Here is a 288,358-nt window from a genome sequence, read left to right as displayed (position 1 = left end):
GTTCTTACTTCTCTCTTCCTTTAGATATGGTTCTCCCTGCCTCCTCCTCCCTCACCCCAGGCAGAAAGGGGCCAACTGAGGGCCCTATGACTCAGGCACAGGGTGGGGGAGGATGTTTTGGATGCCGCTGTGCTGACGCTTGTGCCCTCTGTTCTTACATCCTCCTTAATTTACTGCCTGAGGAGGGGGCCAGGACTCTAGAGAGGGGATTAGATGGTCCACACTGATCTAAGGCAACAGCTGCTGGGCTGGCGGCCCGAGGAGTGAGGAGTGAGCGGGGCAGGCGGGGCGGGGGTGGGGTGGGGTGGTGGTGGTTGGTAGGCTCATGCCTCCACCAGGGCCGGAAGGGAACCAGGCCAGGCGGGCATCCGGATGGGGCCCCAAGGGTGAGGCTGGCTCTGAAGAAAACTGCCTGTGTCTAAGGGATAGGTCTGCAAGGCTTGTCTGGCCAGTAAGACCATGTCCAACAGTTATAATGAGGATCTGGGGCTATGTGATCAACTATCTTGTTCACTTTCTGGAGAAAATTAAGAAGTGTTTTCTTAGTTTCCTGCCACCTGGAAAGGATAGGATTGATCCTAGGGACATCTCATCAAGTCCTAAACTGCTATATAATTATGTGAGATATTCTCTAAAGTCAAGCCTATTCTCATATCTATTGGAGCAATACCTGAAATCATTGCAGCACTATATTTTCTCTCTTATCATCCACTTACTTGATCCTAACAAGGCAGTGGAAAACCAGGGAACAGCAGTTGCACTGACATATGGGGAAACTGAGACCCACAGAAGTTTAATACCTTGCCCCAGGTCATGATAATCTAGTGGCAGTTAGACTCCAGTACTGGCAACTTAATCAGTTTTCCTCTAAAATGCCAGAGCATACATGTTGACATTTAGTTTTGCAGACTGTCAGCTCTTCTTCCCCTAGTCCAGTTGATTTTCAAACTGTTCTCCAAACTGGTTCCAGTCTGCAGGGGGAAAGGTTAAATCTGCTAGTGTAGCCTATAATTCCAAGTTATAGCCTTGTCTAATTAAAAATAACATGGGACCATACATATGAATTCTTGAAACAATCAGTATGCCTTTATAGATATGGTTTTCTCATCTGTATAATGGACATTCGGGAGAGCTTGAAAACCTAGTAAAGTCTCTTGGTCTTAACTAGTCAAAGAACAAGAAGGCAAGACTTTGGGAATCATTAAGAAGTAAAAATTTAAATTCTGAAGTCAATGTCTGGGATCAAATAATCTCTCCTACTTCTGATTATTTCTTCTTCTCTTTGAATTCAATGTAGTCACTTCTATAGATGACTGATACTAACACCTATCATTTATGGTTCCTAGGAGGACAAAACAAGACAATATATTATAAAAGCTATGCACTGTTTTGACACACAGTAAGTTACAAATAAACATAAAAAGAGCAAGAACAGGGGCCGGAGTGGTGGCATAAGTGGTAGGGCATTTGCCTTGCTTGTGCTAACCATGGTTCAATACCCCAGGATCCCATATGATCCCCCAATGTCTTTTACTTTTTTAATTTAAATAATTTATTTAAAAATGTATCACGTTGTTGACATAACTGATCATAATACATTTGTTTTGGGTGACAGAAACAAAGTTATTAAGAGATAGAAAGAAAGAGAACTAAAAGAAAAATGAAAGAAGGGGAGAGAATTTATTAGCAGTTATATTTGTGAAACTTCTTGTATCAGTTATGAAGTCATTATTGCAATAGCCAAAGATTTAGTATGCTCCCATTTTTTTCCAGGGGCAATTTCTGAGCACATAGCCAGGAGTAACCCCTAAGTGTCACTGTCACTGGGTGTGTCCCCCCCAAAAAATAAAAAAACCCAAGAACAGTAGCAATTGTATTGTTACTTTTTGCTTGGAGGCACATGTAGCTATTAAGTTTGTGCTAAGCAATTCAGTGGCTAGCTTAGGGTGGTGTTTCTTCTGACTTACCAGTTAGGATCACTGTATTGGAGACTGATGTTTAACAAGGCTCCTAGGTGACCTCGAGGATCATCCTGAGGCTGATAATTACTATCTTAAAGGATATGCTTTGATAGTCAGATAATTGACATATCATTTGTTTATAGGTAAACAGGTGCTCAGTCATTTAATAGTTTAAACACGTTTCCCCATTGGTACTCCCACTACTAATTAACTCCTAACGAGACCTTCCTTCTCTGGGTCATGGGCAGGAATTCCCCACTGGGGGTTCCCAATTAATGAGGTTTATGTGGGCTTGGGGGGGACTTTGGGAAGTAGGCAGGACTAATTATACTCCAATACCCCCTCCCTTTCTACTCCCTCACCCTGGCCAAATCCTCAGCCTGTCCTTCATCAATCTTGTCCTGGCCTCCAGCTGGCTTGCATTAGCTCTGGTTTTCTAGCCCCCTATGGCTGCGACTGTAGCTGAGAGACTGAGCTCGTCCAGGCTGGATGGATCTGTCACCCGATCCTGGGTCTGTGCAGCAGCCAGTCCTGGAATCTGGGGCAACGTGATCCTGCCCTGTGGGAGCCCCTAGCCAAGCCACGGACGCCATGGTGGGGCTCAGAAAATCCTGCTTCTCCAGAGACCTAAGTCCCCAAGGATCACTTCCTAACTTGAAGAAAAGGAAACTGGGTATAGAGAAATGCAACATCTATTCACGGCCACACAACCTGTTGGTGGCTAGGACACCCCAAAGAATCCCGCCCAACTAGAGCACTGCTTTCTGCCCCAGTTCTTTTGCTGACTCCTTCTTGCAAAATTTCCCTGTAGACCTATTGCCTGTGTGGTGGGTGACAGATACAGAGCTTCCTCCCATCCCAAACATCCAAGGTGGGGGAAGTTAAGTGAAGCAAGGTTTTGAATAAAAGCACATGATCCTTTTAGCTGAGATTGAAGTCAAATTTCAGTCCATTTAGAGTTGGAAATTTGAGTAGTAGGTATGAAAATATGGGAGTAATTGAAATAGTCCAATAAATGAGACATTTTTAAATGTCTTCAAGATATGGCAACACTTTTAAAGTCACAGATGGTTGGGTTGATATATAGGATACTCACCTCCAGAATTTAAATTTGATTATTAAAACATTTACCCAAAGGCTTTGCTTCACCCAAAGGTATGGCAACCCAGTCCCTGAAACAGAAAAATTCAGAAGAGTTCTTGCCTTTTTTTTTTTTGACGCTTGTTCATAGCCTACCAGTTGTGACTGGAAACACAATGAAACTCACCTCCCCAGGAACAATTTTTAGTCTGAGAAGGAGGGATGGTAAAGAAGGTCTCCAACTGTTATCTGTCAGGTTGATACATCAGGGACACATACTCCGGGGATAATAACCTTCTAGACGTTTTAGCAGACTGTAACTTCCTTTGATTATAAACTCAAGGGCATATACCCTCATCTTTTCTATTTCTCTGATACCCTTTTTCTACTCCTAAATTTTGTTTTCTGGGGTCACTTCTAAGTAGACCACATCCCACCAAAGCCTTGCTTCATTTGCAGCTGCCAGAATGACCTAAAGCAAAATGGTGGCCTGTGCCTAAAAGGTATGTTTATTGGGAGCAGCATGACTTGTGTGTTTGTGTGAGAGGTGGAGACCTGGCTCATGGAGTAGGAAAGAATTTTAGACAGAAAGTCAACTCTGGACATAAGAGCTGGGACCTCCTTTTCATTTCTGAAAATCTGACACATAAAATATTCCCAGAGTTCTTGGTTTTTGTTTTTGTTTTTGTTTTTTGTTTTTGGGCCACACCTGGCGGTGCTCAGGGGTTACTCCTGGCTGTCTGCTCAGAAATAGCTCCTGGCAGGCACGGGGGACCATATGGGACACCAGGATTCGAACCAACCACCTTTGGTCCTGGATCGGCTGCTTGCAAAGCAAACGCTGCTGTGCTATCTCTCCAGGCCCGAGTTCTTGAAGTTTTTATATAAAGGGAAAGCATCACATTGGGATCCACAGTGATCTTTTCACCTCTGTGACTAGAGGTGTAATTGTCACTCAGTGTGATGTTTCAAGATGTGTGTGTGTGTGTGTGTGTGAGAGAGAGACAGAGAGAGAGAGAGAGAGAGAGACAGAGAGAGAGACAGAGACAGAGAGACAGAGAGAGACAGAGAAACAGAGAGAGACAGAGAGAGAGAGAAAGAGACTGAGACAAAGAGAGACAGAGCATCTCTGGAATTAGGTATGTCCTACTCTTGACACTATGTATGCTTCATCTTAGGAGATGGGTTCCCTGAGAAGTCTTAGGGGGTGAAGTGATCAGTGACTTCTGGTGATTTCAATGAATCAGTTTCATAGATCATAGAATCCAGAGCTTGCGCTTGGGAAGAGAAGAAAGGGTGATCTTTAACCTGGCAACATTTTGGCGCTGATATCCAGCCACAGCCTAAGCCTCTGTATAAGAATAACGAGGAATTTAACCAAGGGGGAAAATTGATTTAAATGCTTACAGAGAAACAGTAAGGCCTGACACTGTCTCCTCATTTGCACGAGGTGAGTCACTAAAACGGTTGACCTCATGGCTAATCTATGAACAAAGGCACACTGGCAGTGACTGCTGGCCAGGCAATGGCCACAGACTTATTTCCTGGAACGCTGGCGCCAGTCAGAGATGGAATGGCCTTATGCCATTAGAAGTTAAATGAACTCTCTAAGGAGCAAGTTCCTAGTTCTGAGGCCCTGATCTAGCTTGCCCCTTGATTGAAACTATTACAAAGTAATCACCTTTTGTCAGCCATGGATCGGCTAGTACCATCATCTATGCTTCATATAATATGAAGTCCTCATTGGTCAAGTGTACCATATACTCTTCAATAACCTTGTTCGCTGATCACAAGCTCACCATCCAGAACAAATCTGGTGAATTCTCATACATCTTCCGTCCAATTTTTATTTCCAGGAACTTATTTTGGTGGGGGTCCACATCTGGTGATGCTCAGGGGTTACTCCTGACTATGCGCCCAGAAATTGCTCCTGGCTTGGGGGATCATATGGGATGCCGGGGGATCAAACTGTGGTCTGGGATGCAAGGCAGATGCCTTACTGCTTGCACCACTGCTCCGGCTCCTCCCAGGCATATTTTTGTTAAGATCATCTGAATGTGTACTTATCACACGCATTCCGTTTTATTCTTTTTTTTTTTTTCCGTTTTATTCTTCTTCCTTGTTCCTTGGTGTGAAAAACAAAGATTTGGAGTTGCGTGGGATCTGTATTTGAGCTCCAGTTCTTTCACCTTTTAGCTTTATTTCAGTTAAGAAAATATCTAATGTTTGCACATTCTAATTGTAATAACCAAAGTCACTAAAGTTGAAAGTTCAAATTATGACTTTATTGTTTGGTGACTGAGTGATTCCAAATAGGTCACTTATGTTCTTAAAACCTCCCATTCCTCAACTATAAAATAGAGATATTGGTAGCACAAACTCCAAAGACTTGTGAAGATTGAGAAAAAATAAATATAAGTCACTTGGCACACTGTTCTTAATAAATGTTAGCTATTTCTCTGAAGCATTTAGAGCAGTGGTCCTCAAACTATGGCCCGTGGGCCACATATTATATTTGTATCTGTTTTGTTTCTTCATTGCAAAATAAGATATATGCAGTGTGCATAAGAATTTGTTCATAAGTTTTGTTTTTACTATAGTCAGACCCTCCAATGGTCTGAGGGATAGTGAACTGGCCCCCTATTTAAAAAGTTTGAGGACCCCTGATTTAGAGGGAAGGAATACACAGAACAATAATGATTCAGTCTTATCCTTAAGTGGCTAAGGGGGTCTGAGCAGTCAGTGTTCAGTAGGTGATGGTCAGTGATCTTATGATATTCCTCTCTTCCCAGGTGAGGATAGCCTCAGAGTCTACCTGAGAGACTGTGAGAAAATTCAAGGAGGAATGAAAGGAGAAAGAATGATGTTTTTAGACTAATGGTTCTGAGAGATACATTTAGTCAGAGATGTCACCAGAATTGGTTGTGCCCATTAAACATGTTAAAACATTTAGTGAGAGAAAGAACCCCTTATTATTATAGTATTCAAATACAGATTTTGAATTCACACATAGCTACTACAACATGACAATGAAATCTCAAGTGAACAAACAAGTGAAATCTCAAGTATTGACTCCATTTACACTAATACCCAACAATAGCACATTCCCCACCTCCAGCCTGACTTCTATTTCCATCATGGGAAAAGATGACGTCACTACTGCTAACCACCACTTATTGAAGAGTGGGGATCGGGTGGCATCAGAGGCATGTGAAATGCTCATGGTCCTCTTCAGTGCCTAGTCCTGCAGGATATCATCACTCTGGTTGTGGATGCTGTCACTGTCGCTCGTGTCATTGGATTGTGAGTCATTCTCCACAGTCACTTCAATATTGCTGATAAGTTCTTTTTTTATTAATATCTTTATTTAAACACCTTGATTACAAATACGATTATAGTTCAGTTTCAGTCATGTAAAGCTGATAAGTTCTTTTTAAAAAAATAAAAACCCTTCACCAGTGCAACATTCCCAATATCCCAAGTGTCCCTTCTCCCCACCCCACACTGGCCTACACTCTAGACAGGCTTTCTACTTCCCTCATTCAGTCACATTTTGTTATGATGGTTCTCAGTGTAATTATTTCTGTGACTGCACCTATCACTCTCTGTGGTGAGCTTCATGTCGTGAGCTGGACCCTCCATTTCTCCTCTATTTTGTCTCTGAGAATCATTACACAAATGTCTTTCATTTTTCTCAAAACCCATAGATGAGTGAGACCATTCTGTGTTTATCTCTCTACCTCTGACTTATTTCACTCAGCATAATAGATTCCATATACATCCATGTATAGGGAAATTTCATGACTTCATCTCTTCTGAAGGCTGCATAATATTCATTGTGTGTGTGTGTGTGTGTATATATATATATATATATATATATATATATATATATATATACTACAGTTTCTTTAGCCACTCATCTATTGAGGGGCATCTAGGCTGTTTCCAGAGCCTAGCTATTGTAAACAGCGCTGCAATGAATATAGGTGTGAGGAAGGGGGTTTTGTATTGTATTTTTTGTGTTTCTAGGATATATCCCTAGGAGTGGTATAGCTAGATCGTATGGGAGCTCAACTTCCAGCTTTTGGAGGAATCTCCATATCGCTTTCCACAAAGACTGGACTAGACAGCATTCCCACCAGCAGTGAATAAGAGTTCATTTCTCTCCAGCCAGCACTGCTTATTGCCATTCTTTGTGATGTGCGCCAATCTCTGTGATGTGAGATGGCACCTCATAGTTGTTTAGATTTGCATCTCCCTGATGATTAGTGATAAAGCTGATAAATTCTTTTTTTTTTTCCTTTTGGTTTTTGGGTCATACCCGGCAGCGCTCAGGGGTTACTCCTGGCTCTACGCTCAGAAATCACTCCTGGCAGGCTCGGGGGACCATATGGGATGCCGGGATTCGAACCACTGTCCTTCTGCATGCAAGGCAAACGCCTTACCTCCATGCTATCTCTCTGGCCCCAAAGCTGATAAATTCTTGACAATTGCCTTTTTTACCACTTCACTCCACCTTAAGACTGTTTGTCTTAAGACACTTTAAGCATCTTTAAAATACATCTTTAAACATTTAAACATTTTAAAACATCTTTAAAACATCTCCATACCTGTGAATACTGCTAACCATTTTCTCAGGCTCCACAAGATTATGTTACTGACTGAAATTATGACTCACAATTTATATACTCATCAGTTATTATTTTAAACAGTTAGAAGGGATATGTATGCTTTTTTGTATCTTGTTTAAGTGTAATTTTTAACATGTATATCCTTTATTGTATATTTTACTAAGAATTATAGTTTTTTTTCTTTTTTCTTTATATTAGCTAGCAAGAATTGCTTAGAAATTAGTACCCTTGGAATTTTTGTGTTACTTGTATGTTTAGATCATTAGAATTGTTTGGTGTGTTATTTTTTTCTTAGGCCCCAATAGTATTCTGTGGCACATTCTTTTGCATGGGCACATTATAATTGGAAAATATTAGATTCTAAGAGGAGTTTTATCTATTAGAGATGAGAACTCACTCATTTCTGGTTACAGGGGTTCTCCACTCTGAACAGTTGCCATAATAATTTGACTTGAGCTTTTATTGTTCTCAGCTTTGAGAAAAGTTATGGAGGGAGAGACTTCCTCTTACAGGACACTACTACAAAGGTGATGAAAAGTTTAAGTCATTTTCCGGCTCATCGGACTTGACCTTCACATCATTACTTCAGCTTAGCCTGGGCATTCCTGATGTGATGAGGAAACCATAAAGGCGGACTAGCCTAGAAACTTGAAGGGCATCTATAATGAGCTGCTTCACTGCAAAATGAAGAGATGCAACCAAGAGATGCTAAGAACGTCATGGCTTCATTAAGTGCTTCACCAACATCTTTAAGGACTGTAACCTGACAGTGAAGACCATATAGGAAGGGGCCACCCAGAGGCAAACCCTTCCTGGCACCTTGAAGAAAGACCTTAAAGTTAGACAAATTAATGTGCCTGAAGCCTGTAATTGGTCTATGGCAGGAGCTTTGTGGATAGGGACACCCTGTGTTTTTAGGCCAAAAGCTTTTGCTTCCTACTTTACAGCTGCACTTAAGCAACAAATTATGCTAAAATACTTTTGATTTTTAGAGTCATCCATCCTTCCCTTAGTAGCTTCCTTTCCATTCAAGTGTATTACCTTATGTTATCTCTTATTTCTGCATTTTTTTTCTATAAAGTCAAATAGGGGAAGATGTAGATTAATGGGACTGATCTGTTGCTACCTCACTCAGTAACCTTGTTACTCATTGGTTGAAATTGTTTTTGAATGTAGCACCTGGGATTGATGGTGAGAATACCTCCAGGAGCCAATTTTTCTCAGATTATATATTTGGATGAAGAGAAAGTCACCTTCTTATGATTTTGGATCTCCTTGGAGCTGGCTGCTTTCTAGGAGCTAAGTGTAAATGTGGGGGAACTCCTGAAAATATTTTTCTCTCTCCATGCACGTGTGTGTGAATTATTTTCCAGACCATCATCTGATTCCAGACCCATAGCTCTCTAGTGTTCTGGTGTTTGAACCTGAGGACTTAATTCAATACTAGCCCTACCCTCTTGCTATGTCTAGACTGGTAGCATAAAGTAACCTTCAACATCTGTAAATTTCAGAAACATCTATAGGACAATGGCTAATGGAAAATGTGCCTTTGCCTGGGGATTGGGATCTGATTGCCTTGAGATAAGAGGCCCCCTAGAGCAAGATGCTGCTAGAGAGGCCCCAAACTAGGGGTCCAAGTGGAAGTTGTCACTAATTCTCAGTGCATTAGCTTCTACAGAAGAATCCCCCAGAGCAGGACAAGAGGTCCTCGACCTGAAATAGTTACTAGGTATCTGACTAAATTGCTAGCACACACTGCCAAATATACAGGCAATGAGAGAAGATGGAACTCATATTATCAGGGAAGTTGAGCTCTACCTCTCAAGGGTGAATAGAAACTAAATAGCTCAGACCAAATGTCCCTCTCCTCTTGGAGCTCCTGTAGCACTCTGGGAGCAGAAAGGGAAGGGTGAAAGGACTGAAGTACCTTGAAGACCTAAGCAGCTACTACCAATACATTCACTCAGAGGCAGTTCTAGTATACCTAGAAGAGTTAGAGAGTGAGTCCCCATGCCCCTTTCAATTTATTTAGAGCCTTTGAACCAAGACCAAAATTTTGGAAAATATAAAGAAAAGTCTATTTTGTGGCTTCTTTGAATGGTGCTGCATATATTGCAATCCACTTACAACAGTGGCCCATGGCACTGTCCTAAAATGAGAGGGAAGACCAACTGTTTTAAATCATATTTCCTGTGTTGTAATGAAAACTCTCTTAGTTGAAAGGCTAATAGGCTGAACATTTTTGTCTCATCTGAACAAGAGCATATGATGGCTCTCTGATCTGCAGATTCTTTAGGGGAGAGGATTATGGTTTGTCATTTTTCATCCTGTAATTGATACACTAACTGCCTAGCAAGACCTGAGGTTCCAGAGAAGCACAGCTTTATTTGTGATCTTTCTCCAATCCCATTCAAAATGAGCATACACCCAGTGTGGCAGACAGATTGAAGGTGTCAAAGTGATTTTCAAGGGACCCTTTAGAGATTTTATTAATGCTGCTTGTGTAAAGTCATTAAGTGACAAACTGGCAGGCAAGGCTGCCTTTGCAGGGATGGTAACTACTCAACAATATAACCAAAGTGCCTGCTATTTGGTCTGCATTTATACAATTCCATTTTTTAAACTATTGCCAGAATGTTTTTCTCTCTGATTTAGAAATAATATAAGACTTTTTACAGAGCTCACTACAAGTGACAGTCAAACGGATCATCAAACATGCTCAAATGCTCAGCCTCTACCCAGGCTTGGCAGAATCACAGCACAAGTTTTGTAGCTTGTAGAAGTATGTCAAAGCCACAGAATATTATGATATTAATAAGAATTGCTTAATGGTGTGTGTGGGGGATGGAGAGACAGTAAAGCAGGTAGGGTGTTTGCTTGCACCTGGGTTTGATCTCCGGCATTCTATATGGTCCCCTGAACACTGACAGGAATAATTCTTAAATATAGAGACAGGAGTAACCCAAGCATTGCTGGTTGTGCCCCCCCCAAAAAAAAACAAAAAACAAATAAACAAAAATCCTCAACAAACAAAGAATTTCTTAATGGGCTAGAGAGAGTGTGAGGATTAAAGCACTTGCCTTTTATGCAGTAGAACTGGATTCAATCCCTGGCCCTATCAGAGTGATCCTTAAGCATAGAGCCAGGAGTAAGCCTGAGCATCCTGGAGTAGTCAAAAATCTAAAAAGGAAAAGAAAAAAATGTGTTGACTTTTTTTGTTTTTTTATTTGATTAAAAAGGTTTTTGTTTTAATTTACAAATTAGTGGAATGATTGAGATGTGTTAGACTTTTTACTGGGATATATTTTCCTTTCAGAAGGTCTTCTTTACCTTCACCATCATCATCATCATCATCATAATCATCATCATCATCTTCTTCTTCTTCTTCTTCTTCTTCTCCGTCTCCTCCTCCTCCTTCTTTCTTCTTTTTCTTTTTCTTCTTCCTCCTCTTCTTCCTCCTCCGCCTCCTCCTCCTCCTCCACCTTCTCCCTCTTCTTCTTGTAATTCCTCTTCCCTTTACTCTTCCTCCTCCTCTTTCTCTTTTTGGTTTTTGGGCCACACCCAGTGGTGCTCAGAGGTTACTTTCTGGATCTGTGTTCAGGAATCACTTCCGGTGAGCTCCGGGGACAATAAGGAATGCTGAGGATCAAATTCTGGTCAGCTATATGGAAGACAAATGCCTTACCCACTTTCCTATTGCTCTGGTCCCACAGAAGGGATTCTTATTCTTAGCATCTTCCAGGAGCACCCAGCCTGTGGTTCTATGGGCAAAGACACTTCCTTTTGAAAGTGTCCACACTTTAGAGGTAGGAACAACTCAGGCTGATGCTGTGGGAGTGAAGGGAGAACATAGCCACAGCTGGAAGGTCTTGGGGGGTAGAGAAGCATCTTTCTGAGGTGAACCCTAGGACTACCTGTTAAGGAACTTATCATCACTTTAAATTTTTTACTTTAATTTTTTTGGGGGACTCATACCTGGCTGAACTCAGGGATTGCTTTTGGCTCTGTGCTCAGGGATCATTCCTGGTGGTGCTTGGAGAATTGTGTATTGTGGCAGAGATGGAGTCAGGATTGACTACATTCAAGAAAAGTACCTTCCCCACTTTTCTATTGCTCAAGCTCTTTACTCTTTTCTTAGCTTTTTTATTAAAATGTAACATTATAAAAAATAAACCTGTAAGTGTGCAGCTTTTTGAACTTTCATAAGACAAGAACATGCTTAGTTTGCCCCAAAATAGAGAAACAGACCATGATCTTTTCTAGAATGTTCTTTAAGGATCATTCATGGTCACCTCAGCTCTCCCAAGATTTCTCCTTATTTCTCCCAAGATCTCTCCTGATTTCTAGAGTCACAGATTTGTGTTTATTTTATATAAAAACTTTTATTTAGAAAGCATCTCTGACTTCCAAGATAGTAAATAGAGTCACTGTACCAGCTACCCCCCAGTTAGATAAAATGACAGAACAATAGTGTGTGAGCAAAACCAGGAAACTGGTGTTGATACAATGGTAAAAACTCATCTATCGAACTCACTCAGCTTTCGTGTGTGTGTGTGTGTGTGTGTGTGTGTGTGTGTGTGTGTGTGTGTGTGTGTGGACTGCACCTGGGATCTCACACATTCGAGACAGGTGCTTTACCACTGAAGCCCACCTTCCTTTCAGTTTTCTCCCAGCAAGCCTCTCTCATTTATACCAGGTGAGGACAAGAGGATGGAGAAGGTCTGTTTCTTAGGTGGCATCATTTTTTTTTTTTTTTTTGGTTTTTGGGCCACACCCTGTGACGCTCAGGGGTTACTCCTGGCTATGCGCTCAGAAGTTGCTCCTGGCTTCTTGGGGGACCATATGGGACGCCGGGGAATCGAACCGCAGTCCGTCCTAGGCTAGCGCAGGCAAGGCAGGCACCTTACCTCCAGCGCCACCGCCCGGCCCAGGTGGCATCATTTGTATTAACCTCCAATCTTATGGTTTCCTTGAATCATCTGTTTCTTCCTGAGACCAGTTGTCACCACTACCAGTGCTAGAGAAACTTGTCAGGTGCATGCAGTTCTGAAGCAGGCATGAGGTGCAGAGACAAGAGCGAGGTGTGGCAGAGAGCCTGCTTCTGAGGATTAACTGACATGAATAATCTTAGAGAAATGAACCCTTCCCTGAGATTCCCGTAGATTCTCACATTGCTGGGTAATATCATTCCATCCTGTACCTAAAACTCAGTTCTCATACTCTCTAACTTATAAATGACATCAGTGACACATGTTTTGTAAGAAGTTCCAGGATGTTTTCCTGTTAGTGGCTTGCTTTGACCTTAAGGTTATCATTTCCAAGAGAATATCTGGGACTATGCCCATTTCTCTTTCTCACTTGTCCCAAGGAAACAATCCAAAATTCAGAAATAGCTCTGTGAACTAAGATGTTCCCCTCACTACTACTAGTACCATTAAAAACAGGGACTTTTCTTATATTTTCTTATTACCTGGAGGTAAGCAGACTGGTACTTATCACCCTAGATTTGGTAGAGAAAAACCTAATATTGACTTGATTTCATGATACAGTTGTGATGTTTGATATAGATTTCTTTAGTCATTCATTAAATTTTTTTGATCACTCATCATGCCCTGGCAAAAGACTATTAAAGATGATTCAGACACTATTTCTGCCCTCAAGAAGTTCACAGTTTAACCAAGAAAGCTGGCTAGGGACAGTGAAATGTGCCACAGAAGCCCAGAAGAGACAATCTTTCTTCTTAGGGGAAGATGTAAGGCTTTCTGCATGAGGGGGTCATCTGTGTTTTCCAGATAAGAGGCTGAGAAGGTCGTGAGAGCAAAGACACAAGAGAAGATAGTTCATTTGGGTTGTTGAATTGCTGTGGTTGACTTGCAGAGTGTATGGTTCTTGTATAGGCAGACTTTTAACAGTAGCCTTGGGATGAATATTAATGACTTGAGTGCTGGTGTCTTTGTGTGAGCTGCGTTTTGGTGAAGCAGGTGAAATGGAGTGGAAAAACAAGATAGGAATAGAAGAGTGATCAGGTGATGGTCAGAGGCTAGAGAAGGATAACAGTAGAAGTGGCATGGTCAGCTAGCTGACTGCTGTGAACAATTTTTCAGGAAAGAAGTCACTGGTTCTTGAATCAAAAGGTGGAGGAAAACTATTGCTGCTTTAGAGGTCAAATCAATAGACTCTAGGAACTGAAAAGTGAATTTTGATGGGAGTCAGATTTGTAACTTTGGCAACACTATAGATGATGAGTTCATTTGCTGAGATAAGAAGCTCAAGAGGAGTGATTGGGAGAAGATCGTGATTCTGTCTGGAAATTGTACTAATTGTAGTTATCTAGGGAATGCTATCAGGAGGCAGAGGCTTGGCTAATCAGGACACAGAGTCATTGGCTGGTCGTGCTGTGTTGGAATTTTTCAGTCTAGATTTCACATTTCAAAACTTTAAAAGAGGGACTGGAGAAATAGCTCAAAGGGCTAGGGTTTGATCTTAGACACTAAATGATCTAATATTCCTGGCTATGACCCCAAAAATCACAAAACAGAAGCTATTCCTAATTATCTAATGTAGGAAAATCATGAAATATTCAGTTCTTCTACTGGCAAGAAAAACTCACAGAGATGAACACAGTCATACATCTCACTCATTTGTGAGGTATAAAAAGAAACAAGATGGGGCCGATGAGATAGCATGGAGACAGGGCGTTTGCCTTGCATGCAGAAGGATGGTGGTTTGAATTCCAGCATCTCATGTGGTCCCTCAAGCCTGCCAGGAGAGATTTCTGAGTGTAGAGCCAGGACTAATCCCTGAGCGCTGCCGGGTGTAACCCCCCCAACCCCCCCCAAAAAACAAAAAACAAAAACAAACAAAAAAAGAAACAAGATAATATAGTAATAATTCCCAAAGACAAAAAAGACAAGGGCCAGAAGGACCAGTCCATGGAAATAAAGTGATATTCATGATATTCCTTCAATAACTACATTGTACACCACAGTATCTAAAAGGAAAATAGAGATAATAAAGATGGAGATATATTTTACTTGAATTTATTCTTTTTAAAAGTTCTTTCCTTCTGTATTTTGTTTCTTATCTCTATCTTTCAGTAAAAAGCTTTTAATATTTCTTGAAATGCAGCTTAATGGCAACAGATTCCCTCATGTTCTGATTTTTTTGGTTTGTTTTTGGGCCACACCCGGTGATGCTCAGGGGTTATTACTGGCTATGCGCTTTGAAATCACTCCTGGCTTGGAGGATCATATGGGATGCCGGGGAATGGAACAGCAGCCTGCCCTAGATTAGCACGGGCAAGGCAAATGTCCTACTACTTGTGCCACTGCTCTGGCCCTCATGTTCTGATTTTGAAAGTCCATTTCTCCTTTCTATTTGAAGGAAAATTTTACAGAAAACTTATTGTTTTTATGCTCTCTAAGGGTAAGCCAATATGACCTTCATATTTTTCCTCTGTTGGTTAAATATTTTGTTCCTCTGACATGTTTGGAAAAATTAAAAAAACTTATTATAGCAGCAGTATATTTTCTATTGAGACATATTATATGTTGAATGAATGGCAACAATATTATAGAAAGCATGAAGGGGAGATTAGTATTGTTTTATTAAAAGGGGAGTCATTGGTGACGGTGACGGGAAGAGTGCACTGGTGAAGGATAAGGATCAGGTTTACGTCATACAATGAACACGAACAATTTTGTAATCCCAGTTACAAAATTGCTTAAATAAAGCAATTAAAAGGAAAAAGAAAAAAGAAGAGAGAGTGAGAAAGAGAGGAGAGAAAAATGTCTGTCACAAAGGCAGGCAGGGGAAAGGGTGGGAGTAATGGGGGACTGTGGGTGTACCTATTTGAAACCCTGAAACCCACCCATTTCTGGGAGGGGTCTTGGGAACCGGATAGTAGGTGTAACCTTACCTGCGGGACCCTCCCATTCCTGGGAGGGGTCTTGGAAATGTTAGATAAGGCTTGGACCAAGGGAAGTCGGCCCTTTTGGCTCTTTGCCCTTTTTGCGCTGCTGTGCGTTCTGGCTTCTGGGTTTCTGTGTTCTGGTCTTTGACCAGCATGGAGCCCAAAGGGAAGATGGCTAACAGGAAATAAAATGCAGGGCTAGCAAAATATTGCTGTGCTTGAAAGGTTATGAATAGGCCACACACACGTGGTGGCTAGGGCTTGAATAAAGTTGTTGCTTCCTGACGCCTGACTGTGAGTGAGTGATTTCACCTGGGCCTGGGACTCGCCGACTGCATGGAGGTTGCAGAGCCACGTGGACGGGGATGGCACGGAGAGAAATCCACTGCCATCCAGCCTCATCGTTAATTATTTAATGCAACAGGGGACATTGGTGGCAGGAAGGAAATGTGCTCTGTTGAAGAGTGTTGTACATCATATGGTCAAAACGTAATCATGAACAACTTCGTAACTGTGGGGAAAACTGTATTATGAAAAACCTTGTAATTACAATGTTATAATAAAGTAATTGAAAAGGAAAGGCAATATACAGATAGTCTAAGCTAAGCTGAAATGATTGATCTTTAATTTCCTGGCTGAAGTGGCAGGTAGGGATGAGAGAGGGTGTCTGGGGGCAGAGTTGATGCAGTTTGGGAGCACAGGTAATGGCAGTTTGACACTGGTAGTAGGATTGGTGTTGAAATATTATATGCCTAAAACTCAACTACCAGTAACTTTGTAAACCATAGTTCTTAAAGTAAATAAAATACTATTTTAAAAAGTGAAACAATAACAAAACACAAAAAATTAAATCAAGCAACCAACCAAACAATAAAAATTCATAATGATTTTAGAAAAGGTGTGTGTGTGTGTGCGTGTGTGTGTGTGTGTGTGTGTGTGTGTGTGTGTGTTAGATTGAGAGAAAGGGAACAAGGATGCCACTGAGAGGAATTTCTATCTTTAAGAAAGGAAAAGCGGGGGCCGGAAAGATAACATGGAGGTAGGGTGTTTGCCTTGCATGCTGAAGGACAGTGGTTCGAATCCCGGCATCCCATGTGGTCCCCCGAGCCTGCCAGGAGCGATTTCTGAGCATAGAGCCAGGAGTAACCCCTGCGCATTGCTGGGTGTAACCCAAAAAGAAAAAAAAGAAAAGAAAGAAAGAAAAAGGGGAGTGAGTAGCCACAGGTAAAACCCCAAAAGAGAAGACAGATGCCTGGGCATTAAGAGGTGGTCCAAGAAGGAGAAAGTTTCTGGAAGAAAGACACTGGAAGGGTGTCTTAACAATGCTGAGAGGTTTGGTCAGTCATGAACTGAAGCAGATCCATGAACTATGGAGATGACATGGCTGGAGCTAGATCATTTCCTAAAGGGTGAGGGCTCAGGGGAGTAGGGCTTGATGAAGGGGAGGACAGTCAGTGGAGAACCTAATCAGGAAAAGAAGGAAAGAGTTGGGGCAGAGACTAGGCCCAGAGTGTGGTGTGTTTGATCTTTGGGATGAGTGTAAAGCATTGTAGTCACAATTCCTTGTCTACTAGCTCGTAAACATGCTGGCATTCAATATGAGAGCTCTCTCTCCTGCCCAGGTGAGAGATTTATGGTAGGAATGGCTTGCATCTAGGCAAATATCCATTCTTGTCCCCTTTCTCTGTGCATGCATGTTTGTAGGCATGCATGGACCCATGTTCAACATTGACCCTAGAAAGGAGCCATTGAAAAAGAGCCCTAGATATCCAACTACTCTGGAAATAGCTCTAAGCAGCCCTAAATTTGCTGCATCCTTTTCTCCAATTTGAAGATATGAACCTGTGGCAGGCTGTGGGCCATCAGAATCTGTCAGCGGCCCCTGAAAAATCTGCCCACCATCTGGGTCCTATCAGCCAAGGGAGCTTTTCCAACATTAATCTCCCATGAACTTGGGCCGGCTTTCATTTCAAAAGACTCCACTTATTTTTCTATCTTCTACAGCCCGTTATTTATACCCCACCCCCAAAACAGGACTTAAAATGATGCATCTCCCATTATTGGTTCCCCAACCCATCTGGGGCCAGAGAAGAAAGCTTTGAAATTGGAGCAAGTCTTGGGATAAGGAGGAAAGGATGCTGATGCAGCTAATAGTAGAGACTGAAGAAATAGTCAATGGAGCTCCCACATGAGGACTAGAGAATAGAGCCCAGCCGTGACACCCGCCAGGGGTCCTCAAACTTTTTAAACAGGGGGCCAGTTCACTGTCCCTCAGACCATTGGAGGGTCTGACTATAGTAAAAACAAAACTTATGAACGAATTCTTATGCACACTGCATATATCTTATTTTGCAATGAAGAAACAAACAGATACAAATACAATATGTGGCCCGCGGGCTATAGTTAGGTCCTAGAGGGTCTCCCATCCTTGCCTTCCCACCTTAATCTTCTACCAATTTTCCTTCCTTCCTTTCTTTTTTACCTCCCTCCCTCCCTCCTTCCTTCCTTCCTTCCTTCCTTCCTTCCTTCCTTCCTTCCTTTCTTCCTTCCTTCCTTCCTTCCTTCCTTCCTTCCTTTCTTTCTTTCTTTCTTTCTTTCTTCTTTCTTTCTTTCTTTCTTTCTTTCTCTTTCTTTCTTTCTTTCTTTCTTTCTTTCTTTCTTTCTTTCTTTCTTTCTTTCTTCTTTCTTTCTTTCTTTCTTTCTTTCTTTCTTTCTTTCTTTCTTTCTTTTCCCTCCCTCCATCCTTTTTCCTTCCTTTCTTACCTCCTTCCTTCCTTCCTTTTTCCTCCCTTTCTTACTTTTTCCTTCCTTTCTTACTTTTTCCTTCCTTCCTTCCCTCCTTCCTTCCTTCCTTCCTTCCCTCCCTCCTTCCTTCCTTCCTTCCTTCCCTCCCTCCCTCCTTCCTTCCTTCCTTCCTTCCTTCCTTCCTTCCTTCCTTCCTTCCTTCCTTCCTTCCTTCCTTCCTTCCTTCCTTCCTTCCTTCCTTTCCTTCCTTCCTTTTTTCCTTTTTTCTTTCCTTCCTACCTGTTTATGCCTTCCTATCCTTAATGCTCCACCTTGAAAACCATTTCCTTCCTCTCTTGGGTGTCTCATTAGTTCATTTTCTCATGGTCTTTCAGGGAGTGAGTCCTGGCAAAGGCAGCTCTATTATTTGCTTCCTGAAAGCTGAGGTTCCCAGGGCCATGAGCCAGGGGCTTTAGGAATTTTTTCTTTTATCTTTCTCTCTCCACATTTGTCATACAGTACAAGAGACCATTGCTAATGGCTGTGCCAAATGCAAAATAGGCTGCAAGCAGAATAGAAGTGTTTGATATATCTCAGACTTCAGGAATCCTGGAATGGGAGAGCTAGGAGAAACCTAGAGTCCAGTCCTGAAACCTAGAGTCCAGTCCAATGGCTATGCATGGAGGAATGCCACAGCCTAGACAGGAGAGTGAACATGGAGAGATGAAATGAGATCCTGAAAGTACAGCTTTTGCTTATGTATCTCTCTTACGTGCCTTCAGTTGCAATGATGAGCATTTTGTTGGTTCCAAGACTGAATTGGATTCATAGTCAGTAGGGGCCAGGATTATTCTGTGTTTGAAAACAGATCTGAATTTTACAGACTGAGATGAGATATAGGTCATAGCCAAGGTATAGGACCAGTCTTTAAGAAGATTGGAAGATGAAAGAAAGATAAGTTAATGAAGCCATTCATTTTTTAAATTTTTATTTTATTAAAATCATCATGAAGTACAAAGTAATTCATAATTTAATTTCAGCTATACAGTGAATCAGGATTATTCCCACCATCAGTGTCAAACTCCATCCACAATGACCCCAGAGTGCATCCTGTACCACCACGCATTGCCCCTGGCCTGCCAGTACAAAAGACCATTTAAGTTTAGATTGTTAGGTCTCTTGATGCTATTGTCCTTGACTTTGGCTTGGATATTTAGTTCTGTCCTTTTATTCTAATGGAACATTCTTAGTAGATTCTTGCTTGTGTGAATCAATCTTTCTTCTTTCTTTCTTTCTTTCTTTCTTTCTTTCTTTCTTTCTTTCTTTCTTTCTTTCTGTCTTTCTTTCTTTCTTTCTTTCTTTCTTTCTTTCTTTCTTTCTTTCTTTCTTTCTTTCTTCTCTTTCTCTTTCTTTCTTTCTTTTTTCTTTCTTTCTTTCTTTCTTGTTTTGTTTTGGGGCCACACCCGGCGTTGCTCAGGGGTTACTCCTGGCTGTCTGCTCAGAAATAGCTCCTGGCAGGCTCGGGGGACCATATGGGACACCGGGATTCGAACCAACCACCTTTGGTCCTGGATCGGTTGCTTGCAAGGCAAACACCGCTGTGCTATCTCTCCGGCCCTCTTTCTTTCTTTCTTTCTTTCTTTCTTTCTTTCTTTCTTTCTTTCTTTCTTTCTTTCTTTCTTCTTTCTTTCTTTCTTTCTTTCTTTCTTTTCTTTCTTTTTCTTTCTTTCTTTCTTTCTTTCTTTCTTTCTTTCTTTCTTTCTTTCTTTCTTTCTTCTTTCTTTCTTTCTTTCTTTCTTTCTTTCTTTTATTTTGGTGGGGTACAGGGTTCACTTCTGGATATATGCTCAGGAATCACTCCTGGAGAGCTTCAGGGACCATATGTACTGCTTGGAACTGAAGCCAGCTGTGTGTTGGCTATGTGCAAGGCAAGTGCCCTAGTTGCTGTACTATTGCACCTGCCGGGAATCTGTCTCTATTTGCATAAAGTCAAGGTTCATTTAGTACTAGAAGAGTACAGTATGGATCTGGCTGCATGTAGTGAAAAAAAAAAAAACAGTTCAAAATACACTAACCTGTATGAGCACCTATTAACTCATATAAGGTGAGGTTCCCAGGTGAGGGCTTCAGGTTTCTAGCTACTCTACCAAGCCATCAGACTTCAGGTTCTTTCTTGTTTCCAGTGTTGCCTTTCTCCATTCACTAGAAGGCTGCCTCCTTGTCAGGACAGTGCTTTCCATGGAGGATTTGTTTTCCTTTATTTGCTTTAACAGGAAGTAGAAAAATATCTCTCCCAAAGCTTGTAATGTAGGTCTACCCCAGCAACTTTGGGTTGCATGCCAGTCCCTTGATGAAGTTGCCAAGAGAGATGTGTGGCTTAATACAATACGGGGTTGGCAAACCACAGCTCATGGACCAAATTTTGCTCAGTCACCTGTTTGGGTTAGTGGCCACAAATAAATGATTATATGTCTTTAAAGATTAAATTAATTTTAACCACTAATAAACATGTATAATTCTTACATTTCTTTAAAGGCTCAAAAAGAATATTATTATCTATCTTCATAAGACAGTTTTTACACTTGTTCAACTGTTGGCTTAGATTAACCAGTATTTACCCTGGATGTTAAGAGATGAATCATTCTCTGAAGCCCATGACCAAGGCAGGGGACAATAAATGCTAAAGGCCAAATTGCTACTTCTCTTGGTAAGGGAGGTTAGCTGGTGGGCAGAAATGAAATTCTTCAGGAGCACCAATGCAAGAACATAAATCAGAGCTCATGAAATTAGGTCAGGCAATGCTAGGACATTCAGAAAACCAGAGCACCTCCATAACCTCTTATTCGATACCCAGATTTGTACTATTTTTTTCCTTGCTAGCTACCTGTCCTATATTCTCTTGTCTAAGTCATTGGCACAGGGAATTAGAGGTTCAGTTTACCAGGGTCACCCGCTGAATTGGCTTCTGGCTGACTCACAGTCTAATATTCACTCATGATCTTTACTCTCTAATCAGATTTTTTTGTTGTTGTTTTTGGTTTTGGTTTTGGTTTTTGGGCCACACCCTGGTGATGCTCAGGGGTTACTCCTGGCTATATGCTCAGAAATCGCTCCTGGCTATGGAGACCATATAGCCATACTTCCTAGGTTAGTGCAGGCAAGGCAGATAGTCTTACCCACTTGTGCCACCACTCCGGCCCCCTCTAATAGATTTTTTTTTGCCTTATATCTATTTTTATTTAATTCTAGTGTAAGGTGACACCTGGCTATCAACCCAAACAAAGATGTTCTCCCAACTTTCTCCTTCCTTAATCTCTTCCTTTGATATGTAAAAGCCCACGTGGATAACTAACAAATATGTTGTAATCATGGTGCTTAAATATATAAATATGTATATATATTTAAAAAAGTCAGTTTGGCTTGGCACTCAGAGATACCATCAGACCACAGACTGGTTCCATGGCTTTCTCCTCACTGATTTGGCTTATTATTTCTTCATCAACTACCCTGCCTTCTTTCAGGACCCGTCCACCTAAGGAGTTAGAAGTATAGGCATGTAGGGTGATCTCACAACTCACGGATTTTTTATTTTACATTCTAGCACCATGTTTTATAAAGCGTATCCATAGTTGAATTTTAGACATACAGTGTTCCCAGCTTTAAATCCCACTACTAGTGTCAACTTCCCTCTATCAGTAAGTATCCACAAGTTCCTTTTACCCCTCCTATCATGCCACCCTTAGTAGTTTTCAGTTAGTTATTCATTTATTCTATATACCATATATAAGTGTGATCATCCTGTGGTTTGTCTTCTTTTGGATTACTGCATTTAATGTAATTGCTTCCATTTTTTCTTCCATTTCTTATCCTACAAAAATTTCCTTTTTTTCTTATTTTTTTAAAATTTATTTTTATTATTTTATATTTTATTTAAATACCTTGACTACGTACATTGATTGTGTTTGGGTTTCAGTCATGTAAAGAACACCACCCATCACCAGTGCACACATTCCATCACCAATGTCCCCAAATCTTTCTCCTCTCCACCCAACCCCCACCTGTACTCTAGACAGGCTTTCTACTTTCTCTCATACATTCTCATTATTAGGATAGTTCAAAATGTAGTTTTATTTCTCTAACTAAAACTCATCCCTGTTTGTGGTGAGCTTCATTGAGGTGAGCTGTAACTTCCAAGCCCTTCTCTCGTTTTGTGTCTGAAAATTATTATTGCAAGGGATGTCTTTCATTTTTCTTAAAACCCATAGATGAGTGAGGACAATTCTGTGTTTTCTCTCTCTCTCTCTCTGACTTATTTCACTCAGCATAATAGATTCCATGTACATCACCTATATGAAAAATTTCATGACTTCATCTCTCCTGACAGCTTCATAATATTCCATTGTGTATATGTACCACAGTTTCTTTAGCCATTCGTCTGTTGAAGGGCATCTTGGGTTGTTTCCAGAGTCTTGCTATGGTAAATAGTGCTAGCAATAAATAAAGGTGTAAGGAAGGGATTTTGTATTGTATTTTGTGTGTTCCTAGGGTATATTCCTAGGAGTGGTATAAACTGGATCGTATGGGAGCTTGATTTCCAGTTTTTGGAGGAATCTCCATATCGCTTTTCATAAAGGTTGAACTAGATGGCATTCCTCCAGCAGTGGATAAGAGTTCCTTTCTCTCCACATCCCTGCCGAACACTATTTATTCTCTTTCTTTGTGATGTGTGCCAATGTCTGGTGGTGTGAGGTGGTACCTCATAGTTGTTTTGATTCTTTGTGCCAGAATTTTAGAGGGAAGGCTCTTAGTTTTTCTCCATTGAGGATAATATTTGCCATTGGCTTGTGGTAGGATGGCCTTACTCTATTGAAGAAAGGTTCCCTTTTTATTCCATCTTGCTCAGAGTTTTGATCAAGAGAATGGGTATTGGATCTTATCAAATGCTTTCTCTGCATCTATTGATATGATTATGTGATTTTTTTCTTTTTCTTTTTGTTGATGTTGTATATTATGTTGATAGATTTTATGGATGTTAAAACCATTCTTGCATTCCTGGGATGAAAACTACTTGATTGTAGTGGATGATGTTCTTAATGAGGGCATTGATCCTATTTGCCAGGATTTTGTTGAGGATCTTTGCATCTGCATTCATCAGCGATATTGGTCTGTAATTTTCTTTATTCGTAGCACTTCTGTCTGGTTTAGGTATCAAGGTGATGCTGGCTTCATAAAAGCTATTTGGAAGTGTTCCCGTTTTTTCGATTTCATGAAAGAGTCTTGCCAGGATTGGTAGTAGTTCCTCTTGAAAAGTTTGAAAGAATTCATTAGTGAATCCATCTGGGCCTGGGCTTTTGTTTTTGGGCAGATATTTAATTACCATTTTAATTTCATCAATAGTGATGGGGTGTTTAGATATGCTACATCCTCTTCCTTCAACCTGGAAGACTACAAGAGTCCAAGAATTTATCCATTTCTTCCAGGTTTTCATTTTTAGTGGCATAGAGTTTCTCAAAGCAGTTTCTGATTACCCTTTGAATCTCTGTCATATCAGTAGTGATCTCTCCTTTTTCATTCCTAATATGAGTTATCAAGTTTCTCTCTCTTTCTTTGTTAGTTTTGCCAGTGGTCTATCAATCTTGTTTATTTTTTCGAAGAACCAACTTCTGCTTTCGTTGATCTTTCGGATTATTTTTTTGGTTTCCACTTCGTTGATTTCTGCTCTCAGCTTTGTTATTTCCTTCTGTCTCCCTATTTTTGGGTCCTTTTGTTGAGCACTTTCTAATTCTATGAGCTGCATCATTAAGCTATTCAAGTGTTCCCGTTTTTTCGATTTCATGAAAGAGTCTTGCCAGGATTGGTAGTAGTTCCTCTTGAAAAGTTTGAAAGAATTCATTAGTGAATCCATCTGGGCCTGGGCTTTTGTTTTTGGGCAGATATTTAATTACCATTTTAATTTCATCAATAGTGATGGGGTGTTTAGATATGCTACATCCTCTTCATTCAACCTGGAAGACTACAAGAGTCCAAGAATTTATCCATTTCTTCCAGGTTTTCATTTTTAGTGGCATAGAGTTTCTCAAAGCAGTTTCTGATTACCCTTTGAATCTCTGCCATATCAGTAGTGATCTCTCCTTTTTCATTCCTAATATGAGTTATCAAGTTTCTCTCTCTTTCTTTGTTAGTTTTGCCAGTGGTCTATCAATCTTGTTTATTTTTTCGAAGAACCAACTTCTGCTTTCGTTGGTCTTTCGGATTATTTTTTTGGTTTCCACTTCGTTGATTTCTGCTCTCAGCTTTGTTATTTCCTTCTGTCTCCCTATTTTTGGGTCCTTTTGTTGAGCACTTTCTAATTCTATGAGCTGCATCATTAAGCTATTCAGGTAGGCCCCTTCTTCCTTCCTGATGTGTGCTTGCAAAGCTATAAATTTTCCTCTCAGTACTGCTTTTGCTGTGTTCCATAAGTTCTGATAGTTTGTGTCTTTATTATCATTTGTTTACAGGAAAGTTTTGATTTCCTCTTTGATTTTATCTTGGTCCTACTGGTTATTCAGTATGAGGCTGTTTAACTTCCAGGTGTTAAAGTTTTTCTTCTGTGTCCCTTTGGAATTCACATATAATTTCAGAACCTTGTGGTCAGCAAAGGTAGCCTGCAAAATTTCAATCTTCTTGATATTATGGAGGTATGCTTTATGTGCCAGCATTTAGTCTATCCTGGAGAATGTCCCATGTACATTGGAGAAAAATGTGTATCCAGGTTTTTGGGGAATGGAGTGTCCTATATATCTACTAGGCCTTTTTCTTCCATTTCTCTCCTCAGGTCTCGTATATTCTTGTTGGGTTTCAGTCTGGTTGACCTATCCAGTGTTGACAAAGCTGTGTTGAGGTCCTCCATAATTATTGTGTTGTTATTAATATTATTTTTCAGATTTGTTAACAATTATATTAAATATTTTGCTGGCCCCTCATTCGGTGCATATATGCTTAGGAGAGTGATTTCTTCCTGCTGTCCATCTTTGTCCCTTACAACTTTCCTGAGTATAAAGTTTGCATCATCTGATATTAGTATGGCCACTCCAGCTTTTTTATGGATGTTGTTTGCTTGGATAATTTTCCTCCAGCCTTTTATTTTGAGTCTATGTTTGTTCTGACTATTCAGGTGTGTTTCTTGTAAGCAGCAGAAGGTTGGATTGAGTTTTTTGATCCATTTAGCCACTCTGTGTCTCTTAACTGGTGCATTTAGTCCATTGACATTGAGAGAAAGAATTGTCCTGGGATTTAATGCCATCTTTATATCGAAATTTGGTGTGTCTTTTGGTCAGTCTTGTCTTAAATTAGGTCTTTTAGTTTTTCTCTTAAGACTGGTTTTGAGTCTGTAAAGTTTCTGAGCTGTTTTTTGTCTGTGAAACCATGTATTTTTCCGTCAAACCTAAAAATGAGTTTTGTTGGGTACAGTATTCTTGGCAAAATTTTTATTTCATTGAGTTTTGTCACTATGTCCCACCACTGCTTTCTGGCCTTGAGTGTTTCTGCTGACAGGTCTGCTGTAAATCTCAAGGATGTTCCCTTGAATGTAATTTTCCTTTTTGATCTTGCTGCTTTCAGAATTCTGTCTCTATCTGTGGGATTTGTCATTGTGACTAGGATGTGACTTGGGGTATTTTTTCTGGGGTCTCTTTTGGTTGGTACTCTTCGGGCATGCAGGATTTGATTGCATATGTCCTTTAGCTCCGGAAGTTTCTATTTAATGATGTTCTTGACCGTTGATTCTTCCTGGAAATATTCTTCCTGGGTCTCTGGGACTCCAATGATTCTTTAGCTGTTTCTGTTGAGCTTATCATAGACTTTTATTTTAATCTGTTCCCATTCCTTGACTAATTTTTCCATTGTTTGTTCATTTGCTTTAAGTTTTTTTCCAATCTCTCCTGCTGTATGGAGTTGTTATTTATCTCATCTTCCACAGCACCAATTCTATTTTCAGCTTCTGTTAGTCTGTTGGAGAGCATATCCATTTCGTCATTCAATTCGTTTACTGAGTTTTTCAGGCCTGTTATTTGACCTGTTATTTCAGTTTCGAGTTTTGTGACTTTGTTCTGTTCAACTCGATCCATGGTTTCTTGGAGTCGGTTGAGCATCTTCCATATTTCTTGTCTAAACTTCTTATCTGAGAGATTGGTTAGTTGGTTGGCTGTTTTCTGGTCATCATAATTGTCATCTTTATTCTCTATGTCTGATGCTGGCCTGCGTTGTTTCCCCATTGTCACACTTGTATTATGGGTTTTTCTATGTGTTGTGGTGCTATTCATTGGCTAAATGATGTGCGCGGCCACGCTCCTCTGACTCCACCCTTTCAGGGTGGGTCGACTTGCCTCCAAGGAAGGGGAACCCTCCGTGGATGAAGCCTCACACAGGATGAAATCTTAGGCCCAAGCACGCAGCAGAGAAGATAGTTCAGGGAGAAGTGCTAAGCTTCAGTGATCCAGCTCAGTTCTTAGTGTGATTTTTTCTTCTTGTTGCAGTGGAGTTATTTCCTTAGAAAGAATGCATGGCTGCGTAGGGAAGTTGAGAGGCCATGCTCTTCTGGAGCCTCTGGAAGAGTGAATTATCTTATAGCCGGTTTTCACTTTAGGAAGCAGTTCCTTGGCGTTCTGGCCCATGAATGAGCCTCTGGGAGAGCGAATTATCTTATAGCTGGTTTTCACTTTAGAAGCAATTCCTTGGTGTTCCAGCCCCTTGAATGAACCTCTGGGAGAGCGAATTATCTTATAGCCGGTTTTCAATTTAGGAAGCAGTTTCTTGGTGTTCTGGCCCCTTGAATGAGCCTCTGGAAAAGTGAATTTTCTGGGCCCATTTTGGCCCACACCCAAGAGGTTCAGGAGACAGGACATGAGACAAACACACACAGGTGGCACTCACAGTTTCTCACAGTCGGGCCCTACTGGGCCCGCATAGATTTTCAAGTTTCCTTTTTTTCAGTAAAGCTCCCAAGCAGTGATGAAGGGATTCTGGGATCTTCCCATTGATTTTCAACCAACCAGAATGGTGGTTCAATGTGAGGATATGGTCTGAGTCTGTGTTTCTTAAGCTCTGCAGTGCCAGGGAATACCCAACTATGCTGGTAGTGCTTGGAGGACTCCAAAGAATTTTCTTATTTTCTTTTTTTAATTAAATAATTTCTTTATTTAAAATTGTGATTACAAACATAATTGTAGTTGGGTTTCAGTCATAACAAGAACATTTCCCTTCACCATGCAACCTTCCCATCACCAATGCCCCCATTTCTTTTCTCCCCTATGCACTGCCTGTATTTGAGACAGGCTTTCTACATCCCTCACTCACTGACATGTTATGATAGTTCTCAACATAGTTATTCCTCTAACTGCACTCACCATTCTTTGGGTGAACTTCATATCTTAACCCCGTCCTTCTGGTCCTCATCTCTGGGAATTATTCAAATGATTTTAATTTTTCTTAAAACCCAGAGATGAGTGAGACTATTCTGTGTCTCTCCCTCTCCCTCTGTCTAATTTTACTCAGCATAATAGATTCCATGTACAGGAAAATTTTATGACTTCTTGTTTCCTGATGGCTGCATAATATTCCATTTTGTATTTAGCCATTCATCTGTTGAAGAGCATCTTGGTTGTTTTCAGAGTTTGTTGTTATAAAAAGTGCTGTGATGAATATAGGTGTGAGGAAGGTATTTTTGTATTGGAATTTTGTGTTCCTAGGGTTTACCCCTAGGAGTGGAATAGCTGGATCAAGTGGGAGCTCAGTTTCCAGTTTTTTGAGGAATCTCTATATTATTTCCATAAGGGCTGGACTGGACAGCATTCCCACCAGCAGTGAATGAGAATTTCTTTCTCCCCATATTCCCCCCAGCACTGATTGTTCTTGCTCTTTGTGATGTGTGCCAGTCTCTGTGGTGTGAGATGGTTCCTCATTGTTGTTTTGATTTGCATCTCCCTGATGATTAGTGATGTGGAGCATTTTTATGTGCCTTTTGGCCATTTGTCTTTCTTTCTTTCTTTCTTTCTTTTTCTTTCTTTCTTTCTTTCTTTCTTTCTTTCTTTCTTTCTTTCTTTCTTTCTTTCTTTCTTTCTTTCTTTCTTTCTTTCTTTCTTTCTTTCTTTCTTTCTTTCTTTCTTTCTTTCTTTCTTTCTTTCTTTCTTTCTTTCTTTCTTTCTTTCTTTCTTTCTTTCTTTCTTTCTTTCTTTTCTTTCTTTCTTTCTTTCTTTCTTTCTTTCCTTTCTTTCTTTTTCTTTTCTTTCTTTCCCACACCCGTTTGATGCTCGGGGATTACTTCTGGCTAAGCTCTCAGAAATTGCCCCTGGCTTGGGGAGACCATATGGGACGCGGGGGGGGGGGGGACAGAACCACGGACCTTCCTTGGTTAGCGCTTGCAAGGCAGACATCTTACCTCTAGCGCCACCTTGCCTGCCAGCCATTTGTATCTCTTCTTTGACAAAGTGTCTGTTCATTTCTTCTCCCCATTTTTTGATGGGGTCAGATTTTTTTCTTGTTAAGTTTTGTCAGTACCTTGTATATCTTTGATAATAGTCCCTTATCTGATGAATAGTGATGGGTGAGTAGTTGGGTGAATAGCTTCTATCATTTTGTGAGTGACTTCTGTATCCTAGGCATTATTTCCTTTGAGGTGTAGAAGCTTCTCAGCTTAACATAGTCCCATTTGTGAATCTCTGCTTCAACTTTTTTTTAAGAGTGCTTTTTCTTTTTTGACAATGTCTTTAGTTTCAATGTCCTGGAGTGTTTTTTATCTATGTGTTGTTCTATATACCTTATGGTTTCAGGTCTGATATCAAGGTCTTTAATTCATTTGCATTTGACTTTGGTGCATGGTGTTAGATGGAGGTCTGAGTTCATTTTCTTTTGCAAGTGACTGACCAGATGTGCCAACACGACTTGTTGAAGAGGCTTTCCTTGCTTCATTTTACGTTTCTTGCCCCTTTATCAAAAATTAATTGATTGTATATCTGGGAGCATTCTCTAAATAGTCTATTCTAATCCATTGATCTTAGGGTCTGTCTTTATTCCAATACCATGCTGTGTTAATAACTATTGCTTTGTAATACAATTTAAATTCTAGACAAAAGTAATGCCTCCCATATTATTTTTCCCAGAGTGCTCTAGCTATTCTTGAAAGTTTATTGTTCCAGATGAATTTCAGGAGTGGTTGATCCACTTCTTTGAAGAATTTTGTGGGTATCCTTAGAGGGATTGCATTAAATCTGTACAATGCTTTGAGGAGTATTGCCATTTTAATTATGTTAATCCTCCCAATCCATGAGCAGGGTATATGCCTCTGTTTCTATGTATCCTCTTTTCTTTATTTTTTCTTTTTTATAATATCTTTATTTAAACATCTTGATTACAAATATGATTGTGATTAGGTTTCAGTCATGTAAAGAACACCCCCTTCACCACCACCAATGTCCCAAGTCTCCTTCCATTGCACCCCACCCCCACCTGTACATTAGATAGGCTTTCCAGTACCCTTATTTATTCATATGTTTATGGTAGTTCTCAGTGTAGTTATTTCTATAAATACACTCACCACTATTTGTGGTGAGCTTCATGAAGTTAGCTGGAAGTTCCAGCCCTCCTCTTTTTGTCTCTGAGGATTGTTGCAAAAATGACTTCTATTTTTCTTAAAACCCATAGTTGAGTGAGACTATTCTGCGTCTATCTCTCTCCCTCTGACTTATTTCACTCAGCTGATAGATTTCATGTACATCCATGTATAGGAAAATTTCATGATATCATCTCTCCTGACGGCTGCATAATATTCCATTGTGTATATGTTCCACAGTTTCTTTAGCCATTCATCTGTTGAAGGGCATCTTGGTTGTTTCTAGAGCCTGGCTATTGTGAATAGTGCTGCAATAAATATAGGTGTGTGGAAGGGATTTTTGTATTGCATTCTTGTGTTCCTAGGGTATATCCCTAGGAGTGGTATAGCTGGGTCGAATGGAAGCTCAATTTACAGTTTTTGAGGAAATCTCCATATCGCTTTCCATAAAGGTTGGACTAGACGGCATTCCCACCAGCAGTGGATAAGAGTTCCTTTCTCTCCACATTCATGCCAGCACTGATTGTTCTCATTCTTTGTGATTTGTGCCAATTTCTGTGGTGTGAGATGGTATTTAATCGTTGCTTTGATTTGCATCTCCCTGATTACTAGTGATGTGGAGCATTTTTTCATGTGCCTTTTGGCCATTTGTATTTCTTCTTTTTTAAATCAAAGTGTCTGTTCATTTCTTCTCCCCATTTTTTGATGGGATTAGATTTTTTTTTCTTGTAAAGTTCTGTCAGTGTGCTGTATATTTTGGATATTAGCCCCTTATCTGATGCGTATTGGGTGAATAGTTTCTCCCACACGATGGATGGCTCTTGTATCCTTGAACACTATTTCTTTTGAGGTGCAGAAGTTTCTCAGCTTAATGTATTCCCATCTGTTTATCTCTGCTTCCACTTGTTTGGAAAGTGCAGTTTCCTCCTTGAAGATGCCTTTAATCTCAATGTCCTGGAGTGTTTTGCCTACGTGTTGTTCTATATACCTTATGCTATCATGTCTGATATCAAGGTCTTTAATCTATTTGAATTTTACCTTCATACATGTTGTTAACTGTGGGTCTATGTTCACTTGTTTGCAAGTGGCTAACAAGTTCTGCCAAACCACTTGTTGAAGAGGTTTTCCCTGCTCCACTTAAGATTTCTTGCTCCTTTGTCAAAGATTAGTTGATTGCATGTCTGGGGGACGGACATTCTCTGAGTACTCAAGCCTATTCCACTTATCTGAGGGTCTGTAATTATTCCAATACCATGCTGTTTTGATAACTATTGCTTTGTGGTACAATTTAAAGTTGGGGAAAGTAATGCCTCTCATACTCCTTTTCCCTAGGAGTGCTTTAGCTATTCTAGGGTGTTTATTGTTCTAAATGAACTTGATAAGTATTTGATCCACTTCTTTGAAGAATGTCATGGGTATCTTTAAAGGAATTGAATTAAATCTGTACAATGCTTTTGGAAGTATTGCCATTTTAATGGTGTTGATCATGCCAATTCATGAGTAGGTATGTGTTTCCATTTCCGTGTGTCCTCTCTTATTTCTTGGAGAAGGGCTTTATAGTTTTCATTGTATAGGTCCTTCATGTCTTTGGTTAAGTTGATGCCAAGATATTTGATTTGTGTGGCACTAATGTGAATAGGATTGCCTTCTTAAAGTCCATCTCTTCCCTATCATTATTGGTGTATAAAAGGTTATTGATTTCTGTGTGTTAATTTTGTAGCCTGCCACCTTGCTATATGAATCTATTGTTTCTAGAAGTTTTTGGTAGAGTCTTTAGGGTTTTCTAAGTAGAGTATCATGTCATTTGCAAACAGTGAGAGCTTGACTTCTTCCTTTCCTATCTAGATTCCCTTGATATCTTTTTCTTGCCTGTTGCTATAGCAAGTACATCCAGTACTATGTTGAAGAGAAGTGGTACCAGAATTTAGAGGAAAGGTTTTTAGTTTTTCTCCATTGAGAATAATATTTGCCATTGGCTTGTGATAGATAGCCTTAACTCTATTGAGAAAGGTTCCTTTCATTCCCATCTTGCTCAGAGTTTTGATCAAGAATGGGTGTTAGACCTTATCAAATGCTTTCTCTGCATCTATTGATATGATCATGTGATTTTTATTTTTCTTGTTATTGATGTTTTGTATTATGTTGATAGATTTATGGATATTAAACCATCCTTGCATTTCTGGGATGAAACCTACTTGATCGTAGTGTATGATCGTCTTGATGATGCATTGAATTCTATTTGCCAGGATTTTGTTGAAGATCTTTGCATCTGCATTCATCAGGAATATTGGTCTGTAATTTTCTTTTTTGGCAGCATCTCTGTCTGGTTTAGGTATCAAGGTGATGTTGGCTTCATAAAAACTGTTTGGGAGTGTTCCCATTTTTTTCAATTTCATGGAAGAACCTGGCTAGGATTGGTAGTAGCTCCTCTGGAAAGGTTTCAAAGAACTCATTAGTAAATCCATCTGGGTCTGGGCTTTTCTTTTTAGGCAGATGGTTGATTACAGTTTCAATTTCCTCAATAGTGATAGGGGTGTTTAGATATGCTACATCCTCCTTACTTAACCGTGGAAGATTATGTGTCAAAAATTTATCTATTTCTTCTAAGTTCTCATGTTTAGTAGCATAATGTTTCTCAAAGTAGTCTCCGATTACCCTTTGGATCTCTGCAATATCTGCCGTGATCTCCCCCTTTTCATTTCTAATACGGATTATCAGGTTTCTATCTATCTCTTTGTGAATTTTGCTAATGGTCTATCAATCTTGTTTATTTTTTCAAAAAAGCAACTTCTGCTTTCATTGATCTTTCAGATTTTTTTTGTTTTAATTTTATGAGCTGAGTCATTAAGTTATTCAGGTATGCTCCTTCTTCCTTCCTGATGTGTGCTTTGCAAAGCTATAAGTTTTCCTCTCAGGACCGTTTTTCTGTGTCCCATAGATTCTGGTAGTTTGTGTCTTTGTTATCATTTGTTTCCAGGAAAGTTTTTATTTCCTCTTTGATTTCATCTCGGACCCACTGGTTGTTCAGTAGCAAGCTGTTTAATTTCCAATTGTTTAAGTTTTTCTTTTGTGTCCTTTGTAGTTCACAACTAATTTTAGAGCCTTGTGGTCAGCAAAGGTAACCTGCAATATTTCTATCCTCATGATTTTATGGAGGTATGTTTTATGTGCCAGCATGTGGTTTATCCTGGATAATGACCTTGTGGTCAGCAAAGGTAACCTGCAATATTTCTATCCTCATGATTTTTTTTTTTTTTGGTTTTTGGGCCACACCCTGTGACGCTCAGGGATTACTCCTGGCTATGCGCTCAGAAGTTGCTCCTGGCTTCTTGGGGGACCATATGGGATGCCGGGGGATCGAACCGCGGTCCGTCCTAGGCTAGCGCAGGCAAGGCAGGCACCTTACCTCCAGCGCCACCGCCCGGCCCCTATCCTCATGATTTTATGGAGGTATGTTTTATGTGCCAGCATGTGGTTTATCCTGGATAATGACCCATGTACATTGGAGAATAATTTGTATTCAGATTTTTTGGAGTGGAGTGTCATACATATATACTAGTCCTCTTTCTTCCATTTCTCTTTTCAGGGCTATTGTATTTTTGTTGGGTTTCAGTCTGGTTAATCTATCAAGTGTTGACAGGACCGTGTTGAGGTCTCCCACAATTATTCTGTTGTTATTGATGTCTTCTTTCAGATTTGTCAATAATTGTATTAGGTAATTTGCTGGTCTCCCATTGGTGCATATATGTTTAATGGTCTAATTTCTTCTTGTTGTACTTATCCCTTGATTAGTACAAAGTGTCCATCTTTGTCCCTTACAACTTTTCTGAGTATAAAGTTGATGTCATCAGATATTAATATGGCCACCCCAGCTTTTTTAAGGATATTGTTTGCTTGGATGATTTTCCTCCAGCCTTTAATTTTGAGTCTATGCTTGTTCTGACTATTCAGATGTGTTTCTTGTAGGCACAGAAGGTTGGGTTCATCTTTTGATCCATTTTACTACTCTTTGTCTTTTTTTTTTTTTTTACTCTGTCTTTTAATTGGTAAATTTAGTCCATTGACATTGAGGGAGATAATTGTCATAGAATTTAATGTCATCTTTGTAGATAAGTTTGCTGTGTTTGTTGGTATCTCTTATCTTAAAGTAGACCTTTCAGTTTTTCTTTTAAGATTGGTTTTGCATCTATAAAGTTTCTGAGCTGTTGCTTATCCATGAAGCCATGTATCCTTCTTTCAAATCTGAACATGAGTCGGGCCGGGTTCAGTATTCTCGGTGAGGCATCCATTCCATTCAGTCTTGTCACAATATCCCACCAATGTCTTCTGGCCTTGAGAGTTTCTTGTGCCATATCTGCTGTAATTGTTATGGATGCTCCTTTGAATGTAATTTCTCTTTTTGATCTTGCTGCCTGCAGTGTTCTATCTCTATCTGTGGGATTTGTCATTGTAACTAGGATGTGTCTTGGGGTGTTTTACTTCAGGTCTCTTTTAGCTGGTACTCTTCAAGCTTGCAGGATTTGTTTGCATGCAGTCTTTAGCTCTGTGAGTTTTTCTGTAATGATGTTCTTGACTGTTGATTCTTCCTGGGGATTTTCGTTCTGGGTTTCTGGAACTCCAATGATTCTTATGTTGTTTCTGTTGAATTTATTGAGCATTTTTATTTTTCATCTGTTCACAATCTTTAAGTATTTTTCCATTGTATTTTTCATTTGCTTTAAGGTTCTTTTCTCTTCTGCTGTATGGAGGTATTATGCATTTTTATCTTACAGCTCACTGATTCTGTCTTTAGCTGCAGTTAATTCTATTGGAGAAGCTTTCCATAGTTTTTCATTTCCTCTACTGCGTTTTTCAGTCCTATTATTTCAGTTTTGAGTTTTCTGATTTCTATATTTGTGATATGTTCAGATCGATCTATACTTTGAGTTCTATGAACATCCTCCATATTTCTATTCTAAACTCCTTATCTGAAAGGTTAATTAGGGGGTTGGTATTTTTTTTGATCATCAGGGCTGCCATCTTCATTCTCTGTGCATTCTGTTGTCCTGAGTTGTTTCTCCATTGCCACTTGAAGTCTGAGTGCTTGAAGTATGATTCTTACTCTGTGTTGCGATGGGGTTCGTGTTCTATAAAAAGTGTGCTGCTGTGCCTTTTTTTTCCTTCCTGTGTTCTTCCTTGATTGTCACCAGGGAACAGGAAGTAGTTTCAGGTGTCTCTTTTTAAAAAGTCCCCTTTAATCCAAAGACAGGCAGGAATTAGCCCCCACTTTTGCAAGTGGAGGCACACTTACTTGAGGTTAGGCGCTGGAGAGATAATTTCGCTGTATTCTTCTTTGATTGTCACCTGAGATCAGGAAGTATTTCCAGGTGTTCCTTTTTATTTATTTTTTTTTTAGGTGTTCCTTTTTAAAAAGTCCATTTCTGCTTATTTTCTAGGGAGGCCTTCTGGAACCAGGTCTGTAGGCAATGTGTGTGCTTTTCATTTTTAACCCGTATACTCTATCTGATTATTCTCTGGATTCAAGGTTTATTTTGGGGGGGGCATACCCGGGGTGCTCAGGGGTTACTCCTGGATCTTAACTCAGAAATAGTTCCTGGCAGGCTTGGGGGACCATGTAGGATGCCCATGTCCATCCTTGGTTAGTGGGATGCAAGGCAAATGCCCTGTCCGTTGTGCTATTGCTCCAGTCCTGGATTCAAGTTTTTAACTCATCTTACTTTCTCAGTCTTATTGACATAGCAAAAAAATTTTTTTAAGTCAAAATCGTAGGAGTCCCAGTAATCCTAGAAATGACTAATAGTTTATAAATAGTAATAGTTTTTTGGAAAATAAAGACAGCTTAGGCTGGATTGCTACAATGTCTTAAAATAGAGTTATTAAATTGAATCATCTCAAGAAACACCTCCATAAACTGGGGTTAATGAGTATAACAGAAAAGATCTTACAATCCTAATTGCTATGCTCAGAGGAATTTGAGAGTTGATCATCTACATAAAATAATATATTACAGGGGGACTGAAAAAAATAATGTATTTCAGAGACAGGGTAGATTTTTTTTCTGAAACCCTTTTATACATATAAGAAAATTATATCTTCAGCTGCCTTTTCAATTTGGTTTGACCCATGCAACTGGTTTTTAGTCACTGAGCATTTGGAAAAGTAATGATGATACAATATATCCCTGGCTACGAACAATGATTTGTGATTGATTATCTATGCCTTTTCTTTTTTCTTTTGTGACAATGTGGAAATATTTTTTATTGTCATATCAGGAGGAACTGATATCATCTAGTTGTGTAGAAGACAAGGTTGCTAGTAAAGTTGCTATAATGCACAGAACCTACAATGTATGTCATATTACAGTTGAAAAATCCTGTAGTGGGTCCTATAATGAAACATTCTATATATAGTCAGTAACAGTGCTGATAGCTCAGTGGAACTGTACATTGCTGTTAAGGAGAATAAAGAAATCCAATTTAACAGTGATGTTTGGTGAAAAAAATATTCTAAAATATATGGTTAAATTTAACTTGCTATGCCTTTTCTTATCCCACCCTTTTTTTTTTTTGACAAAGCTGACAGCATACAGGGCTCTTCCCTGGCTCTGTGCTCAGAGATCACTCCTAGAGGTGTTGAAGTAACTAAATTCTGTACCAAGAATTGAACCAACAAGTGCCTTACTAGCTTCACTATGTCTCTGGTGCTCTTTCTTCCACTTCATGATGGATGGATGACATAACACAAAATATGAAGATGGGGTGTCAAATACATAAAGACCCAAGTCTCTGTATCACTTCTGACAGAAGGGCCTCCAAGGAGAATGACCCTATACATCAGGCTGTTGAAAAGGTAGTACAAGTGAGAAGGAGCTTTTTGGAATATTTCATTGCAATTTGGAAATTCCTGTCTCAATAGCACTTACAAATAATCCTATTTTAAGATGTATTATATTTTTATTGAAGTAATATGGTTTAAATAGTAATAATAACTATGCCTTAGGTGTAGAGTGCTGCTATATTACATCCATCACCAAAGTACTAACATTCCTTTCACACTGTTTGTAGACCCTTTCTTGTCTATTCCTTTCCATCTCTTCTCACCTAGTTTTATTGACAGCCTAATAGTTTCTTTTCATTGACCACTGTTTAGTCTCTTGCTTTGTTTCTTTATAGTATACAAATGAATGAGATCAATTAGTGTTTTTCTATCTCTTTCAGAAGAATTTGCTTAACAAGACACTATCCAAATTATAGTAAGATGCAAGTTTTAATCTTTTCTCTTTTTTTTGTTTTTTGTTTTTGGGCCACACCCGGCGTTGCTCAGGGGTTACTCCTGGCTGTCTGCTCAGAAATAGCTCCTGGCAGGCACGGGGGACCATATGGGACACCGGGATTCGAACCAACCACCTTTGGTCCTGGATTGGCTGCTTGCAAGGCAAACGCCGCTGTGCCATCTCTCCGGGCCCTAATCTTTTCTTATAGCTGAGTATTTCATTGTGTTACATACTATAATTTATCTACTCACCTGTTGTTTGGCACTTGGATTGCATCCAGTTAACTAGAACTGGAATTAACAATTGATGTACAGATATCTTTTCAAATTAATGTTCTTGGTATAGATAACAAGGTGTGGAATTACTGGAACATATAGTATCCCTATTTTCATTTTTAAAGAAGTCTCCATACCATTTTCCATAGAGACTCAAACACTTTAAATCCCATCCATTTTAAATATAGATCTCTCTCTCTCTCTCTCTCTCTCTCTCTCTCTCTATATATATATATATATATATATATATATATATATACATATGTATGTAATTTAACTTAAAGTCAAATTATTACCTCAAATTTTCTTGAAAGCTAAAGCCTGATTGGTAGAGGGAAAAATAATGGAAATTATGATGCATATTGAAGACAGACTAGGAGACTTAAATTTGAGGCCAAGAAATTCTCTCAAAAGACAGAAAGGTGAGCCAGAGAGATAGCAGAAGGACGACGGTTCGAATCCCGCCATCCCTTATGGTCTCCCTAGCCTGCCAGGAGCGATTTCTGAGCATAGAGCCAGGAGTAGCCCCTGAGCGCTGCCGGGTGTGACCCCCCCAAAAAAAAGACAGAAAGGTGAGAAAACCATAAATCAGGGGTCTCAAACTCAATTTATCTGGGGGCCGCAGAAGGCAAAGTCGGGGTGAGGCAGGGCCACATAAGGGATTTCACAAAAAAGCCCTCAAACGTCATTATTAACAGTTTTAATTATTTCTTCTGAACATGAATAGAACATTGAGTGAAGATCATGAATAGTTCTGAACATGGCATCTTTTGCCTATTCCTTGCTGCTTGAGACTTGATAGCGCTTCTTCTCACAAATCTGAACCACATTTGGCTTTAAAGAGAAAGCAGTTGAGACCCTCAGTATGGCTTGAAGATGATCATCATTAAGTCTAGACCTGTACTTTGACTTATTGAAGTTCAATGTGGAGAATAACTTTTCACACAAATATGTGCTACCAAAAAGTCACATGGTGAGCTTGAACATTCAGGAAAGCTCAGTGAAGCTGGGGGGAAATTCTCTCAAAAATTGCCCATGCATGTCTGCTTTTCCACTAATCTCCCTGAACTTGGTTTTGAGATCAGAGTTGCATTGCAGGTCAATGAGCTCCATTTGAAGCACAGGAGGGGCATCTTGCACATCAAAGGAAAAGGGGTCTACAAAAATTTGGAAAGTGGCTCTGTGCTTTTTTTTTTTTTTTTGTATTTCGGGCCACACCCCTTTGATGCTCAGGGGTTACTCCTGGCTAAGCTCTCAGAAATCGCCTCTGGCTTGGGGGGACCATATGGGATCGAACCACGGTCCTTCCTTGGCTAGTGCTTGCAAGGCAGACACCTTACCTCTAGCACCACCTTGCCGGCCCCAGATCTGTGCTTTTTGAAGTCTACAAATCTGTGATCAAATTCCTTCTCTAGCTTAAAAATAGCATCAACATATTTCTCACCACTGAATGGTATGCCTGCATCCACAAGTTCCTTGCATTCTGGGAAATGGCAAAGGTTTGTCTGAGAGAGCTGGGATTTCCATAACACAAGTTTTGTAAAGAATGCTCTCATGTTGTCATAGGCAGCACTGATAAGCTGCCCCAGGCCTTGTAACATCTTGTTTAGTACATTCAGCTTATGTGTGATGTCAACAAGAAAAGCTAAGTCCATGAACCATTTGTGATCACTCAACTCAGAAACAGCATTCCCATTCTTCTCCATGAAGGCTTTCACTTCTTCTATCAACTCAAAAAATCTTCTCAGGACATTTCCCCTGCTGAGCCAACATACCTCGGTGAAATAGAGCACATCTCCATATTCTGACTCCATTTCCTCTAAAAAAGCCCGGAACCTCCTGTGCTTTAACCCCTGGATTTGATTTGGTTGATGCATTTCACAACAACAGACATCACATTGTCACACGGCAGGCACTTACTGCAAAGGGCCTGCTGATGGATAATGCAGTGAAGAGCAATGGCCTTCTCTACACCCTCCTCTTCAAGTTTTTTTTGAACAAGTGCCATCAGTCCATTTTTCCTCCCTGTCATCGATGGCGCTCCAACAGACCTCTTCCATGGCAAACCTACATTCTCAATGGCATCACATAGATGCTGAAATATCTCATTAACGGTGCTCTGGCCATGCATTGGAATTATTGTGAGCAACTCCTCTGTCAATTCAAAATTGCAATCAACACCACAGACAGAAATTGTGAGCTGCGCAGTGTCTGTTATATCTGTGCCCTCGTCAAGAGCAACTGAGTATGCATCAAAACATTTGGCTTTCTCACACAATTGATGATGCCACTTGACATGTCAGAAATGTGCTCTGCCACAGTTTTGGCAGAAATGCAGATTTTGCTAAATTGACCTTTCTTTTCCGGACAGATAATATTTGCAGCCTGCAACATGCATTTTTTAACAAACTCTCCTTCTGTGAATGATTTCCCTGCCTTAGCAATCATCTCACTAACCATGTAACTAGCTTCGACTGATGCAACATTCTCTTTGGTTGCTTTCTTGAAGAAATCTTGTTGCCTCATTAGACATGCTTTAAGACTGGCAACCCGGTTGGCTCTCTCATTTCCTTGATATTTTGCACATTTTTCAGCATGTTTAGTTGAATAATGGCGTTTCAAGTTGTACTCCTTGTGCACTGCAACTTTCTCTGAGCAAATAAGACATGTGGGGATGCCCCTGTGCTCAACAAAGAAATACTGCATCTCCCACTTTTCCTGAATTTGTCTGTGCTCGTCATCAATCTTTCTCTTCACTGCAGGCTTTGATGAAGTCATGATGAAGGTATGACAAAATCTAATTCTGTAATAAACTTCTCTTCCTTCTCTCCCTTCTCTCCCTTAGGCCTCCGATAATGCAAGGGACATCGGGCAGGAGCAGCAGAAATGACGTCTGTGCTAGGCACAAAGTATTCATGATTATTCACTTACCGAATATTCGCAATAAAAAATCGCATTAGTAAGAAAAAAAATCGCAAAAAATCGCATTAAACATTTGCATACCCCAAATGAAACTGCTCAAGTATGCGAATGTTTAATGCGATTTTTTTCTTACTAATGCGATTTTTATTGCAATTATTCGGTAAGTGAATAATCGCAAATACTGCGATATTTGAAGGCTGGTTGTGGGCCACAAAATGTTGTACGGAGGGCCGCAAATGGCCCGCGGGCCACGAGTTTGAGACCCCTGCTCTAACGTGTTAGCTTAGGATGGACTGCACTTCAATCCACTGGCGTCTCATATGATCCCCCCCAAGCCAGGAACGATTTCTGAGCTCATAGCCAGGAGTAACCCCTGTGCGTTAATGGGTGTGATCCCCCAAAAAACAAAACAAAACAAAAATAAGGAGAAGAAATGAACAGACATTTTCTCAAAGAGGAAATGCAGATGGCCAAAGGAACATGGAAAAATGCTCCACATCACTAATCATCAGGGAGATGCAAATCAAAACAAGGTACCACTTCAATCCACAGAGACGGCACACGTCACAGATAAATAAGAACAATCCATGCTGTCAGGGATGTGGGGAGAAAGGAATTCTCATTCATTGCTGGTGAAATGCCATCTAGTCCAGCCTTTCTGAAAAACAATATGAACATCCCTCCAAAAAGTGGAAATTGAGCTCCCTTATGATCCCATATGGTCAGCAATACTACTTCTAGGAACCCAAACACAATACAGAAATGTCCTCAGCACTCCTATGTTCATTGCAGCACTATTTATAATAGTCAAAAATCTGGAAACAACTCAGGGGCCCAACAACAGATGAGTAACTAAAGAAACAGTGGTACATCTACACAACAAAATACTATGCAGCCATTAGCAAAAAATGAAGTCATGAAGTTTACTTATACATGGATGAACATGGACATTATAATGCTAAATGAAATGAGTCCAAGGGGGGAGGGATAGGCATAGAATAATCTCACTCACCCATGGGATATAAGAAAAATAAAACACAGTATAATATATAATAATATATAATATAATATAATAATATCCAGAGACAATAGAGATGAGCATCAGGAGAATCAGTCCATGCTACAAAGACTACAAAAAAGAGTGGAGAATGCAGTTAGAGTAGAGAAGTGTCTCTTATAAGTATGATAGATGGAACTGATCACTCTGGACAAGATTTGTGTGCTTAAAGTGGATAAAGTGGCATGGAAACCCCTCATTAACAATAGTGCAAACCACAATTTCAAAAAAGAAATGAGAGAGAGAGAAGTAAAATGCCTTCCCCAGAGGAAGATGGGAAAGGTTGGTGGGAAACTGGAGACATTGGAGGCAGTAAATATTCACTTTACTGAAAACCAGAGTGTCTAAAAGGAAAAAAGAAAGGGAGAATGTATGCCCCAGATACAATAAGGGGAGAAGCCGTCGGTGAGGGTGAGAGGGAAACTAGGGACACTGGTGATGGGAAATGTGCACTGGTGAAGGTTGTTGTACATTGTATGGCTATAATTTAATAATGAACTACTTTATTCATGGAAAAAACAACAACCTTGTAACCACAATATTTAAATAAACAAATAAAATATTTTTGTTCTTCTTTGTAGTCAGTATCACACTGGCCTGATAAAAATGGAGGCATTTTTTAAAAATTGAGACCAATGTGAATTACAAGTATTTTACAGTTATATTTAAGGTACATAGTGACAGTGGATTAGGGCAATTCCCACCACCATTGTTGACCTCCCTCCACCACTGTCCCCAGCAAAGTCCCCATCCCATACCTTCACTCTTAGCCCTCTGGACTGCTAATGTAACAAGTCCCTTTTGTGCATAGCTTCTTATAGTTTGGGTATGTTGATTCTATTGTCATTGACTTTTGGTTGGGTATTTTGGTCTTATCTTTTTTATTCCACTCAATGCTCATGAAACTGCTTTGCCTCTGGTACCATCCACTCTTTTCTTCTCAATTTGTAAGAAGGCACAGAAATATGAGACAGGGCCCAGAGAGATAGCACAGCGGCATTTGCCTTGCAAGCAGCCAATCCAGGACCAAAGGTGGTTGGTTCGAATCCCGGTGTCCCATATGGTCCCCCATGCCTGCCAGGAGCTATTTCTGAGCAGACAGCCAGGAGTAACCCCTGAGCACCGCTGGGTGTGGCCCAAAAACCAAAAAAAAAAATATGAGGCAGAACAAGATGATTTATGTTCTATGGTTCTGTTTTTTTTTTTTTAAAGCAGGTGGGAGCTCCTGTCTAGAAGCTATAAATATAAATTTAAAAGAAGGAAAAAGAAAGAAAGAAAGAAAAAGAAAAAAGGGGGGTGTGATGTGGCAAGGTTTCTGTTTCATTTTTTTTTTTTTGCATAGGCACATCAAGTATTGGGGAAATTAGAAAGAAAATTCCCTTGGCCTAAGAGATACAAGATGTCTCTACCATTGAAACATACTGTCATGAGCCTGACTACAGGCTCCGGACCTATTCATTGTCGAACCCCAAAGTCTTTCTTTGTGGTGCCAGGAAATGTTCTGGTCAGTTGTGGTCATCAAAGTCAGTCCTCTGTAATTGGAGATCTTGATTTTTTCCACAAATCTTAGGACGAAGTCTAGGATAGAGTCTTTCTTTATGGTTCCCCGCTCAGTCATAGTTGTTGTAGTCAGTCTTCTGTATTTATTGATTTTGGTTTTTGCACAGATGAAAGAATGGAGTATCTTCTGATATTATCTCACTGTTAGGGGATGAGGTAGGCCAGCCTGCCCTTAGATCAAGTTGTTGCTGTTTCCTTCTCGACAGTGTGTTATATGAACCTACCCTGGGCAAGTTGGTGCCAGAGTGGTATTAGGGACTCCCCTTGAGGGAGTTTATTTCCTGGTACTGCTGCAGGGAATTGTGTCAGTTCTAAGGTTGGGATCTGGGGTTTGGGGTTGTACAGTAGTTGTTTGATCATATGACGTCTAGGTCGAGTCCCCATGACATATGTTCAGGGTAGAAATCACTCCTGTATTACGAAATTTATGAGTTCTTATCCCTATTAGATAAGAATTTGTTTCTCTACACAGAATTTCCCCATTTAGTTTGCCTATGAAAAAGGAACTATGCCTTATTATATTGTTTTGCATTTGGGGGTAAATATGACAAGCTATACAATCTTTGTGCCCTGGTTTTGACCTGAGTTTTTATTTCAAGCAAGACTTTAATACTAGAATTTCTTACTAAGCAGAACCAAAAAAAAAAAGGTATAGAGGAGACTACCTCTATCCTCTATTTTTGGAAATAAACACACTGAGTTATAACTAGTAAGAAAATAAACATACAAAGAAAATATAGATATCCCCATTAAGTCTTTTGAGATAGTATTGGGGAGGATAAGATCTAGAGCACATTTTTGTCCCACATTGTGGTTTTATTGAGTCTGAGAAATAATTTGCAAAAGTAGGGGTAAGGTAGTATCTTCAAGCTGAGAATTCCTCTGGAGCTCAATCCAGTAGCAAGTAACAGTCCACATAGAGGGGGTAGGGTGGGGTATGAGAAAAATAGTAACATCGAATGAGTCAGTAGGAGTAGTGGCTGCAGCTTCTTGCTGGGGCAAGAGATGTGAGGATGAGAGGGTATCTTTTCACTTTGGGATCCAGGTGGCAGTTTACTGGAGCAGGGGGACAATCTTGGTTCCTAAGGAGTTAAGAAATGAGGGTAAAGAGGGTTAAATTGGGAGAGATGTAATGGATCAGGATTGAGAAGGTGAGAGGATAGAAGTTTTAACCAGGAGGGGAGGAGAGATAATATATAACAGGGGCTGTATACAAAGGCAAATATAGAGGAGCCCACTGCATACATACTCACACCAACTTATAGACAGACATGGGAAAATGGGGAAAAGAAATGAGCAGATACTTCTCTGAGTAAGATCAACAAATGGCCAACAGACACATGAAAACATGTTCATCATCACTTATCATTAGGGAAATCCAAATCAAGACAACAATGAGGTACCATCTTACACCGGTGAGGATGGTACATATCAAAAATAATGGGACCAATCTCTGTTGGCAAGGATGAGGTGAGAAAGAAACTCTCATCTAGGTGGGAATGCTGCCTGGTCCAACCCCTATGGAAAACAGTATAGAGGGTTCTCAGTAAACTCAAAATTGAGCTGCTATATGACCCAGAAAGCCCTCTCTTGGGTATCTATCCCCAGGACAGAAAAACATTTACCCAAAAGTATGTATGCACACCACTATTCATTGCAGTGCTCAGTACAAGAGCCAAGATTAGGAATCAACCTAGAATCATCCAAGAACAGATGAGTCGATAAGAAAGATGTGGTACATATATATACACACAATGAAATACTACATAGCAGTAAGAAATGATACAATCATGCAATTTGCAACAACATTGATGGAACTAGAAGATATGCTAAATGAAGTAAGCCAGAAGAAGGATAAATACAGAATGATATCACTTATTTGTGGTATTTAGAATAACTCCACAAAGAAACACAATGGTCTAAATGGTAGATACTCTGAACACCATGGGTGCCAGGGTTTAGTGAAGAGAAGGGATCAAATCAAGCAGAGGAGGAGAAACACAAAGCCTTTTCTCTCTTTTATACTACAAAGAAAGCTGCAATAATAAAAACAGCTGTTTAGATTGAACAGGTATTCAATCAAACTCTCACCACAGAGGCCTATAAAAATGTATTAATATTTTATCCACAGAATCAGGTGCAGAATATGATTGGATGCCAGGAACTCCCTCTTCAGTGCTCACTATCACTATTTAGTGTCTTAATTTTATTATGTATAAAATAACCCTTCAACTTCTTTGATGACAAACGTTCTTATAGATATAGGTTGGACACTCTAATTTTGCAATTTAGTGTTCTGCCATATTAGACTCCAAATATAATGCTCATTATGACAATGTCTTGACAAAATACTCCAATTTACTCATTTCCTTTTGATTATGTCTGCTACTATGACTTAAAGCTTATGACCATAGAGATCACTAAAATAAGCAACTTCATACCACACACTTTTGCTATAGGTCCCACTCATTGAGTATGTTTTTTGCAAATTACTATTAGCCCTTTATTTATTTTATTTTTTCCCTTTCTCCTTCTTTTCCTTTTTCAATTCAAGCTATATTCCTATTATATCATAATGCTCATGCTGTCAGTTTTCTTTCAGGAAAGGAACCTCAATGCACAAGACACAGTGGATGATACTACATAGGGTAGACTTCTCTTTTAGTGCTCACTACCATATTGCTTAGTATTCTAGATGTAAAAATTATGTTTATCCTAAAATGTTCCATGCAAAATCTATCTTCGAAAGCTTCATTTAGCAAAGTTTACGCCTGCCATTGATAATTGCCTAGAAATTGGAAAACTTTTTTCTCCGATGTGCTGGCTCAATTAAAAATATTTTTATCTATCTATCTATCTATCTATCTATCTATCTATCTATCTATCTATCTATCTATCTATCTATCTATCTATCTATTGTTTTTTGGGACCACATCCATTTGATGCTCAGGGGTTACTTCTGGCTAAGTGCTCATAAATTGCCCCTGGCTTGGGGGACCATAGGGGACGCCGGGGGACTGAACCGTGGTCCTTCCTTGGCTAGCACTCGCAAGGCAGACACCTTACCTCTAGCGCCACCTCACCGGCCCCTATTTATTTATTTTTAATTTTTAATTTTTTTTTGTTTTTTGGGTCACACCTGGTGACATTCAGGGGTTACTCCTGCCTCTGTGCTCAGAAATCGCTCCTGGCAGGCTCAGAGGACCATATGGGATACCAGGAAACTAACTGGGGTCTGTCCTGTTTTGGCTGCATGCAAGGCAAATGCCCTACCACTGTGCTATTGCTCTGTCCCCTAAACTTATTTATTTTTCAAGCACTCTGACTCATCCCATAAGGGCCAGGCCTCCAATTACAACTATGAATAGATCTATAATGTCTGTAAATTTAATTTCTTGCAGCATCTCACTCTGCTTTTTGTATCAGGGTGATGTCAGCTTCATAAAAACTATTTGGGAATGTTTTTATTTCTTTAATTTCTGGAAGAGCCTGAAAAGAATTGGTAGTAGGTCCTCTTGAAAGATTTAAAATAATTTGCTAGTGAATTTATCTGGGCCTGGGCTTCTGTTTTGGGAAAGCTTTTTGATTACCATTTTTATTTCCTCAATAGTGATAGGTCTGTTCAGATATGCCAGATTACTTTGGTTTAGACTTGGGAGGCTATGGGAGTCCAATAATTTAACCATTTTTTCCAGGTCTTCATATTTTGTTACATAGAATTTCTCGAAGTAGTCTTTGATTACACTTTGAATTTCTGTAGTATCTCCCCCTTTTTATTTCTTATTCAGTTTATTTAACTTCTCTCTATCCCTTTCTTTGTGAGGTTGGCTAATAGTTTGTTGATCTTGTTTATTTTTTTTCAAATAACCAACTCTTGCTTTCATTGATCTTTTGGAGTTATTTTTGTATTTCCAGGTCATTAATTTCTGTTGTAAGCTTTGCTATTTCCTTCTGTCTGACTATTTTTGATTTATTTTGTTGTTCTTTTTCCAAAATTTTATGCTATGCCATTAAATTATTTCTTCAGGCCTCTTCTTCCTGATGAATGCTTGTAAAGCTATAGATTTTCCTTTTAATACTATTTTTGCTTTGTTCCACAAATTCTAATTATTTCTGTTTTCTTTCTTGTTTTCCCTAGGAATCTTTTGTTTTTCTCTTTGATTTCTTCTCTGAACCACTGGTTGTTCAGTAATGAGCCATTTAATTACCAGTTATTAAAATTTTGTCTGTGTTGTTTGTTATTCACTTCTAATTTCAGGCATGATGAAGGTAGTTCTTACAATTTCTATCCTCTTGATATTATGGAAATGTGCTTTATGGCCCAGCATGTGGTCTATCTTAGAGAATGACTTATGTACATTGGAGAAGAATGTGTGTATCCAGTTGTCTGGGGATGGAGAGCCATATATATATTAAGACATTCTCTTCCATTTCTTCCAACAGAGCTTGTATATCCTTGTTGGGTTTTAGCCTGGTTGGCCTATCAAGGCATGACAGGGCAGTATTGAAGTCTTCTACTCTTACTGTGTTGCTATTGATGTGTGTTTTGAAATCATTAGCAATTGGTTTAAATATTTTGCTGGTCTCTCATTGAGTGCATATGTATATGAGTGTTCTTTCTTTCTGGTGTACATAGCTTGATTATCAATATGTGTCCATCTCTATTCCTTTTTGCCTTTTTAAGTCTAAAGTCTGTGCCATCTGATATAAGTATGGCACTCCAGCCTTTTTAAAGAAGTTGTTTGCATAAAACCAAGTCCACTAACCACAGAAGCCTGATTACAACAATAGTGATGGAACAGAAATCCTAGAACCGTAAAACAAAACAAAAACCTTTCTCCTAGCCTTCACCCTATGACCTACACAAATAGCAAGATCTTCAGCTACAGAGGCGGAATGCCCACATCTGAGCAGAAAGTCTTCTGGCACCATAAAAAAGACCCTGGGGTGTGTAAAAGAGTGAGTATGGAGCCTGTAGCTGTTCCCATACCAGTATGCTTCAAGGGTGGAGAAACCATGTATCTCTTAGACCAATTCTAATTCTAATTCAATTCCCATTCTAATTTCCCCAATGTTTACTGTGCCTATGCAAAAAGAGGAAAAATGAAGAAACAACCCTTTCTTAAGAAGTTGCTGGTCTGGTTTTTTTTCTTCTTTTTTTCTTGTTTTTGCTTTCGTTTTTGTTTTTTTGCTTTTGTTTTTTATTTTTTTGGGTTTGTTTGTTTCTTCATAGCTGATGGTTTTGGTTTTTGGTTTACTCTTTTTTTCTTAATTCTTTTTGTAATTTTTTTTGTTACTCCGTTATTGGTTTTTTGTTTTGTTTTTGTCTTGTTTTGTTCTGTTACTTTTTTCTTATTTTTTCTTCTTTCCCCTTTCTTTCTCCAAAGGGATACTTACAGCACTTAGAAGGACTCCTCCCATATCCCTTCTTATATCTCCAATAGAGCCACATTACTGGGATCACCTTGATCAGCATCATAATTGTAGGGAGAAAAATGGATGGTACCAAGACCAGGCAGTCATATGTCCATTTGGTGGAAATAAAAAACGATCAGACTTGAATACAAAGTCCAAAGTCAACGACAACAGAAATAATACCCAATCTATATCAAGCTGTACATGGGGGGAACAGTGTCACTAGCATTATGGGAGGTAGAAGAGGGGGAAGTGGGATGCATGCTGGGACCAGGGATGGAGGGAGGGCAACACTGGTGGTGGAAATGCCCATATTCATTATTACTATGTGCCTTAATTATTACTGTGAAAGATTTGTAATTCACTTTGCCCACAATAAAAAAAAATAAAAGAAATTATCATTAATGGAAAAAAAAAGTTGTTTTGTTTGAAGAAGAGAAAAGTAAAAAAAAACTGGGGAAAAAAATCAAACATGCAGAAAATGGGCTAAGTCCTTCTAGAGGCTCTCATCCTAGGTTTGAGAGACTAAGGGGAAAAAGAAGGTGAAACACCACAACAGTACAAAAGGAAGTGTCAACTAAAATATCCAGGACAGGAACGGAGGTGGAGGAAGGACAATTTGGTGATGGGAATTCCCCTGATTTTATGTTAGTGTGTACCTAAAATATTATTGTCAATGATATGTAAGCCACTATGATTAAAATAAAAATTATATTTAAAAAGTTGTTTGCTTGAATGATTATTCTCTAACCTTTGACTTTGAGTTTATATTTGCTCTGATTATTCAGATATGTTTCTTGGAGGCAGTAAAATGTTGTATTCAACATTTTGATCCATTTTGCCACTCCATGTATCTTAACTGGTGCCAACGATGTCCCCCCTCTCCCTTTTCTCCAACCAATTTTCTGCCTTTAAGATAGGTATTCTATTTCTGTCACTCACTGTCATTGTCATATAATTTTCTCTAACTGTGCTCACCACTCTTTGTGGCTAGTTCTTCTGGCCCTCATCTCTATTGTTTCTGGGTATTATTACCATACTGTCTTTTATTTTTTCTTTTATTACCATACTGTCTTTTATTTTTCTTAAATCTCCCTCTGACATTTCACTCAACATAATAATTTCCATGTCCATCCATGTATGTACCAGTTTCTTTAGCCACTCATCTGTTGTCCAACATCTGGGTTGTTTCCAGATTCTGGCTATTATAATAGTGCTGCAATGAACATAAACGTGCAGAGAGCATTATTTTATTATGCATTTGTGGTCCTATGGTATATCCCTAGGGTTGGTATTGCTGATCATATGGGAGTTCAATTTTCAGCTTTTTGAAGAATATCCATATTGTTTTTCAGAAAGACTGACTAGACAGCATTTCCATCAACAGTGAATGAAAGTCCCTTCTCCCCACATCCCTGCCAGCACTGATTGTTCTTTTCTGCAATGTGTGTCAGTCTCTGTGGCATCTATTCCATAGATCTGAGGGTCTTTTCCAATACCATGATGTTTTAATGACTATTGCTTTATATTATAGAGTTTGGTAAAGTGATGTCTCTCATCTCCTTTTTTCCTAAATATTGCTTTAGCTTTTTGTGGGCATTTCACTTCTTTGAAGAATGTCATGGATATCCTTAGAGGGATTGCATTAAATCTATACAATGTTTTGGAAGGTATTGTCATTTTTTTTTTTTTTTTTGGTTTTCGGCTCAGATCCGGCTGTGTTCAGGGGTTACTCCTGGCTGTACGCTCAGAAATCGCCCCTGGCAGGCATGGGGGACCATATGGGATGCTGGGATTTGAACCACAGTCCTTCTGCATAAAAGGCAAATGCCTTACCTCCATGCTATCTCGCTGGTCCCAGGTATTGTCATTTTAATGGTGTTAATCCTCCTAGTCCCGCAATGGTGAACCTATGGCACATGTGCCAGCTGTGGCACGCAAAGGTCTTGCAGTTGGCACGTGGGAAGGCCTGCAATTAATAAATTTATAAAATTTATAAAGAGTTTTTAGATACTAAAATCTTGTTATTAAGGTTTAATTGACATGCTGGCACTTTGAGGAAATTCTTTGGTTTTGTGTGGCAGTTTGGGCACTCGGGCTCAAAAAGGTTAACCATCACTGTCCTAGTCCATGAGAAGGGTATATCCCTCCATTTCCTGTGTCCTCTTTTATTTCTTTGTTTGTTTGGAATTTTTTGTTGTTGTTTTGTTTTGTTTTTTGGGGGGACCACACCTAGTGATACCCAGGGTTTACTCCTGGCTATGTGCTCAGAAATTGTCCCTGGCTTGGGGGACCATATGGAACTCCAGGAAATCAAACCACGGTTTGTCCTAGGTTAGCACACATAAGGCAAATGCCCTACTGCTTGTGCCAGGACTCTGGCCCTTCTTTTATTTCTTAAAGAAGTGTTTTGTAGTTTTCTTTGTAGAGGTCTTTCACATCTTTATGTTGGCACCAAGGTATTTGAGTTTCTGTGGCACAATTGTGAATGGAACTTTTTTAATGTCCCTTTCTTGTTTTTTATTATGTGTATTTAAAAAACAGAGATTTATGCATGTTAAATGTGTAGCCTGTCACATTACTGTACAAATGACCATGACAATGATAGTGAGGGAAATAGAATGCCTATCCTGACAATAGTAAGGACTGAGGGGAGAAGGGAAATGGGGACATTGGTGGCAGGAAAGTTGCACTCATGAAGGTTGATGTACATTATATGACTGAAACCCAACTATGAACATTTTTGTAACCACAGCGCTTAAATAAATTATTTTAAAAATAAAAGGAATAATTATGACTATATTAAATAAAGTCTGTGTTGTCTGTTATAAGTATGGCCACACCAGCTTTTCTTTTTTAAGGGAATTGCTTTCTTAAATGATTGTCCTCCAACCTTTGACTTTGAGTCTATCTTTGCTCTGACTATTCACACGTGTTTCTTGAAGGCAACAAAATGTTGGATTCAATTTTTTGATCCTTTTGCCACTATATATATTTATATGTTGCATTTAGGATAAAAATATTATAACAAAACCCAGAAATGTCCTCATGAATAGTATGTATGAATTTTTTTATCAGAATTTGTTCATTGAATCAAACAATATAAAAAGAATGAACACATCACTATCAAATGGAATCTAATAGTCAAGTGACAAGCAATGGAATTCACCTTATTATCACATGATATTATCAAAATATATAAATATAAAATCAAAATATATAAATATAAGGCATTTGAAAACTTCTAATATTTGTTCTTGAATGAGGGGGTGGATTGCGATACTAGAACTATAAGGCACTATACTAGAACTATATTGTGTCCTTCGTATGACTTATTTTACCTTTCACATATGACATCCTAAACTGAAAACTAGAAGAATACTTCATATAGAATCTCTTCTCCTGTGTTTAATACTTCACATTTTTCATTAAGGCAATATATTAGCTGAATCTCAATTTTTTGGTTTGTTTTGGGTGAACATCTGATGGTGCTCAGGGTTCATTCCTGGAGGGACTTTGGAGGTCACATGGAATGTAGTACTGCTCAGGCTCTGCAGTGCCAGGACCAGTATATATATATATACATACACATATGTATATATACATATATGTATATATACATATGTGTATATATGTATATACAATATATATATATATATATATATATAAAACCAAGAAGTTCTTGAGATTCTCAATGCTGTATCCAGCCATACTCAGGATACTTATATTTAGGAGGCCACTATATCCCCAGCCCCTAGTCATAATTATTTAAGAGTTTTCTTTTACTTTTTTCCTTTTGAACCATAAATAGCATGATTTTATTGATTTTTAAAAAAATTTTTTATAGGTGAAAAAGGCTCTGTTCTGTCATTTAGCTTTTACCCTGTAGCTCACTTTTTTTTTGTTTTGAGTTTCTCTTGTTGTAGCATGAAGTTCTGATCTTCTGAAGTCTCTAATCTGTTGTTGGCATCATTTTTATGTAGAATTTTGGGTTTTCCAGGTGAAGCTTGCCTCCAGCTGATATCACTGGTCCTATTCTGGATCAAGAGGCAGAGTTCCTCCCTACAAGGTAAGTCCCAGCAGCCTCCACACCCCACCTGCACCATTATAAGGGCTCATACCACAGCTCCTTCCTGATCTTCTACTTGTTACTCCTCCATCCCTTATGAGGCTTGCCTCTGGCTGACATCATTGGGTAAATTCTGAACAGGAAGTCAGAGCTACTCCTTATGTATCTACCCAACAGATCTACTCAACAAATTACATGCTGCTCAGTCATTCTTCCTGTCATTCTGTGAATATGGGCAGAGAAGTCAGAGAGAAAACTCAGCTCAATCTCTCAGCATCTTCCAGGGAATCTAACTATGAGAACTAGTGAGAACACTAGAAAAATAATAGGAAACACAAAACAAAGAAGCTGAAATAAAGATTGAGGAACTCTAAGATGATAGAGAAGAAGCCTCTCAGAAGCAGCAAAAGATGGGAAATAGTCTGAAAAGAAATGAACAGCATACCAGATAACTGTTATAAATGGTATTTGCTAAAGAGGAACAATATAAGAATCATTAGAGTTCCTGAAGAAAAGGAAGAAAATGTGATGAAGAAACAATAGTTAAAGAAATCATTGATAAAAACTTCCCAGAGTTGAACACTACAGATATAAAAATTTAAGATGTATGAAGAGTTCTGGTGGAAATAGACCCAAACTCCAAGACATGTTATACTCAAAATAATGAAATTTAAAGTTAGAGATAAAAATATTAAAAATAACAAGATCAAAAAATGAATTTATGTACAAGGGAAAGCCCATAAGATGTACAACATCTATCAAATGAGACTCTATGAGCCAAAAGAATATAGAACGATATAGTACAAAAGCTCAATAAAATGAACACCCTACCAAGAATATCCTATCAAGTTACATTATAATTAAGACTTAAATGAACTATACAGAGTTTCATAGACAAGTATGTAACAGCTTAGGAGATCCATAGCCTTGAAACCTATTTTACAAGAAACATTAAAGAGCATCTCTAAAGAACAGGACAAACTTCTCAACATGTGACATTGAGTATGGCACTCACTAATGTTGTATATGGTTGTATTCAACTAGATTAAAAAAGTTTAGGAGGATCAGAGTCAACAGCATAGAGGGTAGTGTGTTTGACTTGCATGTGACCAACCTGGGTTTGATCTTCAGCATCCAGTAAGACCCCCAGTCCCTTCAAGAGTGATCCCTGAGCAAAGAGCCAGGAATAATCCCTGATCACCACTGACTGTGCCCCATAAAAGGTTAAGAACATACAACAATTAATAATCACTACTTACTTTTATTGATTTATTTTCTGATAATTCTATTTACTATTCCTTTATGTTTTATTGGACCAAAGTAATCTGAAATAACTTGTTATTTCCCAATGATGCAAAATGGGGGGTGGGAGAGAACCTGGGGATATTGGTGGCAGGATTGATGCTGGAAGATTGTTTGCCTGAAACAATTCTATTATTAACAACATTGTAAAAGCATGGTGTCTCAGTAAACAATCCTGAAAAAAATAAAAAGAATTTTTGGTTTTCACCATTAGAAGTTTCATTAAAAAACACCTTCCACATTTTTTCCTCACTCTTGTCATTTTTTCCTAATTATGAATACTGTCTCTATTATTAACATTATTTTTCTCTATTCTTAGAAATATTTAACATGGTTATTTTAAAGTCTTCATCTGCTGAGATCACCATTTTATTTATACATCTGTTTCTATTGACTGATTTTTCACCTTATGAATCACATTTTCCAGCTTCTTTGCATATTTATTATTGAATTCTGGACATTATTAATAGGATGTTGAGCATCTGAATTTTTTTCTCTTAAAAATATTCAGACCTTGGTGTATCTACTTTAGACAAGTTCCTTGTATATTGTCAACATGATCAACTTTAGGTTTGTCCCAAAGTTGAATTTGGGAAAGTTTAGGATAACCTTTATTTTAATGTTAGTTTAGTCCTATTTCACCTAAAAGGTAAGCCTTTTAGTGGAGGCTCAGTTAAGTGCCTATGATTAATGAGGTATTTCCACTCTGATGGAAAAATTTGAGTATTGCCATTAGCTCTTTACCCAGTCTGCCTTGTAGACTTTTACCACATATGTGTGTGCATTGTATGCAGAATGTACTCAATCCATGCATGTTTCTGGAGCTCTTTCTTTACATACATCTCTGTTTTGGGCCTCTGCTGCACAAACTCTAGTTGTCATAGACTTCCTAAATTTAATCTCTATCACTTCAATTGAGCAAGACCCCTGTGCTCTGTGGGGGTGCACCTTCTCTGTGCCTTGTTCCAGAAATTGCTTACAGCAGAAAGCTGATGCTCCCTAGTAAGAATCCTGTCATTTAATTCCCTCCTCTTAGGAATCTTCACCTGGTATTGCCCTTTATACAATATTTGAGTATCAAATATTGAATATTTATGCAATATTCGAGGATCACACCCAGTGGTGCACAGAGGTTACTGCTGGCTCTGTATGCAGGAAACACTTCTGGTGGGCTCATGATATCAAAAAGGATGCCAGGGATTGTACCTGGGTCAGCTGTGTGAAAGGCAATTACCCTACATGCTGTACTATTGCCTTGTCGCCCCACCCACAAATTTATGTCATATATTCTAGTGTTAATGATTGCAAGATGTTCTGTTGTGAGTTTCTATATGTTTGCAAGTACACTAATTTGAAAAAATTCTGATTGTATTTTAAGAAACCTTTTGTGGATAAGTAAATATTCTTATTAATTATCTGGGAATGTTAGAATACTGTTCATGCCCTTAATGTCTCTCTTTTTATTTTTCTTTTCTCCCTCCCTTTCTGCTTGAAAACATTACATCTTCTCCTTCACCTTCCCTTCATTTTTAAGGATGTTGTTGCCATGTCCAGGGTTTACACACAAAGGTGGTGCTGCACATTTCAACTTTGGTATTCATAAGAGGTCAAACATCAGGCTACAGTACTCACACACTCAGCCATGTTCTCACCATGTTTGCACACCTTTAATTCTGGTGCTTGTATCCCTGCTTTGGCATGGGTTACACTCCTAGATGGGGCACATAGCTAATGGTCACAGTGTTTGTGGAGATTGTGGCAGTGCTTTCTGTTGGATACCTTAATTGTTGGGTTACACCTTATTTTACCCAAAACAAAGATCACCCCTGTATGTTTCTTATATGTTTGTTTACAACTTGGATTTACCCCAAAACAGAGATTATCTTACTTGTAAACCTAGGTGGGTTTACTGCCCTACCCAGGGATGGTCCCTGTACTCAATAAAAACAGCAGTTCTGGCAGGCAATGGGAGCTCTCCATAATAGGCAGAAAAAGACTGCCAAATTACATGTGTTTCACCCTCAGCCTGATCTAGATTATTTCTTCTGCAACTCTGACTCTGATTCAGACTCATTCACCTAGGGTTGGAGATACAGTGTGTGGGGTGACTTTACACTTAATCAGTATTCGTACCCCATCCTAAGATGTGATCTTGTTATAGGATTACTGGATTTCCTCTACTTGGTATTCCTCTTCCATCCTAGGGTGTGGCCTGGTTCTTGTAAATAAAAGCATGGGGTTCAAGAAGGAAGGTGCTCATTCTTTGGTCTTCCTCCACTAAGCTGCTTTCCTTCTTAGGAGCAGAAGGTTTATGTGGTGGGATTCCTGGCTTGAGTGTTGGATTTCCTGGACCTGTTTTTGTACCTTTTCACTGTGTGGATTATTTTCTGCATTGGCATTTGCTTCCGGACCCATGTCTCATCAAATCCTCTTATCAGAGCCTGGAGATCTGATTATACTTACAAATTGTTATTTCCAGGATCACACTTCCTGACTGTGGTTCTCAAATCTCTTTTTTAGTTGGGATGCTTGTCAGGAGTTGCACCCTTTTAAGTGGTACTCACACATCTGATTGCGGTGCTCACACTTTTGGCTTCAGTGCTCACACATCAGGCAGCAGTGTTTGAACACACCTGGTAGTACTGGAGGAAAAACTGGTTGGACACCAGGGAGGGCAGATTTCAGAAACACCAGACTCAATAGCAAAGCTGTCACACTCATACTCAGTGCAAATGGGACACGGAGGGTGTTGGCACTGGGGTGGGACTGGCAGGTGTTCCAAGCATCTATACCCTCTCCCATCTCCCTTTCTATTTTGCAGTTGATATTTTTTTGAAAAACATTTACTTTGCCTTTTCAAATTGACCTCCACTTGGGGATTGATTACCCATTCTTTTCAAAATGTTCAGATTTCTAAAAACATTTAGCAACTTATTTACTGATAATATTTATAATGAATGCATAGATTTTCAGAAGTGGGACCACAAGAGGTTCCTCAGGAGCTAGATAGGTAGTGATTTGGGGTGATGTGCCCTCGCCACTTTCTCATTGGAAGATGCTGATCCCTCAAGCAGTGCAGCTGGAAAAATATTTCAGCACACCATCTCTTCTTATTGACACATCATCCTCAGAACTATCATAAATAATTATTCCACTTCCACGGGTGAGGGGTGAGAGAACTGAAGGTCAGAGACAGTAATTTGCCAAGATCACAGAGTTAGTGAAAGAAGCAACCTGGATTAGAACCCAGATAGTCCGTCCATCCCAATACTATGTTGCTTCCCATTGATTTGGTTAGTTCCAGAAGTTTTATAGTGGGGAGGCCCTGTTGGCAAAACTGATATATATTACAGGTATAGCCATCTTCTACTTTTAAATCACCTATTATTTCATATGAAAACATTTTTACCATTTTGTGAATCTTTATGTCTTTTCTTTTTCTTGGAAAAAAAATTGCCTGTAACGTTTTCCCACTTAAGTCAAAATCTTCCGTTAAGTTAAAATCTTTAGTGGAACTACTGAGACAATAGACATTCCCGAGGGGGCTTTTGAATATTATATTTTTCATAATGTCCCATTTAACTGTCTCTGCACCCATCCACCATCTATGCTCCATCTTTTGGAGACGACCCTCAGTTTGTCTGGTGGTGGAATGTGAGGTGCAGAGATATATTTTTGGAGCAGTCCCTTCCCTGTACCTCCCAAATCCCTCACAACCCCCCTTTCTCCTCAGGCAGCCCCTCCTGTCCGTTTTGGAGCAGGGACCTGGGGGCACCTCTGCCAGGAGCCCGCTGATCTATGTTCCTTCCTGACACTCAGCAGCTGTCGCAGAGGCGTGGGCTGCAGGCGCTGTTCCCCATGGGCCGTGTGCAGGCTGCAGGCCGGGATCCTTTCCCGCCTAATCCGAGGGGCACTGGCGGTGGGGAGGGAGACAGCTGGGTGTAACTGATCTGCAAAGGAATGGAATGGCACAGGCCTCCCAGTGCTGGGCTGGGCGTCTGCAGTCTTCAGGCTGCTCACCCAGCTGCTGAGTCTTTAACCCTTCCCTCTCTTTTCTGCCTTCTCTCTCCCCTCCATCCTGAGAGTAGATGTGACCCCAGCTCAGTCAAACCCTCTGGAACATCTCTGATGGGATCTGAGTGTCCTGAGAAACCCTGACCTTGTATGTGAAGGGGTGGGGGAGGTGAGGAGAGAGAGAGAGAGAGGCTAAGCAGGATTAAGAGGCTCAGCCTTTTCCATGGACCTTCCTAGTTGTGGGTAGACTTGGGGTACATGAAAAGATCAGTGGGTGACTAGACTTTGGTGTTTATGAAGTAGGAGTGGGGAGGCCCTGCTGATGTGGAATATCAGAGGAAATTCCTTGGAGGAAGAGGCAATGGAAGGAGCATTGGGTTTTGAGTTTTGTGCCCCCTCTGCCTTATTCACTGTAGAGTGAGATGCTAAATCACTATCCCTGGAATCAGTTTCTCCTTCCTTAAAAATGTGGCTTTTGAGGATGACAATGTATAAGTTTCTATCCGCAGTGGTGACTCTACTCATTCAACACTTCCCATCCGCCTCTCTATAAACATCCTCGCCCGCTCTTTGCCAAACTCCCTTTTAACAATGGGAAAACTGAGATCTGGGGAGAATCAATCACATCACTGAATCCAGGCTCATACACATATCCCACCTGTGCTTGCCCTCTATTATAAAGGATGGCCTAGTTCAAGGCACACAGAGGTAGGAAGACACAGCTGGCCCTGGGCACAGAAAAGTAAAGGCACACACTACATGGAGCCCTAGAACTCCTGCTGGAAGGCAGGGCTGGGACCAGCAGGCTCTTTGCTTCTACTTTGCTTCTGTCCTGGACATAGCTGGACTGGGCTGCCCTGGCCCAGCCTCCCACAATGCTTCAGCTTCTGCAGTTGTTCAGCCAGTCCTCACCCATGATCTCATCAATGTCCATATGCCAAACCTGAGATGCAGAAGTCCTCACAATGGAGTCTGAGGCTTGACATTTGCCAGCATCTTTTCGCTGAGTAGCTAAAGCTTGACTATAGTTGTCTCCACAGTTCCTTTCTGGCTTCCAAGAGCAAGAGGCCCGGAAGACCAGCTGCCAGGCATGAAACAACCTCTAAATGATTTTCCCAGGTGTTGAAGGAAGCCTGGGTGTGAGTTCCTCATCCTCCTTCCATGCTCAGATCAAGCCACTAGTGCACCTCCTGGAATCTTCACTCCTTTGTTGTTATGAATGAAACTTGGGTGAATCATGAATGAATACTGGCGGGAGGCCTGCATCCCCTTTCCCTGAGCTGAAAAGAGACTCAGACTGTCATGTGACACCTCAGATATCCAGACAAGCAGAATTTAGGGCCAGGGGTATGGGGCGGCTCTAGTTTAAAGAGAAGGCTCTGTGGTCTGGGCTGAGGCAGGGATCAAGGCTGGACTAGGGCAGAAGCTGCCCAGTGATGGGCAGGAGAGGGCACAAGCCAGGGCTGGACTCCACGGGGGATCTGGGAAGGAGTTTGAGTATGGTACAGGGAAATACAGTATGAGTAGGATATGTCTTTGCCGCAAATGGGAGAGTTTGAGAAAAAGATTGGTGAAGGGCTCAATTTTAGGATGAAAGTTATCCTAAGGTGCAGGAACTGGACCTATCTAGCTTTCCAACAGTTTCTACAGACACAGATCCCCCATCTCCAGGACCTTAGGGCAAACGACCTGTTGGGGGTGGCACTCTACAGAGACAGCTGTACAGGCCTCCTGCCTGCTGCAGGGGATTAACTGGCACCGCCACAGTGTGTGTGTGTGTGTGTGTGTGTGTGTGTGTGTGTGTGTGTGTGTGTGTGTTGAGGGGCACCTGGCTCTCTAATTCAGTTCTCTTTAACTTTTTGCTGCCCAAATTCCTCCCTTTCTTGTTTAAAGGCACATTAAACTTACTTTCCAGCTCCTGCTTTGATGCTGTAGACCCAGAAATAAAGATTGTGGTCCAGTTAACTGGAGGTGCCTTTCTTCACTAGTTCGTACAAGTCAAGGGCCTTCAGAGACCCTGATCTTGCTCAGCAAAATCCTCTCTCCACTGCTTTCTCCTATGTAAGAGGTCAAGTCACGGATTTTTCTATGCAGTTCAACATAGAACATAGTTCAACATACGTAGTTGTCTCTTCACTTCTTGCCCTTTTTTCTGTTCTTGTCAATAGGTTCTGAGTTTTCTGTACCATCTCCTCTTTCTACTAAGAAAAACAGGCTACCCACACATCCTGAGTGATTCTTCCTAAACACAAGGCTAAACTACATTTCCCAGACTTCTTTGCAGTTCTGTGTGGTCAAACAGGCTTCCTGGCCAGTGGAATGTAGATGGAGTGTTAAGTACTCTCCATTCTGTCCCTCTAGCCTCCTGTGTGTGCTCCAGGCAGTCTTCCAGTGCCTGCTTAATGCCAAGTGCCTGGTGTCCTTCGAAAGCAGATGCTGAAGGCTCTAGTCTAGACCCTCAAGACATGGAAAGGACTGGCTACAAGAAACTGGCTCCTTGGAAACACTTGCATGATTAGGATTTTTAGGAGGGTGCTAATAAACCTCGATCATGTTTGAGTCACAGAAAAGAATCTGACCTGGTCTACATGAAAACACAAATGCAAGAGATCTTGATCACCTTTCTCTCTCCCCAAGCAGGACAACGGAGGAAAGCAATGAAGATGAGGCCTGATCAGAAGGGGGGGGGGGTAAACTGTGCTTTGGGAAGAGAGATATCCCAGGGTGGAATGAATAAGTGAATTGATAAGTGAAACAATGTTTGGCCATCTTAAAGAAGTTCCTGCTCATGCAGGTTTAATTGCCACCTGCCTTTCTCAAATCACTCTCTGTATGTGAGCTCCCAAGACCTTGGAGAAAGGCAAAGGCACCGCTGCATGAGCAGGCTCTGGAGAGCTAGGTTTTGGGAAGCAGGCAGGGACAGGCAGCTGACACAGCAATGCGAGTGGTGAGGAAAGGGTTAAGGGGTCCGGGAGCAGGATTGGCTCTGCTAGGGAGAGCAGTAAAATCAGCATGTCGCCTCCAATTTGCTCTGGCCTGACCTTGAACGTGAATCACTCCATCACAATGTCCTTATTGATTTCCACAGGAAGAGATTAAGCCTAGAAAAGCAGGGTGGGAACTTGAGCCCAAAGCAAGGAAAATGGGATGGTTCTGGAGCTCAGAATCCCTCGTGTTTGCAAATATGACACAGGGACTTCCAGAGTAGACACTAGACTCTCAGGTGGCTGAACGGTTGAATGGTTGAATACCGGTTTCTATGCCCATGTGCTGTGTGGCCTCTGGGCTCCCTCAAATTTTAAAGCATACACAGAGTGGAGGGAGGGACTATACCAATGGCATAGATAGCCTGGAGTCTATTATGGGGTGGTTACTTCACATTTCTTTTGAGGGGTAGGACATATGTGACAATGCATTGGAGATGCTCTCTATTCTGCTGCTTCCTGGATCTGGTGTTAGAGTTGAGCCCATTTTCCTTCATGCAAAGTATGAGCTCCAGCCTATTGAGCTCTCTCAGGCCTAACCTCCACTTTTGTACACAGCCATAGCTCTTTGGACCCAATTTACCAAATGTGTTCCAGAAACCAATGCTGCTACTGAAGAGCTAGGGGACCTTCTTCAATCCTGATTTCTTTCAAGAGAATGATACTGATGGAACTATGTTTTCTGGGGGTGAGTGGGTTTGTTTCTGGACCACAGCAACCTAGAAAAAGAGTCAGGGGAGGTTAGATCTCAGGAAAGATAGACAAAATCTGGTGAGATCACAGGTGAGGTTGGGGATATGAACCACCTGTGAGTATATGGCTGGGGTAGAGCAGACCACCTAAAAGGCACCTGGCACAGGTCTAGCCAAGTAGGGTCACCAAGATGGTTACCAAGTTGGATCACCAGCAACTGAGAGGAGATGGGACCAGACCTGGGATTATCTGGCAAGCTGAAAAAAGACCTTCTGACCAGTGTTTCTGTTTGTTTTCTCAACAGCTGAGCAGGAGAACTTAGTGACAAAGCTGCCTGCTTGCTCTTAGATGGAAATGTCAGGGTGTGGCAGTGCTTGAGAGAGGAAGAGCTAGGAGCACTTGGTTTCCAGCAATGAATGAAGAGCCACCTTATGTTTTAATCTGAACATCTCATACAACAGATTGGTATTTTAAATTAGTTCTTTTTAGACCAGATGGGACCATAAAATTAAGTCTTCTTTTCCCAACTGAAACTCTTAAATATATAAGCAAGTCTGACCCCACCAGAGAGATTCTGAGACCTAGTGTCTTCCTGCGGTTTATTGGATGCATGAACAGAAGATAGAAAGAGGTACAAATGACACTGTAAGCACAATAAGTACCATCATGGCGCACACAATGCCCCCAACCCTGGTCCAAGGGGGTAATTCACATATCCACAGATATAAGTGGCTCACAGCTTTTAGACATAGAGCATGGAGGGTGCAGGAATCTGCTGAGTAGTGTTAAGCGGCAGCCTTTCCATGGCTTTGGGAAAGATCAAACATGGTTGTCAGATGCTCAGAGTCTCAGAGCTACAGAGGCCCAGGGCCTACCTTCCTGCTGACAGACTCTCTTGCTATGCCATAAGCAGGGAATCTAGAATGGCCTACCCACCCCCTCAACACTCCTTTCTCCAGAGACCACCTCTGCCATCTTCCTGGAGAAAAAGCACATAGCCAGAACAAGTTTAAGGGCACCTCAAACAGCCCAGGGTGCTGACGGTTATTCCACTACATGTGAGTCATTACCTTTACCAGGAAGCCTGGTTTTTGGGAGGTTAGGTGTGGATGAACATTGGTGCATTCGCTGAAGTTGTTTTTGGATGACAACATTGAGAAAGGAATAGGACAGTCCTGGGGACCTCTTCATCTTGTCCTCACTTCTAGGCCTGACCTCACCCAGGGTAGATGAGGGACACATCTTCCAAGCTTTGGGGAAAGAATCCCCTTTTGCTATCTGCTTATGTTGTGCTTAGAAGAGCCCACATGTTGGCTCTGTACTTGGTCTTGATATCACCCAGGCTAGGTTGGCTTCTTAGGAAAGATTATACTCCCACCACAAAATCATAGTGGCCAGAGTGACAGACACTGTCTTGGATAAGCCCATCCTTCCTCACTGCCCCTGCCCCACAGTGCCCTGGGCAGAGATAAAGAGTTAAATCTCCAAATCCCTCAGCTGTGGCATTTTCCCATGCATGTACAAGAGGGCAACAGAGTGGAAGCAGGAAGGATAGGTGGGGGCTTGTGTTGGTCCCTCTCTGTGTCTATCTGCCCACCACAACCATCACACCCCCACTCGCCAGACATTTGGTATGCCCTCTCCCACACATGAGTATGCACACACACATACACATGCATTCACACACACACACACACACACACACACACACACACACACACTCTCTCTCACACATTCACCTGGGCCAGCTGCAAGCAGAAAGCAGAAGTAACAGAAGCGGTAGAGTCAAACTTAGGCCCTGAACCTCAGGACCACTGGCAGGCACAGTCTGTGGGCTCCTGCACCATGTAGGGCACCCAGGTGGAGTTGGTGGCACAGAAGAGCTGCACAGCACGTCGCTGCAGGCCCACCTCTCGGCAGCACTTGCAGAAGCGGGCGTAGCTATTGATGTTGTAGTTGTAGATACTGGCAGATGGGCACCTCCCATCGCAGGACACCAGATTTACCTGGAGGTAACCAGACCTGTAAGCCTCTGTCCTTCATTGCGTCACCCGTCCGACCCCCAGCTTCTCAGCTCCCTTAGATCCCTCGGTGCCCCGCCACTTACAGGTGTGTTGCTCCTACAGTCATTCTTGCGGATGGTCATGCGGATAGTCACCTTCTTGCAAGAGCGTCCATCCTCTTTACCTGCGGGAATAGGAAATGTGAAGGCCAGCAACTGGGAATCAAGATGGGGCAGTTAGTGCCATGCCAGGCAGCCCACTACCAGCATTAGTGCCCCAGCCCTGGAAGAAGGTAGGGAAGACAGATAGGACTGGGATGGTGTGGGGCACCCTGAGCTAGGCTGATGGATTTGGAGATACAGTAGGCTTCCTCTCCATACCAGCCCTGACACTTGTCTCAGCCTAGTCAGTGGCCCTCAGTGTCCTCCCCTCTAAACTTCCACACCCTGTTCTGAGACAGTCAGTGCTAAAGTACTGAGTGTTCCCGAGCTTATGGGAATCCAAGAATACCAGGCTCTCTCCCACTGATTCACACCAAGTAGGCCCCAAGATAAGACTGTGGTTCTGTGTCTGGCCCACCCTTCCATGGCACCAATAGCCCCTCACTTCAGTGGCTGTTTGCTCAAATAGCTCACCTGGGGCCCTCCTGCTGTGCCCCTAAAAATGGCAATTTCCTCCTCTTTTCTAGGCCTCTTCTCTAACTGCCCTCACCCCATAATCTTACTCTCTCAGTGAGATCAGACTCAGTCCCTTCCCTGGGGGTACCACAGGTCTCCCTCATCTGCCCTGCAGCCCAGTTTTTGATGTGTTCTGGGCAAATAGTCATTCTTACAACTCAATATGGATTTTTAATTACATTCTTTTCTGTAATTGTGGATTTTTAACTATACAGTACTTATTCTTTTCAATTTAGGGGCCAGTTCCAGTATAGGGACCACCAGAGTCATACTTCAAGGCACTGGAGGGATCATGAAGAACTTCGGATCAAACTTGGGGCCTGACACAAGTCAGAGATGTGCCTTACCACTTAAGTTACATTCCCAAACACTATATTCTTTTTATTTATGGTTTAGGGGCCACATCTGGCAATAATCAGGGCCTACTCCTGGCTCTCTGGTCAGAATCACTCCTGGAAGTTCTTGGGAGGCTCTTTGTGGTGCTGGGAATCCAACCTCAGTTGGCCACATACAAAGCAAATGTCTTACCTGCTGTACAATCTCCCTGCTCCTATATTAATTATAGTGCATGTGTCCTTCATGGCACACACAAACACTTCTACCCACTTGTTCTTGTCTTTCCTACACACAGGTTAGCCCTAGTAGGCCTTCTGATGGTTACTATCTACAGACAGGGCTTGACAACAAATGCAAGGCTAAGTTAATACTGATCAGAACTGGGTCACCCAAGTAGCCCAGAGATACAGCTCAAAATGGCTTGGAATCCTTCTTTTTGGCCACTGATTTTCCCCACAGGTAAGTAGTTCCCCTAACTACTGCCCTGCTAAGATCTGTCCTGCTCTGCTTCTAGTAGGAAGGAGAATCCAGGTCTGACCTTGGCCCTCTGGGTCCTTAACTGAAGCTGGCTGAATGCACAAGAGGAGAAGAGTAGTGGCAGCATTGGGCATTGATGGTTGCCCAGAAAGCAGGCAGAGGTGAAGCATACCCATGCAAGCCCAGGGGTACGGCTTACCAGACAGCATGCACTGTGCGCCCAATGATCAAGTGCAGGGAGCAGGAACATTGTCCTCCCCACCCCACCCCTATGCCAGGGTGCCCTAGCAAAAGGATCACTGCTGGCAAGATCAACACAACTGCCCCACTCCAGTCCCCTGCATTTCTGGGGGGAGTACCTGGGCGGGAGTAGACACTAACCCATGGAGGAGAGGCGGAGCTAACAGGGACCACAGGAAACAGGGTCCCTGGGGAACCTGGGGAGAGGGAGATGGATTGCAGATCACAGGGGCACACACAGGGCATTCTGGGAGCATGTGCTGTGGGTTGGGGGTCAGTCAGCCAAGGGAGTACTGAGCACAGCTTCCTGGCAGCATGTGACTGGCAGAATAGGGTCCCTAATTCTAGAGGGATGCTCAGGATGGGGAGCACGGGGTAACTGTTGTCAAGTTGACTGGGGTGGGATGGGGACACAGCCCTTGCTTCCATTCTGCAAAGACTCACAGAGTCCCTTCATAAACAGGACTCCTGACCTCAGGGGGGCCTGTGGCTGGGGTGGGAGTAGCTGCAGCCCCTAGACTCCCACACCCTTTAATGGTCTGTGTTGGGTCAAGTCATGAGTCCACCACTATGTCTATGTCATTTGTCCACCTCTATGTCTATGACAGTGCCTGGTCCTTGCAGCCATGTATAATCCCTCTGAGTCACTCCTGGAGAGCCATCAGCAGAGGTGCCAGTCAGAAACATTGCCCGAGTGCCTCCTACACTCACTGTTCCCCAGCCCCCAACACACTCACTCACATGTCCTACAGCATCCTTCCAGTGATGGCACCACAGAGCCCCCAACCTAGAAGGAGAAAGCGGGGAGGTGGGTAGCAACCAAGACTCTAGCAAGAAACAAAAGGAACCCAAGAGTCTGGCATCTTTCTACCAGAGCACCAAGTCCTGCTGCCCAGCAGGCTCAAGGGCCCTGTCTGTGGGAGTCCTGGAGAGCACATGAGGACAAAGTGGGTCAGATGTTCAGGGCTCTGCCTTCCCAGTAGGCTCCCCTCTTCCACATATCCCATCCTACGGCCTCACCATACAGAGGGTCAGGGAAGGGGATGCAGGACTGCCTTTCTTGGGCCAGTAGCTCTTTGCTCTTAGTTTTTTCATGATTGGAAACAATCATTCCTGGAGCCCCCTCCTCCTGTTGTGAACAGGAAAGCTATAAGTGCACATGGGGTCTGAGTGTGGCCCCACAGTAGGTGTCATCTGTGAGTTAGGGGTAGTCTTGTGTATGTATGTACTTAGAAGTGTGGCTGGGTCTGAGGACATATTTGTCTCCTAGAAAAGACATTTTCCTTTATTTTGGTGTCACTCTCATAGCGTCTCCTGGCTCTGACTAGGATTTGCTCACTTTGGTGCTCAGGGAATAGTGTGGCACTAGAAATTGAATGCAGAACCTCAAACATACAAGGCAGATGTTTTCCCACTCAATTACATTCCCAGCCCTATTAAGGGAATTTTCTTTTATCCAGTGCCAGGGATGGAGCCCAGGTCTTTGGCATATAAGGTCAGTGTTTTAGAGTTGAGCCACACCCCAATCCCAAGATCATATTTCCTTATCTGGCCTTCATTAAACTCAGGGAACTTAAATCAACAATGAGCCACCCAGAGGGGGAATCAAGTGCTTAAGGTGTGCCCATGCCATGGACCTTTTTGTCAATTACAGTGGGCATATCTGCTGGTATGGGGCATTTATGCCAGAATTCCTTGGTGAATGGTAAGTGGGTGTTCAAATGAGGGCTTTAACTGGGGCATGTGGAGGATGGCTGGCAATGTGTGTGTCTGAATCAAGTGACCACGTGAGAGTCTGAAGATGGGAGTGAGACAAGTTTTGGGGGTGACAACACATCTAGGATTGAGAGTGTCCCTTCTCTCTCACTCTTGTACTCAGGTATACCCCCTTCCTCCTTTCCCAGTGAGACCGAAGAAGTCTAGCACTCACCTTGGCACACTCAGTCTCATTGAGTGGGGGGCAGCTGATGGGTGAGCGGACCAGCACAGCTCCCAGGGGGGTGCTACTACAGTGGTGCCTGGCACAGTCTGCAACCCAGGATGCTCCTGGCTGAAGGACCCAGGGGGAGACATGAGAACAGGGGGGTGAGAGGCTGCCTGGTGAACCCCTGGGCACAGCTCCCATGTGGGTCTACCCAGGACCTGATCAGAGCAGATCCAATCAGTTACCTGACTTCCTAGTCCAAGGGATTCTCCCCCCTCCCCAGATCACCTTCCCTGCCAGGCCTTAGAGACACTCCATACCAAAAAAAGGGACGTGGTGCCATTGGGGAAGGTAAAGAGGCAGGACACATTCCTGCAGGCGCCGCAGCAAGCTGCCAGGTCCCGAGGGTGCTCATACTCCTGGTTCTGTAAGAAGGGGTATATGGGGTGAGTCACAGTCTCAAGTGCCCCTGGCTAGCTAGCACTTTGCAACTTGCATCTCAGTCCCCTCCTTTGGGGGGAGGTAGGCAAAGAGGTTCAAGAAGGCACCTCAGTCTGCTTCATCTCTGGCAGGTCATCCCTACCTCCTTCCATGCAAACATCTCCACTACCCCCCAGAAAAGCTCAAGTGTTAGCTTTGGGTCCCCAAAGACTTCAACCAGCTGCCCTCTTTCCTGTGAAATTTTGATTAATAACCAGACCCCTCCAAACTTTAGCTCTGCCATCTAAAAATGGGACTAATTCCAGTCTTTTTGATAATTTAGTCAGCCAAGAGCTAAGTATTGAGCATGATGATGACCTCTCAACAGAAAACAGTGACACAGACCCACAACCCTGCAGATCCAGGAAGGTGTCAAGCATCACTGAACTTGGTCAAGTGCCCCATGCCAGCTTTCTTGCTGGCTGGTCCCCTCATGAATGTCCCAATCCAACCCACTCCCACTTCACACAGAAGTGCTACAAAGGCCCCCCCCCCCACATCTCCAGAGCTCGGGGGTATGTCTGGTAAGCCCACCTCTGACACCTTGCCCCTTACCGCCTCACAGCGGACGTCACATAGCACGGAGGTGGCGTTGATCTGGTAGAAGCCGGTCAGGGGGTCCAGCAGGTCGCTGCAGCGGGAGGTGTGGCACACGCCATCGGCTGAGAGTTCCACCACTGTCTGGCCCGGCTGCATCACGCCTAGCTCCCGGCTCAGACACACAGGGGCCTTCACTGGGGGGAAGGGACGAACATGTAGCAGTGGTCACTTGGGCCCCACCAACTGCCCACCCGGGTCTCACTCCATCCCACTTAGCTCACCGCATTCATATTTGGCGCAGCCACACATGTTTTCGGCGCTGTGCAGAAAAACCTCGTCCAGTTGTGACTTCTCCCACTGCGGGTGTGGAACTATCAGTACCCTGGCTGCCTTGTCTACATCATGGCTGCCTTACAGGGCGGGCAGGAGGGATCCTTGATACTGTCCTACTATCTGGCAATTTCCTAAGCCTCAGCTTGTGGTTCTCCCAAGGTCCAAGTTCTCTCATTCTGTGTACCCACTGAATCCATCAGCAAGGGATCAAGCATCTGCTGACCCTGACCCCCATCATTAGACCTGACCTTATGGTGAGGATAACTGAAGGGGGCAAAGGAGGCGTGAGAAAGGATCAAAATAAGAGGAAGTTATGTCCAGAAAATGGTAATACATCGATCACATTAAATATGTGGTCACATCTCTTAAAGCATTTCAACTGTCCCCAGGGCTTCTGCTCACTCCTGGAGTCAGAGTGTCTGTCCTAGTCCTGCCCAGTGACTGATAGGTTTCATGCCTTGACCTGTCTCCCTGTTGATGGAAGTGAGATAATCAAAGAAGCAGCCTCCTCAAGTTGTTGTGAGAGAGCATGAGAATAGACATGAAAGTCCAGGAAGGTTCCTGACATGTAGCCAGCTAGCAATGAAGATCAGTTGTCTCCAGAGTGTCACCTTCATATACCTCCATTGTGCTGGGCAGTACCTGAAGTTACTTGGACACTGTGCCCAGGGGACTGGTCATCTTGTTCTTCGTCCTCCCAATGAGAAGCACTATCATACCCACTTTACTCATCGGAATGGTGTGGAGCAGTAGGACTTGGGGCAATAATGATTATGTGTAATCTGAGGAATTTTCATAAGATGGAAAGAACAGGGTCTCCAACAGAAGAAGTGGAGAGAAAAAGAAAGGAAAGGGGGAGCAGGCCAGGGAGTGTGGGATCTCCATACCAGGTGGCAGCGGGGCACTGGAATTGTGTCGCAATCACATTCTGCAAAACAGGAGGGGACAGGACCCATTTCACCAGCAATGTCCATGTAGAAGAGCCCATGGACCCTAAGCATGCCCCTGCAGGGACAGCCCTCCCCCCAAACTCCTCTGTCTTGCAAGGGGCTTCCACTCCCCATTTGGGCTGCTGGGGCAATGATGGGTCCTGATGGCAAGATCCATGTCAGGAAATTGAACTGGTAGCAGGGCAGGTTCACTTCAGTGACATGAGCCTCATCTAACATGTTCTAGAACAGATGTGGGGTCTCTCCAGAAGGGATCAGAAATGGGAAATGTCTGGCCAACTGCCTCTCTACATTCCAGAAAACTTTACTAGTCCAAACCTTGCCCTCTCCCCACCCCCAGTCTCAGACCTGCTGAGGACCCACCCAGACTAATCTGGCTTTAGGGTCAGAGAGGTGACCTCAAGGTCAGGAGGTGGAAATCTCAGCCCCTCACTCTGTGAACCTGAACACCTGCAGAGCCTGCTATAAGCCTCACTTTACTCTGTGCTCTGAGAGAGCAAAGTAATGCTGGAAAAGATTCTAATCCTTGCCCATTGAAAGCTTGTATTTGTCGGCCCTGTAAAAGGCAAATCAGGCTTGGGTTTATTTAGTTGCGAAATAGTTGCTAAACGGTTTCTAAATGACATTTGAATCTAAAGTTCACTGGTTCACTGGTGTTCATGACTGAGTAATGATACCGTCCCCCCCCCACCCCCATACCCTACAGCTCTCCAAAAGGATTGCAGATGAAACTTTTTAAACAAAAATCAGGTTTATGGTCACAATTTTGTAGTGAAGATGCTCAGAGATGGAAAAGGTCCTTTTGGGAGCTGAGCACTTACTCTTCCTTGCATGTTATCCCAGGAAGTAATATTTATGGATGCAGGGACAGAAGAAGGACATTGTATGGTTTTGTCTATTAGCTCCGAAGGAATTGAACCTGAGTCAAGTTAACAGTGCCAGGCTTGGGTCTACCTCAAGTGGCCCTAGATCTTGGCGTGTGTGTGTGTGTGTGTGTGTGTGTGTGTGTGTGTGTGTGTGTGTTGGCTTTTGTGAGTGGCATGTCTGAGTTGAACTTACCGCAAGACTTGTAGGGGCAGCAGCGGTCTGGACTCCACACCTCCACCAGGGTGGTGCCCAGGCCACACTCCACTTGGGGGCAACGGAAGTTCTCACAAACTGTGGGAAGGAGGCAGGTGGGGGCAGCTCTGTCAGCTGCACACATCTTGGCATTGGCTTCAAAATGCAGTTTGGGCTGAAGAGGACGAATCACCCAGAGCTTCTTTAGATCTCCCTAATTCTCAAATCCCCTCCAGAGCTGGGTTCCATAAGGATCTGGACCCTCAGAGTATCCCAAGGGAGGAGGGTGAGACCTCCATCATCAACTGGTCAGACGGGGCTAAGGTGCAAGTTCAGTTGGGAACCACTACCCTCTAGAGCTGCTAACCAGAAGCGGGATCATCCACTGTGCCCTGCTGAGCCTGCCCTGCCGTATGCCAGGCCTTCAATTCCCACTTTGATGTCCCTCACTGGATCCTCTTTTCATTTAGGCCTCTATGGCCATTCTCATCTACAGATCAAAGCCAGGATAAGGCACAGCTTTCTGGTGAAGGGAGAGGTTGAGGAACTGGTTTGATTTTATTTATTTATTTATTTTGGTTTTGGGTCACACCCAGCAGCACTCAGGGGTTACTCCTGGCTCTATACTCAGGAATCGCTCCTGGCAGGCTTGGGGGACCATATGGGATGCCGGGATTTGAATCACCGTCCTTCTGCATGCAAGACAAACACCCTGCCTTCATGCTATCTCTTTGGCCCCTGATTTTTTTATTTTAAAAATATACATTGATTCAGGTAAGGGTTATTAAATGATGTCTCCCAAAATTCTGAGGTAAAGAGAAAGCAGGGCAATTGTATACTGCCCAAGGACATAGTACATTTGCCTTGTATGTGACAAACCCAGGTTCTATATTTGGCACATGTGGTTCCTTGAACATCACCAGGAGTGACCCCTGAGCACCACTGAGTGTGATCCAAAAGTCAGAAGGAAAAAAAAAAAGAAATTGTGTTACTTGATTTGGAGAGCTAGTACAACGGTTAAGACCCTGGCTGGGCAGTGCCTATGGTCCCCAAGTACTGCTAAGAGTGACTAATACCTGAGCACAGAATCATGAATGATCCCTGTGCACTTTCAGGTGTAACCCAGGCCCACAACCCCCACTTTCCCTTCTCCATCCTCACTCCTAGTCTCCTAGAAATATAAGAAGGCACAATAAAAAAAGAAAAGAGGAAAGGCAGAGAGAGGCTGAGATCAGATAGAGCAAGGTCACAGGAGAAAGAAGGATGTTGACCCCCTGGTGATGGTAACCTGGTATGGGCTGTATGGAAAAAAAAATCAGGGAGACTTCCAAAAAATTAACACTGGAACTCTCGTATGTCACAGCAGCTCCCCACTCGTTGACAGTTATCTGAAGAACACAAAAACACAAACTCGAAAATCCAGGCTCAATGCAGCACCGTGTGAGACAGCTGAGAAGTGGGGACATGGAAAGACAGATGGAGACGCCTACTCAGATACACAATGGGATGCTCTGAACTCTAAGGAAAGATGGATTATCGGAGCCCAAGAGATAGAGCAGGTAAGGCACTTGCCTTTCATGCAGTTGACCCAGGCTTGATCCCTTGATCCCCTTTTGGTTGCCTGAGCACTGCCAGGTGTAGCCCCCAAACAAAAAAGATACAAACAAGACAATGAATTTCTCTCTCTTTTTTTTTAATTTGGGGCCACACCCAGTGACGCTCAGGGATTACTCCTAGCTCTGCGCTCAGAAATCACTCCTGGTTTGGGGGACCTTAAGGGACTTGGGGGGGGGTGGAATCGAACCAAGGTCCGTCCTAGGTCAGACGCATGCAAGGCAAACACCCTACTACCACTGCGCCACTGCTTGGCCCCTGAATTTTGCCTTTTGATACAATGTAGATGGAAACGGAGGAGTTGGAACCAGGTGTGCGCACTAGATAGTGGGGCTGTGGTAGAAATGGCTCTGAGGCTCCCCTCTACAGAGAACTCCATGTTGAGAGACAACTGCTTGGGCCACCTCAATGCCCCCAGTTTCACTGAAGTTGTTGCTTGCTCACCAGCTGTTCCCTATGCCGCACCAGGGAGACCCCCAAGACTCACCACACTGGTACAGAGGGCAGCAGAGCTCAGTGCTGTTCCTGTCCACAGTGAGGGCCTCTCCCTCCTGGCACTCAGGGATCGGGTCCGGACAGTCACCACAGGCTGGTGAAAGGGGTCACATGGTCACTGCTGTGCCCTTCCAGGGGATGGGAGCAGCGTGATTTGCTGGGCAGAGGTGAGGATGGGGTGGCTCCTGCACCCACCACAGAAGTAAGAGGAACAGCACGTGTCCCCCAGGCGGCCAACGATCAGCATCTGGTCTGGGCGGCAATTGGGGAGTGGCTGTACCTCACACAGGTCCGGGTCACACTCTGGAGAACAGATGGCGTCAGAGTGCTGCGGACAGATCCTGCCAGCCACGTAGTAGACAGGGCTCATAGCTCTGCCTCCACCCACTCCAGACCCCTCTCCATTGCTCTGGCCACTCACCACAGCTGTAGCGAGGGCAGCAGGAGTCCTCCTGGAAGTGGGTGATGAGTCCGTGGCCAGGACGGCAGGTGGGGGCGAGCCCCTCACACAGAGTGTGGTTACACACTGGTGGGGGGAGGGAAAGGCCTGTCACCTGGAAGCCAGGGTGTACCCCCTGCTGCCTTCAGGACTGCAAGATCCAAGTCATCTGCTCTTTCTGAACCCTTGGCCCCATGGTCATAGGACCACTTGGCTCAGGACTAAGTAGGAAGGGTGGGTGCTCTGCCCTCTCTGGCATGTTGATGGGCTCTGAGCTCTCTGGCATGTCGGGGCACCCTCAATTGCAAGAATATTTGCTCAACATCTGAAGGTGCATTGCAGTTGGCCCTGTGCCCTGGGAGACCCCAGTCTGAACAGGAGTTCTTCAACTCTTTTCTCTGCACCCAGAAATGCAATATAGCTGAGCACTTTCAGAAACACCTGCAATTCCCAGTGTCTGGTTGCTATTAAGTTTCCAGTCCCTGCCCATTCAGAATCCTTTGTAGCTGCATGTTTTCTGACCTCCCCACACATACGGTAAAGCTTCTGAACCTTTCATGAGCTCAGACCCACAGTCTGAAGAGCAGAGGTGGTGAAGCAGTAGGCCAAGGGCAAGGAAAGGTCAACCAGGGTGTCCACCTCCCCACTTGCCTGGAAGCCTCAACCCACACTGGCTCCACTTCCCTGCAGGGCTCACCACATACAGCACTCAGGCAGCAGGGGTCCTGGGTGGGCAGCAGCAGGATCACCTCCCCAAAGCGTGGGCAGCTCTCGGGCCGTGGGCCGGGACAGTGCAGTTCCACTGGGACCACAGTGTCAGGGGCCTGGCACAGCTGCTGGCTGCAGCCACTCAGGGAGCTGTTCCAGGTCTCCCCCAGGGCCCGTGGCACCCCTGTACTGTCAGTGCAGGCTGCAGAAGGGAGTAGTTGGGGATCAGTGGGGTGAGCCAGGATATTTACCCACCCTAAAGTGAATATCACAGAGATGGGCTTCGGCTGAGGATAGCAGGAAGCCTGAGCAGGGGTGCTACCCTCTAGGGGGGCTTACCACACTTCTCTGGCGGGATGCACAGGGCCGAGTGACGTCGGTGCAGGATACTTCCCTCAGAGCAGACACAGCCCTCACCTAGTACCTGGCACCGCTCTGGGTCTACCGGGCCCAGCATTCCATCCTGACATGTTTCAGGGGGCTCACAGGCCACCAAGCATGGCTGATATGTGGAGTCACTGGAGCACAGGAAGGCTGTGGGGGGGGGGAATGGGACAGAGAGCACCAGGTAGGTGAGGAGGAAGCTCAGAGCAGCAGGGGTCTCTTGCAGAGGGCAGGATTTGTGCTTCCTTTGCACATCTGTCCATATTCAGGAAGTTCAAGAGAAAAAAAGAATTACTCAAAGATTTCCCCCATATGATGGAAGAAGAATCACTCAGGGGTCCCCAATGTGACAGACAAAAATCACTTGGGGACCCCCCCAAAATGAACAAAGAATTACCCAGGGGGTCCCAAGGTAATGGACAAAACTGGAAGTTTTAGAAATGTCAACAATGTGGTCAGGCCTATTGAGTTGGACTTACTGATGGGGAAGCCAGCCCACTCATGAATACTTTTCCAAGTTCTTTAGGTATTTTCAAGGGCATCCAGACTTGTGAGTGGAGGATGGAGTGAGATCAAACCACTTTTCCTTAAAGTGGTTTGCTTTCCTAGGGCAGTAATACCTATCTTTCCTGTGCTGTTCTGCTTCCCTCTTAGAGTGCTCCCCAAACTGGTTTTATAGTGACTGAAGTAGAACTATGGTGTATCAAATGTGAGTGTAAGTATGTTCATCTCATATATTCTGTAATATCACAGGTAGTGGTCCCAAGAGCTGTTCTTGGTTGCTTTAGAAGTGTTTCCACTTATAAATCAAATCAAGTAGGCTCACCCTTGCCTGCACCTCTCCTGCTATCCTAATAGGAGTGAGAGCGGGATGGAATGGTGGAACTTTAGTCCACCCTCAGCAGCAGAGGAGAGAGGCTAGAAGAAGGGTAAGAAAGTCACAAGGAAGAGAAAAAAAAAAAAGAATTGACTTGCTGGCAGTCACAGGCATTCATTAGTTCATGTCATTTTCAGGAGACTGGGAAATTAATCTTGCTGTCCCTCTGTTCTTAGACAGGCCAAGCAGATCAGCTTCAAAGAGGGATTTGACTTCCTAATGTTAACTGTAATAAAACTAAACCTGCTGAGTGCTGATGGCTATGGATTGATACTAAATGGTTTATATAGAGAAAGACAAATGTCCATAGATGTATAGACCCAGCCCCAGCTACGTGAGTTCTTGTTCTTCCCTTGCTATAGAAGCCAGGAGGAAACCATGCCCTCCAGCCCCCAGACTCACGGCAGTAGTCAGAGCGCCGCCATTCGATGCACACGTGGAACTTGTGGCACATGGCCACATACACAGTCAGCGCCACGCAGGGCTGCTGCACATACTTGGTGTCTCGGATCCACAGCTCACAGAAGGACTCTGGAGGCACCTGGTATATGTGCCAGGCAGCACTGTCAACCCCAGGCCCCCTTGGCCCAGGTCCACCCTCAGCAACATGACCCTCCCATTCCCATCCCACTCCATGTCTCAACCCCAGTTCACCCTCCCAATCTTTGTCTCCCTGCTCCAGCCAATAGGCTCCTTGCAAACAGAATCCCTCATCCCCATGCTGTCCCAGGGACACGTACAAAGCGGTGGCAGGCACTGAAGGTGCGGTTGGATACCATGCGAATGCAGGGCGAGCAGTCAGCAGTGGCACAGCTGTCTGGGCGGAAGCGGGTCTGGCCTACTGAGGTGAGGGAGCTGGGCACCTGCCAGCTGTCCAGGAAGGTTGCAGGGTCCTCAATCTCACCCACCACAGAACCATCCTTTAGGGTGAGGTCATTGGCTGTATCTCCATCACAAATCCCTAGAAGATGCAGAATTAGTTCAATATCCATAGTGATCACCATCATGCCCAGGCTTTCTGGGCATGTCCTGAGGCTGTCCCAGTCACTGGAGTATGAGTGGAGACAAGATCTGACAGTTTTTTAACTTCTGCCTTTCTGGTGGAGCTGGAAACTGATGTTGAAAATGGCAGCGCCACAGGTAGGAAGAGTGTAGTTCATGAATTCATATCCTATGAATACATAGGACTTTATGTGTGCAAGCGTTGTTCATGTGTAAGGCACCAAGCTGAGACAGTGTACCCGCTTCTTCTACCTGAACCTTAACTTCCAACTCCTAGGCTCCCACTTCCCTGGCTGTGCCTTGGCCCTTGATATACTTTGAGAGCCTCTTATCCCCCCTTGGCCTTTTCAGATCTGTAAGTCAGGTTTCACTCTGCAGGTCTAGCTTGCTCTCAGAAGGCACTTTCCTCTCTCCACATTCCTCCACTTGCCTAGCAGGTGCCCAGGACTTTAGGTGGTTGGAAAACACAGATAGAAATGAAATGACTTCAGCTCTGATACCTCCAACCATCAGTTCTATGACTATAAAGTATGATTTAATTGGGGATGTCCCCTCCTATTTTATTGATTCTCTGGTTACATTTTCCATCTTTTTTTTTTGAATATAGTGTTGTATAAAGATTTGTGGGAGGAGGCCAAGAGAGTGGTGTGTGAATGTGTGTGTGTGTGTCTAAGTCATCCATCATTGTAATCATAGTTACCTGTCATGGGTGCTCCTGGGGGAATGGTCTGTATGTTTGTGCTCTTGTACAGAGCAGCAGTTCACATATAGACTCCTATACCCCTTTCTTATCAAAATTCATCTAGTCTCATGAGACATGCTCAATCATTCAGTGTCCTGAAGAGTACTAGTTCTCTGTGTTGTGACAGCTCTGCTGTGGGACCTTAGGCAAGCCACTTAACCTTTCTGAGCCCCCTTCCTTCTGTAGTTTAATTAGGCCTCTCTTAGAACTATTGTGTGGATGACCTGGAATAAGTGAGATCAGAATGTGGAAGTGCTTTGTGAAGGGCCCAGGCATCTGTAGATGGAAGGATTATCTAGGATTAGGAAGTGATCAGGGAAGCTGACAGACAATCCGGCTGAAGTGACAACTGGCCCAGTCTACAGTCCGGCGCCATCTCTCTGCTGGCAGCTTCTGCCTTGGAACATGAGGCTTCTCTGCCCAGGCATCTCCCCGCCCTTACCATTCGCGGCCCCCCTCCCCCCCCCCATCCCTACCACCTCTGACCTGACATCCAGTCCCAGCTTTCCCTACCCAGGAAATCCCATGCAGAGATGGAACCAGAAAGCAACCCTCCTCACCAGCTGGGTTCTGACTCACCACAAAGTCCCCGGCTCTGGACCTCACTGGCTTTGCTGGCCTCCAGGATCATGAGTCCCGAGCTGTGGAGCCATTGGATCTGGATGTGTGATGGCGTCCGGATCAGGTACATGTGTCCTGTGTCTTCAATCCTGAACCCATGCCTGCTCACTGGGGGCCACACAGCCTGCCCATCCACAGTCACCTGTGAAAGATAAGTACAGCTTATTTGTCTGCCCATCCATCCACCCCTTTATTCAACAGCATTCATTAAGTACTACTACTTGCTGGGTTCTATTTCAGGCATATGTGTGCAAGGTAGCAAGGAGGAACTCTGAATTCATTTCTACAGGTACATAAAAAGGGAATAGGAAATGTAGAAATAGGAAGAAAGCTGTACCACAAAGAACACAATCTTGAGATGGCCTATCATCCTCTTCTGTGCTAATCATTTCTTCTGGAAGAGTTTTCCTAAATCCTCAACCTCTGGATTGGGCACCCCTTCTCTGGATTCTCCATCTCTGTGCTCTCTGTGAAGGCAGGTACTATGCTCCTTTCCTAAGGTCCCCAGTGGACTGTGAACTTCTTTTTTCCTTCAAATTTTACTGAAGGCCCCATGAGTTACAGCACTATCCATGCTAGGGTTTCATGCAACACCATATCCCCCCATCAGAGTCTGCTTTTCTTCTCCAGTACCCCAGAGTCCCCTTCTATCCTAGACTACCATTTGTTGTCTTCCCCATACCATTCCATTATGAGCATCCTAAAGACAGAAACTCTCTCTGATTCACCCTTGAATCTCTAGTCCCTGCCTTTGGACCTGATGTAAGTTGGGGAAATAAATAAATGTTTGTTAAATATGCAGCACACTTTCATTCTCTCAAATACATTTAAATACAAAGCTACAACCTTTACTCCATAGTGACAAGATTAAATTTGAATGTCTCATGGATTATTAGTATGACTCTGGAAATGAGAAAGGAAAAGATTAGAGTTGTTAAATATTTATATTAACTTTATATCTTCTCCTTCACCCAAGATTTCCTGTTTTATTAATCATTCTGAAAATTGTCCCAGGCATGAACTACTGTGTGTGAGGTGAGAGTGCCGGTCTCACAATTTTGACCTTAGGAAAGCCCCGGTTCTCTCCTGGCCTGAGCTTCTCAGTTAGACCAAAGTGGTTCATTATCCTGGAACGCTCTTGCAGCTCTGAGACAGAACATTCATAGGTTAAGCCCAGATATGCTCACCCATGTTCTCAGGACTCTAAGGAAAATAGCCATAGGACTGGACTTTCAGCTGTATACCAAGAAGAGTGTCATAGGGACAGGACTTACTCTCTTGTACTAAACAACCATAAAACCCTGACACAATGCATGAAACCACAGTTTTCAAACTTAGTAGTTGGTTGTGCAAGAGAGTGATCCCTAAAAAGAGAAAACAAGTGAGGGGAAACTTTTGACTGCCAAGGTTATTGCTTAGAATAGATTTTCAGGCCATAGTACAGAAGGAGGATGCTAGGCTAAGCCTAGTGGATTCCTTGAGTTGAAACATGAACATGTTTTATGTTTCATGAAACATGAATATGGAATTCAAATGGACCAAGAAACCTAGAGTTTTCAGGGAAGGACACTAAAAAGGAGAAAGTGGAGAGGGTAGGGGACAATGAACCAGCAATTTGGCAGATTGCCTCCCCAGCCCCAGCCCTTCCCTGGCCCTGTCTGGAATTTTCAGCTAATGATGGTATATGTCTGTGTATGTGGAAGAACTACCTGAGGCCAGGGAGGTAACATGTGAAAGGAAGTGAGGAAGCTAGCCAAGCTCTCACATAAGCTACAGTGGAAAATGTCACAGTAAACAGTGAACAGGGTTGGGTATGCAGACAGCTAATGCTCACAGGGAGGGACAGTTATAAACAATAAAGAACAATGAATAGAATCATTAGGGACAAAAGGATACTCATATATATATATATATATATATATATATATATATATATATATATATATATATATATATATATATATCAACAAAATGTAAAAGCAAGCCTCAAACAGGACAAACTGTTTTCTGTCACCCCTTCGATGCCCCTCCCCTCCCCACCGGTTTTCGGATCACACCTGGCTGTGCTGAGGGCTTACTCCTTATTCTGTGCTCAGAGACCACTCCTGGTGGTGCTTAAAGGAACCATATGTGGCGCTGGGGATCCCAGATTAGCTGAATACAAAGTAAGTGCTTTACCCGCTCTACTATATCTCCAGTTCCTAAATTGTTTAAAAAACTGTTAGAGACCTCAAAAATATTTTCTAGGGCCCAGAGAGATAGCACAGCGGCGTTTGCCTTGCAAGCAGCCGATCCAGGACCAAAGGTGGTTGGTTCGAATCCCGGTGTCCCATATGGTCCCCTGTGCCTGCCAGGAGCTATTTCTGAGCAGATAGCCAGGAGTAACCCCTGAGCAAAGCCAGGTGTGGCCCAAAAACAAAACAAAACAAAAAAACAAAACAAAAAAAATTTTCTAAATAAGACAATAGAGTATCTACTCTCCAATAATGTATAATTCACAATGTATATTTCACAATGTCTAAAATCCTGTCAGAAACTGTCAAAGCAGACAAAAAAAAATACAACTCATTATAAGGGAAGAGGCAGGAAACAACTAATTAGAAATGATGTATATGATAGAATTAGTAGATAAAGGATCAAAAACCAACTATAATTGTTTTTTTTTTTTTTTTTTTTTTTTAATTTTGGGTCATACCCGGCAGCACTCAGGGGTAATTCCTGGCTCAATGCTCAGAAATTACTCCTGGCAGGCTCGGGGGACCATATGGGTTGACAAGATTTGAACCACTGTCCTTTTGCATGCAAGGCAAACACCTTACCTCCATGCTATCTCTCTGGCCCAACCAACTATAATCTTATATTTCAAAATTTCACCTGCTCAAGGAAGTAGAAGAAAATAGAAATATATATTAAGAGGATTTGAAAAGATCCAAATCAGTCTTCTAGAAATGAAAAATGCAATGTCTATGTTGAAAAATAATTAGAAGTTTTTTTAACCAGATGACTAAACACTATATAGATAAAAAAAAATCTTTAAATTTTAAATACAAATAGTCATTACCCAAAATGAAATGAAAAGTAAAAAAGAAGGAAAAACACTCTTCAAAAAAGATGAAGAAAGCATAAGGGATCTGTGAAACAATTTGGATTTTTCTTTCATAAATGTAAATAAAGTCCCCATAGAAAAATAAATTACCGGGGCCAGAGAGATAGTATGACCCAAAAACAAACAAACAAACAAACAAAAAAACAAAAAAAAAAAAACAAACAAAAAAAAGGAAAATAAATTACCAAACATCTCAGAACCAAATTACTTACACATGATAAAAGAAATAAAACTATAGGATGGTCAGAGGACAAGAAGGAAACATTAAGTACAGAGGATCAAATATAAAAGGAGCTGAAGATTTCTTATTTAAAAATAACAAAATAAAGTAGAACTCCATAGCAGCAATAGTCAAATGTAGTTAAGAGATAGAAATGTCCAAACAACATAGATGTCCACTAACAGAGGAACAAAACACATTGTGAAATACAATTATAAAAAATGATCAAACTTGAACACCAAATCCAAAGCCAACTACAACAGAAACAATATCCAGTCTACAACAGGCTAGACACAGAAGGGACCACTTGAACTAGCAGCCCAGGAGGCAAAGAAGGGGTAATGTGGGATGCAGGCTGGGAACAGGGGTGGAGAGAGGACAACATTGGTGGTGGGAGTGCCCCTGATTCAATGTCACTTTGTACCTGAAATACTACTGTGAATGATTTGTAAACCACTTTGGTCCAAATAAAAAAATATTAGTATAAAAAATAAAACTCTTAAAAAAAAGAAAAAGAAAATATGAGTCTATCAGAAAAAGAAATTAAGTAATATACCATTAAGTAGTAGTACCAAAATTACCTTACTACCTTGCGAGTAAATCTCAAAAACAATGAGAGAAGTCAGACACAAAAGTCACATATTGCCTTATTGCCTATATAATTAAAATATTAAGAATGAAAAAATCAACACATAGATATACTTTTAGTGGTCAAACAGGATTGAGGAGGTGAATAGAGAGTTAACTCTTTCATGGGAGCATGTTTTTTTGTTTGGGTGATAAAAATGCTTTGGAATTATGTAGTAGTTGTGGTTGAACAACTGTGAATATACTAAATGCCATTGAACAGTTTACTTTAAAACAGTTAAGTCTTGGGACTGGAGAGTGCTCAGAGTACTCTCTGCATGTTCCCTGAGCACCACCAGCAACAAGCCCTGAGCACTAAGCTGGGAGTAGCGCCTATGCATCAACTGATATGGCTGAAACTCCCCCAAATAAAACCAAGCAAACTGGGTGATTTTATTTTATGTTAATTTCACATCAATTGAAAAGGACACTGGAATAAAATCTTTGAAGTTTTGAGGGAAGAAAGTTAATGTATAGTTCTAAATCCAATGAAAATGCATTTTTAAAATGAAGATGAGATCAAAATTCTTTCAAACAGCCAAAAGTTGAAAGTATTTATCATCACCAGACCTGCTGTTATAAGGATGTAACAGGAAGTCAATTGGACAGAAAAAAACTGATATCATATCTACCCAAAGGAATAAAGGACACCAGAAATTGCAAGCAAGTGGGAAAACATAATTTTTCTTCTTTTAAAATTCACACTGGAAGAAAAAATACCGATGCACTGTGGCATTTATAATAAATATAGAAAAAATGTATAGCATTTAATACAACATATAAATAGCACAAAGTCAGGGGCGGAGGAAGTGGAAGTACATTTATATTAAGTTCTTATCCTATGTATGATGTGGTAAAATAATACTTGAAGCTAGGTTGACATGTTAACTATAGATACAAAAAAACCCAAACCTACCACCAAAAAGAAAAATAATGTAACATGGGAGATGAAATAGAATGATCAGAAATAGTCCCAAATAAGGCAGATAGAGGAAAGGAAGGGAAATAGACAGATGAGAAAAAACAGAAATAAAAGTATCATCCTAGTATACATTATACTTAATCATATTGAGGACCAAACAGAATGTAAACAGTTTAAACATCTCCAGCAAATAGACATAAATTGGCAGATTAAATTAAAGAAAAAGAAGACCCAACTATTTATTAACTTGTATCCCACATTAAATAAAAATATTAAAATTTAAAAATTTAAAGAAAAGGATATATATTAGACATAAATTTTAAATGTATGTAATCAAAATATAACAACTATCTTGTTATTATAAATAAGATAAAGCAACAGAATATGAACCAAGAAAAGCGGGGGAAAAGGCAAGGATGTAAGCTTTTAATTCCTTATATTTTATATCACTCTAGAGAGATTACCAGAGCAATCATCTAGAATAAGAAATAAAAAGCATCTGATTGGAAAGGAAGGCCTAACACTATCTCTATTTGGAGAAAAATGTATCATGTATTATTTAGAACTGTGACACATAGTTTTTTAATTTTATTTTTATTGAAACCATTGTGATCTACAAAGTCCTTCATAGTTGAATTTCAGATATACAGTGAATAAGGGTCATTCCCACCACCAGTGTTGACCTCCCTCTACCAGTGATTCCTGGCCTGCCAGTATAACAGACCCATTTAAGTGAAGATTGTTCAAGTTTGGGTCTCTTGATTCTACTGTCATTGACTGGCTTGGATATTTAGTAGAACTATGAAACTCTAATAGAAGAAAACCCAAGATAAAATCTTTGTGAACTGGATAAGGCAAAGGTCAGTTATTACACCAAAATCAGGATTCACAACAAAATGGGTCAACTGAACTCTTCCAAAGTGAATAACTTCTTCCTTTTGAAATATATTCATAGTTCAATGAGAAAACCATGCCACACACTAGGAGAAAATATTAAATCTAATAAGCAACTTGTATCCAAAATATACAACAAATTCTCTAGACTCAAAAATAATCTTTCAAATATGCAAAAATTGAGGGTGGGAGATTGTTCAAGGAGCTGGAACATAGGACTCATGTGCATGAGGACTTGCATTCAATCTCCTACCAGCAGAACCACGAGATGTCTCTGATCACCCCCAGGTGAACTGTCTGACTTGAGAGGTAAGCCAACTGCACAGTTGGGCAGAGTATTTCTGGGAGTGACCCCAACTGCTGCAGAAAAGATGTAAACAAGAAAAGAGAATGTGCCAAATATTTGAATAGGTATTTCACCAAAAGGCTTCTATCTGAAATAAAACCCATAAAAAGATGCCCCATATTATTAGCCATTGGGGTAATGCACATAAAACCACACACTAAAACAAAAAAGAAAAATGAAACTCAAGCTACCAAGTATTGGCAAAGATAGCAACACTCAGAACTCTCTCACATGCTGACAACAATGCAACAGGGACACTTGGGGAAATAACTGAGCAAGCTATTAAAGATTCAAGCATACTCTGACCTGAAAACCTAGTACTTTACCCCTGGGACTTGAGACATAGAAAACCTTTATGAACATAGGGGCCTGCGAGGTGGCGCTAGAGGTAAGGTGTCTGCCTTGCAAGTGCTAGCCAAGGAAGGACTGCGGTTCGATCCCCCGGCATCCCATATGGTCCCCCCAAGCCAGGGGCAATTTCTGAGCGCTTAGCCAGGAGTAACCCCTGAGCATCAAACAGGTGTGGCCCGAAAAAACAAAAAACAAAACAAAACAAAACAAAAAAACCAGAAAACCATTATGAAAATAATCATAGAAGCATTCCAAATTGTAAACAACTAAATCCTCTCAATGGGTGCATAGAACACATAGGGGTACACCACACAATGGAATACTGCCCATAACAAACAGGGAGGAACTATCACCTCATGTGACTTGAGTGAACCCCACTGTAGAGAATCCGGGTACTTAATGACACTGGAAATTCTTCTGAGAAATGTGTGGTGAGATTTTTATCATGTGCAGACATCAAAGAGTTTATACATAGCTCCAGTTGCTATAGTCAACTCTCCACACAGGTTCTAGAGAGGGGCGACTGCCTATGTGCAGTCCATTGTTGACTAAAATGATGTGAGGTGTGATTGTATTCTAATTCAATTTATATGCCATTTTGGGGCCTTAGGATGACATCTGATTATCCAAGTACACTTCCTGGCTTAGCACTAGAGATGCCATTAATAATTTAATTAGAATATGGCCCAAACGTATACAAATTTACATTGTTTTTCTTTAAGAGGGCTTCCTTCTCACCCCTACGCATAGGAGGTGAGTAAGCCTTAAGGTCTCCCACTTCCAGACTTCCTGTCCCTTGGCTGACTGGTCCCATATCTGAGGCACTCACCTTCCTGTTAAAGCGATCAATGGTGATCCAATGGGTCAGGTGAGTCACATTCAGCATCACCAGACAGAACGGGGGCCAGTTCAGATGTCCCTGTAGAGAGAGAGGCCAGAGTCAGAGTCCAACGTCCAGCATCACCCTGGAGCCTGTTTTGCTGCTTCATTGTGCTGACACGTGTGAGAACCTCTTGCCCCACCGCTTAACTATGCCTGAGTTCTTACTTGGAGCCATGCATGTAGTGCATGGAATCCATGGGGGTCAAACTACCACCTGACCTCATGCAAACCTGATCCCCACTTTGTCACCCCCAAAAGCTGTCTTTTTCCATCTGACATTGGAGCAGGCATCCTAGTAGGCCACGGCTGGCAGCCGTGCCCACAGTCAATCTCCTCTGCAGTTGAGTGTCTCCCCCACAGGCCAGGGTGAATAGAGAGCACTGGGGAGGACACAGGCTGCAGGAAGGACTGAGAGGTCCCTCACAGCCCTCCTTTTCTCCACGCACCTATCCCAGACCTCTGGAGGCAACGCTCTCTGATTCTGGCCTCCTCTCTGACACCCTCCAAAGCCAACTCACTGCTTATTCTCCCTCAAACCCAGTCACACCCTGAGGCCAGGTGAGAAGGAAAGCAAGGGGCAGGCACCAGGTTGGCACTTTTGCAGTCCAGGACATGGACAGTGACCAGTTCCTCGAGGCTCTGGCTGAGGCTGTAGATGGCCTCCTTGAACAGGGCTGCGTGGCTGCCGTCAAAGGTCACAAAACTGAGATCAGGGAAGATGGAGCAGCGGCCTGGGGAGAAAGAACAGAAGTGGAAGCAGATACCCAGAAGCCCAGACTAAGGCTGCACCCAATCTCCTCCCTGGGAATGGCAGGTGGCTTGGGCAGGTGCCACTCAGAGATCAGAGGGTCCAGGAGTAGAAAATCCATCAGCTCTGATCACGGAGATGGGAGACCTTATAGAAGGGAGCCCACAGATTAGGGTTAACTTGAGCCCATAGAACTGAGGTCATCCTGGGGCAGGGTATGAGGACAGGAGGTTCCAAGGACTCACAGGCACACTCCCAGACTGGACAGCAGTGATCACCGCCCACCCTCACACCGAGGCCCAAGACCCCGCAGCGAGGGGGAACTGCGCCCTGGGGACAGTGCTGGGTCTGGTTCACACGGATCAGCTGACCCTCAAGGCAGATGTGACGGACACAGTCCTGCTCGGCAATTGGCTGGGACACAGAGAGTACAGCATGAATTCCTCCCACACATACTAACAACACCCCTCCCACACACACAGACATCTTCTGTGACCATGGATGATCTACAACCAATCAGAATTCAAGAACAAGGTAAGGTTTTCCACTTCCCTCACTCATTCACATTGTTATGATAGTTCTCAGTGTAGTTATTTCTCTAACTGAAGTGAAAAGCCTGTCTAGAGTACTGGTGGGGGTGGGGTGGAGAGGAGGGAGATTTGGGACATTGGTGGTAGGAATGTTGCACCAGTGAAAGGAGGTGATCAGGGGCCTGGAGAGATAGCACAGCGGCATTTGCCTTGCAAGCAGCCAATCCAGGACCAAAGGTGGTTGGTTCGAATCCCGGTGTCCCATATGGTCCCCCCCCCCTTCCCGTGCCTGCCAGGAGCTATTTCTGAGCAGACAGCCAGGAGTAACCCCTGAGTAACGCTGGGTGTGGCCCAAAAACCACACACACAAAAAAAAAGAAAGGGGGTGATCATTACATGACTGAAACCCAAGTACAATCATATTTTTAATCAAGGTGTTTAAATAAATATATTAATAAAATAAAAAATAAATAATATAAAAAAAGAACAAGGTAAGGATGGGTTGCCACCCCCGGCACAGCCAACTGAACATTGAACAAGGTTGGCCAACTCTTAGAAGCCAGCCAATGAACAGATACTAGCACCTCTTGACAAGAAGTGTGGGACAATGAATTACATCTCTGGGATTCCCTGGACAAAAACTGAGTTCAACAGAATGTAGCATAAATACAGGAAGATTTAGTCCAGACCATCTCTGCTCGCCTCTCCAACTTGCCAGCAATTGCAAGCACCATGGTGTAGCATCCAGGGACCACTAGGGTGTGTGCCCTGGCCCTTTCTCCCATCCAGCCAGTGACCCAAGTCACAGAGCCAGAAAAAGTTGATATGAACCTAGAAGACAGAAGCCTCTCTTATACTGCTTATGTGGGTCCTTTGGACTCTAGCACTAGGTGAGCTAGTCCTGACTTAAGATTTTGGGAAGCTATGAGAATCAGGACTTGAGTAGTACATCTCGCATGACTAATTAGATTTTATGTGGCTCAATTCTAAGGTTTCTATCTTGTGGTAGATGCAATAAACAATACTGAAAACTATACCATGTTCCTGCTGAATTCTACCTCTAGCCTACTCACTACACTGACAGTAGTGACCAGGGGAGGTGGGAGGGCCAGGGGCCCTCCCCAGGATGTCAGAACCCAGACAGATTACTCACCACACAAGCAGCAGAAATATTGGCCTCCGTGGTGGCCCAAGCTGAGTCTTCAGGGATGCTCTGGACCGGAGCTGAGCGCACAGACTGCTCTGTGGTAGCCTCTCCCACTGACTCTGCGGGCACCTCTGGGCCTGCAGAGGGGCCGTGGGCCTCAGAAAGCTGAGGGAACAGCGCCACTGAGCTCTCTCTGGAGGCCGTCCTGGGTGAGATGCCACTCAGTGGGTGGGAGGTGGGCCCTGCAGGTGCTGTGCTGGCCCAGGGACCCTGCACCTCTGTCATCACCATGACAGCAGCAAGTGTGTGAGCTGCAGTTGGCAGGAGCTCTGTGTGTCCTCCCTGTCCAGTGCCATCCATTGAGCTGGGCAGAGACACCTGCTTGGACAGGATGGCCGTCTGCCCTGTGGTACTCTTAGGTGCCAGAACACTGGGCACTGTGGAAGGAGCCCACTCGGCCTCAGCTCCGGAAGTTGGCATTGTGTCTCCTAAAAGCAGGCCTGGTGCTGTGCCCAGGGCCTGAGGGCTGGTGTGACTTGTAACATGCTCCTGGGTGAAGATGGCCTGGGTGAGAGGTACAGCCGGCCTATGTGTCCAAGCAGGTGGCATCGTGGTACTGGCGAGAGATGTGGCCTGTGGCTGGAGTGGAGGAGTGATGACAGATTCCATTGGGTCAGGCAAGGCCACAGGGGCGGATGTGCCCACCTTGGCCAGGGGCAGGCTGGTGTCAGGGGGCAGGCCCGAGAGGAGCTGGGGTGGCTGGGTTGACTCTGCAGACATGAAGGTTGTAGTTTTCAGCTTGTGGGGAGCCGTAGACAGGCTGTGGGTAGCCGGGGTGGCTGGGAGCCTGGCTGGAGAATCAGTGGCTGTGGAGGTGTCCCAGGCAGGTCCGAGTGGGGCTGAGGGGACTTGTCCTGGAAGCAGGGATGGCGGCAGGTCTGTGGACTGACCGAGTCCTGCCTGGGCCCTCTCTGTGGATAGCACCATCTCTGCTCTCTTGGTCGTCAGGGGACCAGGATGATGCTTCACTGAAGATGTCCCAGCCTCGGTTGGGGGGCTTCTGGGACTGGCAATGCTCTGGGATTGTGGAGTCTGGGGGCTCCCTGTCCTGCTGCTAATCTCTGCAATTGCAGGTGTCAGCAAAGCCTCATGGGACCCTGAGGAAGTGAGGGGTCTAGAGGTCACTGTTGAAGAAGCCTCAGTGCCATGGTGGGAGGGACTCTCAGGCTCCACGCTGGGCTGCAGGGGGGTGGTCTTGATAGGCATGGACCCAGCACCTGTGGCAGTCACCGCTTTGGTCATGAGTGGAAAGTGGGGCACAAGGGGTGACTGGGTCAGGATGGTGACATTGGACATCCCTGTCAAGGGCATAGTCACCCTGGTTTTCTCTGTGATACCCGGCCCCATGCCAGGAGCTGGTGTCTGCTCCACTGGATGGGTGTCTGCTGTGAGAGAGGAAGCCTCAGGGCCTTGGGTGGTGACAAGATTGTTAATAACTTTGTGGCCATCTGGGACCTTGGTGGGGTGAGCAGGGAGGTTAGTGACCCCCAGCAGCTGCTGGAGAGTGGCTCTGGGGGTGCCTGGAGACAATGGTGGTTCCTCAGAGGGTGGGTTGGGGGCCATGCTGAGGGGGGCAGTGGGGGTGAGTGTTGGCTCCTGGGAGGGAACCCCTGGAGGTCCTGACAGTGACTGCAGCTCCTTGTCACGGGTGGTGGGCCACGGTGGAGGGAAGGTCTGGTTCCTGGGGATGTCTGTGGAGATCAGGAGCGCGGGCTCCACACCTGGGCAGACAGAAGAACGGCTCAGAGCGGTGGGCAGAGGCAGGGCTCTGGTGAGGATGGGGCTTCAGGGGGATGCCCCCAGTGTGGCTGTGGCATGTGGCTGCTATTAACAATGAACAGTTCGAGACACTGACGGCCTGGGGCTGGAGACCCTCAGGTTGAATTCAGCTGTGCTAACCAGCACCTGGTGATACCAGCCAGTCCCTCCCCACTGGGAACCTTACTTTCTCTCCCTGTCACCAGATCTTGGGCAGCTTTGCAGGAATTCCCAGACGGAGCCTCCTGCTGCTAGGGGTAGGGGAAGGGGGCCCTGGGTATGACTGGGTAGTGGGGCCCCAACTCCATTCAGCCACTCACAGTCTTCCAGGTAGACGCATCTCTGTGTGACTTCATCCAGGACCCTTGGGGAGGGGCATGCAGGCACACAGCCTTCCACCCTGAGAAGCGGGGAGCAGGTCAAGGGTATGCTCTTAGGGAGTGCAGGGGGGCCCTTCTCACTGGCCTCGTCCTTGGTGTGTGTCTCATGATGCTCACAGACCCCTTTGCAGAGACACCATGGACAGAGGTGCATAAACCCAAGCCTGCATGCTGCTCACCCCCCCTAAAGGTCAAAAGGGAAACATGAACAAGGTTGGCCACATGCATGCACACATATACATATGCTCATAGCCATCCAGCCATCTCCATTATTCCCCTGCCGTGCTCAGGACATGCACAGAGACTGTAGCAAATACTAGCAAGGCCCGTGCATGTTGGAACTCTGCAGCTATCTCAAACCCAGGCCACTCACAATAGGGGCAGACTCACACACACACACACACACACACACACACACACACACACACACAGGCCTACACCCCCAACCACATGCAGGCCTGCCCAAACATCCATGGGCTCCACACTGCTCACCTGGGCACATCCTGGCAACTGGCTGCCTGTGGATCCCTGCAGGTCTGGAAGCAAGGGCTGGCACAGGCATCATAGCGCCACTCACAAGCCGGGTAGGCAACCCCTGAAGGCTTGGCATCTGAAACGCAATGTACCCCTAAGTATGAGCCGAAGGCTGGGTACCAGTTTGGGTCAGGTGCCAGCCTCAGGGACATGTTCCCTGGACCTGCTCCCATCCCTGTGAAAGAAATCAGGGTCTATACACAGGGCAAGCAAAGAGGAGAGAACCAAAGCTGACCCCAGGGAACCTGAGGAACCCCAGGGAACTGTGCTGGTATCTGTGATTCTCCTGGGTCTCTGGGTACCTGGTATCTGGATTGAGAAGTTGAGGCTGAAGGGGAGGGTTTAAAGTGACAGCCCAGGTGGAGGGTGGGGACTGGGATTTCTTCCTCAGACCACCTTGTGACCCCACTCACTCATGACACAGTCCCCCAGAACCATCCTCCTCGCCCTATCCCCAGCCTGGCAACTGCACTGTCCTCAGAGGCACCAGCTTTTCCTCGGTATCAAAAGGGCAGGAGGGGTGCCCATGTGTTTGCTGTACCCATGTGTCTGTGCTGTACACATGGTGCCGAGGCATGTCCCCTGCTTCTTTCTTCTTGAGATGTGGACTTCCTACTTCCGTGCTGGATTGTGTACTGGGCTTCTCTCCAGCCTTGGAGCAGTCCACTCTCTCTCTCTCCCTTACTTATTCTCTCCTTCTCCTTAATCAGAATTTCCAGATAAAAACCTGATTTTACTTCATAAAAGGAGGGGGAACAGAAGGGGCCCTGGATTCCTTTCTCACTCAACCCAAAGCTCTGTGGGCATCAGCCCAAGGAAAAGCCACTCCTGTCTTGGCCCTGCCCTCTCTGTGCCCAGAAATAGTCGCTGGGGAGTGGGTCTCCAGGAGTTTCTGAGCACTGGTGGCCTGGAAGGGGCAACACCCAAAATGCGCCCCACACACACTCTCCTCATCCTCTAGTCTCCCTCCAGGACTAGCCATGCTCAGTGTGCCTTTACCCCATCCATGCAGAAAACACAGGGAAGGCTGGAAATGAGACTTTCCCAGAGGATACACTCTACACATGGGGAAAATTCCTTCTACGAGGGCCAGTCTCCCACCACCACGACCCTCGTGGATTGTGTGGCTCTGAAACAGTGGGGGTCAGGTCCTACAGCAGCTGAGGGGAAGCAGTGTCCTCCTCCATGCCGTTGTGGATGGCAAAGCAAGGGATTCCTAAGAGCTCGAGGCCAGAATAGAGAAATTATATTTGGGGGTGCCCAAATGTAACACTTGGCTACTATGTTAAGACCAGAGTAAAGCCCACAAGGGGGTCACTAATCCCCACAGCAGAGGTTCAGAGGCTTTGACCTGCCTTTGCAGGTAAAGAAATGATGAGGGAAATGGGGGTTCTCCTGTAGGAACTGGCATCAGATCAGGACGCCAATCCAAGGCTGCCTGGCTTCAAAGCCTGGGCTCGTTCTGCTCTGTGCTGGGCCCCCAGGGAGAGACATGGGTGCTGCCATCCCAGCCAGGAGGATCTGCCTCAGTGGTGGATTCCACAGAAGATAGCTGAGTGTACAAGGAGCTGGCCTTGGGCTAGGTTGCTGAGGATGTGGCTTGGCAGTGGAACATGGGCCCTGGGGGTCTGAGGTCAGGAGTTCCAGCCCCAGCACCACCACATGCTCAAGTGCAACCTGCTGTCTGGGATTCCTCATGGCTTCAATGCAAAGGATGTGGCCTCTGGTTCACTATGGCTCAAGTATGCAACCTCTCTGCACACCAAACACAAGGGCCAGGTGTGTGTAAGCCCCTCATTTTAACAATGATTAAGGGAAAGAACAGGATGGAAGTGAGTCGGCCCAGCCCTGCCTTTAGGGCCTCATTAATGAAAGCAGCTTACAGTGCTCCTATACTCCAGCCTTTGGGAGAGGGGCTGGCAGCTCTGAGCAGCCCTACACCCTGCCTGGGGCTCTCCTGGATCTGCCTCAGGCCCTTCAACAGAGCCAGAGCTCAGGGGCAGAGCTGCCAGGTCGGGAGATGGTGAACTCTGGAGCCCTGTAGCTTTGGCTGGGAAGGGCACAGAGGTGCCCCGCTGCTCAGGGGCAAAGACAGCCTACTGGTTCCTTGGCTGGGTGCCCACAGTGCCCCAGTTCATGAGCAGGCAAGTTCCCATCAGCAAGAAACCTGAGCCAGCAGCTACTTTGCACCTTGCTTCCCAAAGGTCGTCCTATTTTTAGACCCTGCAATTGGCCTGGAGGACCCCGGAAGCTGGCTGATCCCCAAGCCACACTGTCCACCACTCTCTCAGCTATTAATAAGGAGATTGAGCCCCCTTCCAGTTTGAGGTGACACCTGGGTCCCACTGGGCCAGAAGAGCGAGGAGCCTGGCTCCCAGAAATAGGGAAAGGGAAGGAAAGGCAGGAAGAGGCCGAAGGGTGCAATGGTTACCTACCCAGAAGGTGGAAGAGGGTGGCCTGGCGGAAGGCCTCTGAGTGCTGGTACAGCTGCAGGGACACTGTAGGGCCAGGGCCTGCCACGTGGAGGAAGGCCCCGGGCTCTGCCAGTGACTCGAGTGCCACCAGGCCCTCCCGCCGCCCAGCACCCCGGTGCAGGGAGAAGGAGGCACGACGGTGGAAGGTGTCGCTGTCTTGCCACTGAGCCAGGTTCAGAGACCCATTGGCTGTGACATGGAGGAAGAAGTTGGGTCTGTCCACTGCCTCCAGAGACACCACATCCGGGTCTGCAGAGAGTCACAGGGGAAGGTCAATGCAGAGTCCCCACAAAACGCAGACTGACTCTGTGTTCTGTCCATACTCCCATCAACAAATAGCCACACATATGGAGGTGAGACATCCCCAAAACAATCCCCTAGGATTGCTGTCTCCTCCTTCCACCTGCCAGTGCTACCACACCTCATAGTGAGGGTAAGAGAGGACCCCTGGGAGGGAACTAGACTTCTTCCTTCCTTCCTTCCTTCCTTCCTTCCTTCCTTCCTTCCTTCCTTCCTTCCTTCCTTCCTTCCTTCCTTCCTTCCTTCCTTCCTTCCTTCCTTCCTTCCTTCCTTCCTTCCTTCCTTCCTTCCTTCCTTCCTCCCTCCCTCCTTTCCTTCCTTCCTTCCTTTCTCCCTCCCTCCCTTCCTTCCTTCCTTCCTTTCTCCCTCCCTCCCTTCCTTCCTTCCTTCCTTTCTCCCTCCCTTCCTTCCTTCCCTCCCTCCCTCCTTCCCTCTCTCCCTCCTTCCCTTCCGGATTTTGGGACACACATGGCAGTGCTTAAGAGTTACTCTTGGGGGGGGCCGGAGAGATAGCTCAGCGATAAGGCATTTGCCTTAGACACAGAAGGACAGTGGTTCGAATCCCAGCATCCCATATGGTCCCCCAAGCCTGCCAGGAGTGATTTCTGAGCATAAAGCCAGGAGTAACCCTGAGCACTGCCAGGTGTGAACCCCCCCCCCCAAAAAAAAAGTTACTCTTGGGGCCAGAGAGATAGCATGAAGATAGTGAGTTTGCCTTGCATGCAGAAGGACAGTGGTTCAAATCCCGGCATCCCATATGGTCCCCCGAGCCTGCCTGGAGCGATTTCTGAACATAGATCCAGGAGTAACCCCTAAGCAATGCTGGGTGTGACCCAAAAACCAAAAAAATAAAAAAAAATTAAAAAAAAAAGAGTTACTTTTGGCTCTGCACTCAGAACTTACTCCTGGCAGGCTCAGAGGATCATATGAGATGCCGGGGATCAAATCCAGGTAGGCCGCATGCAAGGCAAATATCCTAAGCACTGTACTATCATTCTGACCCATGGCCACTGTCCTTGATTCAGGGACAGGACTTCGAAGCTCAGACCAGCACTGCTCTGCAGTTACGGCTTTATCCTGAGCAGTGGACACGCTGGACTGGACAGCGGAAGATCCTCTCTCTCTCTGCTCAGCTCTGGGTATAGCCAGTTTTGGGGTGGTTGTACTCAATGTAGAATGAACTGGGGGTACAATGAGTGGGGAGGGCAAGAAATCCATAGATTGAGGAGCCAGGGATGGGGCCATGGGTACCCCACCATCCAGAAGGAGAATGCTTTTCCTGTGCCACTCTTGACTCAGACCTGTATGGCCATGCTGAAAGGAGGGTATCTTAGAACTGTGCAGATGTGAGAGCAATGTAGGTGCTCTGAGGGGACTCCTGTCCTGCAATTAATGTTTAGTCCTATGAGTAAAACCTGGTCCAGCGTGGGCCTGGATTTCCCAGGAATCTGAAGCATATGCTGAAATTCAAATCAGCTTGGCCTAGGAGAATGTCCCCATGGGCAGATCTCCTAGGGTTGGAGAGACCTACAGCTTTGTCATGAGTTTTATGGGCAGCTAGGACAGGTAGAGCCCAATGACATTCAAGTTCCCCCTCCACCTCACCCTTTTCTTTGTGGAGGGGCCCACACCTGGGGGTTACTCCTGGTTATGCATTCAGAAATAGCTTATGGCTTGGGGGACCATATAGGACGCCGGGGATAGAATCCAGGTCCATCCTGGGTCAACCATGTGCAAGGCAAATGCCCTACTGCTGTGCTATCACTCCAACCCTTCCACTTCACCCTTAACTGCATCCATGATACCGGGCAGCAAGAAGAGAGAGAATTTTATGTGAAATTGGGGGGTGGCTGCCTGGAGGAGGTATTCCTTGAGAGGGCCTTGGAGGTTGGAAAATGCAAGGTGGGGAGAAAAGGAGAGCACTTTTAGAGGGAGGACTTGTGCAAGCCCAATTCTGTGATGCATATGGCCTGGATGTCACAGAGACAGCCCTGAAGGATGTCAGGCCCAGCCAGGCACACTTCATTGGAATGTCAATTTCATCTGAAGGTGTGTGTGTGTGTGTGTGTGTGTGTGTGTGTGTGTGTGTGTGTGTGTATGTGTGCGCGTGTGTGTAAGGTGGGTCATTGTTGTTTTATAACACTCCTCCCCTCTGCCATGTGTCCAGCCCTGTACTGTTTCACACTCACTGACTCAGGCAGTGATGCTTTTTCTTTTCCATTTTTCTAAGCGTTGAGGGCTAGTTGGATAAAGGACCTAAAGGACCGAGGGGACAGCAGGGTCAAGGGGAGAAGCCACTTGGGACCACAGCCCTTACTTCAATTATCCTCCCTGATGCCTCATGGAGAGTTTAAAAAGGAAATGGAGCTTAATGAATTCAATGTCACCCTAAATAGTACAGAGGACCTAGGTAGTCCCTCACCCTTACTAGGAGAGCCCCTATTGGGGGAGAATCCAGAAGTCATAGGAGGAGACTCCTTAAGGTCACACAGAGGGGGCCTCGCTGCTGCCCTGTGCCCACTCCTGGACATGCTCCAAGCTAACTGTGCACTGAATCCAGAAATCCAGGCTGGAGAGAGAATGTAGAATGAAGACTCTCACCTTGCACAAGGCCAAGATTGGGTCAATCTCTGATACCACAAACGGGTCCCCCCAACCCAAGCCTATCCAGGAGTGAGAGCACAGAGCCAGGAGTAAACCTTGAGTACCCCCAGGTACATGCACAACATGCACAAAAATACCTTGGAATCAGGGAGATAGTTTGGAGAGGGTGGGTTGGAGCTGATTCCTGCATGTACAAGGCTCCAAATAGCACCACAAGGGCCCCCAAACACTGCTGGGTGTAGTTCTGATAGCTCCTGAGCACCACTGAGCATGTTCCTACTGGTCCTGAGCACTGCTGAAGGCATGTTCTGATGGTCCCTGCGTACCACTGGCTGTGGCACTAATGGCCCCACCACCATCATTGAACATCCAGCCTGCTTGTCCAAGAATTGCAGAGTGATCCCTGGAAATGCCAAGAACTACTGTGTAGGATGTTACTCCCCCTCCCGAAAAGATCCTGGACTCCCATCTCAGCTCCAGTCTACCCACTTGTCTTCTATTCCTCTCTCTAGGCCTCAGTCTCCTTAACTGTGACTGGGAAATGGGATAGTATTATCCTCACCTCATCTGAGTGACCACTTCATGATTCTTATTGTCCCTCTGTGCCTAGATGCTCTGAAGAGTATGTGTATGTATGTGTTATGTGTCTATGTGTGTGAGCATAATTTTTATCTTTTTGTTTTGTTTTATTTGGGCAACCCAGTGAGCTCAGGAGTTACTCCTGGCTTTATACTCATGAATCACTCCTGGCAGTGCTTTGGGAAACATGTGATGTCAGGGGTAAAACCCAGGCTGGCAGTGTGCAAGGCAAAAATACTCTATCTGCTGTACTCTCGCTCTGGCCCTATTTTTTTATTATTTTGCTCCCTGCTGTTTCCCCACACCTCATTGTAGGAGAGAAGAGCTGCTGCATGAACTGGCCCAAGCCTGGAACTGATCACTTTCAGCCCCACTCAAGGCTGCAGAAGGAGCTTAAGCTTCCCTGTTTAAGGCCCAGGCCCTGCGCTGTCCCTGTGGCTGTGACAGCACTCAGAAAGGCCTTTCTGCATCCCTGACTAATGGCACTGCAGAGACTGGCCTCGGTAACCAATTCTCCCTCTGATCACCTTGTAATTTCTATCCAAGAGCTCACAGAGGTGGACAGGGAAGAGACAAGCAGGCCAGACCCTTTCACAACCTAGACCCTTCTAGAAGGTAAGTCCTTTACCTATACCACTTGGAGCCCATACATGGGCCTGGCAGAAACAGGTGAGGGGCCAGCAAAGCCACCTGGCCTGCTTTCCCACCTATTGACTGGACATGTAGCAATGGCATAATGCTGTCTGGGACTTTGAGTTTGGGATCTGGGGAAGTTGGGGAGAGGGTAAAGCCTCCAGTGAATCTTTCCTAGGCCTATTAATGATTCCAGGTTCCTAGCACCCAGTTTTCACCCCTGCACCCCAGCCTCTCCATCAGGCACACCACCCTTCGGTCTTCCTTGCTCTATCTCCTGAGTGAATATCTCAGTGATGTGTACCTCTTCCCCATGAAAGCACACTGCCCCCTCTGAGGAGCCCTCTAGGCTCTTCCCAAAGCCCCTTCCCAAGGCCTCACTGCCTTTCACTCTGTCCAGCTCCAGAGGCAAGAATTTATGGTGGACAGGGACAGTAATCCTGCCTGCCTAGTTTTCCATATCCAGAAGGACCAGGGATTAGGGATCAAGTAATGCTGAGTGGGAGGGAAGTAGAAGATGGAGGAAGAGGAAGGAAGAGGCTTAAGAGATGAAGAGGGAGGAAGGAAGAGATAGGAGGGAAGAAGGGGGAGAGTGGAGTAGGGAGGAGGAGGGCAGCACAGACACTGTGCAGACACAGGCATTTGGGAGCTAAATTCTCAGTGGGTTTGGAGCTGAGGTTTCTCTAGGTTTCAGACTAGAACCCACACAGGGGTTGGCTGTTCTGTACCCTCTGTGACAAGGGACATCCTGGCTGAAGTAGTGGGCAGGATGGAGGAAGGTATTCACCTCCAAGGCCAGCATATGTGGACACAAATTGTCAGGGACACAGGCTGGCCTGGCCTACACAACGATCCTCCATGACAACGTATAGTGCCTTGAGAGTGAAGCCTGGTGGGCTTCAGCAAAGAACTGGGAACGCTAAGTATAACTGTTTCCACTCAGAACACTGGGGCACAAGTGTGACCATCTCCATACTTGCAACCTGAACAAATAACCTCCAGGCCTGAGTGCCATCCCAGCTCCCACCTGCACTGACTCTTCTCTGTCTCCACTTGTTTTACAGAAGTGCAGAGGCAAAGGAGGGAGGAAGATAGGGAAGAGCTGCTGTCCTGCTCGTGGCTTTTTCAGAACACAGTGACTAAGATGCAGAGGAACACAGGCCCCTACCCTACCACCCCAGCCAGAGCCCCACACTTCCCCAGTCACTGAAAGCAACCTCAAGATCCCATACTTGGTCCTCCCAACCAGGGCTCCACAGGGGTGGGAAGAACTTACCATGGGCCTCGGCCTTGGATAGTGCTGCTGTCAGTAGGAAGCTTGTCAGGAACCCTTGAGGGGCATCCTCTGCATGCACCAAGACTAAAGCACTGCCCACTGTCCTCGCTGCCACCAAGGTGCCGGGAGCTGCCAAGCTGGCCAGCTGGTAGGGGCCCTTCCCTAGGGCTGGGGAGAAGGTGCAGCCATCAGCCCTATCTCAGGGCCTTTATCTTCCGTCCAACTTACCTGCCCAAGGTAGCAAAGAGGGGCTCAGTGACACGCTCCTCAGCACACACCCCAGGTCTGCTTCCTAGGGACAGTTCTGCATTTGAATCCATTCACAGGGGAGTTGTCAATGCTTATGTGTTCTTAACCCAGAGTCACTCTCACTGCTGTGGGTCTGGAAAAGGTCTCTTCTACCTCCAGTGTCACCTTCCTGGGGAAACTCTTCCTGTGCCCTGTTCCCCCTCACATTTAGGTCATCTCTTCCTTCTCCTCCTGCCCCTCGATGTCACCCCCATCATGACACATATTGACCACAACTTTTAGATTCTCAATGGAGTCTACATGTGTGTCCCCTACTAGCCATGGAAGGGGGTAAATGGTTCTCACTAGATCTCGTAAGAGGAAGCACAACCTCACAAAGCCTCAGTGTTCAGCTTTAGTCACAGGCTCAGCTTCAAACCACCTACAAAGGTGTCAGGGCAGCATGGCTGGTTTAAAGGACCTGAGAGCGGGGAATGAAGCTGCGTCAGAGCCAGTCTTGGGAGAAAATGGTTGCAGTGTAGGCCGCTGGAAACAGCTCCCTCACACTGGCACCAAAAAAGCAGACTCTGCTCGGAACTGCCATGCTCAAATGCTGGTAGTTCTCCTCATGCCTTTGGGCCCCAAGACTCAAGGTTCCAGGAGCCCCCAGGGGCTGCATGTGAGTCATCCTCTCTAGTTTGTTCCCCACCATTCTACCCACTGTATTACTGCTGAGGGGATCTTTCTCAGCTGTAATCTCCTTCTCCAGGTAACTGAGGGCCAAGTTTTCTGCCTAAATTCTTGACAGAAAGATACCTGAAGGTGAAGAGAGGAATGTTTGGAAGTCAAAGGTTGGGGAAGTGAACTTGTGGGGTACCCTATGGCTCTGTGTCCAGGATGCCCCCTGGGACCATGTAATGCTCAGGGGACTGAACCAGAGTCAGCTCACACAGGGAGACCATATTATCCTGCCCTGTATTTCTCCAGTGCCCAGAGAAAAGCAAAGATTAAATGTACCTGATAAGGGCATTAGCCAGCTGGATAGAGGTCAGTGTTGTGAATTCTCTTGGGCAGGCAGCCTTATCTCCAGTGCCCACAAGCCCAGTTATTAAAGGGACGCCTTAGCTCCAACTGGACATCAGGCTCTCTGGAATCTTTAGGCAGAACCTGTGTTTTCACTCCAGTTCATGCAAAAGTCAGGGAACATTCTGGTCCCAAAGGCTGGGATCGATTAGATAGTCACACCAGTTGGGACTCTCCACAGCTACCATCAGAAAGAGTAGCTGTGGGTGGTGGGTGGTGGTGGAGCAATAGACGGTACAGTGGGTAAGGTACTTGTTGTATGTTACCAACCCAGGTTTAATCCCCAGTATCTCATATGGTTCCAAGACCACAAGAAGTGATCCCTGAGCATAGAATTGGTACAAAAAGATTAAAAAATAAAGAAAAAAAAAAGCACAATACACGTGCTTTGGCAGCATAAAATCCAGGAAACACAGGATGACACTTCATGGGCCCATGAACTAACTGATGGTGCCAGGTTGCAGTTTAACTTCTTAAGGAGGCTTCCCTGAGTGAACATAATCCCTGGGAAGCTGCTGCACAAAAGAGATACAGGGGCTCCTGTTAAGCTTTCTCTGCAAGAAGTGGGGCCCTGATCTACTGCATGCTGGACTCAGTGTCCTGAGCCCCTGGTGCCACTTGGTGAGGAGGGGCTTACCTTTGTTAAAGTAGTCGCAGTCATATGCTGAAAGAGAAAGCAGAGACTTCTTGAGAAGGCTGGGATATGCGGACATACCCCTAGCATACACCTGGCTCTGCCCTTTTACCAAGGGCCAGACGTCCTGTCCTGCCTCCCAAACTCCCAGATGCAGGTACATTTCTAGAATCATTTATGTCTTAAGGCACAGAAACTGCACTGACTCCTCTCTGGGTTTCCAGCATAGAGGCTCAAACTCTAGCCTAAAGTAGTCTCTTAGTATCAGATGCATGAGTGTGAGACAGAATTTAGAGGGAAAGCTCCCATAAGATAGGAGAGTGGGGCGTCACTAGGTATGGCCCCCAAACAGACAAAGGAAATGGGAGGGAAGCAGAGAAATAGTACAGCTGGTAGGGCACTTGTCTTGCACAATGCCATTCCAATTTGAACCTGGACATCCAATATGATCCCCCAGATGTAGCTGAAGTGCAGAGCCAGGAGCAACCCCCGAGCATTGCTAGGTGTGCCCCCCCCCAAAAAGAAAGAAAATAAAGATAGTGGATAGACTTAGAGGTACACAACTGCATAGGATGAACATCTGCTTTCAAGAGTTTGTGTGGGAAATGACAAGTGCAATGACCCTTATCAGGCGGTGACAAGTTTATCTAAACGTGTGCTCAGCGCGCCCTCTAGTGGATTGGTCTAGCACCACAGCTAGTTTCCCTGGTGCTACAGCGGGTCTCAGCCAACAGCGAAGGGATTTCAACACCTGTTGTCAGGCTTGATCCCCAGAGTAAACCAGGCATGCCAGGTCTGTGCTTACTGTTCAGATGAGCCCGGGGGGGGGGGGGGGGAGCTGGTTGACTTGTTTGAGGTCACTCTGCTTGCAAACAATAACACTGATCCTGGGACCCAGAGGCCCCAAATCTCCTAGCAAAATGGATTTGCATCTAGTCTAGGGTCTCCCTCCACCGACTTGTGAATGAATGAGTTAATTATTCCCTCCCTCCTCCCTTCCCTTCCTTCCTTCCTTCCTTCCTTCCTTCCTTCCTTCCTTCCTTCCTTCCTTCCTTCCTTCCTTCCTTCCTTCCTTCCTTCCTCTCACACTCACTCTCTCTCTTACACACATACTCTCTTTTTCTCCACAGAATGGTTGGAAGCATTCAACAAGTGACCCACACAGGGTGCCCAGTGCTGGCACACAGCAGCACTCAAGAAACACCAGCTACAGGGACACTACCTCGTGCCCTACTAGGGTCCCCTGGGTGACTCATATGAACACTCACGACAGAGACGAGGCGTCCGCCAGTCAATCGCCACCCCATGCTGGCAGCACTGGTGGGCATAGGCAGATACACTGGCACAGAAACACTCACAGTCCCCGCCTCGGCTACACCCACATGTGTCTGTCAGGCAGTTGGAGTAAAACCAAGTGACATCAACCTGGAAGGGTTGGAGGTCAGAGGTCAGGGAGCAGATCCTAAGGAAGTTAAGAAGGCTGCAGCTTCTTAACTCATGCCACACAGGGTTGGGGTTGCCAGAGACACACCTCTGTGTCCCAGGCAAATAATGCCCCATTCAGGCCTTGTCTGTGTGATCTAGTAGCCAGGTATGGTGTGAATGTCTATCTGGACATTGGCAGGATTCAAAGCTGGGATGGGCATGGCAGTGTGGAGCTGGGAAAGCCCCTGCATCTTCCAAGGGTGGGACATTGGTAGGCCCATGCCCAGTCCAAGGGTCTGACTGTCTACAGGATTTCCAATGGGGAGGGAGAATCCAGGTGAAGTTGAGTTGAAGTTTGGCTGGCCCTAGTTATTAAGGAAATAGGGCAGACTTATATGGGCAGACAGGACACAGAAGCATCTTAGTGAGTGGAGAGATTCCCTGGAGGGACCCAGGAAGGCCAGAGCTGGGGTTCACTCACCACAGGGTGGCAGGTCTCAAACACTGGGCTCAGCAGCACACCACACTCCTTTTTGGCAAATGGTTCTCGGAGAGGATTCAGAACACACGTGTCCCGGGAGTCCTGGGTGTCTGGGCACTGTGGGCAACAACAGAGCTGTGGGTTGCCTCCCTTACACCCATATGCCTGCTGCCTGGTGCGGAGGATGGACCTGTGATGTGCACCTCTTGATTCCTACCTCCCAGTGCTCATCTTAGGGACTAGAACAATAGTACACTAGGTAAGAAGCTTATTTTGCACAAGGCTGATCCAGGTTTGATCCCTGGCACCACATATTATCTCCTGAGGACTCCAGGTATGATACTTGTGCATCGTGCCAGAGCTTCCTGAGCACCACTGGGTGTGGCCCCCAAAGAAAACAAAACAAACATCAGAGGATACCTTTCTGAGTACATGGGAATAACTACAAGATTCTGCCATTTCACAATTACATTGAGTTCCAGAACTAAGGGACCTTCAACTCCCAGTCTACAAAGGTTTAACTTGAATCATTTCCCAATAGAGAACAAGGGACCTGAGACTACTCAGGCAGGTAAGGCAAATATTGAGAACTTCCTGGCTCAGATGCAATAGCCCCAGCAGACATAAGGGATCAACCACAGTGGTTGATAAGTAATTGACCACTGTTCTCCTTCCTGCAGACATAGTAATCAATCACTGTTTTCCTTTTTTTTTTGCATTTGACACCAGTTATAATTAGACCTTTCACCACATGCCCCCTGGCACACTCTTATGGCTGAGTCAGGTGGTCACTTGAAATGAAAGATGTTCCTCTTCTGGTGTAGCCCCTTTGATCCATAGAGAAAATGGGGCTTGCTCAAGGTTACCCAGTGACTTGCCTCTCCAGGCCTCTGATTCAGGGATGCTTTCACCCAGGTTGTACAGTATGGCAGGGTAGCTGGACATCTTCCAAACCTGAAGGACACCCTCTTATTTCTGCCTCTATTAATGCTGTCCTTCCTCTCAGATGTTTCTCTCTGATACAGTCATCTTTCCATCTATAGATTCTTCTTTAAGTATTACACTAATCCTGTCTTCTTCAAAAACCCTCTCACACTGTGTCCACCTGCATCTGCTTCCAGTCTCCCCTCTGCTCTGGAGATGGGAATGGAGATTGTGTTTCAGAAAGCCTCACCTTCTCTACCAAATTCTCATCTGTTCTAGGACAGACATTTGCCCCAACAATGGGGCTTGGTCCAGTTTATGAGATAAACACATCCTTAGGCCATAGGCCAGAGTCAAGCCTAGGAGTGCAGATAGAGGCAGAAGGAGCAGTGGAAAGAGCAGGTTCTCTCAATGCTGGCTGAGGCCCATTCGGGTAAGGGAATGTAGACAACAAATTTACCTCCACTGCAGCCCAACTGCTGCCAAATTCCTGGGGGTTAGTTAGCTCTAGGTTCTCCGGGGTCCTCATCTCATTGATGGTTTTTAAGTCAAAGTTCCCACATAGTCCTGCAAGCTGGCCCTGAAAGAAGAGAGGAGACATAGGCCAGGAGATGTCTCCAGGGATGAGTAGAAGCTTTGTATACAGAAACTGGTATCTCTGCAGATATTTGACCTCCAGCATTCATTGCATGATTCCCCCAAGCACTTCCAGAAGCAAACCCCAGGAATAACCCTCAAGTACTGTTGCGTATGTTTCCAAAACAAAAGCAAAAAGATGAAGTCACTAAAACACCAGGAGTGAATCACAGGCAGAGGATTTATCATGATCCAGGTGGCTGCTGTGGGCCCAGAAGGGTCACCTGGGGGTCACAGTTTGAAGATGGACAGAGCAGCATTGGAGAAAAGGGGGCTGTGAGTGGGATAGGGGGTAGAGAGAGGACATGATGTTCCTGGATCTTCAGTGCAGAAATGGTTTATGCAAAGACACTTGCCCCAGAGAGGGTCACATGACCCACTGAAGGTCACACTGTTACAATAACTACCTGCCACTGTGGTCCAGCTTGGATGTGCACTGTAGTCTGCTGGTCCCACAAAAGGGTGATGTGCTCCCGTGGAAAATGCACCAGCGTGAAAAAGCCCGCTCGCCATGTGTGGACTTCCTGCTTCTTGTCCAGGAAACTCTCCGGACTCTGGGGTGATAGAGATGGCCATTGCTGAGACCTAAGCATCACCTGACACTGGGCCCATACGACTAGGTTCCAAGTAGCAGGCCAGCCCCATGATTTCCCCAAATCTTCTGCTTCCCTCATTGACCTTTGTGTGCCTGTGACTATAATATTGATCTCTGTGTTCCTAACCCTGACCACCAGCAAATTCAACCACTGACTCAATTCTACAGTGCTCAAAAAGTAATTGCTGTGATCAGGTTCTCAGCTTTCTTTGCTCCCAGCCCATTTCCCTACAGACTGATTGTCTCTCCAACCTTGTCCAGCACCAGGTCTTACAGGATTTCCAGAGTCATCTTCAAAGATGATCAGTGAATTCCCAACATTGATGGAAATAAATTTCCTGCAGATGATTCCAGAGCTGTAGCAGTTTACATTCTCTATAATCACAGAGAAGCTGAAATCTGACGTGCTCTGGGGAAAAAGTACATTAGTTCCATCAAACTGAGGACAGAAGCAATCCTGTGAGGAAGCACAGAGGTGGAGGAACAGGAGCTCTGAAGAGGCTTGCAACCTACTTCATGAACTGTGTGAGTTTGGGCCACTTACTTCATTGAGCCAAAGTTCAATTTTATTTTGGAATTCTCAAGGCAGTGCTTAACAAGAAGCAATTTCCCCCCCAAGGAATCTGATGCATGAATGTTTATGCATATGAATACACAACATCTATAGATTGCTGTTGGCAAGGGTGTGGGGCAGGGGCACTGTCCAACATAGATTCATCATGTAAAGGATGATTTGCAGATACTGAATATATACATAACTTTAGTTAGCATTTCCACTTCTGAGAGTCCAGAAATACACCCTCGTTACCCTATCCCCCATTCTTCCTGTGTAACCTTACCTGCTAGTAAGACTTGCCCATTTCTGGGAGGGGTCTTTGGTAAGTAATAAAAAGGTTTGCCTCAGGGGCAGGGAGAGAATTGATTGGAAGATTGAGAGAGATTCAACAAGGAAGAAGCAGCTGGAGAGGAGATGGCTGAAAGAGGTTGGATGCAGGGCTGACTATGAACCCAGCATAAAAGGTTTAAGTTTAGGAGCCACATATAGTGGCTAAGGCCTGAATAAAGCTGATGTCTCCTGAAACCTGACTGATGTGAGTCTTCCTCACCACCACTCTGAACCCTCAGATCCGCCATCTGAAGGGGGTTGCAGATGCGTGGCCTGGACAGGCAGAGAAAGGCCCCTCCAACCATCCCATCACCACCCAGCCCCATCCAGGGCTGTTATTCTACACACCCATATTAATTTCACTGAACTTTTAAATATTGGCAACAATCTTTAAGTGCCTATCCATGGTGAATGACAGAACAAGATGCAGCATCTCTTTTCCCTAGAAATCTACACTGCTGTTGAAAGGAAAAAGTCAGCACTGTCTAGAGGAGATCATACCCAACGTATGCTAGGAAATGAAAACAAAGCTAATTGCAGAATCATCGTCATGTGAACAAAGTGAGTACATCTTATGATCTGCTGGAGTCACAGTGGACTTTTTTGTATGGTTATCCAGCAGGCAATGAGGTAGAGAGAAGTGGAAAGGGATTTGTTTTTAGTATGTACTTCTGTACTATCTGTTTAAATGTACCTTTCCAGACTTTGTCTTGTGGAATTGTTATTTACTAGGATCACTGTAATCCTGCCCCACAGACAGGTTTCATTTCATTGTTTGTTTTCCTTGTGTTTTTCTTATTATTGTCACTATTATGTAATAAAATGGAAAGACTTTTAGCAAAACCAGGTGCAATGAGCTGTCTCTGACATACTCCTACCTGTCCTGTTTGTTCCTCCTTTTTTTTCATTAGGATCCTATTTCTGCTGCACCCCATCTGCTGCACCCCATCTACCCTATCCCCATGCCCATTCCTCTTCCACTGGGTGAGCTGATGGATTGAGCACATGCCCACATTAGCAATCAGTTCTCCAGGCAGATGTCTGGGTTTGAACCTAATCCCAACTATGCCACTGAACAGCTGTATGAACAGCAAAAAAAACAACCATCCTTGGTCCAAATTGCTGCTTTATACCATGGAATCAATAAATCTATGGTAAGATCGCTGAATCAAGTGAGAGAATATTTTAAAATGAAACAAAAAATCAGCATTTACAACCAGACCATTGGGATCCTCTGGAGCAAGAATGTAATGGGAAACACATTATCCCTGGCAAATTCTGTTTATCCCAAACCTGTTTCTCAGCCTTCTTCTAGTCTTTAGACAACCACACTCAAGGCTGAGATATGCCTACCCCTAACTGGAATCCTATTAGATGCATCCTGGACCTCCCTGACCAGCTATGCATCCCCATTCCACCCAGAAACTCACCTTGATCAGGTGCACTTTGCATGCTCCCACAAAGTCAAAGGGGAGTCCATCAAATGTGCGGTAATGGCGATCACCGTAGGCCGTGCAGGTAGCAGCGCAGGGATGGAGAATGCACTGGAATGAGCCTTGCTGACACACACTGAAACACACAACCAGAGCACCTCTCAGGGCACACGCCTCAACAGAGCCATTGCCTTTGGAGCAACCAATGTGACAATGAATATCAACCTCTGAAGCCTGAAGGGTAAGATAGTGGATCCCTCACTTATTTAAAACACTGGAGCACAGAAAGATAAAGAATTATGCCATCAATGGAAGATACCATGCTAAATGAAGTAATCCATAATAAGAAGGATATATACAGGCTATCACTTATATGTGTATTTAGGATAACTACATGAAGGTATGCAATGGTTTAAGTGGGGATTGTGTAGAACATTTGGCCCTGGAATATAATGAGGTGAAGGGCAGAAATAAAGTGAAGGAGGAAAAAGACTGATGGGAAATAATGGGGGACAGATGTCAAGGGAATTCAAAACCACAGAGTCAACAACACTGAAATCATGAAACCCAAACTTTAACAACCACTTAACAAGGTGCCTGATATGATGACAGGCTGGGGGCAGGGTATGTAAGGGGGTGTTTGGGATAGACTCTGGGAACATTGATGAACATTAACACTGGTGGTGGGATTGGTGCTGAAACATTGTATGTCTAAAACTCAACTATGAATAACTTTGTAAATCACAATGCTTTAAATAAAGAATTAAGAAGGAAAAATATGCCATCAATGCCCAGATGTATTTGATTCCAAAGTCCACACTCTAGCTCTTCAATGACTCATTTATTCATTAATTCAACAAATACTAAGCATCTTGAACAGGGGTCTCAAACTCGCGGCCCACGGGCCATTTGCGGCCCTCCATACAACATTTTGTGGCCCACAGCCAGCCTTCAAATATCGCAGTATTCGCAATTATTCGCTTACCAAATAATCGCAATAAAAATCGCATTAGTAAGAAAAAATTGCATTAAACATTCGCATACCCAGAGCAGTTCCATTCGGGGTATGCAAATGTTTGATGCAATTTTTTGCGATATTTTTTCTTACTAATGTGATTTTTTATTGCGAATATTTGGTAAGCAAAATCCCTTATGCGGCCCTGCTTCACCCCAACTTTGCCTCCTGCGGCCCCCAGGGAAATTGAGTTTGAGACTCCAGATCTAGAAGATTCCAGGCATTAATCCAACTGTATGAGGCATGCTAATGAATAAAAGTGATAAAGCTCTGCTTTTATGAAGCTTCCTAAAAAAGGGTAATATATACCAAGTAATAAAAGTAAGTATAGTTAAATAACACCATGTATTAGAAAGCAATCAATGTATTAGAAGGAAGAGAGAATCTAGATAAAAGAGATTGAGGACTAGGGCAGGTTGATGTAAAAAAAGAAGGAGGCCCTCGGGCCAGAGTTTATAGGTCACTTGCCTTACACACAGTCAACCTGGGTTCAATCCCTGAAACACCATATGCTCTACCTGGAGTGATCTCTGAGCTCAGAGCCAGGAGTAAGCCCTGAGCATTGCTAGTTGTGGCCAAAAAATAAAATGAGGCCAAAGGGCCAAATGATCATGTATGGACCTAAATGTATACCTATTCACATAGGCATGTGCATGTATATCATATACATTTGTCTCCACATGTACATGGTCACATAATTTTTAATTTATGTGACCAGGTAAACACATCATTATATGCATAAACACAATTTCAGACACATAGCTGAACAAACTCCCATTAATGTAAGCATTCACAAACACTCTCCAGAATTCTATCATGCTCATGGATATATACAACCTCTCTTTCACACAAACACACAACATGGATAGAAATAATCTCATGATAACAATAGAAAGAATGTTTGACTGTTTAAGATTATGCATCCCAGGAGACGGAGCAGTGGCTCTAGCGGTAACGTGTCTGCTTGCCAGCGCTAGCCTAGGACAGAACGTGGTTCGATCCGCTGCATCCCATATGGTCCCCCAAGCCAGGAGCGACTTCCGAGGACATAGCCAGGAGTAACCCCTGAGTGTTACCGGGTGTGGCCAAAAACCAAAACAAAAAAAAAAGAAGATTATGCATCCCATATCCATCGTCACCTCTAACACAAAGCAGAGTATGAGAGAAGCTCACTTACCAGCTATGGCAGGGAGACATAACTTGGTCCCCAGGGAAATACTCCTTCCCTTTCCAAGTACATGGACACTCCTCTGGCAGGAAGCATGCATCCCCATGTCTGAGAAGGCTGTAAGGGCACAGCAAAGAGGTGGTCAGGAAAGCAGCCTCCTGCTGTCTGCCTCACTAAAGGATGCAGAATCCACATGAATGTTCCTATTCCTGTCAACATCTACTCATGAACAGTTACAGGAGTGCAGTTATAGTCCTGCTGCTACCCAAAGGGGATCCATGATACATTCATAGCATAATAGACTTGGCCCACTTCAGAAGCCATTACCATGATCCACAAACAAGATTCAGCATATCAACCACAGCCCCCAGCCAAGGGAAGTGCCAGTTGCCCTCATATTCCACACCAGCAGTAAGTTAATGAACAGACTGTGGACATGGGCATTGGTCCAGCTACCCAGTATGCTCATAGAAATGTTAAAGGGAACATTTTAAGAAAGGAATATTAAATCTATGTGAAGGGAAAAAACTTAAAAAAAATCAAAATGGTATTGGTAAATTTAAAAAATACTTCATTTCTAGTGAGTGTAGTTAGAGTAGAGAAGGGTCTACTATGACAGTGGTAGTTGAAACTGATCACTCTGGATAAATAACTGGGTGCTGAAAGGGGGTAAAGTGGCATGCATGGCACCCTTTCATTAACATAGTGCAAACCACAGTCTCAGAAAGAGAGAGAGAGGAGAGAGGAGAGAGAGAGAGAGAGAGAGAGAGAGAGAGAGAGAGAGAGAGAGAGAAAAGCAAAATGCCTGTCCCAGAGACAGGCAAGGGAGGGGGAGTGGAAGGGAAATGGGGGATAATGGTGGTGGAAAAAGTGAACTGGTAAAGGGTGGTGTACATTCTATGACTGAAACCCAACTATGAATAATTTTGTAAGCATGGTGATTAAATAAATCAATAAAAGTACTTAATTTCTTTAAAAAAGAAATCATTTCAAGATTAATAATGTGAGTTGATTGCTTAAAAAGCCTGTTTAAAAATAATAAGGATTGCAATCAAATATGTAAACTAAAAATGTAAGAAACAATTACTTCTGAAGTAAGTAATAAGAAAAATAATTTCAATATTGAGACAAAAATCAGTTGAATATAAAACAGTAAAGTAACAGAGAGAATCAATAAAACTAGAAATTGGTTATTTGAAAAGGCTGAAGAATCTGACATCTTCCTAGATAAACTGAAAATATTTATAAATAGAAAAAACTTGAATTAAAAAAAGACTTGAATTGATTAACATTAAGAACTAAGATGAGACAGCACTGCAGATCCTACAGGCAGTAATATAAAATAAGAAAACAGCATGCATAATGTTAAATCAATAAATTTGACAAATGAGGTGTCCAATGCCAAACTTGATGACACCAAAAGCATCAGTATCTATGAAAATGTACAGTGACCTTATGTAAAGACAATGAAACACTTCTGTGAGAAATGAAAGGCCCAAAAGAGAGGGGAGATAATTCCACTTTGTACATTACGGTAAGGACTCACCAGTGTAAACAGGCCAGCCTCCCCCTAAATGGATCTATAAATAGCATAATCCAAATCAAATTCTGGACAATTTTTGTAAAAATTGACATGGTGACTCAACATTTATATGGAAATACAAAGACATAGAAGTGCCAAGAGTTATTTTGAAAAAAGAACAAAGTTGGAAGAATAGTATCTTTTCATCTCAACACTTACTCTAGAGTCAGGAATTAAGGCCATGTTATAATGGCCTAAAGTTAGAGAGATCAATGGAACAGAATAGAGTTCTGAAATAAACACACATTTATAGAGTCTATCGATTTTGTTTGTTTGTTTGTTTTTTGTTTTTGTTTTTGGGCCACACCCGGCGTTGCTCAGGGGTTACTCCTGGCTGTCTGCTCAGAAATAGTTCCTGGCAGGCACGGGGGACCATATGGGACACCAGGATTCAAACCAACCACCTTTGGTCCTGGATCGGCTGCTTGCAAGGCAAACGCCGCTGTGCTATCTCTCCGGGCCCGAGTCTATTGATTTTTTGTTTTTTGTTTTTTGTTTTTTTGGTTTTTTTTGGGGCCACACCCGGCCTTGCTCAGGGGTTACTCCTGGCTGTCTGCTCAGAAATAGCTCCTGGCAGGCACGGGGACCATATGGGACACCGGGATTCAAGCCAACCACCTTTGGTCCTGGATCGGCTGCTTGCAAGGCAAATGCCGCTGTGCTATATCTCCGGGCCCCGAGTCTATTGATTTTTTACGAAGGTGCCAAAGAAACTCAATAGAGAAAGTCTTTTTAAAGATAGAGCTAGAACCACATAAAATATATTAAAAAAATATTTCATGGGCCCGGAGAGATAGCACAGCGGCGTTTGCCTTGCAAGCAGCCGATCCAGGACCAAAGGTGGTTGGTTCGAATCCCGGTGTCCCATATGGTCCCCCGTGCTTGCCAGGAGGTATTTCTGAGCAGACAGCCAGGAGTAACCCCTGAGCACCACCGGGTGTGGCCCAAAAAACAAAAAAAATTTTTTTCATTAAAAATATAAAATATAATTTTAGATAGGTAATAGACCCAAATGAAAAAACTAAATTAGATATCAAAATGAAAAAACTGAGAGAAGTTTTTGACATATTAAGACACATAAAATAAATAGGCAAATTAGCAACTGGTACAAAATATTTTCAATACATATGATTTATAAGACAATATATTGAAATAAGACAATATATTGAATTAAGACAAATGAAAATGTAATCAATCTGTAAAACCCAGCAGAAAAATCAACCATATTTTTAAATGGGAAAAATACTTGACAATGTAAAAATGTGTACCCCACCAACCTCAAATAATATATTGTTAAAAAGAAGCTAGACATTTAGATAAAATTCTAAAATTTTAATTTCTAAATAGACAGTTAGATAAAATTCTAAAACGGGGTGTACGAAGCATGGGTGAGGAGAAAGAACTAGAAAAAAGCACAGGTCATGAGCTGGAGAGATAGCACAGTGGTAAGGCATTTATCTTGCATGCAGCCCATGCAGAAAGATAGTGGCTTGAATCCCAGCATCCCATATGGTCCCCTGTGCCGGCCAGGGATGATTTCTGAGCACAGAGCTAGGAGTAACCCCTGAGCACTGCTGGGTGTGCCCCCCCCAAAAAAAAACAACACAGGTCATGCAGGAATTTTCTGAGGTAGTACAGTGTCCTATATTTTTGTAGGGGTGTAGGTTACAAGAGGTTATATATTTGCTAGAGCTTAGTAAATTGGTATATTTGAAATCTGTGCCTCTTTTTGAGTATAAATTATGCCTTATTTTTTAAAACAAAGAGGGAACAGGTCAGGGGAGGCAGTACAGCAGGTAGTACACTTTCCTTGCATGCAGTTGACTTTAGTTTGATCCCAACACTTCATTTGGTTCCTTGACTTCAACCAGGAGTGATCACTGAGTTTAGAAGCAGGACCTCTTAGCACTGCCATGTGGCCCCCAAACAAACAAATAAACAAAAATTAAATGAAAAAGGGAGGAAAATAAAAGAAACCCACAGTTAGCTTTTGGTGGATCCAGCTTTAAGGTGGACCCAGCACTGAGTTAGAAAATTCCTCAAATGTACATTTTCTTATAGTTTTCTTAGGACTTAATCACTTTTCAAGGTAAGAAAATCCTCTCCCTGGGAGTCAAAAGTTTCCAGGCTCCTTACCATCCTTGAAGACAATTTGGAGTCCCAGTAAGCTACATCTCTGTCTTTTCCATGGGGGACACATCACTCCTCCAAAGCCCCCTGCATTGAATCCTCTGACTGGATTTCCCTGTAGACCTAAGCAGAGACTTCATGACCTGGAAGTGAACTGTTCCCTTACACAGACTAGCAACTCACCCTCTGTTCTTCCCACCAGACCATCACTGTGATGTCCTGGTAGGTTCATCGAGATTGTTTCTTTTTTGGCTCTTCCCATTGCAAGCATCAGCCATCAAGTTCTGTGCTCAAGGTCAGCTTCTACACATTCTACCCTTGCTCCTTCTTCCAAAACTATTGATCTGTCTCTTGTCATTGTCGTCCCCAGGCCAATACTCTTGGTCCCTGGACATTTAGAGTTTTTATATTCCATTTCTCACATTTCATTGTGGTTGTGGGAGGAAGCAGGAAGAGAAAAAAGGCTTGAAGCCACTTAACCTTTCCTAGCCTCTACTTTCCCATGCATAGAACAGGGATAATGAGATCTTCCTCCTCAAGGTCATGATGGGAATTTTATTATAGACCTGGGCAAGTTTCCTGGCACCCAGTAGATACACAATATATGAGTTCCTTGTCCTTCCCTTCTCCACAGTTGCACCAGTGCTAGCAGTAGGCTGGCTCACACCACCACCTTTGAGCTCTCCTGCTTTGCCCCAGGCCACTTCCTGAAGAGCCTTTCTCACCTGCCCATTATCCACTTCTTGTCCTTGGCAACTCATCCTGCATCCCTGGGCACCTGCTAAGTGCCAACCACAGAGGACCCTGCAAATACTTGAAGGCTTGGCCCTTTCTGCAGTGCCTCTCCTTGCTTGTAAAGCAACCTCTTTTCTCAGGGCCCCCCCGTAGGGGGACATTTGTAAGTAAATGCGATCCAAATAAAGGAGAGCACTGGTGTCTGCATAACCAGAATTCTGACTCTGAGCCATTTTACAAAGAAGAAAACTGAGTATCAGGAAAATTAACAAACAGGTCTAGACAGGGGTAAAGTCTGGATTTCAAGCCTGATTACAGAACTGCTGCCACCTGTCCTACACCCAATGGCCAAATAGTGTGGAACCACTTGACTGCTCCAGTCTCCAGCAGTGGCCCAGCATCCTGGGGAGCAGTCTATATTCTTAGAAAGCACATGAAAGGGGCACTGGGCCCAGGCAGGAATTAAGGATGTGAGGACCACACTGGGAACAACTTTCCGGCTCCCTAGGATATTCTGGGATGGAAGGGAAATGACTGCTGGTTCTTTACAAGCTCAGGCAGATTTCCTTTTGGTTGGCCCAATGGATTGTGTGTCTACTGAAAAGGCATTAGATACAGTACATAAATCCCCAGGGACAGATACCCAAGGAGGACATGGGGTCCAGCACTGAGATGTGATGAGGACTTCTCTTTGTGTTGATGCATTGTCCACTTCTTACAGCAAGAATCTTTTGAATCTCAAGAAGGTGTCCTAACCCTCAACTTATAGGCCAGGAAACCGAGGCTCAGAACACTGAAGTGACTCATTTAATGTTACATCGTTAGGGAAAATATTAAAAAGACTGGACTAGGATGGCACAGGAAGGGAGATGCTGGCTTCACTGGATTCTCCACAGCTATCTGGATGGTGGATGCTCTTGAGCCAAGTTTTGTGGTGGGAACTGGGGAACTTCCCTACTCATACCAGCCCTGGGATCAGCAAACTTACAAAAAACTGGGATACTAGTGGCCCCATCATCTACGAAAGGTCCTCCAGCCCATTAGATGTCTACACAAGTTGCCTCACCCCTGAATTCTGGGAGGTTTTAAAGGACCCATGCTCTGCTTCTGAGACCTTCTGAGTGGAGTCATTCCCCCCTGGAACAGAGCATCAGCGCACCTTGCTCAAAATGGGTCCCCCACCTGCAGACTTCCACAGTCCATATCAGAAATGCAGTCCTGTGCTCTGCCCCAGGCCTCCTTCCTGATTTAGGGTGACCTTCAATGGCACCTTTGCAGAATTGTAGGCAAGCTGACCTAATCTCCATGGAGCCTGAGAGACTACAAAAAACTTTCATGAGAATATCCCAGAATCCTTCATTCCCAGAGGCATCAAGAAAAGCACCCACAGCAGTAGGCAGACTGTCCAGTGCCTAGTTTTAGTGAGGTACTGTCACCAGACCTGGAAGAGGGTCAACCTCAATCACAAGCCCAGAACCCCTGGCTGGTGCACACAAGATATCCCAAGACACTCCCCCAAAGCATCTTGGGAGTCTAAGGGCAGCAGGTGATGTGTGTACCTGTGAGTTGACTAAGGATCCTATGCAGGTTCTGGAGGTCTTGTGGGGTCTCTTGGACATTCTGGCTCTAGAAAAGGCAGATCACCTCATACATGAGCACTTCTATTTTGAGGCCCATCCCTTGGGCTTATCAGATGGGCCAAACTCTGGGCCTCTAGGAGCTGGTGTGCTTGGGCCAAAGGGCAGGGTTTGGAGTAAACAGAGCATTGGCTCTTTGAGCAGACCACTTCCTTCCACTCTGTTCCTGGCCTCAGTTTGTTTATCTGCAGCATGGGCCTAGTAAGCCTTCCTTCCTATCAAGTTTTTTTATAAGCAGTAAAGTGCCAAAGCATGGGCCCCTCCCCCTTCCCTAGAAGCCCTGATAGTACACCCCTTTCCTAGGCCAGCACTCTTTGCTGGATCCTGGGCTTGATACCAGTACTCTGACCTGCCAGTCAGATATAGCAGCTGATATGATCTCATCCCAGACCTCTGATGGGGTGGGGAGTCTTTGACAGAGCCCCAGTTTTCTTATCTGTAGGGCTGGTGTGAGCACGGCATTTACCAATTTCTCCACTATGATCTGCTCCAGAGCATGCATGGTCCAGACAGCTGTAGGGAAGGCAGTCAAGGAGAACAGCACCCACACCTCAAAGTCAGGAATAGGAACTGGCAAGGTGGACCTCTGCACCCACCTCTGCATCACCTTGTGCGATAGAACACCCACTTGCTAAGACCCTCAAATCTCAGCCTTTTTTTTGTTTGGTTTTGGTTTGAGGGGGGCACACTTGGCAGTGCTCAAGGTTTACTCCTGACTCTGCAGTCAATTCTGACAGGCTTAGGGAACTATATGTGATGCTGGGAACCACACCTGGCCAATCATGTGCAAAACAAGCTCCTTATATCCTGGACTATCTCTCTGGCACATTAAATTTGTCTTCATGGTAGCATCTTATATTCCAATGCAGGGTAGCTAGTGGTCAGACCACTGCTGGCAGAGGCTAAGAGCCAAAACTTGAGGACCCCCTTTCTTGGGCTCAAGAAAGCACAAAAGACACCCCACTCACTTCTGCTCTGGGACCTCACTCTCCTGCATAACAACTCTTTGGGGAGGTCAATGTTGCTGTTCTGCCCATTTTACAGATGAAAACCTCAAAAGAGGCAGTCCAGGTCCTCCCAGCCTAAGGTCTCACATGGACCAGTACCAGGTTAAATCTATTGCAGGCCCAATTTCCACACTTCTGCTCTACCCCAGATTCCCCACACGAGGCTTGTGACCCTGCAAGGCACTGTAAGGGATGTGCTCTGCCTTGTGACTCCTGGTTTTGCCACCTTCAGTCCACAACCACCTAGATACGTACCCCTGGGGACAAGCACATCCTGACAGGCAGGGGCCACGGGCCGGCACGCTCAGGTTCAGCAGCTGCTGCTCACATGTCCTTTCTCTGTTCAGCTCGGGATTGATGTATGGGTCACTGCAGTTCACGAAGACCTGGCCAGTGGGGCAGGCAGTGGCTGTGAGAGGAGAGGGGACACTGTGGAGATCCCGGATGGTCCCATGTGCTTGGTACACCTAAGCCAGGGGTACCTCCATGGTGTCCTGTTGAATCTGGGTCCTAGGTTCTAGAGGACAGAGATTGTGTAGGGTTCTGCTGCCATGTCTTGCTTGCTCTGAAACCCTTTTGGGTTCCAAATGCATAAGACAGCAGGTGGTCGATTCCCGGTCAGGGAAGTCTCATTGGGCCCGGAGAGATAGCACAGTGGCGTTTGCCTTGCAAGCAGCCAATCCAGGATCAAAGATGGTTGGTTCGAATCCCGGTGTCCCATATGGTCCCCTGTGCATGCCAGGAGCTATTTCTGAGCAGACAGCCAGGAATAACCCCTGAGCACTGCCGGGTATGGCCCAAAAACCAAAAAAAAAAAAAAAAAAAAGACAGCAGGTGGGAGATACATATTGTCCCTAACAGAACAAGCACTACCGCTGCTCCTGTGGCTACTACTCTAGGCTCTTCCCCTGCACCTTCTTAGTGAAGGTCTGTGTTATTCTGTGTTATTCCTCCTCTCTCCTTATCAGAGAAGGCTTATCTGCTCATAAAGGGCAGAATAAGGCCAGAGGGACAACCCCAGAAAGACCTGAAGAAAATAAGAGAAATGGTAGCTATGGATGACAGGGTGTGTGTGTGTGCATTAGTGATGGTGGAGGAACAGGCTTTCAACAGCAAGAAAGTCCTTTTGTCAACTTCCCATCACTTGTAGCTTTGAGACAGAGACCTGCCCACTTGCCTCAAGCATTAGTCTACTATGAGAGTGGCACTTTTTAGAGAAGTGTCAGAAGGAAGCCTGATCTGGGGTGGAACAGAGAAAAAGAGCAGTCACAGAAGGTGAGAGGAAAATTTTCAAGAGGCAGAAGTCCAGAGCCAAAAGTGACCAGAAGAAAAGCACCTTCAGAAATATATGTAAAGTCCAAAAGAAGGGACTGGGGAGGTAGAACTGGAGTAGGGTGCCTGCCTTAATGCAGCTGATCTAAAGTTGATTCCCAGCATCCCATGGGCCCCCTGAGTCCTGCAGGTGTGCTTCCTAAATGCAGAGCCAAAAGTAAGCCCTGAGCACCATTAGGTGTGGTCCCAAACAAACAAGCAAGAAAACAAACAAACAAACAAAATATAGCAAATAGAGCACCTGCCTTCCAAACAGTCAACCTAGGTTCAATCGCTAGAACTCTATATGGTCCCCCAACCCACCAGGAGTAATCCTGAGCACAGAAGCCACAAGCACTGCCAGGTGTGACCCCCTCCCCAATAGAAAATAAAGGCAAAAAATGCCTGGAAGAAGAGAGAAAAGGTCATCCCAGAGGAAACAAAAGTTCTGAGACTGGCAGTGAGGATTCCAGGGCTGCCTTTATGAGAGTCTGAACCAGGAGACGCTGCTCTTTGTCACCTGCCATGTATCAGGTTCTCTGAGTTTCTCTGTGCTGGTCATTATTCTTCTTGGCCTAATCTGAGGTCTCCAGGCCCTGCTTTCCTCCACCTCCAAGCCTTTCCCAGGCCAAACAAACACTGAGTCCACCCACTTCCCTATGGCCTGTGAGAGTCTCAAAAGCCCAGGCTGTCTTCCTGCCCATGGCAAACCACATCCAGCCTTAGGCTGGGTTGGGCCAGGGCAACCTCACTGAGATTCTGACTGCTCAGACCAAGAAATCCAGGTCCCAAGGAGGTCACTATCTGGCCGGCCCTGCTTGTTGTCCCAAGGAGACTGTTCTAGTGCTTCCTCAAGAAGCAGATGGGAGATCAGGAAAACTGGTGGCAGGAATCTTGCACTGGTGAAGGGGGGTGTTCTTTACATGACTGTAATCAGACAACTACAATCATATTTGTAATCATGGTGTTTAAGTAAAGATAATTTAACAATAAAAAAAAGAGGCAAATGGGACAATCAGTTTGGATGGGTGAAGATTGACACAGGACAGAGATGTAGAGGCATGCGCCCTTCTACCCAGAGTTTCTTACTCAAGAGGATAGACAGGAAGCTCAGGGGTGAGTGCTCCCCTTTCTCCTCTGTCCCCCAGATCCCCACCCACCTCCTCTCCATACCTTGATACTATAAGGAACCCTGAGGAGTCTCTTGCCCTTTCAGACATCCTTACCTGGAGCTCTGCTATCACAGCTCATGATTCCATCTTTGCAATGGCTGAGATGAGAGAGAGAGGAAGAGAGAGAGAGAGGGAGAGAGAGAGAAAGAGAGAGAGAGAGAGATTAAATACTGCAGAGTACATATTCAAAGCCTGTCGTTCCTACACTGTACTCACAGGCAGCTATCCCCACCCCAGCCCCTGGGTTCCTGCACAGAGGGGGATGGTGGTGTCACTTCGTGGAGGGTACAGTCCAGCTTCCTTGTCCTCATCAATCAATAAGTTCCCTTCCAGCAAGCTTACCAGTGGCCGAGAGCTGGGATGTCAGTGTCTCCAGGGGGATAGTCCATGCCCTGGAAGTGGCACGAACACTGGTTTCTAGGATAATAGGAACAGAGATAGGACAGTAGACTAAGGAGTTGGGGGTGGGCACCCCATCTCTCAGTCTTCCCAGGCTTCCCTGAGGGGACCTGAAGAAATAGGTGGGGGCATCAGACAGAGCTCAGGCCTGGGTCCCAGAGCAGAGACTATCCCTGACCAGACAGACTGCTTCATCAGCTCCTAAGTCCCAAAGCTTCACTTGAATTTAAGGGAGATGCCAGAAGGACAAAACAGGCTCCAGCAAATGTTGTCCAGATAGGTGTGGTATATATGCAGCCTCTCAGGCCAACTCAGCAGGAAGAAAGTCCATCCAAACTCTTCCAGATTGGGCCCAGGCAGTACAGGGCTCCCTAGTGTTTCTTCTTTATGTGGCTTTACACACTGGGCTAGTGAAGGTCACTGTTTTTCTATCACATCCCAACAGGTCAGCTGTGAGCTGAGAGAACAGGTCCCTGCTTGCAGTCAGTGCTTGCGGTCAGACCTTCCTGGTGTCTGGAACTTACCAGAAGGCCCAGAACTATTAGCAGAGAATGGGAAAATGAGGGGGAGAGATCTTCCTGACTCTGGAGACTGCTCCACTTTGGATAATACCCCCACAGAGCAAGAGCTGAGAAGAGGCTGCTGAGGGCTGAGGGGAGGGATTCGAACCACCCACCAAGGTTCTGCCATGAGAGCCAAGGTGCTCTGGAGACCCCATTCCTCAACCTCACACTCACCTGGGAACACAGAGGTCAGCCTGGGTGTCCAGATAGGTGTCGGGTGGGCAGGCACAGCCCTCCACACACTCGTCCCCGCTAAGCTTACCACCAGCATCCACCGCACAGGCCTCGGGGTTGGCCAGCTCCTGACATGTCTGCCTGCAGGGGCCCACACAGGGGCTGTATTCCTTGGTGGCTTCACAGGACAGTGCTGTCATGGGAGAGAGAACCATGTCACGTCTCCCAGCTCCCTACAACCATGTAGGGTAAAATCAGCATGGGAATGGAGGGAAGAGGGAAACCTTTCGTATCCCACACCTGTGCATCAGGCAAGGTCCTCTGGGTCAGAGGGGTTCAGTTAGCAGCTGGGGTGACAAAGGCATGCTGCAAGGGTGAAGAATCTGGGCAGTAGGTTCAGGGGAGAGTTGAGGGACAGGTGGACACTGGGTCTGAAATGTGGTTCTAGCTGTCCTCCCAGAATGCATGTGCAGAGGGCACTCACCACAAGCCGGCAGGTGGGCACGGAAGTCGACAGGGAGCCCATGGCGTCTGCACAGGCGGGCATAGTGGGCCAGTGTGGCGCACAGGCAGGTCTGCCCGCAGCGGCAGGCATCCCGGCGGCACTGCTCAAAGTACGGCACAGGGTTCAGGTAGGCAGAGCAGGGCGCGAAGGGCTCCCCAGTGAGCACGCTGCAGGACTGCACAGCATAGGAGGCTAAAGACAAGGAGACCAGGGCAAAGTAGCCGGTGCCGGATGAAGGGGCAGGATCTAGCCCTCCTTCCTCCATCCTTACAGCGCAGCAGATATTGTGACCGAGTATACATGGGAGCTTATGCAGTGTGCATAGGTATGAGAACACATGCATGAGAGGGTTGGGCATGTGTGTGGGTATGTGTATGTGTATAGCCATGTGTGCTCATATGTAAGTGTGTGCTGTGTATATAGGCAGTGTTCATGTGAGTGTATATGTGATGCATTTATAAGTACATGTGTGTACTTGCATATGGGTTGCACATGTATGGGTTATAAATATGTGTTGGATACATATGTAGTATGTCTCTGCATGTGAGTGTAGCATTCCTAAAGGCATTGCACTTTCACCAGGTATGACTCAAAATGCCACAAGGAGACACTGGAGTGAACAACTTCCCAAATCCCTGCTTATGAGAGCTCGCATTCTGATGAAAGGGAACCAGCGGGGCCAACTGATGGATAAAAGTTGAAGTTGAAGAGTCTGAGGAAAGCACAATAATCAGAAAGGATCAGAGTGCCTTGGAAGGCATAAGGGAGGCAACTGCAATTTTAAATCCTTTGGTTAGGAAAAAAAAAAACTTCAGTGGAACGATGATGTTTGTGCGAAACTTTAAAAGAAGGGAAGAATAAGAGCCACGTAAATAAGGGCATGTCGGTGGAGGGAACCCAGGTACAAAAGCCAGAAGAGAGAGTGAGAGGATCTGTATTGGAGACTGTTTGGCATAACTAAAAGCCCTTTATACTAAAATCAAAATGGAGTCTCTGAAAGTCTGAGCAAAAGTGCCTATGTGACAATTAGCAGGAGCTGCCAGCCTGAGCAGCTAGCAAGATGTGGCCTTTGCCCTTGGACCTAAAGAAAAGGGGAGTCGCTGCATACCTCAGAGCTAGGGGAGTCAACCACAGGCACCAAGATGTTCCCATAAAGATAGAGGCTGGTGGGCCTAGGCAGAGATTAGATTTTATACTTTGTTGCTCTAACACGGTATGGGCCTCGTGATTGATGAATGCCAGTCTCATGATGTACAACCTTGTTAATTTTGAAAAAACAAGATGTGCCTGTGGAAAGTTACAATTATTCCAAGAATGCCTTGCCCCTTTCTCTTTGTTTGGCCTGACTATAAAAAGCTTGCCCCCTCCCAGAATAAACGGACTCTTGATCGGAGCTTTTCGCCTTGAGTCTCTTTATCTTCCCAGCCCCTCTTTTCTTTCAGGCCGGAATCCTCTTCGTGACTCGGGAATAACTGTTGTGGTCTCCAGCCTGGACGAGATCTCTGGGGGGCCGCAGATCTGGAGTATGGAGAGACCAGCATGGAGGCCAGAAAGTGGAGCAGTAATGGGAGGAGACGAGGTGAAGTAAGGGAGATAGGCAAAGTCAGGACCTGGTGGATTAACAAGGCATTTGCCCTGAGATAGCCAGAGTTAATATGTGTGCATGATGAAACATGTCTTATGTTTTCTATTTGCCAAACCCTTGCCAGGATCCACCCAGCCCCTTTTTACAGCACCTTCTTTATATATCCATCCCCCCAGTTTGATCAGCACCTCATGCTGAGTCCTATCTCATCTCCTTCAAAATTGTCCCCATCTCACCAGCTTGTAGGTGCACATCACAAGGATCTGGTGGGGTGCCAGAGACCAGCGGGGAGCAGGCAGACAGTGTTTTCCAAGAATTTCCAAAAAGTTGTGGAGTGCTTTCTGGCACACCCACTGGGGACCTGCAATCATAAATAGTCATGTCCACACACTTGCCTGCATGGGCTCAGGTAGTCATATATCATACACTCAGGTGCAAACCTCCCTGTTCAGAGGCACGGGGTTCCATATTATTCCACTTTCAACAACCACTTCAGCTCTTCTTCTCAGGAAAAAATAAGGACCACATTAAGAGAACCATGCTAATGGTTCATATTTAGAAAGACAACTAAAAACCCCATACTTCCCAGCTCTGCCTGTACAATTCTCCCTAGCTGCCCTAATCTGTCCTACCAGATTAGATGTTTTGTTTGTTTGTCTTTTTAAGCACATGATAGGGTAAAAAGTGCATGCACTGAAGTGCTCTCAGCTTGTTCTTGCTTCTCTGAATAAAACTGGAATCCCATGTCTGACTTTAGACAGCTTCCCACATTTCTTTCAGCATTGCCCAATGCATGTAACTTGAAGAACAGGGTAGAACTTTCAGCTCATAACAACCCTGAGTTCTTCTTTCTGGAAGGTTCAACTCCTCTCCCTTCTCAAATTCTTGAACTGTGTCCACACCCAAAGTAGGAAAATGCCCTACTCATTGTACTATCTTTCCAGCCCTAGACTTTAGCATTTATTTTTTTAGGTGATGCCTCCAATACTCAGCCCTTATGCCTACCTCCCCCTGATCTTTCACTTCTGTGAAAGGGCACCTACAGAAAGTCATCCTGTGTGTTGCCATTGAAGGTGCCGCAGAGGCCCACAGTGTCCTCCACCCATCGCTGGTCCACCTGCAGGTAGAGCCGCAGTCCTTCACGGTCATAGAGCACCTTCACGCCCACATTGGTCCTCACTCGCAGGAATACGGAGGAGAGCCTCCGTATCTCAAAGGCATCTAAGCACAGAGTCAGCAATGAGATTAAGAAAGTTTGGACAATGTACCATTGCCCCACACCCACTGCTGTTTTTTGCATGGCCCATTCTGACCCCCATGTCTTGACTTGTCAAACACACAGCAAAATACTCCTGAACTTGGACTGCAAGGCCTTGAGGAAATCCCTCAGAAGTTAGGAAAACCTTCCTTGGCTATCCTGGCTGAGAAATTAAACGTGTCAATTCTAAGGCCTTGACTTCTTAAGGAACTCATATGGTTCCTTCTCTAGTAATAAGAATTTTATAACTACCCTTTATTTTCACAACAGGCAATCAGAAAGCTCACAAGGGGATTTAACTGGGAGGAGTGCATGTACTCCCCAATAGTTCTCAGGGTTGGGGGGCAATGACTTACTATTCTTGTTTTTTCTTATAAATCATTATAAATCTTACTCCAGTGTTATTTTATTTAGTCATTGTTTTGCCATTAAATAATCCATTGTTTATTTAATTCTTCTTAGCTACTTCCTCTGAGCTACAAGCCACAAATCCCTGTGAGGTTAGACAGAATTGGAAGTGATAAATAGTGTAGGGAAGAATGGAGACAATCTTATTAATGTAAAAAGCCTTCCTCTGGGTAGAAAACCTATTATAGTAGATACATTTTTAGAGCACAAATTCTTGGGACCCCTCCCAGTCCCCACACCCAGCCTGATTCACCCAGTACTAGACTGTGAGCTCTTGTCTGCATGGCAGTGTCCTTTCCTAAAGGATTCTGAGGCTGGCCAGCCAGCCTGTAACTAGCACATCTACTCAGGGCCATACCATCAGTATAGGGTGGGGTGACCTTGTACTGATCAAACAGGAGGACATCCCCTGCTTGAGTCAGGGTCACCTGCCTCCGAGGGTCCTGGTGCAGAATCACCGATACTGACTGGACACAGATTCCATCCTGGTTCTGAGGAGAAAGAAAGGCCAATGGGCAGTTAGTCTGTTTCCTGTGGCCCCAGCAGAACCACAGCAGGACAGTATGAGACCAGAACAGGCTCCTCAGTAACAGAGCTCAAAGGACATTATGGCTCATCACACATAACATTCCCACTGGGGGTATGGCAAGGTAGAGGCTCACTTCGTGGTTAGTGGCCAGCAGAATAATACAAATAAAAATGAGTCATCTTTGAGTTCAGAGACATAGACCACAGCAGAACCCCAAACATTGCCAGGTATAAATAACCCTGAAAGCACCACTAAGGGGGCACAAAAAATTCCTGGCACTGCAGGACCATGCAGTACCACATCCTAAGCACTCCCATGGAACAGCCAGCTTGGCTGGCTGAGAATCCTGGGAGGCAGCTCTAGGACTCCTAAGCACAGTTTGCAAAGTCCCCACAAAAGTAACACAGAGCACAGACAGACCCTGCATAGTCTCAGAAATATTGGCTTTCCCTGCCCAATATTTTCCCTGTCCAAACTGCAAATCAGGACTTGAACTTCATATTTCTATATGGGTCCCTATAGAGAGTATTTTATATATGCCAGATGTGCATTAATATTCTCTAGCCCCCATATTTTCCATTCATGAGATGAAAATTGATCCCATTTATAATTCCCTTGCACAGGGCAATAGTTTTGCAATAAGACAGTGATGAGTATGAGAGATAAGGGCCAGGCACTCAGGGTGGTCACATTTTCAAGTAGGACAGATAATAAATAACTAGCCCAACAGTAGACTAGTTGCTATTATAATTAATGCTGCAAACAAATTAAGGTAAAGGCAAGTATATATTAAAAGGACCAGATGTAGTCTACATAAAGACTATTTTTTTAAAAAAAAGAAAGATACCTAAAACTTTTAAAGTTGACAGAATAGTCTGAATCACTACATTGATTCCAAAGTATATGTTTAGTAAGAGGCTTTTTGGAGAATATTCAACCTTCCATCTGCCTTCAGCTCTGCCTTCTGCTTGTGGCAGAGAGAGGCACTTGTCTTGCATAGAGCCAACCCAGATTCTATCCCCAGTATCCCATATGGTCCTCCAGGATTTATTCTTGAAAGCAGAGCCAGGAGTCAGTCCTGAGCATTGCCGGGTATGGATCCAAAAGAAATAAACCAGAACAACAACAAAAGACAGTCTCAAGCCTCTATATGTAGGCTTGTCTCATATTTAAAATGAGAAGAATAATCATGACTACCATACTGAGGAATTTTGAACCTTAAATCAATGGAATGAGGGCCCGGAGAGATAGCACAGCGGCATTTGCCTTGCAAGCAGCCGATCCAGGGCCAGAGGTGGTTGGTTCGAATCCCGGTGTCCCATATGGTTCCCCGAGCCTACCAGGAGCTATTTCTGAGCAGACAGTCAAGAGTAACCCCTGAGCAACGCTGGGTGTGACCCAAAAACCAAAAAAAAAAAAAAAAATCAAGGAATGAGAAGTGATTAGTTTAAAACAGCATGCAAATAATGCTCTTAACCTCTGTTCATGTAATTACCTCCCAGTTCTGTTCATCCCCACGAAAGTTAGCTCTTCAGCTTGACTCCTGCTTCTTTCCCAAACAATCCTCCATTTCACTAGCTATAGCTAATGGAATCCTTCTGAACTTGCTTCAATGTATTCTAGAATATTCTAACTTTGTTGCTTTTCTCACATCTAATCCTCTGGATTACTTTTCTTCCCATCCTCAAAAATATCTTGTTTCTTCTCACATGTTTCTTCTTACAATTTTTTTTGGCCACTCAGCTCAAATGCCACCTCTGCCATGGACTGTCCCCTGGTTCTTTCTTCTCTGTTCTTCTGCAGACATCGCCTGCATGAATATACTGAATATACTGTTACCCCAACTGAAGATACTGACTCAAGAACATGATTGAACTTTCCTAGCAAGTTATTAGCTCCTGGGAGCTCACACCAGAGTTTGGTATGTCTGAGAGGCCTTCACCATGATCCACACAGGGTTGGCACCAAACTGGCCCATCACTGACTTATGAGCCTGACTCACAACAAAAATACTGCTCAGAGAAGCTAGGTAGAGCCTAGCCAGCCTCCTGTCAAGGGCAAGGGTGTCTGAGAAAGGGACTGCTGATATGCTGTCATGCCCCAGGAATTCTACAACCTAGAACTCTGTGAGTCCAACCCAGCTACCGTGACCGTGCCTTTTCTTTGGCCATTCTCATGATACAATGGGAGTGATGTCACCTAGTCAGAGAACTAATCAGAAATCCCCCTGTGTGTCCCTTCAACCTCAACACGCACACACACATACACATACACTCACAAACACACACACATACACACACACACACACACACACACACACACACACACACTGTGGGCAGTGTCAGGGAAAGGGTCAGCCAGGCCTTTCTTGATCTACTTTCTTCCCCACCTCAAACAAACCCCGAGAATATGACAGCCATAAAAATTCCCTCTTTAGGGCCAGAGAGATAGCGTGAAGGTAAGGTGTTTGCCTTGCATGCAGAAGGATGGTGGTTCGAATCCCGGCATCCCATATGGTTCCCCAAGCCTGTCAGGAGCAACTTCTGAGCATAGAGCCAGGAGTAACTCCTGAGCGCTGCCAGGTGTGACCCAAAACCCTCCAAAAATTTTTTAAAAGAAAATTCCCCCTTTAGATATCAAACTTTGTTCTACCTGTTGTTGAAGTGCTACCACATTCTGAGCTGTGAGATCAATTATCCTCCTACCCACAAAAATAAAACCATGGAACTGGGTTTGATTCACCCTACTTAATAAAACCCAGGACTGTCTCTAACACTGATATTCAGTATTTGGTGACTGTATGCATGAATGAAGAATAAAACAAATGTCCAAGGTACCATCCAAAGAAGCAGGAAGATGAAGCTGAATTCTTTGTTGTTTTTTGTTTGTTTGTTTGTTCTTTTCAGACAGGGTTAGAAAGATAAAATATGGCCAGAGTTCTTGCCTTAATGCAGCACTTTCAGGTTCAATCTCTGCATGCCCCCCCCCCCAGCACTACCAGGAGTGATCCCTGAGCATGGAGCCAAGGAGTAACAGCACTGCCAGATGTGGCTCATCCACCTCCCCCAAATTACAAAACACTGAGGTTGAGGACAGAAAGTAGCACTCAGCTCGACCCATCCCAAATCTTCCACATCCTCAAGGGCTGAGGACTTGGTGCCTAGCTTACCAACCCACAGGGGGTGTTTTGCAGCGTCACAGTGAAAGTGCCTGAGGAACGACTCTTGGCCAGGATGTACTGGCATGTGGCAGGAAACGTGTACCGGCGGCCATCAAAGGTGGTGAAGTGGATATCACCAGTCACTGAACACTCGGCTGAAAGGCAGAGAAAGGTGATTGACAAAGGCAGCTAATAGGAATTCTGCACCTACACTGCAGGCTGAAGACACCCTCAGAAGTAAGAGAAAAAGAAAATGGGACTTGAGGTTAGGGACCAGACTCTATCAAAGCTCCCCAAGATCAGGAAAGTCCTTGATGTCTCAGATGCCATGTCAAACCCTTCCTGATGGAGGAGCACTTACACTTTCTTCTCAGAAAAAGCAATTTGAGCCACATGCAAAGGTGAAGGAGGATCCAAAAGACCACTCCCCAGAGCTTCCTGTCCCCAAAGCTGTGAGAAGAGAGTAAGTGGGGAGAGTCAGAGATGAGGGGCAGACATACCTGGGCAGACAGATGTGGTGCATACCCATTTGCCTGCTGTACACGTGCTGAAACAGAGTGGGGAGGTAGGGGCTCATCTTGGGAAGGTGGAGGGGATGGGGACCCAGTCCTCAGTCATCCCTGTTCTAAAATGAGTGATAAGGACTGGGAAGACAGTTCCAACACAGCTTTGGGTGCAGAAGGCCTGGGTTATTAGACCCCTAGCACTGCATGACCCTCTGAACATTGCCCGAAGTGACCTCCAAGCACAGAGCCAAGAGGATCTCCAGAGCACCACCAAGTATGTTCCCAAGACCAAAATAGTGAAGTAGTTAATAAAAGAGGTGTGACTGCCTCCATGGAGTAGTGCTATTGAAATCTCCAAGACGGAAGCTTCTGACTAGCTGTCCCTCATGTGCCGGATCCCTCAGTCCCAAGTTAGGAAGTCTGGCAGAAGGGGTGATGGCAGACACAGACCAGGAATTGCAGTCTTCTTTCACCACCGAGCCAGTTGGGTACAGGGCCCCGTGAAACTCACAGGGACACTCGGCGGGTGCCACGCAGCCCCCGTCCTCGAAGATCAGCCCTAGGGTGACAAGCAAAGTTCTGCTGTGCCCCTCTGCTTCTGCTCACAACTTCCCATGGTCCCCAGGTTTGAGCTGAGGAGCTGCTCACCCCAACTCCTTCAGCTCTGAATCCACTTTCTCCTGTCTCAACTGAGTGGGGGCACTTCCCAAATGGTGCTCAGGGACTCCAGGGACCATCCTAGCAGTACTTGGTCCTGAAGACTCAATGCTTGGGCAGGCCTAGTGGTGCTGGCCTCAGACCCAGCAGTGCTGAACATTTAAGCTTCAGACCCCAGCTGCCCATGAACACTCAGGCCTTTGAGTCACCTCACCTCTCCACCTCTTTCAGCCCCACTGCTCCTCCTCTTGAACACCTTTCACTGCATTTGGAACCAGCCTAGGAACCTTATCCTTTGAGAAGACTTCCACTCTTTCCCCTTTCCCTCCTCCCCACACTGAACTCAGACTCTCCCCAAAGGAATCCCCAGGAGAATCCTCACATCATCTCTCAGTCTTCTGTGTAAATGTCTTACCACAGAAACCAGTGATCTCTAAATTAAACAACTACAGTTTTATATCTTATTATATATCATCTGTCTGTACACCCTTCCTCCACTAGCCAAGAAAACTCTTTCCTATAAATGCACGACCATAAAAACAGGAAATCATTGCCTGTGAATGGCTGGCTCAAATAGAACTGTGGCACATGAATGTATGAAAAGGTGACTTGCCCTCACTCACACATCTTAACCCACTAGGCACCATGGTAATCCAAAATTCTGGTGAATCTCAAGATTCACCAGCTCTATTCCCACCTCTTCCTCCTCTTCACACTGTGCATTCATTCACATATGAGCTGTTTGTTTCATTCATTCCACAAACAAGCATCTGCCCCTCTGCCAGGGGCACCCACCCTGCTCTTTGCATACCATCAGGGCAGTAGCAGCCGTCCACGCAGGCAATCTCGCTGTCCACACAGGATGCCCTGGGCTGACAGGTGGTGGGACAGCAAGCAATGCATTCGTTGTAGGTAAAGGCCTTTTCCTTGCAATGCACAGCTAGGGAGGGAGGAGGCAGCCTGACTCCCAGCTCTTTCCAGGTCACCTCTGCAGAAGCTAGCCCCTACCCCCAGCTCTTGGCCTTGCTTTTCCTGATTCCCTAGTCCCCCTAGAAGTGCTGTGTAGCCAGAAAATTGATAATAGACAGGGATGCTGAGACCACCTCAGAGCCTCAGCAGCTCCCTTTACTCTAAATCTGTTTTCCCATCTGTAACCTCAAGGTGTAAAGCTCTGATATTGGAGCTTGCAGGACATTAAGTAAGGAGGAACGGGGGAAAATGCCTCCCACAGCGCCAGACCAGAGCTTGTCCCAACACTTCCCTGCACATCACCAGGGTGCACCTACTTACTGCATTGCCTGAGCTGGGTTCTCCAGCCCTGCATGGGTCGCCCTGCCTGCGCACATGCCCGTGCGTACTCTGCGAGTGCCCGACACCATGTGGCTTCATCGCCCAATGACCTATGCATGGAAAGGGGAGGTCACACCAGATGCAAGGCCCGACCTGCTGCTAGATGCTCCCAACCCCAACCCCTATAGAAACAGCCAGGACACTCAGGGCACCTTTCCTTTCATTTCCACAAAGCTGGACAGGAGAACCATGGAGGCAACTGGGTACACAGAATCATGGGCTGGAAATCTGATCTAACATTGACAGCAGTATGTAGGAGTCTGAGGGGACCTTGGTCCCACCTATGTGGAAAATTTCAGAACTGGGGGAGCATGTTTGTTAGTGTTGAGACATCAGGTTCATGTGTGGTCCATGTGCTGAACTAGGAAATGTCTCTCCCAGACCCAATACCACTGTGCTCGAGGCTACCAACTCACTGGCAAAGGTCGCTGGTGCAGCTGGCCATAAAGGGTAGAGGACTGACGAAGGCATGGCAGGCAACAAAGGGGGCACGAAGCAGCACCTCACAGCGCTCATACACACCCTGGGATGAGACCAGAAGATAGTTGGAGGCTGGCAGGGCCAAGTATAGTTCATGATTCTACCAGCCCCACATGGAACTCCCGCTTGAGCTGATGCTAAGGGGGAAAGGAAGGAGGCCAACTGAGGGATCTATGTCAAGTCTCAATCTCAACCTGCATGGTCCCAGGGCTCTGCTGCAGGCAGGGAGGTCGGGGCAGGGAGGAGCTCATGGGTCCTGGAGGTTGACGAGGGATCTGCTCCTGCCAGCTGTGCACAAATTCAGCCACATCATCTGTTAGCTTCCCTGGAGGAGAGAACTAGCATGACCCTCAGTTGGGGGTGAATAAGGCCTGGACACCTGAAAGAGCCAAAGATGCCAAAAGGGAGCAAAGATTTTCAGAAGCCAACCTCTGAACTCCATCCAACCTCAGTCTCCCCATGTAGCTGGGGGAAAACTCAGGGTAACAGAGAAGAATGCTCCAGAACCTGTAGTGGCTCTCCCACTGCTCCACACTCAGGGGAGAGATATCATGCCATCAAAAACTGGTAAAAGAATCTGAGTTTCCCCACAGATAAGTCTCTACTTCCTCAGTCTCAGTTTCCCTGTGGGTGAAATTGGGCAGCTACCCCCTCCCTGATTATCACGAGGACTGTACAAGATGATGTGTGAGTGTGTGACATAAAGTAAATGCTCAACCTATCCCTTCTATTATTTTGACCAGAGTCACTGATTTAGGCTCTTAACACTCTCTCTTCCTGGATCCTTCCAGCCCCCTCTCCTGAATACACCTTGCAGATTCAGTCCCATCCCATTAGCCAGTGCCATGAGACACCCCACTCACCACCACCGACACCATTCTTGCAGGGATTCCCTTGATGATGTTTGACCCAAAGGTTAAGAAGACACTGAAGTCACACACACTTGTTAAACTATGAACCCATGGTCCTACCCCAAGTACCTCCACCTACCATCCAGTCCAGCCCTGTTCAGGCCTCCCTCTATTGTAACGTTCTACCGACCACCGAGCCAGCCTTCTTACCATAGCTGGTCACCAAGTCATCCAGGGGGTCAGCATTATTGTTCCCGCATAGTCCGTGGGTCCAGCCCATGAACTCGGGGTTCATCTTGATGTAGACAGCTGAGGTGCCATCCCAGGCCAGTGTGAAGGTGGATGGATGGCGCACGATGACATAAGCTGCCAGCTGGTGCAGATGCACGCTCCCCACCACATGTGGCAGGGGAACCCTGCAGAGCACAGCCAGAGTATGGGCACCAACACAGCATAGCACCTCCTCAGCATTTTCTCATAGCACCTGTCTCACTCACACCAGCTGCTGGGAGGCTCTGGAACCCCACACAACTCCCTTCAGAGGCTTTGTCTCCAAGGGATGAAAAGGATTTTCTAAAAGTGTAGCTCGTAAATGACTTTCTAAAATTGCTGAAAGGTGGTAAAGTGTCATGCATGAAACCCTATCAGTACAGTACTCTAAATCACAGTGCCTAAAATTTAAAAATAAAATTAAATTGCATCTCCCCTGGTGGGAAGTAAATTTGCCAGGAGAAATAATATCATCTACTTTGGTGGAGTGGGGGACATTTTTAGAAAGAAAAGGAAATCTTGAGGTAAAAGGAAAAATGCATGGTTGCAGCAGTCCTAAACAGCTGAACTGGCACAGGGATGCTGACCAATCTGACATCTGGTTATCTGTACCCTAGCTGCCTATTAGGAAAGAACAGAAGAGGTATGTCGGTGCCAAGCTGGAACCTAGATATCCATAGAGCAATGTTTTATTCTCAGGAGAAATCCTGAGATTTAAATCTCCCATTTAATTCAGAGGTCCTTGGTTTTCAGACCTGAAGCAGGGAATGAGGACAAAAGCAGGATCATTGCTCAGAGAGAAACTATAGCCAGCAAAGACAGAAAGGACAGTGTCAGACCAATGTGGGAGCAGAGTCCTTATTGGTCAGGGGTCCTCCAGCTTTTCTATATTCTTACAAGATAAATTACATTCAAGAGTCCCTGTGGCCTCAGACACAAGCCTCTTGGCTAAGCATGGTGCATCCTCCAGTCAAGAGATCAAGTGTTTCCAAGTGGAGAAAGAGGAAGGTGGAGCCCAGACAACTGGGAAAACTGTCATTTGTCTGGAAGCCTACTGACTGGAACCCCTTAGACCTGAGAGTTCTAGATCACATGTGACTCATTTTTCTGCAAACTGGCCAGCCTGCTGCCCATGGCAGAGGGAGGAGGGAGGTCTATGATTAATCCTCTAGAAACCACTTGTCTAAAAGCAGATGCTCAGACTCCTTATGAGGACAGCTACAAAGAAGGGGTTCATGATTACCTCACATCCCCGTGGGTCACCTCCTTAGCCAAGTGGATCTCTTCCTCCCCAGCAAAGAAGAGGCTGACAGACCGGGCACAGGAGTAGGGTGCTGAGCCACACTGTGGGTCATTGTGTACCTGATGGAGAGTCAGAAGCTGGTGTACTACAGGTTTGGGCCCAGTGGGGCCTGTGGAGCTTCTGCTATTGCTGATCCCCAGCCAACACCTCAGTCTGCCCAGTATATCATAGGGTGTCAGTGATGCTGAGCTGCTGGGCTACATTTCAGAGAGGTGAGGGCTGGAGGTTCCCAACTAGAGACATGATGCTTATAGAGGGCTCTTTCTAGAACACCAGTCCCAATTAATCATCAGGCTGAAAGGGTAGATACATACTTAGCCTATATCACTTATAGAGAATAAAAATACACTCACAGACTTCACACACACATTCTTGCCAACACAATACTGACAAGTGACCACAATGTTGGCAGGTATAGTTTCACCCACTGCAGTACATGTATCACTTCCTTGTCACCTGTAACCCCTGCTTGGACAGAATCCTGACATGGGGCCCGAGGAGGAGAGGGAAGAATAGGGGATAAGACTCCAGAGCTAAGAGAACATTTCTGAAAGTGTGTCTCTACCCAGAATGAAATGCTTTCCCCTATCCCCTGCCAACCCCTCATTTCTCAAACTGTGGGCCTGACCCTTTAAGGAGCAATGCTGAATTTGAGGGTCCAAAACATATGGCAACAGCCAAAGATTTCTGAACAAGAGCCAACATTTAAACCCAAAATTAAACTCATATATGTCATGACTCCCAGGTAACTTCTGAACCCATATTGTGTTTCTTGAGTAAAAGGAGCTCTCATGTGTTAACAACTGAAAGAAGCCCTGGATGAGACAACTGTTATATATGGCTAAAGCAGGTGGGAGATTCCTCAGCTAAAAGGGAGACCTCTGAAAGTCACCACTTCATCTAACAAACTCTAATCAAACTTTGAAGCATATACCCCTTAATAACAAATAGAATACACACACACACACACACACACACACACACACACACACACACACACACACACACATATATATATATATATACTTTAAATTCTGGGGATCAGAGAGACATTTCTTTGGGTATGGCCCTTGCCTTGCCATGTTCGACACCTGGCACCACCTATGAAGTCCCAAGCCCACTAGGAGTGATCCTTGAGCATAGAACCAGAAGTTAGCCCTGAACACAGCACAGTATGGCCCCAAATATAAAAAACTTAAATAAAAAATATATTTCTTTTATGAATGCCTTTATACAATATTTTATATTCTTTTTAATGCTGGATACGACTCATTAGGGGAATTCCATAACCTATAAGTGTGTAGCACCCCCTTGACTAATGCAACATATTCACCCTGAAATAGCACATTCATGAGAATCTGATGTGTAACACCCTGAGACAGAGTGGGGAGAAGCAAAGTCCTCAGTCTACCTGGGACGTGGCCTGCTGGTCTGAAAAAGAACAGAGAGACAGAAGGGAGTTGCTTTCTAGAAAGGCAGGACTTGGGGGCCTCACCTGCACTGAGAAGGTCTGCCCTTCGGGGTCATGGCGCCCCACCAGCGTGTAGCTCCCCTTCCCAGATAGGTAGTAGTAGAGGCCATCAAATGTCTCCACGTGATGCTGTCCCCACGCTCTGCAGATGTTGTCCCGCTCAGGACCAGGGTTGTACACTGAACCAGAAAAGAAAGCCGCTCTCTGGAGATGCACTGAGCACCAAGCCTGGGGATCTTGGGCTCCAGCCTGGGCAGGACCACCCCAGCACTACATCCCCCAGCTCCCAGGAGGATTCCGCAGGCCTCAGAATATCCCAGGGTGGCATAGAGTCCAGACGCACCCATCTGGCAGCGTGGTCCTGTGGCATTGAAGCGTCTGCAGTCACAGAAGGCTGGGTGCACACATTCACCCCCGTTGAAGCAGGAGAACAAAACTGCAGGGGACACCAGTACTTCCTGGAGTCCCCACTGGCAGAACCAGTGATACACTCCCCTAGCCCTATCAGAGGTGGGAAGGCTCCAGATCTTCATTGCATGTAGCCCCAATCCTTCACTATTTGCAGAGGTTGTCTCAGAGCATCTACCTTCACAGGCATCAGTGCAACACCCTCATCCCCATGCCCCACCCACTTAGATCTTCAGTTCTCCAGACTCAAAATTCTTGGTCACCAGCTAAGACAGCAGAAGCGAGAATTTGAAGCATGTGCAGATGGCAGGGTGTGGTCTGGAGATCAGCAGGTGTAGCTCCCATCACTACAACGGGAGCTCTCTGACCACGATAGAGCATAAACCAGGAGTGGGGGGAACCTTATATTTAAAACATGGTAGGAACAAAGGTTATGGAGAACTCAGAGGGAATGTGATGAGGAAAGGAGCCAGGAGGGGAAGGGAGAGGATGGGTCAGACAAGAGGGGGCTAGGGCAGAGCACAGAATGAGGGGCACTGGCCACAGACATCTGACACTGAGATGACAAGTCATGGACACAGAGCAGGATGAGGTAAGTGCCACAGGAAGTAGAGAGGCCACAGAAGCAGGGTTCTGTGGCTGGGAAAACCATGAAACAAGTAGGATAGGGCTTTGGTGTCAGACCGTCTGAAGGGGGCACCCCAGGGCTGTAGTCAGGATCACTAGCCCCTGCAGGGTAAACTCTCCTATGATTGGAGGAACTGGAGCCAGGGACTGGGGCAGGTGATGGACAGAGGTCCCAGGACCCATCATAAGCCTCTCTAGGGAGCAGCACTGAGCACCCCCCACTCCCCACCAGACCAAGACCAAGAGCGAGGGAGGGCACTTACACGAGGGTGCACATTTGGCCCGGTGGAGTCGTCTTTCCCAGGAAGACAGGGCCAAGGGGTCCAGGGCGCCCACTGCCTTTTAAAGACAGAGGAAGAGAACATAGGTAGTGCTGACCTCCAGAAGGTCGGCCTTTCCAGGGTCAGGGCCTCCCTACCCGTGCTGGAGGCAAAGGATATGCCTGGGTGCCCAGATCCCTCATCTCCCCACATCCTCCTCTGAGAGGATTGCAGAGTGGGGTTTTCAGGCCTCAGAGCTAGGCTGGGCTGGCCTGCAGTCTGCTCATACCCCTCTACTCCATACCCTATCGCCCCCAGCACCCACCCTTCCTCCTCCCCCCGCTATATATCTTGTGTCCTCCTGTCCTCAATATGATCTTGTGTCCTTCACATTCCAACACAAAACTCTCTTGTCTGGATCTTCCCAGTCAGGCTCAGTCTGCACCAGCTATGCTCCTGAGCAGTTTACCAGTGTAGATGATATCGCCCTCTGGGGGACACAGTAAAAAATATTCAAGGGCTTTGGGGGAAGGGGAGGTAGAAACCTTGGGTATAATTGGGGGGAGCTTTCTGTTCCGTTCCTTAAAGAAGGTAATTTGCCATTGAGTAATCTTTTTGTTTTGGTTTTGGCTCACATCCGGCAACGCTCAGGGGTTACTCCTGGCTCTACCCTTAGAAAGCGCTCCTGGCAGGCTCGGGGGACCTTATGGGATGCCAGGATTGGAACCGCGGTCCTTCTGCATGCAAGGCAAACACCCTGCCTCCATGCTATCTCTCCAGCCCCGCCATTGAGTAATATTTCTTCTAACATGGTGATAGGGAAAGTAAGTCTGGAAATCTCTGCTCTGGAGAATAGGTGAGCCCCACAGAGTGAGTTGTTGGTCTGGGAACCCATCCCTTACACCCAAGGCATTTCTGTTGGAAGACGTGGAAGGGAATTCAGGTTCATTTCTTTAGCTAAGGGTCCCCACACCTCATATAGTCCCTTGAGCCTGCCAGGTGTGATCCTGAGCACAGAGCCAGGAGTAAGCTCTGAGCAACACTGGTGTGGTCCCAAAACCAATTTAAAGGGGGGGGGGGAGAATAGTGGTTTCATCTTCACACTTAAACTCTACCTGACTGTAAACTAGAACAATGGGCAAAAGAAAAGTAAGGGTCGGGGCCGGGCGGTGGCGCTAAAGGTAAGGTGCCTGCCTTGCCTGCGCTAGCCTTGGATGGACCGCGGTTCGATCCCCCGGTGTCCCATATGGTCCCCCAAGCCAGGAGCAACTTCTGAGCACATAGCCAGGAGTAACCCCTGAGCATTACCGGGTGTGGCCCAAAAAAACAAAAAAAAAAAAGAAAAGTAAGGGTCAAGGAGATAACATAGTCCTCAAATCCATGCACCTGATCGCTCCATAGTCCCCTGAGCATTGCTAGGTGTGGCCCTAGTAGTCCAGCACTTCAGGGCTCAAACATCTGTGGGCCTGTGCATTGAACCACCATCCTAATTGACCTAGAACCACAAGGAGTGGTTCCTGGGTCACCTAAGCACTGCTTAGAACACCTCTCCACCTCCTAATTGGTACATTATAGAGTAAGTATGTGCTCCTACGTTAGTTTTCCAAAGGACAGAAATTTAAGACATCTTGATTTCTGTTATTAGTGTTACTTTTCCAACCTGATGACCTAAGGAACAAGGAAGGGTTGTCTCCCTGGGGTGGGGTGGTGGTGGTATGCACAGAGATAGAAGGTGTTCAGAAAAGCCTATAATAGAGAGAGGGAAGAGTACACAGGCATGGCTGACCTCTAGGAGGTTGTCCTTCCCACGGTCAAGGTCTTCCTGTTTGTGCTTGAGGGAGGGTTTCTGCCTGGGTGCCCTGGCTCTTCACTTTCCTATATCCTCCTCTAAGATGACTGCAGAGAGGGTGGATTTTCAGGACATAGAAGCAGGATGCATATATCCCTCTACTCCATGCTCCATTACCCCAGCATCTACCTTTCCTTTCCTCAATATGACCTTGTAATCCCTACACAAAGTCCCCTTGTCTGGAATCCAAACATGATTCCTCTTCACTACAGAAGATTCTCAGGAAGCTGCACTAAGAAACAAAGACAGTTCCTCACCTCAGGTCAGGAAACACCACACCCCAACCTTGCTTATAGATTACCCACAACAACATCCACAATATTCAGGAAAAAAAGTATACTTAAAAATCTTATTTCAGGGCCAGGGACATGGCTCAATGATAGAACATGTGCCTTGAATGTGTGAGGCTCTCGGTTTGACCCCCAGCCAACATGGTGAGTGAGGCTGATTGGGAAGGAAGGATGGAAGAAAGAAAGAAAGAAGAAAGAAAGAAAGAAAGAAAGAAAGAAAGAAGAAAGAAGAAAGAAAGAAGAAGAAAGAAGAAAGGAAAGAAAGAAGAAAGAAGAAAGAAAGAAAGAAGAAAGAAAGAAAAAGAAAGAAGAAAGAAAGAAGAAGAAAGAAAGAAGAAAGAAAGAAGAGAGAGAGAAAGAAAGAACGAGAGAGAGAAAGAAGAGAAAAGAAAGAAAGAAAGAAAGAAAGAAAGAAAGAAAGAAAGAAAAGAAAAATGAAGAAAGAAGGAAAAAAGAAGAAAGGAAGGAAGAAAGAGAAAGAAGGAATGGAAGGAAGGAGGGAGAGAGGGAGGAAACTAGGTTTGTAGCATGCCTATAACTGTAGAAGGAGGCAAAGCAGGCCTAGGTTAGACAGAGAATCTACATAATCTAATCACGAGACACGTTGAGCAAAAGGAGAAAACCAAGGCCATCTTCCCTATGGCACCAAGGAGCCCAAAAGGAAATGATGGAGCAGTGGTCACACCTTGGGGTATAGTTGCTGAGGGCTCTGCAGCTCAGCCTACTCCTGGCAAACTCCACCAGGTGGCCCAGTTCTTGTCTCTCCTCACTGCAGCATTTCTAGGACATAGGACTCAGAGGAGAGGGACCGGACAAGGTTTAAGGGACAGGCCAGGGCAACAAAGAGAACACCGCTCTCCTCATCCCTCCTAAGGTCTCTTTCCTCACCCCTCCTAATACCACTCTCTTCACTCTCCTAATATTTCTCCTCACCCCTCCTAATCTCCTCATCTCTCCTAACCTCTTCTGATACATCTCTCCCCAGTTTCCTAATGCTTCTTTCCTTATCCCTCACTTTCCCACTTTCATTAGGGGGAAGAGAGAGCTCTAGTATCGGTGTCTTTCAATCACAATTTATCCTAAACAAACAAACAAATGAACACTTAATAAAGCCAGCTCCAATATCAAGAATGAGGACAGTGGGAATAGAAGTGTGTTAGGGAAATGCGCATCTCACACATACCAGGAACATTGTCTGTTCCCTTTGGCAGAGCTCTGAGATGACTCCTGCAACTTCATTGCTCTCTGCACCCTCAGACATGGAAGGAAAGAACCCCTGCGGGGGAGGGGGCATCCCTCGAATCCCCTTACCTGACCTCCCATGATTAGTTCAGCTTCCTCCATGGCAAGAGTCGACGCTTGAGGGCTGTGGCTAGATGAGAAACCAGCCTAGCATGGATGAGTGGGTAGGAATGGACCAGGCAAACCACCTCCCATTCCTCCCCCACCTCCATTTTTCCCACCCTCTCCCAGAGGATGGGAACAGAGCACAGGGCAGCCAGCCATAAAGCAGTTCACACACCTGGGATCCTGGGCAGACTCTGCTTGTGGGTCTGCTCTGCCACTCGGGGTGGACGCTGTCACTGCGGAGGGATTACACTCCACTCAAACTATGCTCCCTTTGTTGGACCATGGGCTCCTGCCTCCTGCAATCCCTGCTCTATTTAGCACAATCCATTTAGCTCTGTCCCTCTCTCCCTCTCTGTCTCTAACACACACACACACACACACACACACACACACACACACACACACACACACACACACCCCAACGTACACACACCCCTCCATGCTCTTTCCTTGTAGCTTTCTTAGATCCTTTATCTCCACTCAGGGGTCTTCTCTTCAAGGCCCCCTCTCCCCGCTCTCCCTGTCCCCCAGTTTTCTCTAGTTCCTCCACCCCGTTCTTCGCAACATCAGAATTAGTTTGTGACCCTCCCCCTTATAGGGAACCCTTCCCCAGCTGTCCCTCTGTACCCCCCAAAAACCTCTCTTTCCTCCTCCTCCACCTGCCCATTAAGTCCCCCCAAAAGCCCTCCCCTTGTGCACACCCCTGTTGCGGTGGAGAAACTTCTCTCCCCCTTCTCCAATACCCTAGGCACTTACCCCAGGGCAACCTGGAGCCGAAGAGCAGCAAGCAGAGTCTGAGAGCGGCCAAGAGGGAGAGGAGGGTCGGGAATCCCATAGGAGATCGCAGGGGTGCAGACAGGAAAGAAGCCTAAGTACAGGTTATGAGAGGGTCCCCGCCAGTGGAAGCCAGGGTCACTCCTCTGCACCGGGTGCAGTACCTCTGGCTCTCTGGCCCTAGGCTTCCCTCGGCCCCGCCTCTCCAGGTCTTGGCCCCGCCCACGACCTAGAGAGCACCGCCCATTCATTACCATAATTTAGGTGCCCGACTTGGTGCTCTGCCTTTTTCAGCCCAGTACTGCCCCTCCCCAGAGGAGGCTGAGTTTAGATCACTCAGCCCTAAGACCAAGCTGAACTCCAGACTTTAGAGATTCCCAGCTCAGGAACCTGGGTCCCGGGGACCCTTCATACCGGAGATCCAAGAGCAGGGTTTGGGACTCGCCTCCCATAGAGGTCTCAGGCTGAGCCAGAGCCCCAGACACTCCATCTGCAGCCTGAAGAGAGAATAGTTTATGTTTTAGCCCTCCCCCCTCCGTGTATCTAGCCCTCACCAGGCACCAACTCAGGAAGTGTTGACTGAAGATTGTTTTCACACACCATATTATGGCTCGCATGAGAATTGGTCAGATGACAAAAACAACTGTGATTTTGTGAACCAGGTGCATTACCTAAAGAACAAAAATTTTAAACAGTGGAAATGTGAGCTTTAGAGCTTTGAGGAATGGCTTTATTTATTTGACCAAAAAAGTGTGGTAACACCACCTAGATGCCTGACCTGGGAAGTGACAATGATGACAGTGGTGATGAGTGGTGGCAATGGTGGTGGTTATAGTGGTGGTGGAGCCCCGATCAGGGGTAAATATTTGGGGTGCAGTTATTCATTCATTCATTCAACTAATTTGTTAAGCATCTATTCCATTGTTCTGATCTCTTGTGGCAAATATGGCATATACAAGAGATGAAGCCAGAAGGATAGATGAGAAGGTAAAGAGAGGAAAGTTAAGTATAGAGCCTAAAAATACAGGTTAAGGAGTGACCAAGGGAGAGTGATTTCATGAGGAGTTTAAAAAAGGAACTTCCATGAGAGAGAAAAATCAGGACTTAATGCTATAGTCAAAAGCAAGAGAAAACATTTTAAAAGGAGAATCTGGGCAGTTGCTGGTCATACAAAAGGACTGGGGCATCTCCTAAGGGCATTAGCCACTATACTTGTATTCTAAATAAGAAATAAACAACCATATGACATATTTAAGAAATGGAAAAGTTCATGGGGCTGGAGTGATAGCACAGCTGTAGGCCATTTGCCTTGCATGTGGCCAACCTGGGATAGACCCGGGTTTGATCCCTGGCATCCCATATGGTCTCCTGAGCCTGCGAGGAGTAATTTCTGAGTGAAGAGCCAGGAGAAAACCCGTAAGTGCTGCCGGGTGTGGCCCAAAAACAAACAAAAAAGTTCAGTTGCATCTGTTGGAAGGGAACCTATTGCATGGGTCTTCCTTAAAAATTGGGGAAAAAATCTGACAAGTCTTTATTTATTTATTTTGCTTGTGGGGACACGTTTGGCTGTGTTCAGGGATTACTCCTGGTTCTGCACTCAGGAATTACTCCTGGTAGTTCATGGAGAACCACATGGATGCTGGGGATCAAACCTAGAACTGCTCTTGCTAGGGAAGCTCCCTCCTCATTATACTATTGCCCTGGCACCAGGTTTCTCTTTTTTTAACCCTGACAAGCATAAGATATTTTGTTTCTTTCCAGCAGGTAATTATGTCTTGTAAATATAATATATATAATCTTTATTTAAGCACCATATTACAAGCATGATTGTAGTTGGGTTTCAGTCAAAAACAGAAGGTAATTATGTTGTAAGTTAAGCAATCATCTGTTTAAATAAAGATTGTCGGCTGGCAAAATCTCAATTATGAAAGGGGGAATGCAAAAAACTGGTCACTGTGAATTTCAAGCTTCTGACCCCCCTCAAACGCTCTTTTTTCTTCCTCTCTGTGCCCTGACATGATGCAAGTAGGAAAATTCAAGGCTCAGGCTTTATAATTCATAAGCAAAGCTGTCCTTGTTTTATTACCTTTGTTTTATTTTATTACCCTCTCATAGCCCTCTTTTTACTTAGCCTGTACAGGTTTGTTAATTGTCTTTATACCCCAGCACTAGACCTGGGCAAACTTTGGTTAAGTTGAGTGCAATAGAACAATAGGGTCTGGATCTTGCCATTGCCAGGCCTTTAATACTTTAGGAACAAAGGGGAGGTGGTCGAAAGTATGGTGGACTACACCATTGAGGGGGCCACTGTCTCCCACAGTGAGTTTCAATAAGACCCAGCCCTCCCCCAAATTCATTGATTAAAGCTTTATTTTCCTAATGAGAAAAGAACATGGTAGCCACACACCTAAAGGGGAGCTGTCTGTAATAATTGTGACCATCTCAAGAGGGCAAATGCACCCCTAGAGGCTTACCCACGCAGGTGAACGTCTGTCCGGACTGCAACAAAGAAGTCCCCAATTTCTCCCCCACGCCACCCCTCCTCTCCCTCACCTGCAGGTGCTTTTGGACATCCCCAAAGGAGAGCCAGCCTGGAGTCCAAACCCCACCCCTGACACACATTCCGGCCAATTAGCTCCCTCTGGAGGTGGGGCAGGTGTGTGTGGGAGGGGCTGAGATTCCGGAGACACCTCCCGCCTCCGTGGCCACGCCCCTTCTCCAGGCCCCGCCTCCACTGCTACCCGGCCTGTCCGTCACGTCACGGTCGTCTCTCCTGCCGGCTCCGTATCCCCAGCTCCCGAAGGAAGGAGTGAGTTGTGCAGAGGAGCGACTCGATCCGGCCCAGCCATGGACCGGAAGGTGGCTCGAGAATTCCGGCACAAGGTCAGAGCTGCTAGCACCCCCAACCTCCCTGCCAAGCGTCCAGGACAGAGCAGAGTCCCAGGCGGGGGATGGGGTAATGGACACCCTTGGGACTCCTGACTTCTCCAGCTGAGCCAGAGGACTGGGTGGGCTAAACCCCGGAGGATCCTTTGGTTAGTGGCAGGTGTGGTCCTAACAGCAGGTATGGGGATCGCAGGCAGAAGTGAAACCCTTGAAAGCTTCTTTCTCTTTCTGCCCTCCAGAGGCTGGGGAGTTCTCCCTGGTTGGAATTTGACCTGACCCAAAACTCTTCTCTGAGATGCCCCCAAAGTGGACAAGTCCACCTTCCTCCTGAGGCCCCAGCTCAGGGCTATAGAAGCAGGTGGAAAGGAAAGGGGGTCAAGTCTGAGAGGGAGGTTTGGTGGAAAAGGGAACTGGGAGTCACTTTCCTGTGTCTCCTGACACAACTTAGAATTCCTCGGAGAGCTTCCTTTTCACCCAAAAGTGTCTCACAGAGTCTGAGTTTCAGGAAGAATCCCAGCATCATCTTCAGGCAGAACTATTGGTCTCTTGCTGTTTCCCGAGGGAGATATTCATAGGCAGGATTTGGGGTCTCCTCTCAGAGCTCTTGGATTTTTATCAAGGAACTGTTTAGAATTCTTTCTGGATCTGCTGAGATCCTATAGCCTAAGAGGACTATTGAGTACTACTCAAAGGCCTTTGGATGTCTCAGAGAAAGAACAAGGGGCATGAACCAAGGGACCAAGGGCCATCATCCTCTTAATAGGATGTGTTTTGAAGACCCATTGGATGACAGAGCCAACCTGGGCTCTCAAATTTCTGGTTAGTACTACCCTAACATCCACACACACAGACACGCACAGACAGACACACACATAAACAGACAGTCACACACAGAAAACACAAACAGACACTCACACGATGTTGAGTGTGGAAGTCAGGTTTGTTTGGGCAGTTTATCTGACTGACAGAAGCCTCTTACTGGGGCTTGGTTGTCACTGGGTTAGAGAGAGCTGGAGATTCAGACGTATAGCAAGGGTAGTACAGGCAGAGTTCAGGCAGAGGCAGAGCATCCCCTTGTAAAGAGACCTCAGTGCAGAAATTTCAGCTGTAGAGGACATTGGAGAGTGTAGGTTTCAGGCAACCCACTTTGAAGGAGCATGAGGGCCCTTTCCCTTCCCCTCCCCTCTTTTACTCAGGCTTAAATTTCACTTTTCTGCCCCCTGGATGGAAAGTCATGCCAGGCCAGTCCTAACCAGGCTTTTTTTTTTCCATCCTCTTCCCTGCAGAAACAACTACTCTGCTTCTTTTGAAACAATGACATTTGGGATCCCGGTGATGGATACCAGACTGGGTTCCCACCTTTGCTCCTCTTTCTCTCCCCCAGTCCCCAGAGACTCCAAAGGGCCTTGGTTCTCTGTGTTTCCACTGCCTCCTCTGCCTCATCACGAGTCATTACCTATTAATGCCCCATGTGCAGGCGGGGCTGGCCCAGTGCTGGGTGAGGCCTGGACTGGACTTTGTGCCCTGCTGCTTCCAAGGCAGCAGCAAACTTCCCCTCCCAGGTTGGAGATCATCTAGGGTCTCTGGGGAGAGGAAGAAATAGCAGAAGATGGAGATGGGGATACACAGGCAGGCCTACTACCTTGTTATCCGGACATGCCTTCTTTAGTGTGTTGGAATAAATGTCTTCCTTGGGGATAGTCTAGTCTGTAACAGAAATCCCCAGTTGTTAGGGATGGCAATAAAGGGGGTGGGGTATGTTGTCATGGAAAGTGCTGTGTGGCCTGGAGCAAGTTATCAACTTCCCTGTGCCTCCATGCTGTTTTCCACGAGGATGACAATGATGAATTGTTAGGAAGCGCTGGATGAGCTGTATGTGTATAGAGGGATAAATTGATCCCTGCCACTTAGTGGGTCTCCGCCAAGTATCCACTGTTGTCTGTTATTTGCATTTAGAACTGAGATCCAGTAATTCTCTGCCTGTCACACCTTGAACAAGCCATTTAATCTCTCCAAGCTTTAAATTCCTTATGATAACTCTCATTATGAGATGAGATTCGCAGTGTTTATCTCCTAGAACTCTTAAGACTAAAGAAGATTTTAAGTGCTGGCTAACTGGGGCATGCAGTACAAGCCACAGTTCCCAGCTGATGTTTCCAGTTTCCAATGTCTTCCTCAGGACTGGACAGTTTCCCCAAAGTCCCCCCCAGAAGCACTTGCATGTTCTCCTTGGTAACAACCTTGGATCAGAACTCCAAGGGGAAGAAGGGGCACATCAAAGCCTCAGACTCCCCCCTCCTAAGTATTTTCAAAGAAACCTACCCAGATTTGGGGCTCAGAATAGTGCTTGCCTTCTAGGCATAGGCCATGACCCCCACAACACCCCACATGCATGCTAACAGCACCACCACAAAGCACACCATCTATGATGTACTGCTATCCCATGTGGGAACCCCGTCATTGCAGCAACAACAGCAGAGGGAAAGAGGGGAAGGAAATATTCTCAAGAAACCTGCCCCTCTGCTCATGACAGCTGCGTGTGACAGGAACTGGGTTACTCATTTGCTCGAAAAGTTTTATTGCCCAGTCAGCAACTGTACATTTTTATGAGGTTCTAGAGTGAACCCTGCCCAAGTCAGGCATCTGGCAAGGTACAAAGGAGTGCTAGCAGGGTAAATACGAAGACCAGAAAGAATTTCTTCTTCTACGAAATTGCTAATCGATCATTTATTGATTCACGGATTCACATAATCACAATGGACTCTGTTTGCCCTAACTGTTGAGTAAGGAAACAGAATATTTGTTCTCACAAAGGATGCATTCTAGCAGGGAAGACAGTTGACAAGAAAACCAGACAAGTATCAGGCAATGCCAAGTAGTGATAAAGGCATGGAAAAATTAACTGAGATGAGGGACTAGGGAGAGAGCGTAGGAGTTAATGCCTTGTATGTGGCAACCCTGGCTCAATATGTAACATTACATGGTCCTCTGATCACCTTGAGGAGTGACCTCTTCACCCAGCACAGAATCAGGAGTACTCCCTAGGCTCTCTGAAGAGCTAATACCTGAGAAGAAACTCGAAGAAGTGAGGGAGGACACTATGGAATAGATGCAGAAGAGCAAACAGCAGTGTAAAAACCTGAGGCTTAGTGTGCTTGTCTTCTTCAGGAAAAACATAGAAACCAGGATTCTGAGAGGAATGATGGGTGGGGAGGGTAGAAGATGTGGGGAACCTAGTGAGCTAAAGTGAACACCTAGGGTTTTGTTCTGTGATGAGAAAACAGCTGGGGTGTGGCATGGCTGGTTTGCCTTTCAGATGATTGTGACAGCGGTCTGCAGAGAAAGGCTGAAGCCAAAGAGGAACAATGGACCCACCAGTCTGGAGGTTTATGCAACTGTCCAGGTCACAGGTGAAGGCTAGGTCAGGTGGACATGGTCAGACTAGGATAAAGGTGAACACTCAGACTTGGCTGATGGATTGTCAGTGTGTGTGGAGAAGAAAAAGCAAGAGTGAGGATAGTGGATATGGAAAGGATGAGCAGGTGGATGGGTACAGATATGATAGAACCAAGAATTCTGTTGAATGGTCCCAGCTTCAGGGCCTTCGAGGCCTTCAAGCAGAGTTGCTGAGAAAGTCTAAGCTATAGGAATCTGGTGACCAGGGAAAAAATACCTGTCCTGGAGACAAGCCTAAGTGAGGCCTGGGTGATAAAATGGTGCTTCAACACTTGGAGACTGATGATCACTTTAGTAAACAGTGCAGATGAACACTTGGGACACCTTTCCTAAAACAAAGAGAAAAAACAGTCCCTAATGCAGGAGGAGTGATGGGTCTAATGCTACAAGTTTCCAGAACTGCTGGCTCTGGTACAGTAAAGAATCATACAAAAGTGAAATATTGTATTGTCTGGGCCTCCTGGACAGAGGTGTGGCTGAATCCAGCATTTGTGGATGTACAACTGTTCATCAACAACTGAGAACATTGAATTCAAACTCATTTATACTTATTGAATTTATTGAACAAACATGACTTACTGCTTGCCAGGCACTGTCCTGAGCATCTAACAATTATCAACTCAGTAAATAATTTTTAAAAATTATTATTTTTTTTAATCTTCTTTTTTTATAATGCAATGTATTGTATATAATAATATATTGTATATACATTGTATTCCATTATTGAATAACAATATTTTTTTTTCTTAACACCACCCATCACCAGTGCAACATTCCCATCACCAATGTCCCAAGTCTCCCTCCTCCCCACCCGACCCCCCGCCTGTACTCTAAACAGGTTCTCAATTTCCCTCATACATTCTCATTATTAGGACAGTTCAAAATGTAGTTATTTATCCAACTAAACTCATCACTCTTTGTGATGAGCTTCCTGAGGTGAGCTGGAACTTCCAGCTCTTTTCTCTTTTGTGTCTGAAAGTTATTATTGCAAGAATGTCTTTCATTTTTCTTAAAACCCATAAATGTGTGAGACCATTCTGCGTTTTTCTCTCTCTCTCTGACTTATTTCACTCAGCATAATAGATTCCGTGTACATCCATGTATAGGAAAATTTCATGACTTCATCTCTCCTGACAGCTGCATAATATTCCATTGTGTATATGTACCACAGTTTCTTTAGCCATTCGTCTGTTGAAGGGCATCTTGGTTGTTTCCAGAGTCTTGCTATGGTAAATAGAGCTGCAATGAATATAGGTGTAAGGAAGGGGTTTTTGTATTGTATTTTTGTGTTCCTAGGGTATATTCCTAGGAGTGGTATAGCTGGATCGTATGGGAGCTCGATTTCCAGTTTTTGGAGCAATCTCCATATCGCTTTCCATAAAGGTTGAACTAGACGGCATTCCCACCAGCAGTGGATAAGAGTTCCTTTCTCCCCACATCCCCGCCAACTCAAACCTTTCAAGAGGAACTACTACCAATCCTGGCAAGACTCTTTCATGAAATTTAAAAATTATTAATAGCTATCGAACTGGAAGGAGTCATGTAAAGCAAAATAAGTCAAAGGGAGAAAGATGGATATCAGGAAATCACACTCATCTGTAGGATACAAAGAAACAAAGAAGTGAGTAGACAGTATCCTGTGAAAACAAACTCTTAGACTTTTACCCCCAAACATATTAAGGGAATTTAGTGAGTGGACTATAGGTAGTGGAGGGATATTGGTATTACTAATTAATGGTGAGTGTGGATTTCTAACATTATATCCCTAAAATATTCTGTTTTCTCTTCAGATTGCATAAATCTTTCACCTTTTGCTAACATTGTACCCCTAAAATAGATAAACATTTACAATCATGTCAACTTTCACTAGTTAGCACAATCAAAATTAAGTTTTTAAAATTTAATCCAAGACTAGATTAAAGACTGGGAAGACAGTACAGGGGTTCACTTCCCAGTATTACAAACACCCCCCAGCATCACCAGATCCTTGAAAATTTTGATCATCACTAGATGTGGCCTTGGAGCCTCAGAGCACCACATCCTTGGGCCCAGCATCAGCCACATGAACTGATGCCAGAGAGCCACCAAGAGTGGCCCCAGGCCTCCTGACTATGGTTTGGGAGACCCTTCCTCCAAATAAATCTCTATTAGAAATTCCTATATTTGGGAGATCCTATAAAGTAGAATATTTATTCCCATCTTATAGAAAAGGAAATGGAGATGAGAAGTGTAGTTCCAGAATGAAAAACACCTTACTATTCACATGGCCCACCCCTAAGCATGTGGCAGGTCAAGGGAGAGGATAAGGCTTAAAAGACAGTACAGCAAATAAGGCACTTTACTTACATATGGTACAGTATAGGTTTCTTAAACCCTATGAGGAGTGATTCCTGAGCATGGAGCTGGAATAACATCTGATTACTACTGGACGTGCTTTCCCCTAGCCCAAAGGGAGAAAGTAGCAACCAACTTGGTGGGTCTCATGGAGAGGTGTCTGTGTGTAGAGAAAGGAAGCATTGACTTTGTAGACAGGCTGAGGAAAGGAGAGTTGGCTTTTGAGGAAAGCATTAAGTGAGGGGCTTCCAAAAAGGAAGCAAGGCAGATTCTACCCCACACAGAACTATTACCTAGCCAAGCTCCAGGCAGTGAGTGAGGCTCAACCATTGCTGAAACTGAGGAGTTTCATGAAGGGGGACTAGAAGCAGGCAGGGATGAGGGAACAAGGTAAGGTTACTTCCTGGAGGAACTGTAGAAAAATTGGTGTTACTGAAGGGACAGAGAACAGAAGGGGCCCCAGAGCTAGAACACTGCTGAGGCTGAAGTGAAAGGCTCACACAGGGCCAAAGAGGCCACAGAGGGGCTGAGAGAGGCCTACATAGATGCTGAGAGAGGCCCACATGGATTTAGAGAGGCCCACACAGGACTGGGACCCTGCCTTATAATGAGCCAGCCAATTGGGAACCAGGATAGAGATGAGCCCTGTCACCTCAGCTGTCTCTCAGTGAAGTTGTGTGTGTGTGTGTGTGTGTGTGTGTGTGTGTGGTGTTTGATTAAGTAAATGTGTATGAGAGTGTTGTGTGAAAGTGTGAAAGTATATATGTAAGTGTATGTGTTTGAATATAAGTGTGTAAGTGTGTGAGTTTGTGTGTGAATGTATGTGGGAGTGTTGAATGTGTATAAGTGTATATGTGTGAATGAATGTGTGTGAGTGTAAGTATGTGAGTGAGTGCATGCATGTAAATGTGTGTGTGTTCACTAAAGGGTGCTCAGAGAACACAGCTCTCATTCCTTACTGTCTGCAGACATTTTTCAGGTGGAGAACAATCATGATTCCTACACTGTTTCCATTTTGCTTTCTCACTTAAACTCAGTTTTTTTGAAGAGGGCCACACCTGGTGGTGCTGAGGAATTACTCTCAACACAGTGCTCAGGGTCATTATCAGGGATGCTCAGGGAATTGTGTGGTACCAGGGATGGAATAAAACATGAGCTCCAGCTTTCTGAACCACCCAGCACAACACTCATGTTTAAAGAGCAATCTTCACAATCCAGTTATGTTTTCCCAGCTTTTGTGGCATATCAATACCATTGTGAATTGAGGGACTAGATGCTTGCAGATAGAAGGGAAGTTCTGAGCAAAGACAAGAAGTTACTATGAAGGAAGGGACTGCTGGGCTGCAGCCAGTAATGCCTATAGGAGACCATGAACACGAGCCAGTGGGAAGGGCAGAGAGATGAGGAGCAAAGGGACTGGGCTGTAGAGCATGGACACATGTTGGGTTGATGAGTCAACTTTGAGGCTATCCCAGCAGGACACCAGCAGGTAGTTATTTCCAGACATTGACCTGATAATGCAGGGTCAACATTGAAGGTTACCTACAAGGACTGGGAGAGACATTTCTACTTTGCCCTGAACATCGTCACCCCAAGCAGAGCCAAGGGAAAACCCCTCTGAGAACAGAGCCAAACATTCATTGTTCAAGTAGGTGGGTGTTCTTGTTCAAGGTCCAACCAGCCCAAAGGGGAGAGATGTTCAGAAGACACAGAGAAGAGCATCTTGAGAGCAAAGAGACTGAAAGTTTGGCCGTAGAGTCTTTGCCCTGGAAGGTCTGATTCACACATGGGAGATGCAACAGGAATATGGGTTTTAGAATCAGGTAAACTAAAGCCTTCATCCTCACAGTCTTATTAGCTGAGGTAACTCAGGAAGATTGACTTAAATTCTATGGTCTTCTGGGGGCCGGGCGGTGGCGCTGGAGGTAAGGTGCCTGCGCTAGCCTAGGACGGACCACGGTTCGATCCCCCGGCGTCCCATATGGTCCCCCAAGAAGCCAGGAGCAACTTCTGAGCGCATAGCCAGGAGTAACCCCTGAGCATCACAGGGTGTGGCCCAAAAACCAAAAAAAAAAAATTCTATGGTCTTCTATTTCCTCATCTACAAAAGGGTATAAAAATATAGATCTCTATATGGGAGATAGGGGTGACTGGTGAGATAAACAAAGGAAAGAAAGGCCAAGAAAAGTTGGTGGAACCATTCCACAAGAAACTTGGTGAATGCAACCTCAGTTCTCCTGTCCCCCAATCCCCTTCCTCTTGTCTTATTGTGAGGTATAGGGATGGACAGCATAGGGGACACATCTATTCCATATGGATACATAGACTGCATCCTCCCTGTTAGGTATAAGAAATTCCGAGAAAATAAACCTCAGCCATCCCCTTTGTGGGTTTTTTTTTTTTTTTATCACACAAAGGACAGAAACTGGAGAGATAGTATAGGGGTTAAGGTACTCATCTTTCATCAGCCAACCTGGGTCCCATCCCTGTCACCACATATTCACCCTGAACATTGTCTTGTGGTTTCTTATTTGTTTGTTTGTTTGTTTGGGCCACACCCATTTGATGCTCAGGGGTTACTCCTGGCTAAGTGCTCAGAAATCGCCCCTGGCTTGGGAGTACCATATGGGACGCTGGGGGATTCAACCGCGGTCCTTCCTTGGCTAGTGCTTGCAAGGCAGACGCCTTACCTCTAGCGCCACCTCACCAGCCCCCACCCTGAGCATTGTCAAGAGTGATCCCTGAGCACATCCATATGTGTTCCTCCCCCAATCCCCCTTAAGAGTGAGTCTTTAGTGGAAGGAACTGAAACATCTGGAGGTGAAGACAGTTCTGGATTATGAATGAGCACAGAAGTGGACACACTATGTGGGTCAGGGGAGGCAGTTCAGGCAGAAGGAACAACTGGTGTCAGTACCTGAGGTTGGAACCAGGGTGGCCTGGGTAGCAATGAAAGGAGAGACAGGAAGAGTGATAAGAATTGAAGGTAGGTCTTGACAAGTCCAGCTAAGAACTGGGGAATTGGGTTTTGTTTTAAGTATTATGGAAGTTGTGTGATAAGTTGATATGACCCCGTCTATACAGGTATTTCTGGATCAGGATAGACTTTTCCTCTGCTCAGATTCCACCATTGCCAAATATGATGTGTCCCCCACCCACCCCTTTTACATAGCCAGGACAGTACCCCCTAGGCTTTTGGAGTTCTCTTTGTAGGCATGAATTATACTAACTCCCACCCATGAAGGGAGACTAGGGGCAGTGTGCTGTAAGTTAGCATCACCTGTGAAGTAGATGGCTTGTGCCTTGGTTTTTAGCAGACTGGAAGTTCTGGACTTGGGACACATGACAGGGGCATAAAGGAAAGTTGGGGCATCCTTCCTAGAGCAGATGAGGGAACTTCTGTATCCGCAGAAGCCTGAGCCTTGTGCAGATGGGGGTTTAAGCCTCCTGAGTGATTCTCATCTTCAAAGAAACATTCAGTTGATTTTAAAGGGTTGGGGCTCAGCCAGGTGAAGAACAGCTGTATCTGTTCCCCTCAGACCAGCAATTTAAGGATTAGGCCCAACATGTTCACTTCTTGATATGGGGGGGGGGGAACTACCCTCAGCATTCTAGAATCTTTGTGATACCCAGAGATACCCTGTTATTCTAATTCTCCCTGAAACCCTACAAGGTGGGGACTTGCAGCTTCTAGCAGTAACTCCCCAGGCTGGAGACTGAGGCCTGGAACAATGATGGGCCTGGACTCAGCCATGCCTCAGACCTCCCTGGAGTGCTCCGATCAGCCTTGAACTTGAGAGCGCCTAGGATACAATAAGTGGAGCTTTACACTGAGCTGCTCCAGGGCCTGGAATCTGGGGCTCCAGACCTATTAGTACCCCCGGGATGGAGCTGCAAATAAAACAGCTCCTGACCCCGACCTTAGAGGCCCAGTCATTGACGTCAGCAAAGTTGAAATGATGTAACTTGACTCTCCCCCTCTCAGAGGCATGTTGGGGGGTGGTGTGTTAGGCCTAAGGAAAGGAAGGAGGATGGCCAGTGGACAGCTTGAACCAGGTTGCCTCAGGGTGGGGGGGGCGTTGGTGACCCAGAAGCTCTGAGAGCTAGGGAATATCTGCAGTGGGGGATGTGCTATCCAACTGAGTGGCCCAAATCTTTCTTGAGGGCTGTAGTCCGGCACTACAGCCACTATCAGGTAAGGGAGGGCGTCTTCCATTCCAAGACTTGTACCCCGCATATTAGTGAGGGTGCATTGTTGCATTGTTGCCTCACGGGGGGGGGGGGGGTTGTAGGTAGGACAGGCATGTTTGTTCCTCTATGCCTACATGTATCCAGCTGGGAATGAGACTCATTCTGGATGCATATGGAGGCCTTGTGTCCACTCTAACACTGGTTTCTCCTCTCTGAAGAGATGCTGAGGAGATCCCAGAGGTGCCCCACCCCTGAAGCTAGGGGTGCTGGACCTGGATCTGTAATTCTGCCCTTGGGTTTTCCAGGTGGATTTTCTGATTGAAAATGATGCCGAGAAGGACTATCTCTACGATGTGCTTCGGATCTACCACCAGTAAGTATGCAGGACTGGTACCCGAGGGCCACCCCTGCCTCTGTCTTCCAGACACCCTACATTGGATTATTGGGAGTCAGCATAGCCATGCCCTTCAGTCACTGGAAGCTTGGGGAGGCAGGTGCCGGTGCTTCAGGCAACCCTGGAAACTCCACTCACAAATGCTCTATATGTGGCCCTATGCTAGGGGTACACAGGGGAGCAAGAAAACCTGCTCAGAAGTTTTGCAAGTAGGCAAAGAGAGTAGGTTTACAAGTTTGCAAAGTAAGAGAGAGAGAGAGAGAGAGACAGAGAGAGAGAGAGAGAGAGAGAGAGAGAGAGAGAGAGAGAGAGCTGGGAGAAGCTGGGAGAAGCTGGGAGAAGCTGGGAGAGGCTAGCTGGTCCCAGCATCATGTCTTTCTTCCTTTACTATCACATCCCAGTGAAGGGGAGAAAGAGGTGTTTGGGGGCTTCAGAAACACAGAACTCACTTGTAAGTGACATAACTACTAGAACTACTAGTAATGCTCATTTCCAACCTTGTGTGGGTGGAGGAACAAAGATGCCCTGAATAAAGAGTAAGGGGGATAATATAAGAAGCCATCAAGGGAGCCCATTCTAAGATAACAAAGGGGCAGAAGTGTGAAAATACAGCAATACAGTATGTGAAAGGGGAACTATAAGTAGCACGAGGGAGCAGAACTCAGAGTACACAGGGTCATAGGCAACCACAAGCCTGCAGCATCTCCCTGGAGACAAGAAGGCCCTAAACCTACCCTGGAGAAGGGATTATGTCCTCTGAACAATGGAGCCTTCATAAGGCTCAGAGGTGGGACTTGTGAGCTGAGCAGCACCTCAGCAGGGAGCCTTGTGGTGTGAATGAACCCCTGGAAAAATCTTGGGCTTGGAACCAGGTGGAGCTGCTGGAATCCTAGTCTGACTATATGCACTTAAGGACAAACAGTCCCTTGCCTTTTGAGGGTTCTAAGTGAAAACAAGGCTCTGTGGATCCAATAGCCCAGAATTAAGGGTATAGGACTTTTTTGGTGACATGACTACACATAAGCCTCAGCACAGAGGATGGGGGACTCAATCTGGGACTAGTCCACTGGCAACCCTGAGGACCTTGAAGGCCAAGCTCAGAGGTGTTCCAATGTCTGCATAGGACCATGGATGTGGTCGTGCTGGTGGGGGACCTGAAGCTGGTCATCAATGAGCCCAACCGCCTGCCACTGTTCGATGCCATCCGGCCCCTGATCCCGCTGAAGCACCAGGTGGAGTATGACCAGCTGACCCCTCGCCGCTCCAGGTGTGCCAGATGTCCCCAGGCCAGGGTGGGGAAGGGTATATGGTAGTCACCCCGAGGTAGACCGGGCACCTAAGGAGTGGAGCGGTGAGCCACCTCCCCCCTATGGCAGGAAGCTGAAGGAGGTGCGTCTAGACCGCCTACACCCCGAAGGCCTTGGACTCAGCGTGCGTGGGGGCCTGGAGTTTGGCTGTGGCCTCTTCATCTCCCACCTCATCAAAGGCGGCCAGGCAGACAGCGTCGGGCTGCAGGTAAGGAAGCAGAGGCTGGCAGGGCTAGGAGTTGTGGGGGACTGGTTTCCTGGCTTGGTCTCAACCCCTCATTCTTAGGTTGCTTTAACATGCTCAGTTCACCTTGCTGGGCTTTGCAGGGGGGATTGGGGGTGCAGAAAAAGCCTTATCCTGACAAGTTTTCCTCAGAAAAACGGAAATCAGGCTGCAGGTAAGTAACCTGTATTTTTGTGTATAGCTTGGAGCCTGGCTCCCAGCTACTGCTATGGTACATCTCTACCCTTCTCTACAGCCCCAATTACCCAAAGGTCTTAACTGGAAGGGAAAAGGGGAAATCTAGTGCCCTATGGGGCTTCAGAGCATTGGCATCAGACTGACTGTGACTTTGGTAAAATGACTCAACTCCATGCCTTGGTTTTCCTGTCTGTAAAATGGGGCTGATTATGTTACTACCCAGCTTTATGAGAATCAGATTGACATTATAAAGTGCATAGATGGGGAAGTGCCCAGCAGCCAGGGTTGGGTTAAGTTAGCTGAGAGGCTGATCTCTAGTACTTACAGCCATGTCTGATATATATTGGGGCCACCTACTTCCCTTTCACAGGCTTGATAGAGACTCAGGGGACATGACTAGTGTTGGCCAGTTAGTCCCCTGACCACCAACTCCTGGTGTCCTTCTCTTCAGCACCCCAGATATCCCTTGGGGTCCCCACAAAGGCAGGATTGAGAAGAGATGGGCGAGTTGCCAGCTCTCATTCCTGCCCTAGCCTAGTGCTGTGTTTTTGATGACCAGATAAAAGCATCCCTCCCTCGCTACCCCCTCCTGCCCCCTTTAGCACTTAGTATCAACATCCTAATCCTCAGTGCCAAGAGGGGGCTTCTTCTGGGGGCCCCCAAGGGCTAGTGGTACTGGATACTGAGAACAGGGAGGTGAGGACTGGGAGCTGACAGACATTGCTTTGTTCTCAATCCCTGTCTCAAGGCTGCCGGCAGCGGCTGAAATTTCAGCCTCTTCATTATTCCTCTTCTGGGCGGCACATTTTCCAGCCCAGAAATGCGGCCAGAGAAAAGATATAATGAGCTCCTCTTCTGGTGTCCCCGAGGCCCTCTTTTTTTCCAGGGGTAAGCCAGCCTCCTCAGACAAACACTTTTCAACAAGGCCTCCATGGCAGGGGACCTGGGACACGTTCATGAAACTTTGTTTCCCAGGCTCATGAATGGCCGATGCTTGGCTACTGGGCCCCACTCTCCCTGTGCTCTAACCTTCAGATCATCATCTCAGAGGGTCCTGGGACAAAGGGCCTTTGGCAGGGCTCCCCAAGATCCTGGCATGGGAGGAAAGTGAACCCTGCCACCTGAGCAGGGGTCTGTGTGGGAAACATTCTGACTGGAGACCTGGGTGTATTATCTGTAGAAACAAGACAGGGACCTTTTTCAGAGGTGCTTGCTTCTCCCTCCCCAAGTCTTTTACCCCCTCCAGTGGTATGTCTGAATCTATTGACCTGTCTGGGGTTTTCTTTTTTCTTTTTTCGAATCACACCTGGCAGTGCTCAGGGTTTACTTCTGGCTTTGCACTCAAAAATTATTCCTGCTAGGTTCAGGGGAACCATATGTGGTGCTGGGAATGAACTCATCAATTGTGTTGGGGTTAGGTTTCTGGGGGAGCTCTCAGGCTTTAGGGTGACTGGGAGAAGTTTCTGGAAATCAGGATAGGAGCAGGTTCAGACTCTGCCTAGATTCAATGAGGCCAGCTAAAAGCTGGACTGTGGCCAGAGAACTTGGTCCTACACACAGTACCTAGCTAGGCCTCATATGCCTCCTCTTTGCTCTCAGTCCACTGCTGGAGTCATTGTTCAGAGTGTCTTGAGTGAACATACATTTCTGCTTCATGCAGGATATCCTGTATGTGCCTCCTCCCAAACAGGGCTCATTCTGTGCATCCGGAGAGTCTCTGGGTCCTGATTGTTCTGCCTTCCCTCTGAGACCTGAAGACTTAGGTGTCAAGGATCCACAAAGGACAGATTGCAGGGACCTGCCAGCCATGTCTGGCTAAGTGCTACTAGAGGCTGAGGGGCAGCACTTGTGAGTCTAGGGTAGATATGCTCTTAAACCCCAGTGGTGTGGAGATTGGCTTCTCAGAGATGCAAGTGCCAATAGTTAATGTGGCTAGTAGAAAGTTCTTTTCAAAGCTCTTCCCCATAGCACCTCTTGGAACCTCTGGTCCCTCCTGTTAGGTCCCTGAGAAGCCTGAAATCTGTGTCTTAGCACAAAAGGGAAGGACTTGGATAGTTTTCTGAGATTATTCTAGGTGTGTTGTAGAAAGTGACCTGAGGGCCCCTTAACAATTGATTATGCATCTGCCCAGCTCCCACCTAGAAGTCACAGAGTCGACCTTGTCCCCCCACCCACCACAGCATCCTATTGGGCTGTACAAATAGTACAACAGATAGGTAGGGTGCTTGCCTTGCATGCAGCCAACCTGAGCTTAACCTCTGGTACCCCACATGGCTCCTAAGTACTGCTAGGAATGACTCCTGAATCAGGAAAAAGCCCCGAACACCACCAGTATGGCCCAAAAGCAAACAAACACCATCTTTGCGGGTCTGCAGACATGCTATGCATCCTGGCTGATTCTGACTGGCCTTGAGCAGGAGTCAGAAACCCAAGACCTAGTCATTGTTTTGCAGCTAAGTACTCATCTTCCTGTATAAGTTTCACCTACTGTCTAAGGGTCCTACTGACCCCACAGTTAGAATATAAGGAAGGAGTCATAGTGTTTCAAGGAGTCTCCAGCTGTGTCCAGTAGGTGGTGTGGTTTTACCATGAATCCATCTGGGCTAGTGGACTGCCCTCCTCACTGATTTAGCCCCATCTCTCTCAAAGTGAAGAGGTCAAAGTCCCCAGAAGAAGAATCCAAGTAAAGTGCAGGGCCCAGACCCAGTCAGTGATAAAGACAGCAACTATCTATGGGTGACTTACTGTGTGCAGAGTCAACTTTACAGACATTCACTGTATTTACATGACAACCTTTGTGTTGCCCTCATTTTACAGATGATGAAAATAGAGGAGAGTTCAAGAAACTTGCAATGGTCACACAGATCCTAAGAATAAAAGCAAAGGTTTGGACTTAGGGCAGCTGATGCCCAAGTCCATGCTTAATTGCTGCCCTTTGTTAGTCCCAGAATAGAAATACAGAAGTCATGCCAAAGGCAGTTAAAATTAAGTTCATCCATTTACATAGAGTGGAAGAAAAATAATTGTATGTGTATATATGAGAGAGGGAGAGAGAGAGAAAGAAACTAGAGTCAGTGTGTCTGAGAGAGACAAAAATCTAGTTTGTGTGTGTGTGTGTGTGTGTGTGTGTAAGAAAGATAGAGAAAAAGAGAGGGAAAGGAAAGTGTTGTGTGAGAGAGTCAATGCATATGTGTTTGTGAGAGAAATAAGCTAGAATTGGTATGTGTATTTGATCAAGATGATCTCACCCACAGTTATCCTGCCACCTGGATAGATAGGGTAACCTACTGGTTAGGGTGGGGTGGGACAAAGGTCAGGAAGATCTGGAATCTGGGTGAATTTTACCCTTTGACTAGATTCCCACTCTTGGCAGTTGGCCCAGTGTAGTTAAAGGGATACTAGAGTAGAGTTATTATAGAGTTCCGAGTTCCTACCCCCACCTCAATTTCCCCGTCAGTACAATGGGACAGACAGGCTGCTAGAAGCTTTCCCTGCACTTAGGGATTTAAGATGACAGCTATTAACTCAAAACAAAGGTGGTCCCCCAACTTCCTCTTTCCTTAAACCTCTTTGATATGTAAAAGTCCACTTGGATAGGTACTTTCTCTCTTTCTCTCTTTTCTCTCTCTTCTCTCTCTCTCTCTCTCTCTCTCTCTCTCTCTCTCTCTCTCTCTCTCTTTCTCCACCACTTCATGTCCCTCCTGGTGAATTGGAATTGGTTTAATAAAGAAGGGCCATTTTTTGGCTTGGTGTGCTTAGAGATAACCACGAGGTAAAAAGCAGACTGACTCCATGATTCTTTCCTGACTGGCTTGGTTTATTAATCCTTTGCAGCTACCCTGCCTGCTTCTTCAGAACTATCCACTTGGTGTTAGAGATACAGTATGAGGGGTGGTCTCACAACTCTGGGAATATATTTTACAAAGGGGTATACATCCCAGTTGATGGGGTGTGTATAACAGCATGACATGGCTCCTGGGCATGTATCAAGGTTTATGATGAAGGCAGATAAGCCTGCACCCCTTTCCTGGAGAGCAGTCCCCCACCAAGTGCTGCTTTCCTCTGTGACCCAGGTTGGGGATGAGATTGTGCGGATCAATGGCTATTCCATCTCCTCCTGCACCCATGAGGAGGTCATCAACCTCATCCGCACCAAGAAGACGGTGTCCATCAAAGTGAGACGTGAGTGTACCAGGTTGGGGCGTGGGTGTCCCTGATGAGGGGAAGCAGCTGGGACTTCAGTTCCAGGGGACAGAAGTCCTCATCTCTGTGTCTTTCTTCTACAGACATTGGCCTGATCCCTGTGAAGAGGTGAGCACCCCTACTCTGCCACCAGTGTAGGCCCTAGGAAGGCGAACCCTGGGCTCAAGCCAATAGGGCTAGATGTTCCAGATGGGGCAGATCTTGCTCTGTCTAAACCTTTCTTTCTAATAAGCCTTCTTCTGTTTTCCCTGACCCTCAGTGGCCCTGATGAGCCCCTCAAGTGGCAGTATGTGGATCAGTTTGTGTCAGAATCTGGGGTAAGGTCCAGGACCCCTGTAATGGGTGTTGTGTGGGGCTGTGATTGGGATGGCAACTGGTTTGGAAAAAATGGATTTCTCTCGGCATGTCCTTCAAAGGATCCATAGGAGGCTCCATGGGTGCTGGGTTTACAGGGGATTCCACTAGAGAAGGCACCACAGCATTCCATTGTGCTTGCAGACAACATGAGCACCGGCTCACAGGTCACAACAGTACTCATAGGAAGATCCTGTGAGCCCATAAAGGCACCTGCACGCATTTTGCTCCCCTGCAACTCTGTCTTCTCCCTTTTTCAGGGCACGCGGAGCAGTGTGGGCTCCTCTGGGAGTCGGGAAAACAAGGAGAAGAAGGTCTTCATCAGCCTAGTGGGTTCCCGGGGCCTTGGCTGTAGGTGGGTTTCAGGACTTGCTGTAGATACTAAGTACCTCCCTCTTCTTTCTCCTATTTCTCAGGAATCTTGTTCACATGAGGACAACACTTGGCACCTCACACTCTTAGGTTAGAAAAGCACCTCTGACAGGTCTCATTTATAGGCATGGAAATGAGCCCAGTGGTAGAGAGTTCTGAGTCACTCAATGTCACTCTCAGCCTGTTGTGCTGGAGAGATAACTCCACTCAGTGGAGCATATGCCTTGTCTATATGAGGCAAGGGTCTCAAACTCAATTTACCTGGGGGCCACAGGAGGCAAAGTTGGGGTGAGGCAGGGCCGGCCGCATAAGGGATTTCACTTACAGAATATTCGCAATAAAAAATCGCATTAATAAGAAAAAAATCGCAAAAAAATTGCATTAAACATTTGCATACCCCGAACGGAACTGCTCGGGATATGCGAATGTTTAATGCGATTTTTTTCTTACTAATACAATTTTTATTGCGAATATTCAGTAAGCGAATAATCGCGAATACTGCGATATTTGAAGGCCGGCTGCGGGCCACAAAATATTGTACGGAGGGCCACAAACGGGCCGCGGGCCGAGAGTTTGAGACCCCTGATATGAGGTCTTGAACTTGATCCCTAGAACCTCCAGGTGAAGCCAATTCCTGAGCCATCGTACTCACACCAAAGGATTGGCCCCTGGGTTTGGCCCTCTGTCCCTCTTCCCCCAAATTAAAAGGAGCCTGTCCAGCTGCTCATCTGTCCTAGTTCCCTCATTCTTTGTTAACATGTTGAGTTCCATCACGAGGTAGCCAGGGGACCGGAGAGACAGCACAGCGGTGTTTGCCTTGCAAGCAGCTGGTCCAGGGCCCAAGGTGGTTGGTTCGAATCCCAGTGTCCCATATGGTCCCCTGTGCCTGCCAGGAGCTATTTCTGAGCAGATAGCCAGGAATAATCCCTGAGCATCACTTGGTGTGGCCCAAAAACCAAAAAAAAAAAAAAAGAAGAGGTAGCCAGGAAACTACAGTCAGATCCCGTGTCATAGGGGGGCTCTTATTAAGCTCACGGTGCCACAGTTACACATCCAGCTTCCACCTCTGCATTCTGGAACTTTAAACACAAGCAGATGGAACCTCAATTTCTCCCTCTAGAAACCACAGGCAATAGATAATACCCACATTATTGGATTGTTGTGAGGAGAAAACAGACATAAGGACCAAGTTAGGTCTTGGTGGGCAGTAAGACATTTGATTAATATTAGCTAGTATTATTTCAGTTACTTTTTCCATTTCTTATCATTTATCCAACACTTTTCTGCCAAGAATAATTGATAAAATGTCTTTTCCTGCTCATAGATTACAGTCTGAGAGATACAGTCTTAGCCACAAAGTTACAGCATTGGGCCACCAGGACTCTACTGGAATTCATTCTGTATTAGGGAGGGCCAGCAGGTTTCCTGTCTAATACTCTCTCATTGATCAGTAGTGACTGCCTGGAGTAGAGTTTTGAAAAGACCTTTAAGCTGTATCCAGGTTTGGTGGAGAAGTGCTGGGATATATTAGTGTTGTCTGATGTAAGGGGAGAGAATAACAATGCAAGAGCCATATTTGTTGTTGAAGCAATGAGGAGCAGTCAAGCTTGGAGATAGTATAGAAGTTTGGTGAAAACCTTACAAGGACATAACATTTGAGTCTTAAGGTCAAAAAAGAACTATAAAGAAAGAAGAAACTGTATATAATACATGGGTAAGGTGAGGGCAGGGGGATTACAAGTGGTGTTCTATGCACTTGCTTTAAGGAAGTGAGGCTGGACAGGTTGATAGTGGAGACACTTTGTTCTGAGCTAATGGGTGACCTGTGTCTGAAGGGGTGAGGGCAGTGGTCAGGATGTTTAGAATGGGCCTGCACCAAAGAGTAGGTGTTCATCTGCATTTCCCATCATTTCTGCAGTATTTCCAGCGGTCCCATCCAGAAACCTGGCATCTTCATCAGCCATGTGAAACCTGGTTCCCTATCGGCTGAGGTGGGCTTAGAGGTGAGTGACCTTGGGCTGTGACCTTTACTGTTGTGTCACACCGGAATCATAGACTCTCTCTTAGCAGTCACTGGCTTTTGATTCCTTTTCATCCTTCAAAGGAACTTTTCACAGAGTGAGTGATTGATCACAGTCTTCTCCATCTTGGAAAGCCTTTGATCCTGAACGCAGAGACAGAGTGATGGTAATCTGAGACAGCCTCCTCCTCTTCCTTCTCCTCCTCCTCCTCCTTCTCCTCCTCCTCCTCCTCCTCCTCCTTCTCCTTCTTCTTTTTCTTCTTCTTCTTCTTCTTCTTCTTCTTCTTCTTCTTCTTTTCTTCTTCTTCTTCTTCTTCTTCTTCTTCTTCTTCTTCTTCTTCTTCTTTTCTTCTCCTTATTCTTCTTCTTCTTTTCTTCTCCTTCTTCTTCTTCTTCTTCTTCTTCTTTTCTTCTCCTTCTTCTTCTTCTTTTCTTCTCCTTCTTCTTCTTTTCTTCTCCTTCTTCTTCTTCTTCTTCTTCTTATTATTATTATTATTATTAGTAGTAGTAGTAGTAGTAGTAGTAATTGCTTTATTTAAGCATTGTGGTTACAAAATTGTTCATTGTTGGGTTTCAATCATACAATGTAAATGTATAGCATCCCTTCACCTGTGCACCCTTCCATTAACAATGTCTCCCATTTCCCTCCCATCCTGCATCTCTCACCTCTACCTGCCTCTGGGCAGCTAGTTTGCCTCACCTCTCTCTTTCCCTTTTCACACTGTGGTCTGCACTATTGTCAATGGAGGGATGCCTTGCATGTCAGTACCAAGTTCTTGTACAGAGTGATCAACTATCATTGTCCTAGTAGACCCTTCTTTACTCTACCTGCACTCACCATTCTTTGTAGCAAGCTTTCTACCCTGACCTGGCCCACCTGCCCTTAATTCTGTTGTTTTGGGATATTGTTACCATACTACCTCTTATTTTTCTTATATCTCACAAATAAATGAGATTATTCTCTATCCATCTCTTTTCCTCTGGTTAATTTCACTCAGCATAATCTCTGTGTCCATACATATCTAAACAAATTTTATTACTTCATTTTTCCTTACAGCTGCATAATATTCCATTGTGTAGATGTACCACTATTTCTTTCTTTTTTTTGTGTGATTTTTGGGTCACACCCGGCAGTGCTCAGGGGTTATTCCTGGCTCCAGGCTCAGAAATTGTTCCTGGCAAACACGGGGGACCATGTGGGACGCCGGGATTCAAACTGATGACCTTCTGCATGAAAGGCAAATGCCTTACCTCCATGCTATCTCTCCGGCCCCAGTACCACTATTTCTTTAGCCACTCATCTGTTGTTGAGCACCTGGGTTGTTTCCAGATTTGGGCTATTGTAAATAGTGCTGCAATAAACAGAGGGCATTTTCTATTTTGCTTTTGTGTTCCCGGAACACAAAGAGTTGGCATTCCATAGATTTGCTATAGAGTTTTTTTAAACCCTTCACAATATAGAAAAATTCTGAGAATTAGATATTATCATTATCAGCATTTTACAAAGAATGAAATTTTATTAGTGAAATGAAATGATATTTCCAAGGTCATGTACATGAAAAGCAGGGCTGGGATTAGAACTGCATGATCTAAAATCAACACTCTTAACTTCTGCTTTGGGAAAATAATTTATTTCTATACTTCATTTTCCTCTCCTATAAAAGGTTGGTAATAACCTTTCTTCTGAGGTCATTGTAAATTAAGTAGACTAATACATATGCTTAGAATTCTGCCTGTACAGCATAAGGGATCAATGAGTGGTAGCTTTTATACCAACTATTATTATGACTCTATGCAGCCTTTGCTCTATGAGAAACTCAGGGGCTTCTTTGTTTAGAAAGTGAATTATTAAAGCAGATATCATAAAATTAACCAAAGAAGGGCCGGAGTGGTGGCACAGCAGTAAGATGTTTGCCTTGCATGTGGCTGATCTAGGATGGACCACGGTTTGATCCCCCAGCATTCCATATGGTCCCCAGAGCCAGGAGCGATTTCTGAGCACATAGAGAGTAACCCCTGAGTGTCACCAGGTGTGGCCCAAAAACAAACAAACAAAAATTAACCAAAGAAATGAACCTCTCATGGTAAAATATTTATCAGCTAATACAGATACTGTATTTGACAGATATAAGGTGGAGAGATGTCTGGGACACCCCAGGACCCCATCAGAGTGTTTTAAATGCATTATAAGTTGAGATAGAGCCACTTGTAGGTCTAGGTCTGATCCTGTCTACTTCTGTGCACACATAGAAATAGTGCAAACACATTGATTCCTCATTTCTTTACCAGACAGGGGACCAGATCGTTGAAGTCAATGGTATTGACTTCTCTAACATGGACCACAAAGAGGTGAGATGGGATGGGGATGAGGGATTAATCTACTGCCCATGATGATCTCTTCCCTCCTTATTCTGCCCTCTACCCCAGATCATGGCCTCTGCAATCTGCTCTGAGGCCTTCCAGTGAACATTTGCTTGTCCTTGTCCTCCAGGCTGTGAATGTACTAAAGAGTAGCCGCAGTCTCACCATCTCCATTGTGGCTGGAGCTGTAAGTCCAGAATATACTGAAGGGTGGGGGCATGATCTCTGGTCTAACCTCTTAGACCTCTGCTGTCTGTCACACACTCTGGGAAAGGCCTCCAGGCCTCCCTCTCTGAAGGCCAGACAGAGCCACGAGAGCAGAGGTTTGGGGCAGTAGGCATCCCCTGTGCTTGACTCAATGAGGTGTGGGAGACAGGGGTTACCAAGGCTGTGGCAGTTCCCTCAGGGATTGAACAAGGGGCTTTTTCACATCCACCCCTGCCAGGGCCGAGAGCTGTTCATGACAGACCGGGAACGGTTGGCAGAGGTGCGGCAGCGCGAACTGCAGCGGCAAGAGCTTCTGATGCAGAAGCGGTTGGCCATGGAGTCCAACAAGATCCTTCAGGAGCAGCAGGAGATGGAGCGGCAGTGAGTGGGACCAGCCTTCCCTGCCTGCCCTCACTCTCTCCCTCCTGCCTGTCTTGCTTTCTGCTCACCAAGTCCTAGATCACTTTATCCTCTCCTGGGGCCTACCCTCAGACTCATGGGTTTAATGGGGTAAGTGGTAGTAGTCAACATCTCCTATCTCTAGACCCCCAATTCAGATGACTTATGGCTCAGCCATATGGATATTGGGAGTCCCATAATGAGCAGTAGCTGTCTTGTTTGGGTTTCAACTATGTGACTGGCATATTACACCCTATTTGTGTTGCTTTGCTTAATTTTCACAGTAGCCCTTGGAGGCAGATGGTATTAAACTATTTGATAGGTTAAAAGATGGAGACTCAGAAGTTAAACATCTAGGCTACAGAGTGACACGCTCTCAGTGGTCTTTCCCTCTGTTTGTGGTGATAACCTACCCTCTTGATACAGGTGACTAGACCTGAGGCAGGTTCTACTGCAGTTAGCTATGCTCAGGTGACTTGTTAACTGCAGATCCAGAGTATCGTGGGCTCAGAACAAACCAAAACAGCAGCTCAGATATCAATAACTGGGGCCAAAGAGATAGTAAGATTATTGCCTTGCATGCAGCTAACCTGGGTTCCATCTCCAACATCTCAAACAGTCCCCCTAAAAGAGAGTGATTTCTAGGGCAAAGGCAGAAGCAAGACCTGAGCACTGCCTGGTATAGCTACCACCCTACCCCCAAAATTAAAACTAATATCAGAATCCTCCTGCACAAAGATAGCTAAGAATTGGCAGGAGAGTATAGAGAGGCCCTTCCTATATACCCTCATCACAGTATTAGTCAGGAGATAAGTGACAAGTCCTATCTACACCCCTTCCATATCCCTAGGCCTGATGAGTGTCTCTGGCCTACTGGGGTCTGGTGTCCTCACACAGGTTACATCTGCTTCCTGTCCACTGTTATTTTGTGTTGAGGTGGGTGTATAGAAGGAGACCTACAGAGATCCTCCTAATGTCTCCTAAAGTCACTTAAGAGTTTGGGCTTCTGAATTTGCTCCTCAGCACTGAGATCTGCCTCATCCAGGCCGCCTTAAAAAAGAGCTGGGTAGTGATATTGAGAGCTTTTCTGTAATCAGGCCTTTTTCTGGCCACTGTTGCATTTCAGAAGGAAGAAGGAAATCGCCCAGAAAGCAGCAGAGGAAAATGAGCGATACCGGAAGGAGATGGAACAGTAAGTCCTTGTGTGGGTAGCAGTGAGCATGAAGTCTGGGTTCTGTTCATGAAGCAGGTCCAGGTAAGCCTGTCTTTTCCATGGGGGTGCTCCTTTACCTATAGCCATCTTCTCACCTAGGAAAGCCTATAACCTCAAGGTAACTCAGATGTGTGTTACCCAGGTGGCTCTTCCACTTCATTTATAGAATATTTGGTTTGCGACTTAGTTTTCCCCACCTTCCCTTTTGGACTTCTCAGTAAGCAGAAGGGGATCTACACAGGCTCTTCTTCCAGCCACAGATGTGGGGTCTAATTTCAGGATTGTAGAGGATGAAGAGAAGTTTAAGAGGCAGTGGGAAGAAGACTGGGGCTCCAAGGAACAGCTGCTCTCACCTAAGACTGTCACTGCTGAGGTGCACCCCATTCCCCTTCGTAAGCCAAAATGTAAGTGGCAAAGCACAGGGGATGTGCTGTCTTCTGGGGTACAGGTCAGGGGTCTGGGCAAAAATGCTGGGCTCCCCGCCCTCACAACCACCCCCTCAGGTGAAGCACACAGGGCAATCTGGACTCATTTCCTTCATGAAGGGGCAGCTGGATGCTGTTGGCCAGGGCAGCTGGGTGGAAGGGGGGTGGCCTGTGTGCTCCCTGTGGATGAGAAGCTGCTTCTTTCTGCTGAAAACAAAGGCTCAGGCAGGCAGGCCCTTCCCTGGAATGAGAAGGTACTTTAGCACAGGGAAGAAGACATGGTGGGTGGGGATATCACAAGTTATCACAGGAAATGGAGAGGTTATCACAGGTTATGGGGACAGGAACTCAGCAGACATGCTCATTACCTGTATCCTGTGCCTAGAGCAGGTCACCCCACTTCCAGGTTTGAGTGAGAAGAGTTGACCAGTCTGTGCCATTCAATGCCCTCAACCCACAGTTTCTTCCCCCTTTATCTGTCCTGTAACATACCTAAAGTGTCAGCCCATGCCTCCCCGACTTCTCCCTCTTTTCCACAGAATCACCCCAACCCCCAGGGCACTCATAGAAGGGTGACTCACATCCACAGGGCAAAGTATGGAGGGAAGCCAGTGCTAGGCAGCTTGAGGAGGTGGGAGGAAGTCAGGATCTAGGGTGCCTGGCTAGACCTTTACAGTCACTTGAGGACTTTTTTGGGGCAGGTTTTGCACCAACTGATTGTGCTCGGCTGACCTGTGAACTACTGATAGGGGTGAATTTGTACCAAAAATCAAAGTGTCCCCCCAGCTCTGTGACTTGGGAACCATTTGGGTCTTTGGTTAGCTTTGCATAGTTTTGGTACCAATTTTGGGTGAAACTCAAGCACTGGAGAATCGAGGGCATCGTCTTAGGCCAGTGCAAGGGGCACCTAGATTGCCCCACCTCACTCTGTAAAGTATCATGGCCAGCAGAGTCCTCCCCACCCGAGGCTGTAGTATTATCCAGAATCTTCTGAGCAGGACAAAGCATGCTTTCAGCAGCAAGCTGAGGATGAGACAGAAGCTCAATTCCTGGCGAAAAATCCGTGTCTTAGAGAGCTAATGTGCTCTTACGAGTGAAATCAGAACTTCCAAAGGAGAGAAATCGATTTTTATTGCTTCTCATGAAAGTAATACTCATCAATTGAGTCCCTGCCTAGACATGAGGCATTGGTTTCAGAGCTCTGAAATGTTAGAAAATAAAAAACCTTTCTCTAGGTCACTGATGATGGATTCTGAAATGCTTCAAGCTTTTTGAATAGGAACAAGAATGTTCCCTTTGTCAAAATAGAAGTGTTTTCTTGGGACACTGATGAAGAGTGGGGCTGATGATTGTCTCCCGGGATTGAGCTGGGCAGCTCTGCCTGGCATCTCCATCAGTACCCCAACATTCTACTGAGCCCTTAAATTCAGAGTACATTTTCATAGCAGCCTCCAAAAGGACTTTCTTTGATAAAGCAATGGGGAAAAGGGGTTACTCAAGATTTCAGAGCTGGAACGAGAGGGAGAGCTTGAAATGAGAGCTTTCCAGCCACCCAGCCCAACCTGGACCCTGTCCATGAGACCCCCTCACCCTCTGAGTCAGTCCCATGGTGTGGAAGCTCAGTATTTTTCCCCTACTAAACTACTAAGCAGTCATATATGTTCTCTGTGTTTTATTAAGTCAGCCCATTATCAGGAAGTCCTGGCCTCTCTCTGCTGAGGCTGTTTAGGTAGAGCCCAAATTCTAGGCACTTCCTTTATAGCTTCTCCTGGGCCAGAGAGCAACTTCTCCTAATGGAAACTTGCAAAACAGAGTGAAGCAGCTCACTGCATGTTCACACACCATGGTTAGGGGCTCAGGAAGACCAACCTCTGGTTTGGAAGCCACTGAAACATGATTTGCTGAGCCTTCTAAATTATGTCAAAACCCATGTCCTTCGACCCTACTAACCTGGTGCCTTCACACACCCTTGGTACTATCTCCCCTCCTTGGAATCCCCATTGTCATCTGCCAGCTGGTCACTCAGCTCCAATAGGGCACAGGGACTCAACTTACTCCTTGGGTGGGAAGAAATAGGCAGAAGGCTCCCTCTGTTCTCCCTTGGAAAATTCTGTAATAGCAGACAGTTCCCTACTCCAATTGCATCGCCCTGATTTCCACTGAGTACCCTGCCCAGTTCTCAGAGCATAAGTCCCCACTTTTTACCCATTTTACAGATGCAGGAATGAGAGTCACCCAGGTTAGAGTGCCCCCTCTCAGAGCAGGTAACCTTGGCACTGGGCTCCTGCAGCATGTTCCTGTCCCTGACCTTTCATGCAGCAAGTTGGGGAAAGGCTCCTAGCATCTTAGGAAGCACCTATGGCCTCCTGGTTGCCCTGTTTCTCCGGGCTGACCAGCTTCCTCCTCTTTTCCGGGTAGATGGTGAGCCCGCACGAGCGCTGCCCGAGCACCGGCCCGCAGGCCGAGAGGAGCAGGGAGAGCAGGTTTGCCGCCCCCGCTTCGCTCCCTTCCTGGCTGCTCTGCTTGCCCTGCGCACCTCCTCCTGCCAGCCCATGACACTGTGAGGGCCTCTGGAGCCTGGGGAGCCCCTTCGAGCCCTGGCTTTACAAAAAACCTCTAGGACAGGGGCCAGTGAGGGCACAGCAGGTTAAGGCAATTGCTTTGCTCGCAGATGAACTGTGTTCATTTCTTGAGTCCTACCAGGAGTGATTCCTGAGCACAGATTAACCTTGAGTATAGTCAGGTGTGGGCCGACATCCCTCTGAAACACACACACACACATACACACACATACCATATACACACAACAACAACAACAACTTGAGGTCAGGAACCGGCTGGACTGACATGCCAGCTGTCAAATTTTAGGTTCCCCTTAACCCAAATTGCTTTTCTGGCATGTCCTATTCCCTAGCACTCCATTAAATTACCCCAAATCTAGCAATACAAAGGGGGTTTGGTGCAGTGTGGAGCTTTCAGGGTTATGTCCAGAACTCTAGTCTGGCTGGTCATGGGCATATAACAATTTAAACTAGTTATTAACTATATGGCCCACCCCCAGGACATTCCATATCAAGTGAAAATCATACCATGTGGGCCCTGGGACCATGGCATGAGTCTAGGGGGTCAACCAGTAGGACAGGAGGAAGGAAAAAACCAGGTAAGAAGTGGGCCATGGTTGGAGAAAAGGTTGAGAGACACTGACCCAAGAGGTTAGTGTTCGCTCCATTCCTCCGATGAGCTATGTTAGTGTTCTGCTCATCTGATGTGGACAAGGAGCTGCTTTACTGTGGAGGCCCTGCCTGCTGCTGTCTGAGCCCACTGCCTCGAGCAGACCAAGTCAGGCCCTAGTCATTTGATGTGGAGGCTGTGACTTACCTGTTGGGATAGCCCTTTTGGCTCTGTTCAACAACTGTTCTCCACAGCTTCTTTGTCTCTTTCAGCTCCTGGATGAAAGCACAATGTGAACCAGAGCAGGGACTTGGTTGTCTTTCAGAGGGGCTTTGTGGGGGTGCTTACAGAGGCTCCTCCTGCCACACCAAGTTTTGTTGTTGGCTCTTGCATTGACTACTAGAGCCAATGCCCTGGTGAGAGGCAGCTGGTGGAGGGGACCAGGGATCTTTCCAGGTATTTGTAGGTCTGCTGAACACCCTGGGGGGGGGGGGTGAGGCCAGGTAAGTTGAGAGTTGGACTCCACCAGCGACCCCTGGGTTCCCAGCTCCTGCACTGAAACACTAGCTGAGCTGAGGAATTTTGTCACTCTGGCCTCTGTTCTCTGTTCTCTAGCCTTTGGGTGGTTTTATCGTTATGATGGCAAATTTCCCTCCATCCGGAAGGTAGGACGGGGGGCCTGGCTGAGTTTGCTGTGGATTCTCACCTTTTCCAAACTCTGTTTCTTGTCAACCCTAAACTGTGAAACCCAGCCTGTTCACTGGGACAGGGAACCTTGTTTGTGCCTGTGCATCAGGGCTGATTTCCAGGGCAGGGGGCAGTGTGTTCACAGTAAGAGAACCCCAGGGACCATCAGGAACAACCAGGTCAGCACCAGCACCAGTGGGTACAGGGCAAAGCAGAGATATGTAGGAAGTTTTGTTCTGTTTCTCTGTTGAGCAGATCCAGATCCAGAACCAAGGTCAGACAGTGAAGTATGAAGGGGGCTACATACAGAGCAGGTCTCTGGATACAGACTGGCTGATAGGGTGGAACACAGCCTCACCAGTCCCCCCCACTCTCTCTACCACCCTCTCCCTCTATTTCTCTCTCTCTCTCTCTCTCTCTCTCTCTCTCTCACACACACACACACACACACACACACACACACACACACACACACCTAGAAATAGCTCAAATGTGCCCACGAGGATAACATTTTTCTGCTCTCTAGGGCTTCAAATTTTCTCTCCAAATCTTATTATTCAATTTCCAGGCCCCATAAAACTCTTTCGTCTTTTTTCTTTCTAATCACGTTGGCATTTTATTATTATTAAGACACAGCTGTTTGTGATTTCAGATTGGATATTTAAGATGACTTTGGTATTTAGAAATATAGCATCAGCATAAATCTGGGTGAATTAACTTCTGTATTATTACTCAACTGGCTCTTTTGGACAGCATGGTTGCTCCTAGAAACCAAGGTCACGGTAGCTGGGTGACCTTGAAAATATGTAATTGATTTTATTATTATTAATATGATGAATACATTCAGTCATGCTCTGTAAATTGCACAATATCAGGGACTGAACCTGGATCTCTCCAGTCCTTTGTATCATTTCTCCTTCCAATGATATATTATTTCTCCCTGTCTGTCTATAAAATGGGGAATATATGATGTGAAAAAGCCAACTTCTTTTTCCAACACTATGTTGTTGAGATACCAGGTAATAATGTTGTTCCTGAAATGCTACATATTATTACCTGGGAGAAGAGATAAAACCTACATGTTGTTTAGATATAAAATACATTAAGTTCTGGTGTGGTGGGGAATGAGGCCTTCCTTGGCTCAGCCTGGCACCTGCAGCCCCTACAGCCAGTGGGTCTGTAGGTTGCAGGATAATGGCAGAGAAATTCTCAGCACTGTCAGATGAAGTTTCAGGAGAAATCCAGATTCATTTCAGCTTAAATCAGCTTTGCAGCACTATAGTTTCACAGGAGTGTCCTTTCCTTCCTTGGCTGGCTCTGTAAGTTAGGATGTCTTGAGTTGGAATTATGATTCTCTATGTGTTGTCTCTACTGAAACTCCAGAAGAAACTCTCTCTTCTCTCTCTCTCTCTCTCTCTCTCTCTCTCTCTCTCTCTCTCTCTCTCTCTCTCTCTCTCTCTCTCTCTCTGTGTGTGTGTGTGTGTCTCTTTCTCTGTCTCTCTCGGAATTTTTCTAGAAAATAAAGAATCAAAGGGGGCTGGAAATATAGTAGAGCTGGTAAGATGTTTGCCTTTATAGTACCTCAAAGTCCATCAGAAGTGATCCTAAATGCAGAGTTGGGAGTCAATCCTGAGCACTGCCAGCTATGGTACAAAAACAAACAAAAATAATCATAAGATATAAGATGGTAAACCTTCTCTAGGCACTTAAAACTAAGTATCTTTGAGTTAGTTTCCTTCATTCTTCTCTGTCTCTCTTTTTCTCTCTCAAAATCATGTATCTTAAACATTGTTGGGCTGAAATCTTCTCATTAACTTCACTTAGTCCAGAAAAACCTAGTGTTTTGATTTTCACATTTCCAAAAGAGAGAAAAATTGCTTCTTGGTAGAACCAAGATAGCCACCCCATGTGTCTCTTTTCTCAGTCCAGACCAGCAGTTTATACCTTCACATACCTTTGTGCCAGCATTTAAAACCCAGTCTAGGTGGGCAGGTGTATCTTCTGGGAATTTAACTTAAAAAGACAGCAGAGGGCTGGAGTGACAACACAGTGGTAGGGCATTTGCCTTGCATATTGCCAACCTGGGACAGACCTGAGTTTTATCCTCAGCATCCCATATGGTCCTTCGAGCTCACCAGGAGCAATTTCTGAATGCAGAACCAGATGTTCTGAGCACCTTCATGTATTCCCCCCACCCCCAAAATAAAAAGACAGCAGAATTCTATCTCTGATCTGGCTCAAGTTACCATCATTTCTCTTAGGCAGCCTGATCACTGAGTTCCCAAGTAAAACCCAGGGCTTTCGGTGGCTATGAACATTCATGCACACAATTCCCCTGAACTGAGAGATAGAAGACTCCATGCTTTCTACTGCTGACCTGGCAGGCCTGACCTCTGTGGCCCAACATCCCAGGCCTATGACCCCACAAAACCTGGGAAGAGCCAGAAGGAGCATTGGTCTGTCTAACCCTGTAGCCAATACAGCTGGAACAAATGACCAGACCAGTTCAGCTTAGAGATGCCCACAATTGGGAGGGGAAGCAAATTCCTGTGCAGTTAGGGAACCTGTTTGAACATGAGAGTTTGCCCTCACATGGCAAAGCCAAAGGGTGGTTGGCTCTTTTTACCATGATAAGCAGAAGCTGCTTTCTTGGAGGTGAAGCGGGAATGGTTACATCTGCAAGCCCCACTCAAAATCATTGTCACGGCTACATGTCCCATCCAGGATCTCTGGCTCCCATAGCTGTGCTCTGTCAGGATTTAACAGCTCAGAATGTGACACTTTCTCCCTGGGAACTTAGGAACATACACTAGGAAGCTGAAACTGAGCCGAATATTTCTGGTTTCTTTTGGGGAATTGTTTGAATCTATTACTTGAGTGCAAGGAATTATAATTGGCTCACCCAAATCTAGGAAACAGCTATGGCAGGGATTGAGCAGTACTTGGAAGTGATGAGAACCATTTTCTCAAGCAGTTCCTTGACTTCTCCTAGAATGGGGAAGTGTATTCCTTGCAATATGGAGGTTGGGGTATCTTGATGAGGGGAGACGGAATGAAGCAGACATGGACCCAGCATGTACATCGGCTCTGAACAACATGGTTTGCGTCCACTGTGAGAACTCAGGTCCTCATTCCTGGCCTTGGCTGTGGGGTGAGTCTAGAATATTGAGAACAGTTCTCAGGAAGGCTTGTTGGCTCAGTGATGATGAGCTCAGTGAACACGCAGGTTTCCTCCTTCCCTAGAACTCTCCAAGTGTTGACTCTCTCGACTATCTCTCCCGAGTGCTAACTCTAGCTTCCCTGTGTGTGACTTTCTCTTCACCTGGCACCCATGGCCCCCAGATAATCAGGCACAATAAAACCTGCAATAGATGGGTCCAAATCCTGGCACTACCACTTACTAGATGGTTGACATCCGGCAAAGGACTTTGCCTCTCTGAATGCCTTCATCAAAAGAATGGGGTTAATGCCTCCATAGGAGACCATTACTAACCATTCTGGGGCACATAAACAGTCTGTTCCCATTAATGTTCACCATCTCCCTACCCTACTGTCTGGCTCCTGCAGTAGAAACAGCCAGGAAAGCAGACTTTGTGGGATTCAGTTTCAACAAAAAAGTAACAAGCCTATTTGCCATGTATGTCTCTCCTGACATAATATCAAGCCCCAATGGCCTGTAAAAAGATAAGCCATCCTCCTTGCCTTAGTACTGAAATTTCTGTCTAGTCCTCAGTTCTGGGACTATACTCAAAGGAATGATGTGTTTGAACCCCTCAAGATGAAATATTGGGAGCTTAAGCCTCCTGGCAAACTCTAATCCCTGGCTCTGGGCTCTTAGGTGTGAGGCCTGGCTCTTCCCTCCTCTGATTGAAACAAGAAGGATCAGTTCCAATGAAGTTTGCCTTTTCTCCAGTCCCCAGCATGCATCTGTGATGTCTGAGCATACAGATGGTGGAAAAGGCATTTTCTAGACACTAGTAAAAATGCAATGCCTTTTATTTATGTATTCTTTTCAACATATACATGGGAAATACTTCATTGGTTCAAGATGGCAAGGCTGTGGTGCAGGTATTTCTCCCATTTTGGAGATGAAGTGAGTTGATTCCAGAGAGGTTCGGAAACTTTGCTAAGGTCACACAACAAGCCAGTGAGCTTTGGGCTGACAAATATAACATACCTCCCACTCTATGATGGGTAGTGGCTGAAGCCCCATGTAGAGGGGCACAGCGGGGGCCAGGGCTCTGCTCTGTCAGCTGCCTGGTGAAGTTTAAGGGTCAAATGCCATGTGTGCTGCATCGTGCCAGTGCCAGCACTGCCTTATAACTTTTGCCATATAAACAATGCCACACCTGCTCAGCGAGGAAAAGATAAGAAGAAAGCCAAGTATGACAGCCTCCAGGAGTTGAGAAAGAATAAGAAGGAACTGGAATTTGAGCAAAAACTTTACAAAGAGAAAGAGGAAATGTTGGAAAAAGAAAAACAATTGAAGATCAACCGACTAGCTCAGGAGGTATGTGTCCTGCCCATAGAGTATGGGGATATTCCTAGAATGGGGTTTACCTGCCAGTATCTCCTCTGGAGATAAAAATTCAGCTGGAATTTTTCTCCCCCAAGGGCAAGTGATCCTTATGTGCTGCCCCTGCTCACCCCCTCCAGTCTATTGAGTGAGCTCCACCCTTGCCAGTCTCATCTGAATCTTTGAGATTGGAGATAACCTCCTGGCTCAAGTATGGATCTGAGGCCAGTGCCTCTGTCCCTATATGGGCTTTAGGTAGCCCTGCAAAACTCCTGAATCCAAAGGCTGCACCTCCAGTCTCACCCTAAATGAACAGGAACCTATAAGGAGGCTTCTCGACCTGCAGGGTGGTGAACCCCTCTAACTGGACTGAACCTGTGAAGTTAGCCCCCCACCCCACCCACTTGTGGTGGGTAAGGGTAAAGGGTCCTAGGACAGGTTTCCCCCATGTTGCCTATGCTCTGAAGGGCAATATGAGACGAGCCCCTTAATGCAACAGGGACTGAAGCCTGATTTACTGTTCTCTCAGTAAATCAGACTGAGATGCACCCATCAATACAGTGTGTGTCTGAGGCAAAAATGTATCTGACTGTGTCCCCTTCCAATTCTGCCCAAAACAGCAACCTGCAGTCTAATTCCTATGTCCTGACCTATGTGAATGGATGACCTTCACTCTGAGCTGTTGGAGATAGTCTTTCTTATGCTTGCCTTTAATGTTGCTGTGAATCAGAATGCCAAGCTGATTAGATTATGAAACCAGAGGAGTCCTGGAACATGCGAAGTGAATTAGGTCTGGCATTAGAAACAAATTAGCCACAAAATTAAATATCAGATCAAACCTGTGCCTCAGGAGGACAAGGCAGACTTGGAAAAGGAGAGTGAGAGGAGTAAAATAATGCTTGTGGAAGGATTCTACAAAAAAGACCCTTCTTGAAAGATCATAAGAGCCTCTGGGTTTGTGGGGATCTTGTGGCCAGCTAATCCCATGCAACAATCCATGAGCCCCTTCTGCGGTTTTGCCCATGAATGTGCCAACTTTCGAGCCAGGACACCATCTTCCCTTCCTTTCCTGGTTCTCAAAGGGGTTTACTCCAACTTTTTACCCTGACTCGGGTGCACCCTTTGTCTCCTTTTCATGATGACCTGGTGTCCCAGGTGTCTGAGACAGAGCGGGAAGACCTTGAGGAATCGGAAAAGATTCAGTACTGGGTGGAAAGGCTGTGCCAGACACGTCTCGAGCAGATTTCCTCTGCTGAGAATGAGATTCCAGAGGTAACACACCTTCCTTCCCTGGGTGCCACCATGGCCTTCCCCAAGGCCCATCCGGGGGATCACAGAGTGAGCAAAGTGCCCCATCCCTTAGGCCTGCTATGAGGGCGTATCTGTTTCCCTGAATTAGTCTCCAGGAGTGACCACAATGGCCCAGCTACTCAATCTGGTACCAGTGGTACCAGTGGTCTTGGTGGATTTGTGGGGGTCCCCTTGCATGGATTTGTGGGGTTCCCTTGACTGGCAAGTGTGTTCCAATTTAGATGATTAAGATTATGGCTCCCTTACTTAGGACCCAAATGCCCATAACCTGAAACCTCCTGCCATGGACCTCCTCTCCAGACTATACTGGAGGGCTAGCTAGGCAATGGCTGGCAGAGCCAAACTAATCCCTGGCTCTGCCTGGGAGGGCAGTAAGTCTCCAGCAGCAAGAGACACAGGGCAGAAACAGTCATCTGATGCTCTAGTGACAGAACTTCCTTGCAACATCTCCCCCACCCCTCCCAGATGACCACGGGGCCCCCACCTCCCCCACCGTCTGTGTCTCCCCTGGCCCCGCCCTTGAGACGCTTCGCAGGTGGGCTGCACCTCCACACCACCGACCTGGACGACATCCCCTTGGACATGTTCTACTATCCCCCCAAGACGCCCTCGGCCTTGCCTGTGATGCCCCATCCGCCTCCCTCCAACCCACCCACCAAGATCCCTGCACCGCCTCTCCTTCCTGCATCGGGGCGCGTGACTGCCTCGCCCTCGCCCTGGGTGCAGCACACACCACCCCCCATTCCCATCCCACCCCCACCATCCATCCCCACCCAAGATCTCACACCTACCCGCCCGCTGCCTTCAGCCCTGGAAGAGGCACTGAGCACCCATCCCTTCTGTGCGGGGGACATGGGCAACCCCACAGAGGACTGGGAGGCCAGGAACCACAGCGGGAAGCCCATCAACTCCCCAGTCCCAGAACGCAGCTTCCCACCACCTACACCAAAGGTACTGCTAGTAGAGTGGACAGAGCCTACGGGGAGTAGGAGCAGAGCCGCCATTTGCAATGTCCTTGCACCTATGGACGTGGGGTGGAGCTTTTGTTTGCCATATCCTCTGCTCTTACGCATGATGGAGTCTGTTCTCTAGTTTGTCAAATCCTCTCTGCACGTGTGTATGTGTGTGTGTTGGGGGTGGCATGGGGGAAAGATACATGGCCTTACCCCAGGAAGGCGTCTTCCCAGGAAAGACAGGCTCAAATCTGCATGCGGAGGGTGTCCTGCATGTATCTGGTTTCTACTGGTTTTGCAGTGCTGTGTTTTCCAGTGAATTGAGGCAATAACTGGGAAGAAAGAGACACAGTGTTCATTGCTCTCTGCTCCTTTACTGGTCACTTTTAATGCAGTACCTGCAAAGCTCAGATAAAAATTCGTCAGAGCTAGAATATTGTGGTGCGACTCAGAATGCCATAAATACGAGGTATGAACCCCTAGTTTAACTATAGAAAAGAAAACAATTAGCACTCAATCAAGGAATGATTCATAAGGGCTGGTGTGCATAGTTTACATGTGGGACCCACCTCCAGCCCCCCCCCCCCGTTTCAGTTCCTAGCACCACATGGTGCCCTGTGTACCTCTGGGATATTCCCCCATACACACACCAAGAAATGATGGGGGATAATCTGGGGCTATATAAATGATATAATAGCATTACCCAATATCAGTGCTATTTTATTTCTTTTGGTGCTTGTGTTACACCCAGGATGTACTCCAGGCTCTGTTGCTCGGGAATTACTCCTGAATAAAGTTCAGGGAACTTTGTGGGTTGCTGGGAATTGAAACAGGTAAGCTGCAAGCAAGGCAAGTGTCTTACCCACTCTTCAGCCCAGAAAATGCCCTTTTCTATAGCAGTAATCAACAGCATTTGGCTTTTGGTAGATAATAGCTAGAAATTGGCTAAGTGCAGAAAAGATATCTAGTAGAAATATCTAAATTTATCAATTAAAGACTACAGATGATTTTCTTGGACTGTAAGGAAACTGAACAATAATATTAAAAAATCTATATTTGTGGGGCCAGAGTGGTGGTGCAGGCGGTAGGGTGTTTGTCTTGCATGCACTAACCTAGAATAGACCATGGGTCAATCCCCCGGCGTCCCATATGGTCCCCCAAGCCAGGAGCGATTTCTGAGCGCATAGCCAGGAGTAACCCCTGAGTGTCACCGGGTGTGCCCCCCAAATACTATTTTGTGAGAGCTAATCCCCAGGGAAGCCATGGAACTTTGATTTAACGGCAACTTTGATTTCATGACTCCTAGCTGGTGTCAGAGCTTAAAGCAGCACATGAAGTATGGCTTCCTAGTCGGGACAGGGTGGTGATTAGGGAAGTTGAGAGGATAGCAGCAAGTGGTCCCAGATAAGTGTATTCTATCAGCCTCCCCCACCTAAAGTTTCTGCATCAGAACTTGAGTGATCTTGACTCTTACAGGAGTAATATGGGGAGGAAGTGGAAATGAAGAAGGTGCCAGATGCCCATAAGGCTGCAGCTTCCCACAGAAGGCTCCATTGATTCTCTCTGAGCCTGCAGTGGGATCTGGAGAAGCTTTTGTTCCTGGAGGTCTTACCCTGGAATCCAGGCATAGCAACTTTACTTAATTGAGTTAGTCAGATGCACATGGCCAGTTACCCTTGTGAGGAATGCAGAGGAGATCTGCACCCCTGTGCTGGCTCAGACTTTGCCATCTGAAGAAGAGGCCATGGACCAGGCAGGATACAGCTGTAGAATATCACAGAGCACAGGGATAAGGTGTTTGCTTTGCATCCTGCTAACCTTAGTTCAGTCCCTGGCTTTGCATATGGTTGCCTGAACACTCTCAGGTGTGACCCAATCTCCCCCCCACCAAATTATCATAGGCTAACAGGGTAAGGCTGGGGAGGTGGGAGGTTAAAATAATCTCTGTAGAGTAAGAGTTTAGTGGGAGGGGCCAGAGAGATAGCATGGATGTAAGGCATTTGCCTCGCATGCAGAAGGTCAGTGGTTCGAATCTCAGCATCCCATATGGTCCCCCGAGCCTGCCAGGAGCGATTTCTGAGCATAGAGCTAGAAGTAACCCCTGAGCTCGCCAGGTCTGATCCAAGAACCAAAAAAAAAAAAAGAGTTTAGTGGGAGCCTTGAGGAATATTATACTGCATGGAGGGAGGGACATAGGGACCAAATGCTGGCAAGTAGGAACTGGAGTTTCCATCCTGGCTGGGTCACAGAATCTGAAGAACTCTGGCCTAGGGCTACCTCATCTCTCTCAGTCTGGGTATCTTCTTCTGGAAAACTGTTCATGATCCCTGCCTCTTTAGAAGCATAGTACACAATCATTTGATTGGACTAAGTGGCAAATGTAATAGATATGAGCTGTGATCAGTGACAAAAATTCAGGTCAACAAAATTTGGATGACATGGCAAACATGGGCTTGGACTAAACTGCAAACTTTTGAGGCAGGATGAAGATTCAACCATGGGACCAGTTTTCCTAGATTCCTTATGGAATCATAAATTCCTTAAGAATTCCTTAAGGGATCACCATTAATTCCCCCATTAGAACTGAGAATGAAAAGCTTCTTCAAACCTAGAGTCTCTTGAGGCCAAAGAAACAGTACAGTGATTAGAACTTTTGCCTCACACTCAGCTGACCTAGGTTTGATTCTCAGCATTCCATTTGGCTCTCTGAGCACTGCCAGGAGTATAAGACCTGAGCATCACTGGGTGTGACCCAAACCTTTGAAGAATTGGACCCTAAATGTTTGGAGTGACCTCAGAAACAGACTTGTTTTTGATGCAGGGCCAGAGGTTATTGTTTTGCTTCTCTTCCTTCTGCCTGCACCGGATATTTGGTCCTTGCACCACCACTGACCTGCCTGACTGCCTCTGACCTGTACACTAGTGACAATTTGTTTACGGCACTCTAGCAAGAAGTCTGCATGTCACCTGCATAGCCAGTCCAACCACTAACCAGGGCTGGGGTATGGAGTTGGATGGAAACACCCTTGTGTTGGCTCAGCACATGTGCAATCATACAGCACCTGCCAGAGAATGGTTCTTCTTGTCATAGTTGTCCTCAACTGCCCCTTGTTCTATTGAACCATTCGTGTATTTGTTTGACTTATTTCTGAGCACCTATTTTGTGCAGGACACTGCTGGAGAACCTTGGCCAATGTGGGGAAGTAAGACACAATGGTGGGAAATTATTCCCTGTGGGAAAGGGGAAGCAATACTGCTGTTATGAGTGAAGCTCCAAGGCAGAATTCAGAGAGTGCTCCCTGGAGGCAGCAGAACTCAAGTTAAGGCCTTAGGCTGCTTTTTATGCAGCTGACCTGGGTTCAGTCCCTGGCATCACCCCAAGTAATGTAAGGAGTAATCACTGAGCATATAGTCAGGAGTAATCTTGAACTCTGCTGGGCATGGCCTTCAAAATTCAAGGCATCAAAGCCTGGTATTTTGGAGAGTGCATCAGGCAACATGTGATGGTAGAGAAAGAGTGAGACATGTGCCTGCACAGGAGGGGAGAAAAGATCATAAAGAGCCACAGAGGATGTTGAGGGTAAAATCAAGGAGCTCATGACGAATGATGAAGGGCACCCATAAGAATTAATGGTTTAAGCTTAGCAGACGGGCATCTCTGCCTCAGGTACCAACCAGCTAGGGTCTCAACCACCAGTCTCCAAAGTCTGTGCCCATCTGTTCATGCAATTCAGGTATAGCCTGAGGAAGGAAGAAGAATGGGCAGTTCCCAGAGAGCCTCCAAGTATGCCTCAAGTCACTGAACTGCCTTTGCCCTCCATCATGAGTTTCTGACTAGGCCCTTGGGTGCTCTGAAGCCCCCAGTGGTTTTTGTGACCCAAGAGCACACCATCGGCTGTGGCCTTCTCTGTTTTCTGCCTAAGATCACAGTCATAGGACCAAGCAGATGCAGAGGCCCTCTTACACACATGTGCATGGTGTGAATTTGCATGTCAAAGGGCCCCTGTACCAGCCCCTCCTTACATGGGTCTCTCTTACCTGAATCCGTAGACCTTTTGCCCAAGCCCACAGCCTCCTCGGGGCCCAGGAGTGTCCACCATCTCCAAACCTGTCATGGTCCACCAGGAGCCTAACTTCATCTACAGGCATGCAGTGAAAGCTGAGGTCCTGGTAAGCCCCTGGGTCCCCTCCAGGGCATCTCTAGGGAAACAGATGAGAGCTGTCTCCTCCTCTAAGGGCTCCTGCCTGTGGAGGGAGAAGGATCCCAAAGTGTTAAAGGCATGGGTTCTTCCACTTCTTCTCGACCTCGGGGTATATGGTACTGGTACTGGAGGGCTTCCTATTCCTCATGCCCTCCATCTGTAGCCATGCTGTGACTTAGCTGTTACTAAGATATATCAGGAGCTGAGTCTGTTGGGCTCTGAGTGGCCTTCAAGCAATCCAGTGACAACCCTCCCTTGGTATTATAAAGCTCAAGGAAGGTGAGGCTTATCAAGAGTTCATCAGCTTCCCAAGACTGAGCCCAGATTCACTAATTAAGTCTTCCAATCTCCAAAGCTATGGTTCTCATCTCCACTGTTATCTTGCCCAAAACTGCCAGTTCTAGTGTCCTGGTCTCTGCCCTGGAAGTCTGGTGTATAAACCTTCTACTCCCACATTGGGACCTGGACACAACTGATGTACCCTCTTCTCACCTCACAAAAATCGCAAATGGCAGTGTGCTCCGAGAAGGGAGAAGCCACCCCAGTCTCCCGGACTTGTTTATTTCCCAATCTGAGTATGCCAGAATGTTTGTTCCATTTTTCCACCAAATTCTATCCATGTCTTGGAACCAGCAGCTCAGAAATTTTTTTGGAGCTTTAGCTGTCCTGCCATTGCTTGTGACCCTGTCAGATGCATTCCTATTGTGTGCTGGGGCTGATTTATGACAAACCACTCCACTGAACAAAACTGGGGAGCTGCCATGTCTAATGGGGCGACTGGATAGCCCTCGTGAAAGCAGACTGTGTTTGGGGTGGCACGTGGCAGAGCCTGGCAGCAGGGGGCAGCCAAGGTCTGTGAGTGACGTCGCAGCGCTATTGTTTCCTGCAGCCACAGGAGATGCTGAAGAGGATGGTGGTGTATCAGACGGCATTCAGACAAGTAAACTGCACCCTTGTGTGCTGTGGTCCCCTGCCTGCCCCTGTCTCCTATTCTGCTAAGTTTCTTGGAGAACACTTGTTGGTTCTGAGGCTACTCCAAGCATCACCTGCTGAGGTGCCTCAGACTCAGCTGTGTCCCCCATTGCCTGAACCAGAGGGTAGGGAGGGCTCTACAACATGTAGATCCCCTGAGCTTGTAAAACCCCAGACCTAAGCTGGGAAAGTATCAAGGTTCCTGGGACTCACCGTAGGAGGTCCCTGCTCCAGCCCTATGGGAGAAGGATGAGGCAGCCTGAAGCAGCCCCTTTCCTGACACTGTCTATCTCATCTGACACTGAGTCAATATCAGGGAACAGGTGGGGATCCAGGCCCACCAACTGCCCAGGGTCCTCCTGGATGGTCTATGAGTGGAATCGGTCTGATGGCCTCTTTTGCCACTCCTGAGTCTGGGGTTCTCAGATCCCACATTGGACTGGCCCCTGAGAGATGCTCTGAAATAGAGGGTCATGCTGTAGCTTCCTGGCAACAGAGAGAGATAAGAGAGCTATTGGCTGTTCACGTGGGAGTCCAGCAGTGACAGGTGACAATGCTCCAAGGCTAAGCTGTATCAGGCTATACTGAAGATTTTTTACTAGTTCTCCAATCAGTCTTGACAACAGCTGGGAAAGGGCACATTTTTGCCCTTGCTCTAGCAGATGAAAAGCAGATAAATACAGATGCAGACAGTTCTGGATCTTGGTCCCACGGGTGTCGAACTCCAACCCTGTCACTTATTCATATTTTTGTTTGTTTTTGCAGGGAGGTTGGGTTGGGGGCACTCCTGGCTCTGTGCTCAGGGACCAGTTTTAGTTCTGGGGATCAAATCAGAGTTGGTCACATGCAAGGCGGTTATAGTGATTCATAATAATTATCATTTAGATATTTAAGGACACCAAACCCTAAGGGAGAGTGACTGGGACTCTTCCCTAATCCCAGTAAGGAGGCAAATAGACCAAACCAGTAGTCTAACCCTTGACTCATGGCCTAGGACAGGGTGGTCTTGGTTATGACTGTCCCCTCAGTCTCTCTGTTGGTTGAAGGGTGGAGTTTCTGCTTTGAGCACTGACCAGTCATAAGGGCTTGTGTCAGATCAAATGTTCATGAGACACAGCTATTGCTTTGAGACTTGACCTGAGCAATGGCTCTCAGAGTGCCAGCCCTGACCACAATCACCCCAGAAAAAACAGGGGGCCAGCAAAACCCTGGCTGAGATTAATCCTCCTCCTAACCTAGTGTCTCCTCTTATCCATGGTCTTGCTTCATCCTTTCCACTGTGGCCCACAGATTGATGTGGGATTGGGGGTGACCTCTAAGCTGGTTAGAGAACCTCAAGCTTGGGGCCAGGGAGCAAACTCAGGATTGGAGCCAGCGTACAGGTTTTGTTGGAAGGAGTCTCATCTTTGGTGCCCAGCATTTTTGGCATGATTCCCTAGAATTGTTGGTAGTGGCCCTGAGCACTGCACTGGGAGTAGTCTCTGAACACTGCCAGGTGTGGCTTCCCAACAAAGGAGAAGAATTTCAGGCTTTGGTTGGGAGAAGGTGGTGGAGTGAGGAGTAGGGAGGACCAGCGGTTCCCAAGGTGCAGTTGCTAAGAATCAAGACACACCCCAGCTGCTGGCTGCTATGGCTCCCTGGGATTGGCCACAGGATCCCTGGCATCACTCAGTCCAGCAAAGGCTGGGCTACTACCTTCAGGGCATCTCCTTTGCTCCTCTATCCCAGGGTCTCAACCCCAGGCTTTGTATCTCTAGTATAGTCAGGGCTGGCTCCTTGGCTTCTGGCTCCCTTTCATGATGGCTCCTTCTTGCTCTGCTGCTCCTGCCTTTCACCATCACACACTTCATCTTAGGGATCCAACCCCCCAAAATCACATATCCAGTTGACTGTGTAGCATGATCTTTCTGTTTCCTGAGGTTTGGGGAGCCCACTTACCTCCCACGGGGTCATGAAGAACAGTGCTGGACTGAACAAGCACAGAGCACCCCCCACCCTTTAACTCATGTCTCATCCCAGGCCCCAGCCCTTGGTTTTCTTCAGCAGAGCCACCTTTAGAGAGAAGGGTGGTTGTTCTTTGGGGCCCAGGCTCTAGGTAGAGAAGTTAGGCTTCACTTCCAGAACCTGGGCCCCAACTAGCATGAGCCTTTTTAGAAATGGAGGCAGAGCCTGAAAGACGTGAGACTGTAGGCAAGTGAGACCAAAGCAAGGTTGCTGTGCTTGTTTGGAGTATAGCAACAGGGAGTTCCATGAGTGCCCTGCCCATCATAGGTGCCCCTTCTGGACCAGTGCAGAAGTGGGCAGGGTCCTGCAACTGCTTCCTTGGCTTCGTGGCTTCCTGCTTCTTTCCAGGCAGGGATGTTCTGGCTATTGGGGCTGCCAGCCACCTTCCGTCTCCATCTGGTTCACTACTCTCCTTCCTGCACTTGGCTTGCAGTGCATCCTTGGGGCTCAGCTCTGTAGTCCTCACCCCTCCCTTTGCTTCCAGGATTTCCGGAAATATGAAGAAGACTTTGACCCCTACTCCATGGTGAGAGACAATGCCTGCCCTGGGAGCAGCTCCAGGATGACAGGCTACAGTGCACAAAGCCTGGTGTCCTGGAGAGGAGGTGGGGTGTGAAGCATGCGTGGAGGCCCCACAGCTCTGTGCTGAAGCCTCTGTTCTGGTGTCAACTGTATGCTTGAACATGTGTATATATATATATATATATATATATATATATATATATATATATATGTGTGTGTGTGTGTGTGTGTGTGTGTGATTGTGTGCATGTGATGTATGTGAGCTAACATGTGAGTATATGTGTGTATATGTAAGTGTGTGTGAGTGTGTGTCTGGGTAAGTTTATATATGTGAATGTGAGTGATTGTAGTGAGTGCATGTGGAAGATTATGTGTATATGTGATCATTGCTTAGTGTGTGATTGTACATGTGTGAGTGTGTGTGGTTCTGAGCAGTTATATTTGCTGAGCTTTGAATTAGGTGTGTTGTCTTTTCAGGGATGTGCTTGCCCAGTCCTCACTGGGCTAGTGTGTGTGTGTGTGTGTGTGTGTGTGTGTGTGTGTGTGTGTGTGTGTGTGTGTGTTCATGTGTCCTAATGGGCCTGGGTTGTCTACTTGAAGACCATTGGCTCTGGAGCTCATGAACTGTCAGGAGCCTCAGTAACCCCAGGTCAGAGCTTTCCACCCAACTCTACCCTGCACTGATCCTTCAGGTAGACTCAAAGCCCCTCTCTTTCCTTCTAGTTTACCCCAGAGCAGATCATTGGGAAGGATGTGCGGCTCTTGCGTATTAAAAAGGTACCTGGGTAGGAGAGATGGACAGGAAGCCACCATGCCCTCTGCCCAGTCACTTCCCATCCTGGTCCCCTTCTACTGTCTAGCTGGCTGTGGGGATGCATCAGATTCTTGGGGGGTGATGGTGGTGGAGGGTCCTTGCCTATGGTGGACCGCACTAGGCCTGTTCTCCCCAGGGTCACTGCCCTCAATCTTGACCCCTCCTGCCACTTTGCAGCCTGCCAGGAGACTGTGGAGCTGTAGTCTACTCAGCTCCCTCAGTCCCGTCTCTCTGTCTCTGCCCAGGAGGGAGCCCTAGACCTGGCCCTGGAAGGCGGTGTGGACTCCCCAATTGGGAAAGTGGTTGTCTCAGCTGTGTATGAGGGTGGAGCAGCGGAGCGGCATGGTAAGTGGGCCAGCTGCACCCTGTTTGGGGCTGTGAGGAAGGGGGTATCTATAAACAATCTCCCAATTAGTGGCTGATGGTGGCCCCAAAAGAGCCCCCTGGTGGCACCTTCCATCTGTATCCTGGCTCCTAGTCTGTGCCTGAGGGATCTGTGGAGATACAGCCCCTTGTCTTCATGGTGCCCTTACTTCATGGCGAGCCACAGAAACTACTGGGCCAGTCAGCAGGAAGTGAAGAGTGAGGAAGCAGGAAATCTGTGGGAGCCCAGAAACACACAGGGGAGCAGGGTTGCTGGAAGATACCCCAGAAGGGTAGAACTTGAGCTGGCCACTTCCTGTGATACTCAACTGCCAATGCAGGCCTGTTCAGTGCTACTGAGGCCCTGCAGTGCTCAGAGATATGGGGATCACTCCAACAGTGCTGGAAATCCCAGGTCTAAGCCTGCCAGTGCATAGGAAGCTATGTGATTCCTGGCCTCAAACCTAGGACATTGCACATGCTAGGCACGTGCTTTGCTTTACCTTCCGAGATCTGGCCCCACCCAAGAAGTGACCTTGAATAAATTTGTAGGTAGTTTTCTGCTTTCTGAGGCCACTCATAGTCTCAGGATGGGGCCTTCCTGCTTCCACAAGTGGGCCCCTTTGCCAACTCCCAGTGGTCGATTGGCCTCATATTCCCGCAGGTGGCATTGTGAAGGGGGATGAAGTCATGGCAATCAACGGCAAGATAGTGACGGATTACACATTGGCAGAAGCAGAGGCCGCCCTGCAGAAGGCCTGGAATCAGGGGGTAAGCACAGACCCCGACACACCCCCTTCCTCCTGCCACCTCACACTCTGGCGTCTCTGACAGGGCAGGCAGCTCATGTGCAACACCACATCCCCCCATCCTGTCAGTGGTCGTGATTGGAAAAGATGGGACTCAGAAAAACAAACTCGAGTTCCTGACTTTCAGTCAAAAAAAAAAAAATGACAGATTTCAGAAAGACTGATGAACCTGGCAACCTACCCATGAAAATTCAAGGTCTTCTAAATGAGACAAAATCCGAAGAGTGCTTGGGAATATTAGACCTCTTCCCAGAACTCAAGGAAATGAGGCTGTGGGGGAGCCTCCTGCTAAGGTCAGGTCTCTCAGGCCTTGAACTGCACAGACGCTGGTGTGAGTGGTGCCCACTTGTGTTGTGCAGTGCACAACTTGTGCAACTGTGTGCAGGCAGCCAAGCCTGAGGTATTAAGTTCAGAACCGAGGACGCTGATCCACTGGGACTGGGACCCTCATGAAAGGATATGGACAAGAGAAGACTTACGGGTAACACAATGACTGCGCCTGATGATCTAAAGGGCTGTGTCAGGGAAGAGGGAGCAGAATGCCCTTGGTGAGGCTTGAAGGGAGATCTGGATTACCAGGAGGGAGGTCCTGGAGAAAATTTTCCATTCAGCACCAGAAGCCATGACTTGGTGGCTAGGCTGACTGAGAGTTCCCATCCTTTGTGTGGGATCCAGCAAAGCCCAGAGGGGCCAGAAATAGAGCAGTCATGGGTGGCAGCGATGCTGTGGAGGGGCCTCCCGAGTGAGGATCAGAAGGCGGCCAGAAAATCCCCTCCTGGTTGTTCACCTAAGGAGCATATTCAACATATGGATTCCCAGGACCTACCCCAGGTTTCCAGAGGCCAAGTTGAACTTTGAAGAAACTCCCTATGGGAGTCTGAGGGCTCGGCTTTGGGTGGTTTATTATCATCTCTGAAAAGCTGGCAACCCTGGTCTTTGGGGCTCTGAAGCCTCAGAGTTGGGAATCTTGCCCAAGTCAAAGGATTCCAAAGGCAGGCCCATTCCCCAGAGAAGGGTCTCCAGCCCCACAAGACCTGCCTCCCCCTGGGAAGAAGGGTGCAGGGTTCCTTTCCAAGCCCTGAATGGGAATCCCTGAGTATGTTCCTGAGTCACCTGACTTCTTTCCACAGGACTGGATTGACCTTGTGGTTGCCGTCTGTCCCCCAAAGGAGTATGATGATGAGCTGTAAGTGTGCCCAGGAGCCTGCCTGCTGCCTCCTTTCCCTCCTCCTCTTCCTTCTCTTCTCCCTCCCCCTCTCCAAGCTTGGCCACTTTCCCATGTCCACCCTCTGCATCCAGCCTGAAGGAAAGGTCCAAGCACAGCTCTTAACTTTATCACAGAGAAGCTCCCAGGTGAAAGTAGGGTAGGGACTGAGTCCCAGTCTTCAAGAACTGTCAGTGAGGCTTTGATTTGGACAGTGCCATCTTCTCCAATTCTTTTTTTAAAACAACAATCCAAGTCTTTTTGAACCTGCAGCCACTTCTGTCTCTTCACTATATGGTTTATAGCTGGCAATTATCTTCAGTGTGTTTCTCTCTCTCTCTCTCTCTCTCTCTCTCTCTCTCTCTCTCTCTCTCTCTCTCTCTCTCTCTCTGTTGTTTGTTTTTGGGTCACACCCGGCAGCACTCAGGGGTTACTCTTAGCTCCTGGCAGGCTTGGGGACCATATGGGATGCTGGGATTCGAACCACTGTCCTTCTGCATGCAAGACAAACATTGCCTCCATGCTATCTCTCCAGCCCCATCTTCTCCAATTATTATTATTATTTTATTATTATTATTCCTCTTCCTCTTTCTCTTCACTTTATTTCTTCTCCTCCTTCTCTTCCTCCTCCTTGTCCTCATCCTCTTCCTCCTCCTCTTCTTCTTTTCCTTTCTTCCTCCTCCTCTTCTTCCTCTTCTTCCTCCTCCTCTTCTTCCTCCTCCTCTTCCTCCTCCTTCTCTTCCTCCTTCTCTTCCTTCTTCTTCTTCTTCTTCTTCTTCTTCTTCTTCTTCTTCTTCTTCTTCTTCTTCTTCTTCTTCTTCTTCTTCTTCTTCTTCTTCTTCTTCTTCTTCTTCTTTCTAGTTTGTTTGTCTGTTTGTGGGCCACACCCAGCTCAGGGATTACTCCTAGCTCTGCATTTGGGGATCATTCCTGACTGTACTGGAGCAGCTGCATCAGGATGGCCATGTACAAGGCAAATGCCTCAACCCTTGTATGATTATCTCTTTGTCCTCAACTTCTTATTTACTCTGAAAACTGGAGCCCAGGGACCATCTGGGTCAGAGACCAGTGAAGGAAAGGGTTGGTTATGATTCTAGATTTCTGATTTCCACTTAGAATGCCACCCCAATGACACCAGCTTGACTTCTGTTTCTTCTACTCTGGAATGTCTTTCTCTCATGCTGATCTTTCTCCAAGCACCTTGGACACCCTGCATGAGAGCCAGTGAACCTTGGCCCAGTCTCCATCTCTCTTTGCCTTTTCTTATCTCTGGCTCTGTCTTTTCATTACTATCTTCAGGTTTTGTTTTCTCTCTCCTTCCCTTTATTTGGATCCCTTCCCCTCATGTCTCCCCCTTTCTTTTTCTGCTTCTCTCTGTCTCTCTGCCTGAGTATTCCTGTTTCTTAGTCTTTGTCTCTCAGTATTGTCTGTCTCTCTTTCTCTCTCTCCTGCTATGGGGCCCAGCCTCCATCTTCACCTCATTCATCATCTCTTACTCCCATTTCTTGCCATGGGGTCCTTGCTCACTGGCCCTCCCAGCAGAGGCTGTTGTTCCTTATGATTCTTTTTGACAGCATTTGACACATTTCTAGTCCAGGGCCTTAGTCAGGCAGGAGGCATAGAATGTCAGGTGGCCCTGCCCAGGAATAACCAAGCCCTGCTTTGTGTTTTCTGCTCTGCTCTCATCTGTAGCCCTTCTCTTCCCTGCTCTGCTGCAGAAAGTCCCCAGCAGGTTGGAAAGCTCCTTGAAGACCGTTTCCCCATGCTCAGACACGGGCTCCCCCTGCAGCTGGAGCCCAGCAGTCCCACACGGTGAATGGGCAGGCAGGCTGCAGGGCCTTGCCTCTCAGTGCTGCGTGCAGTGGCCGTTGGCTGACCACGCTCTCGGCAGGTTCTTTGGACTGGCTACCTGGAGGGTGTGGGAGGCACCATTCTGAAGGCTCCCCTAGGCCCTCCACTGGCCACTGTGGAATTTTGTCAGATTCCAAGGCCATTCCACTAGGTAGCAGTATAATTGGCACCGGGCATTCTGACTGTTCACAGCCTATGGGCTCATGTAGCCCCTTGATGAGCCCCTCTTTCTACTGGCACAGACAGTGCCACAAAGGAAAACCAGGCTCAACTTAAGTTGAGCCTGAATTTCTCCCATTCACCATGCCCCAGATGTACTCCTCAGCTAAATGTGCCTCTTCCTGCAACCAGGAGCCCCAAAGCCGGGGAGTCTCAGGCTTAAGTAGAGCCAAGATTATCAGGAGTTTTCAAAGCCAGTCCAAAGAATCTGGGTTGACTTGTCCCTGTTCTTCATGTCCTGTGCTGACTTGCTGGGACTCAGCTCACATCACTCTCAGCTTTGTGTCTTCTTTCTTTTGTCATCCACTGGGGGGTGCAGTGGAGGCCAGCTTTGTCGGGGTTTTCCACCCTGGGAAGGCAAGTTGTGTGTACAAGGATGGGGGTAGGTGGCTGTGAAGGCTGGACTTGGAATGGCCTAGCCCACCATTGGCAGTGTAAGAATTAGATCGAAACCTGGCTGGTTGACTTTGTGGTTCCAATTTTCTCAGACCCTTAGGGCCTTCCGGGCCCTGGTTTCTAGGGTGGCCACCTGGTTGTGTGCTTGCTGTCAGTCAATCTCTTTGGGAAAGACCCAGCCAGGCCTGTGCTTTCCGCCCTCATCCTAGCCACACCCACTTACCCACCCACCCTAGCTTTCTGCCTAGCCCCCTATGTGCCGTGAATCTTGGCTGGTGGGTAGCTGTGTGTGGCTTGCACCAAGTCTCCCAACTTGTGCTGTTGGGGTGTGTGTGTTTCCTGTTCTGAGGCTCTGCTCTGGGCTTCATGTCTACCCATAAGGCCTGCTCCCACCTGCTCTGTTTCCTCTCCCCACAGGACATTCTTCTGAAGTTCATGAGAAACCAAATTTAACCTGAGAAGTCAGCAAGTGCTGGACTCACTTCCTGAATGCAAAGTCTGGGGCTTGCCTTTAGAGATACCAGCCTGGAGACACTCTGCAAAGCCAGAACCAGCACTCAGGACCCCAAACTAGGGCTGGAAAAGAGCTCAGAGGCAGGAACTGTGGTGAGGCCTTAAAGGGCTGTGCATACAGTTCACATGCAGAAGCCCTGGGCTCAGTGCCCAGCACCACATGGTCCTAAGCACAGCTGAGCATGGCCCCAACATGAAACAAAAGCTTTTTCAAGACCAACCATTCTGAAGAAACTCTGAAATCCAGAACCCTCAGTTCTTGCCTCTGACCCTGTGTATTTGATCTCTCCTAGTCTGGACTCCTCCCTTGGACTCCAGTATGACCCACCTCTTGGGTCTCTCTCCCCACCTATATCCTCTCTCATCTCTTCTATCATTGCTGCCTTGAAGTATTTGCTGAACTCAATAATAAAATTAACATTCCCAGCCAAAGGGCCTAAGTGTGAATTTGCACAACAGGTGCCAGGCTGACCACTAAAGCTTTCTAAGGCTTTGGGCCCTTGAGGGAGTGAGAAACAGAACCTTCACTGGCTCGTGGGTTTGTCAGATAAGAGAAGGTCGAGGGGCAGGGCCAGATTTGCAGCAGAAGGTTGAGGGAAGTCTGGAGTCAAGGACTAGGTTCAGGGACACAACAGAGTTGAAGGCAGAACCCCAGGACCTACCCCAAAGTATGGGATGTCCCGGTTTCTCATGTGAACAGTGGCCACAGCTGTTTCTCCTAAGGCTACTAGGATAGCATGTGGGTGAGGGGGTTGCAGGGGTTTGCTCAGCCAATGAAGTTCAATCTAGCAAAAAGCTCCCAGAGGGAGACATGGCTAAAAAAAAAGTAGGAGGGTGAAAAAGTAGGAGGTGAAATCTCAAGGTGCTGGGAAAAGATCAATTGGATTGTTCCATCTACAGGTCCCAGGGATGCTCTCAGGCTAGTTTCATATCAAGGGTAGTGTTATGTCAATATAGACATAACATGGAAATCCAAGATAAGGATACACGGTGTCTCCATGCTCCCTAAGAATTGGAAATAGAAAATGGTTCTGTATCTTGAAGGCCCATTTTGGTTTCCAGTCCCTGTTACTACAATCCTCTACTTCCTCACAATTCAGTGTTGCTATGGCCATCACAATCTCCTGCCTCACTCAGGTCCTCCACCATAACCAGATTCAGTTTTCATTTCCCAATTCCTGAGGAAGAATCTGACTGGGCTAACTCGACAGAGTGGGCAGGCAGCTTAGGGCCAGGGCCCAATCACAGATCTAACCAGCTATGGCTGGGAACAAGATCTCATTACTCCCAACATGGCTGGTGAGACAAGGATTTGGGGGGAGATGGGGAGGTGCAAAATGCTGGACACAAAAGCCACATTGCTGTGATTCTTGGAGATATGTGGTAGTAGTGCCAGGGATCACACCAAGGACCTCACATAGGCAAGGCCTGTGCTGTACTCCATGAACCACATGTTTTCTTATTTAGCTCCTAAATTGGCTCTGGAGATAAATGCAAAGCAAGGAGGCTTCTATTTGTTGACACTTGATGGGTGTGAGGCCTGGATGGAACCCTGGAGTCTGGGGGTTCAAATTCGAAGGCTGGAGCCCGTGGACACCAGCTGAGGTGGAGATGCCTCTGATAGCACATCAGGCCCTGTTCAAGTGTTAAGTTTATCTTCTCCCTTCAACAGCCCTGCAAGGCCAGCTCTATAATTACCACCAACCCTTCTTCATTAAGAGAAGATTAAGGTAATAGACAGGGTGTAGTGTGGGCTGGGTCACACTGGAGCAGTGGGTGGAAGCCCTCGCACCGACCCAAAATTGGCTCACTGGGCATACCTGACCACAACGTTGAGGGTTCAAGCTGCTGTCCTCCCCACTAGTGAAGAACAAATAATGTTGTGCTGTTCAGGGCTGGTTCCCTCCTCTTGTGTCCCACAAACACTGCTGCCCAGACCTTTGGCTTGTTCATTCATTCCTGACATTTCACCATTTGAAGTTCATCCCCAGCTATTCTTAGTTATTGGCACCCCAGAGTGGAGGAGTTTATCGGCGCTTGTGGGGACCTGATGAGTGAGACAATAAAGAGATCTTTGAGCCCCAGGTCAGAGGAGAAGTGTGGAGAAGATGTGTCACTGGGCAGGGTGGGAAGAGGATTGCAGGGAGGCTGTGGCCATGTATGACTTAAGTCCTGATTCATAAGGTCACCTTAGGCTGGGCAGAATAGATAAGTCATAATGAACTTCGGTTTCCCAAAGTTTAGTTTTTTGTTTCTGTTTTTAACTCATTGATTCTGTGGGCACTACTGGTGGCTCACACTTTGCTGTGACTTACAAGTTGCAGTGCCAGTTATAATGGAAACCATGACCAATAGTGCTGGGCACCAGGGGGCTCGCTCACAGCAGTGCTCACCACACCTCCTAGTGGTATGTGCCTGACAGCTCCATGCTCAGATCTCTAGTAGCTTATCAGGGTTCCATCCAGCTGTCTCCAGAGACCAGGCTGTGCCAGGAATCAAACTCAGTCCTCACATATACGAAGCATGTTGCTCTACCATTTTGAACCACACTCCACCCAACTCCCTTTATTCCTAAGTCTAGTGCCCTCTTCACTATCATCAAAATATGTTTGTATAGTGTGCCCCTTTGTGTCTGAAGCACTCAGCACTATCCAGGTGAGAAGTAGGAAGGTGCAGACAATGTAGAAGTGTGAGAGCCAGAAAAAGTCCCTGACCTCTTTGGGGAATTCTGGAGCAAGTCTACCAGGGAAATTTACTTCAGGGGTTCAGATTGAATATTCATCACACTCATGGTAAATATCACTAGTTCAGTCTCAGAGCTCCTACCCAGCCACCCAAGCCAGGCATTAACAGCTGAGTGAATCTAGCCCACAAGATTTGCCACCCTATTTGGTTTTTATTGTTTGTTGTTGTTGTTGTTGTTGTTGTTGTTTGGTTTTTGGGCCACACCCGCCAGTACTCAGGGGTTACTCCTGGCTATCTGCTCAGAAATAGCTCCTGGCAGGCAAGGGGGACCATATGGGAGACCGGGATTCGAACCAACCATCGTAGGTCCTGGATCGGCTGCTTGCAAGGCAAACACCACTGTGCTATCTCTCCCCCTTGCTACCCTATTACCCTATTTGTAATCCCCATTTGCCACCTTTGAATATATCTTCCATCATTAAGTATTCAGGAAAATTGAGGCCAAGGCAGAGATGACTCATCTAGATTTCCCTCCACAGTTCTAACAGACTTGCCATTTCTATGGCAGCATGCAATGAGAGCAAAGCCTAAAAACAGCTGGGAACTCCTAGATGCCTTCTCTCTCTCTGAAGGGGTAGGATTTTCTCTGTCTTCTTGTATGGCTTCCCATAGCTCATCCCTGGCTACATGCCTCTCACCTCCACATCTGGAAGCTGAAACTCAGGCTACATTTCCCAAATAGCCCCTTTGGGTCGGTGCAGGGCTTGGGAGCTTAGTTTCATCTGCTTCCAGCCAATTCCCAAGATAGACTTGGATAAGGATCTATTTCCTGAGCTGAAAACCCTTTTCTCCTCCCAGCCCTTCAGTGACCCTTCACAATTCTCTGGGGTCCTGGCTAGCTATGCTTCTGTGAGAACTAAGAGGAGGCTGAAGTGGGGCAAAGACCCCTGGGAAAGGCAGGTGGGGTTGGAGCAGGCAAAGGAAGAGAAGAAGAACTGCACCCACTGATTCTAATAGGAATAAAATAGCTAATAATATAGAATTTTTTGGGGTCAGATACTGAACTGAGACCTAAACAAGTAGTACAACTATTTCAAGCATAGAAACAAAGTCTAAGAGGGAGACTGTGATATCTTTGCTAAGGATAGTGAACCAGGTTTCAGTAATAATCCTCATGTTAACTAGAAGGCAGAGCTGGGATGTAGGACTGGGAGGGTGTTCTCAAAAGTTCATTTCATTAGCCACTGTGTTCTGTGGCTTTTAGTAAAAGACAGATGAGGATATCAAGAGCACCAGGAAAAAACTCCAGTGATACAAAACTCTCTGATTCTCTGCTTCTGTCTTTCTGATCATTGAGTCAGTGCTGAAGAGTGAACCAGCCAAAACCTGATTTTGTTTAGAACTCTGCAAGGGGGGGCTTCTTGTCCTCAGGAAGAGTACAGACTTCTCAGCCTGCCATTTAAAACCCATCACTTGGCCTTAACATCCTCTTCATCCAGGTTTCTTGCCACCTCAGCCACATGGAACTCTTCAGTTCACTTGGCTCACTGTGCTCTGTCATGTCTTAAGTCTCTGCACATTTTTTTTTAATTTTTCCCACCTCTCTCTTTCTCACTCTCTCTCTCTCTCTCTCTCTCTCTCTCTCTCTCTCTCTCTGAACTGCTCTGTATCCATCCTCCAAAGCCAAGGTCAGTTATAACAGTGTAACATTGGAAAGAAAGCTCAGTTGATGTGAGTTTGGGTCATAAATGGTAATATTCCGGGGCTGGGCAGTGGCGCTAGAGGTAAGGTGCCTGCCTTGCCTGCGCGAGCCTTGGATGGACCGCGGTTCGATCCCCCGGTGTCCCATATGGTCCCCCAAGCCAGGAGCGACTTCTGAGCGCGTAGCCAGGAGTAACCCCTGAGCATCACCGGGTGTGGCCCAAAAACCAAAATAAATAAATAAATAAATAAAAATAAAATAAAAATAAATGGTAATATTCCAACTCAAGATGACTATAGAAGTGAAAAGGCAGGAGTACTAGATGTCAGTTATGCCTGGATTCAGAGGCTCCACCAATAAAATTAGCAATCTGTTCTGATTATCTATAATTCCCAAAGATCAGGAAAAGGAGAGAGGTGAGAGATGAGATAGACAGGCACAGAGACAGAAAAAGATATTTTAAGAAATAGCTCCCACAATTGTGGAAACTCAGCAAATGCAACAAACTACAAGGCAGGTCAGTAGGCCAAAGACCCAGGAAAGGGTTAATGTTAATATGGCAGCTCAAGTTTGAGCAGTCCAGAGGCAACTTCTTCAGGCAACTTTAGTCTTTTTATAATTTTTACTAAGGCCTTAAATTGATTGGATGAGGCCCACGAAAATCATCTTTATTCAAAGTCTGCTTATTTTATATAAAAAAAATACCTTCATAGCTCAAGATGAGTTTGATTAAATGGGTTTGACCAAATATCTGAGTGGTATGGCATAACTAAGCTTACACAACCAAACTATGCCCCAACCCATCTACTGGCTCTACTTATTGGATAAACCAGATCCCTCCCTATTTTCCACCACAGGTTCTTCCCTATTATCAATCTGGATTATTACTAATAAAAGTCCTGTGTCTCAGGAGAATGCTCTCTTTTGCATTTCCGGCTTTTCCTCCACTGAGATATCTGCTTCTTAGGAGTGGAAGGCTTGTGTGTTGGAATTCCTGAACCCATTTCAACCCCTTCATCATGTGTGAACTATTTTCTATGTCCACATTTGTTTCCAGATCCAAGTCTCTCCAATGTCCTGGTCTTGTAGCACAAGGCTTCCATCACACTCTACCCTGCTCTGGATGGCTTTATTCTTAGAGGAGTCTTTCTTGTGTGATGCCAAGACAGCCTTCAGGACCCAAAACCAATTTTGTCAGGCAGTGTAAGCTCAGAAAAAATGCATGTCTCTTTGTAAAGTTCCAGATAATTTTGAAGATTTGTGCTCTGATTAATTTGACTTGGGGATAAAGCCAAGTGAGATCTAGGTCACCCCACCATCCATGGAGCCCTAAGCAGAACCCTTAAGAACTGAGTTAAAAGAAATGTGATTTCACAATGGAAAAGGGGGTGATGTTATGGAAGATAAAGGAATCTGGGCAAACAGAAAGCAATATCTACTAAAATCTCTGTACTTTTCCCTTCTTTCCTTGTCTTCTTTTATTTTCCTTGCCCCGTAACTATTCTGGGAGCAGCTTTTAGTTTTGAAGATCAGGGTCTAACTCCCTCTTTGAGAGAACCTTCACCGACTGTGGTTTCCAGGACCTGCTTCTTGGCCACCATGGATGGGGAGGGGGGAACAAGAAATGAGAGAAGAAAAGGCTCTGCTTTGACACCTGAACTCTCAGGCCTGAGATATGGGGCCCTAAGCTTGTATCTTGATGTTCTTAATAGAGAGATTTTCAATCACTTGACTTCATCCCTAAGTCCATGTTTTTAGCTATCAAAAGGCAACATTTAGCACCCATTTCATAGAATTATGCAGATCAAATAAAATACAGAGTGCTGAGAAACTGTTCATGCATCTCAAATTAATGTCACTCCTAAAATATCTGGCAAGTAGATTAGTGTGCTATATAGAGTGGGTTGGATACTTGCCTTGCATAACCTGGTTTGATACCTGGCATCCCCCTACAATATCCCAAGCCCCATCAAGAGCGATTCCATAAGCCCTAAGTATTGCTGGTGTGGCCCCCAGAACAAAAATAAATAAATATCTGGAAAGAGCAATATAGAATGTGGCATTTATCTCACCCTTAGCCTGGAGCTTCCCAAAAGTGTGCTTTTACTTCTTGCCTTCTTTGATCTTTACACTTAAAACTCTAGCAAAGTTCTCCTTGTACTTTATCTTTCCAAGGGAGCAGCACTGGCTCCACTATAAACTGTTTCTAAAGTATGTATTTGTCTTCATTTTGTCTTAAATGTGTGCTAAATTATTTTATATCAGCAACAGATCATGCATTATTTTCATAAAATAAATAAGCATGAATCAAACTTTTAACACCATTTTCCCAGACTTGACCATGAAGTAATACAGAGAAAGCCACAGATGGAAAACAAATTTCTTACTTGAAGCATGATGCTCCTTGGTAAGTGTATAAAAGTAATAAGTGTCTCCATTTATATAGAGGAGAGAGCCATTTCCCTTTCTACCCATCCTGTAAAACATACTCTTCAGCACTCTTTGGGAGATAATTTTCCCTTCATTTAAAAAACATGTTACAGAACACACATAACATAAAATTTACAATCATGATCATTCTAAGGTATGAAACACGGGGTACATTCACATGTTGTGCAGTCACAACCTCATTTCTCTACAGACACAAAACTACTCATAAAGTAAAACCTCCCTGTTTCCCTTAGCCCCTGGTGTCCACCATCCTGCTTCCTTTTCTTCTAAGGTGATAACAAATGACAAAGCACTTCATGAAGCAGGATATTTCCACTCAGAGAACTGCAAAATGGGGCAGGAGGCAGAACACTGTGAGAAGATAAAGACTCAGGCTACAGAGATGCCTCAACTGGCTGAGAATGTACTTTGCCTGCCAGAAGCCCAAGTTTGATCCTTGGCACTACATGGTCCCCTGAGTACAGTTCCAGTATAGGATTGGAGTATCCCTGATAAATACCAGGTATGGCCCCAAAACAAAATCCAACACACCTAGGATAAAGGTACAGTGCAAGGAAGCAACAAACAGGCTTCATGTGATTGTCCAAGGCCATAAAATTTCCCTGGTTGGGGGTGAAAAGAACAAGGAAAGAAGTTCCAAGAGCCTTTAGCATTAGGGGCTCGACTGACACCATTCTGATTTCTGTCTCTAAGTTTGATCATTCCAGGCACCTCATGTCATCAGAATCAATAGTTATTATGCTCTTGTGACTGACTTATTCCACTTAGCATAATTTCTTTAAAGCTCACCCATGTGTCAGAATGTCTCTCCTTTTCTTAGGCTAAATTCTGGCTTTCTTGCATGAATATATCACACTATGCTTACCCCTGCCTCTGTCTATGAACACAGACATTGCTCCCACTACTAGCAGCAGTGAATATGGTGTGCAAATAGCTCAGCAAGACCCTGTTCTTGTGTGGGGCTTAGACACAGGTGGAATAACTGGGATAGCATTTATTCTGAGATTAAAACCACATCATGACACCTTCTCTCTTCCTTCCTTCCTTCCTTCCTTCCTTCCTTCCTTCCTTCCTTCCTTCCTTCCTTCCTTCCTTCCTTCCTTCCTTCCTTCCTTCCTTCCTTCCTTCCTTTCTTCCTTCCTACTTTCTTTTTCATTTTTTGTTTGTTTGATTTAGGCCACACCTGCATTGTTCAGAACTTATTTCTGATTCTGTGCTCAGGGGTCACTCCTGGCAATGCTCAAGGGACTATATGTAGTGCTGGGGGTTGAACCTGGGCCATTCTCAAGCAAGGCAAGAGTATCTGCCATACTATCAGTCCTATGCTTGGATACCTTTTATTATGCACTGGGGTCAGAGCAAGTTTCTGGACACATGGAAACAGATCGAATTCTAATACACTAGAGAAAGGGAAAGTTAAAAAATTATCTTGGGGGCTGGAGCAGTGGTGTAAGTGGTAGGGGGTTTGCCTCGCACATGCTGACTAGGACGGACGGCGGTTCTATCCCCCAGCTTCCCATATAGTCCCCCAAGCCAGGAGCGATTTCTGAGTGCATAGTCAGGAGTAATCCCTCAGTGTCACTGGGTGTGGCCCCAAAACAAAAAAAATAAAGAAAAAAGATTTAAAAGGGAAGGAAGTTAACTTCAGTATGATGTAGTCAATGAGAAAAATCAATTCCATTTACAGACATGAAATTTTCACTTAGCTAAGCAAACACAGGATGCTCACTAATATTTATAAGTACACATGATTGCTCACTGAGTTCTTCATTTATTCTCCCATTCATTTAACAGCTATTCACTGAGACTTGGCATCTACTCTGACTGGGTCAACACCAGTTTTCCATGGCTCCACCTCAGCCTTCCAGCAGCTTTTATCCCAGAGGGACAAACCTGGTCAGCAGGATGAGGACTGAGAGGAGAGGCAAAAAGGCCACCATTTGGGGATCATCCTCAGCGGAGGGAAGGAAAAGTTTCCCTTAGAAGTAGCATTTGTGCCCAGTCTTGAAAACTGAGGTGCACTCATGAAGAGGGGTTATGGGAATCCCTTTATTTTTAACTTTAACTGTTCCATATGGAGCCCACACAACAGGCGCCTCTTAAATGTGACTGCCAAAGAAGCATAGCTGGTCTGGAGGGACAGAATCTGCATGTAGAGCTTCCCAGCTAGAAATCTCTCCAAACTAGCAAATCCTTGCCTCACCACACACACACACACACACACACGCACACACCCAAGATTTCCTGTGATTCATCTGAGTGTTCTTTACCAGGCCACTCAATGCATCTGGGCAATCTCACTGCAGCTTTCCTACCTTCATATCAACCAGAAAGGAAATTCTCTTCCCTTTCACTGGCCAGTATGTGCATTTGCAAGGCGATCTTTCCCGACAGCTTCTAGAAGTCTCCCTTTCCTCGCCCAATCAATTTCCCATCTGACCCTCCTTTTAATAGTCGATTTTCACTATTTTACATAATTATAGAATTTGTTTTTGCTATGAGACTGGGCACACCTGGTAGTGCTCAGGGCTTATTCCAGGCTCTGTGCTCAGGGATCACTCTTGATGGGGCTAAAGGGAACATATGGGGTACTGGCACATGATCTGTGGAATTGGGGGTGGTAGTTTAACTCCTGTATAAATGTGTAGAATTCATCACTACCTCATCCAAAAATTCAGGATCTTTCCACCACCCAAAGACTCTTCTCCCCTTCCACTCAATGCTCTTATATGACTTTCACTTCAGTAATCACCAGTTTTCATCAAGCCTTTGAGTGAGTTTTATTTTTGCCCATTTGTTTGTACTCAAACTTGTGCAAAAAAGAGGGAAATAGTCCAAATACATTCTACATGGCCTCTGTCATTCTAGCCCCCAAACCCAAAAGGGCATGAAATAAGAAAACCACAGATAGACAGCTATCTCTGATGAATATATATGCAAAAGTCCTCAGCAAAATCTTGGCAAAATAACTCCAGCAAAACATCAGGAGACTCATCCATCGTGAGCAAGTGGGATTAAGTCCAGGGGATGCAAGGATGAGGGTTCAACATACACTAATTAATTTGTGTAATACACCACAGACATAAAAATAAAGGCAAAAATCACTTAAGCATGGCAATGGGTGCTGAAAAGCATTCAACAAGATTCAGCATCCATTAGTGGTAAAGAGGCAGGATAAACTGGGGTTAAAAGAAACATGAATAATAAAGACTTTAAAAAAAACATGTATTTTTTTCAACTGGAGTCTAGGTCCCTCCAAGCAGGGACAATCTGTTACCTCCTGTTATTTCTTATCAGGAGGGACAATCTGTTGTCTCGTGTTATTCCTTATCAGGAGATAATGTAATAAAGAGCAATGTTTGTTTAGCATGGTGCTTATCAGAACCACAAAGAGGACTTGCTAAGGCAGATTTCTGAACTCTACTCCCCAAGTTTGAGGTTTGTAGGTCAGGGTGGGCCCGAGAATTTTTTTTTTTTAACAAATTCCCAGGTGCTGCTGCCACTGCTCTGACTACCACACTCTTTGAGGTTCACTGAATGGATAGAAACCGGGTCCTAACCCCCAAACCTGGTTCCAGTCTCCAGTTGGGTATTTCTCTGACTGTTGGAGCTCAGTTTCCTAAGTGCACAAAAGACTTCTTTGCATTTTATGGGAAACCAATTGGCCCAGGGTGGGTGCCCATTAAATGGCTATTAGCTGACTAGTCGGTTTCCACAGCTCTGAATCTAAGCACTCATTAACTGAGCGAGGTTATTTCCCCAGTTCAGGCAGCAAGCAACCCTTCCTGCCTAGCATAGAGTTAGAACCCCTATTTAGCTAAAATAAGTCCATGACCATTTGCATTAAGGAACATATTCCATTGTCAGCTTCTTAGATAATAATCATTTGGGGCTAGCTAAGAGTTCAGTTGGCTGGAGAACAAGATTTGCATGCTAGAGCCCCACGTTTGATTCCCTGGCACTGCATAATCCCCTGAGAACTGCCAGAAACAACCCCTGAGCACAGAGCCAGAAATAGCTCTTGAGCACCACTGGACATGAGCCACCCCCCAAAAACAAACAAGGAAGATAGCATGTAATGATATAGAGCCCTGAGGCTTGAGGAAAGGACAGAGACTTCCCACTCTTCTCCCACTGGTCCAACAACAGAGTTGCATTTGATTTTTCCAGCTTCAATGGAAAAGGCAAAGCTTCCCTGCAAACCAAAGGGGTCATGAAACAAGACTTCCAAACCCAACAACCCACCGCATTAAATGGTGAGTTTTAGTAGCTTGGTTTTCATATCTTCTCAGATTACACCCACCTACCACCTTGACAGGCAAAGTTAGTGGTTGCAATTTAGATCTCAAGTTCTCAGTGCTGTTCAGTCTGGGCTTTGGATATATGTCTCCCACATCACCAGTATAACCAAAGCCCTGACCTCTGTTCCTCCTTTACCTCCTTTGCTCATCTTCTTCCTTCCCATCTTGATTTTTTTCCTTCCCTATCATAGGCAAACTCTGAGGTGATCTAGTCACCCCCCTTTTAATACATTTCCTCATCCAGTTATTCTATATAGCACAGATAAATAAGTTTATCTTTTGTTTGTATTTCTTTTTCTGGCTTACTTCATTCAAGATGATATCTTCCAGTTTCAACCAGGTTGCAGCAAATCACATGATTTCATCATTCTTTGTGGGTGCATTATATTCCATTCATCTGTCATTGGACACTTAGGTTGTAAGAACGTCTCCATTTCTATTCCAAACACTGGGGAGCTTGAAAAGGAAGAATTTCACCTCAAAGGAACTTAAGAGTGCAGCAATCGAGCCAGGCAGAGGAGGCTTCCTTCTGGATCAAGGGCTGTTGGAAAAATGATCCTAGACCCAAATTTCAGTGGTCAGAAACTTAATAAATACTATTCTGAGGATGGGAGTGTTGAAAGGGAGGACATTGGGTCTTGGGGAAAGGAGGTGATGGGTACAGTGTTGGAATTATATATATGGAAAATTATCAATGTAAGGGGCTAGAGAGAGAGTACAGTGAGTAGGATATTTGCCTTAAAATTTGTACACTGTGGACCCAGGTTCAATACCTGGCACCTTATATGGTCACCTGAGCTACTCTGGGAGATTTCCCTGAGCACTGATGGGTGTGTTTCAATATCCACCCACCCCAAGACAAATTATACTGTAAATCACAGTACCTCTGTCAATAAAAATAAAATATAATAAAAGAGAAAAGGTAGAAAGAAAATTGGATCGATCAAATAGTTCAAAAATGATTAAAATCACAATATAGTCAAATAAATTTCAATCAATCAAAATATCATTGCTATGCCAGTTTGGCAGGAGCATCAGATCACCCTTGGTTAGATGGGGCCAAGAGTCCAATGTGTGATGGAGCATTCATCTTGTTCCTGCACTTACTTTCCTCCTCTACCCATGCAACTATAACTGAGTAGTCCCTTCTCAGTCTTTTAATCTAGGGACCCTTCTCTGAGAAAAGGAGAGCACTGCTCAAAATAATATTTCTGTGGGATTTTCTGGTGCAATTTACACAGTCCTCTTGGTGACTATCCCCCTTCATAGCAGGTAGGCAATGTGGCAGGACTCATAAATCCCACTATCCCACATCTCCCACCTTTACTCCTGATGTGATAAAGAGAAAACAAAGGAGTAATGGTTTCTCTTCCAGAGACCAGCCAGCATGTTTTTACTATAATTCTCTTACAATTTTTTCAATTGTCAAAGCTTTGCCATGGACATGGGCTTTGCAATACTCATCGCCTTCTTCCTACCTGCCACAGCCTGGTGGTCAGTGATGAGGAAGAATAAGAAGTAGGGAAGAAAGTAGACTTTATCCCAGTTAGCACTGATGGCTCTGCTTCAGTTTGAGTTAGATTCCCTAGTGTTCCCAATCATTGTGCTTGTCAGGAGTGGCTGAATCTGTGCAAGAGGCAACAAAGGCTGCAAGAGGCAGAGTCGGAGGATTATAGACCCAGGAATCATATTGGCAGCTCCCAAGTGAGAAACAGAACTCAAGTCAAAGATAAAGAGCCAATGGAGAATGACCTTGGACTCCTCTTAATCAAAGAATGCCTACATGGGACATAGAAAACATCACACTACAACCGAAACTATGAGAAAACAATGTAGGGCCCCACCATACTCAGAGAACAAAGATGGTAGCTCTAGTGTCCAGAAAATTACCAATCACCTATTTACCTTCTTAGATAAGAACTTTAGAGAAGATATATGGAAGATATGTATAGAACTAAAAGAAAGCATGGAAGAAATGAAACATAACACATATAAGAATCAAGAAGACCTAAGAGTAAAAATAAGAAAACTTCAAATTAAAATAACAGGGCTGAAAAACTTGGTAGGCCAATCATTGTGTTTATTTTTAACCAACTTTCTATAGTCTGAAGTTACCAAAAGGGTTAATCATCCAACTTATTTTGTCATCATTATCATCCTCATTGGGGCCTCTGCCAGGGTCACTGACACACCTAATCAGATAGCGGATGTGGTTCAGCTGGAGGGTATTTGTCGTGATATGTGAAGCCCCAGGTTCCATAATAAGTTTCATTTAAAAAAAATAGAAAAACCCAAGAAACAGGATACTAAGGTTTGAATAACCTGAAGAATTTCTCTGAATCTCCTCACATGGTGAAGAGAAGGGCCTGGCTGTGGCCATACCTGCCCAATGGCCCATGAGCACAAGATACAGGTGTTTGAAATCCATTCTAGATAGTTTCTTCTTTCTGGAGGACTGCTGCAATTTTTCAGAGAATACCTAAACTCAGGGCTAGTTTCCTGGGCCTGACTGATAAAGCCTGCAAGCAGTGCTTCTCTATAGAAACAGTGTCTGTTGCTATAGGCATAAATCATTTCATACGGTGCAGACATGCCTGTACATCTTTCCATGACATTATGTATAAATCTACTTTAGTTTCTGTTCTAGCCTCTCAGTTGTAGACCTCATGATTATATTAGCCCTCTATTGATTGGTATTCAGGATGTTTCTAAGATTACAGTCTAGCAGAGGCAGTTTCAAAAAGCTTCTTGGGGATCTTCACTTTGGCTAGGGATGGGGAAGGCTCAGTCTAGAGATATCCATTACCATCATAGTCTTAGCTAATGTTCCCTCAATAGTCGGCTAGGCCTCAGTTAGAGACAGCTTTTTGTTGACTTCAAATATCCCAAAAGAGGCAGGTGTGTGGGTTTGCTGCAGGCTGAATTATGAGGAATTAGAGGATCCTTCTGGTTTACAAAACACATTTACACCCATGAAATCACCCTAATTCTTAGAGGTCTGTATTATTATCTTCCATATTTGGAGAAGAAAAACAGAAATATAGTATAATGACTTGACCAACATCATAAGCCTAGTAGTGGAGCATGGATTGTTTATTAAAAACACACAGTAGAGGGAGCCAGAGTGATAGCACAATGAGTAAGGTTTATGCCTTGCATGCAGCAAACCCAGATTCAATCCCTGGCATCACATATGGTTCCCTGAGCACTACAGGAGTGATCCCTAAGCACAGACCCAGAAGTAAGTACTGAGCACAACCAAGTGCCACAAAACAGAAAAACAACAACAAAGAGTAGAGAATTGAAGACAGCACAGCGAGTAGGGTACTTTCCTTGTATATGGTTGACCCAGGTTCGATCCCCAGCTCTGTATGTGGTCCTGCAAGGCCCACAAGGAATGACCTCTCAGTGCAGAATCTAGAATTAGCACTGAGCAAGGCAGAGTGTGCCACCTCCCTCAATACACAATAAAGTTGGAGAGACAGAGACATTGTAGAGCACATGTGCCAGGGCCTGAGTTACACTCTAGACTCCCAGTAGCCCCATGATCCTCCAACACCTAAGAAGAGTGGCCTTGGCAACCCTCGGAGTATCACTGTTCTTTCTAATCTCAGGACCCACCTGCTGGGAAGATCATCTTAGGGAGTGGCTCGCCTTCCCATATATCTACTGGGTGTGATCCCTCAAATAAATTAAAAATAAATAATCGAACAAAATACTATATTTCTACCGAATAGAAAATAAGCATTGCTGAAAATGTGGGAAATAAATGGCAACAAAAAACAAAATGGGAACACTGTAAAGTTGAATTTAAAACCTTGGAACAACAACAAATCAATAATGTTATCTCTGAACTTTAGTTATCTTAAAAAAAAAAACCCAGAAAGAATGTAATAAAAACTCATGCTATTGAGACTGGAGAAATAGAATAGAAAGTCAGGCACTACCTTGCATGAGGCTAACCCATGCTTAATTCCTGACATCCGTATGGCCACTGAGTACTGCCAGGAGATCTAGAAGTCAGCTCTGTGCACCTCTGGTGTGTCCCATCTTCTCCCCCACCCAAAAAAAAATCTAGCATCTAGATAATAGAAACTGCACATCACTCTAATGCATGGGTTCTTTCCAAGCTAAACTTGCCTTGCAATCTTGCATTAAAACATGCTCGTTGAATATGACTGACCATAGGAAACACACAATTATGTTTCCTGCTTTTCATTGGACAGCTTTTTCCATGAGTGACATGTTAGGCACAATCTCAGCAGTCACATTCATTCAGTTAATCAACTCCTGTTGCTGGTACTGGGCACTCACCATCAAGTTTTCACCAATTTGGCTGATGTTACTGTTTCTGGAGATTCCCAAGAGTTGGAGCCCTGTCTAGATTCTAAACTTAACGGTTCGGGACAATTCAGCCCATCCCAACCAGCCTCTGCCCTGGTACCTGTTTCTGCTCCTCCTCTCTCAGAACTTGATGCCTGACATGTCTGTGCCCTGATACTCCACACCTTCAACTCAAAAAATTCTTCTAAAATCTGTCCCTAATGCCACTAACTCTCTTCTTTCCTCATAGGACCTAAGCTCTTGGTTACAGACCTCTGCGGAAGTGTAGGATAGGCAAGGCATAACGCTTACCATTTCCCCACTTCCTAGAACTCCAACCTCAGTTTACATTCTCACCATCCCTGCAGTTCTTTCCTTCTCTCTCACCAGACATATTCCCAGACGGACCTCCCTCTCAACCTGGGGCCTGGATCATTCTACCCAATCATCTGCCGGTGCACCTAAATAGATTTTGATGCAAGTCCAAGAACTTGGGGAGATATAGAGGAACTGAGTTCAAGGTGTGCTTTCAGGCTAAGGACACAGCTTATGCCTTAATGCACAGGGCAAATTGGATCCTACATAGCCTCCCTGCATTGCCCTTGGCAATGTGATCTGGAATGGAGGTGCCTTCATGTAACCTCCCTTAGTTTGTTACTGGGAAGATCGGGGTAATTATTTATTAACAGGAATGTTAGGAGACCCCGGGTTGTTGTTTTTTTTTTTCAACTTTATTTTCTAAATAATATCTTTAATTAAACACCATGATCACAAACTTAATTGTAGTTGGGTTTCAGTTATAAAAAGAACACCCCCTTCATCAGTGCAACCTTCCCACCACCAATGGCCCCCACCTCCATCCTTCCCAAACTCTCCCTACCTGTATTTGAGACAGGCATTCTACTTCTCTCGCTCATTAACATTGTCATGATAGTTGTTAGTGTAGTTATTTCCCTAACTGCACTCACCTCTCTTTGTGATGAACTTCATACTGTGAGCTGGTCCTTCTGGCCCTCTATTGACTCTGGGCACTATTACAATAATGTCTTTGATTGTTCTTAAAACCCATGGATTAGTCAGACTATTCTGTGTCTAACTCTCTCCCTCTGACTTACTTCACTCAGCATGAGACCCGGGATTGTTAAAGCATTGCCATGTTACATATCTGGGACCACTTTCTGTTCTGTCTTGTTTAGATGGGTCCAACCTGGTAATGCTCAGGGATCACTCCTGGCACACTCATGATGATATGGGATTGCGGGGATCGAATACAAACCAGCCATATGCAAGTCAAGAGTCTCACCGGTCACCGGCTGTATTATCCCTCCATCCTTGGAACCACCACTTTCGAGTATATGCCAAGCAGCACCCTGACACAAACACCTCGAAAAAGCATACCGCTTTTTCACTGCTTTTCGTATCCAAATTGCGGCCAGGGGTTCCCACTCTGCTGACCCCGGGAGCATGGACTCTACATTCCCCCTGGCAGGAGAAAGAAACTCTAGTCTAGACGTTGAGAAAGCACCAACGCAGACCCTCCTCTACCAGCTCCTTTCCTCCCCGCACCATCCTGGGAACCCTCAATAGAGCGCGCCCACCCACCACCGCACCGCGCGCGCTAGGACGGCCGCGCAAAGCTCTGGGCGCTAAGGCCGCCGCGGTCGGGCGGGGTGCGGCCGGGCAGGTGGGGCTCCCCGCTGCCCCGCGCTCGGGGCGCCCCGCAGGTAGTGTGGGGCGGGCGGGGAGCCGGAGCGGGAGCGGGAGCGCGGCGGGGCGGGGCGGGGCGGAGGCGGGGGCCTGCTGGCCGGGCCGGGCCTTCGCGCGCGGCGCGGGGAGGGACAGAGGCACCGGGACGCGCGGAGCCAGCAGCAGCAGCCGCCGCCGGAGCCCGCACCCGCGCCCGCGCCCGCGCCGCCATGCCCCTGGCCTTCTGCGGCAGCGAGAACCACTCGGCCGCCTACCGGGTGGACCAGGGGGTCCTCAACAACGGCTGCTTCGTGGACGCGCTCAACGTGGTGCCGCACGTCTTCCTGCTCTTCATCACCTTCCCCATCCTATTCATCGGTGAGCCCGCGCGCTGGCCCGGGGTGAGGGGAGGGCGCGGGCGCGGGCACGGAGGGGGAGGAGTAGCGGGTGCGCCGCCCGACACCCGCCTCCTGGGCTTCGCTGCTGTGCGTCTGCTCCCGGCACCCCCCAAACACACCCGCACAGTCTGGACCGGCTTCCCCAGAACCCGCACCCAATCCATGGACGTCCTCCCCACCGCCGCCCCAAGTTTTGCCAGCGGCTGGCCCGAGCTGGGATGGAGAAAGGAAAGCAGAGGTGTCTGCGCTCTCTGTCCCCTCTGTGGCGCGGTGCAGGGTCACCCCTTCTCCAAGGTATTCTCCAGGTCAACCGCTGCAGGGCCCAGGGAGAGGAGCAGCCTACGCCTCTGAGGCCTGGATGAGGCCCAGGGCACCTCTGTGCTTTCCCCTTTCACCTCCCTGCCACAGGCAATCTTTGATAACTGGGGACCCTTAATCCTTCCAAGTCCAAACTTGAAAATGCACCCCATTCTGCTGCCAGCCCAGTAGAGCGTGTCTCCAGAATGCAACTTCCCAGGTTGGGTGTTAAGCACCAACTAACTCCCTGATGCAAGCCTCGCTGGCGGCCCCCAGCAAGGGAAGCTTGGCTGCAGTCTGCCGAGTTGGGCACCACTGCTGGGACCATCCCGGAGGCCCCATTTCCCGGGGTCCGCTTCATCTCTCTTCAAAAAGACCTAGAATTTCCCAAGATGGGGCGATCTGTCCACGGTGTGGGGTGTGTGACTATCCCTTGCCTCCCCCAGACGTGTTGATTCACTCGGAAAGAAAAACTAAATTAAAGGCAAGCCTTAAAAAATTCATCTGCAGCTTTGGGGGAAGAAAAGAAATTTTGTCACGACGTTTAAAAGAGGAGGGTGCAGCAAAGGCAAAGTTGCTTGCGACTGACAAAGACAATGAGAAATGGGAAGAAAACAGTGGCCATATATGCTCAGATGCTATCAAAAAAGCATCATGCCATCTATCATGCCGTCTACACTTCTGTTCTCTCAGCTAAATGGTTTTGTTACTTGATGGGTCGTTACTCACAATAGGTCAGTTTTTGTGGGCTCATGCTTCATGTTCTTGGGCCAGACACGGCATTCTCAGCACAGATGTGCCAGTAGGCCCTTGCCTTACCCCCACAGTAGATGCGGTGCCCAAGTATTCTCCTGGGCTTTATGTGAATTCATCACCAAAAGCCAGGCTTCCCACCTCTTCCCTCTCCCCTTGCAGGATGGGGCAGTCAGAGCTCCAAAGTGCACATCCACCACAGCACGTGGCTCCACTTCCCTGGCCACAACCTCCGCTGGATTCTCACCTTCATTCTACTCTTCGTCCTGGTGTGTGAAATCTCAGAGGGCATCCTGTCTGATGGGTGAGTGATGCTTGGAATGCTCAGGGGTCTGGCCCAGCTCTGGAGCACTCACTGACACTCAGGGAGACCCCGGTTCACCTGCCTTTCATGAGCCAATATGGTGGAGCTAATAAATGCAGCCACTAACAAACCAACCAATAAATACACTAAGGGCTAAATAAACTCATCATCTCTGGCACACCATCTTCTCTGTGCAAGGTGGTGGAAAGCAGGAAAACTAGGCTTAATCTTTGCATAGCAGGGAACACCAATATGTATGCCCAACTCCAGGAAACAACCCAATAGCCTTTAGAAGGCTCCAACCTATGTTAGTTGGGAAAAATCAGAATCTCTCTCATCAAAAGCTAGAAGATGGCTCTAAGTTCTGGAGCTGATGATTTGCATGTGAATGCCCTGAGTTCACTTCTAATATTGCCTGGTACCCCATATACCATCAGATATGGTGACCCTGTTGACTCAGGCACTGTTTAGGAAAAAACCCTCCCATCCAAATAACTAAGGAGAAAGCAGTAGGATTCACACCAAAAATACTTTCCTTGGTTCCCACTTATTTATTAGTTTCAGATTCTCAGCCTGGTTTCTGGGGTTCTCAAAGACAAACATTCCTTCCTCCTCTCTAGTCTTATTCTCTGGCTTCTTCCATCCCCACACACCTTCCTCTTCACTCTGCCACAGCACTAGCACAAGGTATTTAAACTTTATGTCTTTGCAAAACCATTGTCCTCTGAGTCTGAAAGGTCTCAGAGTTGGAGTCTAGGGATTAATTCATCTTTATAGTCAAAGAGAAAGGAACATTGCAGAGGCCCATGGAATTAGTGACTCCTGCAGAGCAAAGAGAGCATGCAGCCCGTGTTGTAGGGGAGACAGGCAGGCAGACTGCACAGTGGAGCTAGAAGGATTACTGGGATCTGACAACAGAAGAGCAAGCTGGAAGGGGGAAATAAAGGCACCACTCACAGAAGATAGTGTGGGAAAGTAGGAGAAGGATGAGTATGAGGCTTGAAATGTGGGTGGAGAGTGTCCCTATGAGGCTTCTAAAGCCAGGCTTGGGTTGGATCTTGTCAGAGATTGGTACAGAAGATGGAAGTAGTGAGCACGACACTCAGAAGAGTGATGGCAGTGGTTTGGGGGAAGGAGTGTGTGTTAGTAGGAAGCATGGAAGAATCGGACTAGTCAGAACTGTGCTGGGCTGGAGAGTCTGAAACTACTTGAGACTATGCTCAGGTTAGCTCCCATAGCCACCACTATGCATCCTTCTTGGAATGGTGCTCCCCCTGCCATAGCCCCCTGCCAGAATGCATACTGCTACAACATCAACAAGGCTACCTCCCCTCTCTCTACCACAACCCACATCAACACAAATGTTGTAAAGGAAAGAGCTGGTGAGTTGACCCAGCAGTGAAACCTTGAGTTGAAATACCAGCGTATTCAGGGGACAGAAAAGGAAAGCACCCTGCCCAGAGAAACGTGGAGGATGGGGCCGGATAGATAGCTCAGCAGTAGGGCATTTGCCTTGCATGCAGCAGACTCAGTACTGGCGGTGGTTTGAATCCCGGCACCCCCTATGGTCCCCCAAGTCTTCCAGGAGCGATTTCTGAGCACAGAGCCAGGAGTAACCGCTGAGTGCTGCTGGGTGTGACCCAAAAACCAAAAAGGGGAGGGAGAGAACATAGAAGGGGTACCTCCCTGTACTTATCCATGCTAGCAGAGGGACTTTGTGTAGGTCACATGACCTTTCTGAGCCTCATCTGTGAAAAGCTCATCAAAGTTCTGGTTTGCTAAGCTGCAGTAGTCGTGGGGGACACAGGTTGACTTGAGTGCTAACAGTGTGCAGAGCATCGCAAGACAGAGCCCTGTACAGACAGTATGTGCCCAGGCCCTGAGAAATGCCAGAGAATCAAGACTGTGGATTGACTTTTTTTCACCTGGTCTTTGCCCTGGCTTCCTCTGAGCAGGGAAGCAGAGAGGAGAGGACTGAAAAGGGAATTTACAGGAGAAGAAGCCACAGACCCTGCTGCCCCATGGCTCCTTAGTCCATCAAGGTATAGGGGCCCAAACCTGCCTGGACTTCTAGAGGGGCAAAGGACAATGGGGCTGGTGTGAACTGTGGATGGTCTTAAAACTCAGTTCAGTTTGGTTTAGGGCAGCCTCCTCGCTGCCTCATTCAAGCACCTTAACCTATAGGACTTCTCTAGTCCTTTGAGTTTTCTTTCTGATGGGTAGAATCCAGAATTTTTTTTCTGTTCTGTTCTGTTCTGTTCTGTTCTGTTCTGTTCTGTTCTGTTCTGTTCTGAATTCACAACCAGTAAAAGAGTGTCCTTAGTGACACTTAAGAACACTTTTAACTATGTAACTAGACACTATGTAACTATGTAACACAGACACACACAAGATAGAGTCCAAGTCTAGAATTTATACCTACTCTCTTGGCCAATTCAGTAAAACAGTCACAATCTAATAGTCATGTCATAAAATATTTATTTCAGTTATGGCCATTAATCTTAATTTTTATAGAATAATTGTCATTTCTGTCTTCTGTGCAAAATAAATTGAATTTAATTAAATTTATATGATTTTTGATGTCACTTAAAAATATGTGAGAAGGTTTTGGACAGATAGTACAGAGCTTAAGCACTTGCCTTGTAAATGGCGATAGCCACGATATGTGGTTTGAATCCTGGCACTAGAATATGGTCCCCTAAGTACCTCTAGCTGTGGACACTGACCACAGAACAAGAGTGTCAAAAAAAGACAGAGAGAAAGAAAGAATATAGAAGTTTTCAAAATTATTTCAGAGTTCAGAGGCATGAGTTTGATCTTGGCTAGTCCCAAGTATCTGATTGACTCATCCTTCTTCCAATTTTTTTTTTGTGGCTACTGATACTCATAAGGTCTAAAGAATATCAGTGCATCTATGGTCTCATTTAACAAGAAATTTGAGGTAATATTTTCTTGTTAGTTTGGTAGCTTAGTGATACCTTTGGGGAATCCCTCGTTCTCCCACTCTTACACCATTCTGTGTATCCACGATATTTTTCCTCATGATGGCTGTCCAGATTCAGATGTCCCTTTCAAAGCAATTGGCAGATGTAGGGGTCTCTAGTTATGCCCCTCCTCAACTCCCTCCTACAGAAAGCAAACCCCACACTCCTTATCTGGACACCATGGGTACAGGTGATGGAGCCTCAAAATACATCTACCTCTCTCTTTCTTAAACAATGATCATCCTCTGTTGATTTTCTTTTAGCCAGAATGGAACTAATCACTAACAAAAGGGCATAGAATTGCTTGACTGTGTGACCTAATCACTATCTGTGTCCTGGGACTGGGTGCACTTACTGGTGAATTTTGGCTAACTAAGTTGTCAATTCAATACAATGGCCTGAGGATTCTGATGTGAGATACCTGGGCCACCCTAGGCTGTATAAGGTTCCTCTAAGGCTGCACCCAGCAGTGCTTGGAGGGTCTATGTGGTGTCGGGGCTTGATCCTGGTGCGTTGGGTAACTCTTGTACTATCCCTTGGCCCTTATGCTCTTTATTTGTTGAGGGGGACCTCTCAAGAGGTGTTGGGTGTAGGGGCCACATACACTAGCCAAGTGGGCCACAGAGCCCAAGGGGTCTGAGACTATGATGCTACTTGGGCCCTGCTGGGCTGAGGACCAACAAGGCCACTCCAGTAGGACTCAGGAGCCATGAGAGCTATACCTGGTGATGCTCAGAGCCTTTAAGGCTATGCTTAGAAATATTCAAGAGGCCCTGTGGTACCAGATCAGCACCTCAAGCTCACCATTATCTCTCCAGTCCTAATACTTTTAACAAATAAGAAAGAGAATATAATTTTGGTGGACATCTTGTGCTTTCCTACTCTTGTACCTCCAGGGTACAAGGATATTAAACATCCCAGCTGGCTCATTTCATGTCCTCTCTCTCTGTTAAACTCTTGTTTATCCTTCAGAGTTCAGCCTGGTGCCATCTTTCCTGCCCCGCTGTCCCTGCTTGCTCTCCTGCTCTGCTGTGCTCTCAGCCACTGCCCCTCTACCAAATCACTTCCCTCAACTACTTCAGCAGAACAGCAAGGAGGGCAGCTCTGGAGGGAGTCAAGTGGCCTACACTTGGGGAGCCAGGCTTGGTTCTCTGTAGGAGGAAGAGTTTGAGGAAAAGTACCATGAAACCCTTGAGGGGAACCAGAGGAAAAGGAAAGACTGGGCTTCAGCAGAAATTCTGCCTCCTCTTGCTATGATCATTATAGCCGAGTCCTTCCCTCACTCTGGCTGCTGAGAGATGTGTTGGTGCAGGTTGCTGAGAGAGCAGTGACTTCAGGCATGACTCCCAGCTTCTCTGTGCCCCAGATTTCTCACCCTTAACAGGAAGAGTCTTATTCACAAATTCAAGGGAGCTCATGAAATTAGGTGCATTTGTGTCTATCATGTGTGCAGAATGGTGTCTGGCTCAGAGTGAACACCAGAGCAATATTGACTGATGATAGCATGGTCAGCACGGCTCCAGTGTCTGTGCCAATTCGCATGGCTCGTGCACATTGGCAGCACTGTGGCTGAATGTTGTGCTGCCCAGGCCCCTGCACTGTGCCAGAGCCCCAGGGCTGAGCTGAGCGGCCCAAGGATGCTCACTTCCCAAGGAAGTGGCTCAGTTTGCCTCTGTGATGCCTGAAAGAACTTCTGGCGCTGTGAGCTGCAAGTTGGGGATAGAAGCCACCATCAATCCAGAGCATGAACCTCCCAATTTCGGTTAAGGGAATGATAGGGAATAGGCTCGGCAAAGCTGTCCAGTGTGGGGGCTGTGCCTATGATTGGGCGGAGGGGACTACTGGGTACTGGGTTTTAAGCTTGGGATGTCTGCTGGTCTTTGTGAGGTTCAGAACACATTTGTGTCCTTTTATTTTTCTCTCTTTTGCTCTCTCCCTGGTTCAGAGTCACTGAGTCCCGTCATCTTCACCTGTATATGCCGGCTGGGATGGCGTTCCTGGCAGCTGTCACCTCCGTAGTCTACTATCACAACATCGAGACCTCCAACTTCCCCAAGCTGCTGATTGGTAGGGAGCAGGGCAGGGAGGGCAAGGTATGGGCCCCTTCATTCATTCCCTTCCCCACGGCTGCCTTCGCATGCTACAGACTGACTCACTTGGTGCCAAGACTTGGTCTCTGTGTGCCAGATGTTTGAAGGTGCAGAAGGAAAGCCTACGCGCTTGCAAAGTTTCACAGTCTGGTGGAGAGAGAGCCAGACAAAGATAGTATCAAAGGAAAGACTAGCAATTAACAGTGAAGCTTTGAGGACAAAATGGGAAAGGGGTGAAGGACGGCAGCTGACTCCAGAGAGTGGCAGGCAAACTCTTTGTTAAGGTGGGGGAAGATGGTTTCCTTCAAATGGAACAACACTATGAGAACCAAAGAGAGGTCTGTGAGGACCTGGCTAGTGGAGTAAAGCCCAGAGATGAGGTCAGGGAGCAGGAAAAGTGTAAGTATGTGTGAGAACATGGGCAAATCAGAGGGGTTGTTCACAACTAACATTGACAAGGGGCAGAAGTAGGGAGGAAAGAGGGTATGAGAAACCCAGCTCAGGTGCCAGGTTAGAGACACAAGTGGCTTATTTGGTGGGTGAAGTCAGTGTTGAAGAGGCACAGTGAGTTGACAGGCATAGTGGCATGGGAAACACTAAGGCCCCAGGAACAGAGACTGTGTTTTACCAATGGTGAGATACTAGGATGTATGTGGAGTTGCCAGTGTTGTGCCTGGGTCATAGGCAGAAACCACTGGTACTGGCTGTGTGCATTCCTAGAGCCACATACAGTCTCAACACTAAGCCCATACAGGCCTGGTCTCACTCGCTCTCCCTACTGGCCCTTCAGCTTGTCCCAGATGTGGATGCTGAACCTTAGGTTAGAAACAATGACAAGGAACATTCCTCAGCACTTACAGTGTGATGGGTGACCCTCGACACGTTCAAGGCATAAACTCAGTACTTACAGCAGTACTATGAGAGAGTGTCACTATCAATCTCCCTTTACATTTGAGGAAACTGAGGCTTTAAGATTCATTTGCCTGGCAAGAGTCAACTCAGCTCAGCATGAGGCAGAGCTGGAATGAGGTTCTGGAGTCGTGTGTGTTGGCAGGCCCTTCCCTCGCTCTGCAGCTATGGGACCCAGAGCCCTCAGCCATCAGGCCTGAATTTGGGTTTGGTTGGGTGTATGGGGTCCAAATCCTGGGCAGTCCATCTGCCTGTCTGGCTGGGATCAGGCTGCGCATCATTAAGTGGCCTGATTTTCTAGCTGCCAATATCTAGTGGACACATCTGGAGCTTGGAACACTATGCGAAGCCAGTGTGTGCATCAGTGTGCTGATGCCATGGGGTGTGGACCTGAGGCAGGGGCAGCTCTCCCCTCCTGTGTAAGGTGAGAGCTGACTCCAATAGGATTATAGGGGTGATCCCCATTTCCTGGAGAGATAGGTCCATGTGAATGTGTTTGGGGAACTGGAGAGCAGTAGCTTGAGATCAGGTCATGTTAAGTATTGGCCCCAGAGTATTGGTTCCACTCAAGGTTCTGAGGTGCACAGAGAATCTCCTTGTTCACCAGGGCCTGATTGATGGTGGTCCCAACAGCTCTCTCTCAGGGTATCTGGCCAAAATTTTTCTTTCTCTAGAAATCATGTAGTATTCCCAATTTCAAAAGAAATTACCCTCATGGAGGGACCAGTCCTTCTCCAAAAACAAAGACTAGCTTCTCTATTGTTACATTTGAGCCTCTAGAGGGGATAGAGAGTGTAAAGCTGGCAGAGAGGAGAGAGTGAACCTCAGAAGGCACAGGGACAGAGGATAGGAGGACAGTGGACAGAAAGATGAGGAACAGCTGGTTCTCTGAGAAGGTTAACAGGTAGAGTCACAGTCCAGAGCCCAGCAATGAGTGATCCACGAAGCAACTCAGGTAGTCATGGGAGATAACCTAGGTCAGAAGGGTCCACACAAGGTGATACAAATATAAGAGAAACTGCCTCTCAGCTGAAACCTGAGGGCTTAGTTTTGAGCTAAGAAAGAAAAGAGTGGTGCTTATCACAGAAGGAAAAGAGCCACAGAGTCAGGTGGAGTATAGCACATTAGGAAACTCGGAGAGAAAAACAGCAGTGGAGCATGGAGAAAGATAGCAGAGGGAGTGGAACCGTGAAGGCTGGAGTGGCAGGTGAACCAGGCAGGACCTGAAGGACTGATATCACTGTAGGCCATGACTGTTGAGAATGCTTGTATGTGTACACAGTGATAAACATGATTTAGGAAGGCCAATTCTAGGAGAGTGAGTACAGGGTCATCTACGTTTGTTCCCTAGCACCACATTAGTTCTCTAAGCACCACCAGGCATATTCCCTGAGCTCAGAGCCAGGAGTAGGCTCTGAGCACCGTTGGGTGTGAACCCAAAATCAAATAAATGAAAAGCCAATTAAACTATTTTGTGGAGAGGGTCCAACTAAACCATATTTAAGGCTCAGGGAACTCTGTCGTCTGGAGATCAAACCAAGGATCCCCACATACAAAGTATGTGCTTCTGCCTTTGAGCTATTCTCCAGCCCTTCCAATATTTTTATTTGTATCTGGGCCACACTCAGAGGTGCTCAGAGCCTACTCCTGGTTTTGCACTTAGAAATTATTCACGACAGGCTCAGGGACCAGATGGGATGCCAGGGATCAAATGTAGGTAGGCTCTGTGCAAGGCAAATACCCTACCCAGTGTGCTATCACTCTGGCCACAGTTCTTCCAATTTAACTACTCTCAGTTGCACAGTTCAGTGGCACTTAAATATATTCACATTGATGGAAATCTACCCATCAGCAAAATCTTTCTTTTGCCCAATTAAAACTCTGAAATCACACAACAACTCCCTCATTTCTCCTTGTCCCTGAACCCTCAAAACACTCTTCTGCTTTCAGTATTGTGAACTGGACCACACTCAGAGATCTCATATATTTTTCTGTTCATTTGTGACTGGCTGCCTCATTTATCATCATACAATACTCTTAAGTTTCACTATGTTGTAGAGTGCTTCCTCCTTTCTAAAAGTTGCGTAATATTTCATTGTACGCAGAGGTGTGCATTGTATGCACTCGTGACTTTTGAAGTTCTTATTTAACTATTGACTTCCTCCAGAATGAACCAAAATCATTCTTTGGATTCTGTGGGGAATTGACTTCAGGTTCCACTCTGTGCCTAGGATGTTTCTTACTTTCTATACCATCATACACCCTCTCCCTAGTTCCACATCCACCAATGCAGGAACTGACTGCCACTATCCTTAGAATCCATGAATGGTGAAGCCAAGGCTATGAAGAGACAACATATTTATCAAAAACAAAATTTACATATAAATGGAACCTCATAGTTCAAACTTGTGTTGTTTACAGATAGACTGTCTGAACCACAAGTGTTATGTATAATCCACAGTGGACACTTGGAAAGCTTCCATCCTTTGGAATGAATCATGCTGCTGTGTATAGAAGTAGATTGAGATCATCTTTGATCATCTCTATTGCTTTCCAGAGACTAGCTTGGCAGCAGGAAAGACGATAGGGGAAATCATGAGAAGATTCAAGGTAGGCCAACTAGGGGCTTAGAGCCAGACCCCCACAGTGGGAAGTGAAGAGAAGTGAAGAAAATTAAGATGTTTTGGTCAAAGGTGAAATGTGGAGAAAGGAAGGGAAGAAGATGAGGTCATGATTGTTTAGAGCTTAAAATGCCCAACAGCTCCTGCGGCTGGCCCTTTTCCTTCCCTCTCTGTTCAGTTCTAAACTCTTGCTACTGCTGTGTGTGGCAATAAACTGAGAATTCACTCTGTAGTGTGGAACTGTGGAGTCTATTCCTAGGTTTAGTTCTACTGCTATGCCCTGTATGATTTGGGGCATGACTTCAGACTCTGTGACCCTCCCTCAGTTTCCACTTCTGGAAAGGAATAGTCTTTCTTTGCCTAAGTCAGAGGGTTGTTGTCTAATGTTACTATCATTCCATCAGGCTATATCTGATAATTGTCAGAGACAAGACCAGTATGAGACATGTCTTGGCCCCAGAGGCAACCCTTGTGAAGGACTGAACAGGTGTTGAGGGAATGCAGGTGCTGGAGTGGAGATTTACCCCCATTCTGGGAGGTGACCTGGAGACTAAGTTGAAGGGACATTAACCCAGTAATGAGAGTTAATAGCAGAAAAACAATAAGTAGTGTTCGGAAACTTTGGCCATCTTTATGTGAAGATGGCCTCAGGACTTGTGAAAGGATGGCCTTAGCAGAGATTTTTGGCAGCAATGATTGATAGATTATTAGATGAGAGAATCCACTGATACTTCTCATTTTATGGACCCAGGTATGAATCAGAAGATAATAAAAATGTTATCAGAGCTGGAGAACTAACTCAGTGGGCTGAGCACATGCATTGTGTGCGGGAGGCCTGGCTTTGAACTCCAACACTGCATGGTCCTCCATGAGCCACCAGGAGAGACCCTTAAGCATAGAACCTGGAATATTCATCCCTGCAGCACCATCAGAAGTGAGCTCCTCCAAAAAAATAAATAAATAAAAAATAAAAGAAAATAAAAAGTGTTATCAGACATGCAGCACATGTCTAATAAGCATCTACAGGTTCACTGTGCTGTGTTTCTCACCATGTTCACCACAGCCTTTGACGAGCTGTTACTATCCCATTTCATGGATGAGGAAACTGAGGTTGAGGTGGATGAAATGAGCAACCCAAGGTCACAGGGCTATTAAGTTACAAGTTTTGATGCAAGGTATTCCTGACCATTTGATTACTGCCTTTCAGGACTGTGACTCAGTTTTCTGCAAGCCCCCATAGGGCCACCATCATGCTGTAGTAAGTGCTGGACTAGGTGTCTGGGGAGTGGTGGGTGGGGGCCTAAGCACTAATAATTTATTTAGAATTTTATAAGTATCTTGAGAAGGTCACTCTCTCTCTGGGCTTCAGTGTCAATCAAATGAATCAGTTGAATTAAAAGATCATTAAGAAGATCTCGGCCTGAGAATCCTACAAGGAAGCCAGAAGGGAGGATGAGGTTAGCACCCTGTGACAGAACTTGCAGTGTGGCCTGAATCAGTTGAAATTGAAGGAAACTTCTCTGCTTCCCTCAGAAGATTATTGTAGGAAGTAAGTGAAATTGTACCTGAAGGATGGAGCACAATGTCTCTAGAACATAGTGAAATTCAAGAAATTGCTTTTCACCTTGTTTATTTTTATTTTTTATTTTATTAAAAATCAGTGATTTACAGTTATTGATAGTTCAGCTTTGGATACATAGTTTTCTGACACCAACCCCACCGCCAGTTTCAACTTTCTTATACCATGTTCCCAAGTTTCCTCCCATGTCACCTCCATCCTGCCATCTAGATAGGCACATTTTAAAGTTGGGTGCTAGTAGTTAAATCTCATGTTTTCAACGTTCTTGAGTCTGGCTTGGATATATATGTATACCACATCCCATATTTACAATATACCTGGGTCCTGACCCCTACACCTCCTTACTTCCCTTTCACTTTTTTATTTGTTTGGGTGGTCATACCCAGCGATGTTCAGAGGTTACTCTTGGCTCTACTCTCAGGAATTATTCCTGGTAGTGCTGGCAAGACCAAAGGGGATGCCAAGGATCAAACCAGGGCCGCCTGAATGCAAGGCAAGCATCCTACCCACTGGACTACGCGGCTCCAGCTCCATGCTTTTAATAGGTTTGCATCTGTGCACATCATCTCAATAGAGCGCCCTCTTGTGGGCACACCCTGCACCTCCTGCTCCTCCCTGCCCTTCTGCAGCAGGCCCACATACACACACACACACACACACACACACACACACACACACACACACACACACACACACAGCACTCCACACCCTGCTTTCCTCGCAGGCCCACATACACATACACACACACACACACAGCACTCCACACCCTGCTTTCCTCGCAGGCCCACATACACACACACACACACACAGCACTCCTGCTTTCCTCGAAGGCCCACATACACACACACACACACACACACACACACACAAAGCACTCCACACCCTGCTTTCCTCCGCAGCCTTGCTGGTGTACTGGACCCTGGCCTTCATCACCAAGACCATCAAGTTTGTCAAGTTCTATGACCACGCCATCGGCTTCTCGCAGCTGCGCTTCTGCCTCACAGGGCTGCTGGTGATCCTTTATGGGATGCTGCTGCTCGTGGAACTGAATGTCATCAGGGTGCGGGTAAGCGCAGGACAGACAACACCCCACCCCACCTTCCACCCCAATCCCGGACCAGGCCCCACTCTGCTTTTTAGCCGTGCCTGAGAAGGGGCTAGCCTGTCTTTCTGGCCTCAAAAGGAAAACTGAGGCATTTCAGGAGTCCAGACAAGCAGCCCTTTGGGTCCTGGAGTTAGAGATGACAGATGGCCTATTCTCCATCCTGCAGACAATCATGCTTCAAGTCCGGACTTCTCTAAGTTTTGGGGGAAGGGGCATTTGTTCTTGTTCTAATGTGCACTTGCACACCTACCTCAGTGAAAAGGCCTGCCCACCCTTTGTCTTAATCTCTTGACATTTTAGCTTGTCCTCGGCTCTACAGATGCCTGCTTCTGACCCTCCCCAGGGAATCCAGATTTTTATCAATATAAAAGCAGACACTTGTACTAAGGAGAATATCCTCAAGAGGTGTTGGGGCCACATCCAGCAATGCTCAGGGCTTACTTCTGGCTCTGTGCTCAGGAATCACTCTTGGTGATGCTCAGGGGGCCCTATGTGGTGCCAGTGGCCAAACTGGGATTGCCTGGGTGGGGCCATTGCCCTATCTGTTGTATAAATATGCAGAGTATAAACAAAACACGCAAGAGAAGAGGCCCTTCATCTCAATATTAATTTTCTAAAACTGAAATCATATTATACACAATTTTCTGCCTCTTGCTTCTCTCACCCAACTGTTCTCTCCTGAGCCTCCCTCTGCTGTGACTGAACTAATTGCATTTTTTTAATGGCCACATAATATTCATCACGTGGATGCGTTTATTCTGCCATTATTTTAGTGATGGACATTCAGGGCTTTTATTGCCAAGTTTCTGCCTTCACAACTAATGGAGCATCAGCATCCTTTTCTCTATGCATTGCTCCTTTCATTTCTTTGAGATTCGAAGGCGTGCAGTTGCTGGGTGAAGGGGTGGGTGTATATTAAAGGTAAAGTGATAGTGCAGGTCACCCTCCATCAAAGCTGTTATTTCCCAGCAGTGAGTAGGAAATCTTTCCCCTCTCTGTAGCAGCAGTAGAGCCATCTCCGCTTCTAATTTAGGCAGCCCCAATGCCATGTGCAGTCTGGGCTTTAATTTTGCTTTTCTCTGACTCCTCTGCTTTTACTCTCTGTGACTTGTCGGGTACAGAAGCCGCCTACACTCCTACCTCAGTTCATCCTCATGCAACCCCAGTGCCACAACTCCCTTCCCTGTTTGGAGCAAGAGACACTGTGTGTGGGGGGGGGGGTGGGGGACACGTGCTTGACTACCTTGCTAGTCAGTGTGAGAGGCAGGATTGAAATCCAGGTCCACGTGCCTCCATTATCTGCAGACTCAGTAGTGGAGATTGCCTTAGTGCTTAGTTTCAGGAGATTCCTGCCTCTCCCTAGCTCAGCTCCGTAAGAGATTTGAGAAGAGGTCAGGAAAGAGTTTCAGGGGCTGGAGAGGTAGTACAATGCTTAGAGTACTTGTCTTGCACACAGCCAATCAGATTCCATTCCTGGCACCACCCCTGAACTTTATCAAAAATGATTCCTGAGCATAGAACCAGGAGTAAGCCCTGAGCATTGCCAGATGTGGCCCAAACAAACAAAAAAGTATAAAGGAAGAGCCCTAAGTCATAAGAAGGGCAGCCATGCAGCGAGCAAGGGTCCTTGTCTTGGGGATAATCCAGAATGGACCTTGGCTGTGAGAGGACAAGGGCAGATTGCCATGGCCTGTGGCTTTGCTGGAGTAAAGTGGCACAGGGTTTGAGCTGGCATTCATTTCTCCCTGGTGATCCTGCAGAGATATATCTTCTTCAAGACACCGAGGGAGGTGAAGCCACCCGAGGATCTGCAAGACCTGGGGGTGCGCTTCCTGCAGCCCTTCGTGAACCTGCTGTCCAAAGGCACTTACTGGTGGATGAATGCCTTCATCAAGACGGCACACCGCAAGCCCATTGACCTCCGTGTCATCGGGAAGCTGCCCATTGCCATGCGGGCCCTTACCAACTACCGGCGCCTCTGCGAGGCCTTTGATGCTCAGGAGGTCAGTTAGGTCATGGGTGCAACTTCCGGGCAAGAGTCACTGGTGGGAGCCCTCAATGGCATCAGGGTCAGCTCCTAGTAGGACATTTTGAGACATGTGCCTGAAATCCCATAGGGACAAGGCCAAGACTGAAGAACAATGAAACAGTCACAGCTGAACTGGTCCCTACGCTGTAGGTTTTCTGACCTCAGATGGGAAACTGAGACCCAAAGAGGTCAAGCAACCCCCTAGGTACCACTGTGCCCTTGTGGCATCCTGGCCGCTAGAGGAATACCTGGTGAGAATATTTGTTCATTTTCTCACAGGACTTTAATTCCCTGATTCTTAGGATAATTAAGGGGGGGGGGGTTCCTCTCCATTTCACTAAGGAGGAAGTTGAGACTTGGAGCAAAACAGTTAGCAGCCCAGAGCTGTCCTCAAGCTGGGGAGGGGGGAGGCAACAGAGCTGATTTTCTGTCTCCTTGACCTGTAACCTGTGCTGCTTCTGTCCTAATTCCAAAAGAGCATGAAGGAAACTGAGGCAGCTGCAGTGGCAAGTAAGCAAGAGGAGACCACCTCATTCCAATGTTTTTCCATCCTCATAGTCCCAAACTGCCTTTGGGGTCTTAATCTACCATCCAACCTTAGTTTCCCCTATGACAGCAGTAATAGGAACTCTAAGGATATTTTTGGTGGCCTACTATTTTTCTCCTTGAGTTTAGCTGTTTGCAGCAGATGTGGTCACCAGTTTTCTCTAAGGAGCAGTGGACTTCCTGGGAGGATTGGCATAGGGAAGGGGCCCTCAGACTCCCTCATGTGGCTGTGGATTTTTCTGGGCAGCGGAAGGACTCACAGAGTGCGCAGGGCGCCCGGGCCATCTGGCGGGCGCTCTGTCATGCCTTCGGGAGACGCCTGATCCTCAGCAGCACTTTCCGCATCTTGGCTGACCTGCTGGGCTTTGCTGGACCCCTGTGCATCTTTGGGATTGTGGACCACCTGGGGAAGGAAAACCATGTCTTCCAGCCACAGGTAAGGCTTCCCCCCAGGAAGTGGGTAGCTAACCTGTGTGAGCTGGGGTCTTTCACTTGCATAGAACCCTCTAGTTAGTAGCCCCTCCAGAAGTGCTCAGCAGCTGGTTAGCAGAATGCTGGGAGGCAAGCTTGGCCCTGGAGGGCTGATGACACCAATGTTCCTGCTTGCACCATTCGCTCTGCAGTAGTTCTTCATAGTAAGTCACCCAGGAAGCTGTAGAAAGTGTCAGCAGTTCCTGAGATTTTCTAACTGTGTAGTATTTTAGTTCATGATATCTTTTTTAAGATTTTATTTTTTTTTTGTAGTTTTTGGGTCACACCCGGCAGTGCTTAGGGGTTACTCCTGGCTTCATGCTCAGAAATTGCTCCTGGCAGGTACGGGGGACCATATGGGACGCTGGGATTCGAACTGATGACCTCCTGCATGAAAGGCAAACGCCTTACCTCCATGCTATCTCTCCAGCCCCCAGTTCATGATATCTTAAGAGACTTACTTGTCAGGGAGCTTGCTTCCTCCATTCTGCAGAAACACAACACCTGACATTCTGCAGAGGATTGAGGGTCCAGGGACTGGGAAACTCAGGAGAACTTTTTCTTCTCCTATATTTGATCTAGAGTTGCTAGAATTTCTCATTTAAAAAAGATTATTTTTCTTGTTTGGGACACACCCATTAATGTTCCTAGCTCTGCACTTAGGAATCATCTCTGTCAGTGCTCAGGGACCATATGGGATTCCTGGGATCTAACCCAGGTCAACCACATACCAGACAAGCACCCTAGCCACTGTGCTATCTCTCCAGTTTCTCTCATCAAAATTTTTTAAAAGTCCAGGTTGATAGCTCAGAGAGTTGGAGTGCATGTTTTGCTTGCTTGATGGGTTTATTTATTTATTTTTTTGCCATACCCAATTATGCTTAGAGCTTACTCCTGGCTCTGTGCTAAGAGATTACTCATCACAGTGTATGAGGGATCTATGTGGTGCTGGGATCAAACCCTAGTTGACTATGTGAAAGGCAAGTACTTTATGTGCTCTCTTGCTCTCTGGCCACTGGAGTACATGCTTTGTAGGCAATTTGGTCTCATATAGCAGAGTTCTCCCAATCACTGGTGGGGGTGACTCATGATCACTGCACTAGGAGTAATTCCTAGCAATTCTGGGTGTGGCAAAAGTTTCTATGTCATGGACCCGAGAGATAGCACAGCGGTAGGACGTTTGCCTTACATGCAGCGGACCCAGGACAGACAGTGGTTTGAATCCCAGCATCCCATATGGTCCCCCGAGCCAGCCAGGAATGATTTCTGAGTGCAGAGTCAGGAGTAATCCCTGAGCACCACCGGTGGGACCCAAAAACCAAAAAAAAAAAAAAAAAAAAAAAAGGTGTCCATGTCATAAGAATGATTGAAGGGCCTGAGAGATAGTACAGAAGGTAGGGCACTTGCCTTGCCCATAGATTACCCAAATTTAATCCCAGGAATCCCACCTCTTTCCCTGAGCCTGCCAGGAATAACCCCTGAATGTAGAACCAAAAGTAATCCCTGAGCACCTCTAGGTGAGGCCTCAAAAACAAATGAAATAAGAATAGTTGAAACCCATTGGGCTAGATGCTCTCCAGTATCCTTTCTCACTCTAGAAATACTACAACCTGCACTGGTTATATAAAAAAAAAGAGACATTCTTTCTGGGATTTATTTTCCACATTGGAGCAATAACATTCGTTCTGGAGGTGGAGGGCGAGTGTGGATGGGAGGAACATGTAGTCTTGCTTCTGTTTCTTTGCTACCATTTAGGTGTCGCAAAATAGAAAACTTTTCACTTCTATTAATAAGATTCAGTTTTGTTTTCTCAGCAAGAACACCATTCTGAACAAGCTGCAGAACAAAAGTGAGGCCGAGAATTACTAAATAGGGAGTTTAATAATGTATGACATGCCTTTGTATAATGTTATTCATCTCATGGGTTCCAAAATTAAAGATATTATTTAATCCTCAGGAGATTTCTATTAATTTTTGCTGGAACTATAATTACTCAGTGAGAGCTTCCCGTCAGGACTCTTAAATGCTCCAAGTCTGTCTCATCTATTGTTCAGCAAACACTTATTTAACCCCACTGTGCGCCAGAGTCAGATGAGGCTGTTGGATATAGAGACAATGGCTATGATGATCACCTAGTGATCACATAGTGACCATTTAGGTTCCAACACTTATTTTGCCTGCCACTCTCTTTCTAGAAAAAAATTCTCAGTATCCTCCCCCCAGAAAATCTACCTTCTTTTAAGCGAGCAAATAAAAAATATTCATGCCATTTATCTGGGTGCCATTTAATCCGCAAGCCAAATTTAGAGTCAGGAGTTTTTTCTCTATTTTTGGGTAATAACTTAATTGAGGTATATTTTATACACCAATTTTCTTACGGTCAAGTATTTTAGAAGAGAGCACACCTGGATCTGTGTTGGGGTAGGGGCATAGGCTGTGACAGGATTTAGAATCATCAATGTATTCGAAACTGCAAGCAATTAAACTTAATCTCTGAACTGTATCCCTGGCCCTGTCAGTCAAGTATACCTTCTGTTTGCAGAGGAAAATTTGGGGCTCAAGGAGGATAATGAACGTGCCAGGCGGACTCTGTTGGTTAGTGACAGTTGGGATTTGCTCCCAAGTCTTTTGTGCATCTGAACAGACACAACCATAATGCCAACTTGGTTATTTTTATTACCAAGCCATTACCTCTGATCAAGGACTCTGAAATCCAAGGAAAATAGAAAATTCTAATCGCAGTATTTTTATGCTGTGTATTAAATGGAATCATTAGAAAGAATGAATAAAAAGAAAATTGTTGTAGCACAGTGACTAATTCAGCTGGTGGCCCTCTTTAGCTTCAGAGAGGAGGGTTTTTTTTGTTTGTTTGTTTTTGTTTTTTCCAAGTAGGCTAGATAGATGCATAGGAACTGGTTAGGCTAACATAGGCAGACTTTTTAATCCAGTCAAGAATGCAAAGACCTGAAGATGAAGAGATATTGCAGCAGGAAGGGCTTTTGCCTTGCATGTAGATGACCTGAGTTTGATCCCCAGCTTTGCAATATACTCCCCAAGAACCTCCAGGAGTAATTTCTGTGTGTAGAGCCAGGAGAAACACTTGAACATCAAACATCTTTTTGAGCAAAAAATAAATAAATAGGGGCTGGAGAGATAGCACAGCGGCGTTTACCTTGCAAGCAGCCGACCCAGGACCTAAGGTGGTTGGTTCGAATCCCGGCATCCCATATGGTCCCCTGTGCCTGCCAGGAGCTATTTCTGAGCAGATAGCCAGGAGTAACCCCTGTGCGCCGCCGGGTGTGGCCCTCCCCCCCCAAAGAAAACAAAATAAATAAATACATAAAATAAAAATGAGTGCAAAGATTCTTTAAAATTTGGTGGTGTTTTGAAGACCTCTTTACCTTTTGAGTCTTTAGACTTGATCTAGTCTAAAAGGAGTAAGAAAGAGAAAGTTTCTCTTGTTTCATTTAAGCCAGACAACACCAGAATATTCTCTACTATCTGCCATAGTAGAGTGTAGCCAGTTGTTCATGTGTGGGAGAAGTTACTTAGGTCGGCCCCTTCTCAGACTAGTCATAGTCTCTTCTACATTTCTCAAAGCTTATGGAATTCTATCCACCTGCTGCAGGATATAAGAGCAATCCTAAGGTGTGGCTCTGGGGGTAGAACATGAGAACGCAAGCACAGACTTGGCATGTGGCTGACTGTAGCTCTGGTGGCCCAGAAGCTCTGCCCAGCTTGGCAACGATTAGAATTTTAGTTCATCTGAACATGAGCCTTGTCTTCTCCTTCCTCTTTATTTCTGTTCCAACCCTGGGCTTGCCTGCACTCTGGTTGCAATGCTCTTGTCCCAGTTTCTTGTCAGCACCTCCAGCCTGAGACAGATGGCCTTGCCTCAGTGGCAGCAGGGCCTTATCACATTTTATATTTGTTCCCTGTAGCCAGATACAATCAGCAAAAATCACAGACATAGAAACGAGAGTTGAAAGTAAATATAGCCTCTGCTGTGGTGTCAGAAACAAAGAATTCTTTATCGAGCTGTTCCCTGAGATATAGCTTCATTCTCCTTTGGGCTTCTGGGCCCAGAAAATGGGGAAAGGGGTCATGGATTAAGGCCATTAGGTTATCCTCCTGCTTCCCTGTCCCCAAACCCAGCAGCTGTAAGCCAGAGAGAGGACAGCTCTGCTTGGCCTCATGAAGGTAAAGGAAAGGCAGTACTCCAGTCTCCTGGGCAGTATTCACTGCTCTCCCTGTCGCATTGTGCACAGTCAGACACCCACGACTTCCTCCCCACCTATCCTGCTCTCACATTCTTTTCTAGGACTCTTGACAATAAGCAAATATTGCACTGCCCTTGGCATCTGCAAAGACAGACCTTTCTTCTTTCTTCTTTAAAGACAGAGGTGTGTGGATGCCCCAGAGCCCTGCAGCTCCCCAGGCTTGGTTTATTCCTTCCTCTGACTCTTTCCACCCCACTCTGGCCCAGCCCCCACTCACAATCTGTCACCTGCCATGGAAGCCGCTGATCTGGCTTGGGGGTGAGAAAATTGGATTCATAAAGTACTGCTGGCATCCGCAGCCTGCCAGTGCTGCTCTCGGCTGTCAGCTGAGCAGAGGGAGAGTCTGGGCTGCATGAAAAAGACAAAGCTCTAAGAGCCTCTGCCCCTTGACAGGGATGGGGATGCATATGTTGGTAGGGAGTGTAAGTGTTTGTTTCTGAATGAGATCTCTGGGAACCAGTTTCCGTTCACTCTGTGTGTCTTCTCTTTGTTCTCCTTTCCTCTGTATGGCTTTTTCCATTTCCCTGTGTGAATATTTGTAGCTGTCACTGTACATGACTTGAGATACTTCTGTGCCTGCATTCTGTGAGCCTATAGGTTGCTCTCATGGCAGTGCTCATGTAGCTGCTCTGGCTTGGAGTGCCTTCCTTCCCTTTACTTATCTCCTTTCAACTGCCAAGACTCAGCTCATGTCTCACCCCTTCTGGGAAGCCTTCCACTGATTGAACTTAGCATTCCTCCTTTCCACTTGCCTAACTCCCTGTGCCTACACTATTCAATACACTTTTTTTTTTTTTTGGTTTTTGGTTTTTGGGCCATACCCGGCTATGCTCAGGGGTTACTCCTGGCTGTCTGCCCAGAAATAGTTCCTGGCAGGCACGGGGAACCATATGGGACACCGGGATTCGAACCAACCACCTTTGGTCCTGGATCGGCTGCTTGCAAGGCAAACACTGCTGTGCTCTCTCTGGGCCCTATTCAATATACTTTATCTGTTCGCCCAGCATGAGCCTGAGTCCTCTGGGACAGGAACTGCATGAGTTGACCCCCATGTGCCCAGTACTCAGCTCCCTGCATGCTGATCTAGAGGCAAAGGAGAAATGTGTCTTCAGTGAAGAAGGTGCACATTGTCTTCTATTAAGGGCTTAATGCTTACTGAACTTTTGGTGGCTGCACTCTTGCATGAAATTCCCACGAGAGCTCTCTGAAGTAGAATCCCTTTGTGGGCTCACTTTATAGTGAGGTTCAGAGAGGGTGAGGAATTTATCTAAACACAGTGAGTTCAAGGACCAGGCGCTTTCAAGGCAAGTGCACTCCCCATTGTGCTCTTTTTCCAGTCCTATAGCCTGTTTTCAGAGAGCTTTAACACATAGGCATGAAACTGCCTTGTGAGAAGCTTTATGATCAGTTTGCCTGAACACATGGGAGTCCCATGAGCATATTCATGTCTCACTTGAGAAGTTCTTGGCCATTGAAGGGCCTGTACCATACAGCTTAGGTGTGTCATAGGCTGCACCATTTTGACGTTGTTGTTGCATTCTACATGCTCACAAAACGATGAAATAACCCAATGGCACATTTCTTAAATGCATGCCAGTCATGACAACAGGATTACATCCCAAGAGACCTGTCCATTTTTCAGGGTTGGATGTTTTGGTTGATTTTTGCCATCTCCCGCTACTGCGTCCACACACAGATGCCTCTAAAATCTAGCTGTCTCTTTTTGTTAGAGCTACTTGCTCTGGGATAAGTTCTCAGGATACGCTTTGTTGCTTTAAAATATCAGACTGGGCCAGAGAGATAGTACAAGGGTTAGGTGCCTTGCTTAGCATGTAGCCTACTCGGATTCAGTCCTAGGCATACTATATGGTTCTCCCAAATGCTACAAGACTGGAGTGAGCACAGAGCCAGGAGTAAGGCCTTAGCACCATTGGGTGTGGCCTCAAAAACCAAAAAGCAGACAAAGGCCGGTTCAGAGATTGGTGTCTTCAGAGGATGGTCAGAAGAATTCAAGACATGTTAAATAGAACCAAGACTTCCCAAGTCTGCATACCTTCATCTTTGACCTAGAACCAGGCTTGGTTCAGTCCCTACTACTTCACAGATTTGTAGGTGAGACTAGGAGCCTCCTGGTCAAATGCTTGGATGAGTCTTAGGCTGTTGATAAGTGTCACTGGCATCATACACATTCGTGTTCCCATGTTCTCCCTTACCAACTTGTGACCTTTAGGTGGAGGCTGAGCTGATAACAGCATCCTTCTTGTTAGGGCGTTCTGAGGATTGAGTCTTTATGGATTAACATTGTGTCCTGCTCCTGGATTCCCTGTAAGCTTCCTTTCTTTCTTATAAACTTCCCTGTAAGCTTCTCTTTTCCCTGACAGTATAATTGTAGGGCCTATGTCGCTACTTCTGCCTTACTCCTATCCTTCTACCACCACTTCCTGCTGTCTTTCCCACTGGTATTTTGACAAGTAATATGAGATCTGGATCTTAACACTTTACTAGGGCTTTTTCTTTCTAAGAGTTTGCAAATATCCTGGAACTAGAGATAAAAATATAGGAGTTAAGGCACTTGCCTTTCATGCAGCCAACCCCAGTTCAGTTCCCAGCATGGTATATTATCCCACTAACATTGCCAATGTCAGTGTTAAAAAGAGCCAGGAAGAACCTCCAGCACCATCAGATGCAGCTCAACTAAAGAGGCATCAGGCATCCTTCAGTGAAATCCCTGTGTCTGCATTCCACTATTCCTTAAAGAGACACCCCCACCCACCATGCAAGGGAGAGAGAGATGTTCACAGGAGCAGCTCCATCAAGCAGTGCATGCTGATTTAGAGGGCCCCACTGAACTTAGACACAAGGATGTGTCCATCCTCAGAAAGCTCTGCATGCAGGAATCTCTGATCCAGGAAGAGGACACTCTTCCAACCCGGACCTTCACTGTCTCTCCCCTAGACAGGACATAGCCTCAGGCACCTCAAACACTTCCCATCACCTCCTTTCCTCCCCTCCATCTCTTCCCAAATAACTCACTGAGTTCAGGTCACAGTAGAGGAGAGAGGTCTAGCTAGCCTTATGGAAACATTGTTCTGATTCTGCTGGGAGCCATGAACCTTATCCAGATCAAAGTTTTCCTGGGAGCTGGGAATGCTGAATTTGGAAACAGACAGGCTCTTGGTCCCTGGTATCATTAGCAACAAAATCAAATATTTGCTTCTCTCCATTATTTATCATCTGAGATCTGGCTGGAGGTGCAGCAAAAGAAACTTCCATGGGAAAGGAGGTCCCAGGGGTGAGGGACTGAGGTTCTGGGGTCAAAAATCCTTGCCAACTACTCCAGTCAATGAGTTTCTGTCTCTGTTGGGAGCACTACAGGGGCCTGTTCTTACTGGTCTTTTCTGCTCCCAAAAAAACCCACAGCAAGCTGTTGAGAGTGTGGGATAAGGCCTCAAGCTGATTCCGTTCCTGTAAGCTGAGACCATATATTGTAGAATGGGTTCTTGAAGTTCTGGTTTGGGCTGCGATTAGTTGTTTATTCTCTCATTTCATGCAGAGGGAGCTCCTATGACCCGGTGGTCATAATAGTGAGAATCATAAAGGGAAAAATTTGGAACTGAACCCCATTCTGGCCCCCTTGAGGGGCTACTGATGGGGACTAAGCCAGAGATTTCAGCCTCTTGAGACCTGCAGGTTTGTACCAACCCATAGCCCTGAGATTGAAACCATCCTCCTGGAGTCTGGAAGAATGTTTAACTTGAGGCATAGTTTGTTGTTTTACAGGCTTTTCAAGCATAGAGAGTCCGAGAATAGAGGCTACGATGACATAGGAACAGGTACAAATGGTACAAAAAGGCATCCTTTTGCCAGACATGACTGCTACCTCCCAATTTCTCTTTCCAACAGACACAGTTTCTAGGGGTTCACTTTGTCTCCTCCCAAGAGTTCCTTGCCAACGCCTATGTCTTAGCCGTGCTGCTCTTCCTCGCCCTTCTCCTACAAAGGACATTTCTACAAGCATCCTACTATGTGGCCATCGAAACAGGAATTAACTTAAGAGGAGCCATACAGGTATTGGCATGATTAGTTTTTCTCCTCTTCAAATTTATACTGTCCTTATTCCTCCTCATTGGCACTTATTATTTCTGCTCTGAATTTGTTGCCTTTACCCAATGCATTGAAACAATGCCCATCCCCATGACAATGCGGGATAGTGCTCTCTTCTTGGGCTATGTCTGGGGAAGGAGAAGCTTGACACCCTGCCTCAACTGCACTTGAGCTACCTGTGTAGCCTCGAATGGGCCTGAGTTCCTGGATGGAACACAGAATTCTTTCTTGCTGCATGAAAATGCAGCCAGAGAATTTTTAGCCAGATCCTCTTTCATGGTGCTGCCAAACAGTAGGTGCAGAAAGTCATACAAAGATGAAAGCCACTGAGACCCATCTATGCCCTTAACTCCTGGGTCACAGTGGAAGAGATTCTACATCTATCTAGGAGCCTGAGGACATGTTCTTGACTTCTGCCTGCTGGGGCTCCTTCTCAGAGATGGTTGGAAGGATGAACCAAGTTAGGAAACATTCAAGGCCCTGTTTAGACAAAGTGGTTATAGGAGTTGTCTAAGTTGCAGGGTTCCAATGAAAATTTGTTGCAGCTGTTGGAGTCGAGCCTCCCCATGATAAGGTGATTTCCATAAGACAGACATGTGTTTTTACCTTGAGTTGGGAATGTTTGGGCAGCTACATAATCACCCTTTCCACAATGTTGATCTATCAGACTTCTCACATGACTTTTGTCCTGATTTAAAAAGACACTAGAAATTGCCACTATTGTGTTTGTCAGAGATAAAAAAAAAGGTAGAACCATAGGAGAAAGTTCTCCTTTTTTAAACATCATACTGCAGATTAATATTAATGGGTGCTAAGGCATTTGTCTTATACATGGCCAACTTCAAACAATCCCTGGATGGGGGCCAGACTGATAGCACTGTGATAGGGATTTTACCTTGTACATGGCCAACCCAGGACAGACCCTGGATGGACCCGAGATGGACCTGGTTGGATTCTCAGGATCCCATATAGTCACCCTAACCAGCCAGGAGAAATTCCTGAGCACAGAGCCAGGAGTAACTCCTGAGTGCCACTGTATATGGGCAAACATACAAACAAACAAACAAAACTAAAAAAAAGCAATCCCTGGAATGAATAATCCCTGAGCATAGACCACTACTAAATTCTGAGTACTGCTGGGTGTGACCCCAAGTGATCCCGCCCTACCCTCCAAAATACATGGGGGAGCATATAAAGAAATTAAAATAAAAACCATAATGCACAAGAAGCTCTCTCCCAGTTGCTGAGAAATTGGCCATTGATCTTCCCTTTAAAGGCTAGAAATTATGGTCTTTGTCCTTAACAATTGCTGTGCCCTACTAAAAATTCTTCTTGGAAGAAGGAAAAATCATTTTTTGGGGGGATAGCTAACAGGTTTTAACATTGCCCCTCTTGAAGGCAGAACTTTAGGAAATTGTCAAATCCCCAAATGTGTTTTCTCAAGATGTGAATTCTTGAGGATGTTCCTCAGAGTTAGTGAGTTGCCCCTTAGGGATTCAGGATAAGTAGTTTTTTAGTAAAGGGACTAAAAGGAGAAAGGGACAATCTGGGCTGGGAACAGTGTCAGAATCTAAGTTTTGGTTATCTTGGTGTAATTTATATGAAATGGAGTAGTGTAGTACACAACAAGGAGGCTGGCCATGGCGGTGCCACTCACATCCACTAGTGTTTCACTGGGAAAGCAAAGCCAGCCCACAGGAATGTCATCCTATGAGAATGGTGAAAGTTGCCTAGAAAATCCAAAGCCATCTCAAGTTCATTGAAGTTCAGACATGGAAAGAGCCCAGGCAAATTCAAGATGATCCAAGATTTATTAGTGTCTTAGAGGTTGAAGGAACGAAATTATTACTCAGATCAGAAAATTGAGAGAGAGTGAGAGAGAGCGAGAGAGAGAGAGCGAGAGTGAGAGAGAGAGTTAGAGAGAGAGAGTTAGAGAGAGAGAGAGAGAGAAGTTAAATGCCTGTTCCAGAGGCAGGCAGTGGGGGATGGTGTGAGGGAAACTGGGGACTTTGGTGGCAGAAAATGTTCACAGGTTAAGGGTGGTGTACACTGTGAGACTGAAATCCAGTCATGAACAACTTTGTAATCATGGTTTTTAAATAAAAGGGAAAATTAAAAAAGGGGGGGGCATGAGGGACCAAAGGGATAGCACAGCAGGTAGGGCATTTGCCTTGCAGGCGGCATCCGATATGGTCCCTCGAGACTACAAAAAGTGATTCTTGAGTGCAGAGGTAGGAGTAATCCCTGAGTGCCACCAGATGTGGCCCAAAAAATCAAAATATATATAGGACATGAACAAGAATAGAATTCTCTAAAAACAACAACAAAAAACAACGTCACTCAAGTGAAAATCATTTATATTGCTTCATTTATTTTCCCCTTTAAGTGAGTGCGGACCTTTTCTACGTTCTGTACAAATAAAATCTTTTTTTTTTTGCAATAAAATAAACTAAAAATAAAAGGTGCTATACTTTTTTGTTGGAAAAAAAAAATAAGAAAATTTCTCAGAATATCTCAGCCCTCCCCAGACCTTGCCAGCAGCAGCAGGTATATACCACAAGTAACAGCCAATTTTCTAGTTGAATGGTTTTATAATTTAATTTCCCTGCTATTTGAATGTCATAAATCACACTGGCCCAATATTTTCCAATTACACTAAAAGAGCCAAATACTTTTTTTTTCATGTATTAGCATGTAATTGGTTTTATCAAACTGTCAGTGCATTAGTAAGAAAGATTAATTTGTGTGTTGGAGAAAGGAAATGCTGGCATTAATTATGGAAACAAATTAGAAAAAAAAAGGAACTCTTCCTTTCAGAAGACTCACAGAAAATAAGTATGGGTCTATATCTTAAGGAATATTGAGAATAGTCACTGTTCTTGCATAAAAAGTTATTAGGCATAATTTCTATACAAAACAATATATTTGGTTTTTTTTACGTGCTTGTACCAACTCTTGGTTGTGTATCCTGTGTCTCTTTTACATAATGCTTGATTTGATAAATTATCCTATAACCCTTCTTCACTGAAACTACAGATATTGTTCATCTTTGGAGACTGATTTTACCTAATCTAAAATGTGCTTAGAGGTATCTAATGGTGTATATAAAGTCAAAAGAAGCCTAAAATCAGGTCATGCTTTAAGCATAACTGACCTATGGGAAAAGCCTGACTTTATATAAAAGATAGGTTAAGGGTTAAGAATTCCTTACACAGAACATACAGTAGAATATCACATAAGGACTGGCAAGCCTTGAACACTTAAAACGAAAACAATTTTTTTCTTCTGGTTGGAGAGCACAGAGCCTGGAAGTCACGATCTTTCTGGAGACAGGATCCTGCATAAGCAGCACTTTGAGCTCAATATTCAGGAGAGGCCAGTACCCTGTCTGCTCCCCATCTGTCCCTGGAGGCAGGAGAGGTCTGTGGGGGTGTTGGACGGCATTGAGGCTGATGTTCATAACGTGGTCATAAGCTGAACCCTTAGTTTTTTTTCAAGATGCGATTAAGACTGAATTTGACCCCAAAACTTCCTCACTCCCTGGTTGTAAACAGCCATTTTAGAACAGATGGCTTGTCCCGCTTCATCACTTTTATGACTCTGAGATGTGTTCTCCACTGGCGTCTAGCAAATCAAGGACACAACTGGACATGAAGATCTGCTTTTAAGATTTAATAGCGATGAAATCTTGTGGGGGGAGAATATTCATGGATTCTACATATATTATTTGTCTCTCTGACTTGCACAGTCTGTTCTAAACTCTTTACCTCTTGGATCCTTTGTTTCCTTGTGTATAAAACTGCAAGAGTCATGCAACATCCCCTTTAGAGCGTTTGGGCGCTTCGTGGGGGAAAAAACCTGAGAAGCTCACGGTAGACACACAATGTGGGAGTCCAGAGAAAAAGGAGGAGATGAACGTCAAACCTCTCTCTCATTTCCAGACCAAGATTTATAATAAAATTATGCACTTGTCCACCTCCAACCTATCCATGGGCGAGATGACTGCTGGGCAGATCTGTAACCTGGTTGCTATCGACACCAACCAGCTCATGTGGTTTTTCTTTCTGTGCCCAAACCTCTGGGCTATGCCAGTACAGGTAAGGAGTATTTGGGGAGGTGACAAGGGACACAAAGCCAGAATGTTAGTCCTTGTCCAATGATTAGGAGTTCAATCTCTTCCCTTCCATGCTGTGGCCTGCAGGCTCACTTTCTGGGGGTTCAGGAACTCTACCCCTGGAGACCTGTACTCTTTCACACTTTGCAATAGCTCTAACCATCTCCCCTGATGGTCAGAGAAGGTACTGTGGTAAAGTCTAAAGTTACAGCCAATATTAAATTAATGTATGTAGAATAATCCTGGATGGGACACCTTTATAGGGCTGGGCTTGTGGGTTAGTAGTAAAAAACACATCTTGTGTTCACAAGACTTTGGATTGGTATTTGGGTATTTGCAGGTCACACTACCAAGAGACAGTACTCAAGGATAACCTGACATGGTGTTTAGTGATTGTTTTTGGTGGTGCTGGAGACATGTTGTGCCAGGGATTGATTCCAGGGTTCCTGCATGCAAAGCACATAGTCAAGCCTTTGAGCACTCTTCCTGGTTCCCATGATATATTTTTTCCTCAAAAAAAGAATAAATTCCATAATAGCCCACTCAGTGCACACTCAGCTAATTAGAAGTCTGTATTTATACACTTGCATGGATTCACTCAGAAATAAGAACTGGGCATGGTAAGATTCCAAATGACTTGTATTTTTACTTTCTGTGTTTCTAAATTCTCCACTAAGTATGCATTTATCTCTGAAAGTCAAAAATATAGTTGCTTTTAAAGTCATGATTGGGGCTGGCTAAGAAGAGGTGCAGTATTATCTGCCATGGTGATGGTAGGATAATCCTACTAGAGACTTCTCTGACTCCTGCCCAGCTGCTTCCTCTTCCAGCCATAGTTCCTCCTCACTAAACTGTGATTCCCAACAAAAGGATCAGAGCCTCGGGTCATTCCCAAAGAAATGTCCAAGGCAACTGTCCAGTGCAGCAGAAATTGTTTTCACCTAATAAGGCAGGCTGGTTTAGTATTTAACCTCTCTGAGGCTCAGTTTCTTCATCTGTGAGGATAGTTCCTACTTTCCAGAGTTCCTATGTTGATTCCATTAGTTGGTATCAGCCAAGATTCAGAGCCAGGTAAATATCAACTGCCTCTCACTGACATGTTTTGATGTGGAGGCTTTCTCAGTCCAGAATCCAGTACATCTCTGAATAGAGATTCCGTCAGCTTAAATCTCTGGTGATTTTTATTGTTCATCCTTAGCTTTTTAGCTTATATTTGAAGCATTAAATACAAATAGAGATCTTTTCAGTAGAAAAATGGCCCAATTCAACCAAGCTCTAAAATAAAATAATGGCTGCAGATATTTCCCAGGTAGTCTGGACCTGGCTGATTCCTCCTTGAAATTCTTGGAAAAGAGGCAGTAGGTGGGGCAGATTCTCATTTCTGCATGAAAAGGAATGTAGCCCAATGCCATACCCTACACCCTCTTACAAAAATGGCTCAACTTTGTAACATGTCCTTATCAAAACTCTAGGCCACCAAATTTATTTCAGATCTATAAATCTTGGATACATCAATATTTTATAGTAATATCAGCCTAATAGTAGCTCAGGAAATTAGAAGAGAAAGTTACATAGAAATCTACCAAGCTCAGTGAACTTAAGTAACATAGAAGTAACATAGAAGACTTGACTGACAGCAACTGCAGCTCAATAATCCTTAGATTTACTGGTTTTAGTAACACCATAGAGGGATATAATAATTATTTCACTCTTACTCTTGTTGACCTAAATCGATAATTCTACTTGCCTTTGTGTTGTAACAAACAATATGAAGTAAATTTGTTTGTGCCTGCATAGAGGCAAGCTATGGTGGTGGATGAGAAATTGGAGACACTGATAAAAATGGGATTGGTGGTAACATTGAATATTCAATGCCTGAAATTATTATATTATAAATAACATGGTAAATCACAGTATTCTAATTTTAAAAATGGGAAAAAAGACAAATATAAATTAGGACTGGAGTGATAGTACAGCCAATAGGGCTTTTGTCTTGTACATGGCCAACCCAGGTGTGATCTCTGGCATCCCTTATGGTCTTCTGAGTACTGTCTGAAGTAATTCTTGCATGTACACTAAAGAGTAAACCCTGAATATCTCAGGTTGTGACTCAAAAAAATAGAAGGAAAGTCTCATCCAGAAAGGCAGCTCTTTACCAAAGGAGTAAAGACTGGGATTCTTCATCCCATGGGATTTCCTCATCCCTATACCCAGAACCATTTTCTTTCCTGGATCTCTGGACCAATAAGATACAAAGGAGAAGAAAATCAATAGGAGAAGGGCCTGGAAAGCATATAATCCAGTTCCTGGTCTTTTGTTTTTTCTGCTGTGTTTTCTTTTTTTCTCTTCTTTTTATTTTTGGACCATATGTTGTGTTACTCAGGGCTTACTCATAGTTATTTGTTCAGGAATGATTCTTTATAGGCCTAAAGGATCATGTGCAGTGCCTGGAATTGAACTCAGGTTTTCCACATGGAAGGCAACTATCAACAATTGCTTTGTCTCTCATTGTGTATTCTGAAACTACTGCTTTGGTTTTGTTCACCAAACCTGGTACATTGATATTCTTACCTCTAATGTTTAAACCATATGCAACATTGCTTGTAATCCTAATCCTAAAAATTAACAGCCCCCAGGGGCACAGCAATAGTACAGTGGGTAGAATGTTTGCCATGCATGCAACTGATCTGCCATTCCATATAATCCCTGGAGCCTGCCCAGAGTGATTCCTGAATGCAGAGCCAAAAGTACGCCCTGAGCATTCATTGCCTTATGTGCTCCAAAATTAAAAAAAAACTAAACAAAACATATTAATAACTTCTGCCCTATATTTTTGGTCCTGTTCCAGCCTTACAATGCTTGGGAGTAGAAAATTTTTTCTCCACAAATCATTTACATTTGCTAATTTATCATGAAATATTATTTGCTTTCATGCTCTTCATTCCTCACTTTGCGCTCAGAGCTATATAGCCAGTCTTCAAGATCCAGGAGTAGCTACCATGTCTTTGCTCTGCTTAGAATTCTATGTGCAGCCTGGTCAGTGGTGTGGTGTAGGTTATTTTACAGCATTTATTGGGACCTAGCAAGAATCATTTCTACTTCTCATGAATATTTAGAAGCAGGAATCATTTTCATAAAGCTGGCTGCATGGTGAATTCTCCTTTGGGAGCACACTGGTCAGGCTTGCTATAAACTCAAAGACACACAGAGCAAAAATAAAGAAAAGCAAATGCTCAGATCCCAGACTAGGCTTGCCTGCATGGTAGCAGTTTTCTTGCTCTTTTGCTCCAGTGCACTTCTTTCCCAGTGAATGAGATGCTAGCCTGGAAGCCAGCAGAGTGCAGTAAGGTAGCCCAGAGTCCAGACTCAGGCTTTGCTCTGAACCTCAGACTTCTTGATGGTTTCCATATATCAGTTTCCCAGAGAGATGCAGACCCTCTGTCGGCCCTGCTCATCCATCCCTCCTTCTAAAATGGCTATATCCCTTCTCTGCCCCCTGTGAGACAGTTTGAAATTTGAAAACCAAGCCTCAGGAGGGATTGGGGATGGCAGATTTTGAAAGGCACTCATCTCCCAGAACTCCTTCTCTCAGATCATCGTGGGCGTGATTCTTCTCTACTATATCCTTGGAGTCAGTGCCTTAATTGGGGCGGCGGTCATCATCCTGCTGGCCCCTGTCCAGTACTTCGTGGCCACCAAACTTTCCCAGGCCCAGCGGAGCACATTGGTGAGTGTCCTGGCTCCCCCTCCCTCGTGTACTCCCTTTTCCCACCCTGCAGGCTCTTCCTAGTGCCCCTCCCCATGCATGTGTATATATTATTAATGACCTTCACAGATCCAGCCTTAGACTCTGCCTGTGAAGTGGTGTGAATGTGAATGGAAGAGGCAGGAGCTGTCCCATAATGGGGGTAGAGATCGGGGGACTGAGACCAGATCTGACCTGGTCATCCCTGGTAGGAATATTCCAACGAGCGGCTGAAGCAAACCAATGAGATGCTCCGTGGTATCAAGCTGCTCAAGCTGTATGCCTGGGAGAACATCTTCTGCACAAGGGTGGAGAGGACACGCAAGAAGGAGATGACCAGTCTCAGGGCCTTTGCTGTCTACACTTCTATCTCCAGTGAGTCCACCGCTACTGCCTTCTTATTGGGATAAAGCTGGGGTGTGTCAAGGTGTGCAGAGAGGCTGGAGATGGGAGGGGGGAATAGTTTAGAAGTTTTGGGCTTATCCTATTCAGGCGTGCCCCTAACTGTCTCTGGCAACAGAAGCCAAAGAACTATGTATTTGTATACCCTGTGTACTGATAGCCTACTTCAAGTGAGCCTGTGCTGGTCTGCAGGGTGCAGTGATGAGAGAGATAGATAGGAGATGCATCCAAGGAGCTGCTATTGAACAGATCAGTTAGCAAGAAGTAGCAGTAAGCTAGTAAAGAAGGTGTTTCCAGTTCTCCTACAAGTGAGGTCATCTTAGACATAAATCAGACAGAACAGCCTTGACCCAGGAGAAGTTTCCATCTACCTAAGAGAATTTTTGTTGTTGTTATTGTTATCTATTTTTGTTGTTGTGATGGTTTTATTTGAGAAAGGGAGCACACATAACAGTGCTCAGGAGCTATTCCTGGCTCTTTGCTTAAGGCTCACTCTGGCAATGCTGGGGCTAGAGGAGGGGAGAGGAGATGGAAGTTGGATCTCTAATGTCTTGAACCGTCTCTCCACCCTGAGTAAAGCTCTCTTTCTAGAACAGAAGCTTATAGGAAGAGACTTACAAATAAATAACAACATGATCTGGGAAACCCAAGTTTTTCAACTAAATAGAGTTAAAAAAAAAGGTCTAAAGTTATTTTTAAAAATATTCCTAGCTTCCAGCAGAAATACCTATTAATCTACTTTCCAGAAAACAAGGAGCAGGTACTAAATTAAATGTCACAGGTGAATGTCTGCAAAGGCGGAAATCAAAGAACTGGTCCCTCAAGACTAGAGGTGACCAGATAGGCTAAAAGAGTAAGCAGAGTAAGCCAAGTCCATGGTCCACAATGTCGAAGCAACACCAGGAGGACAGGAGCCAGGTGAACTTCTAGAAATGGAAACTTCAGATACTGGGCTTCTTTGTTTTGGGGTCATTCCTGGCAGGAATCACTCCCAGCTCTGTATTTAGGGATCACTCCTGGTGAGCTCTAGGGACCAGATAGGATGCCAGGAATTAGTTGTGTGCAGGTCAGGCACCCTACCTGTTGTGTTGTCACTTTGGCCTATAATTACTGAGCTTGAAGCAACACTGTCTAGGCTAAAGAAAGCATCTGTGTGAGGCCACAGCAAGAAGGGTACTTGCCCCGCATGCAGTCAACCTGGATTTGATCTTCTACATCCCATATGGTCCCCTGAGCACTGCCAGGAGTAATTCCTGAGTGCAGAGCCAGCAGTAACCCCTAAATATTGCCAGGTGTGACCCAACACCCACCACTACCATCACTCCCCACAAACAAAAGCATCTGTGAACACAAATATCTGTGGGAATGTTATAGACCAGGGAGGAGAGGAGTGACTAAAAGTTGATTTCTGCCCACAGGGAGGAGGGTGAGAACCTAATCTCTCAGTTAGGAAACCATGGGCAGCCTCCCCAAGCCTCCCTCTCCCTAACCTGAACATGAAGCCCTGGTGACATTCTCCCAAGTTTGGTTCTGGGCCTCAACATGCTGAGAACTGAGTTGAGAAGTGCAGACTCAGGACACAGGGGCACCATTTTCATTCTGTTTTTCTCAAAATGGAAAGGACTGATAGCACTGATAGGAGGGGGTGTCAGAAGAGGGAGTCACACCTACTGCTTCCCCATCCAAAATGAACCCACTTACTGAAACCACAAAGGTTCCTGCCTCTGGGTGTGGCCAGCAGGAGGGATTGGGGAGTTGCAGTGGAAAGTGTGATGACTGTGGCAGAGAAAGGAGGTCACACAGCTGTGTTCCAAGGAACAGAGGGCCCTGGAAGGAATGAGGCTCTCTGGGCCAAACAGAGGTCTGCTCAGAGTCCCATAGGTCAGGACTTTGGCCACATCAAAGGTGAAACAGAGCAGTCCAGAAAGGATAGAAAGGCAGGAAAGAGCTCTCAGGAAATCAATGGGCACCAAAGACTTTTTTCTTTCCTTGGGTATTGAGCAATGGGAGGCAGGGCAGTGGAGGTGCCTCCTATTCTCGGGTACACATTTTTGGGGTACTGGGGAGAATGAGGCTCCCAAATGCAGGCAGACACTTTAAGTGCATTTTCATTGATCTCTTCCTGGACTTCATGCCATTTGTTTTGTCACCAGGGATTAGGACACAGATCAGTAAGCCGAAGGTAATGGGGCAACTTTCCTCCTCCTGGCGCCAGCCAGGAGGGCCCTGAGTCCTGTTTCCTGATGGGGCCCAAACTGGCTTTGTCTGCTCAGTCCTAACAAGTAGATCGGTAACATGGTGCTGTTCCCCATTGTCCACTGTCAGCATCTCTAAGCACAAGACAGTACAGCATAGTATACAGGGTGGAAAAGCAAACAGGTACCATTTCCCTAGCATCAAAGTCTATGAGCCTGGCCCTGTGCTAGCCTCTGTGACAGAGACAGGAGGCAATAAGCTGCTCCCCGTTTCCTAGGAGTTTGGCCTCTGCTGGAGCCAGCCAGAATCTATAAAGCTGACTGGGAACACTCAGCTATGTGTATACATGCACTTAATCCTCATTACCTTGGCAGTCATAGTAGACAAAAGCCCCACTGGGCAGAAGAGAAACTGGAGATGAGGTGATGCTCAGTGAGATGAAATGACTCCATGAGAACTAAATCTAGTAAATAATAAAGAAGGAAGATGAAGGATGCCCAAGTGGACAGGGGGTCACCCTGAGCTCTATGTAGGTGGTGGCATGAATGCACATGGCTAGGAAGGCAGCATTGGGCTGGGGCATACCTCTTAGATGTGAGTTGGTTTTTCTTGAAGAAGCTATCAACTCAGAGTCCAGGCTGGCTGTATGTTTGGGGACTAGCTTGTGTTTGGGGATAGTCAGAACAGTTCTTGGCTTCCCACTAAGCCAGCTAATGTCTAGCTGTTCACATTAACATTTACTTGGGGGCACATCCCCATCGTGCTTGTAGCTTACTCCTGGCTCTGTGATTAGGGTTTTTTTTTTCTAATATGGAACCAATTTAATCTCCTGATATATTAATTATACAGCAGATATGTAAGAAATTTATTTGTTCTTGGGAAATATATACTAAAGTAATTAGGAGTCAAGAAACATGTTTGCAATTTGCTCAGTATTTTAGAGCAGAACAATTTATATATATATATATACACATATATATACATATACATATGTGTGTATATATATGTATATATGTGTGTGTATATATATATATATTTATCTAGGAAAAGAAAAGGGAAGGGAGAAAGGAGAAAACCATGTAAATGTTAATACTCAGATCACTCATGGAGGGGCTTAAGGCAATCATATGTGGTGCCTGGAATTGAACCGAAATTAGCCATGTGCAAGATAAGAGCCTTAACCACTGTATTATCTCTCTGACTCTCTTTTCCTTTGTGTAGTTCCATTCCATTCTAGAGCTTCTTTCCTCTATCCTATGTTCTACTGAGGCCTTGGGCCCCAAGGGGAGACACCAATTTTTGTCTTCTTCCATGCAGAACCTCCTTAGCTCTCTGGCAGCCACTGCCTGCTCCCCATCTCTCTTGCCCCAGCATAGAGATTGTGTACCAACTAAGGTCTCCTGAGCACCACAGGAGTAATTCCTGAGCATAGGATAGCCTCTGATTATCTCTGGGTATGACTCCTTCCTTGTCCCCACCACCAGATTATTTCTCCCCACTTTCAGATGAGGTTGATTATTTTTTACTTTAAAGTTTACCTGGGTGCCCTAGCAATAGTACAGAGAGTATGGTGTTCCCCTTGCGCACCATGTTCAATTCATGTTTAATCCTGGGCATCCCATATGGTCTCCTAAGCACCAGGAATAATTTCTGAGTACAAAGCCAGAAATTATACCTGAGCACTGCTAGGTGTGGCCCCAAAACAAAACAAAACAAAACAAAAAATCATTTTACCATTGCTTTATATATCTTATTTGGCAACTATTTTCTCCCAGTTGTTGTTGACTTCAGTATAATTCAGTTCACTTCAAAATGCCACCCCTCCCCCCCACACACAAACATACATATTCAGATGCAGCAAAGAGTAAATTCTGGTCTGCAACCCCTCTCTGGCCCCACAGGTCTAAACAACTTCTAAAATATTCATCAGTCATTTCGGAAATAAAAAGCTCATGGTATTTGGCTGCCAGGCTGCCTTCCCTGAAACACTGGGGAGCCTCAGTGACCAACTGTAAGGATACTGAGGTGTTAAGACTGCATTATTGTGGAAGGGGTTTATGTGTAAACTTGGCCTTTCACACCTGTATCACAGTGACACACCATTTTGAGTCTTTACTTTAGCTCATATTACCTAGTAATATTTTTTTTGCTCCTGGTGTTCAAGGCTTGAGCACTATCATGTTCTTCTTTTCTCTCCTAAATGAAATCAAAGTGAGTCAGACATTCATACTAGAGTTGGAGACAAGCATTTTTTTGGTCATATGCCTTCTCTGCCACTTCAAATATCTTCCAACCTCACAATTGGAATGCCCAGGCTCTTACTTTCCCTACCCACCCTCAACCAGCGCTCAGAGATGTCTGCTGAACCCAGAGCCTGTGGCACTCCTGCTTCCCTGTTTTCAGTACAGACACCCTTATTTCCAGCTAGAGTCCAGTCCCCAATAAAGTGATGTTCAGAATCAGAATCAGAATCAGCTAATGATTCCATCCCCTCAACCCTGCTTCCCAACAGAAAAACAGAGCTCATTCCCTTGTAGGCAAGTATCCTTCTGGCAAATAATGAGGAAAATGGAAAATCAAATTTTCACTCTTTAATATCTTCCAGAACAGAGCATAAATTCATTATATCATAAGCATTCTCTTGTTGCTGCATCAGCTCTGCGACACTCTTATTTAAGTTTATTTATAGCTTGTTTCATACCTCAAGAGTTTGGGCAACTTCAAGAATAAATTCAATGAAATAGAAGAAATTGAGAGATTAAAAAAATCATAAGCAAGACAAACAGGCAGTAGAATAAAATATCAATTAACTGATTTCTGACACAAAGGTCTTCCCTAGATTTGAGGCCATGCATTTATGGAAATGGCCTTTTTGTTCCACATTTACTGTTGTTTTGTTTCAGGTTGTTAGTTGCTGTGGTTGTGGTTTTGTTTTGCTCTACTAATGCTACAAAGAATGCCATCTTATGGAAAGCTTTGTGTGTTTCTTGAGTGATTTATTCATAGCTAATTCCCAGGAGAGGGATAACAGAATCAGATCTAACTATGTGATTCAAGCTCCAACATACCAGGTTGCTTTCCGGTGGAATTGAAGTAATTTGCAATCTAACTTCCCAGCACGACCTTGAACTCAGAAGGACTTAGAAGAAACCTGAGGGAAAGGTCTTAGCCAGGGATGAGGGCTTTCAGGATGGTGTCCAGTGCTTTTAGTATCCTGGAAATTGCCTCATTGAATGGGATGAGCAGAAAGACAGAAAAGAGGGCCAGAAAGACACATCAAGAGGGGAACGTATGCTTTTACATACAGGAGGCCTGAATTCAATACTTAGCATCATGCGATTTTCCAGCACTGCTAGGATCAACATCCCCCACAAATCATCCCAGCACAGATCTGGGGCTGGAGCAATACCATCGGGTAAAGTGTTCACCTCGAATGAGGCCAACTTGGGTTCTATCTCTGGCATCCCATATGGTCCCTGAGCCTGCCAGGAGTAATATCTGAGTGCAGAGTCAGGAGTAATCCATGAGCACCTCTGGGTATGACCCAAAAATAAAAATAAAAATAGATGTGGGTATAGCTCCTGAACATCTCCGTATATAGACCCAGATCAAACAAACAGAAGAAAAAAAAAAACTAACATAAACTGGAACAAAATACAGGGGTGAAGGCATTTGCCTTGCATGCAATTGAGCCCAGCACCTGTATGGTCCCCCAGGTACCACATACGGTCCTACCTAGAGCGATACTTGAGCACAGAACCAAGAGTAAACCCCTAAGCACTGCCAGTTATGGTGCAAATTTCCCTTCATTATTCACCCCCTAAAAAAATCTCCCCAAACCTTGCATCTCAGGGCCAGAGTTATAGCTAGCAGTAGAGCATTTGTCTTGCATCTGTGAGGCCATGGGTTCAATTCCCAGTACTGTAAAACTACAACAAAGCCAAATTCACATCTTAGAAACTTGAGACAAGAATCCTCAGAAAAGCAAGATTTGCTCCCACCCCACCCACACTCCCTGCTGGCTGCTGCTCTGCCTCCTGACCCTTCTCTCTCCTCTCTTCCTCTGCAGTCTTCATGAACACCGCCATCCCCATTGCTGCTGTCCTCATCGTAAGTGGAGCCTCTTCAGCTGGTGGAGACTGGGGGGTGGCTGGGGTCCATAGTGAGGGTTTTTCTGCACCCCCAATTCAGATGGCCTCTCAGCTGGGCTTGAAATAGGGTAAGGGGTTGAACATGTGTATAGAGAAGGGCCTCCCTAGCCTGGACAGCCCAGTAGAGAAATTTCATCTGTAGAGAAATAACACTTTTTAAAATATGCTCTTAGGCTTAACTCTGCCCATTGCAGCAAGTTTGCTAGAGGAATGTGGGGACGCTCAGACAGGAAAGCATAAGAACTCAGAAAGCTCCGCTCTTCCCCTGGCAGCATCTGCACTGCACTGCACTGCACTGTCAGGCTTTTTTCCCCCACTGAATACAGAATAAAACATTTTCTACAAAAATAGCATTGTGCTGCACTTGCGATTCTGTCACCTGCCTTTCGAGATTTAAGAATATGGCAGTGAGGGACTGGAGAGATAGCATGGAGGTAAAGCGTTTGCCTTACATGCAGAAGGTTGGTGGTTCGAATCCCGGCATCCCATATAGTCCCCTGAGCCTGCCAGGAGCGATTTCTGAGCATAGATCCAGGAGTAACCCATGAGCACTGCCAGGTGTGACCCAAAGAAAAACAAACAACAACAACAACTGTAGCAGGTCAGCCCCTGAAGAGGTTGACTGATGGAGGGATGGAGAATGAGGCCCTTTTCTTCCAGCTCGGAGCACGCATCTGCCACCCTGTCTAGCCCACGGTTCTGAGGTGAAACGGCGGGTAAACAGCTCGCAGACAATCAGGCTCGTGGAAATATTTGCTTTATTCGGATGGACAAAACTGAAGTCCAAAGACTCAGATTCAGTTCCAGCCAGCAAAAAGCCCTCGCCTTCCACAGACCCTTGCTCTTATCCTCCAGAGTCAGGTCCCACCCAATGGTGGGATCAGATACCAACCAATGGTGAAAGCAGAATCAGGTCCTACCCTAGGGTGGGGGCAGAATGCCAGGTCACACCCTAGGGTAGGGCACAGATTAGGGTGAGCAACATAGTAATCCCCCAAAATATTTACATACACAACAAACAACAACAAAAAATATGGCAGTGATCATTTGCCACATTGGGAAATAACACAATGGGCAGTGGGTTGGCCTGGTCTCTGTGTGAGTTAAGGTGGCCTGAGGACCCCCCCAGCCTGGAGCCCCTGACCCCTGCACTCCCCTTTAGCCCACCCAAACCCAGTACAGAGCAGTTCTTTTAAAAGAAGGCACAGCTTTTCTAGGGGTCAATGTCCTGCTGTGGCCTTGAGCTCACAGCCTGTCAGGCAAGCCTTCGAATTCACCATATGGTTGACTAAATGGGTGGGGTCTTTGGGGAATACTGGATCATAGAGACCACTAAGCCAGTCAGTGGAGGCAATGGGGTGGGGGTTAAGGCAAGCAAACATGGGGAGGGTGGGTTGTAATGTTTGTGTCTATTTTTCCTTGCACTGAGGACTGGCTATCTGAGGAGGGAGCCTCATCAAACCCGAGGGTCCCTCCCTGCACTGTAGCTTCAAGATTTGGACTCTCTTTGAGAAGCAGGAGGGAGGAGTCTCTGACCCAACAGTCCCCTTCTGCCCTCTTTCAGCCCTCTCGTTTCCTGCCAGGGACTGAGCTGCTAAACTGGGCATCTACTCTGACACAACACATACACACAACACACACACATGCACTCTCACACACAGACAATTGTACATATACTCACATGCATGCCCACTAACACTTGCACACACATAAATACAAATGCACACTCATATAACTCTCACACATGTACTCTTACACACACTCACATACACACACTTTCCTCTCCTGTATTATTTGTGCCTCTGTCTACAGACCTTTGTGGGCCACGTCAACTTCTTCAAAGGCACCGGCTTCTCCCCGTCAGTGGCCTTCGCCTCCCTCTCCCTCTTCCACATTCTGGTCACGCCACTCTTCCTGCTGTCCAGCGTGGTCCGGTCGACTGTCAAAGCTCTCGTCAGGTGAGGGTCTGCAAGGGCCCTGGGAGGCCCCTGAACTGCCATGGCCACAGTGGCTGTCAGAATGCCCATTTATTTGGTATCCAGCCGTGGCTCCACCACTTCCCAGGCCCCTCCAAAGCTGCTCCCAGGACACAGACCAGCAGGGCTCCCTCCCTACTGTCCCCAGCACTAGATGGTCTGCTTACAGACCTTCAAGGTGCCCTGTGAAAGCACAGAAGCCCAGTGCTGCTCCTTGGTTCAGTTTCTCCCTCCAGAGCCTCCCATAACAAGCACCTCCCCTACCCCCGAGTAGTGACCCCTGGATATTTCAGAAGCTCCCACTGAATTCTTGCCTTGCCCAAAATGAATAACCTCTGTTCTCCCCATTGGTTCCACACCTCCACAACCCTTTTGGGGTAAAATCTTCCTCCACTGTAATGACCCAGACTGCCCCCACAGAGGGGTCTGGGAGAATTGTGGGACAGAGAGAGTTGGGGGGTAGATGCATAGTTGCATTTATTTGGAGAGATGGAAGGAAAAGGAAGCCTGTAGCTCTGGGTGAGAGAGAGAAAGAGAGAGGTACAGAGAGAGACAGAGCGAGTATCATCTTGCTGATGTTTTATCTCAGGCACCCCCAACCCCCCTTCAGGCTCTGATCCAGTCTTTTCTGCCCCCCCCCATTCTCCTTTTTATAGTTCAGGCAGTTGTCAGTTACAGAGGAACATGTCCCACTCCAGGGGGATGAGTCCTAGTCCAACTGCCATTACTATATTGATTAATTCCCTCCATCAACACCCCTTGTTTCTACATGTTGTGTCCCCCCAATTGACCTGTAGCTCTGAGGGGCCTTCTGGATCCCTGTAGAGCCTCCCATGAGCCCTCTAAGAAATAAGAACCTGAAGGAGATGACTGAGGTTCTGACTGGGAAAAACATGAAGATCTTTTGGGGTGTCCTTGAAAGCAAGGCCCATGAGCTGGTTCAGTTCTTTCTCCTCAAATCTGGAGCGAGGCAGTAACAACCTGAACCCCAGTTTTTTGAGCCTGGTGAGAAGTAGCGGGGCATCTCAGGCTACACTGGCATGTCCTGGGCAGCTGACAGGACCTGGAGGAAAGATACCTGATACAAAGAGTCAGAGATGGGAGGGGGCTTTATCAGAACTTTATCAGAGCAATATCTGACCCAGAAATGGATTCACTTCCAGGGCAGGTCTAGGGTGCCTCAGCACTGTGACTGCTAAGGGTCACCCCTCCTACCCACAATACCCCCATCCTCTGCCCCCCATCTTTGTGATTCTCTGTGGAAGCCAGAGATTCCAGAATGCTGCACCTGTTGGAAATCCCTTGTCTGACCCTGAAGTATTTCCATATGGAAACTCACTTTTACCGTGGGAGCTGAGACCTTTGCATAGAGGGAGAGGAGAAACTGATCTCTAAGGTGGGGAGTCATAAACCCTCAAGCTTTACCCCGAGGCCACCAGATCCATAACGTGCACAAGGACAGAAGAGAGGCAGCTAGGGACTGCTGGTTTGCAGCAGTGTGTGGGTAGAGAGGGTCACATGCCAGTTGTCTTCTCGGACCTCCTTTAGCTCCTTTAACTCCCAAACTAGTCCAGCTTTGAGAGTTGACTGACTTGTCTGACCCCAGGGCCTTTGGACTTTTCTTAAAAGAGGGGAAAAGTGTAGACAAAACATTCTCAAGCTTTCCAGAGCTGCCCAGCCCAAGAGGAGAAAGAAAGGATCAGAAACTATGCCTGAGGCATCTCTGGGTCCCAAGGGAAGTTCCTAAGGGTTCTCTGGAAACTCTTCCCCCCCTCATAAGCATAGAGTACACCTTGCCACTTCACTAAAGAGCAATGAATAAATAATACATAAATATTATTATAATAAATATTATAATAATATTTATTAAAAAAACCATTTAACACTGTGGCTAATATGATCAAGAAATACTGGCTACTGGGGCTGGAGAGAAAGTACTAGGATTATGCTCTACATGTGACTGATCCTGTTTGATCACTAGCACTGTATTGGATCCCCCAAGCCCTGCCAGGAGTGATCCCTGAATAGAGCCAGGAGTAGGTCCTAGGCATTTCTGGGTGTGGCTAAAACATAACAATAAAGCATAGCCAGTATTTGCTATTAATAACCAATCCTGATCCTTACTAACCTCAGTTCAAACCAACCTTAAGTCTCACCATAACTGATAAAGCCTTTCAGTTCTCATATCCCAGACTAAACAACTTTTACATGCAAACATCCCTCCAACTACCCATTCTCCTCCTAACCTCTAGCAGAAGAGTCAGCCCTCACAAATTATCATAGCATGCCCCCATCACAGGATCCCCCTTTTCTCTGGCTTCAAGGGAGGGAAACACCTCAGTGTCCAGAGCCACTCTTTGCTCCTATCTCTCAAGCCATACCATCTTCCCTCGCCCCTGCCCTTTGCTCTGGCAGGGGTGTGGGGGGTCCCTGTGCTCTCTCTGCAGCGTGCAAAAGCTGAGCGAGTTCCTGGCCAGTGCAGAGACCAGAGAGGAGCAGTGTGCACCCCGGGAGCCAGCGCCCCAGGGCTCAGCCTGCAAGTACCAGGCAGTGGTGAGCAGCTGCATCAGCTCTTGCTATCTTGCATTTCTCTCTAATGGCAGCCACTTGCTCTGCTTTCTCCAATCTTCCTTCCCTTCCCTGCCAGGGTCCCTTACCTCTCTCTACTGTCCCCAGCCCCTCAAGGTGGTGAACCGTAAACGTCCAGTGAGGGAAGATTGCCGGAGCCTCTCACAGAGCCTGGCTCCTGGTGTGGATGGGGATGCTGATAACTGCTGTGTCCAGGTGAGTCCTAGAGCTCAATCCTAGAGCCCCCTGACCCTGCTCCATCCCAGCCTCAGGAGCAGGAGGGAGCTAAACAGCTACAGGGCCAGAGATCTGAGTGTTAAATCCTCAGCCCTTGGAGGCCCACAGCCTGCCTGGATCATCTGGGTGTCCCAAGACCAGGCATACAGCCTCTCTGGTCTTCCTCTGTAGGAGAGGGACTTTCTGGTCTTTCCTATCCTGGGTCCAGAAGGGGATGGCCTAAAAAGTGATTTGTGGGGAAAGGAAAGATAAGAGACTGTGGCTGAGAACTTCAGGTGCCTTACTGTGCTTTTCTGGGTGCCCTCTCAATGAAGATCATTGGAGGCTTCTTCACATGGACCCCTGATGGAATCCCCACACTGTCCAACATCACCATCAGGATCCCCAGAGGTATGTTCTAGGGTTGGGTATCATGTCCCCAGGGTCCCTATCTGTGTTACATTGACTATTAGGTGAGAACAAGACAGATGAGTATGTGCTGTGTGCTTGCTCTTGGAGGGCGCTCTCAGGTCTGCGTCTTGGAGAGGAGTTTCATCTCCAAGGCTACATATTCTTGGGAGCACAGTACAAGGGCAAGGTAAGGTCAAAACTCCTAAAAATCAAAATGCTTGTGAATTGGAGTGACTATTCTCTACAGAGCAGATCAGAGTCACAGTCTTTCAGTGAACAGGATCCCTTGGGACAGAGAGTAGGGACACAATCTGACCAAGATTAGAAAAGCATGGAGATGATGTAGATCCTGGACCCAGGGGAACCTGGTTGAGGACCATAAGGACCTGAGATCACAAGGGAAGGCACTGGACAGGAGGGGTGCTGGGAGCCCTGGAGGTTTCTAGCAGGAAGGGCTCAAAGAGGAATGGACTCCCTGGGGATTTCGGGTGAAAGGAAAGTTCAAGGGGCCCCAGGGTGGGAGGCTCTGCCTATCTTTTGAATGGGGCTTTTGTAGACTCCCACTGGTTTTTCTACAGGCCAGCTGACTATGATTGTGGGACAGGTGGGCTGTGGCAAGTCCTCACTCCTCCTCGCCACCCTGGGAGAGATGCAAAAGATCTCAGGTGCTGTCTTCTGGAACAGGTATCAAAGGCATCCTCAGAGCCCTGGTAGTAGAAAGAGACCCCATAGCCCTCCTTTCAACTCTCCCTTACAGAAAAGATGATGGCACACATTTATTTTTGTGCATCCACTGTATGTGTGGTGAGTGCTCAAGAAATGCAGTTCATAGTCTCTGTAGACATCATCAGTGTCTGTTAAACCCTTACTAAGTACTTTGTTTAATGCTCTGCATGGTTTTATCCTTATAACAACCAGTCAAGTAAGTACTGAGAACAGTTTCCATTGTATCAATGAGAGTCACACTAGGAGCCTGAATTCACCCAGTGGAATAAGTGACAGAGCTGGAATCTGACTGGTTCAGTTTGACTCCAACACCCATGCACACCTCCCACTATGGGGAGCTTACCAGAGCAGCCACTTCCGGCCTACCATGGTCATTAGCAAAACAGAGACAGAGTCACTCAGGGGGTGTTGAAAGGAATCAGATAACCCAGAAGAACATGGGTTTCTAGGCAAAGATCACTATCTTAATTAAAAAGCCAGAACCCCAGGCAAGGTTCATCATGAATCTATTATTTATAGCCACCTGTCTAAAAAGCACTTGCCTCTAGCTGATAAAAGATACATGTAAAAGAGTAGCTTCTGAAAAAGCAGAGAAAGAGCAGTCATAAGAGGAGGAGGAGGAGGTGAAAGATCTTTGAAACCTAGTGGACAGTGGACAATCTGCTGCAGGCAGAACAGTTTGTCATGGCCATTGGGCACGGAAGCTACAGCCTGTTCAGCAGAGGGGTCAGCTTACCCCAGGCGAGTGATCCTTCAAGATGGCAGGTTTTCCAGGAGCATGACTACAACACTGAGCAGAAAAATCTTGGGGGCAGGAGTGAATACAGCGGTTTGCCTTGTACAGAGCTGGATTTGATCCCCAGCTCCCTTGTTAGTCCGTCCCCAAGTCCACTCTAAACACTGAGCCCAGAGTAAACTTTGAGAACTTCCAGGACCCCAAAACCAAACTAAAAATATAATAATATTAATAATAATAACATGAAAGATCTTAGTCCAATATCTGGATATCTGCAGGCACCCCATTTTCTGCTTTGCCACATGTCACCTAATTGTAGTGTAACCCACAGACAAGTCCTTGCCTAGGTGGGACTCTGGGCTGGAGATGAGTAGTTGGGTTTCTCCAGACCTCAGCCTCTTGAGACTTCCATAGGGAATGTGGTATGTTTGCATGCAGAGGGATCTCTGCCTCGCTTCCTACTTGTTCATTCAGGAACATAGTCAGCAACAATCAGAGCTTATTTCCAACTGTGTGCTCAAGAATCACTCCGGAGAGATAGCACAGCAGTAGGGCGTTTGCCTTGCATCAGCTGATTAGAACAGATGGTGGTTCGAATCCCAGCATCCCATATGGTCCTCCATGCCTGCCAGGAGCAACTTCTGAGCACAGAGCTAGGAGTAACCTCTGAGCACCGCTGGATGTGGCCCCAAAATCCCCTCAAAAAAAATCACTCCTGGCTGGGGTCTAGGAACTATATTGGATACAGGAGATCAAATCAGGGTCAGCTACTTGCAAAGCAAGTGCCTTAACCCTGTAGTATTTCTCTATGCCCCCACAGACAGAAAAGGAAAGTCCATTGGATTTGGGTCATGTTTTCAGTTCTTTGCACTAACTTGCCCCTTAGAGCTTTGTCAAAAAGTTGACCCATGGCAGAGAGGGTATCCATGATGAGAAGCCAATCCCATGGATCTGTGGCTGAACTGGAATTGATTGGGCATGTACAATAGTGTAGAACAGCCCCTTGAAGGGTCCACTGACTGAGGCTGGGATGTGGTGGTAATATCCCATTTCATAGAAGTAGGAGCTGGGTTTAGAGATGTTGAATGGCTGACTCATCAGCTCTGGGAGCCGCTCCAGGACAATTATTGAGTACCGCTCCTGAGTTGGACACTGTGTTAGGCACTTCATTCTCCAGAGAGCAATGTGGAGAAGCAGTTCTCACCTGCCAGGTCCACTGCCAGCAATCCCAGGAATGCAAACATACCCCACCACTGGGCAGAGCCTTTGTGTAGGTGCTCATGGCCCTGACCTCGCCGCCTCTTTCTCATTAGGGGTAACTAGGGGTCATCTTTTGGCTCTGTTTTTAGGAAGGGAGCTGGTAGGGGAAGAGTTCTCATTTCCAGGGTCCTCTTTGTTCTCCTCTACAGAGTACTTCTCCTCCCACATATAAACAGGCATGTAAGCATGGCTTGTAGCTCACCCTGGGAAGCTGATATAATTTGTAGGTGTCTCAGCTCTTTGGCCACAGGCTAATGCACTCACTTACTTCATATTTATTGAGCACCCACTGTGTATGGACCCCTGGCACCGCACTAGGATTGCAAAAAGATTAAGACAAAGCCCTTGTTTCTGAGTGAGGACAAAAGCTATCAGCACCACTGTGAGCTCTGCAGCCCTACAGAGAAAGCTCATTGTGTATGTGGCTTTTGAGTCTTGAAGGATGATGGTTGATCAGAGGAGCTTGGCAGAGTGGGAGAGGAGATGCTCCAGGTAGGGGGAACAGCTTGGGCAAAGGCCCAATAATGTGAAAGTTCCTACAGTAGTGGAGGTGGGGGAAAGTGAAACTTAGCCTAGGAGGGACTCAAGTGGAGAGCATTTGCCTTGCATGGGTTCAATCCCTGTTACCGGTCATGTCTCAAGCACTGAAAGCTGTGGCCCTGGTAGCTCTTGAAATATTAAAAAATAAAGTGTATCCTAGACAGGAGCAATAGCATAGTGGTGTGGGACACTTGCTTTGCACATAGCCAACTGGATTTGATCTCCAACATCCCATATGGTTCCAAAGCATAGTAAGGTATGATTCCTAAGCAAAGAAACAAGCATAAGCCTTGAGAAGTACTCAGTATGAGGCCAAACACACACACATACCAAAAAAGAAAAAAAGACAAGTATTACAAAGGCTATAGAGGAATCATGCTGAGTGAGACACATGGGGCTGGCAGAGAGGACTGTGTAGACCCGGTCCAATTGGCTTTCTCTGCTGATTGTCTCTCAACATCTATGACACATGCACAAACCCATTTCTGAACAACAAGACAAAAAGTAGGGCTGAGTGGTGAGGGCCCCCTCCATTCCTTGCAGATAACAAAGGGGATGATGTCTTTGCAATGTGAGCCAAGAGCAGCTTAGCACCTAACTTCCCTCATGTCCCCAGCTCAAGGCGAGGGTGATGATTTTCATCCACCCCAGGTCCAAACCTAGAGATCCGGCAGTCAAAGGAAATTTCAGAAGGCTCAGAACACTGGATAAAGACTTCTCTAGGAGTCTCGTTGAACAAACTCTTTCAGGGAGTCTAAGCAAACTCAAGGCTCTAAGTCTAAGCAAACTGAGCTCTAAACTTTGGGCAACTCACAATTTTCTCTACCATTTTTTCCTGGTTGCTCATGACCTTGACGCGAGACTTAACCTAGCCCATAGCAAAGGGCCTAAAAATATTAGAATGCTATTCTTTAACAATGCATGCCTGTGCCAAGAACAAATTTTCCCCGTTGGTCTTTAATTATCCCAGCCTGTTTCCCAAGAGAGATGTAGTTAGCTCCCAGGAGAGAAAAAACCAAATTCCCTTAGTTTCCTCTGCATCCATAGCACCTTTGCTAAATGAATTCACTTTCTAAATGATGAATCAAGAGTAGCATGACCTACCACATACTGGTGACAAATGTGTATTTCCATCTCTTTCTTCCCCACATGTCTCAAACTAAGCTATTCCCCTAACTGAATGAATGACTGTGGGCGTTCACCTCACTCTGTACAAAGGTGCCTCATTTTCTTTTCCTCCACTTTTTGTGTGCCACCATGGATGTTGCATTTATTTATTTATTTATTTATTTATTTATTTATTTATTTATTTATTTATTTTTTACAAATTGAAGGTTTATGGCAACCTTATTCCAAACAAGTTTGCAGGCGCCATTTCCCTTCAGTCTGTGTTCACGTCCCATCTGTCGCTTTTAATTAAGGTGTGTGCATTATTTTTTTTAAAACATGTCACTGCCTGCTAAATATAGACTGCAATACCTTACAAACAGACCTTTTTTTATGCACAGGCAAACCAGAAATCCTGTGACTTAATTTACTGCCACATTTGTGTTAAAGCAATGGTTGGGGACTCAGTGGTGGAGTATCCCAGATGTCCCTGTTCTGGAGTGATCTGAGCATGCCTCCATCTCCCACATGGCACAAACTTCTTGAAGACAGGCCTAGAGGTCAAAGGCTCAGCATAGGATGTACCTATTCATGCAATACTTTGGGCTAGCTACTGAGAAGACTTGGTGTTTGCTTGCAGGGAGCTCGCAGATCAGGGGTGGAAGGGACAGAGGGGGTAGCAGTGGTGTGCAGGCAGCAACCTCCCTCACTGTGGGCCAGAGGAGAGTCCATGGGGGAGTGGGGGAGCTCTCCACCTGAAGCAGATTCTGTTCCCCAATTTCTTCCCTACCTCTCTTCCCTGTCTCAAGGGAGAGGCCTCTGGAGGCCAAATCTTCTGTTGAGAAAAACCCACTAGTGTGCCTGCCTCCCAGCTCAGCACCTCACCAGCCTGGGAACTTATGCACTCGCTCCTTAATCTTAGAGAGAAAAACATTTTTATAGAACAGAAAATACACTCCGATGAAATGCTTTCCCTAGAAATAAAAAATAAGACCATTAATGTGCTCAGGAGAAAGGCTTTAAATGTCCTCAGGGAGCCATTAGGAAGCAAGGCCTCAGGAAAGCAGAGGGGGTTGGGGGTGAGAACAGGCACCTTCTGAATGCACAGATGCCTCCCTAGGGCTCCCTGTTCATGCCTGCCCCCATCTCAGCCTCCCCTCCCCTTCCCCATAACTTCCCCTAACAAGGCTTCTTCATACAAAATATCCTTAAAAAAATAAAAGCTATTTTATGGTGGCCAGAGTAATAGTACAGTAGGTAGGGCATTTACCTTGCATGTGGCTGACCTGGGTTTGATCTCTCGTATCCTATATGGTTCCCTAGCCTGCTAAGATTGATCTCTGAGTGCAGAGCCTTTAAATAGTAAGCACTGAGCATTACCAGATATAGCCAGAAGGAGAATAACAACAACAACACAACAACAACAACAAAATCGGGGGAAATATTTCTGAATTATTTGTTCAAAAACTTAGCAGGGAATAACATTTTTAGTATTCTTTTTAAAAATTTTATAAGGTTTTTATTGAATCACCATGAGATACATTTACAAAATTGTTCATATTTTGGGCCATACCTGACAGTGCTTGGAGGGCCCAGAAGTGCTGGAATCAAACCCAGGCTCTGAATGGAAATCAGGTCCCGACGCCTGACTGCAACACTCATGCACTGGCCTCCTGAGCTATCTCCTCTGCCCCCTCATATCAATTCTGTCCCATCATATTGACTCTTTGCACCTGAGGCTTGTCCTGGGCCTGCCCCAACTATCGTTGCCATTCATGAGACTAAGGAGGATATTAGGAGGTAAGAAATCTATAGGCTGCTTTCAGAGCTGTCCAGTGTGGTGGGATCTACCCATACAGTTCCCTGAGCCTCTGGGGTGCATGCATGGGCATACCTGAGGGTCCTGGAGGGGGTATACAGAGCAATGGGTAGACCTGAAGAGAAAGAACTATGTAGTGGTGATAAGCCAGGTTTGGCCACCACCTGATGTCTGGTTCTTGCCTGCTTCCTGTGTGACCTTGGGCCAGCTACTTCACCTCTCTGATGGTCACATCCCATTCTGAGTTTTGGCATTAAGGAACCTATAACATAGGGGTAGGGTAACATCTCATGGCAGAAAGGCCTGTCCGGAAGGGATGTGTGCACTTTGGACATGTACTAACTCCAGCATCCTCTTCCTACCTCTATCTCTATTTTCATGTCTTTCCATTTACCTTCTTGCTGGATCTGCAGTGAGTCCTGCCCATTTGTTCCCCTTATGCCTGCACCTGTGGGCCAGACACTGAGCTCAAGGATGATTTCCCTTATCCCCTACCCCACAACCTTTTTCAGCCCTCTATGAGCTGTGTGTATTCTCCAAGCATGGCTGGGGCATCTGCATTGCCCCCTAATGTTGTGAATGAGTTTCACAACCAGTGAGCAGAGATGCCCTTTGAGTTCAAAAGTCAGAGATGCCACACTGCCTACCTTCAGGAGTTGTCACCACCTCCATCCAGAAACCCTCACCCCAGACAGAGCCCTTTTCTTTGTCTTCACTTTCTCAACACTCCCTTCATGGTTCTGATCATGGAGCTTAAATGAGGCTTTTTTGTTGTTGTTCACATGTCTTCCTCCTCCAGACTATTTTTTTATTTTTTTCTCATATTCTACAAGAATGCACAAAATTTGAAATCATACACAAGTGTAAATATTTAGAAAAGGCCTTAAAGACTGACACCCAGTTAGTCTTTGCTCTCTCTGCTTGCATTGTCTGTGCAGACTGACCCTTGAAATTGCTTCTTCTTCTCTTTTGACCACACAACTTCCTGACTTCTGTTCTTGCCTCATCCTCTCAACACTCCCAGAGCCCCTCAGGGGCAGGCTCAGTGCCTAAATTAAGCATGTCTGTACCCTGCTTATAGCTGGCTGAGAAGAAGGGCATATGTTTGGAGACCTGAGTGGATTGTTCTTGGGTTCAGTGTGGTCCCAAGGGTGTAGGCAGGAGGAATAAAATGACCTCCCCAAAAAATATCCAGGAGAAAAATAGTACCATATGCAACATATGGAGGGCAGCAGAGGTGTTGGGGCCATACCCAGTGGCACTCAGATCTTTATTCTAGTTCTGTGTTAAGGGTTCATTCCTGATAGGGCTCTGGGACCATTTATGGTGCTGGGGATTGAATCCAGGTTGACTCCCTATAAGGCAAGCACCTCATCATATACCATATCATTTTTTTACTTTTTGTCTGTTTTGGCTATATGTAGTTACTTTCAGGGTTTACTCTTGGCTCTGTGCTCAGAAATAACTCCTGGTAGGCTCAGGGTCTAATTTAGGAAGCCAGGGATCAAACCCAGGTTTGCCATATGCAAAGCAAACACCCTACCCGCTGTGTTATCACTCCAACATTGATTTTTTTTTCACATTTTAGATTACTGTATACCCACCCAAACCTCCACAAAATTTGGGGATACTGGAACTGCCTGTAAATAAGAAAAGGAACCTGGATTCATACCCCAATTTTCCTTCTTCCTAGTCATGTAATTCTGGGCACATCAGGCAAACTCTTAGCCTCGATCTCCCCATCTGAAAAATGGGATGGAGACACCCCTGGTGGAAGATGGTTTTAAGGAGGAAAAGAAAGCTAGCAGCCTGCAATGGGGTGCAGTCTTCCCCTCCTCTTGTCCAGTTGATTAACGTGTTTACAATCTCCATTTATTCCCAAGCTATGTGGAGCCTGATAAAAGATGTTCTTCCTGCCCTAACAACCCCTGGAGATAAAAGACTCACCCAGGAGCTGATTAGAGAGGAAGGTAGTCCATTATAAGTGCTAATTGTGAGGCCCAGATAATCTGCAAACTGAGTTAAGGGCCAGGAGAGCTGCTCCCATGCTGAGTCCTCAGGGAAATATAACTCAGATGCAGGAGAGATTCCTCTTCTGCCTGTCCATTTCAGCCCAGGGAATTCAGGAGATGCTATCAAGGCTGGGTTGTAGAGGTGGAATGTATAGCTTCAGGTTTCTTATCTCTGTGTTCTCCATTTTTCATCTGTCTCAGTCCCCAGGGTCTGTAAATGACAGCATTATGATGATGAGAGAACAGGAGGTCAACTCAGGTTGAGAACATGTAATGAGACCCACCAAGATCAAGAACCAGGAGCAAAGAGGGAATTATAAATCGCTCAGTGTCTCTATTCAGTTCTGGTCCTGAGCAGGGAACAGAAAGCAGCCTTTCTCTGGGTTCTCTCCATTACTGTTGTCATCTGGTCTTGGTCTTCCTGACCAGGAGGCATCAATCAGAGCTTTGCACTGAAACCACAGTGCTGCTGTGTAGTGAAGTCCTTGAGAGCATGAGTCTTGGAGGCAGGGTTCTTTCTGCCACTGACTGGCTGGGAGACTCTCGGCAAGTTATTATGCCTCTCTGAGCTTTTCTATTCCCCCTCTGGGAATCATCAGAATGACCCTCTTTCCTAGGTTATTTTAAGCTTTCAAAGAGATGCTCTATCACAGTACTTATGGAAGGTTAATGAAAATAAGCTAGTTTTTATATTTTTTTCCTTTTAAAAACTTTATTTATTGATTGATTGGTTTGGAGGCCACACCCAGCAGTGCTCAGGTTCTGCACTCAGAAATCACCCCTGGTAGGCTGGGGGACCATATGAGATGCCGGGAATCGAATCAGGTCCCTCCAGGGTTGGCTGCGTGCAAGGCAAATGCCCTACCACTGTGCTATCTTTCCGGTCCCTATTTTCATATTATTAAAGTAAGATCAGTATGAAAAGAGCACTTTTGCCTTTCTCCAAATAGTGGATATTAGAAGCACACATTTCATTAGCTGTTTCTAGAAGACTGAAAGATGGCCTAGGATGAAAGAAAGAGAGCAGACAAAGTTGACACCAGAATTCAGGTCACTTAATTCAGTTTTTAATTTGTTGTAGTGATGGTTTGGTTTTTGGGTCATTCCTGGATGTGCTCAGGGCTTACTCATAGCTCTGTGCTCAGGGGTCACTGATGGGGCTCAGAGAACTGTATTTGGTAGTAGGGATTTAAACGGTCAGGCTTTATCTTTTCATACTAGGACAGTTGTCTATTACAGGGGGACATGTCTCAGTCCAATAGCCTTTACAGGGTGGGGGGGCGGATACACTACAGATACATTGATAGTAATCCCCTTGAATACATTAATATGCAAATACTTACCTACCTTACTACTGTACTATCTTTTTGACCTTCCTTCGGTATTTTTCAAAATATTATTTGGGGCATCAGAAAGATAGTACAGCAGGTAAGGTAGTTGCCATGCCTGTGACTGACCTCAATTCTTAATCCCTGAACACAGAACCCTGAGCTTGACCAGGTATGACATATTAAAAAAAAAAAAAAAGAAAAAAGAAAAGCATTTTATTGTGATGGAGAGTATGAAAAAAAAATTTCATGACATTTATGCATTGCTAGATGAATTGGGGGAGAACCACCAAAAAAATTTACACATCTTGACTATACACAGTGCATCTACTATTTAGTATACTTGCAATTCCATTATTACAGTGAGTGGGTCCCTCTGTATAAGATGAGAGAAATAAGACCTTGGAAAAGTCTTTTGTCTCAAGAGCTTTCATTATCTCAGCTAGAAAGTGTGCATTGGTGCTAGGAACACAGGTTTCACCCTGGCTCTTTGGAGAGCATCTGGCCAATTGTTGTGGAGACAGAAGATCCATTTCTGCTTCAGGAAGAGGATCCCCTGAAGCCTCTGAGATGAGACTGGGTGGAAGGACTGAGGGAGGTTTCCCTCCCCCCCCAAAGTCCTGATGATCTAGAATGGAAAGTAACCATGCTATTCTGTCCTCTTTGTGTCCCAGCAGCCTTCCTGACAGCGAGATGGGAGAGGACCCCAGGTACTGTCTCAGAATTGTTGTAGGGATAGATCACCAAAAGGAAAGAAGGGTGGTTATTGAATTCAGGGTGTGCAGCTCACCCAGGCTTTGTAAGTGTTCATTTCCAGCTGGGAGAAAGGACACACACACAGACTATAACAAAACTTGTGGTTTCCAAAGGGCCCCCGAAGCTTCAGCCTTTTGGGGATTGAGATGTCTTTGGAAATGAGGTGTCCATCAGAAAATAGACCCAGGTTGCCTGGAGGCTGGTAGAAAAGGAGAGGGGACATGAACTGTCATAGGGTTGGACTTTCACCCGAGTCACAGTGATGTAGAAGAATAAGATAGTGGTGATGATGGGTCAGCCTTGTGAAGATAATAAATGCCCTGACATGGAAATGAACTATGCTGGGAGAGGACAATCAGAGAAAATATGTCTGAGAAGGTCACAGGGCAATCATTTAAAATCCATAGTGAGAAACACTGTCAGGAGGGACAGTGTGTGTCAGGAAAGAGAGAATATGCAGAACTCCCCTGCACTGTGTTTGGGTCTAAAAGCTGTACGGGCAATAGAATAATGAGATCCAAGCCTCCTAAAGCCCTCACAGCTTGTTCCCCTTGCAAGAACAAGAAGGACACTCTGGGAAGGGGGGAAGGAGTGACATCTGTGGGCAGGCTGATGCAAATTTGTCAATAAGTTTAATCTTCTGAACTTTGTGTCTATCTCCCATGAGGTCCCACTGTTGGGGACTTTTTCCACCCTCTTTTTCACCTTGTCCCCAAGTGCCAACAAGTGATGACAGGCCCAGCCTTTGTTGCCCCAGTGACTATAGTTCCTGAGCCAAAAACCAGACCTGATGCATGACAAACACAGACGTGTGCATGAGGACAGAGTAGAAACTCTGGAGGGGCTCTGGGCAGCATAGGAGACAGTGCTGGCCAAAGCTCTCCAGACTCTCCAGGCTCCCCGAAATCCCATGCTTGTCTTTTGCCAAGGTCATGTATGGCCTTCTCAGTGTCATAGTTTCCTAAGCTACAGCCCCCAATGCTCAGATTAAACACTCAGCTCCCAGGGCCTTATGGCACTACATTAACCAGCAGCCTTGTCTGTTTTTGAATATCAAATCATGGTTAGGCCAGCTGGAGCCTCGTAATGGGCCTCTGCTGCAGAAATACCTTCTCTAATGATGCCTTTCCCGCATCCTCCCTTTTAATGGGATTCCCAGAAATTCCCCTCCACATATTTCCCATGTGGAATTCTAACTCTACCCCAGACTCAGGCAGTGGAGGGGTCCTCCAGGATGGTGCATTCATACCTATCCATTCTGCTTTGGTGGCTGCAGACTAGGCCACAGACCAGTCAGGCTGGGTTTGGGGGCTCCCTGTATCCCAGAAAATTGAAGCCTGAAGCCCTATTTATTTTCCTTCCCTGCTGCAGCCCAGAGCGGGAGCCTGTAGCTGACTCAGACATCAGGTACTGGAAGTTTGGAGGTGGGGGTGGAGAGTGCCTACATTCTCAAGTCAGAGATCCCCAGGTTGCAGCCTATTCTGGGGGATTGGGAATGGCGGATGGAGTGTTCAGTCCATACTTTAAACACTGCTCCTCTCTTCACATCAGACTCATCTCTCTCTTTGATTCCTTTTAAACTTCCAAGATAGCATCCCTTTCTCTGCTTTCTGCTGACATCTAAGTGGTTAGAGGGTCACCCCAGGAGGTTGGGACTTGAGATTACACTTGGGCTCTCCCTTACATGTGATAAACTGTAAGAATCAGGGGGCAGGATAACAAAAGGTAGAGGTGAGGGCCCCCACCCCCTAGAGAACCCTCAGAGTATTCCAGGGTATGCCAAACCTGCCTATAGCCCTAAAGAAAGAAGAAGCCATCTTAGGTGATCTCTGCCAGCTGCTTCTTCCCATCATTCCCTCTCCTGCTCTCCTCTGCATGCTGTCAGTGGCCTCTGAGGCCTTCCAACTTTGTTCCAGGAGGAGAGGCCCTGTGGCCTATGCATCTCAGAAGCCCTGGCTGCTCAATGCAACAGTGGAGGAGAACATCACCTTCGAGAGCCCCTTCAACAAACAGAGGTAAAAGCCTCCTTCCTAGAGAGGCAGGTGAAACTAGAGAAAGTCCCCTCCACCCAAAAGTGTCCATTTCTCCCTCTGTCACTGTCCCCATCCATTCTGTCTTTCCACTCATTCTCTGGATTCCAGCCTGTCCCAGATGTTCATCTGGACAGGATTCAGATGTATCTGAGTCTCAGAACCAACCAGCTTCTGCCTTTTCTGGGGGCTCCTGGGAAGGCTGGCCAGGCCCCCTGAATGTTTGGTGAACAAGATTCCCCGCTTTCAATGCCAAGGCCTTGAGCGCATCTTACACTGGCAATAATAACTCAAACATAGACAGATGATGCTCCTGTGAAGTGCCAGGGGCGGAACCGAGCTGCCCCCTATGTCCCCTCTACCCCCGATGTGAGAAGGCAGATGCTATTTCTAACCCCATTTTGTAGCTGGGGAGGCTTGGTCACTTTCCCAGGACTCCCTGGCCATTCAGTAAAAGAAACAATTCAAGGCTGCCTGACAAACAAAAACCTGCCACCCTTCGATGCCCCATGGCCCCTAGCTAGCTCCCGCCCAGGTTGAGAGATTCTCAGGCCAGAGAAGGAAGAGGAGTGTAGGCTGGGCAAATATTTACTGAGCCATCATCATTAGGGCCTGAAGCAACCACTGTGATTTTCCCTGGCAGTGCCCCAATCCTGGGCTCTAGCTGTCGCTGCTCCCACCTCACAAAGCTCCGGGGTCTTCATTGGTCATTTATGCAGGATATTTGCTCCCATCCAGTTTCATCCTTCAAATATTTAACTTGTTCCTTGTTCTGAGGTGGGTGAAGAGCTGCCCTCAGCTCTTTTCATGCTCTCAGTGTTTGCTTGCATCCAAGCAGGGGGCCCATTAGAGCCAAGTCTCAGCCCGAACCCAGCTGCCCAGACACTAATGACCTTGTGCACGTGCTCAGCCCCACTTCAGTGGCCTGAGTGACTGTGTGTCCCTCCTCCAGGTACAAGATGGTCATCGAAGCCTGCTCCCTGCAGCCAGACATTGATATCCTGCCTCATGGAGACCAGACCCAGATTGGGGAAAGGGTTAGTAACAGCCTGCAGTGTTTTTGCAAAACCAATCAAAATCACCACCACCACCAGTGGGCCCCAGGATCCTTCTGGGGAAGCAGGTCACTGGTTTAAAAAAAAAAAAAAAAAAAAAAGGAGAAAACAGGTTGAAGAGCTACCAAAAGTGGGGTCTGTGGGGTCTGAATGAGTCCTTGGGTCTAGGGAAGTTTCTGACCCCTGGTAGATTTTTTTTTTCAGCCACTCCCCATAAAAGGTCAGATCGGCACTTTCTAGCCTGAAGGTGGTTGGCAGCTCCTTCCTGCTGACCCCACAGTTCCCTAAGAGCTGCACTATTCTGTGCCAGAGCCAGGATTTTCCACACAGGATTCTCCTCTACAAACTCAGACAATAGGATTCTCAGTGATTATTCTTGTGTTTGATTTAAATCCCTACTTCCTAGCTCAAAGGGCTGCAGCAAATGCTTGACAAGCAGGAACCCCAGGTTTGATCCCCAGTGTGGTTCTCTGATCGCCAGGAATAACCCTCAAGCACCAAGCCAAGAGTAGTCCTCAAAGCACAACTGGTGTAACCCAATCTCCCTTCCCCCTGACACACATACAAATCCCCATTTCATTTGTCCTGGTTTTCTATGTCAGAGTTCCTGTCTCCTACGTGATGAATTTTCAACTGGGGATCATGCTTCCAACTTCCAAATGAACCCAAGAAAGGTTCATGTTTCTTCTTATTGCAAAGGGAGTAGACTATGAGGTGGAGGAACCAAAATATCAAGCAGGAGTAAGGAGAAGCCCTCCTGAAGGTCTGTGGAATCTAAATGTTCCTCCCTTTGGTGACAGGGCATCAACTTGTCTGGTGGTCAGCGCCAGCGGATCAGCGTGGCCAGAGCTCTCTACCAGCATACCAATGTCGTCTTCTTGGTGAGTCCCCACTGGCTCCTTCCTTGGATGCCTATCACTGCTGTGCTGCAAACATGTACACACATACATACATACTCCATACTGTCTTACATATACACACACATACATATTCCACATTCACTCTATCATATACATACTCGCACACTCACACATATGCACACGTACTCTCACACACTCATGCACTCCACACACACTCTCGTACACACACATAAGCATGCACATTTATACACATGCATACCTCCTATGCTCACATATATATACACATGCTCATAAATACTCACTTATACTATTATGTTTTTACACATGAATATATACATATGCTCAAACACTTAGACAACTAGCACAGACACACTCCCACACATATACCTGCATAAACTTCTCAGTTTAAGAGGCCTCAGTTCTTAGGGATGAATAATACCTATCAGGTCTGGCTTTGTGCAAGATGTCACTGCAGTAGAGAGGAGACCAGGACTCAGCCTGGGGCTCAGGAGCGGATGTAGGATGTAGAAGATCAAGTTCTTTTTTTTTTTTTTTTTTTTTTGGTTTTTGGGTCACACCCGGCAGCACTCAGGGGTTACTCCTGGCTCTATGCTCAGAAATCGCTCCTGGCAGGCTCGGGGGTCCATATGGGATGCCGGGATTCGAACCATGCCTTTCTGCATGAAAGGCAAACGCCTTACCTCCATGCTATCTCTCCGGCCCCAGAAGAGCAAGTTATTAACATAATTATAGGAAGAGGAGAGCACTGGGGAGTGAGTCAAAGTGCAAAATGGCCTGGCAGATCTCCTGGAAACCAGAGAGGTGGGAACTCAGACTGGACAAATGAGAAGTGAGGCTGGAAAGGAAGATGCAGGAGCTATGACAGGCCTTGCTCTATAGGTTAAGGAATTCAAATTTAAGGAGATGACTAGATCCATTTGTGGGAGATAAGAGATAATAGCTGAAGTCCAAAGTGGTTGTCCAAGGTCACACAGTGGACAAACCAATTCTTTTATTTGTTTGTTTGTTTTTGGATTTTGGGTCACACTGGCAATGTTCAGGTGTTACTCCTGGCTCTATGCTCAGAAATCGCTCCTGGCAGGCTCGGGGGACCCTATGGGATGCCAGGATTTGAACTACTGTCCTTCTGCATGCAAGGCAAACACCCTGCCTCCATGCTATCTCTCCTGCCCCGGATAAACCAATTTTTTTTTTAAGGCTAGTGAAGTGAAGCAGTGGGAGTGGAGAAGGAACAAAGAAATCTGTAACTGGCTGTGATTAATTAATTGTAACCACTGCACTCGGACCAGTCCAAACCAATTCTTAAACCAAACCTAAGCATGGAATCTGGTGGGTTCGTGAGTCACTGTGATTACTCACTGTGACTTTCTCCTCCCTCTCCTTTCCCCTCTGCCCAGGATGACCCCTTCTCAGCTCTGGACGTCCACCTGAGCGACCACTTGATGCAGGCTGGAATCCTTGAGCTGCTCCGGGATGACCAGAGGACAGTGGTTCTGGTGACTCACAAGCTTCAGTACCTGCCACATGCAGACTGGGTGAGGGACAAGGGGCTCTCATGGAGATGGCTGAGGCAATAGACAGTAAAACATCTCCAAAGGACCCTGCATGGAGTCTTGGTAGTAAGATGCAAATGTTTGCAAAGCAGCCAGACCTACACTGGCTAGTTCATGCAGGTTGGTTGTGAGGGAGGCCCCGCTGGGCAGGAGTATTCCATCTCACCCCCTAGCTGTCACTGTTCTCATCCTGGCCTGGTCCCCTGTGGGAACCTGCAGAGCTGGCAAGCTGCCTCAAGAGGAAACAAACCCTGTTCTCCTACCTACCTTTTGTGTCCTACCCCTTGAGGTGATTCACCTGGGCCCTGGGAAGATGGGGGACGGGAAGGGAGGATGTCATCTCATTCTCTGCCCTGCTGTGGACCGTGTCAATTAAGATCAGGTGGAAACACAGAAACAAACAATAGCACAAAAGCAGTAGTGACAGAAACTTTCTATTAATAATTGAATGTAAGTTTGTGAAACCTTATGTTAACTAAATTCCTGTAACTCAACATATAGAGAATAGTCAGGACCTGAAACTTTTTTTGAGGGAGGGAGTAAGGAAGGGAAGTAGGGATGGGGACAAGATTTCATTTCTGGTTTGTTTGCTTTTTGGCATGTGTGTGTGAGAGTGTGTGTGTGTGTGTGTGTGTGTGTGTGTGCACGCGCGCGCACGCGCATACCTGGTGTTCTTAAGGCGTACTCCTTGTCTCTACACTCAAGAGCACTCTTGATAGGCTTAGAGGACCATATGGGGTACCAGAGATTGAAACCAGTGGCCCTCGTATAATGCAAGAGTTCTACCCATTGTACTATGGGTCCAGCTCCAGGATTTCATTTCTAAGATAGAAAGTCAATGAGTTTTTAAACCTGAGGTCTGCCTGACTTTGAAATTTGCTCCTGCAATTGACACTCCATGCATGTGCTGTGTGACCCTGCTAATTTCCTCGTAGTTTCCTCATAATTTCCTTCATTGTGGGTAAGATCCTCCCTCTGTTAAAACAAACAAACAAACAATTTTAATTAAAATAAAAGCATTTGGGCCCGGAGAGATAGCACAGCGGCCATTGCCTTGCAAGTAGCCGATTCAGGACCAAAGGTGGTTGGTTCGAATCTCGTTGTCCCATATGGTTCCCTGTGCCTGCCAGGAGCTATTTCTGAGCAGACAGCCAGGAGTAACCCCTGAGTACCACTGGGTGTGGCCCAAAAACCAAAAACAAATAAATAAATAAAATAAAAGCATTTGAAAAGAAGTTATTTCAGGCTGGTGAGATAGTACAGCGGATAAGGCACTTACTTGCCTTGTACACAGTCAACCCAGGTTTGATCCCCAGCATATCATAAGATACCCTGCTCCCCACCAGGAGTGATCCTTTGGTGCAGACCCAGGAGTAGGCACTAAGTACTTCTGGGTGTGGCTTGAGAACAAAGAGTAAAACAAAAATTTAAAAACCTGTTAAAGTAGGTGCAGTGGGTTTGGTTGTGCAGTTGCACAGTGATGAATGAAGGCTGGGTAGTTCAGGCCTCTGTGTAGTCCAAAGAAGGCAAAGCCTGACATGCTCAGGCTTTTAAAGCATCCTTGAACAAGCTCCTGAAACCCTAGGCTGGAGAAAGGGCAGGTCTGAATTAAGGGCAGGTGTCCATGTGTGTGAAACCTGAGTGTTTGCAATAATACAAAGCAGCATGTTGATTCCAAAGAGGTGGAGCTGTGCATTCTTAGACCCACAGGTATTTGCCAACCATAAGGAGCCTCCATGAGCTGCAGTTGAACACTTAGGGTGGCATACCATTAGCCAGTTCTAAGCATGTCTACAGTTGCCACCCATAGATGGAGACGGGTATGCAACCAGGTGTCCTGGCTCTGTAGATCTTCCCATGCTGGTACCCCCACAGTTGTACCAAACTCAACCTTTGGGCACATTGATGAAGTTAGGGTATACACCTGCCACAGGGGGAAAGCCTGAGATGGTCTGTAATGTGTGTATGTCCTTCTCGGGTTCTTGGATAGGCAGGTGTGTGGCCGCCACCATCCTCCCCACCTAATACCCAGGGCTGGATATGTTTATCCCTTTTCCAGATCATTGCTATGAAGGATGGCACCATCCAAAGAGAGGGAACACTCAAGGATTTCCAGAGATCTGAGTGCCAGCTCTTTGAGCACTGGAAGACTCTCATGAATCGGCAAGACCAAGAGCTGGAGAAGGTGAGGATATCCTAGGTTGTCAAGGAAGGTTCAGCTAGAATATTAATTTATGAAAGCCTTCCTGACCTCACTGCTCCAGTTCCCCCAGGACAGATATGGAAACTGGGCATGAGCTGGCCCCAAGCAGAGCTCATACTTGTACAAGCTACCAAGGTAGCAGGTGGACATCTTCCCCTTACATGGAGATATTAAGTTGCCAGAAACTATCTTGAATTGGCCAGGTAAAGAAAAAGAGAGAAGGGCAGTTAAAGAGTTTCTGACTCATGGAATCATAAGGTCCAGGTATGTTAAGGCTTCCAATGAAATCGGATCCAGGTAGCCATACCAAGTTGCCAGAAGTCTGTTTTGACTTTCCTTTGGTTCAACTCCCCTCTAATAGACTTCCTTGATGGAGAAGCAGAAGAGTCAGTAGTGGTTCAGATTTATGTCCCCCAACTCAATTCTTTGTGGTGAGGGGCTGCTTCCACCATAGGTTAGCAAAAGTCCCAGGGCTGATGTTCATGGGTACTATTTCATCACCTGCTCCTTTGAATAAATTATTATGGCCAGGGATGAGAAGCATGTCCATTGAGCAGTGCCCATCTAGAAGAAAGATTATCCACTCTGAATCACCGAGGTGAGGAGGTCTCTCACAGGGGTCTTGGTGTACTGTGGGATGCTAAGGAGGAGTTAATTCTAGTTTGGGGTTTATTTTGTTGTTGTTGGTGGTGGTGGTGGTGGTGGTGGTGATGGTTTTTGGGCCACATTCAGTGGTGGTACTCAGGGGTTACTCCTGGCTAAGCACTCAGGAATCACTCCTACAGGTTTGGGAGACCACCTGGGATGCCTGGTATGGAATCCAGTCAGCCATGTGCAAGGCAAATGCCCTACCCTCTGTACTATCACTCCTGTCCCCTAATTTTAGTTTTGTGGGGTTTGTGGGTATTTTTTAAACTCATCTGGTGGCACTCAGAACTAACTCCTAGTTCTGCACTCAGGGGTCACTTCTGGAAGAACTCAGGGGTTCCAGGGAAGGAAAAAATTCTTGTAAGACAAACATTTGTCCATGAGCTGGATAAAGAGAGTATAATGGGGGTTAAGTTGCTTAACTGGTGTGTGGCCAACCTTGACACTGTCCCTGGCATCACATGTTCTCCCATGTATTGTCTGGAGAAACCTGAAATAGAGGGCCTAGAGTAATCCCCAAGAACCACCATAGTTAGCTTTAAAAAATGTCCATGGGAGGGGCCGAAGAGATAGCACAGCAGTAAGGCATTTGCCTTAGATACAGAAGGATGGTGGTTTGAGTCCCAGCATCCCGTATGATCCCCCAAGCCTGCCAGGAGAGATTCTGAGCACAGAGCCAGGAGTAACCCCAGAGCCCATATGGTCCCCAAGCCTGCCAGGAGAGATTCTGAACACAGAGCCAAGAGTAACCCCCAGAGCGCTGCCAGGTGTGACCCCCCCCAAAAAAAAACCACAAACAAAAACACAAACAAAAAAAGTGTCCATGGGAGCGGGAGAGATAGCATGGAGGTAAAGCATTTGTCTTTCATGCAGAAGGATGGTGGTTTGAATCCTGGCATCCCATATGGTCCCCTGAGCCTTCCAGGAGCGATTTCTGAGCATAGAGCCAGGAGTAACCCCTGAGCACTGCCGGGTGTGACCCAAAAACCAAGAAAAAAAAGTGTCCACATGGGAACTAAAGCAATAGCACAGCAGTAGGGCATTTGCCTTGCATGTGGACAACCCAGACAGACCCAGATTTGATCCCCAGCATCCCAATGGTCCCCTGAGCCTGCCAAGAGTGATTTCTGAGCACAGAGCCTGGAGTAACCCTTGAGCACTGCTGGGTGTGTCCCCAAAACAGACAAACAAAAAAAGTGTCCACCTGGATTCTTTCCCAGGCAGGGACAGCCTAGAGAACTGACATTGACCTTCCCCCATTGGCAGCCCCACTTTTCCCCTCTGTACGTGCTGAAAGCCTTGGTTCTATGTGTCTTTCAGGAGACTGTCATGGAGAGAAAAGTCACAGAACCCTCTCAGGGTCTGCCACGTGCCATGTCCTCCCGAGATGGCTTCCTGCTGGAGGAGGAGGAGGAGGAAGGTACACGGGACATAAGCGTGCACTCACCCCCTGACGTCTGGTCCACTGTGTGGACACTCAGATTTGGGTGCTAACAGTAGTGAGAGAGATTTGACTAAGTCGCTACCCTGCCTCTATGTGCTTCAGTTTCCCCATATGTCAGTGAGAATAATGTGCCCCTCCTACCCCATGGACCCATGGAAATACGTGGAGCAGGAGGTCATGGGCGGGTTTCTGTGGCTCACAGAAGAGGCTGCAGAGAGTGAGGAGGAGGACAATCTGTCATCGGTGCTGCACCAGCGCGCCAAGATCCCATGGCGGGCCTGTGCCAAGTACCTGTCGTCTGCCGGCCTCTTGCTCCTCTCCCTGCTCGTCTTCTCGCAGTTGCTCAAGCACATGGTCCTGGTGGCTATAGACTACTGGCTGGCCAAGTGGACCGACAGCACCTTGACCCTGACTCCTGGGCCGGCCGGGAACTGCTCCCTTAGCCAGGTAGGAGATGCCATGAATAAGTGGCAAAATCAAGACATCAGAGGACAGGAAAAGGGTGGGTGGAGGCTGGATGCTGAGCCGAGGGCCCCTCAGGATCCTACCTCATGCTCTGCCTGATCCAGGAGTGCTCCCTGGACCAGACTGTGTATGCCATGGTGTTCACAGTGCTCTGTGGACTGGGCATTGCGCTCTGCCTTGTCACGTCCATAGCTGTGGAGTGGACTGGACTGAAGGTGGCCAAAAGACTACACCGCAGCCTGCTGAATCGGATCATCCTAGCTCCCATGAGGTACCTCCCACCCTCCACCCTGGCTAGTCTGTATCATAGTCCCTCCTTGTTGCAAAAACAGGTGCAACAAGAACTTGGTATTGATTCAGTGTAGGCCTGTCATGCGCATCTTCATCTCATCACATAGCCTACACAGGAGGCATCTCAGACCTACCTCCAGGTCCTTTTCTGCATAACATAGGTGCTTTCCCACCCCACACAGCTGTCTTCGAGGGTTTACCTCCTATCCCTGCTTCTCTTTTCTCCTTGCTGGCCTGATACAGCTGTTTCCATTTTCTATCACAGGGCCATGGGGTCGATTCTGGTTTAATCTCTTGGTAAACCCTTCTAGGAGTGACACCAACCTACAGAGCCAGGAGTAAGACCTAAACATTATCAGCTGTGTTCCCAAAACCACCAAAAAGAGAAAAACTCACATCTCCTTTGATGATGAACATGAACTCTGTAACTGTTTTCTTCATGGGAAAATAATTTAGAGGTGTCATTCACTGGCTGACCAACTCCTTTTTATTTGATGTGTTTTTATTGGAGGAAAACTAGGTTTTAATATTATCTAAATGTTTGTACTCTAGCATTGTAACTCAATATCATGATCACCAGCAAAAGTCTAGTTTCAGGCTGGTTTGATAATACAGTGGGTAGGGCTCTAACCTTGCACATGGCCAAGAGGATTTAATCCACAGCTTCCCAAGCACAGCCAGAAATAACCTCTGAGCATTGTCAGATATAATCCCCAAACAAAACAAAACAAAAAAGTCTAGTTTCCATCCTCTACTTTATAATGGAACCCCTTACCCAGCCTACTCTGTCCTCCTCTGGCAAGCACCTATATTCTTGTAATCTGAAGGTTTGCTTTCGTTCTGTTCAAATATCTTCCATATATGAGTACATACACTATTTGTCTTTTTTCATGTGACCTATTTCACAAAACCAACTCATTTTTAAACCAATATGGGCAGATCATTCACCTGGCCCCTTTCCAGACTTCATCATCTGATTGTACTTTTTGCTTTTTAGCCTCTTGATCTCTCACTGACCCACAGACATGGCCTCAGAATTTCTTTAACCTCCCTGTGCCCCAGATCTGTGGTTCTAAATTCCTCTGGAGGGTCAGGCTGGCTCCAGGTCAAAGCCAGTCATGTCAGCCAGCGGACAAGCTGTCCCCAGGGACCTGTTTCTCTGGTGAGAACACTGTTCCAGGGAGGACTCCGCAGAGAGTCAGGTGGAGTGGTTGCCTCTGAGGGTGAGAGTTGGCAGCCTGAGTGAGAGGCCAGTACCCTTTTTTGGACTGTGGGGATTCTCAGGGACACAGTCTTGATGACCTCAGCCCTATATCGCAACCACTCACCACAGACCAGTCAGGCCCTTGGGATGAACCCAGAGTGGCTGAAATGAAAGCAGCAGTTCCCTCCCTCAGGTATGGAAAGGAGCCCATGCAAGGCAGGAACCAATGAGTCTATCTATTTCTCACAGGTTCTTTGAGACCACACCTCTGGGAAGCATCCTGAACAGGTTCTCATCTGATTGTAACACCATCGATCAGGTACACCAGACCATGACCCTTAGCCCCTGTTCAGAGCTTCTCTGGTGCTATCCCCATTCTTTTTTTTATATGCATAATAAAGATATTTTATTTTGATACCAATAGGCATGTAGAGTTTAGGGCTATCAGAATAAAACTAATATCTTTCTTTTTCTTTAGGTTTCTTTCTTTCTTTTTTTAAAATAATATCTTTATTTAAGCACCATGGTTACAAGCATATTTGTAGCTGTCCCCCATTCTTATACTACCTCCCTGTGAAATCCCCCAGGGAAGGCTGAGGGCAACCAGTTTCTTCTGGCTCCCCACCAAGACCTTTCCCTGGCTTACTTCTGTAAAGTTCTAGCATATTCTGAAGCAAAGTGACTGGCTTTAAGAGAACAGTCGTTTCAAGTTAGCCTGAGCTTTTTACCATCTGACTAAATGGCAAGAAAACAAAGAGCTGGTTCCTGCTCTCAGGAGACTGCAAGTAGCAGGGAAGATGAGACAGATGCCCCTCATGAAGCAAGCCCCACATTGAGCATTGTAGGGGTCAGTCTTCTCTCTGTTTCCCTTCCTGCCTTCAGCACATCCCATCCACACTAGAATGCCTGAGCCGGTCCACCCTGCTCTGCGTCTCTGCTCTGGCTGTCATCTCTTATGTCACCCCTGTGTTCCTCGTCACCCTTTTGCCCCTGGCTGTGGTGTGCTACTTCATCCAGAAGTACTTCCGGGTGGCATCCAGGTGAGGACAGCTTTGCAAGCCTCTGGGGAGGATGAGAGCGAGGGACCTGGCAGTGGGTAGGGGATAGCCTTAATAGAAGCATCATCATCAAAGAATTAATGTTCTCCCCCCAAAAAAGGGTGGGGATGTATGGAAAAGGTAGCAAACAGGAGGTCTTAGACGTTTTCACCCAGAGATGCTATCACTCCTGGATTATTTCCAGGGAAGAGCCAGCAAAAATTTGAAATGCTGAATTCGGGCCTATGCAGGCATGAAGGCAGCACTTCCTTGATGTTGCCACATGCTTCCCAAGACTGGATGCCAGAGTCCAGGGAGCAGGCACATGGATGAGGCATGAACCCAGGGACTGGTGGGAGGGGTGTCAGAGCCTAGATAGCAGGAACCTCTCACAGTGTGGTATGGTTCCATTTGCACTCTCTGGGGTTCAGTTTCCTGTGTACCTCTCTTTACACATCTCCTTGTGAATCCATTCTCTAGGAACTTCTTTCTCGGAGCCAACCTGTTCAAGAGAATGATAGGGAAATCTTTAGAGAGCCTCCAGTGTTTCTTAAATGGTCAAAGGCAACTTATCAGTGGGTCCTAGAATGATTAGCAATCATTAAAAACAAATCGAGGGGGCTGGAGAAATAGTAGAGTGTGTGAGATGCTTGCCTCACATATGGATGACCCTCTAACAATCTTCAGCATCCACATAGACTCCCCAGAGTCCCACTCGGAGTGATCCCTGAACACAGAACCAGATATGATGAATAAATAGAGTCAGGAATGATCCCTGAGCAACTGCTGAGTAAAGCTCAATATTCCCCCACCCACCCAAAACAAACATATACATTTTAAATTTTTCTTTAATGAAATAGAACAAAAAATTGGGACCAGATCCATAGTATAGTTAGTAGAGCACTTTATTTACACACAGCTGACCTGGGTTTGATTTCTCAGCAGCCTGACAGGAATGATCCTTATGTGCAGAACCAGGACTGACCCTTGGGCACGACTGGGTGTGGCCCCAAAACCAAACCAAAACAAATAAAAACGGAAATCAACAGAAAATATTGATCATTCAAAGAGTAAAACCAAGCTTTACTTGATGAAAACTTTATTCTGGATTGTGTAACCACCACTTCATGCTAGCAGAATTCTTTCTTACTGCAGCTGTGGTTGAAAGGTTACATCCCTTTCCTCAGTGTGCAAAGTTGGTTAGAAACTGGAGTAAGTCACTGATTAGCTGCAACCATAATTAAATTGAGATACATTTGGACTATCACTGCTTTGACCACAAAGCTCAAGATCAGTATAAATGGCTTTTTGTTCAAAGGACCCAGGATCCCATCCCCACTGAGAATATGATGCATCAGCATCACTCACTCCTAGTGGCCTTTTAAGCACTACACAAGCTGTTCTACAAAGTTCCTACCTTCTGCCAGCAGTTCCCTTGGCACCTACTTGGGCTCTGGGGACAGTTTATCCACAAAAAAACTGCTTCCAGCCTCCCAACCTTGCTTTCCTCTGCCAACCTGCTGTCAAGGTGCAGCCAAGGGGATCAATGCTGTTGCCACAGAAACTTCTGGCTGCTTTCCCTCCAGTTGCTCCTTAGATTCTGGCCTGTGGTTGGGAGAACAGGTGTGGCTATTGGGGAAAGGAGGAAAACTCAATTCTTGGTCCTTTTGGTCCTGTGGCTCCAGGACACTAAAGCAACCCTAAGTGCAGAAGCAGGTACAGGTATAAGGTCTATCAAGGGTGACAGGAAGTGCCACTGCATGCTCTGTAGTAGCGTTTTCCATAAACCAGCTTTAGATCCATCCTCACCATAGCTGGATTAAGTGAAAATACTAGTATCTGCCTTCAGTGAGTAAAGGAAACCTGGAGAGTCAAAGCCATTTGCCCTCATCTTAGTGGCTGGAAGTGAGGAAGCAGCTGGGATTCAAAACCAGCCTGAGCCCCGAGCCTTCTCAGAACTCTCTTTCTCTGCTCCCCACAGGGACCTTCAGCAGTTGGATGATGCCACACAGCTACCACTGCTCTCACACTTTGCTGAGACTGTGGAAGGTCTCACCACCATCCGGGCCTTCAGGTACCAGAGTCCCACGGGGAGGTGATGGGCTGTTATTGATTTCATATCATGAGCTTACTTGGGAAGCCCAGGAAATACCTTCAGGCTGACCCAGCTGATGCCCAGTGAAGAGTGTATTAGTGAGATACGTGTGATCCAAAGAGGAAAACTTATTGGGGACAGGGTAGATTAATAGTACAGCAGTATCTGGGTTCAATGCCTAGCATCTCATATGGTCCCCTAAGTCTTCCATGAGTAACCCCTACACAACCCAGTCTAAACCCAAAATAAAACAAAACACAAAAAATTAAAAAGGGTGCTGGAGCGGTGGCAGAAGATGTTCTGCCTTGTGTGGGCTAGCCTAGGACAGACCATGGTTCAATTCTCCAGCGTCCCATACGGTACCCCAAGCCAGGAGCAATTTCTGCATGCATAGCCAGGAGTAATCCCCCCAAAAATAAATTAAAAAGGAAAACCTCAGCCTTTCAGCCAGGCCCAGTGTTGCCAGAAACTGAGCAGAATGTGAAAATAAACAATTCTGGGGAAATTAATACTTACCTATTAGTGCTCACAAAGGCCCTTCCAGCCTGTGGACTGGCCTGTGGGCACCTTTAAAGGAGTGACCCAATAGCCATACTGAGTCCTATATATGACAGTCTAGTTCATTCTATGCCTGTGACCACAGGGGTAAATACAATTTCTCCCATTTTAATGAAATGAAAAACTGAAAAACTCAGCCTCAAAGAAGATACTTCTCTGTAAAGCCCCACAATGCTCTAACTTAAACTTGTTCGCTCATTCAATAAAATACAGACCAGATTAGAGAGATACCTCAGAGGGTTATTCCTCATGCTTTGTATGAGGGAGGCCCAGAAATCCAGAAACACAGGGACCAACCCCCCAATCAGCATATTAGCAATAATCCATGGGCACTGCCAGGTGTGACCCAAAGCACATAAACAACTGATGAAGCACTTACCATGTGCTAAGACTCATGCCAGGCACTAAAAAGACAGACCTGAGTCAGATGAATCTCTGCCCTGGAAGTATTTATAACCCAGGCTTTGAGGCTTTGAGGCTTTGAGGCAGCCAGGAAAAATCCATGGCACTGATAATCTGAGTGGGACACGGGTTGTGGGTGTACATAGGAAAACAATCTCAGAAACCATCATAGAGAAGGTGTTACTGGCACTGGGATTAGAAGGTTAGAAAAGGTTAGAAAGGTTAGAAAAAGGTTTTCCAGGGCCGGAGTGTTAGTAGGGTGTTTGTCTTGCATGCTTCTGTGCTGGAACAGACCTGGGTTTGATTCCCGGCATCCCACATGGTCGCCCAAGCCAGCCAGGAATGATTCCTGAGCGCAGAGCCAGGAGTAACCCCTGAGCACCTGGGTGTGACCCAATAAACAAAAGGAAAAAAAATTGATTTTGCAAGACTGAAGGAATTTTCTGAAGACTTCAGTATCCTCTTGCCACACTGATTTTGGGTAGGAGTGGAGCAGGAGAGGCTGTCTGAAGAGTGGAGTGGAGGTACTTTTTCACCTCACTATTATTTATCCCTGATATATTCATGCATCGGTGCTCAAGCCAGACAGGCTAGAGACCCCTCACAGATATTTTGGTTCTGGTCTCTAAGCCTTACCCAAGGAGTATTTTTAGCACAGCACAGCTGCACAGGGTGTGGCAAGTGCCTTGTGACACCCAACCCTGTGCCCAGGAGTAATCCAAGGGCTCAGAGCTGCCTGGAAGGGGCAGGGCAGCCTGGGGCTCCTCTATCCAGCCCCTAATGTCCTGCTGTGGCCCCAGGCAGTTCTGCAGCCTCTTCTCTAGGCCTCAGGTCAGAGGCTCTTGGGTCTTGTCTGAGGACAGGAAAGTTTGGCAGACTGCATTCGCCTGGCTCTGCTCCATGCGTGCTTGTGCCTTCTCTCTATGGCTCAAGGGTCTCCCAGCCTCACCCAACCTTCCCAGGCCCTCAGCAAGTAGGTCTCTTGGTACCCCAGTGCCTACCCACTACTCTTGGTTTTTTAGAAATCATTATTTCTGTCCAAGAGGCCTTCAAAGGCTTGGGACTGGGTCAGAGAGATTGTGACTTCCCCAAAGTGAGCCAGAGCCTCTCTGGAGATGCTGGTAGACCCCAGTGATCTGTCCTCAGCCTTAGACTTGCCCTAATGTCAATTCAAGGAGCTCCTGCCCATGCAGGCCTATCTCTGGTGCGCGCACATGTGCACACACACGCACACACACACACACACACACTCACACACACACACACACACACACACACACACACACACACACACACACACACACTGGTTTTCACACTGAAATAAAGGGCTTGTTCCTTATTCCTGCCCGTATTTGACTCGCCGGCTTTTGCCAATATCATTTATTGGTTACACGCTTACCACATGATGCTAAGCACTATGTGTTTAGTACCACGTGTATTAATGCACATTAAGTACTGTGTGTTTAGTACCATGTGCATTAGTGCATTTTATCTCTGTGGAAGCCCACGCGAAGCCATGCTCTGCAGATGTAGTCCAGACATGATCACATAGTCAGTGAGAGCTGTGCTGTCATCAGACTTGGGCCTAGCTGGTCCTCTGATTGTTCTCTAAGGCCATACTTTCTTGCAGGAGGTCTCAGGCATACTCAGCTCAGTGGGCTCAGTTAAAGCAGTTCAGTCCACATAGATGGTTCCTATGGTGACTGAGAAGGGAACTGAGTCTCCCTCTGGGCACAGACAGCAGGTCACAGTTTGCAGGCTCTGACCTCTGCCTGCACTGGGACTTTTCTTGCCATCCTCCCCATCACACAACTGTCCCCGAGTGCCCATCCCTCACAAGCCTTAGCCCCCTCTTACCCTCAGCTATGGTCCTCAGACTCAGAAGCTACTGCTTTGTTGTATGAGATTGTGCACACACATGAATGCACATAAATGCAGAGACACATACATAGGTGTGCTTGTAAACATATGCACACACTTCACATATATACAGGTGTACACAGAGACTTATACTCGTACACACATATGCTATTTTTATTTTACTTACACCATTGTGATTTACAAAGTTCTTCATAGTTGGATTTTAGACACACAATTTCTCAACGCCAACCTCAACGTCAATCTCCCTCCACCAAAGTTCCCAGAGTCCATCCCTTGCCACCAACCTTTGCCCTAGCCTGCCAGCATAACAGACCCATTTAAGTTTGGTTGTTAAAGTTTGGTCTCATGATTTCATTGTTGTTGACTCTGGCTTAACACCACTAATGAATGTACTTGACACCCCTTAGTCCCCGTTCCCATCATTCCATATTGTCTTTCTTCTCCCCATATTCTATCCCAATATATCCTCTCCCTATATTCTATAGGGTGTTCTCAACAACCCCTATTTAAACCATTGCATTTCTTCATGCATTTATTCTAAACATCACATATAAGCAATATCATCTTGTATTTATTCTTCTGGCTTATGTATTTATAAATCACAAACAAATTATTTATGTTTATGTATTTACTTATTTATTCTTCTTCTGACTTACTTCATTTAGCATAGGATCTTCCAGTTATATCCATGTTACATGATGGCATCATTCCTTAAAGCTATGTAGTATTCCATTGTGTATATGTGCAACTTCTTTATGATACACTCATCCATTGTTTAACATCTAGGTTGATTCTAATTCTTAGCTTTTGTACTGAGTGCTGCTATGAATAGTGGCGTACATACATTTTTATATGAGTATTTTTTTGTTCTGGTAATAGATATCCGAAAACGAGATTACTGGATCATATGGCAGTTCAAATTTTAGTTTACTAAGAACTCTCCATACTGTTTCCCATAGATTGGACCAGGCAGCATTCTCACCAGCAGTGGATGAGAGTTCCTTTCTCACCACATCCCCACCAACACAAGTTCCCAATATTTTTGCTATGTGCCATCCTTACTGCTATGAGATGATCTCTAATTGTTGTCTTGATTTGGATTTGTCTAATGATGAGTGATGATAAGCAATATTTTCAAGTGCTTGTTGGCTATTTGTTGGTCTTCCTCAGAAACGTTTCTATTCATTTCTTCTTCCCATTTTATTGGGGTTTTTAGATTTTGCAGGGTTAATATTTGTGAGTACTTTGCATCTCCTAGATATCAACCCTTTATCTGATATGTTGAGTGAAAATACTTTTTCTCACTCAGCTGTCTTTTAGTTTTAGCTCATTTTCTTTTGCCATACAAAAACATTTTAGTCTGGTGTAATCCCATTAATTCAGATTTGATTCTATAGCCCTTGCAGTTGGGATCACATTGTTGAAGACTCCTTTGAATCTAGGTACAATTTGCACGATGTATAAAAAACAGTGGAGGTAAGGTGCCTGCCTTGCCTGTGCTAGCCTAGGACGGACCGCGGTTCGATCCCCCGGCGTCCCATATGGTCCCCCAAGAAGCCAGGAGCAACTTCTGAGCGCATAGCCAGGAGTAACCCCTGAGCGTCACAGGGTGTGGCCCAAAAAAACAAAAACAAAAAAAAAAAAACAGTGGTATAATCCATCCCTTCCCCTGTGAGTTTTTCCTCACCTCTGGCAAACCACAGCCCACATACCTGACCTGTGAATGTGGATGTCGCTCGTACACCTCTCATGTCTCACCTCACATACACACACACAGACACACACGCGCACACACACATACACACACACCCTCTATCAGACATAATTATGTCCTCTATCGGACATAATCTAAGCAGAACAAACACCAGGAGTGCAGAGAAAACATATTACCAAGCACCTCTGGAGTCCCAGCATCAATTCAGGAGCAGAGGGGATGCAGCTACTAAAGTTCAACTGGCCCCCTCTAGAGACACTTGAGGGTTCCACAAACCAAGATATTTCTGAGATCCTCCTCATTCTCCTTCCAGATATGAGGCCCGGTTCCAGCAAAAGCTCCTCGAATACACAGATTCTAACAACATTGCCTCGCTCTTCCTCACTGCAGCCAACAGATGGCTAGAAGTCCGCATGGCAAGTGCCAGCCACTTGGGATGGATTGGGATGGAGATGAGCCAGAAGGGCCAACCCTGGGCCAGAGGGTGGGAGGAGTAATCATGGGCACACAGGGTGGGTTCCCACCTTGCCCTTCTTTCCAGGCCAGAGTCTGAGCAAATACACCCCTTATCATGGGGGGCCTGTGTGGGTGCCTTAGGGAGAAGGGTGGTGCCTTGACCATGATGAGTGTGCTTCTGCAGTGAGTGGTCTGTACCAGTGTCTATGCATGTGTCGTGGTTGAGGCCCACATGGGCAAGTGAGGGTAAGGAGCCATGTTTACTGCACACTTTGCTTCTGGACCTTTGCCTTCTCGTGTGTGTGTGTGTGTGTGTGTGTGTGTGTCCTCATGACTTGTGGGGTTGAGGTTGAGAGTTGGCAGAGCTGCTCTCTGCACTGCTCTCAAGCCCTGAAGGCTGGGCATTGTGGTTCCAAACCCTGAGCACCATGCCAGCTCCCCACATCTGTAGGAATACATCGGGGCATGTGTGGTCCTCATCGCTGCCGTGACCTCCATCTCCAACTCTCTACATGGGGAGCTGAGTGCCGGCCTGGTGGGACTGGGCCTCACCTACGCCCTCATGGTGAGTGGAGAATCCATGGGGAACTTTCCCCAACAGAGACACCCCAGAACTTGCCCCCAAATACTTTGGGTACCTGATGCATGTATAAGAGCTACCTGGGCTCCCTGCTATAGAGGCATGACAGATGAAGAACCATAATCACCTCCCTGCCACCAACCAGTGTGCAAACAAGGTCCAGGCACCTGGACCTCCTTCAGCTAGGGTACACCCTGTGACACAGCCCAGACACACCTGATAACAAACACAACCCCCACCCAGGTCTCCAACTACCTCAATTGGATGGTGCGGAACCTGGCAGACATGGAGATCCAGCTGGGGGCTGTGAAACGGATCCATGGGCTCCTGAAAACAGAGGCCGAGAGCTATGAAGGGCTGTTGGGTGAGGAGCATGAAAGGGGGATAGGGAAGGGTGAAGATGGAACCCAAACCCTGGGCCTGGGAGCTGACCCCAGCCTAACCTCCAGCACCATCACTGATCCCCAAGAATTGGCCAGACCAGGGCAAGATCCAGATTCAGAACTTGAGTGTGCGCTACGACAGTTCCCTGAAGCCAGTGCTGAAGCATGTCAATGCCCTCATCTCCCCAGGACAGAAGGTGATGGTGGGACACCATGGTAGTACAGTGGGGAGGGTACTTACCTTAGATGCCGTTGACCTGGGTTTGATCCCCAGCATCCCCGTGGTCCTCTGGGCCCCACCAGGAATAATTCCTGAGCACTGTCAGGTGTGGCAAAAATAAAAAGAACATGATGGTAAGGCTGGGTACCTGCACCCCTTAACCCCAGTCTCGGGCTCTGAGACTCTCATCCTCACCAGATACAAGGTGGTCCCCTCCTTCTCTCTTCCTGCTGTTCCTTCTCCACCCAAAACATAGGTACTTTTCAATCTTCTGGCATAGAAGGCTTTATTGGAGCACTGCAAATTGCCAGAGCCATTTCAGGTCCCAGCCCCCGAGCTACAGAGCAGAGGCTGAGGGGAAGAGAGTAAGCACCCCCCATCCTGGGAAGACAACTGACCCTGCCCTTGGCTTCTTCCTGATGCCCCCTCAACTCCCTGGCTGCCCCTCTCTTGAGCCCTCCCTGTCCCTCTGCCTCCCCACTGTTCTCTTACCCCCACTTCCTTCAGTATCCAAATGATAGGGATGGAAAGGAATTCAGTTTAAAGGGTGTACATGGAAACATTACCGCACATCACACTCAGACCCCAGCTACAGCAAGACACACAGTGATATGCCAGCACCCCAACTTCCCTGCAGCCATATACAGGAATTATTGGTCTTACACTCATCACAGACAAGGGGACGCCCTCCCCTGATCACATAGCCATGTCCCTGTGGAAGCCCCCAGTTCAGGAAACAAGCCCAAACCTAATTGCAGCCCAGCCAAAGAGAAGCTGGTTAGAAAAGCCACTTGGGAAGATACTGGGAATCATGTAACAGGAAGAACACAGGCTCTGCATGCAAAAGGCTCGGGTTCCATCCCTAGCACAGCCAGAGTAATCCCTAAACACAGCGCCTGGAGGAGTCCTTGAGCATTACTAGGTGTGACCATAAAAGCATCCCCTGACTGAAAAATCAAAGATGCTCTGAGCTCCCAGTTCAAGGCTCCCAGCCCAGAGCCCTGGCAAATCTGGTCCTGTCATAGATTGGGATCTGTGGCCGCACAGGCAGTGGAAAGTCCTCCTTCTCACTTGCCTTCTTCCGCATGGTGGACATGTTTGAAGGTGAGTGGCTATCCCCCCCAGGTGGGAGATGGGGTCTCAGCCCTGCTCCTGAGCCATGACCCCTACCACACAGGCCGCATCATCATCGATGGCATTGATATCGCCAAACTGCCCCTGCACACGCTGCGCTCGCGCCTATCCATTATCCTGCAGGACCCTGTCCTCTTCAGTGGCACCATCCGGTGAGCCCCACAGCCCATCCCGGCCATAGCATCAGCCCATGGGGAATCAGTGCCTTGAGTTCTATCCCTAGCATCTTCCAGATGGGGAGGCCCCAAACAGAGGGGGATAGGCAGGAGACCCAAGCACACAGATGATGTTCTGTCCCCAACACTGCTTGGTTCCCCAGCACTGCCAATGTAAACCCCAAGCACATAGCCAAGAGGGGTTCTGAGAATCACTGGGTGTGACTCAAAACTGCTTCTCCCCCAAAAAAAGATGCTTTCCAGACCCGAGGTTCACAGCCCTCCCTGGAATCCCCATATCTGTGAATATTGCCATCTCTTTACCTCCTCAGGCAAGCAGCATTGTTCAGACTATGTCTACTCTGGCTGCTCTTCTCTTTACTGTCAGGTTTGGGGAAGCACTAGTACAGGGTACCCTGACCCTCAGGTCTGGGGTACCACCACTGAGGTGCCCCCGTGCCAGCCAGACATCAACCTGTTCTCATGTATTGTTTCCGTCTGTGGCGTTTCATGTCCCCCTCCAGCTTTAACCTGGACCCTGAGAAAAAGTGCTCAGATAGCACGCTGTGGGAGGCCCTGGAGATTGCACAGCTGAAGCTGGTGGTCAAGGCACTTCCCGGAGGACTCGGTAACTCCTGGCTGAGTAGCTGGCTGGGCCTTGGGGGTAGTGTAGTGTCCTTGATACTGAAGAGGGGGAACACCATGTCTTAGGTGTGTCCAGATTCTGGTAGAACCTTGGGTCATCCATCCCCAGCCCCTACCCCACCACCGTTTAGTCTCACCTCTCAGCAGACAGAAAGCAAATGATTGGTCCCAGGTCACTTGATCAGTCAGACCAGAATCTAGTCTTCTGCAGAGAAGGAAGATGTAGAGCTTCTCTCTAAGTTCTGTGAAGCAGAGGCTATAATTCCTCAATAAACGCTGGTCCTCCCTGTTCACATCCCCTTTCCATCAACCCATGGGTGTTCCACACTGAGGAAGGGGTGGGCAGACTGGGAAATTTGAAGACACCAGTATACGTCTACCATGAGCAGAACCTCGGTGTGTTTGCCACTGTAAGCTCACTGGGACTGTGGGCACTGACCAAAGATTCCCTGCAGCAAAACCCACTTGCCTACAGCACATCCCAGGCCCCATTATATCAGATGCTCTGATTTTCTGGTCGTCATTGTGGCTGGCACGCGGGCTATGGGCACCACAACCCCGCTCACACCTGTGCTCCTGGCACAAGCACTCATGCCTATCTCTGTACACACATGTCCTGACACCTCCAACCACAACTGCTTCTTCACTCAGAACTCAGAATTTAGGACCAGAGAGATAGTATAGCATGCGGTTGACCTGGGTTCAGACCCTGAAATACCCTATGGTCCCTCAAGCACCTTAGGAGTGATTCCTGACTGTAGAGCCAAGAATAACCCCTGAGCACCACCAGACATGACCCTAAACAAAACAAAACAAAACAAAAAAGAACTGAGAATTTGCTAAGGAGGTGACTCAAAGTACATTTACCACATGCTTTGCATAATAGAAGCCCAGGGAGGACAATCCCCTGCCTACATGAACCCCTGAAAATGAGCCTGAAGTAATCCCCTAGCCAAGAACACAGGATTAAGCATCCCTGCCTGCCTCCCTGGTGGGCTGATTTCAGATGCTATCATCACGGAAGGTGGGGAGAATTTCAGCCAGGGCCAGCGGCAACTGTTCTGCCTAGCTCGTGCCTTCGTGAGGAAGACCAGCATTTTCATTATGGATGAAGCCACAGCTTCCATTGACATGGCCACGGTTGGTTCTAGCCTCTTCCAATAGGGGTGGGGCTTTGGAAACACTCAGGGGACAGTGCTAGACAGAGGGAGGTGATGGAGTTAGAGTTGGGGTCCGATGGGGTGGGGGAGCTGAACCAAAAGTCAGAGGCCCACATCTTCCAAACCAGGGGAGACCCATCATGGGCAGGTGAGTCAATTGCTGCAACCCCACTCCCCTTACCCCAGGAGAACATCCTGCAGAAGGTGGTGATGACGGCCTTTGCTGACCGCACAGTGGTCACCATTGCGGTAAGGGCCCAATATCAATGAGATGCAAGAAACACCCAAAGAATGGATAACCCTGAGATTCACTTGGGCTTAGACACTGGGAGAGGAGCCAGGAGCAGTGCAGGAAGGGTGGGTTGCAGAATTGGGGTTGTAGAGGTTTGTACCTGTCCCCCTCACCCCTGACTATCCTGCTAGTTCCACAGGTCCCCTGAGTTAGGCTATCTCCTGAGTTAGACATCTCCATCAGATGTCTAGAGGTTTGGTGGGGGGAGGGAAAGCTCTGAATTTTAAAGCTTGAGGGTTGCAGAAAACTGAAGCATGGTAGAGGGAGGAGGTCATAGTGTGTTTGGAGGATTGGAACCATAGACCCCTCCACAAGCTTCTGAGGGAAACTCTGCAGCTACCTGACCATCCCCCCATGGCACTCTCTTCACCAGCACCGTGTCCACACCATCTTAAGCGCTGACCTGGTCATTGTTCTGAAACGTGGAGCCATCCTGGAGTTTGACGAGCCAGAGAAGCTGCTCAGCCGCAAGGACAGTGTCTTCGCCTCCTTTGTACGCGCAGACAAGTGACCATCACAGCCCCAGGACCCTCCCCCACCTTGCTTCTGGTTTTCTAACTGTAAATCACCTGTAAATAAAAGATTATTTCCTACAGAAGGCCTGGGGGCTGGTGGAGGAGGGCCAGGTGAGCTGGGCAGGGTGGCGTGGTGAAGACAGCCCAACTGGGTGAAGGCCCGGCTGAGATTCTGGGCCACAGGCACCTCAGAAGCAGGAAGCCCCAATCACACCACAGGCATTTCCATCAGGCAGTTCTAGAGGCAGCAGATCCAAAGTCAAGGGTCATGGGTTCGGTTTCTCCTGAAGCCTCACTACTCTTCACTGCATCCCACCTAGCCTTGTCTGTATGCGCCCTGAACCCTGCTCACTCCAACCCCTTTTCTCTTTCTCTCATTGCTTGGTTACCTGTATCATATTGGATTAGGGCCCTATCCCCATTATTTATCTATACTCTTTCCAGATCTAGTCCCATTGGGGAACAACCAACTGATTTAGGAGAAACAATTGAGTGCAGAAGGTTACACCATTTTCATTTTCATCTCATCACATAAAACTGGAGATCTGCGCATAGATTGGTCCTGCTTTGACTCATATTTTTGTTTTTGTTTTGGGGCCATACATGGCAGTGATCAAGGCTTGCTCCCAGTAAGCTCTGCACCAGTGATATCTCCTAGTGTGGCTCAGGAGATATGTGGTGCCAGGAATAAACCAAGGTTATACATGTATAAAGCTAAGTGTCTTACTTAACACCTGTACTCTCTCCAGTCCTCTCCACTCCGATTCTTGAATCAGAATTGGGAGACCTAGGGTAACTTGAGTTAGTATCATTTGCATAACAAACAATAAATAATCCAACTCAAAATGGCTAACACAGAAACTGAGATTCACTGTTAAAGGTGACTGAGAAGGCCAGTATGGCTTTCAACACCAGAAATGTGTATTTTGGTGGATTTCATCTTTCTCTTCCTCCTCAGAGACAGATGATCTCTATCACCTTCAGCTCACTTCATATACCTACCTGCCCATCCTTCATCAAAAGAGGCAAAAATTCCTGAGAGCAAATCTCAATGGGGTCACATAGTCCTTCCCCCCCCCCCAGGAGTGCTAACCTGGGTCACATCCCCCAATCTCACCAGCTCCCAAGCAAGAATATTTAGGAGTGGGAGAAGAGTTGCCCTACAGAGAAAAAACACAGTGCAGAGCCCACCTGAGAGCCAGGTGGGAGAAGCTCCATCTCAGACAAGAGGGACACCCCAAAACAACAACTTTTCTTAGGCTCCTGCTGCAGGAACAAAGAGAAATCAGGAAAGGCAGGTGTTCATATACAAATCAGTGTACATGCTACACTATGGACTGACTGTCTCAAGCCCTGGGTTGCAGACCCGTGTCTTCATCATTCTTTTTATTTGTTTGTTTGTTTTGTTTGTTTTGGAGCCATATATGACAGTGCTCAGGGGTTACTCCTGGCTCTGCACTCAGAAACCGATCCTGGCAGGCTTGGAATACCATATGGGATGCTGGGGATCAAACCTGGGTCAGTCTCAGGTTAGCCACATGGAAGGCAAACTCCCTACCCATTATGTTATCACTCTGGCCCTAGGTCTTCATCATTCTTTTTGGTTTTGTTTTGTTTGGGGGTCACATCCGACGATGCTCAGGGGTTACTCCTGGCTCTGCACTCAGAAATCACTCCTGGCAGGCACAAGGGTGGGACCATATGAGATGCCAGGATTCAAACCACCGTCCATCCTGAATTGGCTGCTTGCAAGGCAAATGCCCTACCGCAGTGCTATCTCTTCAGC

At 45.8% G+C, this 288,358-nt stretch overlaps 3 protein-coding genes across 6 annotated transcripts; 2 read left to right on the top strand and 1 right to left on the bottom strand.

Moving 5' to 3' along the window:
• Nucleotides 1-63,203: 63,203 nt before the first annotated feature.
• On the bottom strand, nt 63,204-139,252 carry OTOG (otogelin). The gene is made up of 56 exons (XM_049780675.1): nt 139,231-139,252; nt 138,823-138,833; nt 138,028-138,105; nt 134,581-134,656; nt 133,626-133,718; nt 133,307-133,461; nt 131,752-131,870; nt 130,449-130,654; nt 129,582-129,712; nt 129,324-129,430; nt 128,848-128,957; nt 128,369-128,497; nt 127,351-127,459; nt 126,895-126,941; nt 126,404-126,549; nt 123,064-123,196; nt 122,083-122,260; nt 121,276-121,400; nt 119,434-119,646; nt 118,950-119,142; nt 118,156-118,230; nt 117,868-117,911; nt 115,586-115,739; nt 108,249-108,356; nt 106,054-106,192; nt 104,012-104,146; nt 103,550-103,696; nt 102,967-103,086; nt 101,583-101,699; nt 100,945-101,101; nt 99,680-99,706; nt 97,732-97,899; nt 92,301-92,588; nt 89,824-89,941; nt 89,272-89,351; nt 87,140-88,914; nt 85,702-85,870; nt 85,294-85,439; nt 84,656-84,745; nt 77,319-77,502; nt 75,736-75,956; nt 75,398-75,536; nt 74,074-74,268; nt 73,724-73,936; nt 73,009-73,113; nt 72,783-72,890; nt 72,580-72,681; nt 70,479-70,577; nt 69,357-69,397; nt 68,418-68,493; nt 68,152-68,330; nt 67,437-67,541; nt 67,123-67,242; nt 65,934-65,979; nt 63,567-63,646; nt 63,204-63,465 (listed from the first exon to the last, which is right to left on the bottom strand). The coding sequence occupies exons 1-56, from the start codon at nt 139,250-139,252 to the stop codon at nt 63,265-63,267; spliced, it is 8,652 nt and encodes a 2,883-aa protein (XP_049636632.1). The 3' UTR covers nt 63,204-63,264.
• Nucleotides 139,253-141,602: 2,350 nt separating this feature from the next.
• Nucleotides 141,603-189,980, top strand: USH1C (USH1 protein network component harmonin). Of its 2 annotated transcripts, XM_049781025.1 has the most exons (26): nt 141,603-141,723; nt 152,013-152,080; nt 153,225-153,368; nt 153,478-153,616; nt 157,903-158,011; nt 158,116-158,140; nt 158,292-158,349; nt 158,647-158,741; nt 160,677-160,761; nt 163,068-163,127; nt 163,270-163,326; nt 163,585-163,727; nt 164,872-164,937; nt 165,238-165,362; nt 169,170-169,219; nt 173,599-173,751; nt 174,913-175,029; nt 175,534-176,019; nt 180,072-180,191; nt 181,113-181,163; nt 183,684-183,725; nt 184,445-184,498; nt 184,781-184,880; nt 185,563-185,669; nt 186,838-186,893; nt 189,795-189,980. In XM_049781025.1, exons 1-26 carry the CDS (start codon nt 141,688-141,690, stop codon nt 189,805-189,807), a joined length of 2,559 nt encoding a protein of 852 aa, XP_049636982.1. In that variant the 5' UTR covers nt 141,603-141,687; the 3' UTR covers nt 189,808-189,980. The 2 variants fall into 2 exon arrangements, with proteins under 2 accessions (XP_049636982.1, XP_049636981.1); XM_049781024.1 differs by lacking the exons at nt 169,170-169,219; nt 173,599-173,751; nt 174,913-175,029; ... (1 more) ...; nt 180,072-180,191; nt 181,113-181,163 and adding an exon at nt 167,802-167,866.
• A 17,199-nt stretch (nt 189,981-207,179) lies between these two features.
• Nucleotides 207,180-286,655, top strand: ABCC8 (ATP binding cassette subfamily C member 8). 3 transcript variants are annotated; one of them, XM_049781119.1, is made up of 39 exons: nt 207,180-207,416; nt 208,649-208,790; nt 213,720-213,841; nt 219,873-220,039; nt 221,839-222,081; nt 222,901-223,089; nt 231,308-231,472; nt 235,450-235,605; nt 239,215-239,349; nt 239,580-239,742; nt 246,035-246,075; nt 247,929-248,074; nt 250,540-250,645; nt 250,769-250,876; nt 251,212-251,287; nt 251,866-251,971; nt 261,493-261,525; nt 262,943-262,978; nt 263,488-263,586; nt 264,554-264,638; nt 265,457-265,537; nt 266,935-267,072; nt 269,150-269,275; nt 271,262-271,361; nt 271,588-271,832; nt 271,955-272,121; nt 273,595-273,664; nt 274,228-274,385; nt 276,364-276,456; nt 281,346-281,448; nt 281,940-282,053; nt 282,312-282,432; nt 282,518-282,648; nt 283,697-283,775; nt 283,849-283,957; nt 284,485-284,588; nt 285,612-285,745; nt 285,952-286,014; nt 286,431-286,655. In XM_049781119.1, exons 1-39 carry the CDS (start codon nt 207,269-207,271, stop codon nt 286,566-286,568), a joined length of 4,740 nt encoding a protein of 1,579 aa, XP_049637076.1. In that variant the 5' UTR covers nt 207,180-207,268; the 3' UTR covers nt 286,569-286,655. The 3 variants fall into 3 exon arrangements, with proteins under 3 accessions (XP_049637076.1, XP_049637075.1, XP_049637073.1); XM_049781118.1 differs by having other exon boundaries at nt 261,490-261,525; XM_049781116.1 differs by having other exon boundaries at nt 250,540-250,876.
• Nucleotides 286,656-288,358: the final 1,703 nt, after the last annotated feature.

Source organism: Suncus etruscus, chromosome 9 (assembly GCF_024139225.1).
Source record: "Suncus etruscus isolate mSunEtr1 chromosome 9, mSunEtr1.pri.cur, whole genome shotgun sequence".
Classification (NCBI taxonomy): Eukaryota; Metazoa; Chordata; class Mammalia; order Eulipotyphla; family Soricidae; genus Suncus; species Suncus etruscus.
This window is presented reverse-complemented; position numbering and strand designations above follow the sequence as displayed.

Bases quoted from the DNA above. Each gene is read 5' to 3' on its own strand.
- OTOG (XM_049780675.1), bottom strand. From the start codon at position 139,252: ATGAAGGGTCCCCGGGACCCAG. The intron at 126,550-126,894 runs GTATGTCTGCCC...TCTGCCTTTCAG, and splicing joins CACCACATCTGTCTGCCCAG to CCGAGTGTTCAGTGACTGGT. The intron at 69,398-70,478 runs GTAAGTTCAACT...CCTGTTTTGCAG, and splicing joins CTGCCCCTACAAGTCTTGCG to AATGTGATTGCGACACAATT.
- USH1C (XM_049781025.1), top strand. From the start codon at position 141,688: ATGGACCGGAAGGTGGCTCGAGAATTCCGGCACAAG. The intron at 165,363-169,169 runs GTAAGTGGCAAA...TCTGTTCTCTAG, and splicing joins TCCCCTTCGTAAGCCAAAAT to CCTTTGGGTGGTTTTATCGT. The intron at 175,030-175,533 runs GTAACACACCTT...CACCCCTCCCAG, and splicing joins CTGAGAATGAGATTCCAGAG to ATGACCACGGGGCCCCCACC.
- ABCC8 (XM_049781116.1), top strand. From the start codon at position 207,269: ATGCCCCTGGCCTTCTGCGGCAGCGAGAACCACTCGGCCGCCTACCGG. The intron at 207,417-208,648 runs GTGAGCCCGCGC...CTCCCCTTGCAG, and splicing joins CTTCCCCATCCTATTCATCG to GATGGGGCAGTCAGAGCTCC. The intron at 284,589-285,611 runs GTAACTCCTGGC...GGCTGATTTCAG, and splicing joins GGCACTTCCCGGAGGACTCG to ATGCTATCATCACGGAAGGT.